The sequence below is a fragment of the Psittacula echo genome (assembly GCF_963264785.1).
Source record: "Psittacula echo genome assembly, chromosome: 23".
NCBI classification, from domain to species: Eukaryota; Metazoa; Chordata; class Aves; order Psittaciformes; family Psittacidae; genus Psittacula; species Psittacula echo.
In genome coordinates, this window is record NC_137748.1 from 1 (window position 1) to 236,076 (window position 236,076).

The window sequence follows — 236,076 nt, forward strand, 5'->3', positions numbered from 1 at the left end:
GTAGAGCAAGAACGGTTGGCCTCTGCTCCCACAGCCGAAGAGCCAGGGCAAAAAACTTGAGCTGTGCCTCTTCTGCAGAAAGTCAGCTTTGCAACGGTGCCATCCGCATTGCTGTCGCTCCTCCGTTTCCCAACACAATGTCCATTACAATGGAACTTCTTTGGCACCCGTGCTCGGCTGCCCAGCATCCCAGGGAGTAGAGCACAAATGGTTGGCCTCTGCTCCCACAGCCGAAGAGCCAGGGCAAAAAACGTGAGCTGTGCCTCTTCTGCAGAAAGTCAGCTTTGCAACGATGTCATCCACATTGCTGTCGCTCCTCCATTTCCCAACTCAAAGTCCATTACAATGGAACCTCTTTGGCACCCGTGCTCGGCTGACAAGCATCCCAGGGAGTAGAGCATGAACGGTTGGCCTCTGCTGACACAGCCAAAGAGCCGGGGGAAAAAACTTGAGCTGTGCCTCTTCTGCAGAAAGTCAGCTTTGCAACGGTGCCATCCGCATTGCTGTCGCTCCTCCATTTCCCAACTCCAAGTCCATTACAATGGAACCTCTTTGGCACAAGGGCTCGGCTGCCAAGCATCCCAGGGAGTAGAGCAAGAACGGTTGGCCTCTGCTCCCACAGCCGAAGAGCCAGGGCAAAAAACTTGAGCTGTGCCTCTTCTGCAGAAAGTGCACTTTGCAACGGTGCCATCCACATTGCTGTCGCTCCTCCATTTCCCATTTCAAAGTCCATTACAATGGAACCTCTTTGGCACCCGTGCTCGGCTGCCGAGCATCCCAGGGAGTAGAGCACGAATGGTTGGTCTCTGCTCCCACAGCCGAAGAGCCAGGGCAAAAAACTTGAGCTGTGCCTCTTCTGCAGAAAGTCAGCTTGGCAACGGTGCCATCCGCATTGCTGTCGCTCCTCCATTTCCCAACTCAAAGTCCATTACAATGGAACCTCTTTGGCACCCGTGCTCGGCTGCCGAGCATCCCAGGGAGTAGAGCACGAATGGTTGGCCTCTGCTCCCACAGCCGAAGAGCCAGGGCAAAAAACTTGAGCTGTGCCTCTTCTGCAGAAAGTCAGCTTGGCAACGGTGCCATCCGCATTGCTGTCGCTCCTCCATTTCCCAACTCAAAGTCCATTACAATGGAACCTCTTTGGCACCCGTGCTCGGCTGCCCAGCATCCCAGGGAGTAGAGCACGAATGGTTGGCCTCTGCTCCCACAGCTGAAGAGCCAGGACAAAAGACTTGAGCTGTGCCTCTTTTGCAGAAAGTCAGCTTTGCAACGCTGCCATCCGTTTTGCTGTCGCTCCTCCATTTCCCAACTCAAAGTCCATTACAATGGAACCTCTTTGACACCCATTCTTGGCTGCCCATCATCCCAGGGAGTAGAGCACGAATGGTTGGCCTCTGCTCCCACAGCCGAAGAGCCAGGGCAAAAAACTTGAGCTGTTCCTCTTCTGCAGAAAGTCAGCTTTGCAACGGTGCCATCCGCATTGCTGTCGCTCCTCCATTTCCCAACTCTAAGTCCATTACAATGGAACCTCTTTGGCACTCATGCTCGGATGCCCAGCATCCCAGGGAGTAGAATACGAACATTTGGCCTCTGTTCCCACAGCCGAAGAGCCAGGGCAAAAAACTTGAGCTGTGCCTCTTCTGCAGAAAGTCAGCTTGGCAACGGTGCCATCCGCATTGCTGTCATTCCTCCATTTCCCAACTCAAAGTCCATTACAATGGAACCTCTTTGGCACCCGTGCTCGGCTGCCCAGCATCCCAGGGAGTAGAGCACGAATGGCTGGCCTCTGCTGACACAGCCGAAGAGCCAGGGCAAAAGACTTGATCTGTACCTCTTCTGCAGAAAGTCAGCTTCGCAACGGTGCCATCCGCAATCCTGTCGCTCCTCCATTTCCCAACTCAAAGTCCATTACAATGGAACCTCTTTGGCACCCGTGCTCGGCTGCCCAGCATCCCAGGGAGTAGAGCACGAATGGTTGGCCTCTGCTCCCACAGCCGAAGAGCCAGGGCAAAAAACTTGAGCTGTGCCTCTTCTGCAGAAAGTCAGCTTTGCAACGATGCCATCCGTTTTGCTGTCGCTCCTCCATTTCCCAACTCAAAGTCCATTACAATGGAACCTCTTTGGCATCCGTGCTCGGCTGCCCAGCATCCCAGGGAGTAGAGCACGAATGGTTGCCCTCTGCTCCCACAGCCGAAGAGCCAGGGCAAAAAACTTGAGCTGTGCCTCTTCTGCAGAAAGTCAGCTTTGCAACGGTGCCATCCGCATTGCTGTCGCTCCTCCATTTCCCAACTCAAAGTCCATTACAATGGAACCTCTTTGGCACCTGGGCTCGGCTGCCCAGCATCCCAGGGAGTAGAGCACGAATGGTTGGCCTCTGTTCCCACAGCCGAAGAGCCAGGGCAAAAAACTTGAGCTGTGCCTCTTCTGCAGAAAGTCAGCTTTGGAACAATGCCATTTGCTTTGCTGTCGCTCCTGGATTTCCCATCTAAATGTCCTTTTGAATCCAAACATACGTGGCTCCTGCTCTCGGCTGTCCATCATCCAAGTGAGTAGAGCACAAATGTTTGGCCTCCTGGCACAAAACAATGGAACTTACAACATCTGAAGGAAGCATTTTTCCAATGAAGGCAGAATTTGTTATGGAAAAAGTGGTTTTTGTGGTGCAGGTGAAGAATGACCTCTCTAACCTCCTCAGTGCAAGCACATGGCCAGGGTCACCAAATCAAACCCGTATCAGCGACCTCTGTCCTCTTCTTTTGGTCTCACCAGTCTCTTCAGCTGTGTGTATATGGGGAGTGTACATCTAACAGGAGCTTTTCACTTCATTGCTTTCCATTAGTGAAAACCACACACACAGAGAATTGAAGTGCCTCTTCAATAGCAAACCCACTGAGGCAATCATGTCCTCCTAGGTGGAGGACATCACACTGATGCTATCATCATAAACCTCCCTCTAGATTTCACTGCTCCTGCAGCACCAGACAGCAGTTAGGATGAGTGGCTAAACAGCCACCTGTGCAAAAGGCACAAAGAATCACCCTTTGTGGCTTGATACTCTCAAGCATCCAACAGTAGCACTCAGCACTTGCAAAGCAGTGTGTGTTAGATGTGCTGCACCCCTCTGTGTGATGATGGTTTGTTGGCTGTCTGTGTCCTGCAGTCCTCTGTTTCTCTCCTTTGGTGTTTGTGGGTATGTATTTCTCTTACTGGTGGCTTGCTGAACCCTTTCTAGCTGCTGTGGAGCTGCTCTGAGCATGCAGCACCTGGTACACAGTGCAAACCCTGGTACCCCAGATAGTCCCTGCTGGCCATCACTCTGTGCTGTGCAAGGCTAAATGCTGCAGCGGCTCTTTGCATGCTGCCCAAGAGCTGATTTAAAAGGGGGCTGAGCTCCAACAAACCCATTTTGTGCAGGTTAGAAGGCATTTGCAGGTGGCAGTAACTTTCTGTCACTGTTGGTCCAGATGGGGTTGAACCTGGACACCATTCATCATAGAATAACAGAATCAACCAGGTTGGAAAAGACTTTTAAGCTCATCCAGTCCAACCATTCCCCAGCACTGCTAAGGCCACCACTAACCCATGGCATTGAGGACCTCATCTACACTTGCAGAGCAGCCTGTTCCATGCCACAGCTTGGACTTGACAGAAAATGCCGTCAATAAGAAGGTCAAAGACCCTATGTTCAAGGTGGCTCAGAGGCTTGCAATGAGCAGATGCTGGTCCCATCCATCCATCCTTGTAATTATCCTTGTCCTCATCTTTCACACACTTCCAAAAGAGACCTTAAGGCAGACCCTGCTCCCGTCATAAGGTTACAAAAGTGATGTTCTTGTGGGTTCAGTCCTTTATGCAACAGCAGAGTGTGAATGCACAAATGCACACCTTTCCTCCCCACCAACACTAACACCAGCCAGGGTGCAGGCAGGTTTGCTACAGTACAAGCAGGTTGCCTGAAGACAGCGTTTCCCTACCTCCTGAACTGAGAATGATTCAATTATTGACGGGAAGAGGTTACAGAAACAGACTAAAAATGACCTGAGATGAAACTTCAGCTCCAGGGAGGGCAGAGACATGAGCACAGCTTGGGAAGCAAAGGGGGCTGCTAGGTGTGAGCATGGCTCATGATCCCACACAGCAGCGATGCAGGAGGGTTTATACTGCCCGGGTGCCCTTAGCAAGCAACTACCACTTTGTTGGGCTAAACCAGGCTTGGAACAGCCCTTCTGGAGTGGGTGGTGTTGCGCTATAGCTCATCTCAGCAACAACAGACATAAGAAAGAGGATCTGAGAGGTTATTTTCCTCTACTGACTCCTGGCATTGGGGATGAGCTGGTACCAGACCTGGAGTCCTGCTGCTCCATCACCAGTACTTGCATGTATTGGGAATGTGTTTTCAGTGCAAACTTCCAGCTCAAGGTTACTGAAACTTTCCTTTTTCAGCAAAAAAGTCCTCCACGGAGGGGATCTTTTTGTTCTTTTCTGCCACTATTCTCCAGGGAGAAAATCTCCCTGCAGGAATTTGCCTTCCCATCCCACTGGGAGCTGGCTCAGCTGCCAGTTTTACCATCCCCTGGGTGCCTAGAAGCTATAAATACCCTGTGTACAACCAACCTGCCACCCACTAGCACTCAGCGATGGGCCTGACGATGCTCACGAGCTGCAGCAATCAAAATGAGAGCTCCACAAACAAAACTGAATGAGACTGGGGACGTCTCATTGCAGAACCCCTCCACAATGGGCAGGGAAGGGCTTTCAAAGCACATGGGGAGTTAATGCCAAGCGAGCAAATGTCACACATAGAGGGATGTGCTGGCAGACGGCTGGCGCTGGGCTCTTCTCCAGCACAGGACTTGGATTTATTTGTGCTGCTCGACCCTGAGGGCTGGCTCTGTTCTGTGCACAGAGATGATCATGGCAAGCACCGCTTTGGTATAGAGCACTTCTTGTAGCAAAATGAAGGTGATTCAAGGAGATACCATGTCCCTGGTCCTCAACGTTATCAGGGACAGCACATCCTGAGGATCACCTTACAACAGGTCCATAGCACTTCTGAGCTCTTTTAGGTGGTTATTGGGGTGGAGGGAATGACAGGGCTCCATTAACTGGATCTGCTCTGACAGCAGGGGGGTTTGGGGACACAAGGTTGTCTGTGGCTGCAGCATGGGTCAGATGAACCCCATCCTGTGCAGGCTACCAGCAATTTTTCCTTTTCCAGAGGCAAAAATGAGTCTTTTAAATCCATGCTGGCCTGGGCTGACAAACCTCCCCATGAGGAAGCAGACATGGAAGATCATCCAGCAGGGCTGTGGAATAAGCTACAGATGAGACCCAGCACACTGTGGATCTGTTGTCACTCAGCTGTCCCTGTGAGAGCTCGTCAGGTAACGGAGAGCAATTGGTCCATAAATGTTGTGAACAGAAGTGCTTTGATTCCAGGCATCGCGATTTAGTTGTCACAGAAGATAAAGAGATGACTTGCATCCACTGGATAAGCATCTTCGAAGCTGAAACTGCACTCATCCCCTTTTGCTGCGATCAGATGGAAGCCAGCAGTGGTCCTGGCAGTGATGGTTTCACCCAAACCATCACAGTCTTGTATTCAGAGGACAGGCTGACATTCCCTGCTCTGTGTTCATCACAAAGAGCCGATGCTCCCTTGTAAGGTGTAACATGTAGGAGTACCTCTGTGGGTTGAACAGCTTTGGAGCCGGTCATCTGAAAACTCTTGCCAAGAATTCTAAGGTGTTCTCTGCCAGAGAGAAGTCCCAGCAGAAGATCCATGCCTGGGATCTGGTTCCAAACATCACCATGGAAGAAAGGCTCCAAGGTCCAGGCTGCCACCATCATCTGCTTGTCCAGTTCTCAGCACACCCCTTGAGACAGACATCATGGACCTCTTCGGCCTAGAGAAGAGAGACCGAGAGGGGATCCCATCAATGCAGATCAGCAGCTCAAAGGAGGTACCAGGAGGATGGTGCCAGACTCTTCTCAGTGGTGCCCAGCAACAGGACAAGGAGCAGTGGCCATAAACTAAACCACATCAAGTTCCACCTCAACACGAGGAAGAGCTTCTTTCCATTGAGGGGGGCAGAGCCCTGGCACTGGCTGCCCAGGGGGGCTGTGGAGTCTCCCTCTCTGGAGACACTGAAACCCACCATGGACACGTTCCTGTGTGCCCTGCTCTGAGTGGCCCTGCCTTGGCAGGGGTTGGACTGGATGATCTCCAGAGGTCCCTTCAACTCTGATGGTTCTGTGATCATAGCCACTGAGTAGGGAGAGGCTGGAAACCAAACCATTCTGCACTGGGTATCTGGGCTTGGTTTTCTTTCCTACTTTGCTTTGACTCACTGAACAATTCCCCCTGGTTTTCCTGCACTTAATGCTTCCCTGAGCATCAGTAATAAGCATCCCTTCAGCTGATAATGAAATAGCAGGAAAAAGAGCAGCACTCCTGCTACAACCCCAGAGAAATGCCATGACACTCACATAGAGCTCAGATGCCTGCTGGGACTGATCCCCTCACGAATAGATCCATGTCTTTCCTGTACTGAGAACTCCAGAGCAGGACACAGGACTGCAGGCCGGAGTGATTCATCTCAATGGCTCCAGAGGAAACCTATTATTCCCTGCTCTTCCTGGGAGTGAGGTTTCTCCCACTAAATAGAAGCTTTTCACAGGAGCGTATGGCTCCTCCATGCATCTCCTACCTCAAGGATACATTTGGCAAAGGTTTAAAATCATTGAAGTATCGGTTTTCAGCTGCTTTGAGATGAAAAGGCAGTGCTCTGCTTCAAAAGCTGTTTGGGCACTAATGGCTGATGATGGTAAAATAAAATCAATATTTAGATGCAATTGGTCCAAGGCAAAAAGAGATGTCATGAATCACTGAACACTTTGGCCTGATTTCATTTGCTTTACTCTTTTCTTTCCCAATTTGAGCAAAGTTCTGCTTTTTCATCCTGATTTGGAGCATTAACCCACTTTGAACATCCAAACTAGTTGCCTGTTTTCCATCCAGCCTTGGAATAAGTCCATTGCTGCAATGTGCCATGGTTTCTACTATGGCTACAGTGTCTTATTCAACCCTTACACAGAGAAGGAATGAGTGTAAGGTGATTGAACTCCTTCTTCCTGGGGAACAAGGAATAGACACCAGCAACAGGACGACAAGAGTTTCAATCTCAGTTACTGACACAGTGGAGGGAGCTTAAGGCTTAACTTTGAGAGCAGAGAATGTCTCTAGGAGGGAGCCACGAGGCAGATCTGGCTGGCTTTGTGATGGCTCACCTGCTAATTGCGATCTCCAAACATCAAGGGATGTTGCTGGGAAGGAAATATTCATGGTGGAAGACAGCTCAAAGGCAGCATGGCTGAGCTGCTTGTGTGAAAACAGGGGTGGGCTGATGCAGGCTGAGCAGTGAGGAAACATATTTAGCCTGTGAAATTAACCTCCTGAATGCGGAAGAGTGAGAAACTCCATCATTTGGGATGCTACACCCAAGACCTGAGTGAGCTCTCTCCAGGGAGCAATCATGCACCAGCTCAGACAGATCTCTCCTGCCTCCACACCTCTGCATTCCACTATATTTCCCCATATAACTGCAAGTGTCAGTGACGAAATGATTAGATCCGTGGCCCCAGCGGTCCCATGATGCCTTCCATCAACCACAGCTACACGTTCCTGCACCAGCAGGCTATGGGATGGCCCTGCCAGGCAGCCAGGATTTGTTTCCCCAGGGATGTTTGACCCGTGAAAGAAGGGACATGGGATGCACAGCCTCTGCACGCAGGCGGCCCCATGTCATGTCCCTGGGGCAGAGTTATCACAACACTGCCACTGACTCCAGCCAGCTCCATCACCAAGTGCTTGAGGACAAGAGAAGCAGTTTGGCACCATGGGCCTCTGCACCATGTTATCAGGAGAATGGATGGAAAGAAGCAGGAAAGGAGAAGGAGAGGCAGCAGCTCCCAGGGGAGCTTGGCAAGATGCCTGTCAGGAGCCAGAATATGTATCTAAAGGCTTTCCCTGAACAGCTCAAGGATTGTAAGTGTCCTGGCGCAGGCAGCATGAATGCTGGCAAAGGCTGAGCATGGCCAGATGGGAAGAGATCTTTGTAGAGGAAAAGCTTCACCATCCAAAGGGAGGGAAACAGGAGCCTCAGCGCTTGACCGATGTGTCTGCAGCAGGCAGCAGAGGAGAAGGTGCCTTTGCTTTTGCTGCCAGCAACAGAAGGAAGGAAGCTTCACTGCAATGCTGCTGAGATGGGCAGAGGTCAGGCTGCTCCCAGACCTACCCCGCAGCTCTCTCCTAGGGAAAGCAGAGACTGCTCACCTCTGGGCTATGGAAGCCTGTGTGTGACCCCTGCCCACATCCAATTGGATGTCCTTGGGCTGCACCACAGTCCTTGCACCTTAAAGATGCTCTCCTGTGTCTCAATGCTGCATCAAATCCCTGATGGAGCTCATCTGAAGCGGAGCAGGGACAGAGCAAATAACCCAGTCCATGGATCCAGCAGCCCACCCTGTTTGCCAACCACTGCATTTCTGTTTGCTCTCACTTTCAGAGAGCTGCTAAATTACCCCTAATTACAACTCAAATTGAGGCACTATGACAGCCATCAGAACAGGGGAAAACAGCCAGAAAGGGGAAGGTGTTATCAGCTATGGCAGGGATTCAGAGCGATTCTTCTCCCAGTGTTCCAGGATATTTGGACATCAGAATGAGACTGAGTAAGGAGACATTTTCATCCCAGAAGAGCAATTGTTTGCTTTAAAAAGGTATAAAGCTGCTGGGAAAAAAAGACTTAAATTTGAAGTGACCATTTAGCCATAACTACAACTTTGCCAGCAATTTGCTATAATGGGGAATGACTCAGAACCACAAAACAAAGGGGAAAATCTCTTCCTTTGTTGAAGAGGAAAAAGAGATGCATCCTTCTTTAAAACAGAACTGAAAGCTCTGCCATGTGAGATTGAATTCAGAGCAAAAACTGCACAGGAAATACTCCAGAGTACCTGGTTCCAATCCTATCACTGCCGCACTGTTACTGTTAATACTTGGTCCTGTTGTTCACAACAGAGGGGTGTGAAAAGTGGTGTGTAAATCAGTAAAGAGACAGATAAATCAATTCTGCACGCTGTTCTTTTCCTGCATCAGGTGGTGTTTCAAGCTGCCTCTTTTCCAGTGGGGCAGAAAGCCCTTTTCCAGGGCACTTTTCCATGCGTTCCATGGCCGGAGGGGTGTGTGGCTTGTGCAAGGAGGGCAGGATGGGAAGAAATGAGTCCAAATAGACCCTATAAGCCCTAACATGTTCTCCAGTTTGTGACTTCTCTCCATGTGCCTGACACACCAAAACCTAAGCAGAGCCTTGTAGTCATGCAAGAAACATGCAAGAGTTATCCTCCTAAATGCTCCTCTACCATCTGTAACCCACCTGCTGTGTTAAAGACTCATCATGAAGATGAATGATCCTATTTAATGTGATGAGCCAGTAGCTGGGACCATCTCCCTGCCCCTTGAAGGGCAAAGCAAAGTGTTGAGTCTGACCTGGATCACCTGCATCCCCAGGGAAGGAGTGAGACCCATTGTCCAGTAATTACCCTGGGGTGCTAATGACACTCAGAGCATTTACAATCATCCCCCTGCAATAAATGGGAAAGCTGAAGCACACAAAGGGCAGCAGGAGACCTTGACATGCCAGAGGTGTCTGACTGGGATTAAAGCACAGAGGATGGCTTTATGGCCTCAACTACGAGTGCAAAGTACTGCTGCCCTTTAGAGTTCTACTTGGCTGGCTGTGTTTGCATCATAAAGGAAACCTGCTTCCCTTCTGAAGCACTGAGACCAGATGTGGCCTCTGGAGGATATCTAGGGAAGGGAACAGGGGATCTCCATGCTTGCAATCCACAGGCACAGTGCTACAGCAGAGCTTTAAAGTTAGGAAGTATCTGCTCAAACAGCAACCGAAATGCAATGCTGCCGTTCCTGGGAAATGAAATCCCTACAGAGAGAGGTTTCTTTTCAGTTGGTTAAAGCCTGCATTGATTCTAATCCAAGCATCGCGCTGCCTTCTCCCTGGCACTGAAGGGGTCACTGGGGATGTCTCAGCAAGAAGTTTCTAAAGGAAATGTATCTCAAGACAAGCCTTTGCGCTAAGAACATCTCCCTCTTATCAAAGCGCCTTGTTCCCGAGTTTATTTTTACACCAGATCTGCCCAGATGTGCGCTGTGGGGCTGTGCCAGGCTGCAGCATCCAGCCTGTGCCTCACACCAGCCCAGCAAGGCCAGGACAAGAACTCAGGCATTTGCTACCCTCTGCTGTCCTCCTCCTGCTATTTCACCTCCCTCTAGCAGAGGCCACCGCTGTTTCCCTCTCTCCTTTATGTCCCTATGTCACTTGCCATAGAGGCATCATCAGCCTTCACATTAGAAGACACTGAGCACTTACAGATGCCTTTAGGCTGAGCCAGCTGCCCCCCTCAACCCCTTGCTGCCCTAAACCCCTCAGACCCACTTCCCAGTGCTGCCCTCCTCCCTCCTGCCTGCTTTTACACACTGTCCCTTGTGCTTTCCATACAGTCCCCCTGCCCCTAATCCGATCCTTGTGCTGCTCCTCCCTTTGCATTGCCCACAGATACGAAACAGCTCATGAGAGAGCTGGATTCTGACTTTCTGCATCACCAGGCTTAATCCTGAGTGATTAAACCACTGCTATCAGTGCAGCTCCTGCCTTTATTAACAACCCTTGGCCCTTCAAAGAGGAAAACAAGCCAAGAGATAAATGCAGCCTTGTTGCTTTGGTGCCCACGTTGAATATTTATCACCACTACCGTATTTATCACAGGAAGAGAGATCAGGGAGTAATTCCTTCCTAATGAGTCAGGTTCAACTGGCTCCAGATAGGATCTGAAGGGTGGATTTCCCTTCTCTGCATTGGTTGAGTAGAGAGAGCTGTGCTGCTTTCCCTTGGGAAGCTGCATGTCACTGCCTGTCCTAAGGGCTGGGGTTTTCCCAGTGCTGCCAACGCAACTTGGTGATTGCCTACAATTGCTCCTAGAGCGGAATATTGACACCAAAGCATCAGTCCCTGTCTGAAATGAAGAGACCTAGCAGTGATGGTGACATTCCAGGCGGTGTTCATTGGTTCCAGCTCTAGAATCCGCTGCTCTGGGGCAGTGAAAGCCCGAAGGACCTCTGCAGGAGGCATCACGAGCTCAAGAGATGCAGCTCTGGCTCCCATGGGCCCTCAAGTGCTGCAGCAAGGGGCACATTCCCTTTATGCTAAGATTCTCAGGGCTAGGAGCCAGCCATGGTCATAAAGCACTTGATCTTCTTGTAGCAGTAGTTCCTTGGATACCCTTGGGGATACCCCAAGGAACCAGGACACCTTCTCATTCAGTGCTGAAGCTGGTGACTGTTCTGTTGGACAAGTTGAATCTCCATGAGGTCTGCCAGCAGGGAACAGGGAGGGACAGTGCCAGAGACAGAAAGCGGGTCTGTGTGTGTACAGCACAATAAGATGCTCCTGGTGCTCCTCCACCCCTGAGCATTCCTGCAGTTCATACAAGCCAAGGAAAACTTAAACCTCCTTGATGCAAAACACCCACAAATCCCATATCCCTCTTTTCCAGCCATGTAAGGATGCAGAAACTAGAGACACTCCTGTATCAATTCTTATCTATAAATGGAGTTTGCATGTGAGTGTAACTCACATCACTCTCTTGGAGGGAGAAAGGTTAATTCCTAGTCGGAACAACACAGGGAATGATCTTGCTATGTAGTTACTGATGCAGTGCCTGTGCTTTCTTCAACATAAGCAAATGAATAACAAGTGCTGTAAGACACTAAGGAAGTAAATTTGTATTCCTGGCACTTTACTATGGATAACCCAAGTTCAGCTTCATACGTGAGCCTGAATTCTGCCGTTCAAGCACAGATCCAAACTCTTTGCTATGTAAGATGGGTCTCCCTCCTCCCGCTGCTGCAGCACTTAGTCACTGCACCAGTTAGGAGGGAACACACAGCCCCACACCATAAATTGAAAGGAAACCTTCATTAATGAAGCCCAGAAACCCTGGGACAAGTGTCTCCTCGTCCTTCCTCATCATCTCTCTTGCCACATCTCTTCAATTAGGTTGTCCCCAACCGTATTTCCTCCAATGCATTGTGCCCAGACGGTACTCAGAAGAAGGACCATGTTTCCTCCACAGCCCAGAGCTGGTGAGCATGACCAAGGTGGGCAGGGTGTGCCTGTGCCCAGCCTCTGAGCCGTCACTAAGGGGACAGGGAGAAGCAGCAGATTCCTCATCGCCATGGTAACAAGACGTTCCACACTGCGCAGCTGGGCAGGATGCTCTGCGCTCCAGACCCTGGGGGACTCCAGGCCATGGTCATGGGGATCCTGACTTTGGTGCTTTGTAGCTGTTCAGGTAAAAGATCACTGTGGAGGTGGATGTGTTGTGCTCTGACTCCTTGGAGGGCTGACAAGAGCCTTGGAGAGGAGACCAGCATGAGGTGAGCACTGTCCAAGCTGAGCCTGAGAGCTGCCTCTCTGCTTTCCTCCTAGGACAGACAGTGTCCCTGCCTTGGGCCCTGCCACCCGCCTCCAGCTGGGAACACCAAGGGGGTGAGATCCACAAAGCTCTCCTGATCCATGCACTCCCCTTTCATGGGTGACGTAGTCTCCCCATCCAGCCTGGTTGACAGCAGGACCGTGTCCCCTCTGCCAACTCTGCCAATGACCTGAGCAGAGGATGTGGCTTTCCAGTCACAGCCAACACAGGAGATGCCCCAGTGTCCCTCAGTGGTCCCCACCAGCTCTGCTCACCACAGCTCCTGGCATGTTCTCTTCCCTAAGCACATAACCAACCTCATCCCTGTAGGATGGTCCCCAGTAGGGCTGAGTCCATCCACATGCTACACAGGTTCCCACCTTGTTCCAGTGGCTTCCCAACCCTCCTCCTTGCAATGCCCTGAGATTCCTCAGATGTGTCCCCAGCTTTTGTCTCCCTTCCTCTGGCCTAGGCTTTGTCTTCATCCACATGGAGAGCAGCCTGTACTCACTGCCCTGCAGCCCTATTGAAATGGAGGTGGCTGATCCCACCTATCACTGGGGGCAGGACCGGCCAGGTAAGGTCCTAAGTCAGGACCAAGCAGCAGTGATGGGCTCTGCTGCTGTGAGGCAAGAGAGGGGTAAGAGGGGAAACAGCCCCTCAAGGAAGGAGCATGTGAGGGGCACATGGAGACTGGGGTCTCATGGGATTGCACGTGCTGAACTACAGGAAGGACACAGGTTATGGGGTAATTCCATGCTTAATTTCTTCTTCCCTCTTCCTTGGTAATTTGTAACAACAAGAGGGAAATAATAATAACAGGAGGGGAATAGCAGCATTAGAGAGTCCTTGTAGAGTCTCAGTAGTGGTTTAAGGAGACCCAACCTGGGTTAGCCCAGGGGAGCATGACAGAGCCACCAGGAACTGAGCCAGCTCAGCACAGGACAGCCAACTGCTGGTGATTGCCATCAACCCCTCTGTCTCCTGCACTAGTCCCCAGGTTGCTCTCAGTCACCAAAGAGGGACATCTCCTCTTCCAACACTTCCAAGCAGCCGACAGTGGGAAGTACTCGTGCACCATCTCCTACACAAAGCGCAGGATCCCTGTGTCCCAAACATTCCACTACAGTATCCTTGGTGAGTCCTGCACCGTGCTAAGCATGGTGGGCATCCCAGCAAGGGCAGGAAGGGTGAATGAAGGGAGAGGTGGGACCATGCTCAGCTCTCTGGACAAGGATGCTCTCTGTTGGCAAGGGGGAAGAAACCAGTCAGGGCTTTCTCCCACAGGCTACCATGTGCCCGGAGGTCTGGACACTGTCCTGCTCTTCCACAGCAAGTTCTGTGAGGATGAGTGGACCAAAAGGTTCCTGCGTGATCTACAGGATAGGCTGAGGCAGCTGGAAATGGAGCAGCACTGCAAACTCCAGCTCAACGCCACTTTCTGCTTCCCCTCGCTCAACAGCCCTTCGGATGAATTTATTGTCCAAGTGCAGTTAGAAGGTAGACCCCCAGGCAGAAGCACCACAGCAGAGTCCCCAGGGGATAACAAAGGCAGTGGGATGGAGTGAGAGGAATTCAAGCATCTCAGTTTGTGCTTGGAGGGAAAAGAGGGAGGGAGCACAGGGCTATAAGGACATTAGGGGCTCTTGGAAGAGTTTAATGGCTTCCCCCATCTCCTGCTGGAGCTGGGCCTGCCTGAGCTGCACTGGTGTCTCTCCATGCTCTAGTGGCCCTCTTTGGACCCAATTGGGATGAACACTGCAACTCCCAGGACTTGGAGACGGTCACAGACTGCTACCGCAAAACAGTCCTGCACAACCTGGGGCAGGTACGGAGGGAAAGGAGAATGGCACAGGGGGGTGTGCAATGAGGACACTATCTCCAGACCCTGGAATGATGAGCAGCATCCCTGAGGGTTTGCTCAGTGTCCATGGGTTCCCACTCAGGCTGCAGTGCTGTGCCTGTCCCCCGTTGGCTCACATGACACAACTCTATGCACTGGGAGGTTTTTCCTGTGCTTCCCTCTTAGATCCCTACTGAGCTGCGCTTGCTCTGCCCTCCCCAGGTCCAGCTTGCCCTTACCAGGTTCTTCAAGGAGCACAAGTCCTTCCTCATCACTCGGCCTGGTATCCCCAGCATCAAGCTCACCAACGAGTTTGTCGGCTTCCTAAGGACCAAGCAGTGCAGCGCGGGCTATGGGCAGACCAAGCAGCTCCAAAGCTGTCTTGACTGTTGCAGTGAGCCAAGAGTCCACAGCCCTTTGATCCCCCCTTTTCTTTCTCCTGTTTGTCTCTTCCCCTCCTCAAGCACAGCTTGTTTCCAGGTCCTTGCTGCTCCCCCCATGCCCACCCAATCCAAGGAATGTGGTGGACCTCCTGTAATTCTGAGCCCTTAAGCATCAGGGCTCCCTTTCCCTAACTCTTCATTGAACACAGTGCTGTTGCTTAGAAAAGCCTTTCTACATGTCCTCTCCTCAGTTGTATGCCCACCAGGGATGTTCAGCCCTCCGAAGAGCAGCAAGTGCTCCCCATGCCCTGTTGGGACCTACAGCATGACCCACGGGATGGCATTCTGCACTCCCTGCAAGCATGGCATGACCACCAAAGCATCAGGTGCCAGCTCCACGAAGGACTGTGTCAAGGAGGGAAGGACCAAGCAGGGTACACAGATCGTCCATTACTGAAGCAGGGCATGGGGGGGACTGGGGGACTCTGAGTAGAGGGCAGGCAGCTCAGTGGGACCCCAGAGCAGCTGCCCTATGTTGGCTATGGCAACTTCTACAGCCCTTGGGGGTCCCTTTGGAGAGAAGTAGCTCTTGTTTCTTCCATCACCATCCCTGAAGAAATCACAGCTCCCTCAATGCCCCTTCCACCAGGCCAATGCTGAACACTGATTCCTTTCTTAGTGTCCCCAGCTTGCCTCTGAGAACCCCACTGCTAGGAGTAATGTAGGTCTCAACATCCCTGCTTCTCTCTGGGGCTGGGGACAATTAGCATTAGGATTATCTTCAGGCTCTTTAGCAGTGGGACTTCTCCGTGTGAGACAGTCATATCCATTTCTCTCCCCTCAGCTATCTCCATCGTGCACAAGATGCCAGCCCTGCTCCTTATTGTCTTGCCAGCATTACTAATCCTCAATGTTCTCTTCATCCTGTAAGTATGATCTGTTTCTCCCAGCGTGGGACATTTTGAGGGCTCTATATTCCTCCTTGGAACATGAGATGAAGGAAAACCTGAGGGTGTAGGACTTCAACAGCTGGGAGAATCATAGAGTCATAGAAAGGACTTTAAGATCATCCAGTTCCAACCCCCTGCCATGAGCAGGGAGACCTCACACTAGAGAGTCCCTCTCCAGCATCCTTGTAGGCCCCCTAAGTAGTAACGTTAGCAGTAGCTGACACAGCCATCTACTGAGTGGTTGGGTATGGCCCTGGGGAATCCTGGCCCTGAGGGCTGGTGCTGAGTGGCTGCAGGGCTCTGGTGCTGGTTCCTGCCATTCAGTTACTGGTTTTCACTATGGGCTTCTCTTCGTGTCTTTGTAGAAGCTCTTGTTACTGGTTCTATCGAGATTACTATTTGCAGTCTCCAAGAGCCTCCAAGATGAAAGGAAGCACCCTGAGGATGGAGAGGCTGAGCCGTTTCTTCAGGAGCCCCAAGCAGATTCTCCTTGATGCTAGTGACAGCAGGAGTGACAAGGAGCAGAGGGATGGAGCACCATCCCCTGCCATGACCCTGAACCAGGCTGTGGTGGCTGATGAGACCGCTCCTGTGCTGGCACCAGAGAAAAGAGTGAACGCTTCCTGAGATTCCCTGAGGAACAGCATCCCTCCAGCTACTGCTGCCCATTATTTCTGTGTCCCAAACCACCTCACACCGCCTGAAATCTCTAGCAATGGATAAGAGGGATACCCTTCTTCTCCTCTCTGTACTTCTCAAATAGATCTGACTACAACCACTCTTTTTGCTAATAAAGTTTCACTTCTAGTTGCACCTCTGCAACACTGGATGCTCCAGACACAAAGGGACTTGGGGATTACAAGGAGGGGACCTGTCATACAGGTATGGAAAGCATCATTCCCATTCAGCCTTGCACTAATGAATGACTCCAATACCTTATCCCACTTTGCATAAAGAAGCAGCTCCTAGGAAAAGCTGAAGCCAGAGCATTTGTTGGGATCAAGGCTATATAGGACAGGGTAGGAAAAAGCTCAGCCTCAAATCCCTTGGCTTTCAGAGCCATGGGAGGGACATAAGGCCGCGGGAAGGATTCCCACCTTCTCGGCCTCAAAGAAATGCATCAGCATTTATGGCTGTAACTGCGCTAAGTCCCGTCAGGAGAGGGCAGCAATGCAGTGCGGGAGGCACCGGTGAGTGATAGCAGAAACAGGTTCTGGGTCCGAAATGCGAGCAAAAGAAGGGGCTTGCTCTGCGTCTTGGTGTAGAAGAAGCAAGTTGAGAGCAGGGGCATTGGTCCAGCTCCAGGTCTCGGGTTCAGAATGGTACTTTCAAGGGTATTAAGCTTGTCCCATATAACTCAGCAGAAAGCGTGGGCTGGCAACTATCTGCTGAGGCCAAATGAGAGAAGAAAGGGTGGGATTCATCCATTTCATTGCCTGCAGACCAGTCAATCCAACATAGCCAGTCCCTGGGCAGGAATGTCTTGGAGAGGAGAGGAGGGAGACAAGGGAAGTGCAATAGAGGCAGAGTAGGGCCCAGGTGTGTGTGATGTCTGGGGGAAGGAGATAACAGGCGGTCAGGGAGGACCACTGGTTAGCTATAAAGCTCCCTGGTTCACCTGCTCCCCATAGCACTTCTCCAGCTCACAAGGCTCCTCTGTGGCATTGCAGGAGGTGATTAAAGACAGCTTTGGCATCAGCAAGATGAAGGTAGGGAAATGGGAGTGATGGCTTCTAGGATCTCTGAAGTGTGAGCTGGTGGGGAAGTGGCTGAGGTTCAATAGGGACTACTTTGTCCCTGCAGAGCTGGGGTGATAGCCTAGAGATAGGAGATGTCCAGTTGATGGCACAGCTGCGAACAAGCATGGGCCTAGTATCTCTGAATGTTCTGTCCTGGTGCTGGTTAAAAGCCTCTTTCAGTTCATCATGGATTATGGGTACCTGGTTCTTTCCAAGTTCGATACCCCCCAGCCTTTCTGGTGGAAAGCGGAGACATGGAGTAAAGCCAGAGGAGAAGAGATGGTGGAAGCAGGCAGTTCAGTTGTGGGTCCATCACCATAGCTCTGTTGGGCTGGAGATGAACATTGTTCATAGCATCCTGAGGCACAGAGACTGAGTGTGGGGACTGAGGAACACTAGGGCTTTCCCCCTTTGCTGTGGAGTCTGGATATGCTCAACCTCCTCAGTCACCCTCCCTTTTGCATCTCTCCTCTGCGGAATCCTAACAGGGGCTGCAAAACCCCTTCTGAATGAGGGGGTGCATGAAGCCCTGCATGCCAGGAGGGCTGCAGCTCAAACCACGTTAGCCATGCTAGAAATGCAAAGCTAATGCCCATCCACTGCCTTGAGGAGGTTGTGGATATGCCAGAGACCTAGCATAGCATAGTGAGACTGCTCACTTGGCATAGGCTGGGATGAGGAGGCAGCTCCAGAGCCCAGCTTGGAGGCAACAGATTCCTTCTGACTAATCTTGAGACAAGTGTAAGCAGCAGGTCTGTGGTGGGGGCTGTAGGTGGGAATCGTGGCTGTCCCCTGCCCCTGACTGCATGGGCTGCATGTGAGCTGATGGGGAAGGGGCTGAGCTTCAATAGGAGTGCTTTGTCCCTGCAGAGCTGGGCTGATAGCCTAGAGATAGGAGATGTCCAGTTGATGGCATGGCTGCAAACAAGCATGGATCTAGTGCAGGTCTCTCTGAATGTTCTGTCCTGGTGTTGGTTAAAAACCTATTTCAGTTCATTATGGATTATGGGTACCTGGTTCTTTCCAAGTTCGATACCCCACAGCCTTCCTAGTGCTGCTGTTCCACACGAACATGGGAAAAACATAAAGGCTGCTCCCATTCTGGGTTTAATTCAAAAGTCTGTTAAACACCCACATTATTTGCAGCATCTAGAGATGTTTGTGTCTGTATGTGTTTAGATGCTTCCCTGAACTGGGATCTATGAGAAAGGCTGAGGTCAATTGGATATTGGTATCCATGACAACCTCTCATTTCTACTTGCACACAGTAAGTGCTGAAACTCTTCTCCTGTACCCAAGCACCCCTCACTGGGACTGTACCCCCTTGCTGGAGGTCTGAAGGAGCCAAGGGACCCTGGAGTGTCTGTAGTGAATATACATGTGATGAGTTGGGGATGGCTCAGAGGTGTGATCCTCACAGGAACAAGAACCTTTCCATGTCTCGCTACAAGAGAGACATTGAGGTGCTGGAGTGGGGCCAGAGAAGGGAACGGAGCTGGTGCAGGGCCTGGAGCACAGTGTGATGGGGAAGGGCTGAGGGACCTGGGGGGTTCAGTCTGGAGAAGAGAAGGCTCAGGGGGGACCTGATCGCTCCCTACAACTGCCTGAGAGGAGGATGGAGCCAGGAGGGGCTGGGCTCTGCTCCCAAGGAACAAGGGATGGGACAAGAGGAACCGGCCTCAAGCTGCACCAGGGCAGGTTTAGATGGAGCTGAGGAACAATTCCTGCCCCAAAGGGTGCTCAGGCATTGGAACAGGCTGCCCAGGGCAGGGCTGCAGGCACCGTCCCTGCAAGTGTTCACACACCCTGTGGAAAAGTCCCATAGGCAGCATTTCCAGTAAGGACATGTGCTAGAAAAGCAGGATTTGGGATGCTCTAGAAGTGGCCAATAGGTCTGCAGTGAGAGATGGCTCCAGGATCTCAGAGGAGGACACAGATCTGCTGTGAGGGCTGGAGCAGCTCTGCTGTGGAGCCAGGCTGAGAGAGCTGGGCTGGGGCAGCCTGGAGAAGAGAAGGCTCCTGAAGGGGAGACCTGAGAGCAGCTCCAGTGCCTAAAGGGGCTGCAGGAAACCTGGAGAGGGGCTTGGGACAAGGGCCTGTAGGGACAGGCCAAGGGGAATGGCTTGAACCTGCCAGAGGGGAGACTGAGCTGAGCTCTTAGGCAGAAGCTCTTCCCTGTGAGGGTGCTGAGGCGCTGGCCCAGGGTGCCCAGAGAAGCTGTGGCTGCCCCATCCCTGGCAGTGTTCAAGTATGCAGCTTGGAGCAACCTGCTCTAGTGAAGGTTCACCTCTCAGTGGTAGCCTGCTCCTGCCCTCTCAGCCTTCTCTGACCTGAACTGGATACGCTTGACCTCTCAGTTCTATAAAGGGGGTGGTTCAAGCCTTCCAGCTGTCATCTGCACTCTCTCATTTGTCTTCTTTTAAGGCATGATGTTCCAAAGTGAACAATCTCCAGCCAAGAGCTCATTGGCAGTGAGCAAAGCACATTAATTATCTCCTGTGCCTTGCCTATGAGAGTAAGCGTGTATCTTTGGATGAGAGAGAGCAGACCAAGTAGATAGTGGTCTTTTTGGGCTTGAAAGAAAAGATATGCACTTACACAGGAACACTTCTAATTAACTGCTGCCTACTGGCAGCAGCTGGCAACAGAGCCATTGGCCCATCAGCATCCAGACAATTAGCTCTGTACTTCACCTGAGATGGTGGAGCAGCTCTGTATTTATTCATGTTTTGGCTAAGATCAAAGCGAATCACTTCCATGATCTATTGTCTGCAGAGAAAAATCTGTCCATCTCATTGCTTCAAAGCGTGAGGCTTCCAGCTTGGGGATCAAAGCACTGTCAGGGAGACACGTTCTGCTCAATAAGGGTTCACAACTGAGTTTCTCACATCCTCAGTACCCTTTGGCTGGGACAGGGAACCTGTTCTTTGCTTGTGCCACCAAGGACCTTCAGCCAGAAGCTGGCTTGCTCAGTGGCAGGTGTTACCATGACAGCTTATCCTTGGCATTGCCAACCAGGCAGCTTTTTTTCTTGGAAAGCACAACTGTTCTGTGGTCAGGCAGCTGGAATCTCAGCTGCAGCTGGTTGGGGACTCAAGGGAAACCAAGCCAGAAAGCATAGGCTGCCAGAGACAGGCCTGACAGCAGCATCCTGCTGCCAGCAGTGGTCCTGGAGCTTTTGCTGCCTGTGGAGTTCCAAGACAACAGCGTGAGCCCGTCCCCAGTGCAGATCCCCGCAGGCTCCCATGTTCTACCTCTGCACCTAAGCTAATCAGTCCCCATCACCCTGTAGGTACAGCAATCTGGGATGGCTGTGTTTTCATGGTTGGGGGTAGAACATGGGTGAGGCATAGAATAGTTAACATTAGAAGGGACCTTAACGATCATCTAGTTCCAACAAGGTGCTCTTTCCTAGGTCCTTATGATGAAGTCCATCTCGCATCACATCAGCAGCAGAAACAACTGGATTTTCCCACTAGCTCCCCATCTGTTTGCCATACAGGCAATGCCTCTCTTGTAGTGAGGGACCCAGAACTGAGCACAGGATTCAAGATGCAGCCTCACCAGTGCCCAGTGCAGGGGGACAATCCCTGCCCTGGTCCTGCTGCCAGACTGGTGCCGATACAATCACGTTCTGAGGCAGCTTTGCTGAGCACTGTCGTCATCCCGGGCAGGAAGATGCTTGGTTTCTTTGCATGGCTGCTTCAGGGCTGTAATTACTTTGGCAATGCGTGGTTTGTTTTGCATTGCACAGCGTTGCTTCGGGGAGGTCAGCCCGAAAGGGCTCTGGTAGAGTCTGTGAGCTGGCTGGAGGAAGGAAAGGACAAAGACATCAACAGCCTTCCCACTCTAATGTTCTTTTGTGATTCCTCCAGTTAATGCTGAGCAGCCTCTATTAAAATAATACTTATTCAAGATGAAATTATAATTACTGTGGGCTGTTTATGCAAATCTGGCAAAGCACATAGGAGCTGAACAGCCTCCCTGGATCTCCTGGTCTAAAGGCTGTTCTCAGCCAGAGTGATGGCTCAATACAATTTTCATCTTTCTTTTTGGTCTTCTTTGTCATTTGTTGCTGCTTTTATGCTTTTAGGAAGGGTCACATCCTGCTAAGCATGCTGTGAACTCTCTTATAGCAACTGTGCTGCGGGTGTCCACTTCCAACCAGTGGAGAGTGGTGGAGGGCACACAGCCAGACCTCCCTTGGCTTTAGCCCTGGGCAATGCAGCATGTGATGCTCAGCCAGCAGGACTGGAAGGTGATGCCAGCAGCAGGCACTTTCTGAAGCAGTCTTCAACCAGCTTTTGAGTCTTCTCTGGCACATTTGAGCCATTAGATCCAATTCTTCTGGGAACAAGTCCCTATAAGACAACATCTCCCTGAACACAGCTGAGGGAGATGGATGCTGTTGTGTCAGGAGCTGGCAGGTTAGGATCCTCAAGCCTTTCCCCACCCTATTGTCGACCCCAACCTTGTTTTTTCTCCATGCTCCTGCCCCCAGCAATAGGGGGTTTGATCACTGCATTTGTTTCTGCATTTGAAGCTGATGATTCTGTGGTCACACAAGACAAAGGGGCAGCCTGGCTGGAAGGTATAGCTAAAGCTGAAAGCTAGAAAGCATCAACATCACACCAGTTTCTTATTTGCTTATTCTCACTTGACCCGACCACTTGCTTAGCAACTGCTTAGCAACACCTTCCTCACTGAGAGGGGTGTGTGGGTCCCCCCGGCTTGGTGTTTGTTCATGGTTGTGTGACTGAGAGACTTGATTTGCTTCAGCCTGTGAGAAATGGGGATGTGAACTAAGTCATCCTGGCCTTGCTCTGTGGGTCGGGTGGAGAGGCTGTGGTGAGGGTCATTCTTTGCTTTGAACTGCGAGGCATTGCTAACTAGACAAGGCTGCATCCTCCCTGCCCCTTCCATCTGCACTGCGGGACACAGAGCTGATGGGGAGGCTGCTGTGGAGATGTTTACATTGAGAAGGCTCAATGTGACATGGAATCACAGCCTGCTTTGAGTTGGAAAGGACCTTAAGCTCATCCAGCTCCAACCCCCTGCCATGGACAGGGACACCTTCCACTAGACCATATTGCGAAAGGCTCTCTCCAACCTGGCCTTGAACACATCCCTTGTAAGAAAGCCGTGCTTCCCATGTGGAGAGCAGGAATGTTGTGTTCTAAGGGGTAAGGAAGCACACATATGGGTCTTACAGTAGAAGGTGCAATTCCAGTCTCCCTAGAGCAGCCAGGGCATTAAGGAATGTCTCACCCTGGCTTGATGGAGGCATCGGCTCAGTCCAACGTATTCAGTCGGGAGCCACTTTTAGTCTGTTGGTGTGGTTTGGCCCCCTGGGAAGCATCAAGTTGAAATGCAGTGCTATAATTACCAACTGACAGCTTAAATAATGCGAGGGAGCCGGGAGGCTGGAACACATCCTCTCTCCCAGCAGAGGCTGCGGGGGAGGGCAGGCAAGGCAAACACTGCCTGAAGGAATTAGTCCCGCAGAGGGGGGCATGTCAAATAGCTTTCAGCGCATTCCGACAGCTGTAAGGAGGAGCATGGTCAGTTTGGCACAGAGATCTCATTACGGGTGTTTTCCTCCTTGCATGGGATGAGATGATGCTTTCCTCCTTCTGTTTTGGGAAGGTAGAAAGGGCTCTGAATTGATAGAGCTGAGCTGTGATGAGTTTCCTGTTCACTGACCAGGGACAGAACATTCCACTCGACTTCCCTAGTGACCCTGTGGCAGGAAACCAACCTGCTGGGGTTGAGCTTGCAGTTCCACCACGAGCAAATGGGGTTTGTGTTGGCCGGAGTCCTCTTGAGCATCTCTTCCCCTTCACACAACTGGTGATGGGCATACCAGCTATTGCAGCCAGGGACTTGGACTGTGAGGAAGGACTGGTTTAACCCTGCAGGTGTCATCACTGCAGCTGACAGGGTTTTCCAAGTGTGTGAAGGTCAGGTTCATGTCCACAGCAATGTCTTTCATCTCTTCCTCCCCTTCACTTCTTCCATGACCACCAGCAGATGCATCTCTGTTTCCTTCAGCAAATCCCATGAGGAAGGAGACAAAGCTGTGACTGAGCCAAATGGTTATATTTCATTTGGAAATAAGCAGATGGAAGAGACAGATGGGAGAACAAAGCTATATATATATTTTTATTGCACAGATATCTAATAACCAATAAAATGGGTCTGGGACCACAGAAATCTCTGGCATGGTTGCCATGGCAATATGCACACAATTCCAGTGAGATGCAGGAATGAAATCTTTTGTGGTTTTTAGGGAGCTTTCGAAAAGAAGAAGAAATGAGATTTAAATGAGTGATTACGGCTGCCTCAAGGAGCACCTGCCAAAAGCTCTGAGCCAGACCATCTACCAAACCATGGTGTGGGTTGTGTGCAGAGATTGCGGCAGTGGCAGAGCATCCTTTGGAGCCAAAGCTATGGGGCAACAGGAGCACCTGCCTTTTGGGATGTTACACATGGTGGGAGTTGACCTGGAGTCTTTGTCTTGTGAGGGTGATGGAAGTTTATGTGTATTGAAAAAGAAACCAGATGAGTTCATGGAAGGAAAATCAACAGAGGATTACTCAGTGGAACCCCAGCCAGGTCTGGAAGTGTGAAAATGATTGGGAGAAGGAAAAAGGAACGAGTTGATCTTGGTTATGCAGGTACCTGCCTGGTACTGAAGGATGACTCAGGCCAGAGAGGGTTAAAGCTACAGGGAGTAAGTGACATAAAAACAACAGATTTATAGGGTTGCAGGCATTGTCTGCCCTGCCATCAATCTGACACAGAGCTGATGGCTACAAGTGGGTGAATTTAGTTCTTTTTAATCTTTCATAACCGAAGTCCTGGGAGGAGGCAGTGTTGGATTCCAGTTGTGAGGCTTGAACATGGGGCTTGTTGAAGTTTGGTGTATTGCCAGCTACGCCTGTGAGAGATTGGAACAGCACAGAAGTGTTTGCAATCTCACCACCTCAGTCTGTTCTAGTCATGATGATATCACTGTCTTCTTCTGCGTCTGGGCTTGCTGGGCTTCCTATGTGTGTGCATTCCCCAAGTGGGCCGTTCTCCCTTTGCTTCCCTCTGGATTCTCACATCGCATGTTATCTGTCCCCACAGAAGCAGCCCTTGATCTGTCTCTTGAAAAACTTGTGCATATTTCACAGTGAAAGCACTGTTACTACATCTTGGCTTAGAATCATGGAATGGTTTGGGTGGAAGGGACCTTAAAGCTCCTCCAGTTCCAACCCCTGCCATGGGCAGGGACCCCTTCCACTGGAGCAGCTTGCTCCAAGCCCCTGTGTCCAACCTGGCCTTGAACACTGCCAGGGATGGGGCAGCCACAGCTTCTCTGGGCACCCTGTGCCAGCACCTCGGCACCCTCACAGGGAAGAGCTTCTGCCTTATATCTAATGTTGAATGTGTCCTTTCAGAGTAGGGTGCTGTTCAGGATCAGCACACTGGCCTGAGGCCTGAAACCAGGGGATACTCTGAGCTTGCTCTTAGCTTATGCCTATGATTGCCCCAGGAAAGCAGTGCTTGGCACTGAGCACTGAACCTTTTGCCATTATCACCTGGAAGCATCTTCCTCTGCTTGCCCTGGCTGGAAACAGAGACCAAAGAATGAAGGCTCTGGTGTAGCTTTATCCCTACTGCTTCTTCCTGCCCTGGGTGGGAAGCAGGACACAGCACCATGGCATGAGTGATGCTGTCACATCCTCCCTTGGGTGCAGGGGGAGGGAGGTCCCCATCAGCAGTGCAGCCTGGCTTGGGGGGGGCAGGCAGGGAAGCAGTGCTTATTCAGAGTAAGGAATAGAGCTGCTGGCTGAGCTCTGCGTGGGAAGGGAGCTGTGAAGTGTGATGCTTGGGGTGCACGAATTCTGGGCAGGCTTTCCTAGAATAGACTGGGTGGAGGTGAAGGGGGAATGAAGGCCATTGAGATGCACTGGCCCTCCCCTTCAGGCCCAGCTGCCAGGGGCTGCAGAGTGTGTGATGCACTGGATCTGGTCCCTTCCAGTGAGTTTCTTCCTGCACCTCTCTGCCTCCCTGGTGCCCTCCCCATCACTCTCTCAGTTTGCAGACACTCGAATTCACACACAAAGCACTACCAGTGCTTCAGGGAGTGAAGGGTTTGCCTGAGCTGCATTGAACCTGCCTGCTGGGAGGTTTCCTGCTGATCCACTTCCATGAGGAAGAGGAGGGGAACTGTTTGCCTTTGGGAACGTGTGAGGGTGGTTGCTGGATGAGAGCCCACCCTCATTCTTCAGTGGAAGCCACCCATTGAGCCATTCCTTTCACTTGCCCCGAGCTGCAGAGCACCAGCAGCAGCAGAAGAAAGAGGTTTTATGTTGGTGCACCCAGGACTCCTGCAGATGTCCAGGAAAAGAGAGAAGTCTCTGCTAGATGAAAACACCAGTCCTTTCCTGCCTGGGCACTCTAATGGAAGTGCCAGGCATGGCTAGAGAAAACAAGCACCTTTTACCCTGGAAAGCAGGCTGGGAGCCTCCTACATTGGCCACAGATTTCCCAGTCTTTCACCAGGCTTCTTCCCTGCACATGGAAAGGCATCAACACACAGCCCTCCAGGACACCCCTGGCTCTGGGGGCTCCCATGCTTGCAGGTTATGGTGCTTTTCCCCAAAATCTCATGTTATCTATAGGAAACGTGCAAGAATTGTTCTGAGAAGAGCTGACATTCCCAAACACGTCTTGGCTAGCAACAGTTTGAATCGCAGGGTTCCTTCCTGCTCTTTGTTTCCCAGACCGCGTGGGCCAGTGTTTAATGCACAATCTGGATTGATCACTGGTTTCTCTTGATGCATGAAATATCCCAGACGATAAAATAAAAGGAGAAGGATGTGGGGTGAGGGGGAGGGCTCCTGCCTGTTGGCAGCAGGTTTTAATTTGGGTTTGGCAGATGAGGGGAGTTATTCATGGAAATCTCATCCCAAAATAACACTGAGCCTGCCCTGCGCCAGCCAAGAACTTCTCTCTTCTTCCCTGCCATGGGGCTGAGCAGCACGCAGGGGTGACAACGGGCACGCTGGGTCACACCAATGGGCACTTGCCACGGTGGCTGCCTTGCAGGCAGTGCTGGCTCTTGAGTGAGGTGAGTTCCAAGGCAGAGATACATGATCTGGCTCTGTGCAAGCTCCTTCACCAGGGGCAGGTCCTGCAGTGTGCAGAAGCACTGTTGTGTGTTCCTTTTGTGCCTGCTGATTTCTCATGTCCTTTGAATTCCACCTTTCTGGTCCCTGATGAGTGAAGAACGAGCGGTGTTTGCTTCCTGGTCACTGCCTGAAGATCTCACACACCTCAGCCTGGCACTGAACTCTCTTCCAGCTGAAGGTTTCTGCCTTAGTCCATCTCTGTTGAGGAGCTCTTCCACACTTCTGATCTTTGATTCCTTCTAATTGTGTTCAAAGCTGCAACACAGACACTGCATCGCTCCCACATCCCTCCTTGCTCTGCCATGGGAGAGAAGGGCTGGAACTACAACGTTCATCTGATAGCCAAGCCAGAGCATCTCCTATGGATCATGGGCCCAATCCGTACTACAGAAAGGATGATTCACACACAGGACAGTGGCTGCTTGTGCCCAACAAAACCTGTGACAGCCCAGAAGCATCAGATCATCACTATCCATCATATGCTCTTGGGAAGCCCCAATACATGGGGACCATCTTACACCCTTTCTGCCTGTCTCTGTTGCAAGGAGTCCTATGTTGATGGAGGACTCATTGATGCCATGGATGGAGCTCATTGATGGAGCTGCTGGCTCACAGTATCTTCATCCCAAACGCAGTTTGTCAGACCTCTGGTTCAAGTGTAACTTCTCTGGAGCCATTCACAGGGAAACAGGCATGGGAAGAGCGTAGCGTGTATTGCTGCCACCAAAGATCTTGGCTATTTGTTTCCTTGTAATGGTGCAAACAGGGAGAAAGTCTGATAAAGTCTGGAGACTGATGGGAATGGAGTAAACACGCAGGATCAGACCCAGGTCTGTAGCACAGTAAATGCTGTACTGCAGTACTTAGAATCATAGAATAGTTAGGGCTGGAAAGGACCATGAGATCATCAATACTTGTACAGAAGCTTGTAAAGAAGCTGAGCACCGCTGGTGTTATAGATGGGGAAACTAAAGGCACAGTGCCTGTGTGAAATCACTGTTATCATCAGCCCAGAGCCAGGTAGAAATGACCAGGCACAGCTTGGCCTCAGCCCTTGCTCGCTGACAGGAGGGACTGGCCTGGTGCCTGGCTCTTACAACATGTAGTAACCCCCCTGGGGCCAGGCGGGTGCATTAGACCAGTGAGCAGCATGGCCTCAAGGTTCTTTTCTGCTGCCAATGCTACTTCTATGGGGAATGAAGCCAGGTCGTGGGCTGGCATCGCTCTTATGCACACCAACACGTGCCTTCCTGCATAGCAGAATAATGGCCAGGGCCTTCCAGGGAGGTCTGTTCTGCCACTTGGCTCTGCCCAGCCCCTGTGTCTCCCACCTTGTCTTATTCCTAAGCCCTGGATGACCACGGAGTGGCACAGGGTGATGACAAGGGCAGGATGTGTTTGATCATGAGTGTGCTGCTCTTCAGCCTTACAGCATTCCTGTTCCCCACCACATTTCCATGTCTGTGGCACCGAGTGCCAGCGTCCACCAAGGAGGACAGGGAGGGCCCCATTCTGGCTCCATGCAGCAGCAGGAAGGATTCTAGCACTGTAAATAGCAATTCATTTTGGTTTCAGTGCTCCTGCTGCAGGGAAGGGCTGGGTCTGGGTGTGTGGTTGCAGACCAGCTCCTCTCTGCCTCTCCCTACCTTGTGCTTCTTTGCATGATGCTCCTGTCATCACTTGTAGTCTCCTGGTCCTCAGGGTGAAAGGGCTGGAAGTGCAGAGTCCCATAGGGCTCCAAGCTCACAGTGGAAATAAGTCTGGTTCATAACTCTGTCACTAAGTGTGGCACTGATTTCTCATCAGCCTCTTTGAATTCAGTTTCCCTGTCTTGGGAAGAGAGGCTCTGGCTGCCTTAAGCACCAGTGATCCCACTGCTCAGTGCCAGGTCCTTGAATTCAGGGACATTCTTCCTCCAGGGAGACAGGAGAACCATTGCTGAGCTGAGTCCCTGTGTCTGTCCACCTCTTCTTGTCTCTCTGTCTGCTGCCAAGGCAGAGGAGTGTGAGATCTCCTAGTGGAAAAACAGAGGGAGAAAAGGGATACTTGCCAAGTGAAACAAGGCAGGAGCAGGAGGCAGATAGATGCTGTGCCAAGCAGAGATGTCAGTCACTCCTTCCTCACCAGGCAGGCTGCGAAAGGAGATTGCCCAGGTTTCCCTGTGTGCAGCCAGCTCTGGGTCTTTAAGAAGAGATCCCTATTATTGATCCCAAGCTTTCCTGGCTCCTCAGGGCAGAAGAAAGCAGACTGGGCCAGCATTCACTGCAGGCAGGTTGTAAGGAGTGTTCAGCGGCTCTGCAAATCAAACACTTCATCTCAAGCACCGATCCACTTCCAATGCCATCACTGGGAGGAGAAAGGCTTGATATAGGTCACAAAACATGAGAGATGGAGGAGAAACATGCGTGAGGTGGCCAACACCTTGCTCCAAGCTCCTGCTGTCTGCTCAGCCCTGGTGCCAGCCGTGTGCTGGCAGCACACACCATCTCCACACACCGCCTCCAGCGCAGGAGACAGCAGAGGAGGAAACACGGAGGTGACATAAAAAACAGCACTTGCTTTCTTGGCCATCTGTCACCGCGTCGCAGTCGCCTTCCCAAACACATCCCAGCTCAGCGCTGGCTGGGAAAAACAGGGAGTTATTTTGGTTCATCAGCATCCAGCAGGAGCAGGACCGAAGATCCCACGTAGTGAAGCAGGCAGCATTGAGACCGCTGGGATAGGACACAGCACCCATGCACCCTGAGCCCCTAGTGGGGTTCAATCACTGCAGGAGTGTTCACCTGCACCTTTGCTGTTCCATGTAAAGTATCTCCAGGGCAGGGCTCTTCCTTCATGCGATCTTCATGATGGAGAGTAGCTTTGTCTGGATTCAGCTGCGATGCTGAGGCTGTGATCAGGGAGATGCAGGCCACTGCCAGATGGAGCTTCCCACGTTCCCACTTGTCTCCAGTACAATGGCACTGGCAGCAAACGGATCCACATTGTAAGGGCAGGGAGCTGAGGACAAAAATCCCTGATCTGCCTCACTGATGGGCACAGGATGGAAGGAGGGAGCCCCCTTCTCTGGTAGGCTGCAATTCAGGTGGTGTAAGCATGCAATCAGTGCAGGACCTGATTTAGCTAAGCAGGGCTTACTCCAAGCCTGTTCTCAGCAGGCAAAGCTGTGATGTGCTCGGGGCCTCTTCCAACCCCAGCCCAGCACAACTGGCTCCCTGTGTGCTTGACTATAGCAGCCGTGCCAGAGCTCTCTGGCCTGCAGGAGATGTTTTCCTCCAGCCCTGCTCTGTGCACACTTCCCCAACTGGCTTCTCACTGTCCAAAGGCAGGAGGCAGAGTCCCCAAAGCAGACACAGTGAAGGCTGGCAGAGATTTGACACATTTCATAAGGAGCATTAATAGCACAGAACTGGAGGCTGCTCTGTTGGAGTGCATTGGCTCCTTCCAAATTCTGTTCTCAGGCAATTTACTACCCAGCTGAAATCATTCCTTGGTCAAAAAGACAGGCAGCTCTTTCACACTGAGCTCGAGGCTTCAGGAGGCAATAACTTGCCAGAGCCCACACAGAGAAAACCATGACAAGAATGGCCCTAGGATATTTGGAAGTGGAAGCATTTACTTGGAGTAGTCTGGATTCACAGGGAGACCGCCCCAGCTGGGCAAAGGATGAAGGAATATGGGGTTGGACATGGGAGAGGGGTGAAAGAGGAGGTGAAGCATTTTGACATGGGCAAAGTGGCAAGGGCCAGTTCTAGTCCCATTGCACTAAATGGAGAGTAAAATAAGGGAGAAAAAGGCAGAGAAATAGAGCTGGCGTGTCGCAGCTGGACTAAGGCAAAGCGAGCCAGGGTTTATCACGAGATCCTCATGTTTTGTCTCTTTCTGTTTATTTCCCAAGCTCCAAAATTACCCCTCAGCAGGAAAGCAGTGCCACACACTCCCACCAGCTCTGCACTGTGATCCAGATTCAAAGCAGGAGTAAAAAATCCCAGCTCCACTGCAGTGATTTACACTGAAGACTTGATGCAGAGTAAGGGAGCAACAGGTCCCACATCAGGTGCTTTGGGCAAAGCGTTTCTTACTGTTGCAGGTAGCAGGGTCGGTGACATCCCACCTGTGCTTCCCAAAAGTGCCTCATCCCACCCTGAAAAGCAAGGGAGATGCTGCACAAGGTCTGTTTGGTAGCTTGGATGCGTAACACCTTTGCAGACAGCCCACACTGGGAGGAGAGGTGTGAGTAATGCAAGAAGAGAGCCCAGTAAAGCAGAGGAATGGTGCTGGAATGCGATGGGGTTCACTAGGAACCAGTGCAGAGGTTGCAAACCTGCATTGATCATCAGCACTGCGCGCTGTGGATGGGGGACAATGAGCTATCCAGGAAAGGTCCTGGAGCCTTAGTGGAGAAGGCTGAGAGAGTTCTGAAGTTGGGGTTTGGGGAGCTCACCTCTCACGATGTGCCAGCCTTGTAGCAGAACACGGTTCCTGTTGGTTGTGCCAGCAGTGCGGCCTGGGAACTGCATGGGGAACCAGAGAAGGAACTGAGCAATGTGGAAACCTAGGTTTAGTGTTAGTTTACTCTGTGTTTTATACAGGTTCTATGATCTGGTCCACAGCAGGACTCCCTTATGTGTGAGGTGGGGAGGCATGAAGAGACAGAAAGGATGCAAAGGGTGCTCTAAGTTGTAGCTGCCGCAAGTTTTAGCACAGGAAAGCACAGTCCTAAACGATCTCCTCCTCCAGAAATGGCTCTAACTGCAAGGCTCAGCTGGGCATTCCCACTATAACAAAGAGGGGAAGGCTGATGCTGAGCTTTGGCATGGCTGCTCTTCCATTTCTTCTTTGCACACACCCCTGCCCATGAGGAGGGAGCTCTAAAACAGGACTTTGGCCCCAGCACATCCAAATGGCCAGCTGTGTTCCTTTGTGCTCTGTTGCCAGATCTTGTTCCCTTCTGTCTGTTAAAGGGTAACCTGATGTATACCTTGCAGAGAATAACAGAGCTGTTAGTCATGCTGAAGCCCTGCAGGCTTCAGGCCAGAGCCATTTAAAGGAACTGTGACAAATTCCTAAGCAGCCGAGGTTCTTACTAACTTCTCTTTCCATTCAGCCTTCCCTGCTCTACCTAAAGCTAAAAAGAAGGAGCTGGGTTTGTTTTGGCCCATCTCTAGTGCAAAGTGCTTTGAAACCAGCACCTCAGACACAAGAGGATACAAGCGGGCAGAGCCATAGTTTGAACCTCAAAGCAAAAGAAATATCCCGAGAGATACAGCCCAGATGGGAAAAAGCCTCAGACTTCAGGAATGGTGTCAGCTCTCTGATTCCATGAATGTGGTTGGTACCTCCCTTCTGCAGCCCTTGCCCACCCCAGGGATTATTGCATTTGTGTCCAAGGAGATGATGAACAGTCAGCACTGAGGGAAATGTGTGTGTCATTTTTCATCCTCCCCATGACTTATTTCCCCAGGCACTTGATGAAGTTCATAATGAACTGCAGCCACCTGGCACGCAGCACGCTGCCGAGCAGCAACAAAGAAGAGAAGCTGGAGCCAAAGATGCACAGTAAGTCCAGTGTTTTTCTAGCCTTGGCCCTTCAAGTGCTGCAATGAAAAGAACATGTTTGTTTCTACCTGTGCTACCTCTCTGAACCAACCCCGGCCACTGGGAAACTGCCACCTGCACCAAGTGTCTGCTCCATGAAACAGGGATGTGGAGCACACAGCATCCTGTTTCCTGAAGGTCCTCAGCCAGAATGATTGCTTCACTTTGCCTTGTCACATTCATGGTGGAGACATTGAGTTGTGCTCAGGTAGAAGGGAGCTCCAGTACAGCCAGAGGCTACTGTATCTGCAGGAGGATGATCAGGGCACTGGAGCACCTCCCGTATGAAGACAGGCTGAGAACATTGGGGCTGTTCAGCCTGGAGAAGAGAAGCTGCGTGGAGACCTCAGAGCAGCTTCCAGTATCTGAAGGGGGGCTACAAGGATGCTGGGGAGGGACTCTTCATCAGGGACTGCAGTGATAGGACAAGGGGTGATGGGTTCAGACTGAAACAGGGGAAGTTTAGATTGGATATAAGGAAGAAATTCTTTACTGTGAGGGTGCTGAGGCACTGGAATGGGTTGCCCAGGGAGGTTGTGAATGCTCCATCCTTGGCAGTGTTCAAGGCCAGGTTGGACAGAGCCTTGGGTGCCATGGTTTAGTGTGAGGTGTCCCTGCCCATGGCAGGGGGGTTGGAACTGGATGATCTTAAGGTCCTTTCCAACCCAAACCATTCTATGACTCTATGATCTATGGTTTCCTACCAGAAAGCATTGCTAAGGCACATCTAGGAGTGTCACTGCCAAACCCAACTTGTACCCTAGATGTTTCTATCAGCCCAGGGCAGCCCTGATCATGAAACAGAGCTTCTGGAAACCCACCAGTATGAGCAGCAGAGACAGGAGTAGGGGCAACCAGCACCATTGATTCAGCACTGATCAAACACAGCCAGTCTTTGAGGCTAGCCAAATGCTCGCATGCTGTGATCATGATGGAGGCAAGTTGTCCTTTTGTTCTATTGTCCTTTCCAGCTCTGGCATGCTGCTAACGGTCCAGGGTAGGTCCTGTCACACCAGGATTGTGTGAAGTTTGGTGTCCCACTGCCTCCCTGCTTTGTGAAGTGTGGGATGAAGAACAAAAGAGCCTTGCTGTGTACATGGACCACTAAACCACCCTTATTGCAGCCAAGGGGGGCTTAGGCTTGTAAACATCTCTCTGGAGATGATGAACTGGGCCCTGTATAGTGTCACGGGCCAGTGGGTTGTAGTGTTCAGTCTGCAGGCTGGTCCTTGTGCAGTGCTGTAGCAGCTGGCACAGCACACATCACGCTGGATCCTGTCTGCACTGGGAATTCATTGCAACCAATTAGTCAGGTTTTCAATTATCTGCGAGAAGGAACTCAGCTAATTCCAGCCTAATTACATTTTCCCTGCTTTTTCAGCTGTCTCCTCCTATTAAACCTGCATTTTGGGACTCTGCGGCAAGAGGGGAGCACTCACAGCTGCACAGAAACCTGCAAGAGGTGGTCACTTGTGGGGCCTGCTAGAAAGGATGGCTCTGGATTTGACCTCACCTGCGTGAAAGCTTGAGCCATGCCAGGGCAGAGAGCCAGCACCCAGCACACGGAGAGGGAACAGTGCCCTGAGCTTGCTTTCGTGCACACCGTGTTTTTCTCTGCACAAGCATCCGTCCTCCCACCCGCACTTGTGTACCAGCCTCAACCAGTACCAACAGGCACACTAAGAGGACAAAACTGGCTCCTAAATGAGGAAAGCAGAGTTGTGCAGCTCTGCAGTTCCAGCCCATCCTCCAGTTTCTCCTGCTTTTTCTTGGTTATTAAGATCTCTGCTTCCACTGTCACATCCACACTTCAAATGTCTCATGTCCTCACAATATTGGACCCTTTAAGAACTGGAACATCATAGGATGGATGGACCTTGTATGCTTTTCTCCTAGACTCATGCACAGCAAACCCAGGCCTCCACTTTGAAGTCAGCGGTGACCTGCAGCAAACATTGGCACACAGAGCTGGCTCTCAGCTTCCCTCACTACCTTTGTAATTAAAAGGACGTTTTTGCTTTGTTGGCGATGACCTGCCTTAAATTAACGATGTGAAAATGTCATCCACGCTAATGAGCTGCTGGGAAGGATGAGAGAGCCAAAGAGGTGCAAAGGCAGCTCCGAAGCTGGACTCCTGTTACACAACCTGAAATACATGGAGGTGAGTAGTGTCTGTCAAATCAGAGACAGTCACTTTAGTTACATGCCTTTGAGCATTGCCAGTGCCCCCACCACTTTCCAGCACATTGACGGTGATACCATCACGGCTCTGCCAAACCCTCTTGGTTTGTTGGCAATGTTCTGATTTCCTCTTCACTGAATTTTCCATACCCATCTGCTAATGGAATAAACAAGACCAAGGAATTGCCTGTCTCTCAAATCAGAGGAGCTCAACCATGACCAACCTGCAGGCTTGGCTCAGTCATCTTAATGGAGGAACGTGAAGATGCATCCAACACCAAGGAACGGGCAGTTGTCAAGGCTGCTGAGGGTGTTTTGTGCTTCCCTGTGTTCCAAAGATGTATTTTCCAGGACTAAACCTGAGGGTTTCAAATCCCTCATTCATGTTTGAGAAAGCTGGATTCAGAAAGCCAAACAACTGCTCTGAGGACATCTACATTTGCATGTGAATCCATCAGATGTAATGAGATGCTCACCCTGCACAGCCAGCTCAGGCCAAAGAAGTGTCCTTGAATGCACTGTGATCTTTTCACTTGGCACTGTTGGGGTCAGGTTGCTGGCATGTGTCTGAACCATACCAAGAACCATTCTCACACGCCATCAGCCAAGTTCCAGTGCCCAGGAATATTCCTGGCCCTGATCATTTTCCGAGTACAGATGGAGCTGTAAGATCCATGGTTTACACGAACTGCTCACTCAATCCCATAACAGCTCTGATTTGGCAAGGAGCAAAAGGGACAATCTACATTTCTTTGGAAGGGAGGAGCTTTCTGTGCCCTGGGTTTTGCAGTGGGTGCCAAGTGCTCTGCACACCTCAGTAGGCAGCAAGTCCTGTGCCAGGCCAGCAGGTCCAGGCAGTCTTAAGCATGGAGCCAGGGCAGGATGGGAGAGCTGAGGAATTCCTGGCCAAAATGCCAGCAGCAGCTATGGCAGCAAAGCAGCTGGAAAGACACAGACACTGGGAAACATTCCCCTTTCAAACAGAGAAACTGGTAGGCAAAGCCTCCAAAGCTGTGAGGCAGTGCTGGCTCTTGAATTCTTGTCATCACTTGGTCTCAGCTCTCCCTTGAGTACCTGACTCCAATGGCATCAACTTGTCCCTCTGTGGCAGAGCTAATGGACTACAGAGGCTTTATCTAGAGGCTAATGGCTCTCACACAGCCAATACAACAGAACCACGCTGAGCAGCAGTGGGGATTTATCAAGTGATGTTCCTGAGTAATTGCACTGTGTATTTCAAGCTATCTCTCTGCTAAGTGAACCCTTTTGTGCACTGCCTCTGGTTCCTTAATAGAAGGTGGGCTCACAGGGCTGCTGCTTTAACCAGCACTGAATTAAAACTCAATATAAGGATCAGCTGGACAAACCTGACACATTTGCTGGAAGGGATGACTTGGAGGGGAGATGGAAGTGGCTTTGTGCCCACTGATGGGAGGGCAGGAGGGAGACACAGGAGATTTCCAGTCTTGCCTGATGGTGCCCTTTCAGTTCAGGGACACCTTGCCAGAGCTCCAGAATCTGTGCTTTCTTCTTAGGTCTGTCATGTGGCTTTAGGAAAAGTGGTCTGTTACTTCCTTTCCAGCCCTCAAAGTGCCTGCCTCATCTTGGAGACCAGCTTTGGGACCTGCATCACTTCGGACTCAGGTAACTGTAGGCAGGCTTCAAACTGGGATCACAGCATCCCTCTGCGGGCTCGGCTGGGATGAAGGCTTGTCCATGACTGCCCTCTTGTACGTACACACTTGGAGACATGGATGTGTCCTTCCCATTAGCCAGCTAACGGGAAGCTAATGGCACACCCCATGCCACAGGCAGTGCCAGAGCATCCCAGACCCACAATGAGGGGAGTCCAGCCCCTCACCCCCATCAGCACTCGGTGTTGGACCAGTGGAGATCCACTCCATCCATCCCCTGCGCTTTCCAGAGGAACATGGGTCTGGAACAACGTGGTTCCCTCCACCTACCAATTGAACAAGCCCAGAGCTGCCAGACAAGAGACAGGGAACTGCTACTTATCTGGTTTTGTTTTATTTCACTTCTTCTTGATTTTTTTGGGCTCTCAGAAGTGTGTTGAGGCTGGATTGAGGTTACAACCTGGGTAATGCCTCCCTGCCTAAAAAAAACAGGCTGTTGCCATGGCAACCTGACTCCGTGCTTCATTACCATGGCAATTCTCAGGAATTATTAAATACTCTGTGTGTTTGGTGCAGGTGCTCCGGTACATCTGGTGCCAGGCTCAGGTTGGGATCCTCGGTCTCCCCTAATCTGTCTGTCTGTCTGTCTTGGCTTGTTTAACTCTTTCATTGTCTGCCCTTAGGAATAAGAAATCCCAGATGGAACAAAATCACTGCAAGTGGGGACCAGCCCAGTGATTGGGAAGGTCCAGTGCTGGGTGCTCTTGGTTGGGGTCAAGAAGCAGTTCCCTGTTACTAGGATAACTTGACTGATCGCCCACTGCCTCAAATCATGATTGCTTCCAGAGGAGGGCTGCAGATTAGATGGACCAGTGTGGCATTCCCACAGGATTGCATTGGTGTCTGCTGTTCCACTGCTAGGTGATGAGTTTAAACGACACTCAATGCTGGTCCTCACTCTGCCATTGATGTGGTGATCCACCTAAGCTTATCCTTTCTTTCCCTGTCTCTCTGCTGTACTTTAGAGCCAGCAGTGTCTATAGGCAGAACCCATAGGCCTTTGACCTATAGACCTATAGGACCTATAGAGAACCTACAGACCTTTGAAGGTCCCTTCCAACCCAAACCATTCTAGGATTCAGTGTCTCTCAGTCATACGTGTGCAGCTCCTGGCACCCCAGTGACGTTCTGGAACTAAACCAGCTACAAGCAACAATTCAAAGAACCTGAATCAAAATAACATGAAACCAGTCTTGTCCAAAAAAAACCTGCTTAAATCTTCTTGGGAGCCAGAACCCACTTGGAGCTTCAGCTAAATGAGGAGGTGTGAGCTGAAAACACACAGCTATTTGTGGGGAAAGGCAGCAGAAAGAGCCATTATGGTCTGCTTCCCTTACACAAGCCCTAGAGGAACCACCTCATCCTCTGGGGCAGGGCAGCTGGGTTTGCAGGGTCTGAGATGCGGGCAGCATCGTGGTGCCCTCAGCACCTTCCATTAGGAGTGACCTGCACTGGTCATTGCTCTCAGTAGGGTAATTGGCCTTTTATTGGGAATCTGAGAGGATGAGGACTTGTGTGCAAGTGTCTTAAACCCACTGAGAGCAAGATAGAAGCCTGGTAACCCCATGGGGACACATAGCGTGTAGTAGGGTAGATATGGATGGTGCCCACCAACTGCTTCACTCTGCAGACCCTTCTCTGTTGGTCCACACAACCCAGTGATGTAGACATAGCCCTTACGACCATGGAAGAGACACAGCCTGAGCAGAGAATGAATAAGCCAATGTAAAGTGGGGCTTTTGCCCCAGGAGGCCATGGGGAAAGTCTTCCCTGTCCTAATTGACTCCTGAGCAAGCTCCATCCATCTCAGCAGGAGCTCAGGGCATTACATTGCTCCTCCACCTCGTGTCAAAGTGACCCTACCATGGATGACTTCCTCCCTTGCTCTGGAAGGCTCCACAGCACAAAAGGGACAAAGACCCCCACATCCCACTCCTGGATATGGTCTCTAAGGACACTTGATGTCTTGGTGGCTATGTGGGATTGCAAAGCCATGTTTCCCCATGGGGCAACCCCTGGCAAAGCAAAGGTAGTTGGAGACAGCTGGGATAATTCGACCTGCTTCTCCACTGCTGCAGGTCAGATTTAATGTGGTTTTGATACTTTCTTTGCATTAGCAATGTTTCCTGTGCCTAGCTTGTATTGCTGACACGGGAAGGTTTCTTCCATCATCTCTGAGTTCTCTCTTGTGCCGGGACCATGTCTGGTGGATGGACGGCAAGAGGGACCAAATGCTTAAAGCAGAAACTGGATGGGTACATCTGGGCTGTTCTCTGACAGCACAGCAACCTGAAGATGCAGTCACATCTACATTCAAATACACTCTGAAGTGTTTGCAGAGCTGGGTGGGCCATCGTATGCATTAAGATGCTCTGTATCTCACCCTGATGGTGTGACCAGGCTGTGCTCCCACAGTGTTTGTCCTCATATACAAAGAGATCAACGGTCATAACACCCCCTTGAGCAGCACGGACCAAAATCCCCTTCCATGCTGCTGTGTGAGCCGCTATTACATGTGTTGGTTGGGCAGCAAACCCTCCGTGCTGAGAAGGCTGCTCAGGTATGCAGACCTCATAGAAATCAGAGCCCTGCAGTTTCACTGGCACCAATGGGACATTTAAGAGCTTTGAATCCCAAATCCTGGTCCTGCTGCCACATTGTCCTTGTGCTTTCAAGGCGTTACAGACAACAGGTTAGTGGCAGCAACCAGTGGCAGCGCTGCACTAGTGCTGCTCTGCATCGGGTTACCAGCACCCTGTGGGAACCTTTGAGAAGGTGCTCAGCAAATATTGATCAATGACAAAGCATCCTTTAGTGTTGTTCATCCTGGGAAAGGAGAGAGCTGCTCTTTCCATCCCAAGAGATCAGCTCATCAGCTCCTCCAGCATCCAGGATTGCTTTCCCACTACAGAAGTGGACCCAGCAGGAATATTGTTGGTGCAACAAAACTCCAATGATTTCCATCTCACACCCACAGCCACAGCCGTAAATCCATCACGGAACAAAGGTCAGGAGTCCTCCTCCTCTCTCATCATTCAGTTTTGGCAGCTCATCAGGATCAGAAGAGCTGGAGGTTTGCACTTGGAGGCTGCAGTTTGCTTTGCAAGAGGTGCTCAATGCATCTTTATGAAGCTCTGCTTCAGTGCAGGGATTTAACACAAGCCTGAAACACCCAGTTCCTGACAAATTGATTTGCAAGTGGCAACTGATACTTGCCTGTGAGAAATGTGGTTTCTGCTTTAAAGGAATACCTCTGATTAGAGCTCTAGTGGAAGGTGAGGTGATGCTACCTGCAGCCAGGGGCAAAACACCTGAACCCTGCACACACACGAACCAAATGAAGACAACACAAAATTAATTTCAAACAGGTTCTTTTTGATTCCTGAATGTTCACCAGCTTCCAGAAAGACTACAAAAAACCTCAGGGACTGTAACAATAGAACACTTGAGAAAAGGCTGTTGCGTACAAAACCGAGCATGCTTTTGTTTGGGGGTTGGAGTGGGTTCTTTTCTTCCTCCGGCAGAGTGCAAAAGAAGAAAGGACCACTTCATTTAACAGGATAGCTCAGGAAAATAAGGACGAACATGCTTTCCCTACGACAAAACTCTACCAGAAGATGCATGCTTGAGGTCCCACATAGAAACAGACCGGCACATTTTGGAGCGTGCAGACTTTGTTGGCCAGCCCACACAGCACTTCCCTTCCCCTGCCCCATGGTCCAAGCCGCGGTCCATGCCATGCACGTTCCTTTCCCTTCACTTTGCTCTTTCGGGTTTCTTTTTGTAATAATTTCCCTTTTTTTTTTTTTTTTTTTTTGCCTTTTTTTTTTTTTTTTGTTGTTGTTCTTTTTTTCTTAGCCCTAAATCCCAGGTAGCAGTATCCAAGGTAACAGCAGAAAAGAGTCCAGATCTGCACGGTAGCACTGTTTCTGCAAGTTTCATGCAAAACTTAAGCCATTTCTGCATGCAACACAATGCTGCTCATTTATTGTGCTTCAGACAACTCTGGGGGGATTTCCCCAGTCACCAGGACAGTTTGTTGACTGGGAAGCACGGGTTGGCTTGCCCATCGACACAGACATATTAAAAGACCCCTGTCTCCCCCTTTTCCGCTCCCCCCAAACACATGGGAATGTGCATCTCGGCACCAGGTCCATAGAGTTCACTTGCCTACAAAAGCCCGGTGGCTTTAGTAAAGTCCCATGATTGCAGCTCCCACATCCTTGGAAGGTCTCCGGTCCTTCACCAGGAAGTTAATCATGCTCTCGGACTTGATGAGCAAGTTGCAGCCCAAAAAGAAGATGCCGAACATGACAGTCAAGGAGAGGACGCAGAGGACCGCGATCTGCACCACCCGCGTGATGTAAAGGCTCCTCTCATCAGGTGCCAGCACCGAAGAGCCGCCGCCGGTCGCCAGCACCGAGCTGGTCCCATTGCAGCAGGCCATGAGCATCCCCAAGCCCTGGGTCCTGTTGGGGTAAGCTCCCTGCTCTAGGAGAGTCTGGTTGAAAAAGGATCCATTCATGATCCCAAATCTCCAGGGAAGGCAAGAGGAGAAGCCTGCTGTCCCCCTGCCCGCCCTCACACGCCAGGGCTCCGAGCCACCTCCTGCCTTTCTCCTCACAACAGCCCGGATGGATGGGATGCTTCCTCGAGGCTGTGAGCAGGTGGGAAGCCAATTCCTGCAGGCGAGGGTCAGCTCACTCCCGGATCCCTCCTGGCACAGGCAGCGTTAGCACAAGCCCCCAGACAAGCAGAGAGATAGAGAGAGAAAAGGCAAAGGGGGCAGAGGGGAGAGGGATGCAGCCGAGGGTTGCTCCATGCCTCCTGCCCTCACGCTGCCCCCAAGCACAGGGCACCCCCTTTGCACCGGTTCCCCCCAAGAGGGAGAGCTGATTCCTGACGGCTGGAAGCTCCACAAATGCAAGTTCCAAGCTAAAGTCTTCCCCGTGTTCAAAGGGAAAACCAGCAACTCCACCCCCTTCCAGCCTCCCCCCAGGACCGCCTTCCTCCCCCTGCACGCTCACCCAGGCTGCCCACCCCTTCCCCACCCTGTGCACCCCCTCTCTGCCCTGCCCCGGGGGCCAGCACCCACCCCTTGTGCCACCCCAAGGTGGGGAATGACCCCTAAGGACCTGTGCAGCAGCACCCAACTCAGCGTCCTTCCCACCCCCCTGACCTGCTCCCGAGAGCATCCCACATGGTCGTGGTCCTCCTGGATGCTGGCAGGTCCCCTGTCCCCCTCTGTGAAGGCTCGCATGAGACTCAGGTCAGCGCTGCTCTCCCGATCCCTGCCTGCTGCTCTATGCCACCCACTCATGCTTAGAGCAGCGCTGGCCCAATCCAGCCACGTCCACCCCCAGCTCTGCTCGGTGATGCCTGTCCTGTGCCTCCAGATGAGGGCTGGATCCATCCCCCTCTCTGCATCTCTATCTTCCTCTGGCTGGGGGTTTCCTCCCCAAGCATCTTTGTCTCCTGCTTCCCCCTCTCCTGCTCCTTCAGCCTCGTCAAAGGGAGCACTGCAGTGCTGCACCCGGATCCCTGCACCCCATCCCTGCCTCGTCCCCAGCTCTGGGTCCCACAGCAGCACCACTGCTGCACTCAGGGCTAGAGCATCACAGACCCCCTCGCTCAGGCCCCTCAGCCCCACTGAAACAATGCCAGGGGAGGGTCAATCACTGCTCTGCTCTCTGTGTCTGCATAAGCTCCCCAAAGGGACACTCCGACTCGGGGTGTCCAACTGTGTCTGGCTCAGTCCTCACCCTGCCTGTCCCATGGCACTGCTGTGTCACCGCTTATAGGTGACACAATGGGCTTTGCCTATTGGTATCTGCCTGGAAAACGTGTCTGGATGGCACAGAAGAGCAGATCACCTCCGAGCCATGATGTGAGGACCTGATTTACCTCTGTACATCCTGGCTTTCTTGGCCCAGCCCTGGAGGGGATTTTAATGACCCTAAAATGAGGATTGATGAACTGCAGCAAAGGCAGGAGCATGAGGCTGGCTGAGGATGGAGGGGAGCATCGCAGAGAGAGTGTTGACTGATCTTCCTTTCAGCCAGCTTGGACCCGTGCCCTGTTGCGCTGCTGTGACTTTAGGGCCTCAAAACCTGTTTGGTTTGGGGTTTACTTGTTGCTTTCTTTGCACTTGGAGTCCCCTTCCCTGCAGGGCTGCCCGCTCTATGAGGGCAGTTTGCAGCAGAACTGCGTGCAGGAAGGAGGTGGAAAGCCCTGATGGAGCAAGAGCATCTGCTCGCGTTTGGCCTGAGGGCCAGGAAAAGTCCCAACGGGAAACCAGAGCATCCCTGGCCGGGTGGGAGCTCCTCTCCCGCTCGCTCGCAGACTGAAGGAGTTTCTGCTCCCTCTGGTGGCTCCAGCTCCAGCCTCTTCCCACTCTCCAGAGCATGGATCCGGCTGCTGCACTCATCCATCACTCCTGGGCCAGAGCATGCGGTGATGCTGTGTATGCCTTTGCAGCATTGCTGGTGTGGGCAAGCAGCTACAGGGCAGGATGGGCCCCTTAGTGAAGAGGACCAGCGAGATGGATGGCAGGGAGGACTCGTGGGGGGTGCTGAGCCAAGCAGGCAGGGCTCTCACGTTTCTCTCTAGAATCTTGACCAAATTCATCAACTCATCCCACGAAGCATAAGAAAAGCAGGAATTGGGATGCACTAAAAGTGGCCAATGGGATCTGCAGTGGGAGACGGCTCCGGGGTCTCAGAGGAGGCCACGGAGATGCTGCGAGGGCTGGAGAAGCTCTGCTCTGGAGCCAGGCCTCAGCCTGGAGAAGAGAAAGCTTCTTAAGGGGAGACCTTAGAGCAGCTCCAGTGCCTAAAGGGGCTGCAGGAAACCTGGAGAGGGGCTTGGGACAAGGGCCTGTAGGGACAGGCCAAGGGGAATGGCTTTAACCTGCCCGAGGGGAGACTGAGATGAGCTCTTAGGCAGAAGCTCTTCCCTGTGAGGGTGCTGAGGCGCTGGCACAGGGTGCCCAGAGAAGCTGTGGCTGCCCCATCCCTGGCAGTGTTCAAGGCCAGGTTGGACACAGGGGCTTGGAGCAAGCTGCTCCAGTGGAAGGTGTCCCTGCCCGTGGCAAGGGGTTGGAACTGGATGAGCTGTAAGGCCCTTCCCGACCCAAACCAGGCTGGGATTCTATGAGCAGGGCACGACCAAGAGCCCCTCAGAAAGGTCTGGGGTTTGTGTTGATGTCCCAGCCAAGGCGCGGCACTTTTGGACGCTGCAGGAGGGTCGATGGGCTTCTCCTTGTCCTCTTTACCAAATCCCCATCAACAAGCCTTTGGGATGCAGTTGGACCAGGTGGAAAACGATCCCCCGCAGCCGCGGGAGGGCAGCAGCTCCCGTCCGGACAATGGGAGTGAGTGGAGAAGGAAAGAGGCATCAAAACAACTTTTAAAGCCGAATCCCCAGCTCCTGAGGCTGAGTCCCCAGCTCTGTCTCACCCTCCCAGGCACCATCCCCTCTCGTAGGGGGGGGAATGTGGGGCTGTGGTTCTCATACAGCACCCTCACATCACGTCCAGCATCATCAGGCACACACACCAGCTCGGTTTCTGACGCCTGAGGCTCCTGTGTGTTGGATCATCTTGCCCCAGGGTTGGGTCATTACTGTCCCCAACCCAATGTATGGTGGGAGCATCCTTGGGCTCCAGAGAAACAGCCCTTCTCTCCTATTTGCATCCCAGCCCGTACCTCGAGTGCCTCAGTTTCTCCACCTCCGAGTTAAACAAGAGGTTTATCAAACCCCTCCAGGAGGCACCCACAAACAGCTCTGGTGTTTCAGGGGGCACAATTCCTCTCCTTGCTCAGTACAGGAGCAAGTTCTGAGGACACAGAGGGGGAAAACCAATACAAGCGAGAAGAAAATCAGGTCTAAACCATCGGACCCTAAGCTGAACTTCCCCCCCCCCCTTGGTGACGGCCAGGTTTACACCCAAACTGCGGCTTTCACCAGGTTCGGATCTCACTCAGCTCCCTGTCTGAGCAGAAACAGTCCCATTTGCACCACTCGGGAGCTGAGAACCCACACCTTCACCTCTCGTCCAACCCCGGGACTCAGCGGCTGCCTTTCCCGCAAGAGTTAACGAAGGGAAGGAGCGAGCAAGGTTTTGCAAGGAGTTAAACCCAGGCAAAAGAGCCTATGGGAAAGAGCCTGTTACCAGCCGTAGGGCTGGAGGTCACCGGCGCTGTGAGCGCTCGCTGCCAGCGTTTATTAAGTCCTTGACGGAGCAAAGCAAAGCGAAGCGAAGGCAAGCATGAGGAGGTGCCGGCAGCGCGGGCGGGGGCACAAACCGGCTCCCAAGTGAGTGACGAGCCAGCGCCGCTTCCTCCCCCCGGCCGGCCCCGCTCGCCGTGTGTCACACACCCAGACCCATGATTCATCTCCTGCGCTGCTCCAAGCCTCCCGAGCTGCTCCCCATCGCTCACGGTGGGGCCGGTCCAAGCAGCCCCCCGCGCTCGGGGCTTGGAGGACGGGATGGGAAAGCTCAGCGTGGCTCTCGGGATCATCGCGCTCTGCGCTGCCGGCGCCTGGGGTAGGTTTGGGAGCGCTGCCGCTCGCTTCGAGCCGGGTCAGTCAGGGGTTGTGCGGCCCAAATTCCCCCAAATCCCAGCACTTTCTCCTTGGGAAAGCGCCCCGAGGGGGGAGCGGGCAGCCTGAAGCTGCTCACACCGGTTGGGTCGTGGATGGGTCGGGGCCAGGCGGGTTTCCCAAAGGTGCTGTAGGATCAGGACGTGGTTTGGGAGTTATTTCCACGCTGGGTGCGGCAAGTTTCTGTTCTGTACCTCCGCTGTGTTTGGCTCCGGGTAAGGGTTTGTAATGGGAGGACCAGGGTGTGACCTGGGCTCCGTCCTTCCTAAATGCACAGAGTTTGCAGGGCAGGTTGGGCGCTGTGGCCGGGTTGGTTTAAAGGCACGGGGTGCGTTTATGTCTTGAGTTCTCTTTTCTCTAATCTGGTGCTTTTAAGAACTGGTTTTAGGATGAGGTGATTTCAGACAGAGGTAATTTGTAGTTTTAACATTTCCAGTGTCTGGAGCATGGAGAAGAGCCGAGAAAAGCGTTTTCTCTCCTCCCCAGATGTGTTCCCGGGGCTCAAAGTAAATCCTGCACCAGTAAAATGGTGTTTTCAGCTCCTGGTTTATAAATGGGTCCCATTGTTTTCGAGGCCAGGCTCTTTGGGCAACGTTGTTCTGTCTAAAGAATTCCAGACTTTGGTGAATTCCCAGGAACAGCCTGAGGCTCTGATCTACCTGATCCCTGCCATCAGCACAGGACATGGGATGACAACCCATTGAGACTATAGAGGTGCAGTTTGGTCCTGTGTATGGGTGCCTGTAAGAAGCTGAGCTCAGTTTGGGCTATTCCCTCCCTGGGATGATGCTTGCAGACAGGGAAAGGGTCAGAGAAAAGCCACAGCCCCAGGATGGCGTTGGCAGAGCAGCCACAAAGGCCTAAGCCTTTATCACTGCATCAAGCAGAAGGATGTCCGGGTGGGTTGTGTCCTTATCGAGTTCTCTAAAATATCATTATCAGGTTTTCTGTGGGCACTTTCTTGCTCCAGTTGGCAGAGGGAGGAAAAACAAAGCATGTGGCTGGCTCATGCGGTGCCTTGAGGTTACTTGGAGTGCAGCTTGGGGGCTGAGTAAGCTTCTCCAGCCGGGGAAGGGTGATGCTGAGCCACAGACGTCTGGGGTATTTCGAGTGCATCATTCCACATCGCTGCCCGGCAGTTCCCATGCTGTTCAGTTCATCTCCCATTTCCTTATGTTTTATGTGCTGGGTTTTCTTTCTGTTTTCAAAGTCCGAGTCTTCAGGATCAGATCATTGTGAGAGGCCAACTGCTTTCGTAGTACTTGGGGTTAGGAGTTTTTATGGCTGCAAAAACAAATCCCAAAGGTCTTGTATCCAGGCAGTGTCCTGAGCCTGGGAAGCGCTGCTTGGGAAGCTCTAGGACCAAACCTGGAGTGTGCTCAAGATCCTCCTCCTCTCTCCTTCGCCTGTGCTGTTGCTCCTACACCATCTCAGGTCTCCATTCCCCACTTCCCTCAAACAGGCAGAGCTGGAAAGGCCAAAGCAGAGATATTTCCACACAGTGAGAGGCTGAGGCTGCCTGCTCACAGCAGGAACAGCCACATCTGGATGGGGAGAACCATGCTAACACCACTGGCACTGGAGCTTTTCGGCCCCTTCCCAGAGGCCAGGTTCCCGGGTTGGGGAAGCATCCTCCATCCCTGGGCATGTGTCTCAGTCATGGGCAATGGAGACCATGGGGACCAGAGGGCTGCATGAGTCTGGGGGCAGGAAGTGACTTGCAGGGACCCCCTGGTCAAAGCCAGCACTGCAGCAATGACGTGGTGACACGATGTGGCTGCAGCCTCGGGCATGGCAGCATCCCTCCTGTAGGACTCTCTGTGATGCAGCCCCATCTAACCCCATGTGCAGCTCCCGTGGCACGGAAGGGGAGCACCAGATCAAGGACCCCTGTGCTGTGGGGTGGGAAGGAAACCACGGAGCCCAGAGGCTGCACACAGGCAGGAGGTAATGCATACCAAACGCTGGGGAGCAGAGGAGCTCTCCAGCCCGAAGGGACAGTCCTGGGGCTCATTATCCCCAGAGCTCAGGTTTCACAGCAGAAGTGGAGGCAGACCCAAGCTTGGAGATCCTCCACATCGTGTTTCAGTGCAGCCTGGGCTCACTGAGACCAGGGTTAACGCTGCACAGGGGAAACTGAGGCACTCGGTTCAAGTCATGGGGAAAGCTGCTCGAGATAGGACTTGGACCAGTGCATCCCATCCTAGGCCAAGCTCAAACCCACCCCTGAGGGAACAAACCCCACACTGGCATTAAGTAAGAGGAGGTCACTGGTGGTCATTAATCCTCTGAGCTTGTCCCTGAGGGCAATGCCAGGGCATAGCCCAAATCCAAGGCACATGGGCTTGGGCTGCAGCCACCAGTGCTTGGCAAGGCAGGAGGGATTCCACACGCAGCAGGAGCTGGCAATGCTGAGAGCCCTTTGCCTTCCCCATACCAAGCCCCAGGCTGACATCCTGTCTGCTCAAGGGTGTGATGCTGCTGCTGCATCCCTGCGTGTCCTTGGTGCACCAGAGATCAACATGTTGCTCCTTTAGGCAATGCTAAATGTGTAATCCTGCCCATCCTCACAGGCTGCAAAGTGTCCCTATGGATGCCACCCTGAAGCTGGTGCTGAGCAGTTGGGGTTTAGCCTTTAAGTCCAGTCACCCTGCATGGGACAAGCAGGGAGGTGGCACGGCCATGGGGCACATCCCCAAGCAGCCACAGCGTGTCCAGCTCAGCCTGTGACACCGCCTCATACGGATGCACACAAGTGTGACATGCGTGCACACACGATGAACACACACACACAGAGCCTAGGCTGCGTGCCGAGGGGCATGAACACACAATGCCGTCACCGTGGTTCTGCCAAGGACCTGACGACACCGTTTCACCATTTCCTCTCTGCTTTGTGTTGCATTTCCTGTGCTCAGAAACACTGGGAGAGCCCTGGGCAGGCACAGGAGGGCACGGGGCAAAGGGGAGACCCCAGCGCTCGCTGCTCCGTGCTTCTGGCTTCCCCAGGCTGCAGCATTCCCATAACCAAGCCCTAAGACGCTTGTGCCCCGGGAGGAACGGTGATGCCACCGCAGCCACATCAGCCATTGACAGCAGGAAACACAGAGCCCCATGGTCTCTGTCCTGACAGGCACTGGAGCTGCCCAGGGCTCCTGCTGGCATTTGAGGTCTCTTCAATCCCCCTCAGGCTTGCAGGACTGGTGCCAGCAGTGCCCAAAGTCCCCATTGCAGCTTCCACTGGCAGAGCCCAACCTTTGCCCAGGGCACCGGCACAACCACAACCGGTTACCAGCACATTCCTGGACTCCCGCCCTTTCCCTCCCCTCGTTTCCCTGTGTCTGAACCTGGGCCAAGAGCAGCTGCTGAGTTTAGTGTGTGCACAAGAAGGCACCGACCACACTGGGTCAGGGGCGATGGGAAGAGGCAGCAGCTCCCCAGCCACCGACAGGGATGCGGGTACCACATTGTGCCCTTGGGAATTCACCCCTGTATCCCAAAACATCAGCAGGGAGGCACAAGGGGACATGGCCTTCACTCCAACACGTGTGGCACTAAAAGGATGGATGCAGGGACCCTTTAAGGAGCTGGCAGGTGGGAAATGATGCTCAATCCCAGGCAGGATGAGACCCACCTGGTACCAAGGTTACAAAAGGAGCACGGAGGCAGCTCCTGGGGTTTGGGGCTGGGAAAGGGATTAGAGCAGAGCCTTGGCTGAGCACTGACACTTCAGCACCTGTGTGGGTGCAGGATGTAACCACGCTGTTTTCCTGTTTCAGGGGGTAACATCTGCACCACCCGAGGGGTGAACTCCTGCAAGCAGTGCCTGGCTGTGAGCCCCCTCTGTGCCTGGTGCTCTGCCGAGGTAAGGCAGGGAAGTGGAGGAGGGAATGAGCCTTTGGGATGGGTGCTGCTCCCTGCGTTACAGCCACAACCTCGATCTCCATCTGTTCCCACCGTGTCTAAACGTGTTTATTGGTGGCATCTGACTCAGACCACAGCTTGGGATGCCCGCTCCTGCCTTGCTCTGAAAACTTGCCCCTTATCTGAGTGCATTGGCAAGAGCTGGTTGGGAAATGCTGGTGCTCCCACTGGAAATTCACTTTGTTAGGAAAAGTACATTTCAAACTTGGTTTACTTTTGGTTTGCTTCTTGATAACCCCTTGTAAAGCACTAAGGCTGAAGCGCTTTACTAAGCACTTTACTAAGGCTAAAGGAGCTTAATTGCTGGAAGGGCTGGAAAAGGAAAAGAGCCTGGGGGGAAGAAGGGAAATCACTGACTAGAAGCTAGGATTTGGGTTTAAAAGCCTTTTGTTGTTGGAAAGAAGGGGAAAGGAAGACAGAGTGCCTGGGATTGGGCTAAAGAGGATGTGAGAGCTGAGTCGTGGCTCTAAAATCACCCTGTTTGGGTAGGTGAGAGCCCCGATGATTTGCCACGTTCCCCTCCAAAAATGCTGCCCTGGGGTTAGTCCATCGGAAGGTAATGGGAGGGAGTTTCCCAACTGGATGGAGCAGCAGCCCCGGGGCAGAGGAGAGGCTGGGACGGGGAGAGGTGATGAAACCTCCTCCTTTGGCAAAGCTTTTCTTCCTTTCTGCTTCTCTACCCGTGAAACCCCCTCTTTCCCCGGCTGAGATGGTGGCGTCGGGATCTGGGGCAAAGCAACCCAAGCTGGAAACCGCTGTTGGGTTGTGCCTGCATGGCCCGATGCTTTGGGCTCAGTGTGGAGGGGATGCCTCTGCTCGCTGTGCCCATCGGCTCCCGGTGTGAGTAAAGATGCTTGTGCCCATCTTGTCTCCGGCAAGCGGTGTGATAAGGAGCCTCGCTCCCCGCTCCGGAGCGGGAACGGGGTTGGGTTTGTTCCTGGGAGCGGTGATGCTCGGGGCTTGGTTTTTCCTCCACATCAGCAAAGGTTCCCAAAAAAGGAAATCTTTCCATGGCTGCTCATGGACGTGACAAGCAGGGAGGGAGCCGCCAGCAGCCGGCCCCCGGAGAGCCGGGCTCTGCCTCCAACATCTGGACCGCATTGGCTGAGCACAGCACATGAGGGCTCTCGGTGTGGGTTTGTTTAATTTCCCAGGGGTGGGGAGGTCTCCGATACTGTGCCCCCCCCCCCGTCCCTCCCTTAGTTTTTAAAGGGAAAGTGTCCTTATTTGTGCTCCTGCTGCTCCTTTCCCACCCACACAGCCTCCCCAAGCAGCCCTTATCTGCTGCTCCATCCTGCCTTTGGACAAGAGAAGGATTTCATTGTGGTTTCGTGAGGCTGATGCAGAGGGAATTGAGTTTTATTTAGTTTTCAGGAAGTTTGACTGCTTTTACCCCAATAGATGTGCCCATCTGCTTCCCTTTTCCATTGGGAAGTGCCAGCCAGCCTGTAACACTGAGATGTGGCTTTAAAATCATTTGGGAGGTTGTTGGGACACATCTTCCAGTGTCTCACCCTCTCTGGTTGCCTTGGAGGAAAGGGGGAGGCAAAGCTGAACCAGGGTTTTGTTCTAGAGAAGCTGCTGGAAGGTTTTAGCTTAATCTGCTGTGGCCTCTCTGCTTTGGGGCCTCTCCTGCATAGAGCTGATGCTCTATGTGGCTGCCTCGGACATGAAAATGGAGATGTCCTGGGGATGCAGGAATTCCCACAGCTGCCTGTGCTGGGAGCTTGGGAATGGAGCTGGCTCTGCCAGCACCCTGCCTGGTCCTGCCCTCACTCACAAGGGATGCAGGCAGCAATCCATATCATCAAGTGTTCCTTTAGTGCTACGGTGGCTTTTTCCTTTGCCTTTCGCAGAAGTTTTGTTGCTGGGGAAGTTCCTGTGAGTCCTGGGTCCCTCATAATACTTAGGGCTCCAGGGGAAGGGGTTAAATAGCATCTCCATGGGAATCTCGAAGCTGGAATGATGTTGTTAATCCCATAAGGTGCTGTGTGGCCTGGGAGTTTCCCAGCATCTCCAGGTATCACCCGAGAGCCCAGCCTGCCTTTACTCTCATGCTTTTCCAGTGATTTCTCCACCTGGGACAGGAATGTGAGTGATGATGGATAGGATGTGGCGTAAACCAGGCACCTCTTCCAGCAACAGGGAGCCCTGTGGGGTTAGGTGGGTTCAAGGCAGCTAAATGAGAGGGATGAGCTGTCCTCTTGGGCAGCAGTGTGCTGGCCAGGCAGTGAGGGTGGGAGCAGGAGGCTGCAGGAACAAGTCCGCTGATGCATTTGCTGATGTATTCTCTGGCTATCGCTTCACACTGTTTCCAGAGGGCTCTCAGCCAGCATAAAACACACACATTCATTCCAGGGGTCAGGCAGCCTCGGATGATGTCCTGCATGGCGAAACCGGCCAGCACGGGGAGGCTGCAGTTAGGATCCAGCTGAACCAGCCCCAGCAGGACTTGTTCTACCTCCCTTTACTACAAGCAAAGGCTGTGCTGGTCGTCTGCTGTAGACTTTGAATGTAGGAAGGCTTGGGCTGTGGGAGGGAGATGGAGAAACCCTTCGGAGGGGAGGGAGCCTCTTGGCAGTGTTGGGCTGGGAAACAAATTCCTCCCGTATCTGTCTCCATGAGAAGCCAAAGCGACCAGAGCCCTTCTGAATGTGCCGTGATAAGGGCAAGGAGCCAGGAGCTTTCTAGGAAAGAGGGACATGGCCAGACCCCATCGTGACTCCACACGTTGTGCTTCCGGCCCACGAAGGGCGCTTGATGGCTTCTCCCACAGCCCTTTTTGCTCCTTCACTCCTTTTTTGGTTCTCCTTTCTCCTGGCTGGCTCCATCCTGCAGGAAGCTGGAGAGCTCGAGATAAGCCTGAAGTGTTCTTGCACAGGAACCCAGCATCGCTCCATGCAATGGGCTCCCCAGAGCAGGGACCAGGGCTGAAACAGAGGGGTTTCTAAAGGCACGGTAAATGAAAGTGGGAAAAGGTGGCTCGTCTTTTGCCGTGGTTGAGGCAAGAAGTCCCAGCCTCTGTTCCTCATCTCCTGCCATGTTCTCATCCCTCTTCACCCTCTTCTGGCCATCCCACATAAAGGGGCTTTCCTTTTAGCTTGGCCAAAACCAAACCTGAGGCTCCAGCAGCTGGGAGTGGGTTTGGCAGGGGTCTGTTATCCCTCGCTCCTTGGCAGGGGTTGCTGAGCTCCACCAGAGCACAGCAGACCAAAACCTGCCCTGAACCCCAGCAGGACTTGTCCAACATCTCCCTTGAGCAGAGGCATCGTGCCCCAAAGCACCTCTTATCCTGGTCTCCTGCATTAGGTGTGCTAAAGGAGCTCTCCAGTGGAAAAGGAGGCCCTCCTTGTGCTGTAACCATGGGGGTTCCTGGGGGAGCCTGGCTCCTGACCGTGTGCCTTCCCTGCAGGTCTTGGCACAAGGGTCCCCTCGCTGTGACCTGCGCACCAACCTCCTGGAGAGCGGCTGCGGGCACGACTACATCGAGTTCCCCAGCAGCAGCGTGACCATCCTGGAGGCCAGGCCCCTCAGTGACAAGGGCTCAGGGAGCTCCATCACCACCCAGATGAGCCCCCAGAGAATACGGCTGAACCTGCGGCCAGGTACGAGCCTCCAACTGCCATGGGAAGGGGGGATGCAGGAGGAATAACTCAAAGGGCTCAAGTGATGAGTGAGCCATCACTGCCTCGCTAACTCTTGTGTCCACGGCAGGCAATGCCAAGCTGGGAGCTGCACCAAACCCTCCATGAGCATCCCTGCTGGGCAGGCAGGCTGTCTGCAAAGTGATCAGTCTCTTGGCTCAACCCTGCCTTATCCCCATGGGCAGGATGGGATACAGCAACTTCAACAACACATGGGCTTATTTTATCAAGCCATTTAGACCTTGGCCACAGCTGCTGTACTCTAAATGCTTTGGTGGAGGTCAGCTCATATCTAACAAGCTGTAGAGCAGCTGGAAGGGTTGGGCTGCCAACAGGTCCCTGTGATTCCTTAGGCTTGTTTCAGGCAAGCTGGAGACAATTAACTGTGATGGTCGTTTGCCAGCATGGAGGAGTTCCAAGTGATGCCAAGCAGGAGGCAGAACTAACAGGCATCACTCTCCCAAGGTCACAAAACCGGTTTGGGGATGTGGAGCAAGTGGTGCCGTCACTGTGCTCTGTCCCATGTGCAGCCCTTCCCCTGCCATCCATTCATGGATGACTCTTCCAGTCTCAGCAGGAACAATTTTGGCTCCTTGTGCTCATTAAAGCCCAGATATCGGTGGCTGATAGCACATTCTTGGGCCTTCCAGAGAGGAGTCCTCACCCTGTATGTCTGAAGTGTCCCCATGCGATGGGGACATGTAGCTGCTAAGTGGCCTTTGTAGATATTTGGCAGGGTAGTTGTCGTGCTCTAGGGAGGAACAGATACAGTGTGCAGTGTTGCAGTCCCTGTTTCTTGGAAGCAGAAGAAGAAAACCCCAGTTGATCTCTTCCCAGCCAAGGCTTGGCGTGAGTCATTGGCCTCGACTCATTAATCAAGACCAAATGTTGAAGGGGTTAAGTAGGACAGGTCACAGCCCATGGCCCACAAGCTCAGAGTCCTGGTTTTAGCTCTACAAGGAGAACAGATGCTCTCTGAGCACTAAGTTGAGCCCCCTGACTGGGTGGTGACTACATGGAGGAGTCAAGACGGAGGGAACAGGGATGGGGAAGGCCCCTGGAGATGCTCAGAGTTCTTGATTGCTCAGGGAAGTCCGAAGCAGCCCTGGTAATCCCTGTATCCACACGCTGGGTCTTCCACTCGCTCCATCCATTACGTGTTGGTCATGCTGTTCATGCAGCTTGTGGGGACCAGCTCTGGGCAGGAGGTTTGGAGAACAGGACCTATAAGCACCTTTGCATCTCCAAGGTGCAGCACCCTGCCCAAAGGGCTTTGCCCCTTTGTGTCTCCTCCCCCCAGAAGCTTTAAACCATCTCCTTGGGTTATTGCTGACCCCATAGGTTGATTTTTCTCCCTAGTCCTGCAGTGATCCCCCCCTGCTCCTCCTAGGAGAGGATCTCTCACTCCCTGTCACATTACAGATGATTCCCAAATCTTCCGTGTCCAAGTGCGTCAAGTGGAAGACTACCCCGTGGACATCTACTACCTGATGGACCTGTCCAACTCCATGAAGGACGATCTGAGGAACATCCAGAACCTGGGCACAAAGCTGGCCAGTGAGATGCGCAAGCTCACCAGCAACCTACGCATCGGCTTTGGAGCCTTTGTGGACAAGCCCATTTCCCCCTACATGTACATCTCCCCTCCAGAAGCCATCATCAACCCTTGCTATGAGTAAGAAAGTGACTTCTAAAACTCCCAGCAGGACAGAGCCCTTCTCTTAGGACATGTGGTTGATTCACCAGCCCCTGGCTGTGTCCTTGGGCTCTTGGGGTGGTTGAGTCCCTCCAAGCATCCTGGATGGGCCCATGGGAGGTGGGATCTGATCCTCATGCCCTGCCTGATGTCCTGCAGGATCGGGGAAACCTGCCTGCCCATGTTCGGGTACAAGCACGTCCTGTCGCTCACGGACGAGGTGACCCGCTTCAACGAGGAGGTGCGGAAGCAGAGCGTCTCAAGGAACCGCGACGCGCCCGAGGGTGGCTTCGATGCCATCATCCAGGCCACTGTGTGCGATGTAAGGGGCAAGAAGGCCTGGCTGGGGCTGGGAGATGGTCATTGGTTGGGCCTGGTGGGTTGGCAGTGGCCATCCAAGCCCACCGGGACAGGTGCATAAGCCCTGTGGAGCTGCTGCGTGGCTCAGATCTGCAGAGGATGAGCATTCAACCTGAATGTTTCTAGGCCACCAGCCAAGGCAAGGGAAGAGCAGGGCCCTTATATGGTTCTGGGAGGAAAGAGGAGCAGATCAGGTACCTGGGAACTCATGATTACAGAATCATGGAATGGTTTGGGCTAGGAGGAACCATAAAGCTCATCCAATTACAATCCCCTGCCACGTGCAAGGACACCTTCCACTAGGGCAGCTTGCTCCAAGCCCCATCCAACCTGGCCTTGAACACTGCCAGGGATAGGGCATAATGATCCCATGTCATCCCTGCAGTAACCAGCCCAAAAGAGGCATTATCTCCTGCGCCTGCACCTTGATTTTGCTGGGAATGGGAGGGATTGCAGCCCATATCCATGACCTGGGGCATGCAAAGGCAGTAGCAGGGTGATGGCACATAGGGCTGCTGCACAACTGGGAGCTGTCTTTCACTACAGGAGAAAATCGGCTGGAGGAATGATGCTTCCCACCTCCTCGTCTTCACCACGGATGCCAAGACCCACATCGCACTGGATGGCAGGCTGGCTGGCATTGTGCAGCCCAACGATGCCCAGTGCCACATTGACAAGGACAATTTCTACTCTGCCTCCACCACACTGGTAAATCCCAAGCTCCATGATGGGGTTGTTGAGACCCTTCTGTTGAGGACCCCCATGGGATGGGAGAGGTGATCTGGCCATGGCTGGAGAGCATGATGGGGACCCGGGTGGTTGGGGGTACATGTTCTTAGGGTACAGCCTCTCCTCCTCCCCAGGACTATCCCTCTCTGGGCCTGATGACTGAGAAGCTCTCCCAGAAGAACATCAACTTGATCTTTGCTGTGACAGATACAGTGGTTGGCCTCTACCAGGTAACAACCCCTGCGCAAAGCCACCTTCTTAGGGGACTGGTGGATCCCAAGGAGCACCCTTCGCAGCTGGCCATGGACGGCTCCATATAGCCTGGAGGTCTCCTGTCCTATCAAAGCTCATAGGGAAGCTCCCATGTGCCCAGACAGGGTTTGGCTAAGTCACAAGCGACCCATGCTTATGATATTCCTGCAGAACTACAGCGAGCTGATCCCAGGCACAACCGTGGGCACCTTGTCCAGAGACTCCAGCAACGTCCTACAGCTCATAGTGGACTCCTACGGGGTGAGTGTGCGACGTGATGGCCCCACACAGCTCTCTCCCTCCCAAAATAGCCACTGCTTCACACTGCAAACAGCCCACACAGAGCTGGCAGCTCCCCAGCCCCGAGCATCCTTCCTGGGCCAGCTGTGAGCATCTGCCTCCACCCATGCGTGCGGGAATGCTGGGGAAGGGAGGTCACTGTGGTCACTGCCTGCCCCTTCCCATCCTCGAAGGCATTTCCCAATGGGGAACGATGTAGCCAAGTCCTGAGAAAGACTCAAGGCTCTTGGCTGCTTTTCCGTGTGCGTGGGAGCATCGTGGTGGAGCAGGAGCCCCATCCCAGGGGCTGGTCCCTGCCCAGCCTCTGCTGTCACCTTCAACCCTCCTCTCTCCTCCCCTAGAAAATCCGCTCCAAGGTGGAACTGGAGGTGCGTGACCTCCCTGAAGAGCTGTCCCTGGCCTTCAATGCCACCTGCCTCAACGACGAGGTCATCCCTGGGCTCAAGTCTTGTGTGGGGCTCAAGATTGGGGACACGGTGAGGATCCTGTTCATGGACTTGGTTTTTCTCCCCCTCCATGTAGAGCCTGATGCTCTCCATCACCACCACCTCCTTGCACTACCTCCTCCCTGGTGACACGGGGATCTCTGCAGTGGAAAGAGGAGTCCAGCAAGGATGAAAATGCTTTTCTGAGTCTGCTGGATGCAAACTCTATGGTTCAATAGCTCAGGCTGGGCTGCTGGGTGCAGTGAATGGGATTCAGCCTGGTTACTGTGGCAGGCCCGAACTATGTCGGGACGGCTCTGAAAAGCCCAAAGCAATGTGATGGGTCCCATTTCTGGGCTCCCTGGGTACCACGATGTGGTGCTGATGGTACTGATGGCCGGATGCTCCCCCTTGCCCCCCAGGTGAGCTTCAGCATCGAGGCCAAGGTCCGGGGATGCCCGCGGGAGCGGGAGAAATCCTTCACCATCAAACCCGTGGGCTTCAAGGACAACCTGACCGTGGTGGTGAACTTCGACTGCGACTGCTCCTGCGAGAGCCAAGCAGAGGCCAACAGCTCGTCCTGCAGCGGAGGCAACGGCACCCTGGAGTGCGGTGTGTGCCGCTGCAACGCCGGGCGCCTGGGCTCGCACTGTGAGTGCTCAGAGGAGGAGTACAACCCCTCGCAGCAGGACAACTGCAGCCCGCGGGCAGGCCAGCCCCTCTGCAGCCAGCGCGGGGAGTGCATCTGCGGGCAGTGCGTGTGCCACAGCAGTGACTTCGGGAAGGTGACGGGCAAGTACTGCGAGTGCGACGACTTCTCCTGCGTGCGCTTCAAGGGGCAGATGTGCTCGGGTGAGTGGTGGGCATGGTGCGGATCAAGGTGCTCATGGCACTCAAGGTCATGGAGAAGGTGGCACCAGCTGTTTTGGGGGTTGTCCAAGGCGCTGTCCCTTGTTGCTCGGCAATGGCTCTCCCTGGACCACAACAGGAGAAGGGAATAGCGATAGGAAGAGGGGGTGATGAGTTCAAACTTTGAATCATAGAATAGTTAGGGTTGGAAAGGACACCAAGATCATCAAGTTTCAATCCCCCTGCCATGGGCAGGGACACCTCATACTAAACAGGGGAAGTTCAGGTTAGATGTAAGGAAGCTCTTCCCTGTGAGGGTGCTGAGGCGCTGGCCCAGGGTGCCCAGAGAAGCTGTGGCTGCCCCATCCCTGGCAGTGTTCAAGGCCAGGTTGGACACAGGGGCTTGGAGCAAGCTGCTCTAGTGGAAGGTGTCCCTGCCCGTGGCAGGGGTTGGAGCTGGAGGAGCTTTACACCCATTCTAACCCAAACCATTCTATGACCAGCCCTGGGTTTGAAGCGATGCCAGGGGAATTACTCCCTTTTTGGCAGCTGGTGTCACCTCCTGTGCCTGGGCTGCAGGGTTAAAATCAGACCTCGGTCCTTGCTTAGACTCAGAACTCCCATCAAGGGGGCTGGTGGGTACCCAGGGGTGAGCAGGGCAGGGACCCTGCTGGATTCACAGCACTCAACACATCAGAGGTATTGTTCTGCAGGAGGAAAGCCCAGGGTGTAGGGAGAGGCATGGGGAGAGGCAATTTTTATCCTCCACTCAGTTCTTGAGGACTCCCTGTTGGCAAAAGCATTGCGGAAGTGAATCCTCTCCCTCTCTGGCCTTGCAGCATCTCCTCTCCTGAACAATCATCTCTTCCATGTGCTACCAGACTGCCCTGCTCCAGCCCTGGCTGCTGCTTCTCTCCTCACTGGGGAGACAGAATCAGGTCCTTGGGTTCTCCACCCATGCCAGGCACTGGGGAAGGAGTCCCTCTCTGTAGGACACCCACCCCAGCAATGGTTTCACGTGTCCTGATGTGCCTCTTCCCCATAGAGGGTTTCCCCCATCCACTTCTCCAGTAAGCACTGGAGCTCTGAGTGAACCCCCAAGCTCTACCCCATCCTCTCAGTGGATGCAAGAGGGGTGGCAGTGCCCGAGACTGGGGCATGAAACTGTGGCACACCCCAGAAGAGATTAAAGGAGGGATGAGGAGAGGGGCAGCCACCCCTTTTCCTGTTCCCATCCTTCCCCTGTATGTCCCCAGATTGAGTTTTTGGGACCTCTCCTGCCCCTCAGCCCAGCATCAGCCTCTGTGCTGCTGGGATTGGTGCTTTACCTTATCAGCCTCCTGCTAACACAGCTGGAAATGTTGGGTTTTCCCTCACCCTGCACAGTCCGTGCCCCCGTGCTCCCGGGCGCCTGTTCCTGCCGTCTGTTTGCACAACCACTCACTGCCTGTTTGCACAAGGGCTGCTGATGCTCTGCCCCAGCCTGGCTGAGCTGCTCATTAACCTGCTCTGGCTGACCCTGCCGGCATCCATCCCACCCCACTGAGCCACTGGAGAAGAGAAGGCTGCATGGAGACCTCAGAGCAGTGTTCCAGTATCTGAAGGGGGCCTATAAGGATGCTGGAGAGGGATTCTTCATTAGGGACTGTAGTGATAGGACAAGGGGTGATGGGTTCAAACTTAAACAGAGGAAGTTTAGATTGGATATAAGGAAGAAATTCTTTACTGAGAGGGTGCTGAGGCACTGGAATGGGTTGCCCAGGGAGGCTGTGAATGCCCCATCCCTGGCAGTGTTCAAGGCCAGGTTGGACAGAGCCTTGGGTGCCATGGTTTAGTGGAAGGAGTCCCTGCCCATGGCAGGGGGGTTGGAACTGGATGATCTTAAGGTCCTTTCCAACCCTAACTATTCTATGATTCTGTGTTTCCATGTCCTGCCACCCGATGTGCCGCTGTTTTCCTGTGACTCAGCCTGAGGTCCTCATTCACGGGGTTACACGTTGATTTCTCATGCCGATGTCCCACAGGCAGTGGTGGGGATCATTCCTGGCCAATCTCCTGCTGGGAGCAGCATTCCTGACATGCCCCAGTGCACTCAGGGCTTGGGACAGGCCGGCGTGTGCCGGCTCCGTGGCATTCCCATCGCTTACTGTGTCTTTGAGCTGTAATCAAACCACAATGCAAATAGCTCCAGGCTTTGGCAGGGTTTGAGCATGTCTGTCTGATTAAGCCAGTCTGAGAGTGCAGAGCTTGTTGGGCCTTTCTCGGCAGTCAGCTTCTGCTGCCTGGTCCGGGACTGGGAATAAAGCGGGATTTGGGGGTTTAACCTGGCTCAATCTGAAATTGAAAGCCAAAGCCAAGCTTGACTAACTCAGAGCTGGATCTGATTGAGCATCTCCTGCTGCTGCTGCTGGCAACGTGGGTTGGTTGGGTAGAATAAGAGGAGCACTGGGGTTGCAGCAAAGGTTTAATGTGAGCTGCATCCCACCCCATGGACAGTAGAAAGGGGTTGTCCTGGGTCCTGCCATGCCACCAACCCCATCTGGGTGACTGCTATTGGGATCTACGGGGATGCTCAAGGGTCCTGATGGCCTCTGGCTTGTCCCCAGGCCACGGGCAGTGCAGCTGCGGGGACTGTCTGTGCGACCCGGACTGGACCGGCGACTACTGCAACTGCACCACGCGCACCGACACGTGCATGTCCAGCACCGGGCTGGTGTGCAGCGGCCACGGCTCCTGCGTCTGCGGCAAGTGCGACTGCACCCAGCCCGGCTCCTATGGGGACACCTGCGAGAAGTGCCCCACGTGCCCGGACGCCTGCACCATCAAAAAGTGAGCAAGGGCAGAGCTGGGCCCGGTCCTACCCCACTGAGGAGCTGGGGTGGGTCATGGAGATGCCACATAGCATGGATTGGGTTGGAAAGCACCTGAAAAGAGACCTTTCACTGGAGCAGCTTGCTCCAAGCCCCTGTGTCCAACCTGGCCTTGAGCACTGCCAGGGATGGGGCAGCCACAGCTTCTCTGGGCACCCTGGGCCAGTGCCTCAGCACCCTCACAGGGAAGAGCTTCTGCCTTATCTTCAACCTGAACTTCCCCTGTTTCAGTTTGAACCCATCACCCCTTGTCCTATCGCTCCTGTACCTGATGAAGGCCCCTCTCCGGCATCCTTGTAGTCTCCTTCAGACACTGGAAGCTGCTCTGAGGTCTTCACACAGCTTCTCCAGGCGGAACAGAACCCATCCCTGGCAGTGTTCAAGGCCAGATTGGACACAGGGGCTTGGAGTAAGCTGCTCTAGTGGAAGGTGTCCCTGTCCGTGCCATTGGAGTTGGAACTGGATGAGCTTTAAGGTCCCTTCCTACCCAAACCATCCATGGTATCCCATCAGTGAGTCGGCAGCAGGAGCTCTCACACCCTGCAGCCTGGCTGGGTTGGGACTGCAGTGACTTCTGCTGCCCGAGATGCAAGGTGTGAGCATGGGGGAGCTCACGGCACCTCTCTGCTCTCCTCTCCCCCAGGGAGTGCGTGGAGTGCAAAAAGTTTGAGCGGGGCACGCTGGTGGAGCAGCAGTCCTGCAGCCGCATGTGCCGCGATGAGATTGAGACCGTGCAGGAGCTCAGTAAGAGAGAGCCCCAATCCCGGCCCTGAAGAGTGGGAATGGGGGGGAAGATGCGTCCACCACCCCCTTTCCCTCCCCATGGGCACCCCCCTTACCCGGGGGGCCCTGAACCTCTTGCTCTGGCAGTTGACAGGGGCAAGGATGCTGTGAACTGCACCTACAAGGATGAGAACGACTGCGTGGTGCGGTTCCAGTACTATGAGGACTCCAGCGGCAAGTCCATCCTCTATGTTATTGAGGAGCCCGGTAAGAGCCAGCTGGGGGGATGCCGAGGGAGCTGTGCTGGGTTTCTGTGTTGAGTGGAGAGATTGGGCTTGATCCTAAAGCTCTTTTCCAACCTATGGAATCTATGCTTTTGAGTGCCTGTTGTACCTCCCCCCAGCCAGGTTCATGGGCACAGGGGCTCGTGAGGGAGGTTAAAGAGCTGCTTTGTTCCCTGCTCCATGCCACAGGGTGTGATTTCCTGCCTCTGTCTCATGTTTCTCCATCTCTTCTTGGCTATTTCACACCCTGCACTGAGGCCAAGGATGGGGGCTCAACCTTCCCACTGCCCTCATCCTGCTTCTGGCTCCAGGGGGTGATGCTACTTCAGAAGCAGATAGGAGCTGGCTCCCATTAGCCAGGGCTGGGATACAGCAGAGCATCCCTGGGGTCTCCAGAGACCTCAAGGTCTGAGCTGGAGGTTGCATATCCTTCCAAAGCAGGGCCATGGAAGCAGCCCCCAGCAGGGCTGCAGTCCACCCTACAGACAGGAGCTTCAGGATCTCAGCATGTGCACCCCGTGGATGGGATCCTCCTATATAGAACCTGCTGTGCTCAAGGAGGAAGGCTCCTGCTGTCTAATAGGGCAGGATGAAGCCCTCCTAAGTCCAGAGCACCTCCATGCACTTATGGCCAAGCAGCCCCAGAGCTGAGCCTCCCCAACCCTGCCCTTCTCCCTCCTCCAGACTGTCCGAAGGGGCCGGATGTCCTGGTGGTCCTGCTCTCCGTGATGGGTGCCATCCTGCTCATCGGCCTCGCTGCTCTGCTCATCTGGAAGCTCCTCATCACCATCCACGACCGCCGGGAGTTCGCCCGTTTCGAGGAGGAGAAGGCCAGGGCCAAGTGGGACACGGTGAGGACCGGTGGGTTGGGAGGCCCTGGATCTGAGTGGATCCAGATCCCAGTGCTCCCAGCATAAGAGCCCAGTTGCTGTCTGTGGTCCCTGGGCATGGTCCTTAGGGACCAGCTTGCTCCATCCCCCTATGAAGCGCGATGGACTCAGGGTGACACTGCCCAACCTGGACACCCCTTCCAGTGTGGTCCCACAGGATGTGTATGGGTGATAGCACATGTCCTACATGATTTTCCCACCTCTAGCTTATCCCAAGCATTGTCACCAGCGTGATCCTCTTACTCATTGCCCACACCAGTGCTTCCATCTTGTGAGCAAGGCAGAAAGTCCCTCCTGCCACGGGATACTGGAAGAGCTGAGGCACCCAGAGCACAAGGGCTGGGATAGCACCAGTGCCTGTCCCTCACTTCCTCCTCTCCCCAGAGGGAAGGGATGGAGAGGCGTGGGATGATTCTCTCAGGAGCTCTTGCTGCCTTTCTCCACCTCCACAGCAGCTTCTCCCTGCTTTCTCCCACGAAACTTATAGGCTGAAGCCTTGAATGGAGAAGATACGGATCAACCACTCAATGCTGAACTGGTGCCTCAGTTTCCCCAGCTGTAAAGTAGAACGAATGCTGATGCCAAGCACAAAATGATGATGCTCTTTTTACTCCTTCTCCTTCTTCCAGGGCCACAACCCTTTATATAAAGAGGCTACATCTACCTTCACCAACATCACGTACCGCGGGAACTGAGGATGCCGCATCCAGCACTGCCATGGGATCACCCTATGTGATCTGTTGGAGTCCAGTTTACAGAAGAGCTCGAGTGTGTTTCTGTGTGTGTGTGAATGTCTGCGTGTAATTTAACAACCCCTTGACTGCCTCCAGAGCCCTGTAACCGCAGGGATGTGCTTGCCATGGCAAACCTCTCGTTCTTACCTCGGTGGGTCGCCCCGCAGGAGCCGGCGGCCCCTCCATACACTGAACACGGAGAAACGGGACTTTTTCTGCCTGGCCAGTTTGTGAACCCTTTGGTGCTCATTGGGCCAAGTGGATTTCATGAGCAGATGCTCAAACCAGGTGCTGAGCTGTGATCTCCTCCTTGGCCTGTGCTGGTGAAGCTCTGCCTGTTCCAAGCATACCTTCATGCACTGGACAGATGTGGACCCCTTGGGTACAGGAGCCATCATTCAGCTTTGTGGGTTGAGGACACTGCTCAAGCAACCCATCAGCCCTGTGTTTCTGGCAATACTCTGGCCCAGGATGGTGTAAAGCAGTGCTCCGGCATCATGGTGCCCTTCATCTTCCACCATTGGCCAACTCTATGTAGCATCAGCTGTGCTGGTCCCAGCTGCAGCCCCTGGGCTGGTGCTGAGCTCCCTATGTCCCCCTCCACTGTCTCCATGCCACAAAGCACACAGATGCCCAGGCAGCAGCCTCAGGAATGCTGTGCTGCCCATTATCCCCTGAGCCTGGCCACCTTTCTTCCTTTGCAGTGCTGTTTGGGCTCTGTAACTGTACCAAGCTTGGTTTTCTGGTTCTAGAAGAGCAGGCACCATTCAGATTGTGTCCTGCTGCCGAAGCTCTGCGTCACCCATGGGTTGTCCTGTGGGGAAAAACAAAGCAATGTCCTGATAGCAGAGCTTGCTCTAACAGTGCTGCTGCCCTGCCCCAGGCAGAGCACGGTGGCTCTAAGGGGTAGCTTCGTCCCCCTTAATTGCACCAAAAAGCATCAGTGCCTGGTGTGGGGCTGGACCCGAGGGCTCCAGTTGGCTGAGTTGGTGGTGGCTGTGTCCCTGCTCCCTGGTTGTGGGGGAGCAGGGGCAGGGGTTGGATGGGCAGCACCAGAGCACCATGGAAATAACCATCGATACAATAAAAGATGTCAAACACAACAGGTTGAGGGTGAATTGTGGCTCCTGGGGAGAGCAAAGCCTCCTGTAAGGCTCCTCTTTGTTTCACTTGTTATGGGCTAAGTGAATCCAAGGATGCGCTAAGTGTTCCCAGCCAGGGTGTATGGTGGAGGAGGGCAGCATCACCACCTGCCTGCTGAGTGTATGAGAACTATCAGTGGCTTTTGGAAGAGGGAAATTCTGCTCTTAGTAATGCTTGAATGCTTAGTAATGCTTGACATGAGTTTATTCCTAGGGGTAATTCCAGCCCTTCAGAGAACACGTTCAGGTGATGGTCTACGTTTCCTTCCCATGGCTGTTTGGGGGGTTTTATTTTACTTTCTTTATTCCTTGCTATAATTTAACGGCTTTAACCTGCCAGAGGGGAGACTGAGCTGAGCTCTTAGGCAGAAGCTCTTCCCTGTGAGGGTGCTGAGGCGCTGGCACAGGGTGCCCAGAGAAGCTGTGGCTGCCCCATCCCTGGCAGTGTTCAAGGCCAGGTTGGACACAGGGGCTTGGAGCAACCTGCTCCAGTGGAAGGTGTCCCTGCCTGTGGCAGGGGTTGGAGCTGGACGAGCTTTAAGGTCCCTTTAACCCACACCAGGCTGTGATGCTATGGTGGCTCTATGCAAGCTGGGCAAGGGGCTGCGGGGACACCCAGCGGCCACTCTTCAAAGCAGCATTTTGCCTGGTTCTCTCTTCCCCCCTCAGCCCCGCACCCTGGACCAGAGTGTTCAGGGCAGCACCCGGTGCCCGCGGCTACACTGCGGGTTGAGGAGGGTGTCCCAGCACCCAAGTGAGCTCTGGGGTTGGACTGGGTTGGATCTGCCCCCAGGAGAAGCACTTCAATTGCAGGGTGGGCTGAGGGGAAGGCAAAGGGATGCTCAAGGCTACAACACGAAGGAGCAGGATGAGACCACCGAGCTGGCTGGCTGAGTGGAAGAGGGAGTTTGGGGTACAGGGCTTTCACTCGATCCCTCTGTGCTTGCCCTGAAGCAGCACTTGGTTTGGGTCCCCACTCCATGATGCTGCAGAGCTTGGAGGTCACCCCGCGGTGTAGGGCAGTCACCCACTCTGAGAACTGCACCCACTGAACCAGGTCCTTTCCATGGGGTGCATCCAGGCTGATCCTGCTCAGGGCTATGGGTAGGATGTTGTCCCCATCCCCGTGCCACCCTGTGCCCCAGATATCCCACTGTGCCCCATCACACCCTATCCCAGCTTGCTGGTGGTGCAGAGCTGAGCCTCGGAATGTTGTTGGTACTACCAGGTGCTCTGTGACATCAGGCAGAACGCAGGGTGCTGCGGGGAAACACAACAGGGTTGAAGTTCCTGTTACAACAGGGCTGGGTTGAGAAGGGGATGGATTCCAGCAAGCCACCAGATTCCCATGAGCCTGTAGCCACTGAGGCCCTGCCACAGCCATCACAAGATAGCTTAACAGAAATTCAGGATAGTCAGGATGAATCTGTGTGCTCAGAAGTCCTGTCAGGCCCCACGCCGGCTGATGTCCATAATCATGGGAAGATCTCCAGCGGGACTTCCAAATGCAGCAAGAATTCCTCACTGAGCAAGATATCCGTATCCAGCAGGACCTCCACATCCAGCAGGACCTCTACGTGAGTGAGCGGGTGCCTCCTTGGATGGAGGGAGCCCACATTTGCCTGTGTTTCAGTCTCCTTATGTTCCCTGCTTGTCCGAAAGGCAGAAAAGCTGCAGGGCTTAAGGGGAGGGTGATGGAAAATGTTGTCAATGTTGCAGAGACACTGGGCAATGGTGCTTGCTGTTGATGGCTGAGAGTTATCCACCTAGGCGGGTGACACACAGGAAGAATGTGCCAGAGGAACACAAGGCAACGCAGGTGAGGGTGGGCAGCACTGGGCCCCACACACATCCACATGAGCTCTTTTGGAAGCATGTCCACACCCCGAAACTATGTGCCCATCACTCACACACACAGCCCTCACCCCCAGGGATGCAGCTGGGTCATGCCAGGGGCTGTATGTCTGTATATTATCCCGGGAAGCACAGACAAGGATTTGGTCTAGAGACGGATCTGGCCGCTGCTCAGCATCCTGATGTGGCCCAGCTTGGGCTGGACTCCTGCACAGGAGCTGGGGACCCTCCAGAGGCCCCACAGATAGAGGCCTATGGGTCCTTCTCATCCCCCTCCCTTGGCTCAGCCTATGCTCAGGCAGTGTTTGATGGTACGGGTGTACCTGCCCCCAGACCCCCTCTTCCTTCAACCTGTTACCAACTGAATGGCCGCTATGGAACAAGAAGAACAAGAAGAAACAGAAGACACCGAGTGAAAGCCAGAACCAGCTGCAGCAGAAAGTCTCAGTGGTCAGCAATACCAAGGGGAGCATCTCCCATACATCACAGCCCAGAGCCCCCAGCATCCCTAGGACAGCTGTCACAACCCAGGACAGGTAACAAAGGGACCATCTTAGGTTGAACCAGTCCCACCCCTGAGGCTCTCTCAGGGTGAGCTGGGTCCCCAAGGCGGAGGGAGATCTCACACTTGCCTCTTGTCTGCTACCTTAGTAAGAAGAAAATGTCCAGTGTGAGCATGAGGCAGTACAGTGAGGTGGGAGGAAAGCAGGATGAGGCCGTGCTGGAGCCAGAAGGTAACTCTGCTCCTCCCCGTCCATTTCAACTGTGTTTGCTCCTCTGAAATCCTTTGTCCCAGCTCAATGGTGGTGGAGAAACCAGAGTGATGCCATGTGTGCAGTTCAGGCTGAAGAGCCCCATTTCCCATTGAGCTGTGGGATGAGGCAAGACCCCTGTTCAGCTCAAGTTCACTGCCCCTTGATGCCAGTGAGCAGGGCTGCTTGCAAGACCATGAAGACCAGCTCCTGGAGTGGCTTTATCCCAGAAAACCAGGGCTGTGTCACTGTTGGGCAGCATAAAGAAGTATGAGCAACCAGAGGTGCCTCCTGGGGTAGGTGGTGAAGGCAGTGCTTGCTCTCAGCTACATTTGCAAGCAGCAATAGCTCCAACCCTGCTGAACCTGCACATTTTGGGCCGCGTTGAGGCTGTTGGTGTTAGGGACCACTAGATGGTGATGTCTGCACGGGCTTGGGCACCCTTCTGTGCTGTTTTCTGATCATCTCTCACTGGGGATGGAGATCCCGAGGGGAAATTTCCCCCATGGAGGTTTCCAACTAGTGAGGACAGCCCTCAACCCACCCCACAGACACAGCTCTTGCAGCAGCACTTAGGGCCAGGGTTCCTTTTGATCCCACTTTTACTTTTGAAAGCACTGAGGTGCCTCCTCTTCTTGGAGCCCATTAACACATCAACTCCTCCTATAAAGTGATCTCTGGTAATAAATCCAGGAGCGAGCAAAGTGCTTCCTGCTGCAGCGAGGTGATTTAAGGTGTCTTCTATCCCCTTCACAAGCCAGAACTGTGTTTTCCAGGCCTCGAGGAAACTTTCTGAAATGAAACATATCTCCCCACTGGGTCTAGGGAAGTGGAACAGCGTTGGGGAGGTGAAGCCTCAGCTACTGCCAGAGGAAATCCATTCACCAGACCAGGATCAGCTACCCTCAAAGGAAACCCACTTACCAGGCCAGGATCAACAGGAGGCAGTGGAGGATGTGGCAGTGGATGGTGAGTGTATCGACACCTCGGGATTGTTCAGGATCTGGAGCATCTGCTGGGCACGAGGAGTAAGACTTGAGGACCAAGAAGAGAAAGAGCTGGAATTAAAAACCAAAAATGCTGACATTTCCCAGGACACAAAACCACAGGATAATTGAGGTTGGAAGGGACTTCAAGAGGTCTCAAGTCCAAAGCTGGGTCAGCTGTGAGATGAAACTGGGTTGCCCTGGGATTTATCCTTTATAGGACTTCCAGGGCTGTAAAGGAGTCAGGGTTAGCCTGGGATGACAGTGTCATGCTCTGGGGAAAGCCTGGCACTGAAAGACAAAAAGGCCCTGATTTGGGAAGCAGTTTTGGGGTGAGATTCTCTAAAATCACCAAATCCTGTGTGGATATGAGATGTCTCAGTCTTATAAACTGCCCTCTTGGTGAGACATTCAAAGCTGCAGCCCTGCAGACTCTTGTATTTTGGGCTCCCCTTCCTCAAACCCACTTTCTCCACTGACTAAGCCTCATCTTCCCAGATATCCCAGGGGACATAGCTGACATCCATGCTGCAGATTCCAAGGCAGGCATCACAGAGGTCCCCTCAGCCAGCGAGGAGCTGCTGGAAGTCCTAGAACACACCACAGCTGGGGATCACCATTTCCCTGCCTTGCTCCCTGCTCCTACGTGGTCCCTACAGCCAGCATTCCAGCACCAGGAGCACAGGAAGGCTGCTGGGGATGGGCTACACCATGCACTCAGAGCTTAAATCCTCTCCCTTTCTCCCCTCCCTGTAGTCTTGTGTTGAGTTTTGGCTTTGCTTTATTTGGCACATAGCAGGATTTGTGTCTTGGCAAGACAGAAATTCCACCCCTCAGCGTATCAAAGAAGGGGGCTGTGCTTAGAGCCTGCACATGTGGTGCAGCATGGAGGGAGGTGATGGGTGATGAATGGCCATGGAAAGGGAATTTAATCCTTCTTGGCCTCAGCATCCCACCCTGCCTGAGGGGAGGGAGTTTCACTGCATTATTGTGGCTACAGTCCTTTAGATCCTATGAGGGAAAGGGTAGGTGAAAGGCAAAGGAGCCTCTATAATTATTAATAACCATTTTTGCCAAGTGTCTCTGTGCCAGGATGCAGAGGAGCTTTCCAACCTTTTCTTGTTACAGAGGGGACGGACACTGAGGAGAATCTGAGCTCTGACCTGGCCACGGTGGTGAACTACTTCATCTCAGAGCCAGAGGACTTGCTGTGTCTTGCTGCTGTGGATGATGCCTCTCTGGCTGCCCTTTCACTGTCATTGTCAGAGCCTGACCTCTTCATGGAGAACCAGGCCTTGGTGCTGGCAAAATGCCCTACTCCACCCAAATATTCCCCAGACCCTACCTTAGAGTACACAGATGACAGCGAGGACATCGAGTCCATCCTGGAATCCATCCCCAGCAAGGTCCTGACCAGCACTGAGAAGCTAGAAAACTCAGGACACATGGGAGGTAAGGGCAGGTCTTTTTCCTTGGAAGAAACTTAGAAATCTCTGGAAGCAGATGAGCTAAAAGCCTTGTGCATGCCTGTACTGGTGCTTCTCAGATGACAAGGACATGATGTTAACACAGAAGCTACACAAGGCAACCGATTCCCTTAAAAGGAATCTTGAGTGCTGTTTTTCTTCCTTTCCTTAGAAGGAAAACAACACTCAGAGGGGCTTTTCTGTTTTCCTAGAGGACAAAGTTGCTGCCATCAGTGAGGGCTCCATCCTGTCCATCCCAGAGATCCATCCAGACCCAAAGGAGCTGAAAAAGGCAAAAGTGAATGGTGAGTACATCGTAAAAACACTGGTGGCAAGGAGCCCCTGGAGGCCTCCAAACCAGCCTTCCATGTGGAGCCAATTCTTGCTTCATGTCCACCAGCCAGAGCAGGTGCTGGATTAGAAGATGAAGAACAGTATCTGTAACAGAGAGCTTGGTGTGATGTTAATCCCCTCCTGTGACTAGTCAGCCTTTGGCTACCATGAGCAGAGGATAGGGAACGCTGGGAGGGCACATGATTTCCATTGCTGAACAGCCTGCTGCCCATGAACATGAAGAGACAGTGAGTTAATGCTGCAGTAGCACAAAACAGGGAGAGGTGTCATCACAGGGTCCTTCCAGCTCTCCTGGTGATAGCTACAGCTGAGAGTCCTGCCTGATAGGAAGCCTGTGAGACTCCCTTTATTTGCCTTTCCACATCCAGAAAGAGCTGCTTCTCTCATCTGGACTTCCAAAACCAGTGCCATGACAAAGCCTGTGCCAATGAAGAGTGTGGTAAAACCTCTCCCAGAGAAGCCAGTGTGGTGAGCATGAAGGGGGAAACTGGGTGTTTGGAAATGCTGCTGTCCCCTGTCTGTTCTGTGATCATGTGCAGGGGTCCTGCCTTCACCCACATCTCTACAGTGCTGTGGGTGTTGGCATTATCAGTCTAGAGAAGAAATGCGGAGGCATGGTGCTGGATTGGGCCAGGCTTCGGAGCACCAGCCCTAACAAGGGCTGTGGGTCACAAAGCTTGGCTCATCCACTGTTGCATTGTGGTCAAGGGAGATTTCCAGGGCCATTACCTCCTGGCTGAGGTTCCTGCTTCCCCACACACACCAGGGTGGCCACAGCTGCCCTCTGTCAAAGCTGGCCTGGACTGGGGAAGCCAGCAGAGATCCCGTTATCATTTCTGTGCAGCCTTGAGCTGCCACACAAGTGTTTCACTCTCATCACTGGGAGCATGGAGCTGGGTGGTGAGCTCTTCTCTGGCAGTGCTTCCAGCACTGTCTGGCCCTTTGGGCTGGGAGAAGGACTGGCACCTGCATTGCTTCCTCCAGCTCCATCAGCAGGACCTGTTGTCTCCCACATGTCTCTCAGTTATCAATCTGTCCACCTTTCTTTATGCCTCTGTGTGTGTGGCAGGGACCTCTCACGTACCCCTCAGCAGAGAACTGAGTGCAAAGCAGCAAAGAACATGACAAGGAAACAACAGAAAGGTAATGTCCCTTTGCTATAGACTTCCCCCCTGGAAGGCCTGTTGCCAACACGGCCAGGAGTGGTTTGACCTTCAGCTTGGCCCTGCAGCATTGCATGATCTTCCTGAGACAATAACCACAGTACAAAAAGGAAGGGACAATTCCCTGTGCTAAGGATTTGGGGTCCCAGTGACTGAAGGAACCATCAATACCTTTTTTGACAGAGCTAGAAAGAAACCAACCACCTCACCCAGTGCCTCAGGTTAAATACAGGCTCACCTTTCCCCTCCCCAAATTCCCCAATTCTCCCTCAGCAGCTGTTTAGAGGCTGATGCTTTGCCACTGGCCATAAGAAACAACCCGCCTCAATCCCAGTCCCAAATCGCCAGTGGTTATAGTTCATGGTTTCCAGACAAACACAGGCAGTGCCTCCCTCTGGCCCATTTAATCCACTGTCCTCTGTCCTCTCAGCATCCTCTGATGCTTTCAACTTATTCCCCACAGACTCAGGTGGCAATATTAAACCTCACAGTCTGGAGGTGACCACTAAGCAGCTGGGGATTAGCTTAGAATCATAGACTGGTTTGTGTTGGAAGGGATTTTAAAGCTCATCCAGTTCCAACCCCTGCCATGGGCAGGGACACCTTCCACTAGAGCAGCTTGCTCCAAGCCCCGTCCAACCTGGCCTTGATTTCCATAAAGACACAAACAAAACTCCCTTAAAAAAGCCCTTTAGCTTAACCAGTCAAGAGGTGTACAATGAACTGGTGTGTGCAGATGCTGAGGAGGCGTGCAGCAGGCCACACGTTACTCTTGTGGGTTGTTCCAAGTCGATTTCTGAGTATGCAAACTAATCCTCCTCCATGTGCCCTCCCATTGCGCAGGGCAATATTGTGCCCAGATGTTTGCTATACTTGGGCTGCTGCATTTTAGTATTTACCAGGGATTAGCTATCATGGCTACACGTTGCACTGTGGGACCTCTTTATGCATGCTGATGCAGAAGAATCCACAACCCAGCTACAAGTGGAAAGCTTGAACAGCTTTTTCCCTACTCTTAGATTCTAGTAGCAAATCTTTTTGTGGCACCAGCTCTGAGCTGCTCGCCCCAGCATTGCATTACAGCAAAACCCTGCCCTGCTAACAGATGCCACTTGCCTGCAGGAGACAGACCACTGGATTTCTCTGGCTCCCTGGACACTGCTACTGACAAGATGTGTTTCACCCAGACAGCACGTAAGAGACATCCTGCTCCACCAAAAGCCTCCTTTATTCAGAAATATCTGAATTTACCTGATTCTTAAGACAGTTGGCATTTACTGAGCAGCTGGGACCCAAAGAAACTAAGGGTGTTCTACTCAGGCAAGACAGCAATAGTTCAACGGGCCATGACAGGCCAGCTCAGGGTTAGCTCTGCCCCCATGGCTTGCAGCCTCAGGGACAGGGGCAGGAATCCAGCATTCAGTCCAGATGTTCCTGGCTGCAAGAGCAGAGGCCAAACTCTTCTCTCACAGGATGGGACACAGAAGGAGCAGACCTCACCTTCTTTAGCTAATCATAAGCTTGAGGGAATTGTCCTACCTGCTAGATACCTAACCAGTACTCAGCAGACAATGCAGATGGATCCCCATGGCATAACTTGTCCAGACTTCCCTGGGAGCTGCTGTGGTCTCGGCTCCTTTTGAGCTCTGTGAAGGTTAAGACAAGGCTCAGTCATGGTTCTGACCACTCTCTTCCTCTCCAGCATCTTGGAAAAATCACTCAAGCAGCTTCAGTTCTGCCAGTGACAGAGGAATGCTCTTCTTAGAAGTCTTCTTGAAGCTGGTGGAGTTGGCAGCTCTGCCCCAGAAAACTCTCTCTGACATTATCAGGTGAGCTCTCTTAGCTCTATGAGATAGATGAGGGAGATCCCCACTTTACTGAGAGATTTGTGCCTTATAAAACAAGAGAGAGACTGGATCTCCAGAAATGTTTTGTATCTACTTGGACATGCATAGCTCAGGCACCTGTTCTACAAAGACACTGTTGTAAATGCCACCATAAACTGTGTCTATCACACAGTTTAATATCCTTTGCAGTTTAAAATATCCTCACATGAACCTGGTCTTCCCAGATATGCAGGTGCACAGCAGCCAGTGCTGAGTGAGGCCTTGGGCTGTGTTTCATGGGACAACGACGCCCTCTTTTGTCTTCTAGTCACTACCAGCGGAAGCTTAGGGACCAGAAAAACTGGATGGGTGATGATGCCTTCAAATGTGACACGAAGAAGATTTGGAAAGAAGTGGTTTACCCTACTACATCTTCCTTTGCAAGCACTGCTCGTGACTCAGCAGGGAACAAAAAGAAGGCAGCAGCTCACACAAAGAGCCACAAAGGTATGGCTTGACACTATCACTCCCACTGTCCAAAAGGGAAGTCACTGGATCTATGAGGGTGACAACTCAAGTGAGGCATTTGCCACAGCTTCTCAGCTCCCTCCTGGCACGCGGCCTTCTCCCCAAGTGCTTCTGGTATTGGGTTCAGCCAAGCTCAGGGTCAGCCCTGCATTAGCAAACCTTTCCCAAGGTAATTTCAAAGAGGATCACGGAAAACGGAGCTGGAGCAAAGCTTGGGAGTTCATTCAGCTCAAAACCCTCCCAGGGCAAGAAGCCAACTCAAACAGTTGTAGTGGGTTCTGCCAGAGGCTCATCAGGGGGAAAGCGTCACCTTCTAGAGTGTCTGCAAACAGCCTATTACAAAGCGTGTAGCAGTGGGTGAGTTCTGGGTCACCCCAACATCTAGAGGCACCTCTGTGCCATGGATTGCTGCAGACTAAGCACTCAACACTGTAGCCAAGGGACTGGTGCCTGTGTGGATCCATGCCTGCTAGCGCTGGGCATGCTGATGGTAGCTGCTGTGACTTGTGGTTCAGAGGAGTGAGGAACTCAGGACTCACCGAGTCCTTCCCCAGTGAGAAGAGGAAACCAAGAGGCAGCCAGCTGTTGGCTGCACAGTCACTGACTGATTCCTATTTCCCTTTGTCCCCACTCAGGCAGCCCTTACGCTCAGGTCCCCATCATCCCACGTCTTAAACAAGATGCAGCAATACTGAGGAAGCCAAGAAAGAGCTTGCAGAAGGCAGCAAAGAAGAAAAACACACAATCCACATTGCTTGACACCCGCTGCTTCTGTGAGAGAAAACGGATGCAGAAGGTGAGAGACAAATGATGCTTTAGATGTGTTACAGCACAGCAGGAGGTGCAGGACAGGGCTGAAAAGCTTGCTTTCATTCAGGCAGCTGCTCTCAGGCCTTCTGCTCCCTGCAGGAAGTAGAGATGCTCCTTCAATGCCAGCACTGAGTGGCTAAATACATCACATTACCTGAGAGCAGATAGCCCAGCCAGGACATGCGTCCTGGTGTTGAACACTGAGGGCAGATGTTACACATTGTAGTATGGGGAGTGCAATTAGAGAAGAACTAAGAGTGACTGGTCACTCATGTAACCTATACATTAACTGGCTGGTGAATGCTTTAACTAGAAATGGGTATTATTGAGCAATTGTGCCCTAAGCGCAAAGAAAAATGAAACCAGAAACATAATAAAAGCTTACTTGTTTATTACTGTTAATAGTCAGCATGAATTGGTTATAAGCCAGCTTGTGCCCAGGCAGCCAAGAGGCCACCAGCATCCTGGCCTGTACCAGCACCAGTGTGGCAGCAGGGCCAGGGCAGGGATTGTGTCCCTGCGCTGGGCACTGGTGAGGCTGCACCTCAAATCCTGTGTTCAGCTCTGGGCCCCTCACTGCAAGAGAGACATTGAGGGGCTGGAGCAGGGCCAGAGAAGGGAACAGAGCTGGTGCAGGGCCTGGAGCACAGTGTGATGGGGAAGGGCTGAGGGACCTGGGGGGTTCAGTCTGGAGAAGAGAAGGCTCAGGGGGGACCTGATCGCTCCCTACAACTGCCTGAGAGGAGGATGGAGCCAGGAGGGGCTGGGCTCTGCTCCCAAGGAACAAGGGATGGGACAAGAGGAACCGGCCTCAAGCTGCACCAGGGCAGGTTTAGATGGAGCTGAGGAACAATTCCTGCCCCAGAGGGTGCTCAGGCATTGGAACAGGCTGCCCAGGGCAGGGCTGCAGGCACCGTCCCTGCAAGGGTTCACACCCTGTGGAGACGAGGCCTCAGTGCCATGGGTTAGGGGTGGCCTCGGCAGTGCTGAGGAATGGCTGGGCTGAATGAGCTTAAAAGGTGTTTTCCAACATGGTTGATTCCATGATTCTATTACTTGCCAGCACCACCTCACAACACATCACTGAGGTGCTCTTTCGCACATATACACGTGGTGCGTGTCCCCACATGGGCAGAGCTGTCTGATTTCCCCACCATGATCCTCTGCCTGATTCCCACTTCCCTCCCTCCCTCCCCTCAGAAGGCGCAGGCAGCCAGGCGGCCTCGGCAGAGCCCAGCCCTCTTCCAGCACAGCAGCCTGCTGAAGCTCTGGCACAACATCAGCGAGGACCACACCGACAGCCGGCTCTTCCACCACACCACATGCACCTGCTCGTCCCTGTGGAACGCCGGACACGACCCGGAGGCAGGCACTGACTTCTGTGGGTTCTGTTACCTCAGCGCCCGGCAGCGGCGGGCGAAGCAGCGAGCAGCCATTGAAGCCAAGCTACGATCGTGGCTGGATGACAGCACCAGAGGCCTGTGAATACCGGATAACAGCAGCTTGAGCCCCGGTGTGTGAAACGCGAAATAAAAGCAAGGAAAAACAGCTTTATCGCCTCTCCCCGCCCCACACAGCGGTGCCGCCATCGCTGAGGTACCGGCTTCCCCTTCCCGCCACCGCCCGCCCGCCCCAGTCCTCTCTCGGGTCGGCGCTTCCCGTTCCGGTGACGCTCGTCCCGTCATGGCGGCGCCCAGGGAGCGGCAGCGCTTCGGGAGGCGCTTCCTCACCGACCCCGCCCGCCTCTTCCAGCACAACGCCTGGTGAGGGCGGCCAACGCCTCGACCCGCTCCGGAGCCCCGGCCCCTGTGCGGGGAGACCCGGGGCGGTGCTGCTCGAGGCGGCGGGGGGGAGCGCGGTAGGCGGGGGAGGGCTCGTTCTCGCCTGTGGTCTGTGGTGAGGCGCCATGGAGCGGGGGTCTTGGCAGCCGCGGACACCGGAGCAAGCCCGGGGGGCTGTGGGTGCGGGCAGGCGGTGAGGGGAGGCAGGGCCGGGCGTTAGGTGCGGGAAGGCCCTGGTGCTCATTCTCGTGGGGTCCTGAGCCTTCCTCTGCCCCTTCCAAAGCAGTTGGGATGGTTCAGGCTGCCTTGAGGTTTCAGGAGAATGGGTTGGTTTGTAGCAATTGCTTCATTGCTATAGTTAATAAAGGTTAAACTGTCTGCTTTCAGAAATCTCTGAACCCTTCTCCATCTATTAGTGACTAAGGTATAAATTGTATAATGATCATGGCACCCATCTGCTTCTGGAACAGTGTGAGATCATGCTAAGTGTTAGCTTGGAATGGGAGGCTTCCTTTGGACAAAGCTGGTTTCAGATATGTTAAACACCCGAATTTCCTGGGAACTGCAGGTGTTTTGCATTTTGGACGGACATACCTCCACTTTTGGTCTCTGGCTGCCATTCCTTGTTAACAGTTGGGTATGTTTAATGTGTAATAAAGGGAGTATGTGCATGTATCAGCTTGTCATTCATTTTGGAACTCCATTCTACCAAAGATAGGTTGCAAAAGCATATCCTCCATGCTAACTTCCTGCAGAAACTCCTAGTAATCTAGTTTTTCCACACACTTGACACTTAAGTCTTAGTTTTATGAGTTAATATCAAAACACTAATTCCTCCTGAGGCCAGAATAGTGCTTCTTGGTCTTTGTGTTCTGCTTTTCATTCACTTGTTTTAATGAAGAAAGGTCAAGTGAATCACTTTAATGACTCCACAACTGTGCATGCACATTCAAGTTATTAATGCTTCTTAATGCTTTAAAGCTTCCTGCATATTTTTCTCATAATTGGATTTAAGAGAACACTTTGCCTTCCAAATAACCATGCTGCCTTTTTTGGTTTAATTTCAGAAAAGGTACTTTTCTAAGGCAGATGGTCTGATTTGGTGACCCACATGAGTGAAAACACACAAGCACCTGCCTGTCCATCACCTGCATAGGAACAAGTGCCTTTCACCCTGTGAGGATGGCAGTTCCTCTCTAAGGAGGCCTGTTTGTGCTGAGTGCCCTCCTGGGTTTACAGTAAGGGTTTATTTCCTCTCAACTTGGCGGAGCATCAAATAGGGAACAGGATTAGGGGACAGATTGGGTGTCTCTTGGGATCCCTCCCAGTTACATTGTTTGTAATGTTATGAGTGCAGTTCATTCAGAACTGTGCTGATGGCTGTCGTACTGCTGCTGAGCTGGAGTTAGAGACTGCGGAAGAGCTCTGAGCTGTTTGGAAGGTTGTCTGGACCTTTCTCTTTTCTCTCTGTCTTTGCCCTATGATTCTCAGCTGAGTAGTTCATCTTATTTTTCACAACAGGGATAATGTGGAATGGTCAGAAGAGCAGGAAGCGAGTGCCAGGAGTAAAGTTCAAGAGAACAGCTCACAGCTATTGCCACAAGATAAACAAGGTACTTTTGGGCAGCCTTCTAATGCTGAGTCTTAACTTGTGCATACAAGAGTGGAACTGTGGCCAGAGCTACATATGCATCATCATTTATTCCTCCCTTCCCCCCTCTCCCACATCATTCAAAATACATTACCTAGTTGTTGATAATGAAAAATGGAGGAGGAGAAATCTTTCTGTTCTTAATTTACCTCTCTGTGATTCCTCTGCCTTCTCCAGCAACTCATCCTACTGGAGCAGAAATGGTCTTAGTTTGGAGGAGTCATCTTGGATTGAGCTTCTTTGTTCATGCTGTGTATGTTTAAATACTTATTAGTGCTCCTTGTCAACAAGCTTCTTTTGCTGTAGTGCTGTTGCCTCTGCTTACTTTTGCTCTCTAAAGCTTAACTTCTAACAGTCTTCTGTTACTTGCATGCTGTGAAGCTATCTGATAAGAGCCCAGTTTTTCTCTTAAGAAGGTCTAATAAAATAGTGTCCATATCTCTACCAAGTGAGTAACAGCATGATAATGGTTAAATGAGAAGTGAAGAATAATTATTTTATCATGATGGAAGCGTTTATCATCAGAGAGGCAAAAGAAGAGATTGCAGAGGTTTAATTCCCTCAGCCTTGGCTTAAAGGGTATTTATATACCCAAAATGCAATGCTTACCTGAATCTGAGTTAAGCTAAAGGTGCACAGCTCTATAGTCAAGTAATACGGCTGAAGCTGTTCAATTAATATTGAAGCTGTTCTCGTTAATAATGCATCTTTCCTCCACACCTCTTAGATATCATCCAGTCCCTTAAATGAAGGTGAAATGGCTTCCTGTTCTTTGGTATGATAAGAGACTTGTTTGATGGTGATCATGTTACATCCTGCTGAGCTCTAGGATGGATCTGTTCCTTTTGTTCAAATTAAATGGAGTGTGTCATCTGTAAGGCGATGCTGAACACTACTGGAGCTATTGAGACACTTCCCATATAGTTTCCAGTTGTGTTCACAATAGCAAATTTAATTATACCAAAGAGCAACCCTTCTAATTTCTTGGATTCACAGAAGTATCCAGCAGTTTCTATTGTGATGCCCATTGTGTTGAGTTCATTTTAAAATCTGGTTAACATTAAAGGATGCTGTCTGTCATGCTTTGAGAACCTATATGCAGCTATGAAATTGTGGAGCAATTTGCTGTTAGAGCAGTTTGTCAGGTCTTCATGATGTATTTCCCAGACTGAACAATGGAGGCCAGTCAAATTTTGATGGTTGCTATTCAGTGGGAAGCGTGTGGAGACAATGGGATGGCTGAAACGTAGGGAAGCCAGCCCAGCCAACTGTGCCTGAAGGGTCTAGTACTTTGAGAATCACTAGTGTCCAAGCAGGAGAACAAAGGCAAGCTATTGGTCATTATGGCTGTATTATTCTGTGGACTTCTTGGGGCTGTCAGAATTTGTTCTGAAGAAGGAGAGAAGTTCTGTGGGGTATGTTGAAGATGTGTCTTCTGGCTGGGAACAAAGAAAGAAGTGGAAGAGTTTCTTGGTTTCCTTTTGAGGCTCCATAATTACCCCCCCATACAATTCAGGGGGTCTCTGGTTCTCTTCCTGTCTTTTGTGAACAGTTACTTTTGTTTGCCCTTCTTCTGCAATGTGAAAGGGTGAGTATGGGCTTGGCTTTGGGGGTGTCCTTACAAAGACGAGCAGCAAAGTCAGGAGTCCTTATCAGATAGGTCTCTGGAGGAATCTGGCTCGCACGCCGATATCCCCACAAGCTAATACCACAAAAAGGATTTTGAAGCAAGAATTCTGTGAACTTTTCTGGCATAAGTTGTACAGGAAAGTCAGTCTGAAAAATGAACGTGGTCATTTATTTTGCTTTAAATCTGTTTCTTGCATGATCTTGCATTCATATTGTTACCGATCCTTTATTCCAGTGCTTTGAAAACACTAGGCTATGAGGTAAAGGAGCTTTAAATAAAGCTTCCACACATGTGGGTTGCAGTATAACAGCTCTTCAATAGTATAACATCCACCAGAATTCCACAGTAATTTGACACAGGAAGAGCACAATGTCTTGTTCTGTGTTAGACTGTGGCGAAAATGTGGCTAATCCAAAATGGCTGGGCTGGAATTTTGTGCCAGCACCTCAGGTAAGCACCCCATTGCAGTCAGGCTGTCATGGGATTGTTGGGGACCAGCCTTGCATACCCCTCCTAGTACACGGAAGAAGTGACAGTTCAGGAAGGAGTGTGCCAGGGGATGAATCAGTAACTCTCCTTCCTCTGCCATTAGCAGTCACTGAATTCTCCTATGCAGATAGTAAACTGACTTGACCCTGCTTACTTGGAGCTATGGTGAGATCATAACACAAGCTTACTGCTGTAGTCCAGTATCAGACAGTCTTTCAGCTTGGGGTTTAAGGACAAGGCTTCTTAAAAGGAGAAAATTGTGGTAGTTGAGATAGAGATTGTTTTTATGTATAGCTCTTTGTGCTTCAGGGATAGATCCTACTAAAAATATACACATGACTGACTTCTGAGTTTTCGTAAAGCCATTTTTATCTGTATTTGGCTGAGGCTATGTATTTTTTCCAGGCATTCTTGGTTCATCTCAGTATCTCCTTTCATGTATCTTCTAAACACTTGTATGCTTTTCAGAAAGACAAAGAAAACTGCAGTTCAGATACTAGTGCTGCTTTTTCTCTTAACCCTACCCTTCATAGATGTTGGATCCATTCTCACGTACAGTTGTCATCTCTAATTGAGGGAGAACCATTTGTGTCCAGTAACGCACTTGTTGCTGTGCAAAGATGGCTGAGGAGTTGCATGCAATTGAAATGCACTTGGGATGTAAAGCACAGGATGCTGGAATTAGCTCTTCTGAGAGACAGATAACTCATCACATTGATGACAATTCAGGAAGCCAGTTGGATTTATAACTTCCCTTGGCAAATATAGTTCCCTAGAACTGTCCTTCATCTGAAATCTGTGAAGGTGTGTGGAAATAATTCACTGGATGACTTGAATTTCATTAGATCATGGCTTTGTAAGTGTTCTTCCAGCTTTCTGAAATACTCATCTTGCTCCAGGAGTGTGTCCACTTGCTGTGAAATGATAATGCTGGCTGCTAAAGTTAATTCTTACCATCTGCAGTCTGTCCTCCTTAGCTCTTCACTATTACTTTAATGGCAGTGGTCACTTTTGTTGATCCTCCTCTTTTGTTTTCTTTTCATAAGTGTGTGATGCTCTGACATGTACAGAACTATGGAAAGCAAAGTGCTGCAGGCTGGGCTCTAGCAGTATCCAAGTTAGTGTTAGAGATGGAAGTAAAACCTGGATTTCTTCATTCCAGTGTCCTTCAAAGAGGCCTTTTCTGTAGCTCCCTTTAAATCCTGCCAGAAGACAGACACTTTCCTCTTCTGCCTCTTTTCCGTATTTTAGTCCTAACAAAGTGACGGGGAGGATGCAGGCTGAGTGTTGATGTGAGCTGGCAGCATTTAAATAAAGGTGATTTTCAATCCGTGACCTTACCTATTAAAGCAGATTGCTGAATAGATGGCTGCAGTGATCATTCACTGTCTGAACTGATTAAACTCTGAGACCTTCTGATTTGACTGCTGGTGATGTTTTTGTTTGTGTTCACAGAGGAATATGAGGTGAATGCTAAGAGGTACTGGGATGACTTTTATAAAATCCATGAAAATGGCTTCTTCAAGGACAGGCACTGGCTCTTCACTGAATTCCCTGAGCTGGCACCTAACAGGAACCCATGTCAAAATGGGGATTCTCTGCATGAATTTAGTAACAAGGAAGAATGCAGCAGCAAAGAGCTGGGAAGCTGTGCAAATGGACATTGTTCCTTGGAAACCAGGGCAGAGAATGAGTTAAACCTGATAAAAAGCACACCTAAGATCTGCACAGAGGAGCTGGCTACGCAGAAGTATAGTGAGCTGAATGAAGGTGATGGGGATTACCCAGGATCATCTGCATCTTACCGTATATTAGAGGTAATAGCTGTAAAACAGAATATACATGGAATAGTCCCATGTGTCAGTGTGACAGGGACTGTCACATGTATCATTGGCAGACAGCAAGTGAATAGGATGATTGCCCTAAGTCAGTAAACTGCGGGAAATAGAAGGCAGCTTAGAACTGAATTAAACCATTAAATCTGTTGGGATTCTCTTGGTTCAGACTGTGAATTGGCAGAGCACAAGGGCCGTAAGAAGTTTGAGAGTTTAAAAGACAAACTGACTATCAGATGCTGAAACATGCATGTGAAAGTCACCTTTTGAAGAAGCTGATTCTTGTCTGTATAAAGCTTTTCCCTTGTCATTTATGTTTTACGTGTTTGCGCTGACTCTTGTCACACCTTGGGGGGTGTGAAACAAAACAATGAATCCAGGAATGTAAAGTTGCTGTTTGCTTTGCTCCTTATGGCCCTTGTAGTAATGGGGAATCTCACATACAGGCTTTGTCCCAGAAAAGTCTGTAGGACTTGTAATATTAGACTCCTGACAGCTACTGACAACCTTTTGCTCTGTCACCTCTAGTTTGTTCACTGGGGATACCACTGGTTTTGTCGAATGCTTCACCTTCTATATAAGTTACGCCCACCCAGGGAGAGTCAATATGAATTGTCCTTCAGGTTTATTTAATCTGTGGCTTTAAGACTCCCTCAGACTTTGATATGGTCATTGTGGCTTTCCTGTCTCATCTGAATACTTCAGTAACATTTGTCACTGCAAGCCATCCGTGGTGTTTTCAGCTCAGTCTATTTCCATTTTACTGATTCCTTAAACATACAGAGGCCAATTCCTCAAACCCTTCTCTTCAAATGGGAACAAGTAGAAGGAATAATAAGGCAGAATCAGTGTAGGCCTAGTCGGAACTTGAGGCAGAGCCATCTAGTGAAGGAAACTCTGAAACAGCAGGTTGTAATTGTAGGAAAGCAAAGTTCTCTCTGCATTGCTCTGATTTTCTATGGAAGTGAATGCAACTAATCCATGGCTTTTGCCAGTGCTTCAGTGACTCATACTGGCTGTGATGGCTGGGATTCCAGCAATAACAGTTTTCAAAGGAGTAACAATATATAGCTTGTTAGTGAGATCCATACGAGAACCGGCTTAGTGGTTTCCCACAAATGCTTATACATAAACCTGCTCCTCAGAGCTGAACATACTCAGATCTTGCAGGGAGATTTGCAAATGGTCACTGCTGTGCTCAGCTGTTACTCATGAGTTGCTCCTTGGTCCATGGCTGCAGGGGGATGATTTGGAAATAGCTGCATGGGAGATGCTGAAGAAGTGATTTTCACTCGGTGTACATCTGCTTTGTGCAGGTTGGCTGTGGGGCTGGAAACACAGTCTTCCCAATTCTACAAACCAACAAGTAAGTAGTTCTCAGTAGGTTTTTACCTGCATGATGCACCAGCCTCCTAAAAACAACCGGCAAAGTGCTGCATGTGTTCTTAGTTTAGACAGTCTCAAAAGCAAGTGGTACCTTTGCCATCTGCAACTTCAGATGACTTTGGTTTGACCTTGGAAATATTTGGTCTTAGCATGCAACCCACAAAACATAATGCAAGTTTATATGTCTCATTCTGAAAGCATTTTCACACAGGCTTTAGTGCCTGTTCTGGAAGGAAAAGTAAGCTGTGAGCTCCATATGAGAATAGCTGGGGCATAAAGGAGTGACTTGATCCACCAGATTTTGCACAAGACATTATTAACAGAGATAGACTAAAGCCCAGGATTTCTGGCTCCCAATTCTGTACTCTGTGTATTTGAGACATTTCTTAATCCCTGTGCAGCACCGTTATATAAATGATGATCATTTATTTTCTTTCTTTCAGTGATCCAGGCCTATTTGTGTATTGCTGTGATTTTTCTACTACAGCTGTGGATCTTGTCCAGGTAAAGTCAGTGGTGACTTAAGCAGGTAGGAGGTACATGGTGCCAATTGCACATGAACACAGATATATCACAGCTATGTAGCTGTGTTGGCAGCTTGGTTTTCTTTAGCTAGCCCTGATGCTGACCCTTGCTCTTGTAATAAGGCAGATGAGCCATCAAGGATTGCAGAAATGAGGGAAGTTGAAGCTCTCAGAATGTCACACTGGCAGCAGACAGCTCAGCCAGATTTTCTTTCCCCAGTGGTTGACAGCTTTTTTAGCTGAGTAACTGCTCAACCTTGAAAACAGTCAGGCTATTTTCTAACAGGAACTGAAGCTGGTTTTGGTTTGTGTGTGTGCTGCTGGCACTGCAGTCCTGGGAATGTGGTTTGGGTGCTTCTGCACAGACAGCTGCAGAGGGATACTGTTATCTGGGGAGCAGGAGGCTGGAATTTAGTCAAAGGACAAAGATTTCAGGTCAGAACAGAACTGAGAACATAGGAAGTATCAAGTGTAATCAGTCATTTTATGAGAGGAGATGAGATGAGATGGGAAGCACAGCAGCAGAGGCAGCGTGCCATTTCATCCTCTTAAGGTGACACAAGCACTGTTTATAGAAGCTACTGCAATCTGTAGCAGCAGCTTTAGAAAAATACACAACTTCAGGCAGCCAGGTTTGATTTTGGTGTATAGGGAGTAGCTTGCTTGTATTTGAAGTGAATATTGATTTCAGAGACACTCTTGCTTTTGTATAGGTGACTAGTTTAATAGTGTAAATCTCCCACTTTTTACCACTATTAATGGAAAATCTGACCTTATAATAATCCCTCAGTCCAGTACTGGGGTTTTGGCAGTGCTGATTGCCTGACTTGTTACAAGTCCAAAGCTCTTTGTAAATCTCCCGTGAATACTCCCACGTCCAGATAACACTGAGATCAAGGTCTGCTGCTAATGCTCTTATTTCTCTCTTCTTAAATACAGAACAATGCAGAATATGATTCTTCTCGCTGCTTTGCGTTCGTCCATGACCTGTGCAATGACCAAAGTCCTTTCCCAATGCCAGACAAGAGTCTTGACGTTGTTATTCTTATCTTTGTCCTCTCAGCGATTCTCCCAGAGAAGTAAGTTGGAATAATTCCTTCTGGCTGCAGAAGATAATGCATATAGAAGTTGAGCTGTTTAACAGTAGCTCCCCTCATAGCAAGGAAAAGTTCTGGTCCAGTTTTCCATTAAGCCTTTGAAAATGGCATTTGCAGGTGCTTTCAGTTGTAACAACTCTTGGTGCAGGATAGGTGTGATTTGAAAGTGGGAAATGGCTATAGTACACTTGCTCCCCACTTCTGAACCCCAGCCACACTGAGTACTCAGCACCCATTTGTGGAATATATGCTGCTACATTTTAAGGCTCAAAGGCTGCATTGATTTCTCAGATGGGAGGTGGTGAGAAGGGAGGGGACAGGTTCAGAAGTGCTGTGATTTTGGTGTGACTGTTACAACCTACTGCTTTTTGTTCCCTTTGATTTCATTTTGCAGCATTTTTCTTCGTGTTCACTCCTTGTTTTCCAGAAACCAGTGGAAATCCTTTTGTAATCAGTAAGAGAGAGCACTTAATCCTTGCTGTGGCAGGCTAAGTTATCATTGGAGAGAAAAACCAAGCAGAATCAGGGAGTGTCAGAAATAAGGCAGCCAAATAAAATCAACTCACCTAAGTCTGAGAGAGCTCAGAGCTGGCTTTTGGCTGCTCTTTGTATGAAGTTGAAGCACGTAGAACTTTATACTTGGTGGAAAGTACAAGCATCATTTTGCAGACTGTTGGCTACTTCTACTTTGTTCTTTCCTCAGGATGCAAGGCATTGTTAACAGACTGAGTTGCCTTCTGAAACCAGGAGGGATGATTTTGTTGCGAGATTATGGCCGTTACGACCTGGCCCAGCTTCGGTTTAAGAAAGGTATTTTCTTGTCCCCTGAGTAGTCTTGCCACATCACTACGAGATGCTGCTGCTCTGGAGTAGGGTCTACCCCGTGTAGAAGACACACAGTGTGTGCTGGGAAAAGTGCCTCTTGTTGAATGGCAGTTGTTGATATTTAAATGATAGCTGGTAACTGTTTAAATCCCTCTTCCCCTTAGGTCAGTGTCTGTCTGATAACTTCTATGTGAGAGGTGATGGCACCAGAGTCTACTTCTTCACACAAGGTAGGAGGCCATAAAACATCCCTCTGACTCTCCTCACCTCTTTCTGTCCCTGTGCCCTCAGGTTTTGCCACTAGCTCTTTACACCCTGTCTTTCTTGGAGCAGTGGGGAATGTTCAAGTGTCTCTCGATTGCACAGGGACCTGGGCTTGTCACTTGCTAATGTGAATATGATGTGGTGAATTCCATAGGGGAAAATCCTTCTAGAGAAAGACTAACGTGTTTGCTACACTGGGAGGGGTGGGATTGGAGGAGCTCTCCTTGAATCTTGTGAGATGGACATCACTTGGAGGCACTTCTCTTAGCTTCAGTATCCTCCTATGAGGAAATAAGTAGGACATAGTTGAGCACTGAGGCAGCCTCTCCAGTTCTGCTGCTTCTTGGTGTTCAGCAGGGTTGTGTTCTCCCTGCTTATCACCAGTAGTGCCTCCAGTCACTCTGCCCCTCTGCATGGTCATTTTTAGAACAGGGACACAACTGCAACAGACTCTTCCCTTCCCCAGTGCACAAGTCTGGTGTTTAATGCGTGTTTGGCAGACGCTTCACGATGGCAAGCATCTGATAAAAGAGCACAAGCTGGGACCTGCTACCCTTTTCTACAGAAACTCCATACAAATCACGTGCTCCCAGCCTGCAGTTGAACAAGCTCTCTGCTGCTCAGCAGGACTTGCTCTGGCTTTGCCCACAGCCAGGGTGCTGGGGCACCATGATCCTTATTTGCTTGGTCAGGAATACCTGCCAGTGTAAGTGCTGCCAGCCTCGAGGGCTCTTAGTGCTTTGATTGGGCCCCAGCAGGGTGTGGTTTCTGTAAGGATTTTATTCCTAAACTTAACCTTAATGAATCCCATTCCCCTCCAGCCTCTCCAGCACACATCTCATTGCCACCATTTAAAAGCGTAGGGCTGATCCCATTCTTTGCTCTTGCAGACTCTGAAATTCCCCTGGAGAGAGTGGGGAGGGGAGAAGGAATGGATCTGTCCCTAGTCGCCAGAAGATGCTCCCTTAATCAGTTACTAGAGGCAATACCCATGTCTGAAACTGCTGCTGTTTCTCTTTGTCAAGTCTGTGTGATACTAGTTGTCCTCCAAATACTTATTCCCTGCCTTGCTAGAAGGTAACTGAAAGGAAACTAGAGAAACTGTGATCTTAATCCCCCCATAGTAGATGAGTTAAATCCTGTGTGATCTTTACATTTCCCTGCCAGAGTGAGACAGTGAGTTTCCTCTGGTTCATCTTTCAACACAGTTTAGCCCTCACTATGAGCAGGCATTAGTTAGATGAAAGCTCAATGTCCTCCATCTCCTCTCTGCTTCCAGATGAATTGGATGAGCTCTTCACAAGAGCTGGGCTGGAGAAAATCCAGAACCTGGTTGACCGGCGGCTGCAAGTGAACCGAGGGAAACAGATGACCATGTATCGAGTATGGATCCAGTGCAAATACCTCAAGCCTGCTGCCCCTCAACCGTGAGGACACGTGGCATGCTGCTTAGGTTGGAGCCTCTTCATGGCCACGTGCAGGGTCTCCTCCTGGTGAGATGTGGTTTTATGGAGTTCAGCACACACAAGACCTCAGTGCCTTTTCCAGTGCCTAGCATCACTTCCAGGGAGTGGAAGGATGGATGCTTTAACAGGAGATCAAGCAGTGCCATAGATGTCTTGATGCTGGTCTGAGTTTTTAACTTCTTTATGGTTTTAACAACTTCAGGAATGGTTGTGCTGTCTTACAGCAGCTGAGCAAGTTGAGTAGTGAGTCACTCTTACTCTGGATTTCCACATGAAACAGAAGGAGAGCTTTGACCTTACCTCTGTGTTGTGTACTCTTGTCTTGGGAACAAAAACCATACAAATGGTAAATCTCCCTGCAACTGCTCATGAGGCCTAACAGGAATCCCTTACCCAGCTTATCTCATGCAGCTCTCTTCTGCTCATTCAGGTTTGTGCAAATCCACAAGTTAAAAATGCCTCGATTGAGGGCAGGAGCTGAGACCATGCTGGTTTCTCTGTGCCCTCCTCCTCCTGGATGCCTCATGGTGTGCACACAACCTGTGGAGAAAACAGATGATGCTGCCTTGCTGTCACTGCCCTCAAGGGTGTTCATATAGGGAGCTAGCACACTATAGCACGGGTGCCACAACCATATATAAGGCAGGGTCAGGTGTTTGAAGGGGGCTGATGCCAGTTTTGGGGCACCTCTGGAGTATCACAAGCAGCTCATGGGAGCAGGGTTTCCCTGGAATTCCCTGCTTTTTCTGCTTGAACAGTGAGAAACTGTTCTTGCTGGTTACAGCTCCAGATCACAAACTGCATTGCCCTATCGTGGTGGTGTGCTAAACCCAAGCAGACAGGACACCTATCTTGGATAAGAAGTCTGAAGTGTGTCTCCCACTCTTGATTCATTTCTTAGAGAAAGCCAACACTGTGGCTTTCTGAAGGTATTCCCCCGCCTTTGACAGCAAATATCTTTTATCACAGCTTGTTTTCTTTTGTTGTTTTTAGGGTGTGGTACAACAGGCATTAGAATAAAGTTTGTGGTAATGGTTTTCAGTGCTGGTTTGATTAATACAAATCAGGCTTCCCCAGAAACTCACATGCTTCTGCACGCCCGATCTGAAGGATTTGGGCCACCGTTAGGTAACTACAGTTTTGCTCTCTTGTGTTATTCTCATCTCCCAGGAAGGGAAAGCCTTGGCTGGTATCTGCTCCCTTCTTTTAGATAGTGAAGCACCAAAGTGTGTTGTTTGTGTGCCGCTGGCTGAAGAGCAGTTTGTGCTGTACAGAGTGTGTATGGTTTGTTAGCTAGACACTTGTATTTGTAGCTTACAGTTGCATAAGAATAACTGTCAACTCTAGAGACATAGGTTATGAAATAACTGCTGTCTTCAAACAGAGGAGAAAGGGTAAAAAGGTGAGGAAATGCCATTGCTATCTTCGGAGAGTCAGCAGGAGTCTGGAGAGTCAAAGCAGAAGCACCCTGATGTGTTAAAGGGGTTGTAGCAATACTCTCTGCTAGGCATGTGGCAGCATGAGAGGTTCACAACTTCCATGTTGATGGGTCACCCTGCACATGTTAGTGTGTGTGCTGCTTCTGGGTTTGGACACTTCAGCCCTCGCTGTGGAAAGGTGACCCAGCAAATCCATCCACACCACAGAGGCAGGCTGCAGAGCTGGGGTGGGAATAGAAATGCACCACTGCTCTTTTTAATATATCTAGCTCTTCAATAATGTTGGAAGAGAATCAACCAAATAACTGGGAAGAGCATTCCTGTTCAGCTTTTTCATTGTATTTTCTAAAGAGACTTTGCAGTGGCTGAAATGGAGATAAGGATTCTTTCTGTATAGGCACATTTGGTTTCTGCCAGGCACAAGCCTGACCCAACCCAGAAGCTGTGCAGTCGCTGCTGTGTTTTCATGCTAAACCTGCAAAGTCTGGTTCTTTGGCAAGGTTGGTACCTCAGGCAAGGTCTAGGCAAAACAGAGCTCAAGGCTTCTGTCTCTTGTCTCTTCATCTTATCCAGGCAAAGACTCAGGCGTAGCAAAAGGAGTCCTGTGAGTGTTTGGCGTGACGTGACTCATGTAACCAGCTCCGTTGCTTCCAGTGAGAGACCTCCCATGTGTTACTGGTGCCTTCTGCAGTTCCCTGGGGTCCTTTCCCTCTTGGTCCCTGGAGGGAGACCTCCTCCTGGGATAGCTTTATCTCCCTGGAAGGAAAATTATTGACTGGGGTAAGCAAGCAGCATAATTAGTGGGAATTAAAGTAATTTGAAAAATGCCTTATTAATCATCCAAAGGCTTGTAAGCAGCGCAGGAAAATATGTTCTTAATTATAAACATGATTTATTTGAAGTTGATGGACTCCCCTTTAAATTTCAACTCCCAAATGGGAGACAATGAAGGCTAGTAATTTATTTGTTTCTACTTTCAAGGCTCCATCCCATTTGCCTGCCTGGTTTTGACTTGGGCTTCATGCAAAAACTTGCAGCCCTGTGAGCCTGCAGCCATTGAAGTGGCTCTTTGCCTTTCTTAATGCTCTTCGTCCTGCTGGAGTATTTAAGCACTCACTTGACATGAACCATGCTGGGCAGACATGCTTTTGTTTCCAGTCCTGTTCATGGTGTTCAGAAAGCAATAAGTTAATGGCCTTGAATCGAGCCAGGCCTCCTACAGACAGGTACTGCCTTAGCTGCCTTCATTAATCTCCGCCAGCTCCTGTTCTCTCTGTAGCTGCTGCTCTCCTGCCACTCCAGCCTTGCCTCCCACACAGCTCTGCTCAGGTACCTTGGTCCTGACTTGCAGCAGCTTCTGCCATTCCCACCTTGGGCCTGCTGAGTAGGCTGGGTTGCGCAACAGCTTCCTAGCATGTTCAAAGGGAATCTCCAAATTGGCTTTTACCGTATTAAAAAGCCAGGTTAAGAGCCTTTTTTCTCTTCCTTTTTAGCAGTGTAACATTAGCTTTAATGCCATTCTGAACATATCTGCTCTGGTTTTGTTTCCAGCATTCCAGTCTTGTGGTCTGTGGCTTACAGGCAGTGCCAGTGTAGTTTGTTGAACCTCCCAAGCAGAAGAGATGATTTCATTGCTCTTCAGAGGCGCTGCCCCTCCGATTCTGGAGCCAGACATTGTTCCACTTGGGAAAGTCTGGTCCTGGCTCTTGCCAGAGGATGGTGGATTTCCTTGGAGGTTCGTAGATTGTTTTGGCTGGAAGGGAACTTTATCATCACCTATTCTGACCCTTTGCATAACCCTTTCATTTTTATGGCATTAAGCCTGTCCTTTGGAAAGGCTTTTCATTCCAGCCATGGTGCTGAGGGCTCCAAGGAATGGCAAAGAACCCTTTGTCATCGATCTCCTCACAGCATCCTGGTTGGAAACTGCGAGGCAGGAAGGGAACAAGGAAGGTAAAGAGGACAAGAGGCTGTGGAGTATTTCTGATACCATTACTTCAAACATAAAGAAATTGTAAATTCCACTGAAAATTGGAGCTTTCTCAGGATCTTCCCACAGAGAAGTGGGAAACAGCAGCAATTCTTAGTGATTTGTATTGTTACAACAGTACTCATCAAAATGCTTCTGACAGAAGTGAGACCAGACATGTGTCTTCTCTCTCAAATACTTCAGCTCCACCTTCTCAGGGTATGGCACCACCATTTCTAATTCTGGACTTAGTTGTAGAGCACCAGGATAAAGGAGACCTGGTTATTTTCAATAAAGACAGAACCTCCATGCATGCATGCCAGTGGCTTCTGGCATTGCATCCTAACTAAAGCCAAAAGAGCCTCCTTTTGTTGTTGGCATTGGGATGAGCCCTGACTGGTCCCCAGCTGGATTCCCTGCAGGAATCACAGACCCAAACTGAACATAACTTTGTCCTGAGCACAAATGAAAGATGCACAGGATCCAGTGCCTGGAAAAGAGGGCACGGATGGGGATGTGGCCATAGGGATTAAGTTATTAGGGGAGTTGTGGAACATCTTTCCATCCCTGTAAAGGCAGATGGAGGGAAACTGAGTCATGCAGTCTTTTTTGTCCTGATCTTTTTTGGCCTGATTTGTCAGTCCCAGCAGTGCCACCGCTTTTGGTTTGGTGCCATAATGGGGAAGATTAATCCAGAAGAGAAGGCACATGGTCAGGATCAGTTTTGCTATTGTAGCTATTCATCTACCCTGATGGGATGTGCTTGGCACACGTCTTTTGGTACCGTGTACATAGGATTCTGACTCCAACAGTGTTGTCATGTTGGTTTTCAGGGCAAGATGGAAATTACTACAAAAGCAAGGAGAAGGAAGGAATTTTTTTGAGGACTCTCCTGGGCTCTAGAGGCAGAGGAATTGTGAGCTCTGTGTTTCATCAGCAAAGCTCTGGAGTTCGTGCTTTGCTCTTGCTGAAGGCAGTAGGTTCCTGTGCTAAGTGCCTTGCTGAATGGGAACTTGTATTGCTGTGAAAGTGGGACACAGCACAGGAAATTACCTGTGTAGGCAACAGTGAGCGCTAATCTGAACTAAATAGGATAAGCCATCTTTGTTATGGAGAGCACAGGCCAGCCCTGGCAACTTGGCTGGAACACAGGCAGAGAGAAGGAAGGGAATCTTAGCCATGTGTGCCTCTGCTTTCACCTCGTGCCCAAAGGCTGTCTGCTATGGCAGGAGGTGTCATGCCAGTGAAAGCTTTTACTCTTGAAAACACAGTCTTTGATGCTCAGTTGGATGAGAGGGAACTGGCTGCGGTTGATGGCAACAATCACTGGCAAGTCTGACGTGTCAGCACCTGTCTGGAGCTCCCAGCCTCTTGGTCCATAGCTGTTTCCAGGAAGGAAGAACATCCTGGTGAGGTTGGACCCTGCTGCTCTAAACTGTGCTCCCTGCTATTGAATAACCCCAAGGAGTCTTCACTGCAAGCACCAACACAGCATGTGAACAGCAACTTGATTTTGGGGTGGGGTGTGAGCAGGACTGCCGTCTCCAGGTTGGTTTAAGGGTTTGTAGTCCAAAGGATCCTTGTAGCTCTTGCATCTTCATGTTGTTTTTCAGCTCATGTGGAGTGGAAAGTTGCTGTTTGCATCCAAGGCCCTCTGTAGAGGGGAACACTGGGTGATCTGCTCTTCAGCAGTGAGTGCAGAGGTTCCCTGCCACCCTTCTCCAAGGGCACTGCATGTGGCTCTCCTCATTTACGGAGGAAAACTGGTTGATCTTCCCTCAGACTACATCATCATCCATGGGACCAAGCACAAGGCATGATACCCAACCTGCAGTCCTTACACAGCCACGTGTTTCTTTCCACACTCAGTGCTAAGGGTGGATGTGAAGAGGTCGATGTTGATCGAGGTTGCATGGAAAACTAAACCTGGCTTTTCCTTAACTTCAAATGACTTCTTCCCCACTGAGACAGGCCTTATGAAGGTTGGGATGTATTTAACAGTCACACAGAGGCTGGATATACTTGCAGAAGAAATGTGCTTTACAACAGGATGTTGATCTAATTTGCTCTTACACAAATCCCAGAGCAGTTTGTTTAATTGAGCCTTTCGAAAGCCCTGTAAGGTAACGTGCTATTATGCTCATTTCAGGCAGGAGGAAGAGAAGCAGGGGGCAAATCCTGATGAGAATACCTTCTTGTATTCTAGGAAGCTGATAGTGAGGACAGGGAAAGACTTGCTGGCAAACAAAGGAGAATCACATCATTTCAGGTGCGTGCAGCCGAAAACCAGTGGCTTTTGCCAGTACCATGTGCTTTGGGGAAGGTGGACACAATCAGTGCTGTGAGTTTTGTTCCTCTCAGCCGGGCCATGGTGCTTGTGCAGATCCAGGTACCCCCTACACGAGGGCTGCCTCCTCCAGCAGGCAGGACATGTGCTCCCTTGGATCAGGGAACTGCTCTGAGGTTGCACTTGGCTCGCTGCATGTGTGGAGGTTGAGGGACCTGGATGCGTTCCTACTGGGTTTGGGTATCAAAGCCTCCCTAATGGGATACCTGAAGGTGTAGACAGAGGGAGGGGCAGGAACAACCTCCCAGATAAACTCCGTTGTGTGGGAGGGTGGAGGCTCTCCGAATGGCCTCAGGAAGGAGTCAGGTGATGGCATGTTATCTTTGAGTAGCTGAGATACCAACCTTCTCCGTGTCTAATGGAAATGAGGAAAAGACCCTTTTGATGCTTTCAGGACAGGGAAAGGCTGGGGTGGGAGCCCTACCCTTACTAGGCACTGAAGAATCCATACAAGGGTGAGCTGTTTTGAATGCCCCAAGTGTTGCCCACTTCGCTCAGAATCTGCTCTGCAGACAAGGGTTGGCATCTTCTGGCTGTGATGCTTAGAGGTGAGCTCACCCCGCAGTGCTAAAGACTTAAGAGGCATGTTAAGAGCTGAAATATCGTGGGCTTTATTCTCTTAATGGCTGTAAAATGTTTGGATTTGAGAGGACTGATGCCAGCTTTTATGTTTTAAAGGCCATTTGATGCTTTTCTCAAGTCCCCAGCTCCTGGTATCCTGCTATCACTGAGGAATCTCAGCTCTCTTTTTGTGTATGTGTTACATTAGGTCAGTACATTTCTAGACCTCATGGCAGCACAGAAATGCTGGGGAAACCTCAGGGTATTTCACAGCCTGGAAGGCAAATGCAGGTCACCAAAAACACATCAAAAAGAGCAGGAGCTTGGCTCCTGGTGTTTTATCTTCACAAAGTTCAAGATAGGGGGAGCTTGTTACATGTTGTGTTTAAAATATCTATCAAATCTTTCCAAGTTCTGGTCCAATCTGGCGTGGGTTAACAGTGGAGCTGGGGTGTGAAGGCAGGGGTTTGCCCTTCTGTTTCTAAGCTTGTGCTCAGTGGAGCTCAGTGACAAAGGGAATTGCTGTGGCAGCTGAGTAGTTCTTCAAGACATAGAATCACAGCCTGGTGTGGGTTAAAGGGACCTTAAAGCACATCCAGCTCCAACCCCTGCCATGGTCAGGGACACCTTCCACTAGAGCAGCTTGCTCCAAGCCCCTGTGTCCAACCTGGCCTTGAACACTGCCAGGGATGGGGCAGCCACAGCTTCTCTGGGCACCCTGTGCCAGCGCCTCAGCACCCTCACAGGGAAGAGCTTCTGCCTTAGATCTAACCTGAACTTCCCCTGTTTCAGTTTGAACCCATCACCCCTTGTCCTATCGCTCTAGTCCCTGATGAAGAGTCCCTCTCCAGCATCCCTGTAGCCCCCTTCAGGCACTGGAAGGCTGCTCTGAAGTCTCCACGCAGCTTCTCTTCTCCAGGCTGAACAGCCCCAACTTTCTCAGCCTGTCTCCATACAGGAGGTGCTCCAGTCCCCTGATCATCCTCGTGGCCTCCTCTGGACTTGCTCCAACAGCTGCACGTCCCTTATGTTGAGGACACCAGAAGTGCACACAGTGCTGCAAGCGGGGTCTCAGGAGAGCATGGTACAAATGCGATGTGCCAAGGATGTTGCTGACATCCAAGGTGAGAGCTGCCATGGGGGATGTAGTAGAAAGCATCAGCACCAGCTGATGGTGGGCCTGGAGAGCAGGAGGAATCTGGCAGAGGTGATGGTGGACGAGGGCTGGCTTGCCCCTGTGAATGAGGCACTGTTTGTTCAACCATTTATGGTCTGTGTTGTTCGTAACCATCCAGTTGCCAGCTCTCAAACCAGCTCCTCTAAGAAAGACCAGAGCTCAGGGGCTCTTACAAAGTGAATGCAAAAGGGAGAAAAACACGTTAGTTTTTGGGTGTCACTCAAGTATGGGCTGGAAGAAGGAGTTTTCCTGCATGAGAATTGTGGAGGTCCATATATTCTCTTCTCTTGCTGGGCCACAAATTCAAACGTACTGAAACTGTTCCCAAACTGAAATACTATGGGGAAAGCCAAGTTGAGATCAACACAATTTTGCTTTGCCAACCTTAATGGTTTTACTTTTGGTGCTTGATCAGCTTTTAGAAGTAACATCTTACAAGTTGACACTCGAATTTTTAATGGAAACTGAAGTTTTCTTATACAAAATGATTAAATCTTTACCTATTTCAACCACTTTGAATGAGAAAACCCTTCCCTGTAAAACCAAAAACTCACAAACTCCCTTGTTCTTGCCAGCACATTCCAGTAAGTTGGCTTTTCTTATTTAGAAAAGAAACTGGGGGATTAGCTCCTGCAGGAGATAATGCCATGAAAATAAAGATCCAAGCATGCCATGTTTTAACCACTGATAAATCTATTTTTACCTTGGAGACCATTGCTGTTCCAGGGAACCCAGTCCCCTGCTTTGGGTTGAAAGGGACCTTAAAGCTCATCCAGCTCCAACCCCTGCCACGGGCAGGGACACCTTCCACTGGAGCAGCTTGCTCCAAGCCCCTGTGTCCAACCTGGCCTTGAACACTGCCAGGGATGGGGCAGCCACAGCTTCTCTGGGCACCCTGGGCCAGCGCCTCAGCACCCTCACAGGGAAGAGCTTCTGCCTAAGAGCTCATCTCAGGCTCCCCTCTGGCAGGTTCAAGCCATTCCCCTTGTGCTGCCCCTATTAAAGCTGGAGGCTTTAGGAGCAGTGGAGCAGGGTCCAGGAGAGCTGAGAGGTTTGAGTTGCTGGTCTCTTTTACAGGTCCCACATCTCCTCCCTCCACCCAGCATTAAACAGAAAGGCACAAATGCACTTTCTACCTCCCTGAACAATGTTTAGTGGAAATGGTGCCAATCAGCACTCCCCCAAATGGCTGTGATGAGTTCAGCTGATAGAATATTGCTGTGAAAGACAAAATTCAGGAGTAACACCCCAAAAACACGGCACACATTAAAAAGACAGCTTAAAGCACAGCAAACCCAGCTTGCGAGAACAGGCAGGCACCTCCAAAGCCGTGTGTGATACCGACTTAACATCACCAGGCTGGGAGCACAGTGTTCAAATACAACTTCCTCCCTGTCGCCCTTGGAGAGCGGTGCTCCCGCGGTGCTCCACCAGCTTTCCCTCTCTCCTCTCCTTTCCAGCCCGCTCTTAGGTCGCTCCATGGCAGAGCGGAGGTGATGGAATGGACGGACATCCCTCGGCTGGATCCGCATCCATCGCTAATCCGCGCCTGCCTCCCCTTGGAGAGGCCTGGCCACTTCCTTTCCCAACAATCCTCGGGTTTATCCCCCTTCTCCCGGGTTTGTTTGCTTTCCATAAAGCTGATTCAGCCTTAGAGCCCAGCGGGTTGTCCCGCCCGGCGGCGGCGTTCCGCATCCTGCCCGCAGCGCTGGGGATGAGCCGGGATGGGAATGCTCCGGTGCGAGCCCCCATGTGTCACGTCTTAATCGGGGGGGGGGGGGGAAGAGGGCTTTTCCTATCGGTGCCCGGCCTTTGGAATGCGAGGGAGGGCAGACAACGGGAGCTGCTGGCACCGGGGCTGCGCTTCACAAGCGATACCCAAACACCATCAGCCCCATAGAGCGGGGCCGGGACCCTGGGGGGCTTTGTGGGGGTCCCCGAGGTGGGGGGGTGCTGGCTGCCCTTGCACCCTCCCCTGTGGCATGAAGGGGGGTTTGGGAGCGGGGTGGCTGTGGGAGATGGGGCAGGAGAGGGGGTGAAAAGCTGGGGGGGGGGGTACATGGTGCCCCCCCTCTATGGGAACACGGGGGGACGGGGGCAGATGAGCCGCTGACCTAATGGCACACCCTCTCTGCCCCCCTCCAGCCTCTATAACCCCTCCCAGGCTCTTTGCCCCCCCCAACCTGTCTGACCCCCCCCAACCTCCTTTCCCCCCAGGGCGTATGTGACTCCCCAGGCCTCCTACCCCCCCCCCCAGACCTGGCCTGACCCCCCCCAAACTCTTCTCCCCCCCCCAGTCCTATGTGACCCCCCCCTCCGGCATTTTACCCCCCCCCAAAGACCTGCCCTGACCCCCCCAGGCCTCCTGCCCCCCACCCCTCCGTGACACCCCCCCCCCAGCCCCGCCTTGCCCCCTCCCGTACCTGTCCCCCCCAGCCCCGCGCAGGCCCCGCCCCTCCTCAGGCCCCGCCCCCCTGACCTGCCCCCGCCCCCCTCCCCGCGCTGACCTGCCCTCCCCGCCCCTCCCCGCCGTGCAAATCTCGCGAGACGCCGCGCGCTTTCACCAGTGCGTGTGTGTGTGTGCCTGTGTATTCACCAATCGATCCGGGCCGGGCCCTCAGCGCCGCGGGGAGGGGGGGGGGGGGGAAGCACCGGCCTCGGCACCTGCCCGCAGCCCCCGCACACCGCCCCGCGCCCTCCCCACCTGACCCCGGCACCGCCGCCGCCCGCTGAGCCCTCCCCCCGGGCCTTTGTCCTGCCGCGAGGCCTCGCGGCTGCTGCCGGCCTACGCGCACGCCGGCCGGGCGAGGTTCCTTACGCGAGGCCGGGGATCCGCGGCCTATCCATCCCCTTCCCCCCCCACCCATCTCCATACCCGCCCCGTCTCCCTTCCCCGCCCCGGAGCCGGCGAGGGGCGAGCCCCCACCTTCCCCCCCTCCTGCTGCCGCAGCCCCCCCATCCCCTCCGCCCTTCTCCCCCGCGTGGAGCCCGGGTGCCCGCAGCGGCGGCGGCGTCTGGCTCACGAGAGGCCGCGGAGCCGCCCCTGGCCTCCCCCTCCCGCCCGTGCCGCCGCTGCTGCCGCCGCAGCAGGTTCCCTCCCTCCCTCCTCCTCCTCCTCCTCCTCCTGCTCCTGCCCCCGGCGGCGGCGGGATCCGAGCGGTGCCCGGGGAGCGCTCGGCCCGGGCAGGAGGGGAGAGGAGCAGCAGTAGAGGCGGCAGCGCCAGGTGAGACATTCCCGGGGCAGCGGGGGAAGCGCGGGGACCCCCTTCGCCTCCCGCCCCGGTGCCGGGCCCGAGGCCGCCCTGGGGGCGGCGGGGCCGGGGCGGTTGGGGGGTGGCGGTGGGTGGGTCGGGGGAAGCCGCGCAGCGACCCTGGGCCGCGGGGGGCGGAGGCTGAGGAACGCTCCCCGGCGGTGGCTGCGGCGGGGCCGGGCCGGGGTCACGGCGGAAGGGCCCGAGGCCTGTGCCCCGAGGCGGCGGGAGCGAGGCCTGGGCCGCGGGTGGCCGCCTCGCCGGGGCACGGCTGAGAGCAGGCCCCGAGGGCTCCAAGCGCGGCCCGGCCCGGCGGGCGGGGGGTAAGAGCGGGGTGGAGGCGATGGGGGGGCCCGGTCTGCGGGCCTTGGGGCGACGGGGGAGGTGAAGGGGCTGGGCACGGCCTGTGGATCCCCGGCCTGGGAGTTGAGGCGGTGCTGCCGGCGGTGCCGGGGAGGAGGAGGAGGAGGAGGAGGCAGGCCGAGGCGGTGCAGCAGCTGGCAGCGGGGCAAGGCTGCTCACTCACCGGCTGGTGTGCAAACGCCTGCCTCTTGTTCCCCGTAGTGGGGAAGGGAGCCTGGGACAGAGGAGCCGGGGAGGGCAAGGAGGGGGCTCGGGGCAGCCCCCCAACGGAAAGCTCGGCCCTTTGGAACTTGTGGCAGCCCCTTCCCCAGACCAGCATCGCAGCAATGGGATGTGGATCCCTCCTGGATGGTTGCCCTCTGTAATGGGGGAAAGACCTAGGAGGACTTTAACATCTTTGCGTTCATGGCTTGTCTGTCATTTTCCTCGGTGCACAGATTTCCTGTTTTGAAAACTAGGCTGCTGGCTTTGATGGGGTTTTTAAAGCCCAGAGTACAATTAGGTTTCTCTAATAACCACGTTTAGTATCCCATTAGTTTGAGAGGCTTGTTGGTGATTTGGGGGAGCAGTTGTAAATGCCCCCTGGGATGGATTCACTTTGCCCCCCTGGAACTTAGATCTGCAGGGTTTGGAGGAAACGGCAGGGACAAAATGGACAGTTAATAAAAGGAACAATTGTACACTGCCTATTCTAGAGGGCACTTGCTGCCCTTCAAGAACTTTCCTCATCGCCTCTGCTCTCCATGCAGAAAATCTTTATCTTCTCTTTCCTTTTTTCCTCCTTTTTTTTTTTTCCCTTTACCTTAGTCCAGAAAATGAAACTGGAACAGACATTTCTGGAAATGAACTTGATTGGTGCAGTTGGGAAGATGTGATTCACAGTTATAATGAACATTGAAATTTGGCCCATTTTTTGTATTTGCAGTTCAGGCTTGGAATTGTACATTTTCTCTTTTTTAACCTGTTTATACTGATTTGGGGTTTTTTTACAACCCTTCAAATAATGGCATTTCTTGTGTTGGATTGCCAAGAGGTACCCCAGGTACACGCAGTGTATAGAAGCAGCTGGTTCACTAAAGGTATCTGATGTTTTACTCTAAAAGCTTTAAACGAGCCTTGTTTTCTTCTAATCCCTTTCTGCGCTTGGAAGAACTGGAGCTGTTGGTGAAATCGGGAGTTCAGGAAGCGCTAGGATTTCCAGGACTGGCCAAAAATAAATGATGGGGTAAAGAGCGCTGCTTTATTTTTTGCCCTCCTCATCATGCAGCAGGGATGAAGAGCTCTGAAGGTTTTAGTCCTAAAACTCTGGTCCCATGTTTTCCTTTTAATAAAGCATCCAGTAGGAGAAATGCGACATAATTGGTTTCTTGGATGTAGAGATCTTGAAATGGCTGGTACAACAGATAGGAGAGGAGGCTCTCCAGCAGGGTTACGGTTTAAATACAGTAATATAGTGGCAAAGTCATGTTATTATTGCACAGTAACCTTGCTTTTCTCTGGCAAGAAAAATGCTTTCTACGTGGTTATGCTGCAGAACAGGCAGTCTTGAGTCTCCTCAGTGGCACAGAATATTAAATCTCTCTCCTTTCCTTGCATTGCATAATCTGAATGTTGTTCTCCCGTAGCAGCAGAAATGATGGAAGAATTGCATAGCCTGGACCCACGAAGGCAGGAACTACTGGAGGCCAGGTTCACTGGAGTCGGCGTTGCTAAGGTGAGTGTGAGTATCTCTGGTTACGGGCATGACTGCTTGTCCATCCTGTGCTGCACTGTGGTGCTTTAATCTACACTGATATTTTTGCTTTGCTAGCAGAGTGTTTTCTAGCAGTAGTTGTGTTTTGACCGCTAACTTGCTTGAAGTATGTTGAAGAGGAATGAAAATGGGATCTCTATGAGCAGATGTTTTACTATACGGAAGATTTTGGGTTCTAATTCAGTTCTTAGGAGTTGCTCCATCTTAAGACAGTGCGTACACCCACCCCAAAAACCCCTGTGACAACTTTGTCTGTGGAAGTGGGAATCTCACCTGTATCCTCCTTTCTCAAAGAAGGCACTCCAGAGCTGAATTTGGCCACTTGTTAGATACAGTTTCGAGTTTACTGTGTTGGATACACCATGTAACCAGACATAACATATCCCGGAATTTGTTCAGTTCTTTGTGGGTGCGGTGGGCTAAAGTTGCGTACTTGGTCGCATAGAACACACGCACAACAAAGGACTTGAAGGTGAGCTCTTCTTGTGTCTGTGACCCACAACCTGCTAGCAAAATCCCATCTTTGTCCTCACATACAACTTCCTAACTGTTCAGCAGCTGCCTTTCTTGGTGGAGGCACTTAACAACACAGTGTGGTTGCTTTGATATGTTAGCACTGAGCTGTTAGTTCTCCAGATGTTGTTGGTAGCATTAATTGATAGTCTCTGAGCAATGAAATGGTGGCAGAACTCAAACTAGGTCAGTGATAAGGAATTGACTTTTGAGGAAGATACTGAGTTTTGGGCAATATCAAGGCGGATGGTGAAACAATATACCCCTGAGAGATAATATTCAGAAACCTCTTAGAATTATTTGGAGAAGGAACTTTGTAGATGCAGAGCAAATCAGAACTTGAAAAAGGGTTTTGTTTGAGTTCATACTTCCCTTTCTGTGCTTCAGGCAGGACTCAAACAAGGTTAAGGCTTGGAGTGAAGTGTAAGTAAAATGCTCAGCTGTCCAAGGTAGTGTAGGAAGGAAGGTTAACACTACAAGTTGTTAAGAGGTAACAATTTCAGTTACTGAGGTAAGGGGGTGTCATCTTTTCCCCTACTCTTAAGCCTTTAAGCTTAAGGCTTTTACTAGCATAAAAGTTTATGGTACCTCATGTATTTATGATCTTGAAAGACATGTTTTACACAACATTACCACTTTTTATGTACTTTTTCATCAGTTTCTTGCCTCTTCCCCCCCATGTATGTCACTTTAACACCCATAGCTGTACCAGTATAGATAAAGCCAAGCAACTTTCTAGGTTAGTTAAGACTTAAGCATAGATGCTGTTGTTGCTTTAAAACAGTGCCAGCATACTCAGCGCTCACAAAGAATGTTAGCAACTATTCCTTTTAAAGGAATAACCTTTAAAAGATACAGGAAAGCAAATCTTAATTATGTTTTCAATATGGTTGGAGCAGAAAGTACATGCCCTTTCTCTGTATGGCTGAATATTAAAAACTCATTTTTGTTTCTAAGGCATAGCCAAGTAAAAAAGCCTCATTTCTTGGAGGCTTCACTTTGAGCAAAGCTGTTCTGTTACTGAGTTCTATTTTTACCTGTTGTTATGCAGTATAGTGTTTTACTTTGTACTAGTCAGTAAACTGTTAAAGTGCATTACACTTACTTCAGACAATTTCTATTTATTTACTTGCATACTTGGTAATTTGCAATAGATCAGCCAACCACTGATATGAATTAGCATGACTCTACTATGTTGCAGCAAATCTTGGTTGCAATATTAATCTCAGATACTACATTCCCTCCCAGGTTGGTGCTTCAAATTCCCTCCCTACCCCCCCAAGTCTCCGTCCGTCATGCTCCGCACTGGCATTGGTAGGTCATTGTCTTAAAGGGAATATATTGGGAAAGCTGTGATACAATTTGTGTGATTCAACTAAGATTTTTAGCTCTCTCCAATGAAATGTTTAAGGGAAAGCTACGTAGAGTAAGGCAGTGCCATCTAGTGGGACCGGGCCTGGCACATCCTCCTGGGATAGAAGGTATTCTGTTGCTGTTTATTGCATAAAAGGAAGAAATGTCATCTTAGATGCTCTCCTATTGGGTGAAGGCAGCAGGCAGTTGTAACTGAGCTTCCTGCCTTCCACTGACTGGGTGGATCAGTGTGTTTGGTTAGGTTTCTTTAATGCTTAAAAACACAGGCTGTATTTTGGACCTGCATAAAACTTAACGCGCTAGTTTACAATCGTAATACAACTGCAGCTTTAAAGCCCACTTTATAAACGTAATTACAGGTGTTTCTGAGAAATGAATGAGACTGAGCTCATCTAGAATAAATTTTTAGGTTGGAAACTATTAAAAAGCTGGAGAGTGATGGGATTCTGGAAGAGCTTTTCCAGTAACAGTAGTAGAGGACAGAAATCTAAACTACTTTAGAAACGGCTGGGCTGTGTCACCTCTTATGGTAGCTGAAGGCGCAACCCATAGACTGAGGTCATTTGCCATCCCCAGTGCCTCAAAATGCTGTTGCAATTCTGTGATGAATTATCTTGCTTAGGAGCTGGAAAAGATGTTTCTCTAGAAGCTTGGAGTTAATGCATGGAATCAAATTTATGAGCAAGGAATGTTTCTAGGCAACTGTTAGACTCATGTGGTTCATCCAGGTCACTAAATAGCTTCAAAAAGCCAGTGATGCTTTAGATGTCTATTCTTGCCATATGGTAAAGTGCCATTCTTCCTCAAATTTGCAAAGCAAGTCCTTGAATCGACATGTGACTCTCTGACACCTACCAGTATTTCTGCTTATTTAGCTCCTGTTTCTGTTTACTTACTTGGGGAAATCTAAGTGCATTCACTTGAGGTTATTCTGACTAGCCATCCCAGACATCTTCCTTGGGTCAGTAGGTACGGAACACAACACGTAGTTTGTTTCTCTAGATAACATTGTTTAATTTGGTCTGTTCTTATCTTCTGCCTCCCTTCCCCCTGTTTGGGTGCTGCCTTTAGGGTATCAGATGGGTTAACTCCAAAGGGGTTTTGTCATTTCCCCAAGCTTTTTTGTGGATAAGAATTGGAATAGGTTATTGTGATGGGTGACTCTGTGTTTGCACGTGGCTTGTCTCAGGCTTAACCAGGGTGGATCATCACAAAAGCACACCTACCTTTTACAAGTGTGGTCTGTAAAAGATCTCCAAATTAAGTTGTGTTATTATAGCTAAACTGAACAGGCTGAAGTATTTCTAGAGGGTAACCTTCTCTGTCATGCTGTAGGAACCATGTTCTCGATTCAAATGACTGTGCTAGAACTGAAGAAGTATTGGTCTCAGTGGTAGCTAATCCTCCCTTTCCTCCTTTGAGGTATTGTAAAGAGGGAAATGAAAATAACTTGGAGAGCGTCACTTATGTTGCAGAGCATCTGCCTCTAAAAAGAGAGTTGCTCATAAAAAAGAACTGCGTTTATCTGTATTATTTTGGGGTTTACCATTTCTCTCACTCTAGCAGCCTGGCTCAGCTCAGTAACTACCACTTGTGGGGTCTACTTAGCAACACTTTTAGCAGCAAATTTACCAAGTTGAGAAGTCATGTTTGAGAATCATCATGTCTTCTGCGGAGGAAAGTGGTGCTGCAATGGCCGTGGTCCTTAGTAGGTGTCACATGCCACCAGAGCTAGTTAGTAAGTGTTCTGAAACTTAGATTTGAATGTATCAGCTACCCCAGAATGTGCCTGGACTTTATGCCAGATACTTGAAAATTGCTTGGATGCTTCCATGTGCATTACTTATTTCAAATGTGCTGTCTGGCTGCTAGAGCCCAGACATAGTTGTCAGGTCTCTGCTCTATTTCTGCCCCTGAACTGAGGCTTGGGGTGAATTGTGTGACCATCCACTTCAGTTTGCCATCAATAAAGTAAAAATACTGGTTTTCAAGTTGAGAGAACTCTTGAGATGTGATGGAAGCCAAGTAAATCCTATTGCAAATCTGCTTACCCATCTGATACAGTGGAGGTTACCTGTGAACATCTGAGAGTAGATTAACTCCTTCTGGCAAAAAGCCCTGCGTGTCTTGGGGGGTTCATTATTGGCTATACCACTGAGCTTTTCTAAAAGCCCAGTTAAGCAGCAGGCTGTAATTCTCATACTTACATGATGCTCGAAATAAGAGTATGGCAATTAAACCTGTCTTACACAGTAGCACTGTACCAGAGTGACTGGAAAACCATTTCACTTTGGTGTAAGCCTGTGTGGAGTGAGCACTAACTTCTAGTGGAACTAAGGATTGCCTTTTCCCCTTTGAGATCTCTTGATTTGCTACAGACTTCAGAAGAACTCAGGTTACCTTGGCTTGAGGTAATGAAGCATGTCTCTGCCATTTAGTTAGCAAGAGGATTTTGCAATGCATGTTGCTGTAAGTCCATGTTGGAGGTTCTGGCTAGGCAGCTTGAATTCCTAGAGCTCCCTTTCAATCCAGGGAGTTGGAGAGCACAAAATGGAGACTGCCCAACAGAAGAGTTGCTGACAGGCCTGAAGGATCATTTTGGGAGCTTGGAGAGGCTGAGGGAATGCACAAGTCATGCAAGGCAGTAGATAGGCTTGAACGGGAGATGGGTAAGAGCAGGCTGAGTCAGGCTGGCTTTTCTATGGGAGATCCAATTTGAGCTATTATCAGGCTTGGTTGTTCCTATTGAGACTTCAGTCATTGTGCCTCATTTGTGGCCTTTCCAGGGCTCTTGCAAAGGGAGAAATGACTAACCAGCTCTTGTGAGTGGACAGATTTGAAATACTTGCCTTTGAGTAGGAGTCTTGAAAGCGCCTGCTGCTGCTACATCCACTTCTCGACATGGAGGGTTTGTTGTGCATAGGTAGGTCACGGACTTAGAAGCAGCAGTTGATAGGTGAATCACAAGGGAAAAGAACATGCCTGCTTATCTGGGAAAGAAATTCCTTGCGGAGGAGGAAGTGTGTGCTGTTCTTGTGCTTGTCATTTGGGTAAACACTATAGAAACTATTAGCTGCTTCCAGATGACCCACGTATTCTGCATTTTTGCTGAGCCCCATCACCGATTCTCTTGACAGGGTACAGTGGATGAGTGGGCTGGAAGTGATAGCAGAGAAGTGCAGTATTATCCCCAAGTAGACGGTGCTAGAAAAGCCAGATGCCGGTGCAGATGACTTCTTCTGGAAGAAAATTCATAAGCCCTTTCCTGTGTAAACTATTGCATGTTTATTATTCCCAACTGCTACCTCCCTGGCACTATTCTGATGGTGTTCTGTATTCTTTGCCATTGCTTCCTTATCATTTTTTTCCCCAAATTCAGGTTCATTGCTTTAATTCCTTTTGTGTCATGACCGCTTTAAATGGGATGCTAAATTAAGGCCTGCACATTTATCCAATGTCAGTTGCTGAGTTAAATATAAACAGTCAGGAATGATAAAACATCAATTTGAAGGGGTTTTTTTTATACACACGCTCACTGGCTGTTAGTTGAGGGGGAGATACTCAGATGGATGCTTTCTCATATCCATTGTCTAAACCTGTTGCTATAAGCAATTGATAACATGTGGGAAACTAGGAATCTAGCTGGCTGATCAGGAAAACTTGCCTTGCCTTTCCCTTGCATAACTGTATGGGAAAAGAGGTGCACCTGAGGTCTAGACCTGGCTCCTTAAAGATCCTGGGTATTGTATCTTTACTGCATGTTCTGCTGAACAGTTTGTGCTTCTGTAGCCAGATCACCTCAAAGCAAGACCTTTTTTTGCCAACTTTGACATGAACAAGATGCTTCAGCTCCTTGCGTGTAAGAGAGGTCTAATGCTGTGGGAGAAGCATCAGTGGAAGGCCCTCGAGAAGGTAATCGAGGGAAAGGAAAGCTCATACAGTGGAAATGAGTCAAAACATATCTACAAAGAATTAATTCTGCGTTTATGCACAATATCAATACACATGACTGTGACCTTGCTGGATGCTTGTAGACAAGTGAAAAGCTGTTCTTTCCTGGTTTTATAACAGAGCAGTTAGCTCCTTTTCACCCTTTGGACTACTGCATTGAGGTCGATTTTGTGATATTAGTGTCTAGAGGAAGTTTGAAGTAAAGGGAAAATAGGTTTCTTTGATCTTCCAGGATCTGTGATCAGAACTGAACTGCTCTTTTGTTGATGTGAAAAATGGGATTGATTCCAGCTGCTGGAGCTGGAGGTTTCCCACGCAGAATAGTCAGTACAGGTAGTTGTGGTACTGGAAGTAAGAAAACAGAGTGGATTTTGTATCGGGCATTTTTCCAGCTGCTTGCATTCCAGAACTTTACATTCAGATGCAAAATTAGTGGAATTTTTTGTACTAGAGAGGATAAACTCGGATTTCTAACTATAAACGGCCTCATCAGTTTATTTCTCCTGGTGACCCTAGAATACAGCTCCATTGCTGAGATACTGGCCCTTCGTAAGCCACTGATGCATCCTGCCAACCACAGTGTTCCTGAAAAGCTCCAATGTGGCATTTTGGGAGCAGCTGTTCCTGTCATTTGCTGTCCATGTGTAACATGGAGGCAGTTGGATTTAAGCAAATGTGGGAACAACTTTCACTTTAATCTTCATCATGTCAGAACTTCAGGCTGTCCATCTGAGACCAGCAAATGCTCCTGCACCTAATAAAGCTTTCACGCCTGCACAGAAGGTTGATGTCTTGGACATGCTGCTCAGGTCTGAGTTCATGGGAGGAGCTGAAGGAATTTAGAGGCCAGCATTTGTGCAGTTTATAAACCAGCTTTTTACATGGGTGAAAAGATTAACTTTCTGTTGCCATTTGCTATAAGATATTTGTTACTCTCTTTTTCTATCGATGAGGCCTTCACGTACTTGTAACTAAGCTTAGTGTTGGCACTGCTGTTGAGTCATGTTGGCCAAGGAATAAATCCCTGGAATAGCCCAGAGTTCATAGAATCCCAGACTGGTTTGTGTTGGAAGGGACCTTCAAGCTCATCCAGCTCCAACCCTGCCACGGGCAGGGACACCTTCCACTGGAGCAGCTTGCTCCAAGCCCCTGTGTCCAACCTGGCCTTGAACACTGCCAGGGATGGGGCAGCCACAGCTTCTCTGGGCACCCTGTGCCAGCGCCTCAGCACCCTCACAGGGAAGAGCTTCTGCCTAAGAGCTCATCTCAGGCTCCCCTCTGGCAGGTTCAAGCCATTCCCCTTGTGCTGCCCCTATTAAAGCTGGAGGCTTTGGGGGCAGTGGGGCAGGGTCCAGGGAGAGCTGAGGGCTTTGAGTTGCTGGTCCCTTTTACAGCTCCCACATCTCCCTCCAGCCAGCATCAAACAGGCTGATGTATCCTGTATCTTTAGGCACTGGAGCTGCCCTAAGGTCTCTTGGAGCCTTCTCTTCTCCAGTTGAACAAGCCTAGAGTTGTACCAGTCACATTGGGTAGTGGGGAGCTTGCTTCTTTGCTGAAGAGATGAGATAAAATATCTTTCTGGTCTTGAGCTCTTTGTGTGCTGAGTTGAAGAGGTAATGAGACACCTTAAAGAGTATAACTCTGCAGTGTTTCTGAGAGTTTGTTGCTTTTTAAATGGAGTCCTAAATGTGGAGCTTCTGGAGTTATTCAAGTGGTGTTTGTTGGCTTGTTTGGGTTTTGTTTGAGTTTGGTTTGGGGTTTTTTCTGTTGAAGCAGCTAAGCATGTCCTTCTAGGAGAAACAGATGTGGTAGTTAACGCTCACAGTGTCCTGCAGGAGGTAAACAGCACTGTTACTTCCTGTGGATGCCTGCTTGGAGATTTGGATTAGTAATAGCTTGTGTCACAAGTGTTAAGTTGGTGGTGGTGGTTGTGGGATTGAAGAACTGCTCCCCTCACAAGTAATCCCTGGGATTTCTCTGGGGTGTTAGGGCTTTTTTTTAAACTTTCTGTTTAAATATACGATGATAAAGTGGCTTTCCCTTCAGGAAAGGTCGACTGGTGGGAAGTGGTAACCACAAAAGTAAGAATGCAAAAAATAAGAGTGAGTTTTTGGGGAAAGATGCTCACAGGTCCTTAATGAAGAGGTAGCTGTATTGCGTCACTATTCCAGGAGTAATTATGTATCTTGTTTTTCTATCTTTGTCAAATTCATCTGGATTTTTTAAGTTAGATCTGTAGGAGGCCACTTTTGTGTCAGATCACTAGGCTAAGACACGGTGACTTTGCGTGATTCACTTTTCTTTCCTTTTAAGACCAGTTTTGATGCAGACCTTAAATAATCTTCAGACTGCTTGGATATGTAGAAATGCAGGTGTGTATCCAGTAGAGCCTGCGAAGATGCAGGCAGATGCTTGTAGGTACCTGGATACTACATTGGTAAACCTCCTCCAGCCTCTTGAATTTGCACTTTAGCCTCGTAGGAGCAACTGTGCTCTGTTGGCAGGTCAGCCACAGGTCCGTAACGTAGCCTAGTGGGAAGGATTGTCTATGGGTTCACTTGTTCACTTTCCTAGTGTTAAAGAAAGCATCAAAATTATGCATTGAAAGAAAAATCAGTGGCACTGCCAGCATCTGATAACAGTAATAGCTGCTTTGCCAGATGGAAGATGCCTCTGAATTCTTAGCCCAGGGTCAAGCAGATGCTTGCCTGAAGAGCTGAGCTTGGAACTACCACTCCTCAGCAGATCACAAGCCTTGTTTCTCTAACCAGTTGTCTTAGACTTCCATGAATACTGCCTTAGCTCTTTTGTGGATGTGGTTACATTGAGCAGTTGGGATAGAAATTGGTACAGAACCATCATTGCAAAGGCTGGATCAGTATACAGAGAAGTGTCTGTCCAACTGGCAATCCAACCTCTGTCTTGCTCCAAACAACTGCTGAAGCTTTTAGTGCCCCATCCTGTGTCTAGGTATTTACCAGTGTTACTGCTGTACCCATATGATGTAGAGCAGTGTAGTTAGCACAGAGATGCAGTGTTTGATAGGACATATCTGCCTTGCATGGAAGTTGTTTCTAACAGTCTTTGCTTGTTTTTCACTAGGGTCCATTAAATAGTGAATCTTCCAACCAGAGCTTGTGCAGCGTGGGTTCTCTGAGTGATAAAGAATTGGAGGTAAGCAGGCACAAATCCTCATGGTAATTGGGCTTAAGGTGGAGATGACTGAACTCAAAACCTAGAAGGAATTGTGTGATAGTGAGTGACAATATTCCTCCTTTGGGGTGTGGAAGGGACTTGTGGAAGTATTTAGTCTGGGTCTTACCCCTCCGGTCTTTGGGCCACGCTGTGAAGTGGTTCTGGAAGCTTACCACGGATTTTACCCCACCCCAAAAGCAAGGCATTTGTAAAGCTCAGCTTATGAAATTGCTTTCAGCTGTGTTGTGATTTGCTTGCTGGCTTTGGATGCGCTTTGGGCCAAATCAAAAGCCAGAGAGCATTAATGGAAAAGTTTGCCTTAGTTATCAAACACGTGAATTTGCAAAAGTCTGAACAAAGAGGAGAGCATTTTTATGAATCGCTCTCTGCGAGTGTGGGGAGGTGACAATTTATGCTTTGTCTGTGTTTAATCTCACTGCTTGAGGATTAACTGCTTTGAAATGCTTGCTAAAGCAGCAAACTCAATTGTAGAGTTACACTTTTACTTGGCAATTCCACATTAATAAAGCAAAATCTCAACTTCAAATGCATTTAAAGAACCTTCTGCATGGTTATCAGGTAAGTTTGGGATCATATTTCCCTCTATTACATGGCCGGACTGATAGGGGGTGTCTAGTGAAGCTAAGTCTTTAGAGAATGAAATATGTTAAACTCCTTGCAAGTAAGTATAGTTAATAGTGGAAAACTGAGTATTTGTTCTTCTTTTACTTGGGTTTTTTTATGCACGTCTGTGGAGTGATTTGAGCTGACCGAGCTGACATAATCAAATCTCCCATTCCTTGTTTTTTCAGGCTGTAACAGATAATTTTGTGTGTAATTTTTTTGTTATGTAAGTACTTGAATGGAAAACACAACTTAAAATGAATCTCATTAATATGCTCACAGCTCCATGGAGGCTGTAATGGAGCCTGTGGTGTTAAGAGTCACGCCAACGCTGTTCAGGAGTTGCTCTTCACTACGCAGTGAGGAGGCTATGTCACCTCCTTTTACACATACAGGAGCTGGTGCAGCAAGTCTGTAGATAGCTATGGAGTTTTTAGTCCCCTCATTCTTGCAGACATGATAGCCACCTTTGAACAGCCCCTTTATCCTCTTACCAAAGCAGTGACATGTCACTGACTGCCCAGCTGCTAACATGGAGCTGTAGATGTCCAGCAGCCAGGTTGAGATTCTGGCTGTGTCAGCTTTATCCTTTTTATCCTGCTAAAGGAGGTAGATTGATCTCTGTGCTTCCTGTGTGCAAGTCTTTGGCAGAGATCTTTACACAGGGTACTTTAGACTTTGGTTTCCAAAGAGCATGAAAGTTAGGTTTACCACAAACTTTCTGGCTATAGTTTTCCCTCCCCCAGAGCTGTGCTTTGCACATTGTGGTTTTCTTCCTGCCCCCAGGCTATAGTTTAGTGGTAGCTGCAGTGATTGTAAAGCATACAGCTCAGAAATGATTAGGGACCCTTTGGGATAAGAGATGTTTTTATAATGACGCTGGTGATGGAAATGACAAGATTATCTGTCTTTCCAAAAACCTCAGTAGGCTGCTTCTAGTGCAGTGCTTCATAATGGTTTCAGCAGGCTTGGCCACATAAGTGACCCTGGTGATGGGGAAAGCACCATGGCAGGGTCTTCTCCACTCTCACATGTGCTATATATTGTGCATAAATAAATCACTGTCCACTGACAAGCTGCTCCTTGGGTCTCTGGTTGCTCACTGAAATGGCAGATGCAGCTGACCCTTGACTTTAATGGGAGCAGATGAGGAATAAACCAAAGGCCAGGTGAATTGCAGCTTTCTCCTGTTTTGGGGAGATCTGCCTTGTTTTGTGCATGGTTGCTGTTGTGCACCAGTGACAGGATAGTTCTTGTAACCATCTTCAAAGGGCCTTGGGAAGAAGCATTGGCTGTAATGAATTGCACCAGTAGACTGCGAGTGGCCACTGGACTGCAAATTTGGATGTCTGTACTCAAACCTCCTTGTTGTACTCAAACTCCTCTTGTACCAGTACTGTGATCACTCTGAAATGGTTTACACAGGCTTTTTGTTAAGTGTTTGAACTTGTTCTGAAGTAACTGGGCAGTAGAGGCTGGTTTGCTGCAGCTGAAATAGAGAGAATCCTGATTAACCTCCCTGCTAACCATGTTCTCTCCCTTCTGCAGCACGTATATCAGAAGGTAGCAGCTATTTGAGAGTGGTTGTTTCTTTAAATACCAGCAGTAGAAATAAAGGCACCAGAGAAATGAAATGGCCACGGGGGAGATGGAGCGGATGATTGTGTTTTGGCTTTTTTTTTTTTTTTCTGTAAGTCTTGGAATAACTGCAGAAATGTTAATTTTGAAGTATTGTTTAACAGACTCCTGAGAAAAAACAGAATGACCAGCGGAATAGGAAAAGGAAAGCAGAAGCCTATGAGACCAGTCAAGGTAATTCACGCTCCTGACCCTGCCCTAGGAGTCCGCAATGGTTGGTAATTTGTGCACAGTCAGTGTCCAAGGAAACGAATGGCTCTTCTCAAGGGTGTGTCAGGCAGCTTGTTATAAACTACGCCATGATGGTGTAGTTTTCTTCTGGGAGCCTTGTTATCCTCATTGGCAGGAAGATACTCAGCTTATTTGCACAAACTCTTTCATTTTCATGGCACAGACTGCCCAAAGGCTTCACATGGCTTCTCTGAAGTGTTGGTTTGGTCCCACGTCACTGCATACACAACAGCCAGACTTAAATACAGGCGATACCCTCTTCGTTGCTTTCTGAGATGGATGCCTGCGTTGGTAGAGTAAATCCTCGCCACAACAAATAGAGAACAAACTGTGCTCTAGTATAAAGCAGGCAGTGCTGCCTCGGAGTACTAGGAAAAACCCAATGTGTCCAAGTTCAGGTTTTCTAGCAAATGGGAGGATTTCTATTTCTTTTACTCTTCAACAAGAAAGTAACAAGGATTGTGTTGACAAAATGCTTCGGTAATATTATAATAAGGGAAAAGAGCTAAGTTTTAATGAGCTGGTATTAAACCACTGCTAATGATCTCTCTAACTATAGGAATGCTTGTGAGAGATCTAATATGTGGTAATGTGCCTGATGGCAGAGAGGTAGAAGTGTCCTTTGCTCTGTCCTTATCTTGAAGGAAAGTTTGGAGAGCCTACACAACTTTCAATGCCCCTTTAGTGTTTCCTAAGTGCTTTAGCAAAGTGCAAATGCTGTTTGATTGGATTTGACATGGTTGGAATTGGGAGCTAATTGAATTGTCAGCTGTAGACCCTCCCAACAACAGCACAAGAGCAGAAGCTTTTGTTGTGGAAGGTGTTGCCCCTTTCTACAGGGAAAGGAGTGTCAGAACATAGGAGTAGTTTTAACATGGCATCATAACTTCTGTTCTTACTATTACAACTCTTATTTTCATCCCTTGTTTTTCTTTTTAGGAAAAGGCACCCCTAGGGGACATAAAATTAGTGATTATTTTGAGGTAAGCATCTTTTCATTGTCAGATGTCTGGTGACTTCTGTTACTGATCCATCATTGGAGTTATTGATTGATGGTGTTGACCTGATGTGCTCAAGTGTGATTAGATCAAGGACATGAGATTTCTGGCAGTTGATTTTTAAAACAGTTGATAAAGCAATTTTTTAACAGAGGAGCCACATATATACACGTTTGAGATTGATTTCCACTGGAAGCTGGATCTGGGATGAGGATATCTCTGAGTATCCAAACCTATTCTGATAAGTGTCCAGCGCTGCAAAAGAACCTGCCTGCAAAGTCCTGATTCAAGTAGGAAGTTGCTGACAGGGTTCCCTCTCCACAAAAGCTTGCCATGGGATGCTGGCACCACCTGGGAGATGGAGACCCTCCCAAACCCGTGATCCTGAAAATCACTGTTCTTTTCTGATTATGTAGTTTCTGAAGCTTTTCTAGGTCTGCACAACCCAAAGCTCTTAAGTTTGTTCTTTATTTTCCTGACTAATCAGAAATCAAGTTTTTATTGGTGTTTACTGCTTTCCTGGCTATAGTTTCTTGTAAGTTTGGTGCACAGTGTGGTGCAGGAACATAAGGATTTCTGTACTAACTAGACCAGCTGCCCACCTGCTTACTTATCCTGCCTTTAGTGGTGACTGGCACTGCTGCTTCAGTGGGGGTGTACAGTTCTTACCACTCCTGTGGTGCACAGTTAGAAACAGCGAATGGGCTTCATAATTCTATACAGTAAATAATAGATCTATAGGCAAGTGTGCAGGTTTATATCTTTTTGTGTTAAAAATGTACTCGCTGCAAATGTGAATGTTTGTCTGAAGCACTTTTGCTATTAGTTTTGAAAACAGTGCATGAAATGTGAAGGTTTTCCTCTTAGCTTCTATGCAGTTTGTTCTAATGAGTCCCTAGAGCCTGTAAGGCTTCATTTTTAAGAATGATGCATTTCTTCTGTCTCTGTTAAATTTGCTTCAGTATAGTATCTCTGTAATTACTGATGATCAAACCTGTTCCTTTGGCCAGTTTGCTGGGGGAAGTGGCCCTGGAACCAGCCCTGGTAGAAGCGTGCCTCCTGTCGCCAGGTCATCACCGCAGCATTCCTTATCCAACCCCTTGCCGGTAAGTGTCTCCCTGGGGCCTGAGCTGGTGCCATGGCACTGACTGGGTTGGTGGCTGTGCTTCAGACAGGTAATAAAGGTTCTGAATAGAAAAGAAGTGTCTCTGAAACTGGATTCTGGCAGCAAAGCCAGGTGTCAGAGATGCTGTAACAGTGGCTAGTCCAGTTGTAACTGATATGAATATCTGAGCGTAAAGCATCCAAGATGAATGTTTTTAGCATGCAGATAGATCAGTCATTACTAAACGGTGGAACACACATATTAGTTATCTTGTTTCCCATTGTGACTCATGAGTTTCTTCATAGAGTAGAGGATCTTGTGTGTTTGTATAGCACTAATACACCGATACTCTGATCTAGATTGGACCCTTTGGGTATACGGAAAACCGTGCCTACCATAATTATGTTGGGAAGGTCTTTTACTTCTCTTTATGTGCATGTGACTCGTAAGGAGCATTAGCAAAAGCTTGCAAGGAAGTGTGTGTACATGCACATCTGTTGCTATTTTTTGTTACGTAATTCCCTTTTGCTGTCACAGCATTTCTGCAAGGTCTGCATGTGAAGAAAGAACCAGGAGTTTTAAGGCGTTTTAGCACAGAGCAGCTAAAGACTTTGCTTTCAACTAGCAAAGCTTTAAGGGAGAGCTTCATGTATGCTTCTAGATACTTATTATGTGTTTAAAAAATTGAAATAGACCTCATTAATTGGATGGCCTTTCCTCCTATCTTGTATTAATTCACTAATACCTCTCTCTAAAGAGAAGTCAATGAAAGAAATACCATCTCTGGATGTTGCAGATGTGTGAGGCATTAGGGACAGTGCTTTATTTCGGCAGGTGAGATACTCTCAAGATGTTCATAATGGGACAGGTAGATTCTTCCTCTGGTGTCCTACACTGTGTGTGTATTGAGTATAAATAAATATAAATGAATATAAAATAATAAAATATAAATAATATATTAAATAAATTTATTAAATAAATTTATTAAATAAAAAATATAAAATAATAAAAAAATAAATGAATATAAATAAAAGGTTCAGCAGGGTATTTCTCATGTGGTGAATACTGATGTTGCAGTTAGTTTCAGCTAGGCCAGGTCATGTCTGTCCTTACACAGGTGCTCTTTGTTTTTCTTATCTTCTGTTCTTTACTCTTGCAGCCGACCCTGTAATATTTGCTTATTCATGAGGAACTATTATGTGTGTTTTCAAGATCCTCTTCTTACAAACTGAATAGAAATGGTTAAGCCCCCAAAAAGAGGGGAATGAGAGAAAGTTGGAGAAGATTCAGTATCTTACCCATTACAGGTGGCAGTACAGTTTAGGAAGAGAGCAGAGTGTTAAAATGCCTTTCACAGGGAGCCAAACCTCCTCCAAATGTGTGAGTTAACCTGTACAGGACTGGAAATTGTCCGCAATCAGAACTTGCAGAGGAATTGTAATGGCTTCAGGATGTTACTTCTTGTCTTCAAATCTCTTGACTGCTGTGAATTGCCTTGCTTCTCCTTTGATCAGAAGAACGATCTGCAGGTCTTCAGACTCTTGCAAGGTCGCTCTCCTATACAAACATTCTTTGGGGGCAGAAAGCACGCTCTTGACATTTGAAATGTTAGGCAGAAAATACGCTTCAGGTTACACTTTAGGTTGTTAAGGAAAAACTGAAGCCTGACCTGACTGTTTGCTTTCGATGTGGCATATGCCTGGCCCAGAGTTACAGCTTGGAAGGACTTTGATAGTTATTACCCAGTTTTAGCAGTGATGGGCAGGGTTTTGAAGCAAGGGCAATGAGGTCTGAGTGCTGTAATCAGTGTAGCTCAGATGATTCTTGTTCTTACTGAACCCGGTTCCTGTATCACAGTTGAAAAATGAGTCTGCTGCAGGAGAAAGGAGCTGGCCTTTCAGAGATATAATGCATCCTTAAAAGATTTTTAGTGCTTTGCTTATTTTATAGGAGATTGATCCCAGCTATAACGACAGAAATGAGCTTGCTGTGACGCCTGGGTTCTGAACATGGTTAGGTTGCTGACATTTAGCAGTTCTGACTCAGTTTACTTCACTGGAATGAACCTATGGTGTGACATTGGCTGCTCTAAAATGATCCTTAAAAAGCATCCTCTAGTATAATTTTGAATGCCTTGACCAAAATCCCAATGCACTGAGGTTGTTGGATCTACAACCTAGTTTGCTTCATTGGCTCTGAAACCCATGTATCTGCAAAGGAAGGAGGGGGTGTTAACTGACAAGGAATTCTGTCCTGTGTGTTTGTTTGTTCCTTTTGTTTTTTTCTTGTTATTCTTCATCATCTTTTTGATGTCTTCCATTGGAACAATCACTCCAAGGAGTCGTGTTTTGAGTTATCAGATCCTCACCACGCTGCCTGCCCCATTCCTGAGCTGCTGCTTCGCTGACAACAGTTTTGGCAGAGTCAGAGAATTGGTTTTGGTTTGTTTCTTTTTTAAAGAGGAAAGGGGGGCAAAAAAAGAGTTCATTGTATTTTTCTTGCCTGTGTTACAGCGGCGAGTGGAGCAGCCGCTCTATGGGGTAGACGGCAGCACAGCAAAGGAACCGCAGGAGGAACACTCTGCTCTGCCAACGCTGATGTCGGTGATGCTGGCGAAGCAGCGGCTAGAGAATGAGCAGCTGGCACAGAGGGGAGGTGGCCTCTGTTTTACTTTTGTCTCGGTGAGCAGCTCTGAAAAGATTGGAATCCTGAGGGATGTTTCTAGTTAAGGGATGGGGAGCTTGCAGCTTTTTCTGCTCAAAGGCAGTAGTTCAAGTGCAGCCTGGTATGTTGATGGCCATCATCATCTGGTAAGTTCATCTTTGAGAAGAGTTCTAGGTCCCAGGCTTTGCTTGGTTAATAAATGAGTTTTAACTTAACTCAAGCTCTTATGTAGATCAAAATAATAGCATCTGAGAGGCTAATCTGATAGATGCAACAAAGCGAAAGAATGAAGTATAGTCTTGCTGTGAGAAGTGTTTGTTTTGGCCTCGCTTAATCTCAGCTGACATGAATTACATTAGGCTTTTAAAAGCTTTGTCTTTTAGCAGGTTGGGCCAGGCTTCCTGAGAAACTGACTCTTGTTTTACTGAACTGAATCTCTTGAGCATTCTTAAATCTTAGCATGAAAGTATGGTACCCAGACTAGGCTGCACCTCCCATGTAAAGAGAAGTGTATCTGCATGGGCACTGGTGGTCATGCCGAGGAGCATATAACAATACGCTAACTTTCTTTTACAGGCCCAGCAAGGCAGCCCATCTTCTACCGGATCAGGGAACACTGAGCATTCCTGCACTTCCCAAAAACAGATTTCCATCCAGCACAAACAGTCACAGGTATAGCTCACTAGACGATACATCTCTTGGATATGAGATTGGAGCTTGATGCAGCTTGTATTCCATGCCAAAGGGTACTACTTGTAGTAAATGTAATGTTTCCAGTGAAAACAGTAGTCCCAACTGGGTCTGTAACTACTGATTGAAGTAAATCACTCTGAACTTTGTTCCTGATTCTGTAGAGGATGTTTTCAGTTGCTGCTACTGGAATTGGCCCAATCTGTTACTGAGGTTTTTCTGTGTAAATATGATGGGCAATTCTTCAGCCATGTGTGAATGTGCTCAGGAGAGGAACACCTTAGCCCTGGCTGTTTCAGTTCTGGTGTATCCTGAATGTTCTTCCTTTCTCTGCAAGTGAAGATGTAAAGGAAACCTGAATGACAGTTGTGAATGCTCCTGTTCAAGCACTGGGTGCATCCATGCTGCTTATAGTACAAAATCCACAGTCTAGCTGGAAGTTCTGTGACCTCTGCAAAGTACACCCATGGGATAGTTTGTCTTGTCAAGCTAGAGCGTGATGTGTTCCTGTCTGTGCTTCTCAGCAACTTAATTGACCTGGAGTCAAGATGAGCAGTAGCTCTTTTGACTGTACTGCTGTCTTTTTGGTGCCTTTTTGATTCTTCCTGTGACTTGATGTCAAGATTTGCTTTTAGCTGTGTCATCTTCTTTTGCTTGTAAGGATGTTCAGCTTTATCTGCAATGCACCTTGCTTATTTCTTCTCCAAGTCTGCTTTTAATCTTCTGTTGATTTTCATCTCTGATTTCTCTGTGGCTGACTCTTTCCTTGAGTGAGTTTAAACCATCAGTTCTGTGTCAGTCATTTGCTCACACCAGCCTGTGTCAGAGATGATTTTATTGCTGGGGGAAGTTCATTCTCCATTTCCCCAGCAGGTGGTACAAGCTCTTTGTGCATGAAGGACAGCAGTTCTGCTTCTGGGGATACGTCCTAGCTTAAGTCTCTGAGCTCTGCTGTGTCATCAGGGTCACATTTGTCGTCTATATTGTTGTCTGTGAAGATTGCTGTTTCTTGCTGCTTCATGGAGAATTCTTGTGTGAGAATGACACCATAACTCAAGAAACTGCCAAAGGTGCATTTCAGTCTTTGCTGTCCCCAGTACTCATGCTTAGAATAGTGGTCCCACCTGAAGTGAGCAAGATGTTTTTATTCTGTCGTGTGCTAAAGATGCTCACAAGGTCCATCTTCTTTGAAAAGGGTGAGGTATTATCTGAGCATGCTTTCTGCCAGTGCTCAGCTTCATCATATTCTCCAAAGGTTTAGATGTCGCATACATATAAGGCAAAGAATACAGGAAGATGCTTGGCTGCATGATGAGGACATGCATATATTGGTTTTCCTTTCCAAACCTGTTTGGAATTGATAGGGTTAAGAAAAGTAATCTTCAGTGATGCCCAGTTGGACTCGTTTCTGGCAATGAGAGGAACAAGTCAGCATGAGCATGGTTTCAGTCAGTACTGTGGCCCTCCAGCGCTGTGAGGCAAGGGGAGCTGTGATGAAGTCACGCCTTAGAGTGTACATCCTGAAACATGACTTCATCCGACACAGCACAGGCACATCTGGGCATTTGGCAAATGACAATAAATCACTAAAGAAACTCTCTGCTGCTTGGTTGAGGATGTGTAGAATGGGTTCTCAACAGCCAGCCTTCTCCTTGCCTTTTGTCCCACATGCTTTCTACAGGCTGTCAGGAAGGAAAAAACAAGTTAAAGCTCAAGTGAGGTTACATGTCCACGCCTTCTCTTTGTCTTTTGGGATTTAGGCTCACCTTGCTTGATGTGCAATGCTGGCAGGTTTTGCTCTTTCCCATACTGGGCATATGTAGAGAAGCAGTGGTCAGCCAAGTTTGTCTCTTTCTTCATGGGGTTAGCTTCCAGGCAAACCTAACATCTGGGGAACAGTTCCATAGCAGCTCCCTAGGTAAGCCTCTGCTGACCCTTGTCAGAACCAGGGTAGCTGCTTGCTAGTCATAAATGTGACATCTGTGCAGTCATGGAGAGATCTTATGTGTTGACTTGGCTGGTTTAGCTGCTGTGTTCATGTGCATGCTGACTTCTTACACTTTGCTTCCCCACCCATTAATGAGAGTGCTGAGTTTGAAATACTCTACCTGCTAGAGAATACAGTACATGTCTTTTGTCTTCTGTTCCTGGGTATAACTCTCACTTCATTGGGGAAGGTATTTGAGATGTGCTGCACCCCATAAAGCTTTCCAAATAGGTTTCACTCAAGAATTATGATGCTCCTGTCCCTTGTGGGCACTGATACATCAGTTTGTCAGAAACAAAGGCTTAATATTTCTGCTGTCAATCTGTTACAGTATTTCAATATGAAGACCTGTGTTTTATGTCAAGATCTCCTTAGAGCCCCCAGGTCTTGTCTTCTGTCTAGCAAGTGGTTGTCTGTGCCCCTGAAAGATCTCATATATTTAATATTCCAGCTGAGGGTTGGGATTTGGTGGTGGTTTGGGGTTTTTGAAGCCTTTTTCCTGTACAAGCACTGCAGGAAAGGACAGTGACTGTCAGAGACCACCAAGGAGTGGGCAGAACTCAATTATAAAGACAAAATTTGCAGGACATGGTGTATTGTGGCCCTTTACCTGTTACCAGTTTGTGTTCTGGTATTACCATGCAATAAAAAAACGAAGAATGGAGAAAGTTCCTCCCTGACAGGTAGGATGCAGGGGATCAGTTCCTTCTTCTTAGACCTAACTGTTCAGGTCAGGTGGGGTTACAATGCAACATTACATGCTGACTGTCTGATATACTTGTTTTCCTTAAATGTGGTCTCTGGTGATTTTTTTCCCTACAGTCTGACCTCACAATGGAAAAAATATCTGCACTAGAAAACAGTAAGAACTCTGACTTGGAGAAGAAGGAGGGGAGGATAGATGACTTATTAAGAGTAAGTATTTCAAGTGGGACAGCTCTTTGAAAAGCTGCTGTTTAAAGATACCTAGAATGCATGTGCCAGCTAGGCTGCAGAGCAGGACTTTGTATATGATTTGTAGAACCAGCTCTCACAAGGTAAAACAAATAGAATCAACTCCACGATCAGCAAGAGAATTGTGTGGCTTGTGGCCACTCTGGACCTGTTTGAATCCACAGGGACTGTGGCTGCGCAGTGAAGTTGTAGCTCAAGTGTTAATGCCTCAGCAGTGTTACACACTTGTGTTTCACAGACTAACCTAACATGTTTCTCTGCAGAATTATTCCGCTCTTCTAAGTACTTAGGAGCTGACTCTGCTTTTTGTTGAGCAGTGTGTTCAGTAGCCTCTCAATAGACTGAGAAGTTGTATTCTGAAATGCTCATTCACAGGAGTCAGTGACACGTATACAGATAAGGAGAACATCTTTTGGTCAAACAGAAAGAATAAAGCTCCTCTTAACCCATTAGTATTCTTCAATAAAAGATAAAAACCTTTAAATCAAGGATCTTGTCTTAATGGAGGAGCTCTAATTGATTTAGCTTTCATCAGCTGGAGAGGCATCTCTTGTGTAGTGTTGCAAAGCATTAGAAAACACATTAAAGAGAGAAGAGGGGGAAGGAAGGGGCTCTTGTGTTAGTGTGTATCTGGTCTCAGCACCTGAAAGAGCTGAGGCGCTTGTACAGGCACCCTTTGCTGTTTAATCAGCAACCAGATTGACTCTTGGTTGGAAGGGGGATGGTTAAATTTATCTTCTTAGTGAAAACAGTTGCACATAAAATCCTGCTGTACACTGTGGTGGTGTTAAAAACAGCAACTGTTGCTGGGAGCAATCTGTGTAGTGGGGTTGAGGGATAGTAACTCAAACATGAATTTAATTGAAAGTACAAAGGGAGTTACCCCATCCTTTTCCTCTGCCAGTATTGTGGCAAAAGAGCGAGGATAGATCAGGGGTGACTCAGCTGTTTTGAGACTTGGGAGCTGTGGCAAGGTCTTAAATGTTTAAAAGCCATAAAAATTAAACACCTTTTGCTTGTGTTTAATCTCTCTGTACTTTAGTTCCTTCTGTGTAAACCAGGATGATGGCACTTCCCTGTTCTAGAGGGCTCTTAAGATTTGGATGGGTTAAGGACTGAAGAGCTTGGCTTGGATGTTTTGCTAAGGAACCTAGTCGTTTTTTACCCTGCTGGTGTGCTTACTTTAATCCCTAGAGCTAACTGGAGAAACCTCTTCCTAAGCAATGCTTAGTTTGGCTCTTTGAATGGTTTAAAGTCGAAGGCTTTTCTTTCTTCTCTGTTCACTTTTAGGCCAACTGTGATTTGAGACGACAGATAGATGAACAGCAGAAGATGCTGGAAAAGTACAAGGAGCGGTTGAATAGATGTGTAACGATGAGCAAGAAGCTGCTTATAGAAAAGGTGAGCAGGGGACTTGCCACATCTCTGCAGTCACAGTTCACACCCTTGAAAACTTCTCTCTTCTTCTGAGCAGTGAAAACCTGCTCCTGTTGTTTTGGTGTCTTGAATTACTTCTTTGCAAATAGGGATGTTATTAAGACTGAAATGGTTCAGAATGCTTTGGTTTGGTTACTTTTCACAGTCTTGGGGAGCGATCTCTCTTGCTGAAGTGAAATAGTCTGAGCTGTCGATGCAGTAGCATTTCTTGATTTGGAAACTCATAGACCTGAAAAGCAACATTGTCCAGCTCTGGCAGTGCAAGAGCAGTATCCCATTGTGCAGTGAAATTGCCAGATGTGCTCTGTGACGTGGACAAGTGATTTAGACCTTTCCTTCTTCCAGACAGCAGAATTGGAGATCATTGCTTTGTGTAACACACAAAACAATACATTAAAGACACTGGGGAAAGTGCCAGGCTGCTCTTTACCAGTGTCCAGCCTGCTTTGGCGTTGAGAGATTTCCAGATTTCCTGATGGTTAAACAATGTGGGGTTTGATTGCTCCTTCACCTGCAGGCCGATTACATCTATTGTTTGTGGGCACTGGATGGGCAAAACTACCAGGGTGCTGGCCAGTACATACAGTCTGTTTGAGCTGATTTTGTCACAGAGCTGATTGTTCTTGGCTGACTCCCCTTTCTAGGAGGACTTGTAACTGTGGGCTAGGTGTTAGGTACATCTGGCTTTCACATAGGTGGTCTAGAGCTCCAGTGAGGAGCTTTGCTGCTTCATCTTTAATCCTGACTGAGTGAAACTTGGCTGCTCTCATCTAGGGCCATGGAAATTTCCTTTTACTTAACCAGAAACACTCTGAGACAGACACCATCACCAGTTTTGACGCATTGGTGACCTAACTGAGATGGTGTCACATTTGGGTGTGGTGCCAGTCTGGGACTGAGCTGGCTGATCACTGTATCTTCCTCTTAACAGTGATTGAAGGTGCATTTTTGTCCCCCATTTCCCATTTGAGCGATTAAGGGGCTGATCAGAACCACACATTGGCTAAACTACTGGTACAAAGGGATAGTTTTAATCCTCTTGCTAGACTGATTTCAAGTTATCATAGAGTGGGTGAGCTGCCCAAGCAGTTATGGGGAAATAAAAATGAGGCTGAAATTCAGAAAGGAGGCAAATAAATGCTTGTCAAACCAATGTGAAGCACGCAGTGATTTTCAGCTGGGTTGCAGGTAAGCAGTCCTGGAACAATAGAAAGCGGGAAGAATTGGCAGTGATTTAAAGCACAGCACAGCTCTTAGTTGCTGATTTATGGCTTCTGGTTTTACATGTGTTTCGTTCTATTTTCAGTCAAAACAGGAGAAGATGGCCTGCAGAGATAAGAGCATGCAGGATCGATTGAGGCTAGGTCACTTCACCACAGTGCGGCACGGGGCGTCTTTCACCGAGCAGTGGACAGATGGCTATGCCTTCCAGAACCTCATCAAGTGAGGACAGACAGACTTGTCTTTAACTTCAGAGGCATAGACAGAAAAGCTAAGCAGTTGTGTGTGATGTCTTGCATGTCAAAATGTGGGAATGGTGTGACTGATGCATGAAAGGATCAGATAGGAGCACAGCTACTGACAATGGGGAACGTTTTGGCATTGAAGTGAGAAATGTGTTTCCACTTAAAACTCCAGAGACTTGGCCTGGAATCAGATGGTTTGAGCTGGCCTTTGGGTTGGAAGGGAGTAGGCTGCCCCTTTGGGTATTCTCAGTGCACTTACCTGGCTGTGCAGTGCTTGGGGCACAGGAGTGGACTAAATACTCACATATATTGTGAATCAAACAATTTGATTTGCATACTTGCATATATTAGTCAATGAAGGCTAATTAGCTTTTCTGGTTTTTTAAGTAGAAAGTAGAGAAGCTTAAAAGAGAAAATCCATGCTACGAAACTTCTTTTGCCTCCTGGTAACAGTGATCAAAGGGGCTGCAGAAACCTGGAAATGAAGATCAGAGACCCTTTTATGCAGGATGTTAATGGAAATATCCACTCAATTCCCACCTGGCCTAGACCTTTAAGTAGGACTTGGCAAATTAATTGCATTAGAGAGAGCTATGTGTGATCCTTTAAAATCATATCACTTCTCCGTGGTCTGATACGGAGGTGGTGCAGCTCTTGTTAGGTGCAGATTAAGAACTTCATAATTCTTCCATAGTTTGTGTTGTAAGACATGGAAGAAATACTTCTGGCATATTTACCTGCAGTCTTAGACTCTTTAAAAAGTGAATTAAGTATGTAGCTGCTCAAGTCATTTAGACTTGAAATGTCAAGAGTGCTTTTATCCCTGTAAAATGTTTTAAGATAGTCCTTTTACCTTGGAGGAGAGGCTGTTTGCTCAGTGAAATTGGGAATGCTGTTTATGTTTTAGAGATCTAAGGGTAGTTTAAAAGCACCCCTGAAGCAGAAGGATCCTTTCTCAGACAGTGCCAGACTTCAGGAATACTCTAACAGGAAAGTCTGAGATTGAGAACAGAGCCTTCTAGGAAAAAGTGTGTGGAAAGTTAGTGGCCAACCATGGATCCCTGGCTTTTCCGTGAGGTTGGCAACTCTTGGGTTTGGGTATCCTCAGCATGAATAAAACCTTTCACTTACTGAAAGATTTCTGTGGGCCACAAAAAGAATCCCCTTTTATGTAAAAATACCTTTAAAAATATGAGTCATGATGCTTGGCACATCCCCCTTCCCAGTACAGAAATATTTTGTTACTAATCTTGCAAGTACAACTGATTGGAAAGTCATTGCTCCAATCTGTTCAGAACAGATGCTGAAGAACAACCAAGTACAGACCATTAGTTCTCTGCTTCATGGGTTTTTTCCTACTCTCTTCTTTCCAGACAACAGGAAAGGATAAATTCCCAGCGGGAAGAAATAGAAAGACAACGAAAAATGTTAGCAAAACGGAAGCCACCTGCAATGGGACAGACCCCTCCAGCCAGCAACGAGCAGAAGCAGCGCAAGAACAAGACCAATGGAGCAGAAAATGAAACGTAGGTTCCATTGCCTTCTCTGTGCCTTGCAGAGCTGCACGCTTTGAGCAGAGCACAAACTCTCTCCTGGGAAATGGAATCTTGCCCTTGCCCCTAGGCTTCACTCCATACACAAATGAATATTGTGGAATTAGCCTGGCATTCAGCAACATCTGGCTGCAGTTCTAAATAGTTTTCAGTGGAGTAAAACAAGGAGCATTGCTGAGGCCAGACTTTTGAATGCAGTGCTTTTTCAGTGTTCCTGTTGCATCAAGTTGGGAAAGTGTTGCAATTCCAGAATGGATTTCAGTGTCACTGTATGATATGTGGTGGTTTTTTGAGGACAAAAAATGAGGACCCATTTAGAAGCCTTTTTTTTTCTGTGTTGTTTCTGGGGAGTAATTTGGTATACTGAAGAAAATGATGCTCTCTCTAAAGACAACGTGTTAAGCATTGTCCTGTGTCTCCAAAGCTGTCCTTTCCATTTCCCTGACTCAGGTATCCGCAAACGTAATTGAAGTGCTACTTCTTACAGAAGATTTCTCCCCCCGTCACCTCTTTTGAAGTGACTGATGCTCCAAGAGTCACAATGTTCTTGTGAGACAAAGCTTTTCTTGCCAAGAAATTGATAACATTAGTTTTTGGAAGCTTTTTTGGGGTGGGAATCCATTGAATCAGAGATTTCCCACTACTTTCTACCTGTTTCCTTTGCAATCTTCATTTTATTGCTGTTGGCTGATACCATAACTCAGAGTGATACTTCTCTTGCACTATGACATCTCCTGGCCATGACTTGACCTCAGAGTTCCTGGACCCCTTTGAGTTCTTGGTCTTGGTTGAATCAAAAGGCTCTCACTGCCTCTTGCAGTCACAGCAGAGCTAATGCATGACTGGGTGAATCCTGATACTCAGGGTGCTCTCAGCCCCCAAATCAGGTGCTGGTTCCTGGAGATCAGATGTGTTGTACTGAAGGGCGCTGTGTGCTTTCTGCAAGTAAGTGGCTTGAATAGAGACACTGAACCCTCATTCTGGCCAAGAGAGCTTAAAAAGAACCTAAATCAAGCTCTAAAGCCATTCTTTTGCATTGCAGTTTGAGTTTGGAGAAGTAAATTGAATGTCAGTGCCTGGGTATTTTGAAGTGGTGCTGTTCTTTAGGGTAATCTTTCACTTATAAAGGGCAGGACGAGGCTTTCCCCATTTCGTTGAGACAGCTGTAGTGTGGCATATTCTGAAGACATGGCAGCACAGATCCTGATGTCTGGAAATCGTGACAGGATGATACTAAGTGAGCTTCTGCCTATGTTGTGAGCCTGCTTTGACATAATCTATCCTTACCTGGGTTTGATAGAAGCCTTTTTGTGCTCCCTTCACTGATTCAGGGTTTTATAATTGTGGTTTTGAAGAGCTTCTAGTCATGGTGTTGAGAAAAACTGCTTGCCAGCTATGCATATGGTTCATGAGGAGTGGTTTAGCTTATGGAAACATGGGGTTTGCCATTCAGCTGAAGCAACTGGACTGACTGACTACTTGCTTAAGCATAGTTAGTGTGGAAATGCATTTGTTGGACTGCTATGTATGTGTATCAGGTACAAAATGTTCTAGCTTTTGGAGGGAGTCTTTTAGGCAAGTTGTATCTAAGTGTTTCTGAAAGTTGAATGAGAAGCAGCCAGCCAAATTCCTTCCTCTGATTTTTGGTTCTTCTTTGCTTCATGGTTGTTGCTGTGGCTGAAAAAGGAGAGGAAGTTCCCATGATGCAAATTTAAACACATGCTCTCCTGAAGCTGGTTCCAAGCCTCTGAATGGGAAAAAGATTTGCATTCAGGAGCAATAATCTAGGGTTGGGGCTTTTTGAGGTCTGTTAGGGCAGGTTGGGCACCGTTCAAATCCTCAGCTGCACTAGAACTGGTGTGTTTGTCTTAGAGCCTCCTTGATTCTTGCAATGCTTGCTGCTAACAGGCAGCTATTTTGGGCTCTGGTGGTACTCATTACATCTCTTGCTCAACGAGTAGACTGTTGGTGTTCAGCCCTTTATTTTATTGTGCACAAGAATATGTGGGAAGCTTGTTGCTGATTGATTCAGCTGTCTTTTTATTCCTTCATACAGCAACACCAACCAAAGACCTTTTTGGGATGTATTTTTAGGTTAGCTGGAGCTGATTAAAAGTCCAGGCTGTCAGGGGTGGATGCGGAGAAGGGGGGGGGGGGTGTGTGAATTAGGATGCTTTCATATGAAGTGAGACAACATGTAAACATTTATGGTCCTGGCTGTCTTTTGTAGCTGTAATTTGTAATAAGCAGTTCCTTATGGTTGAGATTCTTTCAAAAGGAGCTTGGCTTGCGAGTTTGGGATGAAATGCATCAGTTAAGAACTGCTTAAGCACTTACTGCAAATCTGTGGACCCTTGGTGTTATCAACAGCAGAGAGAAGTTGGGGCATCTCAAGATGAGCATGTAGCTTAATGCTGCCTCCTCTTGATTCACTGCACGGTGAGCCAAGGTCCCACAGCCCCATACAGACCTAAGACTCAGCCCCCTCCTGAAACTAGCTGTGGTGTTGATGCTGTGGAGACCACATACACTAACCTTTGTACTATGCAGAGCATAACTATTGCAAGAGGAATCCTTCTGGGATAAGTTTTGACCTCAGTTTAGTTTCACAAAGAATAGTTGTATGCTGTCATGTGCATATTCTTGTTTACAAAAGAAACAGACACAGTTGATACGGGCTTCATAGCTTTATGGTCATGTGTGTGTTCTGCAGACTGTTCACTTTATCCCATGTGTTGAAACCTAATGCATTGGATCTCTTGTGCAGGTTAACATTAGCAGAATACCATGAACAGGAAGAGATCTTCAAACTCCGTCTAGGTCACCTTAAAAAGGTAAGAGCTATCTGCAGGAAAGGCTTTTAGGTGGGTTTTGATGCAGTGTTCTATGAACAATAGCATTTCTCTGATAACTGAGAGGGTTTTCTTGTTTGAAAGGGATGGCCATGGTTTTGTCATGATTTTTTTTCCCAAGGCAGTGGTATTCAGGAAGGCTGTTCTTTGCTTTAATAAATAGATTCCTGTGTTCTTACATACCATTTCATGCAAGGAGTTCCACTGTTTTGATGCATCTTATCATGTCACTGTGACCTGCCTCGTGCTGGGCTCTGTGTGTGTCTAATATGAGGGAATAGGAATGAATGGATCCAGGGAAGAAATTTATGAGAACACAACAAAAACTGCAACCATCACTGATTTTCCCATTTCTTTGCAATATCGGGTAGCCAGCTCATCAGTAACAGCCCAATAAAACCTCTTGGGCTCTGGGAAACTAGGACTGTTTAGGTGGTTGTAGTGCATGTTTGTTTTCAAATACATTGTCTTCAGTAGGAACTGTACCTGCAAGTGAGGTTCTCTTTAAGTAAGCTGTTGGTTACCTTGAAAGTGATTGCAATAGCCTATAAATAAGTTTTATGGGGCACTTCAACAGATGAGGTACTGAAACAGAATAGATGCCTTCTGTGATTCCCTGTTTAACCGTGATCTCCACTGAGGCCCTAGAGTTTTCTTTCCCATATGAAACAAAGAGGAAGGATGCAAACGCATTACTGGAGTCCCCTTTCTTTTCTCAGGTGGTGCCTGAGCTGTGCACTTAGCTTTTTCCTTTAACCTTGACGCTCAAGTTGCATACAAGGCCTCATAAATGCTGCTGTGCTCCTTGTTATTTTCAGTGGCAAGGGAAAGTTAATGCACCCGTGGAATCTGCTGGCACTCTGCCCATTGTGTTATACTGACCTGTGGACAAAGATAAGTGATATGAGCAGTAGCATGCTAAAGGCATGCTTGTTCTACAGCTTCCACATTGCTGGAGTGGATTAATTGCAGATCCATCTATGCTGGCGTGTCGTGTGCCACCCTGGAACAGAGGAATCCATTTGGAAATGGACCTTAATGGAAAATGAAGTAATGTTCTGGGATCGTGGCATTGTCTGAGGCTGTGCTTATCCTTGTCCACTTTTGGAAACTGGCTCATTCTTTATGCCTAAAAATAGATCAAGTTGAGAAGGGAAGGAACGGAGTCACAAGACAAATGGGTAACCGTGTCCCTTGAGGTATATATACCAAATAATACAGCTCAAGGCAAGTGTTTTAATTGAGGTTTGCACCCCTGTCCACAGTGATGTGAATTTTAGTGTCGTGTCTGAGGGCACTAGAACTTCCAGCTTTACAAACAGGGTACCAAAACCTCCACGTGGCACTAAGTTACACTCTGACCATCATTACCCATCACTGCTAATAGGACCTGATGTCCTTTCACATTCTCCATCCTCTCCAGATGCTGCCCCTTTCCCATGTGGCTTCATGACATCCTAGTTCCTTACTTCTGAGGGCCATCCTCTATCTCCAATAATTTCTTCCCAAGTGGAATTACATCTGTGTTTCCATAAATGAGGCGGAAATGTTAACTGCATTGTCTTACACAGCATTGTTTTCCTTTTGTTTTTCCTTGTGCAGGAAGAAGCAGAGATCCAGGCAGAGTTGGAACGGCTAGAGAGGGTTAGAAATCTACATATCAGGGAATTGAAAAGGATACATAATGAAGATAATTCACAGTAAGCACATGGGATCTGGGGACAAGAATGTAGAACAATTTCTGTCTTTGTCCCCTTCAAATGGGAAACAGTCTGCTTGAAATTGATGTTACAACTTAGTATGGCACTTGATTGGGGGTGGTATGGTGATGAACTTGGAGTTCATGTAAAACAAGGGCTTCCAAGTGCATCAAGGTACCATTACAAAGTTGTTCATTAGTAGAAAGCGATCACATCGGATCAGATCTGTCAGTTGTTAACACAGTTGTAATATTTCTCTGTCTTAATGTAAAAATGTTGTTTCTAAGCTGTGTAGTAGCTGTAACCTCTTGTGAGTAGATCCCATTAGTTGTCAGTGCTCTTAAACTGTGTCTTTCTCGCCAGATTTAAAGACCATCCAACGCTAAATGATAGATACTTGTTGCTACATCTTCTGGGTAGAGGCGGCTTCAGTGAAGTATATAAGGTAAATGTGAAGTGGCAATGTGTGCTGTAATCTGAATCTGCAGGGAAACAGTGCAGTAAGCAGTATTTTATGCCTGTTTTCTCAGTGGTGTATGTAGTTGTAGAGGGAAGAAAGGAGGATGAAGCACATGTTGCATCTGGCTTGCATTGGGCAGCAGGCTTGAGATTTTTAGGTTCTGCCCTTGTCCTCAGAGGTCAGATTGCAGGCTTCAAGAAAACACTGCACCAAGTGTGCAAGTTTTGCCAGGTCAGAGCAGCAAACACTTGAAGAGACAAGCGCTACACACAATATACCCAAAGTGGCCATGTTCTGTTGAGTATGGCATAGCAAGCCCAAACCTCCCTGTAAATGAGAGAAAATAGCTCCAGTAATAAGAGCAAAGGCTGCATTTCCTGGGGGTAGAAGCCTTGCTTTCCTTGTGTCTTCATTTGCACTCTGAAGTAGCAGACTGGGGAGGTGTGTTTAGTCTTGGGACTTCCTTGGACGTGTGTCAGCACTCTTGCATGGCCAAGACCTCTGGTGCTTTGGTGCATGCTATTTGACTGTTAATGCTTAGAGCCTTTCCAGTTCAGAATATTCACTGAATCTGTCCTCAGTAGTTTTTAATCCATGTGGAACTGGCTAGAATGAAAAGAATTATGCCAATGCAAAGATTGGAAACTTGAGGGTGATTTATTATCTTGATGCAGTACAACAACAGGTCTCTAAACTAGGGAGGGTGGGACTACTTAGGTAGTGAAAAAGAGAGTGTGAGATGTGCTCTGAATTGCTGCCTTTGCTGACTAAACAGAAAGCCTTGGCTCCACAGCTGAAAGCAAGAGGGTATGAATGCTTCAAAACTGACTGTGCTCTAGAGTTGTAACTATGGTATTGAAACAAAGGGATGCTTAGCCCTTCTTCTCCAGGGTCTTGGCCAATCTATTAAGCGTAAAGAATTAAGTATACAACGTCTGAGATGGACACAGATCATCCTTGTCTGCTTACAGCAGGATTTTGCCCCATGCTATAATTACTAGCTGTTGCTGCTCTCAGACAAGGTAAAAGCTTCCTGCATTTCTCCAGGAGCACAAATCCAGAGATCCATTCTTTAAAGACTGTTTAAATAGCAAGAAACTGGAGGGGAAAATAACAGCACAAGATTTATGCAGTGAGGCCACTGAATTCTCCACCTTCTAATTAAGATGAAACATGCTGCAAGATGGAGAGCTGAGCTACCAATGTGAAACAAAGTAGTGGTTTGGGGTTGTTTTAACTGGGAGTAGAAAATGAGTTAGGGGAAATAATGGCAGAGCCTTTTCCTGTGTGATGAACTGTCTATATTTTGGTAATTTGGCTTTTCTGATCCCATTGTAGCTCTGGTGGTAAAATGTCAGTATAAATGCAGCATTAATTCAATCCCATGGGGAAGGTCAGATCAAAGCAAGGCATATTCAATTGTTTTCAGAGTTGCTTGGTTTCATTAGTGAAACTAATTACATCAAAATGTGGGTTTGCTCCTCACTTGGTATGTCGTAATGCTGATTTCCTGGGTGGGGATATTGGTTTGTTAGAGCTTGTCTGCTTTTGCAGTATTAACTTGAAGTTGTGATTCCTACTGATTTGCAGCTCTTCTCTCTGCAGGCATTTGATTTAACAGAACAGAGATACGTAGCTGTGAAAATACACCAGTTAAATAAAAACTGGAGAGATGAGAAGAAAGAAAATTATCACAAGTAAGTAAGGCTGTAAAGTGTTTCCAAGCTCCTCCTGCATTGGGTTACCCAGGGTCTAGTAACAGGCTGCCATTTTTTAACTGTGTTCTGCCACACTTCAAAAGCCACTCTCTGCCTCAGTAGCTACTTGGAAAAGTTACTGTCAGATTAGGAATCATGGAATGGTTTGAGTTGGAAAGGGCCTTAAAGCTCACCCATTTCCAACCCCTGCCACGGGCAGGGACACCTCCCACTAGAGCAGGTTGCTCCAAGCCCCTGTGTCCAACCTGGCCTTGAACGCTGCCAGGGATGGGGCAGCCACAGCTTCTCTGGGCACCCTGTGCCAGCGCCTCAGCACCCTCACAGGAAAGAGCTTCTGCCTAATACCTAATCTAATGTTTTAAGTGTGCACACACAGAGACAGTGTTCTATAAACACCAGGTTTCAAAGCACCAGTAGTGCTCTATGAAGAAAGCGTTAAAGTGGCTTCTCCTCTTTGAAATGTCTAACCTCTGCTCTTATGGGAAGCAGTTGTTCATGCCCATCTTCCAGGTACACACCTGCAGTTGTGCTCCCCAAAAGCCTTCCCTTTCCCTAGAATACTCAACTTTTCCTAGGTGCTTAGGACTACACATACATCGTGGCCTAGAAGGGAAGTACAGGAAGGATTTTGGTGTTGGTTACACTTGCTCCCTAAGGCCATGGGTTTGCTAAGCTCTGCAGACTGGCAGCCAAGCCTTCTCGACAGAGCTTCAAACATAAAGCTGTGATCTTAATTCCCCAACAAGTCACTGGGAGAAACTTAAGCTGAATAATACAAAGCCTGGAAGTTGGGCAGTTGAGCATCATGGAATTCTTCTAGAACTTGCTGAGTTTTGTGTTCTATCTTGGATCCCTTCATGATTAATTATGAGGTTATTCTATTTTGGCAAGCAGTACCATTAATCAAGATTAGTTCTTTTGTAGCATGGCCAGCATTTGAGACGCACTCTGATTCTGTGGTTCTTAACAGTTCCTTGTTTGCTGTCTGATTAATAGGCATGGGTTGGACTGAAGTTGGACTGCTGTGTGGTATGTCTGGGTTCACTATCTGCAGAACTGAGAATTAAGTCACTTGTATGACTAATGCTCAGACTTTCCTTTTCTCAGACATGCGTGTAGAGAGTACAGAATTCACAAAGAACTGGATCACCCTCGAATAGTTAAGCTATATGACTACTTTTCGCTGGATACTGACTCGTAAGTTATGTTGCTGTGTCCTTTGTCTTGGTTTGATGCATTCACTGCCAAGTATTTGGTCTCTTAAAACTTCCAAGGAGAGTCCAGAAAATGTCCATGCCAATGTACTGCAGATATCTGAGGCAGTTTGAACACATGTGGGTTTTCTAGTACTGCGTTATGTCAGATATGGTGCTTTACTAGTAGATCCTGCTTTTGGTTGGCTTGGGCAAATGCCGCAGCTTCTGGATCTAGCACTTAGTGGGGGATCTCTGACCTCTGTAGTGTTGAACTTTGAGGGCTGTGCCCCTGGTAGCTGACGTTTAGAAAGGGATTAATAGACTGAAGGACTCTTAATTTAATATATGACTAAGTAAATGCATCTGGTTTCTCTTGGGTGCCGGAATTACAACTCCTGTTTTGCCTTCAGGTTTTGTACGGTGTTAGAATACTGTGAGGGGAATGATTTGGACTTCTACCTGAAACAGCACAAGTTAATGTCGGAGAAAGAGGCACGATCTATTATCATGCAGATTGTGAATGCTTTAAAATACTTAAATGAAATCAAACCTCCCATCATACACTATGACCTTAAACCAGGTATGTTGTGCTGCTGGCTGACGTGTTTATGGACGTAACTAAAGGTAACGGGTTGTAAGTAACGTGGGGAAGTTTACTTTGGTCGGATGGCAGAAAGGAGACAGGGCTATGTGGGAAAACTAACTTGAAACCAGAGAAAAACCCTAAAATGCATAGAACATGCTGTGAAAAGGGTATTGTCTCCCAGAATTGCAACATAGAACAGGGAAGTAACATTCCAGGAAAAGTAGCCTCCTCGCTCAGAATGAGCCCTTGAAACCACCAAGTGTCTGTGTTTGGTCTCTTAATGTCCCGCCTGTATTCTGCTGTTGAGAGCTTCTGTTATTGCTCCATAAAGGTTCCCATAATTACTACTGTGTTTCATGCTCCCCTTCTTCTGGCTTATTCTTTCTGTAATCATCTGCCTGAAAACTCAGTGGCAGAAGCTAACTTGGAAGTGTTCATTTTTGCAACGTGTGGCAGCTCACAAAGCTCAGGTCTGCCTTTGCGTTCAGTAACATCTGCCGTGTAGAAGGTCCTCTCCAAATTGCAGATTTCCCTTCACCATTGGGCAAAATGAGGAGGGGAAAAATGGAAGTGTGCCCTTGTAGGGTGATGGGTATTGCCTACATAGCATTTTCTCCTAGTCCAGTAAAATTCAGCCATCTCTTTGGACAGTTATCCCTGGCTCGTCTCCCTGTGCTGGTGGCACTTCATCAGCATTGTGTAACTGGTGTCTGATGTGGTTTATTGCATCAGCATGAGGAATCTGTACGGGAGGTGGTGCTGTTGCACTGGTTCTAGTGACCCTGTTACTTCCCCCCTCTCCCCAGATGCCTGTTCTCCTGTTGTCTGAGCATGCTACAGAGCTCTGCCTACAGTTTGTCTAAAGCTCTGATTCATCCACTGCCATCACGCACAATTCTGCTGCTTTATTGTAGGCTTTGAGAGAAACAGTGATGATCGGACTTCTTGATCCTTGATGGATTTGTGAAAGACTCTTGCCTAAGCAGTAATTGTCCTTTTTGAGCTTAGAAAACCATTGGGGAATGCTGCCAGGAAGGAGAGAGTTTCTGGCTTGCCAAGAGACCAGGGCAAGTCAGGACTCCTGGGCAGAATGAGTCATTACTGTGTATGTGTACTTCTCTCCTTAATCCTCCTTTTTGACCTGCCCTTCCAAGGGGACCTTTGGGAGGGGTCAAAAGAGACATGAAGCTCATTTGGCTAATAGGGCTCAGAATCTGCAGGCTCCAAGTAATGTCAGGCCACAGGGTGGTTCAGGGATGGGCAGATCAGTTCCAGCACTTGGTGGGAGCTGAGTTGTATGTAGAGCTCAGGGTACTGGGTGCTAAAACATCTTGTGCAGAGTGCCAGAGTTCAGTGCAATTTTCTTCCTGCTTTATTTTCCTGCTAAACTTGTATCCTAAAGGGTTCTTTCTTCCCTGTTTAGGTAACATTCTTCTAGTCAATGGTACCGCATGTGGAGAGATAAAAATCACAGATTTTGGACTTTCCAAAATCATGGATGATGACAGCTACAACTCTGTTGATGGTATGGAACTGACATCGCAGGGGGCTGGTACTTACTGGTAAGCATTGCCTGGGGCACTTGCAAGTTACAGATCAAGAACAGTTTATAAACAGCTTTGGATTTATGTCAGCTCTCTGTGTGCTGCTGTTGTCTGTGACAGATTGAGACACTGGAGGTTTGAGACCCTGGAAACTGCTCTTGTTGTCACACAGCTCCTTTTGGGGCTAGCAGCTTTTTACGTTACAGTGGGTTAGTGTTTATACATTTGAACACCATTTCTTATCCAAAGGGCCTGGTGAAATACTGCATATGCTGCCGAGATAGCAGCCAAGCTCCACTCTAGAGCTTGCTATTTCACAGTCCATAGTGGCACTGTCTAACAGCAAGGAGGAGGAGAATACCATGCCTATTGGAAATATAGGTACATCAGGAGATGGAAGGAGTATTCCACTGCAGTGAGGCGGTGAAAATCCATAGTTAGCTCTTACAAAAGATGTAAAAATCTCCCAGTGCTGTCTATAGCCAGAGCTTCCCTTTCAAGTGTCACATAAAAGATGTCTTCAGCAGTACTTTATCAGTACAAGTTTTGTCACTGCACTGAGAGCAAGAATTCCAGTAAGTGCCACTGAGTCTGATTCTTAGCTGTTACCCAAGCTGCAGACTGTCCCTATGGGCAACAGTTGTACAGTAACATTAGTTAAGGTATTCTGTATCATACAGCTTTGTTCTGTTCCTGAAGATGGAGCTAACTAGTGAGCAAGGCTGAGTATCTCTTAAGTCGTATGTGATGTCTGGGGTTGTATTTCTAGAAAGATGTATTTTGGCTGGAATTGCTGACTAAGTCCTTTTAACAACAAATACCAGTTCTGAAGGTAAAAGGAAATGGGGCTATTTCATTTGCTGACTAGCTCAGGCCACAAGTGTCCAAAGAGTCCTTGGGAATCACTGTTCCCAGAAGGGATATGCCCTGGTGATATTGGCCCAGAGGTACACAGGAATGAAACTGAGTCCCTCAAGTCCTGATCTCAGAAGCTTGTTCCTTCCTTTCTAAAGAAATTGATTGAAGGTGTTTGGAGATGCTGCTTACAACCTGTTGTCCTTTCCTTCTAATCAGGTATTTGCCACCAGAATGTTTTGTGGTTGGGAAAGAACCTCCAAAGATTTCAAATAAAGTTGATGTCTGGTCAGTGGGAGTAATCTTCTATCAGTGTCTTTATGGCAGAAAGGTAAGAAAGCATTTAACTCTCCTCTTATTGGTAATTCCCAAACCTTTTGGGAGGCAGCCCTGGTTTCTGCTTCCTTCTCCTCCTCAGACTTAGCAGGTGCTTTTGTCTTGTCTCCTTCCAAGGTAATAAAGGGGAGAGAATTTACTAGGTTGTGTTTTGCTCTACATAGCACTTCCTTCAGAAGCACTGTTCTGCAGAACATCTCTTTCCACTGGGCATGTTCGCACAGAGGCCATTATGGGCAGGACAAGTGTATCATTCAGGGCCAGACAACACCTGAAGTTCTTTGTCTGGCATTAATTTGTGATGTTTTCAGTGCAGTAAGTCTTTGTGGAGCCTGATACTGCTTGATGGCTTCAAGTGTTATAGGAAAAAGAGAACAGTAGGTAGAAAGACCCACTCTACAAGATCTTTAGGATGGCTTTTGGAAGGGAAGAGTGTGGATCAGGTCCTGAGAAAAGGTAATTTGGTTTATGGCAACAAAAGAAATAGGTTGGAGAAGGATTCCATTAACCCTTGTTTTCACAAGTCCTTGGTAACCAAGGGTCGTGAAAGCCTGGCCCTCAAATGTGCTATGCTGCTTCATGTTGTCAGTCACACAAATGGTGGAACCAGCCCAGCAAAGACTGAAGTGTGTGAACCTCCTGTCAGCTTAGATAGATGAAGGTCCTCTTGCATGTGGGAAGGAAGCTGACCTGTGAGGTCTGGAAGCAGGTGGAGATCTGTCTGAGCTAGAGATACCTCAGATGTGTTCCAGCTTGTCCCTGTTGTTCAGTTGAAGCAGAGGAGTAATGTGTCCTGCTCGCCTGGGTGGAGTCTGCAGCACCTTCACAGCATTCATGGGCTTCTTGCTCAGGAAAGTGCTGATGTCAAGCTGATGAGCAGTAATGTCAGGGGGTTTTAAGGCCTGTCACCAACCTTTTAACAACCGTCTTCCGTGTTTTCTTGGTAGCCCTTTGGTCACAACCAGTCACAACAAGACATTCTGCAGGAGAACACAATTCTGAAAGCTACCGAGGTGCAGTTCCCTCCAAAGCCAGTAGTCACACCAGAAGCAAAGGTAAAGCTGTGTATGTCAGTGAGCAGCACTGGCAGCTCCATCCTCTTGGTCTCCCTAAACCGGCAGGAGCTCTGTGTTTAATGCTTGCCTTGAGTAGCATGGTCAGTGGCTTTGCATTGTTGTAGATGTCAAGCTGGGGATCATAGAATCATAGAACAGTTTGGGTTGGAAAGGACCTCAAGATCATCCCGTTCCAGTCCCCTGCCACAAGCAGGGATGCCTCACACAAGACCAGGTTGCCCCAGGCCCCTGCATCCAACCTGGCCTTGAACACTGCCAGGGATGGGGCAGCCACAGCTTCTCTGGGCACCCTGTGCCAGCGCCTCAGCACCCTCACAGGGAAGAACTTCTGCCTTAGATTTAACCTGAACTTCCCCTGTTTCAGTTTGAACCCATCACCCCTTGTCCTGTCGCTACAGTCCCTGATGAAGAGCCCTTCTCCAGCGTCCTTGTAGCCCCCTTCAGAACAGCAAGGCTGCTCTGAGGTCCCCACACAGCTTCTCTTCACAGCCCCAGTTTTCACAGCCTGTCTTTGTATGGGAAGTGCTCCAAGCCCCCTTGTCATCCTCATGGCCTCCTCTGGACTTGCTCTAACACCTCCATGTCCTCTTTATATTGGAGACACCAGAACTGTACACAGTTCTGAACAGTTGAACAGTACAGTCTGTGCCTCTGCCCATGCTTCCTGGTAAAAGATGAGCTTCTGGTGCAGGAGGCAGGCTGGCTGTGTGGTCACTGGCGAAGGGATTTCAGGGTGCTGGCATTATCAGATTGGCCCTGCTCCCAAAAGTGTGACCTGACAGAGAAAGCTTCCTGTTTGTGTGTCCCATCTACTAATCCTTGCTTTGCCTTTGGGGTGTCTGCAGGCATTTATCAGACGCTGTTTGGCCTACCGAAAGGAGGACCGGATAGATGTCCAGCAGCTGGCCTGTGACCCGTACTTGCTGCCTCACATCCGCAAATCTGTATCCACAAGCAGCCCAGCTGGAGCTGCAATTGCATCAACCTCTGGATCATCCAATAACAGCTCTTCAAACTGAGACAGAGGAATAGGCCAAAAACAAACTGCTTGAGAAACGGGCAAAAAAGACTTTGAGAAACAGCTTTGGAATAGAGGAATCTGCAAGGGTCTCAAGATACCTGTACCAGGTGCTTTTTTTCTCTTGCTTTTTTCCATCCATAGAGCATGACAACATCAACTCTCATCAAGAAAACCTTCGGCATCTAGGCCAAGCCATGTGGATAGGAGATGGCTTGAGGTTTATCCAGTAAATGACCACAAAAGGGTGGCTGCTCTGAGCAAGGAGGGGAAACTCAAGAACATACAAACGAAAAAGACATGGTTCCATGTACTGTGAACTTCTGAACATGCAGCCTTGGGGAATCCAGGACGCCGTGTGTGCTTCATATGAAGAATGTGGACTTTGGAAAAAGACTGGGCTAGTCCAGTGTTGATATTTAAACATTGTTCTTTTTCTTTTAATAAAGTTTAGGTAACATCTCCTGAAAAGCTCGAAGCACCAAGGTTCAGCTGGGGATGGTATATGACTCTTTGCCCTTTGGAGGGGAAAAAAGTTGATCCTGCCTGTTCATGGCACTAGAGTTAGTGTTTTACCCCTAATTAATTTCAATTTCTAAAAAAAACCCGAAAAAAATAACAATTTTTTTGGAAGAAAACAGTTTTCTGGTCTCAAAGTGAAACCCGTATTAGCAGGCTCATGGCAGTGCCCGTGCTGCAGATGGTGCAGCTTTCTGCTCCCTTGGGATGAGGGCAGCGAAGCCCCCCACAGGAGACGAGGCCCTGTGTTGCTCTCCTGGGATCAGAGTGGATCATGGCTCATCTGCCACAAGGTTTTCAGCTGCTGCTTCACAGCTCTCACAACGATTGCTCCTTCTTAACTTACTCAAGTGCTGTTCTTTTTGCAAACACCCCTGACATGCCCAGGACTTGCTCCCTGCTCTCATGAGCATGAGCCTTGTTGACTGGTGAAAAGGCAGGCAGTGGACAGGAAGGAATGGGAGCACAGCTCAGTGGTCACAGGTATGATCTGTGCTCACACAGTACTGTACATAATCTTGTTCATGTTACACAAATCCCAAGCTGAAGCTTTATCTCAGCTCAGTGAGGTGACTTGGCAGCAACGCTTCCTCTCTTCCTTAACACTTCCCTTTTAAAACTTGCTGACTTTCCTAACTCGGTGCCCATTTCAAATGAAGAGGGAATGAGAGAAAGCTCTTGAAGGGAGCAAACACCCTAAGTATTGCTCTTGTCTCCCTTCTGTAACCTGCCTAGAGGGGTCTTACCCCTTCAGCTGGAGCCTGCCTCCTGTGAACACAAGCCTCTTGTCCCCACTGTGCCCCTTTCACCACCCCCATCGAAGGAAGACTGAACACACACACAAAAAGCACAGCACTTGAACATGTGGCAGCCAGGTTGGAGCGCTCTGAACATGTGGCAGGAGCTCAGAGCCAGAACCATTTAAAGATGCAGTGTTGGAGAGCGGGGTTTGTGGTGGAGGGAGCGGAGCAGTGCACTACTGCAGTTCAGGGGGGTGGTTAAAAACCAAATCACCCTGTGCACGTTTAACCCAATACCCGGACCACCGTGGGGTGGACTGTGCTCTACAGCCCCTCCAGGGTTGTCCCCACAGCTCCAGCAACACGAGAGCTGTTTGGGACACTTGGTGTTCAAGTGGTGTTATTGTGGCAAGCGATGTTCTCCATCATGCCCTTTCAGAGAGCTGCTGCTTGCCTGCCTTATTGTAAGCCATCGTCTGCAAATATTATGCTTAAACCTTGATCAGGAACTTTTAGTTAACTGAAAAGCAGAGGAGTCTGTTGGAATTAAGCAATGGACCTGGGAAGTGGAGAGAACTCTACTGCTTTGAGTTTTGTTACTCTTTTTTTGTAGTGACTTTCAACTGGATGTTCTTCACTTGCAGCTGCATTAAGGTGGTCTCTAAGCTGTCGTGTTTTCAGCAAAGAAATACTGCATCTTTAAATCCTCAGCTGTAATTTCTTAGCCCTTTCCATCCCTGCTGCTCTGTTGCACAAGTTAACTGTTTAGCAAGCAGCACTTTGACATGTCTGTGGCAGGCAAAATCAGGGTTGATGCTTCACCCCATTTGCTGGAACTGAGGATTTGGTGTCTGTCCACATCAGGGAAGATTCTACAAGGGTTTTCCTGTGCCAGCCCTGTTGTTTCTGGGACATGCAGTGTGTGCTGTCCCCGTGGGCATGAGGAGTTTTGTGTCAGAAGCGTTTCTCCCTGCTGCACAACACCCATCCATCGGCCTGGGGACAGCGTTGGCCTCTCCTGGGGCCGGCAGTGGTGAAGAACCCTGGTAGAATTGTGCCTGTGACACCTTCCTTGTTAATATGGGTTTCACTTCCAGTAACAGACCCCATTGCCACACTGTTCATTTACTTCAAGGAAAGTGTATGAAGAATTTGTAACTTAAACCAGGCCAGACTGTTTTGGCTCTACCCAACAGATGAGACATGGATATTAAAATAAGTTTTAAGAAACACATTTGCTTGGCTCTTACTCTTTTGCTCTTCATAGCGTTGGCAGGAGCTCTCTTGCAGTGGCTGCGTGGAGGTGACATGGGGCAGGATGAGAAAGGCTGCATATACAGCTCGGAGCAGTGAGAGCTCTGCAGTGGAGCGGGGAATCACGGAATCACTGGTGTCGATCTTGGTCTGGAACATGGAGACAGATGTCAGAGGTGGGTTTGTCCTTCATTTCCCATAGAGTAATAGCTGCCCTTAGAAGCTATGGATGTTCAGGACACAAAACCAGCCTGTGGGGCAGCCACAGCTTCTCTGGGCACCCTGTGCCAGCGCCTCAGCACCCTCACAGGGAAGAGCTTCTGCCTAAGAGCTCATCTCAGTCTCCCCTCTGGCAGGTTCAAGCCATTCCCCTTGGCCTGTCCCTACAGGCCCTTGTCCCAAGCCCCTCTCCAGGTTTCCTGCAGCCCCTTTAGGCACTGGAGCTGCTCTCAGGTCTCCCCTTCAGGAGCCTTCTCTTGTCCAGGCTGCCCCAGCCCAGCTCTCTCAGCCTGGCTCCAGAGCAGAGCTGCTCCAGCCCTCGCAGCAGCTCCATGGCCTCGCTCCAGCAGCTCCACGTCCCTCTTGTGCTGCTGCCCCAGAGCTGGATCAGGACTGCAGGGGGGGTGTCCCCAGAGCACAGCAGAGGGGCAGGATCCCCTCCCTGAGCTGCTGCTCACGCTCTGGGGGTGCAGCCCAGCACATGGGGGGATTCTGGTCTCAAGCACACACTGAAGCTGGGTCATGGGGAGATTCTTGTTACCCAACGCCCCCAAGCCCTTCTCAGGCTGCTCCATCCAGTCTCCCGCAGCCTGTGTTTGTGCCTGGGATTGCCCCCAGCCAGGTTTAGGTCCTTGCACTTGGCCTCGTTGAACTTGATGGAGTTCTGAGCGCACGTCTCCAGCCTGTTTTATACAAATACACAAGAGGAAATGCAAAAGGACCTTGGCAGATGTGGAGTCTGCTCATCTCTGGGCTAATAACTGAGAGCACCAGTCCTCCACAGGCACATCACACCCTCTGTGCTGGGCATCCCAATGTGAAGCACGGTGATCCCTGCCTCTGGAGCCTCGCTCCTCCAGAGACGGATCAGGGATCAGCAACCCTGATGTCAGCCTCCCTGCACTTCAAGTCAGCCTTGGGCGAGTGAAACCAAACACTGAGAGCAGCTCAGCTCCCTCCCTGCTCCTGCAAGTGATTATCTTACATCCTCCTGTGCCAGCGCTGATGATGGGACACAGATTGGAGCCGGAAGAGACGGCGGCAGCGGGTGCACAGGGATCCTGCGGTGATGGCCAGGCTTTGGGACCAGGTTCCACATTTGAGGCATGCCCGGGAGCCGGGATGCGTGCGGGACCACACACTCAGCTTGACGCCAGCGGGAGGGAGACCGGCTGAGGGGCTGCCTGGAGGGATGCTTCACCTACTGCGTTAGCGGTTGGGAGTCACGCTGTGAAATGAGCTTCCTGCTGCCAAATGGGGCAGTCCCAATTTGCTTTGTGACCTGGCAAACCCCCCCCCCCCATGAGGTTTCGGTGCTGCTGCCAGCATCTCCCTGGGGTGTGCTGCTGGAGGATGCTATTTTCTGGGCGCTACACAAGCAAGCCTGGACTTAAACCCTCCAGTGCTGAGAGGAAGAGGAGACTCGCAGCCTGTGGAAGTGAGACCCAGCACAGCCTTGACTCCATCCATCCCGGAGATGCCTTTTCCTGCTAAATGCTGATGACTCCATGCGCCAGGACCCTGAATTCCCACCACCTCACGTGGCTGTGCCTATGGGCTCTGCTTCACCCTGGCCTCAGCAGTGCCCTTGGGGGCAAGCGGGTGCCATCACCCTGGGAGGGGGTGAGAGGCCAAGCAAACACAGCTTCCCCTCGCCACGTTCGCACCCAGGAACTGGTGTCTTGGCCACAAGGATCCCATTGTCTGTGCCGGGTGGGGAAGCAGGAGGCAGGATGGGAGCTGAGGCACTCGTTTCATGCATTGGCTGTGTGAGGGCTCAAAGGATGGGAAAAGCCACTGGGACGTGCTGTTGGTGAGGAGCTGCACGCTCCTCATGCTCCTCTTCACTCCCAGCCCTGGCAGGGCTTACTGCAGCCCTTCTTCCTACACCCTTCAGCTGCGGCTCAGTGTTTCCACTGCTCTGTGGCTCCTCATTTCCACATGCTGTTGGCTGCTGGGGCACTGCTTCCAGCTGCTCCCGTATAGCCTGAACGCAGGTAAACCACCAGTGCTGGATGAGCCTCGCCAGGCAGCCCTGGCCCTGCTCTGCCATCTCCTGCAGGAATGGGGCAGAGTGGTGCAATGGTCCAGCTGCAGCTCCAAAGGCGTGGGATGGAGCTAAGAATGCAGGGATGCTGTAAGGAGCAGCAGGGTGGGGATGGGGAGACCAGAGGCCGGATCTCCCATCCCCACTCGAGCAGCTACAGGGAACGCAGGCAGCAGGGTGAGGAAGGGCTTGGCTCTGGTTTGCATTCATGGGGAGAAGAAACCCAGAGCTCTGCTCAGCCCTGTCCTCTCTTGACCGAAGCCGCTGCTGTGCGGGAGCCACGAGCTGCCGTGTCGGCAGCATCCTCCTCGCTCTTGGCCTGGCTCAGCTCTGCAGCGAGATGAGGGCTCAGAACCTGCTTTGTTCAGCACTGGCTCATCCCGGCTCCGGCTAATCCTGAAAATCCACCCGCTCACACCCAACCCCAGGAGAGCGGCTGGGATCGGTGCCACAACCCCTCCACACTGAACGGAATGGCAGGGATGGAGGTGGAAGGGGATGCGCCTGTGGCTGTGAGGTGAGGCAGCAGCAGAGGTGGAAGCGATGAAGCTGGGACCCACTGAGTGGCCATTGGCTCACGCTGCTCCTGTAGGACAGGGTGGGATCTCCACTTCCCAGTCCCATCCCCAGTTCCGGAATGAGGAAGATGCCATTCGGAATGTGCTGTCCTCTCGCTGCTCTCCAGCTGCTTTCATTGAGTCAGGAGGAGAAAGTGTTGTCCTCCAAGGCAGCTTCCTTGCGAAGGGCTGGAATTCCTTTGCCCAGGAGCAATGGGGAGGAAGCAGAGGCAGCGGCTGGGCTCGGGGGGCAGCTGCTCCTTGGGCAGCCCCCGGCAGCGGAAGGGCAGGATCTGAGCCCTCAGATTCCTCGTGGCAGCTCTGAGCGAGCACATCTGGTTTCAATAGCTGAGCCGCGGCTTGAACTCGCCCGACTCTTGAAGGGCTGCGAGAAGAGAGCAGCCAAAGAGCTCCAAAAGCTGCAGCGTGGGGCGCCCACAAAGGAACCCCCTTTGCCGTGTGGGGAGACAGCAGAGTTGAGGAGGGTCTGGGGCTGACCCAAGGTTCCAGCAGCTGGCAAAGCCCCGTCTGCTCCTTGCAAGGGCCGAGGGGATGGCTTGGAAGAGCAGGGAAACGGCCCTTCTTTATGGCCAGGATGATTCTATCCACAGCTGGGTGTCAGCGAAGCTGGGGCTGATCTTAAACACTGTGCTTCGGGGAGGAGCACGGGGAGCAAACTGCATTACAGGCCCCTCCAATGCCGCCAGCAGCGAGACCCCTCTCCCAGCACCAAACCCATTGGTGCTGCGAAAACCAAACCCTTGGGAGCATCAGCATCCTCCAGCCAGGACCGTGGAGGAGCTGAGCCCCCACTCAGCATCCCCGGGCTTGTCCCTTGGGAGGAAAGGCTGCAAAAGCAAACGGAGGTGAATCCCTGCCATGCTGGGGATGCCTCAAGCCCCGCATCCCAGCGAGGAGGGTGATGCTCAGCGGGGGGAAGCTGTGTCCTGGCTGCCCCCCGCCTGCCTCTGATGAGGGGAGAGCGACGTGGCCTTCGCCTGCTGCCGGCGCGGGGGCGAGGAGCCAGCAGACGCCAGGACGGCCTCTTCCCTGAGCAGTGACCTCAGCGCCGCGCCTGCCAAGGGGGTGTTGATCTTGGCCCGGACGGTCCCGTGCGGGGGCCAGGATGAGGCCGGGGCGGTGCGGATGGAGGGATGAGCTCGCAGCGGGGCCTGGCAGGTGCTGCTGGTCCCCAGAGCCCAGGGCCCTGCTGCGCTCCCGGGGCCTGTGGAGAGCAAAGGATGGGGGGGACATGCATGGAAGAGCACGATCGAGCAGGACATGCAGCATCCCTGGTCATATAATGCACCCCCACGTCCTCCCCGGGCTCTGAAGCTGGGCATCAGAGGTTGCTGATGGGTTGGTGCAGATTCTTCCTTCAAAGCATTGAGTCTGGGGGTATGGACACCGCTCTTGTGCCCCATAGGTCCCAGATCCTGTCCTCTAACGCCTCTGGCACAAGCTCCGTACCAGCCCCAACCTTGGTAACACACAGGGTGCCATAGACCCATAGATTGGTTTGGGTTGGAAAGGACCTTAAAATCATCTAGTTCCAATGCCCCGCCATTGGCAGGACACCCATGGAGCACCTCAGGGTTTCCTTTCCCATCCCGCTCATTAATGGCACTGATTTTCCAGCCTGTGGGAAGCTGAGCATCCTGACTGCCAGTGCTCCTGACCGGGGCAAACCTGCAGCCGAAGGTGGGTGAATGGCACGGATCCATCCCTGGGAATGTTTTCCAAGCCCAGAAACATTTATTTTCCCAGCTAAGGGGATGGACACGGATCCTGCTCTGGCTGCAGGAACCGGGCACAGATGCTGCATGTCCCAAGTGCTGGATAACCCCGGGATGAGCTCGTAGCTCCCATCCATTGTCCTGGACAAGGAGCAATCCTGGTGCCGCTGGCGCCTGTCCCCTGCACACGGCCACATCCCCTCAATCTGGCAGCAATTCCTTAGTGCCAGAGAGGTCAGACAGCTTGGAATGGTCCCAAGGGAAGGGAAAAATGCATTTCCTCCCGATCCACTCCAGCGAGTAACAACTCAACTGGTACTAAACTGGATTAGAGGTGAGGAGCTGTTGGCCCGTGTTGGAGGAATTAATGATTAGGGAGTGCTAATTAGCTTCTAATCACACCCAAGACATGGGATGGACCAGGCCAGGAGGCAGCGATGCTCTGAGGGATCTGAAGCCTTTCAGCTCTGCCCTGTCCCCTTCTTTGGATGGGATTCAGCTCCTGGGAAAGGGAGGGATGAAGGGTCCCACTCATGGGATTTGACGGCTCCATCACATCCAGCTGCTGGAGCCTCGGTGGGTGGCATCCCCCAGGAGCAGGCTCCAAGGTTTAGGGATGGGACTGAAGATCCGGACGATTCCCTGCCCTCCTCCAGGTTCATTCCCAGCAGGCAGCCCCTGGTGTGTGTCCGGCCATGGAGGGCGACTGCGGCTGTTCCCAAGCACTGCCTCAATTAAAAGTAATCCCTGCCTTGAAGGACCCAACAGCCCAGATGCTGATGTGCTTAATTGGGCCCTCCCAGAGGGTTCGTATCCCTAAAGCCCATCCTGGCACCGCTCTCTAGGCCCTTCCTGCCTTGCTTCATTTAGTTCTGCAGGAACAGCCAAACAACACGGGGTTGGCTCAGCGTGGCTGGGGACAGATCCTGCTCCCCGCTCCAGGGAGCGCTGCCATCCCTTTGGCCTCGTCGGATCACGGCATTGTACATATGTACTGAGGGCTGCTCAAATCCCTGAAAGCTTGAGGAGGAAGTGAGGGTCCTGCCTGCATCCTCAGGGATGCTCCTGTGGGAGGGGCACCATGAGCATCACCCTTGTGGATGCAACCGAATCTTTGCACTGTAACATGAATGTTTCCCCCACCCCTTCCAAGCTTTCTTCATAGAATCCCAGCCTGGTTTGGCTTGGAAGGGACCTTAAAGCTCCTCCAGCGCATCATTCATGCTCTGTGACGCTGTGACTCCTGTGCTCCTCACTGGAGTACTGAGAAGCTGGAGCCCTCCATGGCTGGAGGGATGGGGTTACTCTTGGGGTAGGGAAGGTGCAATGAGCTGTGTCCGACCTCAGCATTCACTATCCACAGGCAAGACAGGAGCAGCCCGGCTCTGTGCTGCAGGATGGATGGAGCAGGATTCAGCTGGGCTGGCTCAGCAGTACAGTGCTTGGGATGAAAGAACCCTGGACTCAGCCAGGTTGGAAAAGCCCTTTAATAACATCAAATCCATCCTTACCCCAGCACTGCCGAGGCCACCCCTAACCCATGGCACTGAGGCCTCATCTCCACAGGGTGTGAACACTCACAGGGACGGTGCCTGCAGCCCTGCCCTGGGCAGCCTGTTCCAATGCCTGAGCACCCTCTGGGGCAGGAATTGTTCCTCAGCTCCATCTAAACCTGCCCTGGTGCAGCTTGAGGCCGGTTCCTCTTGTCCCATCCCTTGTTCCTCGGGAGCAGAGCCCGATCCCGTCCTCTTCCATCCTCCCTTCAGGCAGAGCGCGAACACCCAGAGCTGCGCCCGACAACGCCGGCAGGAGCCGGGGGCCGGGCAGGGGAAGGCGGGACCCGACGTGGGGCTGGGGATGCGGGGACCCATGGCCATGGGGTGCGGGTCCCGCTGACGCAGCGTCTGGCGCCGGCGCGCGCGCGAGCTCCGCGTTTGCTTCCTTCTTTTTTCCCCGCTTTTTTCGCCCAATTTTACTTTTTCTAAAACTTTTTTCCCCTCCCTCTTGGCGCTGTCCCTCCCCCTCCCCCTCCCCCCCTCCTCCTCCTCCCCCTCCTCCTCCTCCTCCTCCTCCTCCCCCTCCCCGCCCGCCCCCCGGCCCGGACGGCGCGGCCCGGCGCGGAGCGGCGCGGAGCGGAGCGCGGTGCGGCCGGGGATGGGGCGCGGCTCCGCGGGACCGCGGCCCCTCCGCGCCCCCCTCTGCTGCCTCCTCGGCCTCCAGCTGGTGCTCGGCGCTGCGCACCCAGGTAGGACCGCGACCCCCTCCCTTATCCCTTATTATTGGGGTACCCCCCAAACCGCCCGTTTGGGGGGGGGGGGGGGTTGTGCGCGCCAATGCAGTTCCCGTTGCTGCGGTTTTGTTTCCTCCCGGGATGCTCCGTTGCCGTTTATCGCCGTTTGTTTTACTCCATCCTCGCTCGGTCGCCGTTCCTGCCGACGCGTTTTGTTTTCTCCAGTTTCGCCGCGTCGCGTCCCCCCCCCCCCCCCCCCGCCCCGTCCGCTCGCTTTGATGAACTCTCCCGTTTGACTCCCGCGCCGCGTCTGGCCAAAACGGCGGAAACGCTTCCGCGGGGATGGGAGCCGCCGGCCCGCAGCGCCCCGCAGCCCCGCTCCTTTTGTCTCCCCGGGCAGCGCCGTTCGCGGAGCGGGAGGTCGGGAAGGGGCCGAAGGGTTTTGTTGGAGGCTTCCTCCATCTCCCATCCTGCTCCCCCTTTCCATTCCCATCAGAGGGAGCGCGATCGGGCTGTTCGCAGCCTCTTCTTTATTTTCTACCTTAGTTTCTCGCAATCAATTGGCCGTATTCTGGTTTAAAACCTTCTGGAAACACCATGCGCCAAACGCTTGAGGCTCCTCAGCCCTGGACTTGCCGTTTAAGACAGTTTTTACCCCGGGATAGTTTGTCCCAGCAGTGAGGAGCTGCTCCTGTTGCTGCCTTGGATTCATTTGGCCTGGTGGAGAAACTTTACTTATTAAAAGAAGAGCACAATTGGCTGCTTTTGCCTGAAAATAACCCCTCGGCCTGTTTTGTTCAAGTATGTTTAGCAAATCCAAAGCGGATTTGGGATGGGAGGGCACTGCCCTGCTCCCTGCCTTGCCCCTGTTTATCCATCTCTTCCCAGCCCAGCAGCTCGCTGGGGCTGAGCATAGCCAGGGCAGGACCTGATGTTGCTGGTGTGATCCCGATGGCATCAAGCCCATGCCGGACGAGGGATCTGTGAGCTTTGGGGGCTCACGGCTTGGAGAAGCTGGAGGTGGAGAAAGGAGGAGGTGATGGGGAAGGAGTCCCCTGTACCCCAGAGCGTTCAGAAGAGCGGTTGCCAGGGTTTGGAGACAGCCGAACCCCCAGCATCCTGCAGCTGAATTCCCGTTAAACCTCCCCATAATTTACTTGAGGGCCATGAATTCCTCCTCCTTTTGTGGTTTTCAAGGGGATTGCTTGATTCCAGCAGGGCTCAGCTACCTGTAAGGACCCATTCTGGCTGCTTAACCCTGAGAAATGCCGGTGGGATCCAGGTCTGGCGAGCACCAGGACAGAGGCAGCTCTGTCCCTGCACTGGGGCAGGGCGAGGAACAAGGCAGCTTTCAGCTGGCTCCAGCTCTCGGTGCTGAGCTGCTCACACCGAGCACCGTGTTGGCACCCTCAATGCACCCACGTCTCCACTGCTTTCCCCATCATCATCCTCGCTTGGACCCAGGGGATGAAGGGGATGGTGCCGATGGAGGTGCCACATCCGAGGTCCCCCAGCACCAGGCTGGGTTTGCAGCTCAAAAAGGATCCTTGCTGGGATGGGTCAGTTCCAAGAATCCCTGTTGTTTGCAAGGATGCTTCTGGGGCGGGCTGGCCCAGCAGACAGCATTGCTTTCCCTGCAGAGCTGCCGCTTCGTGAGGGGTTCCTGCCAAATCCTTGCCTCCGGGACAACCAGGAAACTGGAGCAGGAGGTTTGTGGCTCCTCGTTGGAATGTCACCACCGGCTGCCCATCTCTGCAGCATCACTTGGGTACCTTGGGGAAACTGAGGCTGCAGCGCCTGTCCTGCTGTGGCTGCAGGCAGGATGAGGTCCTGCTGTTGATGTGGGACCCCGTGGTGTTTTGGTGCTTTGAGTCAGCTTCATGTGTCCAACGTGGATCCGGTTCATCTATGCCTATGGGACTATGGGTGGGAGCTGCCGTGTCAGCTTTGCAGCGAGGGGAGGGAGCAGAAGTGACCCCAAGGAGAATTTACAGCCTATAAACCAAACAGAGCAGCTTCTGCGTGAACCTCCCCCCTGTTTTGCTGTTGCCCAGCAAATGCAGCTCCAAGAAGTGATAACTCGATCTTCTTTGGATTATTTAGGAGGGAAGGGGGATGCGATGTTGGTTTTGGTGCTGGGAGTGCAGGGACCGAGTGCCCGGCAATGGGACCTCGCTGCCTCAGCAGGATGAGACTGAGGTTGCGCAAGTCACAGCAATGAGAAGCAAAGACATTGACCCTTCAGTGCAAACCTTCCCCCAAAGCCACTGGATGAGGTTTCCCACCCCGAGGCAGCACCTTGCACATGGGAACGCGTTTTGAGGCCTGAGGTCCTGGTGATGGTTAAAGCCACGTTGCAGGTTTCTCTCTTTGCCTTTATTTCTGGCCGGGTTTTGCACCTTTCCCCAGGGCAGAGGCGCGCTCCTGCCTTCTGCATCCTTAAGTGTTTTCCAGGGAAGCTTTGTGCGCCCAAATCAAAGCAAAAGGCGGCTGAGGGGCTGTGATTGCTGTCTGCTAAATCCAATGGGTAGACCCAGAGCAGGAGGAGGGCAGCAAAAGGCTTTTGCCCACATTAGCAGCTCTGGTGCATCATGAGTGCATCGTGCCCTGCTCCGGTGCACCCAGTTCTCAGGTGGGAGCAGGAGCAGCCCCTGGAGCCCATCCTGTTGTTTCCTCTATGGGTGTTTTAAGCCGGTTGGGAGATGTCCTTCACGTGCAGGCGAGGAGCCGGGGTTTGGTTGCTGTGAACTGTGCCGAGCCCGCAGAGCATCAACATTTTTCTCATTCTTCAGATTGCTCTGAGCCCAAACGGGACCCACACAGATGCGCTTTTCCTTAAAGGATCCATCTTTAATGAATTAAGGATTACAAAATGATGAGGGGATTGACTTGTGAATTCCTAAGGGTACTCTATAGCCCAGGAGCAAAGGTTTGGCTGTTTGCAAGGGGCACGGGGTATTTTCCAAGCTGGGAGCTCAATCCTTTGCTGCACCTCGTGCTGTCGCAGCAGGGATGTAAATGGGGTTTTCCATGTAAAGCAGTAGGTTTGCAGGATGATGCTGGAGCTGGGAGTGGGGAGATGAAGCCCTTTAGATGAGACATTAGGAAGAAGCTCTTCCCTGTGAGGGTGCTGAGGCGCTGGCCCAGGGTGCCCAGAGAAGCTGTGGCTGCCCCATCCCTGGCAGTGCTCAAGGCCAGGTTGGACACAGGGGCTTGGAGCAAGCTGCTCCAGTGGAAGGGGTCCCTGCCAGTGCCATTGGAGTTGGAAATGGATGATCTTAAGCTCCCTTCAACCCAAACCGTTCCATGATAATGCTATGAAAATGTCTGATTTAGAGCATGATTGCTGGGGAGGGGGAAGTTTCAATAGTATTGAGAAGAATGGTAGTTTTCAGCCATCTGTGCTGGAGCCACATCCATGCAGACATGTGTCCCACATATCCCATCACATCCCTGGATGTGACCATGGATTTGCTGCCTGGGGGCCTGTGGTGCTGGTGGGGTGCACAGGTCAGGGTGGTCAGATGAGCCAGAGCCATCCCCAGGACAAGGCTGAGGATGCCAGGCTGGAAGAGAACATGTATATGGGACAGGATATTCCTGCTGATCCTAGCCATTGTGTCCTGTAGCCTGTTACATGGATGGCGCTGCCTTCCTCCCCCTGCATTCCCAGGCAGTCAGCAAACCTGGGATTTCTCCCTCTGGATGTGAGCCCGGGGCCTGAAGTGGCTCTGGGTACCAGAGGGTGGATGCTGGGGTCCTTGTCCCCTGCGGTGGCTGCGTCACTTGACTTGCCCATAGGCCAGCGTTCCCTGTGGAATGTGTTTGTTTGCATCCCAGGCCGGGTGCAGGAGAATGGGCTTTTGAATGCCTGCAGAGAGGCTGCAGTGCAGAATGTGGGACCCCATCCAAAGCCTTTCCGAGCAGCAGGGTGAGCAGGGTGCTAGGTAGCCTGCTCGGTTGCAGCCAAGTAAGGAGCTTGTCTCATGCAGCTCCCACCGTATAAACAGCAGCTTCTTGGCGAGCCAAGAGGAGCTGCTCAGCTCCAAGCGCAGGTCCTGCGGCTTCATGCCCTGAGCCAGGCCATCAGGAGCCTCGCTTTCTTCCCTGGGAAGAAAGGAGGGATCTGCTCCTGCTCCCTGAGGTTGCTTAAAAGCAAATCCAGGCAGCGACCCCTTTTATGGACAGGCTGAGAACACTGGGGCTGTGCAGAGAAACTGCTCGGAGACCTCAGAGCAGCTTCCAGTGTCTGAAGGGGGCTGCAAGGATGCTGAAGAGGGGCTCTGCAGCAGGGACAGGAGCGATAGGACAAGGGGTGATGGGTTCACACTGAAACAGAAGAGATTTAGGTTGGAGATAAAGAAGTTCTTTACTGGGAGGGTGCTGAGGCGCTGGCACAGGGTGCCCAGAGAAGCTTAAGATCCAGAAGCATCTTAAGGCCCTTTCCAACCCAGACCAGTCTGGGATTCTGATTCTGGAGCTGGGCTTGGAGCACCCAGAGCTGCTTCTGGCCCCAGCTGAGCCCTGGGGATGTGCTGGGCTGCGGGGAGTCTGCAGGACATTGGGCAGCATCACTGTTTGGATGCAGACCTGTAATTGAGGAGCATCAGGGGTGAGGAGGTTGGTGTTTGCCATCAGCTCTTGAGCAGACAGGAGCAGTGCCTGTGCCCCCTCTTGAGCCAGGCGCTCATGGTGTGCCCTGGGGCCGCTGGTATCTGCATCTCCTTCCCTTTTAGATTTGCCTTTTAAATCTGAGGTTCCTCTTTAAGCCAGTAAGAGTCTATTGATGCCCCAAGGCAGCTGTCGAGGGAGGCAGAGCAGTGATGCCTTCCCCATGGGCTGGAGCTGCTCTCATACCCCGTGGTCCATGGCAGCAGGGATGCTCAACTCTGCTGTCGGGAGCTCTCACTGGAGCATCTTAGCACCACTTCCCCTTCCCAGCCCTTGGAGCAGTGCACAGGCTCCTTCCTGGGTCTCTCCCTGTCCCAACACTTCCCTCTCCTCCTGCAGGGCTGTGTATTCCATGAGCAGCGCCTTGTTCTTCTTCTTCTGTTGTATTCTTTTATTCCAGGGGGGTTTGCTCCTGATCTGCTGTTTGATGCTGCTTGGTGCGTTCCCACTTTGTGAATGAGCTGCCAGTTCCCACAGCTTTCCTTCCATCACCGCAGGGTGGATTTTGGAGCCTCTGCTCACCCATAGCATAACAGGCTGGAAAGCTGCTGGTTTGGAGCAGGGAGCTCCTGTGCCCTGTTTTCTAATGGGTGGGAGCATGTGAAAGCCGGAGGTTCAGGCTCAAAGGTTTCTTTATGCACCATGTGAGTGAAGGGTGGGTTTCTTGCTGCAGGATGTGGCGGGTAAAGCTTTTCCATAGGCTCCCAAATCCAAAGGAAGGGGTTTCTCAGCAGGTTGGCTTTCCTCACGTGGGGGTCTGGGTCTTGGAGCCCTCATGGCTTCCCTTTCCATCCCTGCGAGTGTTCACACATCGTGTGGACGAGGCCCTCAGTGCCATGGGTTCGTGGTGGCCTTGGCAGTGGGGAGGAACGGCTGGAATTCCAACCTGGTTGATTCTAGGAGCCCCATTTGCTGCTGTGCCTGGAGCACCATGCTGGGTTTTGAGGATCTGCAGCCTTTGCCAGGTGATTGGGAGCAAACCACAGCCATGGCCGTGTCTGCAGCACGGAGAGCATCATCCGCGTTGCTCTGTGTGCCACTCCTTATGGCAGTGGCCGTGCTTTTGCTCTTATCCACGCCAGGATCTTGGGGATGGCATCAACTTCTCCTGGAGTGGCTGCTCAGCCTCCTGCCCAAAGCAGAATTGGGGCTGGGTGTTTCGAGCAACCAATGGAGCTGGATGGGGTTCTGCCATCAAATGGGTGCCACGATGATCCTCCAGAGGGCCAAAGGGATGGCAGGGACGCGGGCACAGACCCGGGTGGCACTGCCATGCTGGGACCAGTGTGACTGTATCCATCCGGGATAACCAGGACTGGGCTCCAGCAGTAGCTTCAGTTCCCTCTTGGAATTTACTCCCTGCATTTGCAGCTGGTGATGGGAGGGTGACAAATGCAGCAGAGCAGGGATGCTCTGGGTGTCCTGGTGTGGATGGCCAGGCTGGGATGCACTTGGGGCAGGGACACCCGTGCTGCAGTGCTTTCCATGTCTGCCACCACTGATGGTCACCTCTGTCCCCTGGAGCTTCCCCATCCCCATTGCCTGTCTCATTGGTGCTGCCCACACTCCCCCCAGTCGCAGGTTGCAAAGCTTTCCTTGCTTGCTGTGGGGTGGGAAAGGTTTGAGCTCAGTTCCTTCAGTTCTGACTTCCTGCTGCCTAAAAACCTGCTTTTTTTGATGGAAAAAGGATGTGGAGGCAGGCACAGGGGGTAAAAACTCCCTCGAGGCTGCCCCAGAGAACAGCTTCTCCATCGCTGCAGAGCTCAGCCACTGGCTCCAAGGCTGCTTTCTCCCACTGTGCTGGAGCATGAGCATCTCGGTATTTCCCATGAGGAAGAGGAAAGCATCAGTCCCAGCTCCCCGCTGTCCCCACCATGCCGCTGCCTCAGCACCAGCTGGTTTCCATGCTCATCCCAGTAAGCCAGAGGCAGCATCCTGGTGTCTGTGTGACAGCATCCTTGCTGAAAGCTTTGCTTTCAGTTCCTCTGCACAGGAGGAGGAGCAGGAGGAGGAGCAGGACACGATGGAGCAGAGCTGCTCGGAGAAGACTCTGCTCCAAAGATGTAGGATGCAGGAGGGAGAGGCATGGAGTGTGTGAGGGCTGCGTTTGCTCTGCAGGATACCAGGCTGGGAGAAGGGATTCATCCATACAAACTTGTCCCATCCCAGCCAACTCTGCATCCATCCTGATCATCAGCAGCTGGGTGGGAGAAGGAAGAGCTCGCTTGGGTGCTGGGTTTCGGTGCTGAGGTTGGTGGTGGTGCTGGAGCTCTGTGACCCGGTGTCCATGGCTGCATCTTGGAGTGGCTGGGAGATGGTTGGGACCATGCAGAAAACACTGGAAGCCGTTTGCTCCATAAGCATTGAAGCCTATCAGGGGTCAGGGAGGCTGGAAGCTCCTTTTGGTGCATCAGGGGCCTGTCCAATGTCATGGACACCAGCAGGGCTCGAATCATCCCCGAATTCCCTATAAATAAGTGTTGGACATGCTCTAGTGCGAGGTGCCCCTGCCCATGGCAGGGGTTGGAACTGGCTGATCTTCAGGTCCTTTCCAACCCAAACCATTCTATGGTTCTAGGAAAGAAAAGCGTTTTTGGGGTGAAGCACAGCACGGGCCTTTGCTGATGTGTGTTGAGCTGGTGCTGGTGGTCCCCATGCTCCAGCCTCGCTGACGTCAGCGCACGGCACATTTGCAATGGGAGAAGATGGGGGCACAGGGAGGGGTGAAGGCTGAGCTGGTGCTGAAGCTTTCCCGTTCCTCCTGGCTCAGCAGGGATGGAGCAGGGGACACGTTGGGTGGCATCTCCCTGCTTGGAGCTCAGGGCCCATGGCTGAGCTGCCCGCAGCGTGCGGAGGCAGCCCCAGACCCTCAGCCTGTAATTTCCTCCCTCCAGCTCTTCTCTTTTTAGAGTTAAATGATACCTTGTGCTTTTCCAGCCCTGGGGCTGCCCCTCCGGTCTGGACGGCTTCCTCTGAGCCCCATGCTTCGTCCTTGCAACAGTGCCACGCAGCCCCAGTGCGGTGCTGAGCACCCTGAGGCCAGCTCCTGGGGTGGCTCCAGGGCTTCCCAATGTGCTGCTCGTGTTTTCCCTCAAATCCAGGTGAGCAGATAAATGGAGAAGGGTGTCCCATTGCTGAACCCTAATTGCTAACTGATGCTCGTGGTGGAGCAGCCTTTCCTATTCCCAGGACCAGTGGGCTGGTGTTTGGCTCCTTCCAGAGCACTGTGGCCCAGGGAGGCCTCATCCTGACCGAGTGCTGATACTTGGGTCCATCGGGATGCAGCACTGATGCAGAAGTGCTTAAAGTGTCCCCCATGTCCCTGGTGATGGGTTGCGGTGATGGGGATGGGGATGCCATGGGAGATGCTGGCACGGTGAGATGGGTGTTTTGGGGAGGATGATGATGCCTCCTGATGTCCAGGTTGGGATCAAGCTGGCCCCGGTTTAAGGGACCAGCCTGAAGGCAGCCAAAATGGGCCCCGCTGCAGTTTTTGCTTCTTTTGCCATGATTTGAAGGATGTGTTCCGAGAAATGGAGCGTTTCTTCTCGCAGACCGTGCCTTTTCCTGCTGCACGTGCACAGCCTCTGCTCCCTGGGGACCACCGCGCGAGCAGGCTTCGCTTCTCTTTATTCGAGGTCATCACTGATGTCACCTCGGCTGGGGAATGGGCATTTTACATCACTGCTTTCCTGGAGCTCTGGAATGAAGGGGGGGTGTCTTGGGGGTGTCTTTCTTCCTCCGTTTCTTATTCCCCCGCAGAGACAGCGCAGGGAAGTTTGCTGAGCAGGGGTGTTTGTTGCTCGAATGCAGCAGAGCCGCCTGCAATAACATAGCTGGGGCAGGGTGAGGGTGGGGGGGAATAGGAAATGAAAACCTTTTCAGCCCAAAAAACATTCATACAATGGCAAGAACCCAAAGCAAACCCAAGCTAAATATAGCAGGGCCTGAGAGCTCGCCTTGACTTCTGGTGAGTGCTTGTGCTGGAGCAACAAATGGGCTGCTTTTGAAGCAGAGAATACCCCACAGGAGTTGTCTTGTGGATGTGCTGCTTTGTGCTGGGCTGGCGAGGCAAGAAGTGGCTGTTCGGGGTCCCCACGGGTGACTTTTCAGCTTAGAAATACGAGTTTGGAAGAATAAATGATGTTTGAACAGTGACACGTCAGCTGGGGCCGTGTGTCCCGGTGTAACGTGCCGGGGGTACTGGTTCATCCAGGCTTTGGGATGGATTGACGCGCTGGGGCGATGCTGGGGCTCAGATTGCCGTGGGGATGCAGGGCTGGAGCGTGGGGCGTGCGTGGAGCCGGGGTTGGGATCGGGCTCTCTCCCCTCCGCAGCTGCACGAGTGCTGTATCTGCTGGCAGCGATTCCCTCGCTCTGCTCCCGCCTCCCAGCGCCTGGGCCGGGGTTTCGGAGGGTCCCGACGCGGCGTTCCGCGTTTGCTGGGGCTGTGCCCACGGGAGCTGTGGCTGCGTGCAGGCGGTTTCCATCGCGCCCTGTTCACGCGATGGCAGATTCACCCCGGAGTTCTTTCTGCTGCACCAGGTCCCCAGATACACATAAAAATGAGGGATGCGCTCGCTGTTCCCTGCTCTTTTCCTCCATCCAGAGCAGATGGCCGGTGCCGAAGCCATTGGCGTGGGCTCCTGCAGCCGGGTGCTGCTGCTGCTGGGAACTGAACTCGGGTTTGAACAGCTCTGATGATGCTGTTGGCTCCGATGCCCAAACGCTGGTGCTTTGTGGGGATGCCACACTTGCTGCAAACACCCATCCTTGGGGCCCATCACCCTGAGGACAGCCACTGGGGCAAACTGCCCATGGCAGGGTGATGGAACTGGATGAGCTTCAAGGTCCCTTCCAACCCAAACCATTCCATGGTTCGATGAATCCCTGGGGTTATTTTTCCAGGGAAGTGGTGGTCCCCAGCATGCTGGGTGCTGTACCCAGGGGTGCGCCCTGAAACTTGCTGTGTGTGGAATGGGAGCCAGGATGCTCCAAGCCCCTGTGTCCAACCTGGCCTTGAACACTGCCAGGGATGGGGCAGCCACAGCTTCTCTGGGCACCAGCACCTCAGCACCCTCACAGGGAAGAGCTTCTGCCTTATCTCCAACCTGAACCTCCCCTGTTTCAGTTTGAACCCATCACCCCTTGTCCTGTCACTCCAGTCCCTGATGAAGAGTCCATCCCCAGCATCCTTGTAGCCCCCTTCAGACACTGGAAGCTGCTCTGAGGCCTCCACGCAGCTTCTCTTCTCCAGGCTGAACAGCCCCAATGTTCTCAATTTTTACTCATTGCTTTAACCCTTTTCACCTCTTTTTCCCCCCCTCCCCAGACTCCAAAGTCTTCCTCATCTACAACACGGGTGCTCAGGGCTGCCTGGAGACCAAGGACTCGCTGGTGCGACTCTCCAAGGGCTGCAACACCAGCGCCCCGGCCCAGCAGTGGAAATGGGTGTCCCGAAATCGCCTCTTCAACGTGGGGGCCATGCAGTGCCTGGGGGTGTCGTGGCACGGGGCCAATGCCACGGTGGGGCTGCACCCCTTGGCCACCTACGAGTGCGACCGGGAGTCGGTGAACATGCGCTGGAGCTGCCGCGGCCTCGGGGAGCAGCTCTCGCAGCATCTCAGTGCCCGCCCGGGCAATTCCTCCCTGGATAGAGGGGACCAGGCACGTGGCTCGCAGTGGAGGACGTATGGCACCGAGGAGGACCTGTGCTCCGTGCCCTACTCTGGTAATGCCTCGTTGGGCATTAATGGTATCCCATAACCCAAACAGGGTGCCCAGAGAAGCTGGGGCTGCCCCATCCCTGTTAAAGAGTGTGGTTGGGGGGGGATTGGAGCAACCTGGTCTAGTGTGAGGCGTCCCTGCCTATGGCAGGGGGTTGGAACTGGGTGATCTTAAGGTCATTTCCAAGCCAAACCGTTCTGTGATTCTGTGAACCAAAACCAACCCTGAAATGTGAGCAGTTGAGTCCTGCCCGGGGAGCTTGGTCCCAGTTAGTTGGATTGGGGTGATGGGAGGTGGGCACCTCACTACCCCCCACACCAGCACCCCTCATCCCAGAGTCCCTCCAGTCTCCCATAGACACAGCCTCAAGCAGGGGCTCCTCTTTTCCACCAGAGATTTACACCATCCAGGGCAACTCGCACGGGAAGCCCTGCACCATCCCCTTCAAGTACGACAACCAATGGTTTCACGAGTGCACCAGCACGGGGCGAGAAGATGGGCATCTCTGGTGTGCCACCACCCAGGACTACGGCAAGGACGAGCGATGGGGCTTCTGCCCCATAAAGAGTAAGTGCTGGGGATGCATCCCATGGGGAAAAGCAGAAACCCGGTGCTCATCCCTCCTGGGAGCTTTCCTGCCTCTCCCTTTGCCTCCTGCCTCATCCCTCCTCCTGCCAGCAGCCTGCAGTGCTGGAGCAGCCTGGGTGTTGGGGTTTATCAGTGGGCTAATGGGGGGTTTTGGAGCCGTGGATGGGACTCTGATGGGTGCTCACCCTCCTTGGCCCCACAGGCAACGACTGTGAGACCTTTTGGGACAAGGACCACCTCACCAACAGCTGCTACCAGTTCAACTTTCAGTCCACGCTGTCCTGGAGGGAGGCCTGGAATAGCTGCGAGCAGCAAGGGGCCAACCTGCTGAGCATCACCGAGATCCACGAGCAGACCTACATCAATGGTGAGGCAATGGCAGCCTGGGCACGCACTCATCCTCACCTGGGTGCCAGGTTGCTCTGCCTGCCCCGGGGGTTGGCATGGGGATGGTGACAGGTTGAGCTGGGGACACTGATCCTGCCCTTTCTGGCTGTGTTGGCCCCAGGGCTGCTGACTGGGTACAGCTCCACGCTCTGGATTGGACTCAATGACCTGGACATCAATGGAGGCTGGCAATGGTCGGACAACTCGCCCCTCAAGTACCTCAACTGGGAGAGTGGTGAGATAAAGGGGTTATGGTGGTAATGGGGGTGCTGGGAACAGCCTTGTGAGCACTGGAGATGGGCCCATGGAACAGAGAGCGCCATGGGGCTGTGGAGCAGCCTGGGACATCCATGGACCTATGGGGGGACACAAGGAGCCCGAGTGGGAATTGTTCCTCTGCAAGTGCCTGGTGGCCTTATGGATAACCTGGGCTGAGCTTCCTTGTTTGGGGGGTCATCGAATCATGGTTTGGGATAGGAGGGAGCTTAAAGCTCATCCAGTTCCAGCTCTGGGCACCCTGTGCCAGTGCCCACCACCCCTAAAGCTCTCCTCTGTGAGGTTGAAGCCGTTCCCCCTTGTCCTGTCACTACATGTCCTTGTCAGAAGTCCCTCTCCAGCTTTCCTGTAAGCCCCTGGAGAAGAGAAGACTCCAGAGACCTCACTGCAGCCTTTCAATACCTTAAGGGGTCCTACAGGAAAGCAGGAAAGGGTCATTGCACCCAAGCTTAGTACTGGCGTGTGGCTGAGGAGTGGTCCCAAACCGCAGGCGCCCATCTCTAACCCTGGGGTGCTTGTGGGGCAGAAGGACCCCCTTTGTTCGTGCTCTGCCCCAGCTCCTCAGCACCGTGTCCCCCCTTATCCCCCACCCCAGACCAGCCCGACAACCCCAGTGAGGAGAACTGCGGCGTGATCCGCACCGAGTCCTCCGGGGGGTGGCAGAACCGCGACTGCGGCATCGCTCTCCCCTATGTCTGCAAGAAGAAGCCCAACGCCACCGTGGACCCGTTCCTGACGGGTGAGCAGCACCAGGAGTGATGGGAACGGGTGGTCCCGTGTTCCAGCTGGATGTGCTCCCATCCCGGCACAGTCAGGGGGTGCTTCCCATGGAGATGGCCGTTGGTGTCCCCAGTTCGCTGGTACCCTGGATGTGTGGAGCAGTGATTGAGCTCCCGTGGGATGTCTAGATGAGTAGTGCTTGGTAGGGGAATGGAGAGCAGTGGGAGGTCCCCCATGGTCCCCATGGGGTGGGTTGCTCTGCTCCTCTGCAAACAAAAGGGACTTTCTTTGTCCCCAGAGCTCTAAAGCCACCATTGCCTGCACCTTGCCAGCGTGCGTCACGTTTTAGCTGTAGCTTTCCCACTGTTGCTTTGCCTTGGTCGTCCTGAGCACCCCAAGGGACTCCCTCCCCATGATCCCCTCCCTGCCAAGGCTGGAGAGCAGGACAGGAGCCCTCAAGCTGCCCTGTGTCGTGCCAGACTCGTGGTCGGAGGTGAAGGTGGACTGTGAGCCCAGCTGGCAGCCCTTCCAGTCCAACTGCTACCGTCTGGTGGGAGAGAAGAAGAGCTGGCAGGAGGCGAAGAAGACCTGCCTGCGGAGCGGGGGGGACCTGGTCAGCATCCACACCCTCTCCGAGCTGGAGTTCGTCACCAAGCAGGTCAAGCAAGGTAAGGGGGAGCTGCTGTGTCAGCAGCATCCCTGCTGATGGGGTCCATGGGAAGATCACTTCTGTGTGATGCTGTGAAGCTGAATTAGGCAGGGGCTGTGAAGGGAGTGGAAAGCCCAGGCTGGGAGTGATGTGTTCCTTGGATCCTCCATCCAGCAAATGGAAAAGCTGTTCCCGGGAGCCTGCAGAGCTTAGGAGGAAAGCACACAGCTGCAGCTGGGAATGGCACCAGGCCCAGCTGGTTGAATGTAGAAAAAGATGGGAAAAACTTGCTTGTGCCACCCCTCATTAGGGTCACCCCAGGCTGGGTTTTGTTGCTCCCGTACAAGTGCAGCCCATCCAGCGAGCCTGCATCCCAACCCTTATCCAAAGGGAAATGCCTGGTAGCCAAACCTGCCATGGGGACATCAGGGGACCCAGACTCCAGTGGGCACTGGGGAGGGGCTGAGGAATGAATGGAGTTAGTGCTGGGGGAGGCAGGAGCCATAGGAGGGTGCATGAAGGAGGGGGACATCCCAGGCTAGGAGCAGACTGGGATGAGAGGGAATGGTTGAAAACCATTGGACCTGAGCCTGTGGGTCCAGACTTTGACCGTTCTGCACTGAAACTGCTGGCAAACGTCCCTGTTTGCCCACTCCTTGCAGGCAGGAGCTGCCTTCCCTTGTCCTGCTGGCACCACTGGGCTGAGAGGCTGAGCCCTGCCGTGGGGTTTGGTGCTTTGCAGAGACCCGGTCCCATCATTGGGGCTCGTGTGCTGGGGGGGGGCTCTGCGAGGTTTCAGCCAAGCGGAGGGAATTCCAGCCCCAAACCCTCCTGTCTCGGCAGATGTGGAGGAGCTCTGGATTGGCCTGAATGACCTCAAGCTGCAGATGAACTTCGAGTGGTCGGATGGGACCCCCGTGCGGTTCACGTACTGGCACCCCTTCGAGCCCAACAACTTCCGTGACAGCCTGGAGGACTGTGTGACCATCTGGGGACCGGTGAGAGCCTGCGCAGGGGTTTATCCGGCAGCATCCCCATGGCCATGGAGGGATACCTTGGGGAGCATCTCCAGAGGGGGTTGGACCTGGCTGGGATGGGAGGGATCCAGCACAGCATCCTTGGGGATTTGGTGCAGGGGAGCAAAGTCTGTGGAACCAAGGGGGGGGTGGATGGTCTGGGAAATACCCCGGATGAGCTCACTCCTGCTTCTCTCCATGCTGTGCAGGAGGGGAGGTGGAATGACAGTCCCTGCAACCAGACCCTGCCATCCATCTGCAAAAAGCCCGGGAGGGTGAGCCAGGAGAAGGAGGAGGATGACCACGGGTGCCGGAAGGTGAGGGGGACCCGGGGCAGGATGCGGCTCTGACTGATGCTCAGGGATACGGGGGGCCTCTCCCCAAACCCATTTCAGGCAGCCCTGATGAGCAGCGCCGGGAGCTGCTGCTGTGCTTGGGGGCTCAGCCCCTCGCTTCCAAGGTTGCGTGAGGCCGCAGGAGGAAACTGGGACAAAACTCCCGTCTCCATCATCCAAGATCCTCCCTCTGGGGCTGGCCTGGTTGCCAGCAGGGATGTTAATGTATTCCTTTCTCCTTTTGCCTCTCTCCATGCCAAAACCCGTGGGACGGAGGCAGCTGCCGGCCCCGTGCTCGGCGCGATGGCAGGCTGCCTTTTCCAGGCGGGATACGGGCATTGCAGGGATGCTGCCACCGAAGTGGTGGGTTCTCACCCGACCGTGCTCTGCCTCAGTTTCCCCAGCCATTGAGCTGAGGCCACCCCATTCCCACGCTCGCTGGGAAGTCGCTTTTGTGCCTGTCCCAGGGCTCCGAGCAGCCAGGCTGGCACCGCCAGCGCTTGAACGGCTCCCAGCATCTCCGAGCAAGCCAGCGTGCACTGGCATCCACACCAGTGACAGCCCCAATGGGTTCCTTCCCCCTGGCCCAGCAGAGGCAAACCTTGGCTCTATGGGAGCTGCCAGCCAGAGCCAGAGGAATCCCAGTGCTGGGGACAAGGTGCTTGGTGGCAATGTGCTGCCATCACCCATCCGCTTGTCCTGAGGGCTAATAGCGTGTCCCCATGCAGATATAACACTCCCGCCTTGCTAGCCACAGCGGTACCCTGGGTGCCCAACAGAGATGCGCCCAGTGGGGAACAAGCTGGCTGTGATACATGAACCAAGGAGAGGCATTTCCCATCCTTCTCATCCTCACATTTGCACCCAGACGCAGATGCAGAGGGAGACGAGGCAGCATCTTGCTTGGATGATCAGCCCCGGTCCTCTCCACCCCATGCTGGGTTTTCTTGGTGGCTTTGCTGCTTTTCTCCCCCTTTTCAAGCGCTCTTTACTTTTGCAAGAGCCTTAAAGGAAGCTGGCGGGGATGGAGGTTTGGGCAGTGGGAAAGCAGAGGCAGAGAGGGATGCAGGGGCATGCCAGGAGCGGGGGGCAGCAGTTGGGGTTGATGGTCCTGGCCCCTTTTCCTTAACTTTGGGGAGAGGCTGCAGGAGCAGGAATTTGGGAGCTAAAAAAGTGGGATTTGGGGTAATTTCCCTCTTGGTCTCCCAAAGGTGCTTTCCTCCCCACCACGCTGCTGCTACTGCAGATGGCACGAGCCTTGGGATAAAGCCCTGGTGATGGTTCCTCCTGTGCCTGGAGGCTCCCTGAGCGCCCCCCTTAAGCCCCTTCACCCTTGCTCTTCCTCTCACGGGTGATCCCTTACATCCCTCCCCACGGCTGCTGCCAGCCCCAGGGCCGCCCCGCTCCCTGCTCTGGCAGAAGACAGGAGCTATTGTGTCTGCAGCCCCGGAGAGGCTCCAACATCAACAAGGCGGGGGATTAAAGCAGGCTGCGGTGGGACTTGCTCTGGATTCAGCCCCATGGCGTATAGAGGAGGATTGTGCTCCCTTCCCTGCACCCCAGCCGGGCTGGACATCGGCAGGGACAGACATTCCCTGGCTTTGAAGCTGCCTGGGTGTTTGTTTCCCTTGCAGCCACGTCCTTCGGGAGCAGGGGTTTGTTAGAGCTCAGAGCTGAGTGGGGTCAAGCTGGGGTGGCCGAGGGCAAGAGACCGCCCAGGAGAAGGCAGCAGTGGTGCCAGGGGGATGGGGAAACTTTGCTCTCAATGCTTGGGTTTGCTCCCATCCTTCTGGGATGGGCTGGGGTGAGCAGTGGTGGATGCTCCCTGTCACCCATCCCCAGGGCTGGAAGTGGCACAGCCCCTCCTGCTTCTGGCTGGGTGAGGACCGTGTCCCCTACAGCGATGCCCGCAGGACGTGCTCTGACTACGGCTCCACACTGGTCACCATCACCAACAGGTCGGTGCCGCACCAGTGGTGGTGGGTTTGCCCCCATGGCAGGGTATGACCCCAGGACTTGGGCTTTGCATGCTGGGCTGCTCAGCACCTCCGCTCACAGCATCACCCGTCCCTGCTGCCTCTCCAGGTTCGAGCAGGCGTATGTCAGCAGCCTCATCTATGGCTGGGATGGGGAGTACTTCTGGACAGCGCTGCAGGACATCAACGAGACGGGCGCTTTCCGCTGGCTGAGCGGCGACGAGGTCATGTACACCCACTGGAACCGCGACCAGCCCGGTAAGGAGGTGGCCATGGGTGGGATGGGGACATCCCCTCCATGCAGGGTGGGTGCTGGCTGTGCCGCTTGGCACGGTCCGACCCTAAGGCAGGCATCCCCCCGCTCCCGCGAGCGCTCCAGGTTACAACAAGGGTGGCTGCGTGGCCCTGGCCACCGGCAGCTCCATGGGGCTGTGGGAGGTGAAGAACTGCAGCACCTTCAAGGCCAAGTACATCTGCCGGCAGAACCTGGGCACCCCGGTGAACCCTGAGCTGCCCGGGCCATACCCCACACCCAGCCTCACCGCTGCCTGTCCTTCGGGATGGAGCTCCAACTCCAAGCTCCGGCACTGCTACAAGGTGAGTCAGGGTTGGATATAAGGAAGAAGTTCCTTACAGTGAGGCGCTGGCACAGGGTGCCCAGAGAAGTGGTAAATGCCCCATCCCTGTCAGTGTTCAAAGCCAGGTTGGAGCCTTGGCCAACGTGGTCTAGCATGAGGCATCCCTGCCCACGGCAGGGGTTGGAGCTGGTTGATCTTAGGGTCCTTTCCGTAGGTGTTCAACTATGAGAAGCTGCAAGAGAAGAAGACGTGGATCGCAGCACAGGAGTTCTGCCGGGAGCTGGGGGCCCAGCTGCTCAGCCTGGGCAGCTACGAGGAGGAGCACTTCGTCGCCAACACCCTCAACAAGATCTTTGGGTGAGGTTTTGGCCCATGTCCTGCTGCCCAAGTGCGCTTGGTACGAGCCCACACCCCCGTGGATGGAGCATGGATGTGGCTGGCTGAGCATGAGCTTGAAGGTGCCTCAGTTTGGCTGCACCAAAAGGAGAAGTGCAGGAAATCTGGTGTAATTTGGGGATGGAGCTTGGGTTTGACACTCCATCAGCCCTGAGCTGCTGTGCCCAAGGTACTGCCTTTGGGTGTTGCGGGGACAGCGGGCTTTGAAAGCAAGCAAAAAGGCCAGGTTATAAATGGATATCTGTATATAAATGTACATGTATTCATATACATATATACATATATATATCATTATATTATATAATATATAATATATTATATATATTATATTTTATATATACATATATATCATTATATTATATTATATATTATATATTATATATTATATATTATATTATATTATATTATATTATATTATATTATATTATATTATATATATACATATATATATCATTATATTCGATATAAAACCCTCCTGTTTGAGGGGGTTCGTCCTCATCCTTCCCCCTGGCTCCCTGCAGGGAGTCAGAGCCGGAGCTCCACGAGCAGCACTGGTTCTGGATTGGCCTGAACCGGCGGGACCCGGCGGGGGACAGGAGCTGGCGGTGGAGCGATGGCCTGGGGGTGAGTCTATGGGGGGCCATCAGGATGGTTGGCAATTGGGGTGCAGCGGGGGGCAAATGGGGCCCTGGTGGAAATGCCCAACCCCACCCGTCTCTCTCGACCCCCAGTTTTTCTACCACAACTTTGACCGCAGTAACTACGATGACGATGACATCCGGGGCTGCGCGGTGCTGGACCTGGCCTCCCTGCAGTGGATGCCGATGCAGTGCGAAGCTCAGCTGGACTGGATCTGCAAACTGCCCAAAGGTACCGACCGGGAGGCCCCCAGACCCTTCAGCTCTGGGTAACCTGGTGGAGGGTGGGATGCAGGGTCGTGCAGAGGGTGTGAGGGGACCCTCTGTTATGGGAGAAGAGAAGGCTCTGTAAAGGGAGTCCTTAGAGCAGCTCCAGTGCCTAAAGGGGCTGCAGGAAACCTGGAGAGGGGCTTGGGACAAGGGCCTGTAGGGACAGGACAAGGGGAATGGCTTGAACCTGCCAGAGGGGAGACTGAGCTGAGCTCTTAGGCAGAAGCTCTTCCCTGTGAGGGTGCTGAGGCACTGGCCCAGGGTGCCCAGAGAAGCTGTGGCTGCCCCATCCCTGGCAGTGTTCAAGGCCAGGTTGGACACAGGGGCTTGGAGCAAGCTGCTCCAGTGGAAGGTGTCCCTGCCTGTGGCAGGGGTTGGAGCTGGATGACCTTAAGGTTTCTTCCCTCCCAAACCATTCTAGGATTCTGTTGTATGTGATGAGTCCTAATGCAGAGGCTGGGAGAGGCACTCTCCATCCCAGGGGGATTCAGGAGGCCATCCCACGCTTGGAGCCTGCGGGTGGTCTGCACCCCGGCCCCCACCCCCTGACAAGCCTCCCCTTGCCCTTTCACCAGGTGTCGATGTGAAGGAGCCAGAGATCACAACCCAAGGTGCGTTGGTCACAGGCTTGTGTCCATCCAGCATGGACCATCCTCCCTGGGCATCTGCCACCCACCACATGGTCCTTGTGGGACATCCCTGCCCTGTGTCCCCAGACGGATGGATCCTGTCCAGGGTCATAGGAGGGAGGAGAGCCCCAGCATCCTGCTGCTGCCCCTTGCTGCACAACCAGGCAGGATCAGGCTCCTCAGCTGCAGCAGCAGGGCAAAAACAAAGCAGGGGACTGAGGGACAGGGCGGTGGGTGCTGGTGGCTGTGGCAGGGGTGACACGGCCGTGGCATGACACTGGTCCCTGCCTGCAGGCAGCAAAGAGTGGGTGAAGTACCAGGAGGCTGAGTACAAGTTCTTTGAGCATCACTCGACGTGGGTGCAGGCGCAGCGCATCTGCAGCTGGTTCCAGGCAGAGCTGGCATCAGTGCACAGCGAGGCTGAGCTGCGCTTCCTGGGCCAGAACCTCAAGAAGGTACCAGGGGATGGGGATGTCACTGTTGGGCTCCACTCCCTCCCCTGCTTATTTCACCCTTTGCTGGAGGGACCTGGGGGCAGCCGGACTCTGTTGGGGTCACGATGATGCTCGTGAAGTGGCTGCAATTGTCCCCAAGGACTCCGCCGTCCCTGCAAGGCACTGATGTGTCCTCTCCGGGTGCAGTTCTCCAGGGGCCAGGAGCAGCACTGGTGGATCGGGCTGCACACCTATGAGAGCGATGGGAGGTTCAAGTAAGTCAGAGATAGAGGCGCTGCATCCCTGCACGTCCCCATCCCGCTGTCCCCAGCTCTTAGAGCCTTTGGCTCAGTGCCTGCATCCAAGGGGTCTCATCCTGGAGGTTCCTCCCTCGTTAGAGGGCAGTGGTGTGGTGAGGGTGTGCAGCTGGTCCCATTCACCAAGTCACTGCTTGGCTTTGTGCTGCCACTGGTGCCTTCCCCAGGTGGTCCGATGGGTCCCTGCTCAACTTTGTCTCCTGGGCACCGGGCAAGCCCCGGCCCATCAACAAGGACAAGAAGTGCGTGTACATGACAGCGAGCAGAGGTGAGGGGCAGGATCCAGCTCCGGAGGGACTGGGGCTGAGCAGAGATACCCCGACCCCAGTGCAATGGGGGGGGGGTCATGCCTGGCTTGTCCCTCCCCACAGAGGACTGGGGGGACCAGAAGTGCATGACAGCGCTGCCCTATATCTGCAAGCGGAGCAATGGGACGATGGCAAAGCCTTCCATCCCACCACCGCCTGCTCCTTCAAGTGGGGGCTGTCCCCGTGGCTGGCTTCCCTTCCTCAGCAAGGTAGGGCAGGACGGAGAGGGGACGGCCACTCTGAGGTGGAGATGGGGTGGCTGAGATGGTGGCTGGGGATGATGCTGGGGGATGTGCAGGGATGCAGGGAGGGGATGGGGTGGGTGTACATGGATGCTGGGAGAGGTGTGGGATTGCAGGAGGGGTTGGGAGGCTGGCAAGTTGGGTGCAAAGGGGAGAAGGACTTGGGGCAGAGCAGGGGTGGTGGTTGAGTGGGGAGGGTACAGGGCTGGCTGCACCCCCCGAACCATCCCATGCCCCCACCCGTGCAGTGTTTCAGCTTCAATGGCCATGACAAAGCTGAGATAGTGAAGTGGCCAGAGGCGAAGCAGGCGTGCGAGAGCCAGGGTGCTGTCCTGGCCACCATTGCCAGCCCCTTGGAGCAGGGTAGGTCCCCCCCTCTGCCTCCCCCTGGCACCGCTGGCTGGGGACCTGCTGGGGGTGGTCCTCAGTGTCTCACCAGTTGCTTGCAGCTTTCATCACATCCATGCTGCCCAACGTCTCCTTCGACCTCTGGATCGGCCTCCACGACGCCCAGAGGGAGTTCCAGTGGGTGGTGGGGGAGCCGCTGCAGCACGTGAGCTGGGCACCCGGAGAGCCCTCGGGATGCAGCGCCTCCAGCCCCCGTGACAAGCCAGTGAGTGACCCCCCCCCAGAGCATCCCTGTGTCCCACCATGAGGATCACAGGTTTGGGTTGGAAGGGACCTCAAAGCTCCTCCAGCTCCAACCCCTGCCACGGGCAGGGACCCCTTCCACTGGAGCAGCTTGCTCCAAGCCCCTGTGTCCAACCTGGCCTTGAACACTGCCAGGGATGGGGCAGCCACAGCTTCTCTGGGCACCTGTATTAGGAGGGAAGGTTTTAGGGTGCTGGGGTGGCTTTCCTGCAGGGTAGGGGTATCCATGGGGTGGGAGGGCCATGCTAAGGGCAGTGCTGACCTCATGGCTTGTCCGTGCAGACTAACTGTGTGGTGGTGTGGCACGGCTCTCCCCCGCACTTCACGGGACGCTGGGATGACCGGAGCTGCACGGAGGAGAAGCACGGCTACATCTGCCAGCAGAGCATAGGTACGAGGGGGACAGCCCCAGCTACTGCTCGCTGGGGACCTGCCACCACCACCCTGGTGCCCCATCCTGCGGTGAGGCACTGGGTTCAGCATGAAGTTGCTCCCCCCCCAAAGCTCAGTGTGGGATGTCCCTGGTCCTAGGTGTTTGTGGGGTAACCCCAGACCTGTGCACCCCAGCCTGGCTTGGTGTGTCCGTAGGGATGATGGATGGTTCCAAGGTGGGGATGGCATTGGGGTATCACCGCTCATTGCCCATGGGGATGTGGCCTCTTTGCTCTCCCCGGTTACACTGGGACGTCCCTTGGTCCCATGCCCTGTGCACAGAGCTGCCACGGTCACTCTGGGGGATGCCTGGGGTGGGGATGAGGAGCTGAGTGTCCTCCATGCCCTCTGACCATGTCTCTTTGCTCCCCTAGACCCGTCCCTGAGCCCCGCGCGGACGCCGTACCCCCCCTCGCCCACCGGCACCCTCTTTTACCACAACAGCACCTACCGCGTCCTGCAGAAGCCCCTCAGGTGGCACGAGGCACTGCTGCTCTGCGAGACCCTCAACGCCACCCTGGCCACCATCCCCGACCCCTACAGCCAGGCGTTCCTCACCCAGGCCGTCAGCAGCCTGCGTGCTCCGCTCTGGATCGGGTTGGCCAACAATGAGGTGAGGGAAGGGGGCAAATACATGGAAAGGGGGTCCCCAGCCCAGGTCACAGCAGCCCCCAAAGCTTCTCCTCCCCTTGGTTCTGCAGGGAGGCCGGAGCTACTCTTGGCTGACGGAGGAGAACCTCTTCTATGCCAACTGGCAGGATGGGGAGCCCAAGCAGGTCTCCGGCTGCTCCTACATGGATGTGGATGGGACCTGGCGCACGGCCGGCTGCGACACCAAGCTCCAGGGGGGCATCTGCCAACTCCAAGCAGGTGCTGGTTGTGGGGGGCCTGGTGTGGGGCAGACCGGGTGGGATGCAGGGTTGGAGATGGCATCCCACCAGGGACCTTCTGCACTCTGTGTGTGTGTGTCCTTGTGGGGCTTGTGCTATCCCCAGCGTGCTGTAGGATGCTGTCACCATCCCTGGCAGCGTTCAAGGCCAGGTTGGAGCAAGCTGCTCTAGTGGAAGGTGTCACTGCGCATGGCACGGGCTTGGAACTGGATGAGCTTTAAGGTCCCTTCCAACCCAAACCATTCTGTGATACCCTGCACCCTTCTGCTGCCCCCAATGCACTGTGTGCCCCCCAGGTGTCCCCCGCACACACAAGTGGAGCTACAGTGGCAGCTGTCCCAAATCACTGGAGGACTCATCCTGGATCCCCTTCCGGGACCACTGCTACACCTTCCACATGGAGATCACTCTGGGGCAGAAGGACGCCATGAAGAGGTGCCAGAAAGGTATGAGAGGGGGCTGTGGGGGTGGAGGGGGTGATGCATCCTTTCCATTCCCAAGTTCCATCCTCAGGTCTGGGTGCTTCCCTGACCCTCTTTCCCCTGCAGTTGGCGGCACAGTGTTGTCCATCCAGGATGAGATGGAGAACGTCTTCGTGTGGGAGCATCTCCAGGCGTATGAGGGTCCATCCAAGGGTGCCTGGCTGGGCATGACTTTCAACCCCAAAGGTACAAAGGAAGAAGTCAGGTTTTATATATTCCAGACACCACCGTGAATTCCCAGCAGGTCTTCAGTGAGCAGATGTCTTTGGTGGTGGCACCAGTGGCACATGTGCCATGTGTGTCCACCTCTGGCTTGGTGGGATGGCAGTGGTGCCTTTAAAGGCCAGAGCCTCCTCAAGGCACTTGGAGCCTGCACTTTCAGGAAGATGCCCTGGTCTTCTCCATTGCCCTATCATTCCATCAGCCCTCCCCATCACACCTTTCCACTGCCCTATCGCACCTCCCCATCACTCCATCACTCCTAAACTTCCCCTGTTTCAGTATGAACCCATCACCCCTTGTCCTATCGCTCCAGTCCCTGATGAAGAGTCCCTCTGCAGCATCCTTGTAGCCCCCTTCACGCACTGGAAGCTGCTCTGAGGTCTCCACGCAGTTTCTCTTCTCCAGTCTCACCTCCCCATCACTCCATCACACCTTCCCAGTGCTTTCTGAACCAGGCCACAGATGGGGCGTCCCCTTCAGCTGTAATTCTCCTGTTTCCCAGGTGGCACCTTGGTCTGGCACGACAACACCGCCGTCAACTACTCCAACTGGGGCCAGCACGACACGGGGCCCAGCATGCTCAGCCAGAACAGTTGCTACTGGATCCAGAGCAGCAACGGCGTGTGGCGCCTGGGCTCCTGCACCAACGTCACCATGGGGGTCATCTGCAAGATCCCCAGAGGTAGGGACCCCCACTGCTGTGCCAAGGATGATGTGGGGTGAGCTGGGGGTCGGGGCAGGATGCTGCAAGGCAGAGCTCTGCTTTGGCCAGTTCCAGGATAGCGGGTTGTAGGGGTAGGGGCTGGGGTCTGCAGGTCCCCACTGGGCTCAGTGGTGGGCTCTGCTTGTCTGAGTGGCTGGGGCAGGATGAATGCAGTGGTGGAGCAGCACCAGAGGATGCGGGTGCATCACTTTGTGTCCATCTAGTGCAGCACTGAGAGCAGTGGGGCTGGTGGGGCTGGCACTGGGAAGAGGGGAGGGTGCCATGGCCGTGCACTCATCTCTCTGTGTTGCTGTTGCAGTGGAGGAGAGCAGCTTTTCCAGGGCAGGTGAGTGTCACCTTTAGCCTGGGTACAGGAACAGGACCTGGTGCCTGCCTTGTATCAGTAACCAAACAAATGATGTTTGCGGGTGGGAAATGCCATTTCCAGGTGGTTTTGGCCCTCAGTCAGGGCTCTCCAGCAGCAGGAACCATCCCTCCATGGAGGAGTGTGTCCAGCCAGTCCCTTGCCAGGCTCCCCTGTCCCTGCCCACAGTGCCAGGCCAGGCTGAGGGATGTGGCCGCCCCATCCCTGGCAGTGTTCAAGGCCAGGTTGGACACAGGAGCTTGGAGCAAGCTGCTCCAGTGGAAGGTGTCCCTGCCTGTGGCAGGGGTTGGAGCTGGATGAGCTTTCAGGTCCCTTCCAACCCAAACCAGTCTGGGATTCTATAACATCTTCAACTAGACCAGGTTCCCCAGAACCACATCCAGCCTGGCCTTGAATGTCTCCAGGGCTGGGGCACCTGCCATGTCTCTGGACAACCTGTGCCAGTGTTTTACCACCCTCATTTTAAAGATCTTCCTCACATCCAGCCTGAATCTCCCTCTTTCAGGTTTTAAACCTGAAGGGTTAAAAAACCTTTATGTTTTTTCCCCTGTTCCAGTTTGAACCCATCACCCCTTGTCCTATCACTGCAGTCCCTGATGAAGAGTTCATCTCCAGCATCCTTGTAGCCCCCTTCAGACACTGGAAGCTGCTCTGAGATCTCCATGCTTCTCTCCTCCAGTCTCACCTCCCCATCACCCCAAAATACCTTTAGGTTTTTTAGGGTTAAAACCATCACTCCTTGTCCCATTGCAACAAGCCCTAGTCTCTCCCCATCTTTCTTATGAGTCCCTTTCAAGAACTGAAAGGCTGCAACAAGGTCTCCCCAGGCTGAACAACCCCAACTCTCTCAATAGAGCATTTCCTCACAGGGAGGAGTGCTCCATCCCTCTGATCACTTGCGTGTCCCCTCCTCTGGACCACGAGGTCCGTGTCTTTCCTGCACTGAGGGCTCCAGACTGCGGGGGGGGGGGGGGGTCACCATAGCAGAGGGGCAGAACCGCTGTGGGACAGCAGGAGGGGTCCGGCTCCTTCAGCAGCCTCTTCTCGCCCCGCAGCGCTGCCGGAGAACACAGCGGCCGTGGCGGTGGTGGTGCTGTCGGCGCTGGCGCTGGGCGCCGTGCTGGGGGTCGCTGTGTATCTCTACAAGCGGCGGCGGAGCGCGGAGCGCGGCGCCTTCGAGAGCGCCCGTTACAGCCGCACCACGTCCAACCCCAGCGAGGCGGCCGAGAAGAACATCCTGGTGTCCGACATGGAGATGAACGAGCAGCAGGACTAACGGGCACGCTGGGGACGGGGACCTGGGGAGGGGGGGGGACACAGAGCATCAAACGCTATCCCCACGGCACGGGTTGGGGTTGGGGTCCGGCCTGGAGCTGGGGTCCCTCCTGCCCCGCGGGTCGCTGCTGCCATCTCCAGGCTGGTCCCCAGCTGCCTGCAGGAGGCAGTTTCAGGGCTAAAAGGCTTTCCGATGGCATGGACAGGCTCCGAGGTGCCTTCCCCTCGGGAGAAGGCAAGTGTGGGTGTTCAGGGCCTTGCGGTGGGCTTGTTCCGCCCGGAGCTGGTGTCCGAGAAGGCATCCTCCTGGGCAGGAGGTCCCTAAAGCCGATCTACCTCCCCTCTGCATACAGCGTGAGGGCCCTGCCAGCCCCTGTCCCTGCCACCCTGCTGCTCCTCTCCCCCTGCTCAGCCTCGTCCCCCACCTCCAGCAGAAAGCAGAGACACGGAGATGCCGATTCGAGCGTGGACCCTGCCAGCATCACTGATGGGATCCTCTCTCTTCCCTGGCGCATGCTGTGGGCTGCAGCCAGAGCCTGCCCTCCTTTCTGTTTCCTTTGGTGGGGGGAAAGGGGGGTGTCCCAAATAACTGCACGGGAGCAAACTGCTGGCCAGGCTTCTCTCCATTGGGAGCATCCCAGGCTCCGCGGGAGGAGCTGGGTGCTGCGGCAGGACCCCCCTCTGTCCCTTGCCAGGCAGGGATGCGCGGTGCTGGGGTCACTGGTTGCCTTGTTCGGGGCGGAAGGATGAGTATCAGGGCTGTAGGGTGGGGAGAGGTTTGGAAGCTTTGGTGATTGTTTTGGAAGTTGGGTGTTCCTCTGTTTTTTAAGGAAACGACAGCTTTTGTTGCTATGCTGTATTGAGTGCGTGCTGAATATATACGTTTTTTCACACAGCTGGCTGGGGTGTTTGTGGCTGCCTGTTTTACGTGTAGGATGTAGAGGAGGAGGAAGGTGGTGCAGGGCTTTGAGCTGTGCAGGCAGGAGCAGGTACCCCGGGGCTGAGCCATCCTCCATCAGCTGCCTGCAGTAGCAGCAGCATCCCTGGTGCTAGGGTCGGACAGAGGATGTGGACAGTGAGAGACGTTTGGTTCCCTGCTGGGAATGGGACCCAAGGAGCCCCTTCAAGCTCCGAAGTGGGGTGGCACAGCCCTTAAAGAGACGTTGCATTTAGCCCTCTGCCTCCGAGGCTCGAGTTGGGGTTTTTGTTGTGAGGACAACAGGAACTGCCTCGTTGTTGTTGCTCTCCTTTTTGCCATCTGTGTGGGTTTTCAAACCTGTTGATTTCACTTAAGCTGGACATTAAGTGTTTAACTGTTGGGGGGGTGGGATGGGGGGAACAAGGGATCATTGGGGTTTTGTTTACTTTCTGGCAATGTCTAAAAGCAGCCACGATGTTTCAGGGCGAGCAGGAATCTGGAGCTACCCCAGCTCCATTTCTCTGTCTTGGCTTTCTCTGCATTTATTTCCTGAGGTCCTCTCTGGTTTGGAGCTGTTGGTTTTGTCCACGGGCCCATGGCTTCCTGATGTGGGTGCCAGATCCTGAGCAGCCAAGTGTGAATCCCTCCTCATCCCCAGCGGGTGTGGATGTACCCAGCAGCCAGTCCCTGCAGGAGGGATGCCAAGGCGGAAGCAGTGCTGCTGGTGGGGATGGAGAGCCGGGATGAACTCCTGGATGAGCAGAGCTGTTGGGAAGTCCTGCAGAATAAAGGTTGAGGATTGGATTGGTGGGAAGGAGAGGGCAAGGAGTGGGGCTGAGCTTGAGGAGTGCAGCTGAGGAGCACTGGGGACTCGTTTGGAGAAGGACGTGAGACCTTGGGAAGGTGGCAATGGCTGGGATGGGATGAGTTACTGAGAGGTGTGGAGTGCTGGGGTTAGGCACAAGATCCCATAGAGGCATCGCACCCGGCTCTCACACAGCCCTGCTTGAGAACACCTTGTTCAAGAGAATGGCTTTTTTTCCTCCTTGATGAGTTTGTTCTCTTTCCTCCTTCTTCTTTGCTTCCAAGAGAAGGAATCCGTACGGTCCAGGGGAGATGCTGTATGGGAAGAGGTTCTTCAGCTGTCGGCAGTGATCAGGATTCCGGGAAAAACACATACATGGTCAAGTGGTATTTCCTATCACCATTAGAATAATGTGAAGAATTGCTTAAAAGGACCCTGTCAATTATATATATATATAATATATATATATAGTTTTGCATTTTTTTTAACTCTCTGTGGTTTGTAAGATCCTTTTAGAAGCTTGGAAATAAAATTTCCTTCCCCACCTGTTTCCCTCCTTTTTTTCTTTCCCATTTTCACTTGGGAAAACCAAAACTTGGCTTTCCCTGTGTCCCTCACAAGGAACAAATACAAAGCTGGAATTCCACCTACCTGTCTCTAGCACAGGAGGCTCAAAGGCTGCCCAGGTGAGGGGGCTGTTGTGTTGATCTCTGACAAGGGCTTGTAGGGACAGTCAGTAGGGGATGGTTGTAACTGGATGAGCTTTCAGGTCCCTTCCACTCCAAACCAGTCTATGATCCCATAGCTTGTATGAGAGCGGTGAACAGGCACATCCACCATAGCACCAGCATTCCAGGCACTGCAGGGCTGCGCTGCACCACAGCCATGGCACAAGAGCTCTTCTGAGGCAGCGAGTTGACAGCGTCAACCAAGAGGTGAGAGGAGCTCATGGGGGCAGCCAGGGCTGCTCCATTGAACTGCAAAGAGGAGTGGAAACGATGCTGAGTGACTCCACACTGAAACAGGGGAAGGGATGCTCCAGGCATCCTCTGTCAAGAGCTGAAACGCTCTTGGGATCAGCTCTCAACTGACCTGGCTTCAGGAATGGGGTTTCTCTTTAAAAGAAGCCTGGTAAAACTTGATGATTTTAAATGGGGAAGCACAGAATATGTTGTGTATATATATATTTAACCTACAAGAAATGCAGCCTTTGGAGAAAATAGTAGCTTATAGTAACCAAAGGCCCTTTCTCGCTGAGATGAAGTCTCCACCTTTCATCTGCTTTTCTAAACTTGAATGGAGCACAACCCCTTTTAAGGGAGTCATTAGAAGGGTCCATGAGGTCTGGTCCAGGTTGAGTTCATCTGGAGAAGGATGTGAAATAACCTTGTTATTTTAATCCCCTTTAATTTCCCTACTGACTATTTAGGGATCAGACAGGGAAGGCCGCACCTTGGAGGACACTCAAGTCACTGTCAGGGATGCTCCTTGCCAGTCCCTGGACTAGTGGTGAGGGTTCCAAAGAGGAATGCTGGGTTTATTTCCAGAGCACTTTATAGCATGTCTAAGACGTGCAGCACAATGCACCTCAACTCCAGGGTGGGCTTCATCTCATAAACCTGAGTCAATCTGGGGTGCTGGCACAACCTGAGGCCCCCATTGCTGGCAGCTCCAACACACTCCTTGGGCACTAATAGGTCTAAACTGGGTGAGATAACAGTGACCCAAAGGGCCCTTTTCAGAATAGAACAAGAACCCTGTGGCAGATGATGAGTTGCAGCACTTACATTGTAGCCAACGCTGGTGAGCAGAATCCTGCCCTAAGAGGTTAATTCTCTCGATTTTCCCTGCACTGATAGGTGAGAGCAGACCTCAGGTGCTTAGGACTTGCTCATCATCTACACTGAGTAGTTTTACCCTTGCACTGAGATGGTCCCAGGATCCACAGTGCATGGGAAGTGCTCAAATACATTTGGGAGCCCTACGGCAGCACAGAAGCCGCTGTGCCATGCTCAGCCCTGCTGAAGGCACACTGGTGGTGTTGTCTACAAGCAGTAGTAAGCAGTGTGCAGGGAAAGGGCGAGAAGCCTGCCCTTTCCCATTCAGCTCTGACCGTGTCAAGCGGTCAGGACAAAGAATAGACTCGGTGGCTGTGGTGTATCCATGGCCAGGGCTCCTCGAGCCGCAGCCACGCATGGATGTGAGCAGTGGACGCTGCCCTTTAGAAGCAAATTGCAGTTGGCAGCTGCTTTCATTCCACCCCATGCTAAAAACCGCTGCTCTGACAAGAACCAGTTTGTGCACAACGAGCAACCACAAGATCTTTGTTTCCTCATTCCCAGAATCCAGGCGTAAGCCTGACTCAGAAGTTATTCATCTTTGCTGGATGAAAAGGAGGAATGCGCCGTTCTCTGGATGCAGTCTGCTTAGTAAGTAGCTTTGTTCAGGAATAATCACAAATGTGCTAGGTGCTCTTCCCTTGGGAGGTTATTGGTCATATTAGCATGTGTAGGTCATGGGTACCTGCTAATCCAGTTAGCAGATAGTTTGTAAGAACCAACTTGGAGCCCACTGAGCACAGCCATCCTTCTAGATCAGCTGGACAATAACCAGCACAGTGTTAGCACGCAGCATAGGGGATATTAAGTGCCTTAAGACCTGCAAGATGACACCCTCTCATCACACACAGTAAAAAGAATTGTAATTTATTAAGTCATAGGTTTCAAAGTTATGTGAAATTGAGGAGTTAGGAAGTGTGGTCATCAGACAAGAATTCAGAGGGCTCATGTACAAATCTGAGCGTAGCTTGAAAGAATTCATACAGCAAATTTGTACCAATAAATCCAATTTTTTGCTGTTATACAAATCCTCCAAGCTTCTTGCCGTACAGTACAGTGAAGCCTTCAGGCTGCTTCCTGTCTTCACTTCCAAAGAACAGCAGTATTTTCTAGCTGCTTTGCTCTGCTTTGCTCCACTCAGTGTCTTTGTCAGCACTGAAGATCTGAGTAACTGGGTTCTTCTGCCTTCATTCTTCCCTCTCCCACAAAGGAAGACTTCTCTTTGTTGAGGCCACTCTGGTTGTTGCAGAACCAGAGCATGAAACACAAGAACTTAATCGAAAGCTCATCCCACTCAAGCTGAAAGCAAGGCCCTCAATGGTTTGGTGTCATGTGCGTTCCATCAGAAGTGTGCTCTGGACCTCCTGGCTGTAAAGGGTGCAGGATCGAACCACGTTGTAAGCTCAAGCTCTAATCAGCAGAAACCTCAGAAGCAAAGAATGTCCCTGTTGTCTGTGCCTCCAAGAACACAGGAAAGGAACCACAGGCATCTCCATAGCTTGGGATTTGAAAGGTTAAAGGAGGGCACTTAAAACCCCAACTGGTTCCAAGTAGGGGAGGCAGTTCCAGGACATCATCAATAGAAATGCCACGTGGACTTCACTACTTCTTACCTTGAGCTACCGTCTTCTATGGGAATCAGCAGTCAGTGTCTGGACTTGTAAAGACATCAATAGGAGCACAAAAAGGGCTGTGTGTTCCTAAAATGAGAAGTTTGTAATTGTCACTGTACTGTTGTGAAGATTTAACATGTGCAAAACCTTTGCAAGTCACTGGGTGTGAATCATGCAAAACTGCCACGTCCTGCTTATAAATACTGATTTATTATGATATTTATTTGATGGGCTTGTCCCATCTATGGCATTTGAATTGTTCTTTAACCCTTACATATTACCTAAGGAGTAAATTTAATCTGCTCACTAAGATAACTAGCAGAGGTGTTTCTGCTGGGGCAGGAGCTGCTGGCACAGTGGCCATAGGGGGTATGTAAATTCTAAACAGGTCTCTTTAGAAGTGACACTATCACTAATTAATTAAAATGAAGGAGAATGGTTTGGGGCTGTTGGTCAATGAGAAGCATCCCATGGGCCAGCTTCAGTGTGCGCTTGAGCCCAGAACCCACCATGCTGTGCTGGGCTGCAGCTCCAGGTCATGGAGGGGATTCTCCCTGTGTCCAGCTCTGGGGCAGCAGCACAAGAGGGACGTGGAGCTGCTGGAGCGAGGCCAGAGGAGGCCATGGAGATGCTGTGAGGGCTGGAGCAGCTCTGCTCTGGAGCCAGGCTGGGAGAGCTGGGCTGGGGCAGCCTGGACAAGAGAAGGCTCCTGAAGGGGAGACCTGAGAGCAGCTCCAGTGCCTAAAGGGGCTGCAGGAAACCTGGAGAGGGGCTTGGGACAAGGGCCTGTAGGGCCAGGCCAAGGGGAATGGCTTGAACCTGCCAGAGGGGAGACTGAGATGAGCTCTTAGGCAGAAGCTCTGCCCTGTGAGGGTGCTGAGGCGCTGGCACAGGGTGCCCAGAGAAGCTGTGGCTGCCCCATCCCTGGCAGTGTTCAAGGCCATGTTGGACACAGGGGCTTGGAGCAAGCTGCTCCAGTGGAAGGGGTCCCTGCCCGTGGCAGGGGTTGGAACTGGATGGGCTTTAAGGTCCCTTCAACACAAACCATCCTATGGTAATCAAGTGCTCTGCCCCTGTCCATCAGTTCCGCAGCCCCATCAAAAAAGGCCACCAGATTGGTCAGGCAGGATTTCCCCTTAGTGAAGCCATGCTGGCTGTCACCAAGCACCTTGTTGTTTTCCATGTGCTTTAGCATGCCTTCCAGGAGAATCTGCTCCAGGATTTCACCAGGCACGGAGGTGAGACTGACTGGTCTGTAATTCCCTGGGGGATCCATTTTCCCCTGCTTCAACATGGGGGTTATATTTCCCTTTTTCCAGTCGTCGGGAACTTCACCTGCCTGCCAGGATCTTTCAAATAGGATGGGCAGTGGCTCTGCAGCTTCATTCGCCAGCTCCTTCAGGCCCCGCGGATGGATTTCATCAGGTCCCATGGACTTGTGCACGTTCAGGTTCTTAAGATGCTCTCGAACCAGATCCTCTCCTCCAGTGGGCCTGGGGTCTTCATTCTCGCTGTCCCTGCGGCTGCCTTCCAAGACCAAATTAACCGGGAGGCTCATTAGTGCCAGGGCTGTCAGCTGAGGAGGGCCCATTAAGGCCTGGGGTGGCTGCAGCCACCGCACCAGCCGGCACTGGGGGCAGACCCCAGGCCCCTCAGCCCCCCGCGGGCCCTCCTCTGCTCTCTGTCCGCTTGCACGGCCGGCTCTGCCGCCTCAGGGCCCGCCCCGGCACGGCGGCCACGGCAGGGATGGGCATTGAGCACAGGGGGGCAAGATGGCGGCCGGCCAGGGCACGGCGGGACTACAACTCCCATGGGGCACCTGGGGCGGCGCGTGGCGCTGGGAGCCAATGGGCAGGGGAGGCGTGGCAAGGCTACCAATCAGGAGAGAGGGCCGGTCCGGAGCAGCCGTTTGAATACGGAGCGGCGGCCGGTGGGGAGAGTGGAGGTGGGTGCTGTGGCGGGGCTCTGAGGGAGGGGAAAGGAGCCTGAGGGGAGCGAGTGGGGCTGAGGGGGCGATGTGGGGCGTCTGTAGGGGTTGTGGGGTGATGTGGTTCTCGAGGGGAGGCGGGGTGAGGGGTCCGAGGCGTTAGGAAGGGCTGTGGGACAGGGGCCTGGCGGGGATGAGTGCCTGGGGGGGCCCGGAGGGGGTAATGGCTGTGGGGGCCTGGAAGGGAGGGGATCGATGCTGGGGTGGAGGGGATGTGGGGCCGTTGGGGAGGCAGTTGGGGGTTATGCCGGTGGCTCTGGGGTTAGGGCAGGGGTGGGTGTGCAAGGCCCTGCCCAGCTTCAAGACCCCCCCGTCCCCTTCAACCGCTTCACCCGCGCTGAGCCGTTGCCCTCCCCCAGAGTGTGCGAGGTCCGTTGTGCAGACGTTGGAGCTCAGAGCTGAGGCGTCCCAGCAGCCTGTGCCTGTCCCTGCTGCCACCATGGTGCCGTGCCCCCCGCCCGAGGAGGGCACCGTGGCTGTCGTGGTGCGTGTGCGGCCCCTGGCCCGCAGTGAGCGGGCCCTGCCCCCGGTCGTGCACGTCGTTAACCAGCACGTCATGGTCCTCAACCCCGCGGAGCCCGGTGCTGCCGCCGGCAGCGCGCTGCTGCCCGCGCGTGGGCCCAAGGGCAAGGGCCTGGAGTTTGTCTTTGACCGGGTCTTTGGGGAAGAGGCCACGCAGGAGGAGGTGTTCCAGCACACCACCTCCGAGCTGCTGGACAGCGTCCTCGATGGCTACAACTGCTCTGGTAAGACCTGGTGAATGTCTTTGATCCTTTGGGAGCTCCTGCCCCATCTGCTTGGTGGAGCTGTGGGTTTATTTTGGAAGCCCCCAGGCAGTTGGGAGTGGGGAGGGGGGGAGGCACAACAGCAGTGCATAACCTGCAGCCTTAAACTTGTTGGTGGCATCCCTTAGTGATGGCAAGTGTGATCAGGATGGGATGTGGTTTGTGGGAGAGACCTGGCTGGGTGGGAGAGGTGAACAAGAACGATGTGTAGTTTAACACAGATGAGTAGAAAGCTTTGCGCTTGTGCTGGGATGATCCAGGAGCTGGGTACAGGCTGGGATCTGTGTGACTGGGAGGGACTTGTGGGTTCTGGTGGGCACTGACCTGAACGGGAGTCAGCAGAGCACTGTGTCAGAAGTGAAGGGAGGTTGGATCTAGGGCTGCATCCACAGGGGATGCTGAATTTTGGAGTGGGATCTGGGGTGAAGCAGCCACATCTTAGGGTGCTTTGGGGGTTGCTGTGCCCCTCCTGAGCATCTCCCAGGCTGGCAGCTCCATGAAGCTGGGCCTGAAAGCTCCTCTGGTGGTGCTGCAGCCCCTGTGCCGTTTGCAGGCTGGCAGCAGACGGTGCCTTAATGAACACATCACTTGTGCGAGGCAGGCACCGAGCGGGAGACACTGTGCTCCTGCTTCATCGTGTGCGGGGCCAGGCACTGGCATTGCAGGATGCTATTCCTGGCCGCCCATGTGCTGTGCGAGGCGCTGAAGGCTGCCTCTGTCACCGTGCCCACCTGGCAGGCACGTCTGGTGTCTTTATCTGCATAAAAGAAGTCCAGGATTCTCAAATGAGAGAGTCGCGAGGCCCGAGTGCTGCTAACAGGGAGAAGGGCTGAGGCTCTCTAGATTAGTGTGTCCTGGTCTGATGGTGATGATTTAAAGAGGGTGTTGAAAGACTGGGGTGGAAAAATGAGATGAATTACGAGGGCTGGATGAAGAAACGCATTCTGGTGAGAGATGGGGGAATGGGGCTGCTTGGTTTATTAAAGGGAAGAGTTTGGAGGTGACTCAAGCACCCACGCGGTGATGGTTTGGGGACTCACTCTGCTTCTGCTAAATTGGAGAGGCTGCAATGAGGAAATACCCTGCACTGAAGGCTATTGCAGGTCATGCAGATGGTAATGAGCTTTGCCTCCTCTCTGGGAGCCTGTGAGTGAGCCCTGCTGCAGGGGTTGCTGCAGGAAGATCTCCACGTCTCCTCTCTAGCAAGAAGACGTTCTGCTGCTCCCATTCCTTCTTTCAACCATCCACCCTTTCTCCTCTCAGTGTTTGCCTATGGCGCGACCGGAGCAGGGAAAACCCACACCATGCTGGGCTCGGAGCACAGCCCTGGCATCATGTACTTCGCTATGGTGGAGCTGTACAAGAGGATGGAGGCCAGAAAGCAGGAGAAGAGCTGTGAGGTCCTAGTCTCCTACCAGGAGGTGCATTGCAGCTGCCGCAACTGGGTCACTGTCCCTAAGATTTGGGTTTGATGCAGACCCTGTAGGGCCATTTTCAGGGTGTTCAGGGTGCCCAGTGTTCCCAGGGCAGCCCTAGAGCCCAACCGGAAGCAAGCTCACCCTCCCAGTCCAATGAACTGGTGTTACTGGTTTCTCCTGTCTGGAGTCGTGGCATTTTCTCTTCCTTGCCATGGTGCATGTAGCAATGAGGGGTTCCTGGCTGGAAAGGCTTTAGAGGAGCTGTGGCAAAGTGAGTTGCTTTGAAAGCCCTCCTGAGCTGTCCCCTAGAGCACCATCAGCTGCTCTCGGGGTAGTGACGTCCTGGAGGTGGTGTTGGGAGTGGGCCACAAGGTCATGTGTGACCCTGGGGTACAAAGCTCCTCTCCCTGCTCACCAGTGGGGAACCAAAGCTCAGCCTTACACTGAGTTCCCTCCTTCAGGTGTACAACGAACAGATATATGACCTGCTGGAGCCCAAGGGACCTCTAGCTATCCGGGAGGATCCTGAGCGAGGAGCTGTGGTTCAGGGCCTCTCCTTCCACCAAGTAGGTATTAAAATGGGCACAACAGGTATAAAAGTGGGCAGTGCTGCACCTCCACCAGTTCTGAAAGCAGATGTGTCCTGGAGATAGGGGGCGTATGGAGATAGGGGGGTGCCGTCTGCACAGCTCCTGGCTGGCAGCAATCATGACCCTGACCTGAAACGCAGCCCCCAGTGCTGCAGGATGCCAGAGTTGTGGGTGCTCCGTGTCGGGTTGTGTCTGTGCTTGCAGATGGGGCACGCTTGTGTCATCCCTCTCCCTGTTCTCTCCCAGCCTGCATCAGCAGAGCAGCTCCTGGAGATGTTGGCCAATGGCAACAAAAATCGGACGCAGCATCCCACTGATGCCAACGCTGTCTCCTCCCGCTCGCATGCCATCTTCCAGGTGAGGGCTGGTGGATGCAGTGCCACTGGGGGTTTGTGCTTAAAAAGAGATGAGGAAGCAAGCCCATGCCAGGACTGGGGTTCCTGCCACTGCTCCTCATGTGCCATGGGGTAAAGCAGAGTGGTTGTAGCCCTGAAAAGAGAGGTATGGGGCTGAACAGGGCACTGGCCACGCTGCCACAGGACAGAGCGTACTGGTCATGCTGGTGGCCACACCTCCCAGCCAGCTCCATGCTCTCAGCTTGGTGTTCTGTCTGTTGGGGCTGAAACTTCACTGTATGCTTTTGACTCTTGTTGACTCAACATGTGGGAGCTGTACCTAAAACGTGACCCAGAGCAGAGGGGCTGGTTCGCGCTCGTGCCTTGAGCAGGCTGTCTCCTCCATCGTGTCTTCCTTGGCTCTGAGCTGGGAATTACACTCCGCCAGGGGCTCTGTAAATAGGCTCCTCAGTTTCTTGGTGCTCTCCTGTGCAAACCTGCCAGTTGATTTCAATTCCAGCCAGGCCCTCTCCTGAATGAGCAGGGCAGTCACGGCTGCGTGGGGAGCCGGGGGGCTCTGACTGCAATTTCAGTCTGAACCTGGTGTCTCAGCCGTGGCTGCTTGCAGGGGAAAGTCCAGGTGTCTGGATGCTTTTGCAGCCAGCATCCCAGCTGGTTTGTTGGTGGGTGCTGGATTCCTGCCTGCTGTGAATCCATTCGCTGTGCTGGATCTGCCCTTCCCGCTGCCAGCTTTGCCTCCTGGCAGGCACACAACAGTCTGGTGAGGATGCAGGACCTGTTCCTGGGCTCCAGCACTTCCGTGGCACCTCCAGTCCACGCAGGCGTTGTTCCTTGGGGGCTGAGTGTGTTTTAAGGCTGTGGGGAAAGCATTTGCATTCTCCAGGGAGACCTTTAGGGATGCAGAAGGGGAAGTTAAGGAGCGATGGTGCCAGATGAGTCTTGGTGGCTGTGTCCCTCCTTGCCCAGACCAGGTGGGATCTGGGCTCAGCACTGAAAGCCCTGGCTGATGCCTGCAAGGGGGCACAGAGAGCCACTGTCTTTTGGGGGCTTGTAGCCCCCCATTGGTGTATTGAGTTTGACAAAAGCCACTGGGGCTGGAGCTCTGGGTGGTGTTTTGCCCTTTGGGGACCCAACACCAAAGGTTTTGCTCTTTGTGCCATCACTGAATTTTCGGCTTGTCTTCTTGGTGTGCCAGGCTCCTCTCTGCCTCACAGCCCACATGATCCATCCTGTTCTAAACATCAACCTCTTGCCCTGCTCTTGAGCTGCCTCCAGCCAGCGGCCCCATGTGCCTTGTGGAGCTGCAGCCTCACCCGTCTCTGTCCTCTCAGATCCATGTGAAGCAGCAGGACTGCACTGGCAGCCTCCCTCGGGGTCTGAAGGTGGCCAAGATGAGCCTGATCGACCTGGCAGGCTCAGAGCGAGCGTCGGTCGCCAACACCAGGGGAGAGCGGCTCCGGGAGGGTGCCAACATCAACCGCTCGCTGCTGGCCCTCATCAACGTCATCAATGCCTTGGCCGATGCAAAGGTAACGCTGTTCCCCACATGGCCCTGCTGGGCTCTGGCTCCCTGGGCTGGCTGAATGTGAGGGATGTCCTCCAGTTTCAGTGCTGCTGGTGCTGTGGGGTGAGCGCAGCCATCCCCTTGTGACTCAGGGTTAGGAGCTGAGTGCCCAAGGGCCAAAAGCTGAGCAGATCCTTGATCTCTTGCTCCAGAGCAAGAAAAGCCACATCCCGTACCGGGACAGCAAGCTGACGCGCCTGCTGAAGGACTCCCTGGGTGGCAACTGCCGCACCGTCATGGTGGCGGCGGTGAGCCCCTCTGCGCTGGCCTATGAGGACACCTACAACACGCTCAAGTATGCCAGCAGGGCCAAGGAGATCAGGCTGTCGGTGAGGAGCTCCTGTTGTGGTGATGCGTTGTGTGTTTGGGAGCTGCTGATGGCTGGGAGGGAGTCTGCTGCATGCTGGGGTAGATTAGTGGGAGCCTCCCTTATGCAGCGTGAGTTTTCCAGCCCTGGGGGTGCTGCTCTGGGCAGAAAGCAGCTGATGGAGCTGCAGACAGTATGTGCCCAGGCTTCTGCTAAAGCTCCTCAGCCCAGAGCCTGAAAAGGCTTGTGGCTGTGGCAGTAGGTCCCTGAGTGTGGATTGTGGCTGCTGCAGCCACCCTGGGGACTGTGGATCCTGGAGGAGGCTGAGGAGCTGCCCTACTCCGGTGTCAGGAGAGGGTATGTGCTGCCCCAGTGCTTCTTTAACCTTTGTCTCATCCCTTTCTCTGCAGCTGAAGAGCAACACGTGCAGCTCTGACTACCACATGTGTGAATATGTCGAGATCTGTGAGCAGCTGAAAGGGGAGGTGAGATGCTGGTGGGGAGGGCAGGGCTCTGTCTTTAGCTATGATCTGTTTGGGATGCAAACCTCTGAGTTCCAGGGGTCATAAAACCATCTGAGCAAACAGAAGATCCGTCCTTGCAGGTGGCAGAGCTGCAGGCAAAGCTGTGTGCTTATGAGGGTGCTACCGGAGAGGCAGAGACCCAGGCACCAGTGCCACAGGCTCCCTCCAGAGTGAGCCCAGTGGAGCTGCCCAGGTGAGGATGAGGGGAAAAGAAGCAACAGAGCTTTTGTGTGTGAGCTCCTGGTGTCCCCTGCGTCAAGGAGCCTGCAGGGTTTTGGTGCTGGTAAGAGCCTAGGTGCCTGTCAGAAAGCAGATGAGCTGCTGGTGTGCAGCATCATCTCGACTGTGGCTGGGTTTGGTTCTGAGGCTGCTGGAGCAGAGCACACAAGCACCAAGGGAAGCTTCGTTGGAAAGGCCCAATCTTCTGTTTGATCCATCCCAAAACTTCTCCTGCAAAATGGTGCTTCAGCAGAGGATCTTCTCTGGCTCAGTGCCTGCTTCTCTGTCTTCTGTAGGTTGGAGGTGCCAGAGACATGCTTGGCCCTTGATGATCAGGGGGAGAATGATGGAGAGCAGCAGGAGCTGCAAGCTGGTCTGCCTGTTGAGGTGCAGCTCGAACTGGAGGATGAGGTGAGAGGAGGGATGGGCAGCACAGGAGGGCTTGGCATGATGAGCAGGGCCCAGAAGAAGCTGGGGCTCTCACGGGATACACTGGGCCTGCTGGGAGATGGCAGGAGCTCAGCGGGTCCGTGTGTCCTGGCTCAGCACGTGCTGGGCTGTGGTTTGCTAGCAAAACCCCTTAACTTCCCAGGTAACAAGCATTTTGGGGACCAAACTCAGCTGAAATGTGGGCTAACCCTGGGCTAGATGGGTAAGGAATTTTGGGTGATTGCTCCAGGCTCCAGAGGAAATGCTTACCAGCAGCCCTAGAGCATACCATCGGGCAGATCTGCGGCTGGAACTGAAGCAGCTGGGGCTTGGAAGAAACAGCCCTCTGCAGGGGCCGTCCGGCCACCGCACAGAGAAGTGAGTGTCCTCCTGCCCTGCCTATGTCCTCTTGGTTGCCTGTGGAAGGTGGGTTGTCCACCCTGCTGTTGCATGTAGCCGTCCTGGGGATGGTTTAGATGAACACGGGCCCACATCTTTGCTTTCAGATGATTGCTTGCCCTGTACAACAAGGGATTTGGCTCCTGGGATCTAATCCCATGGAATAATCTCTCCTGGAAATGCCAGCTGTGAAGGTTTCCAGGCACAGCAACTGTTTGAGCCTTAAGTGGGTGGTGTTAGTTCTGAAACTACCTCTGAAGTCTTTCCTCCTGCCTTGGCTGCCCCACGTCCTGCCCTGGCAGGGCTCCCACAGCACCTGTGTCTGCCCCAAGCATCTTGGCAGAATGAACCTCTTTAGAAAGGCCTCCTGGGGGAAGCTGGCCTTGACGTGGGCCTGGATCTGTCTCTAGCCAAGCTAACGAGTGTCTGAAGGCCAGCAAACAGTCTGTAGGTGCTGGTTGGTCCCTTGTACCCAGCAGGTGAACACACAACTCGGTATTCTCTAGGGAGAGATTTACATTTGGGCACCTCACAGCTTCAAATTTGCTTCTCTTCCCCCAAAACTCTGCTATTGGGCTCTGCCCCACCTGAGGTGGTGTCTCAGAGATGATGCTGGTGGTGCTGAGCCTGTGTTTCTGGTGACACTGGCTCAAGGTCACCTGCTAACTGGTTCATGTCTCTGTCCCCAGGCCTGTGGCCTCTGGCCTGAGTGGCATCTGGAAGCTATATTCCGTCCTGAAGGCTGCCAACCTGCTCACCCCTGAGTTGGTGTCTGTGCTTGAGGAACTGGCCCAGCTGGTCCCTCAGGCCACTGGTGGAAGCCCTGAGCAAGCTGTGCCTCTGAGCAGACCTGCAGAGCTCAGTGAGGCCACCCCAGCTAAGAGGATGAAGTGGAGCTGTGATGGTGAGGATTTGGGTCTGGAACAGTTGGTGCTGGCCCCTCTCCTTTGTCTCCATGGTTTGTTTGCCCAAGTCACCCTGGCTGTGTTCTCGGCCTATGTGTGACCAGGGCTGAGCTCTTCCTCCTCATCCTCATTGCTAACACGTGAACCCAGCAGCAAGGCTGTGGGCTCTGCAGACCCCATTTTTCTGGGAGAGCTCAGGCATTGCCACAGGCAGTTGCTCTGGGACCAGCCTGGTGCCTTTAGGCAGCCAGGGGCAGGATTCCTTGTGCTCGCCCTTTTCCTCTGGGTTTAATGTGGTTTGGTGGAAACAGCCGCTGGGAAATGCCTGCCATGGGACTGGTTGGGCAGATGTGCACTGAGCTGTGATGGAGGAGAGGGGAATGCCCGGAGGTCTGGGGATTCCTGGGAGCTGCAGGCAGAGAGGTGACTGCTGCTTTCCTGCTCCTTTAGATGAGGCATCTGTCACCGTGTGCGGTGCCCTTGTGATGAGTGCCACCCCACAGTGCCTGCAGCAGCCTGCTCCATTCTCCAGCCGTGTGCCCATGACTTGGAGCCCAATTGAGAGGAGGAAGTCTGGGCTGGGCAGTGCTTCCCCATCAGGACCTCGCTGCAGCGTCAAGAGGCAGATGAAACACCAGGAGAGATGTGGGAAGGCAGCGGAGATTCCCAGGGCACAGAGCCCAGGCACCCCCTGGCTCGAGCCTGCAGCTGAAGCATCCCCTGTCTCCCCGGTGTCACTGGGTTACAGCCCCAAATCCTGCCCAGCACCAGGCACCAGAAGCCGTGTGCCCCTGGCAGTGTCAGCTGCCCAGAACCAGTGCTCCCCGCCTGCTCACAAGCTCAATGTGACCTTTGAGGTCTTCCCGGACAGCAGATCCCCCCGCGCCATCATGCCCATTCCCGACAGCCTGTACAAATACTCGGACTGGGAGAACAGGCAGTGCCAGCAAAGGAAGCAGGACGGCCCCTTCATGCCTAAGTAAGTGCTGCCCTGCACGGGCTGAGTGTGTCTGGGGAATCTCCCCTCTGCGGCCCTGCTCTCCGGGGGAATCCTTTGTGGATCACTGCAGCTCTGCTTAGAGGGGAGACTTCTGTTCCCTGCAGGGGGATGGCGCTGCCTGGTTGCCTCTCAGCCTTCTAAGAGCAGGTGGTCAGGATCCATCCCCTGACACTGACCCTCTTTTCCTTGGCTACAGAGCCCCTGTGCCAGCGGTGGCCATGAAGAGCTCCTCCATCCCCAAAGCACCTGCACTGAAGCGGAGGCGAGTGGAGAGGTGAGACAGCCACCAGCACCCTGTGCCCCTCAGTGCTCTGTGCAGGCAGCTCCTGCCTCTGCTTCCCCCTGGGGCTGGAGCCCCCATCCTCTCCTGTATCTGTGCCACCTCACCTCTGACAGCAAGGGATGATGGGGGCCTCTGCCCTGAGCTCTGGGGTTTGAAATGGTCCCTTTCTCTTTCACAGTATCGCCTTCCCTTGCCTGGGTGGGCTCCAGAGCTGCACTGCCCAATGTGAGAGCAGCAGCAAGAGCTTTGTGCAGCCCTCCCGCATCCCAGGTGAGTCCTGTGCTCCTCCGCACCCAGCCAGGCATGCAGGGAACCCCTTTCCCTGCAGCGTGATGGGCTATGGGAGTGCTCCCTGCCTCTGCAAGCTGCTGCTGTGCCAGCCCCATTCTAGTCTGGGGGGCAAACACCTGGGGATGGGATGTTTGGTGCTGCTGGAAGATGCCGTTTGGGGTTTGCTGTTCCTGGCTGCAGCCACAGCCTTGGGAAGGGCGCTGGGTCCTTGGAGAGGGGTGGGAAGGAGGAGGCTTGGATCCTCCTCAGGAGGGGCTCTGGGTTTGCTGCTGTTGCCCAGGAGCTGTTTCATCTGTTTCTCTCCTCTTGTCTTCCTCAGAGCCTCGTTGGGGGAGCAGCACCCGGCAGGGCAGCAAGAGGACCCCCAAAGAACTCACCCCTATCCCCCCTGCCCTCGCCCCACAGCCAATGAAGCTCTTACGCTGATGGCTCCTGGATCCCTCCCAATGTCCCTACCCCAGTTACCAGATTTCTGCCTTCCTCTACGTCCTTTTGCAGCCCCACCACGATCCCCTGAAGTGTTTCTTCTGCTCATAGTGACCCCCAAGTCCCTGCTCTGTCCCCCATCCCGTGTCCCCCATCCAGTGTCTCCTTTGCCTTCTCCCAGCCTGGAATCTTGTAATTAAAACTTCCCGCCTGCTCCTGGTTCCTTTGCCTCATTCAGAGGGGGCTGTGGAGGAGGAGGAGGAGGAGGAGGGAGGAGCTCAGCGCTGCCTCCCACAGCCGCCGGCAGTGACCGTTTTCCATGCTCTGATCCCGGCTGCGGAGGAGCTGGGAGAAAATCAATGTCCAGGGAGCAGTGTGGAGGCTCGTGCAGGGCCCTGGAGCCCCTGTGCTGTGTCCCCTGCCTCATATGGGCTCTGCACCCCAGGGGAATGCTGGCCCCATGGGCTGTCCCACAGCGTGGGGCCACAGGGGGGTCACTGCTCCAGCAGGCTGGGGATGCCAAGCATCACCTATGGTGCAGGTCAGTGTCCCAGCCGAGGTGGTTCTGTGGGTGAAACTCCTGCCTTTTGCTGGTGGCACTGGCCCAGGACAGCTTGTGGGGACACAGGGCTGGATGGGGACAAGCAACTTCTTGGGTTAAATGGGGATGTGGCAGCAAGAGGTTGGCCTTCAGTGCTGCCCCAGTCCCACCACTATGCCCCAAGGAACCAGTGGCTCTGGGTGCCCACAGGTTGAACCCATGACTGTTGCTACAACAAATTTGTACCAATAAATCCATTTTTTTGCTGTTATACAAATCCTCCAAGCTTCTTGCCGTACAGTACAGTGAAGCCTTCAGGCTGCTTCCTGTCTTCACTTCCAAAGAACAGCAGTATTTTCTAGCTGCTTTGCTTTGCTCCACTCAGTGTCTTTGTCAGCACTGAAGATCTGAGTAACTGGGTTCTTCTGCCTTCATTCTTCCCTCTCCCACAAAGGAAGACTTCTCTTTGTTGAGGCCACGCTGGTTGTTGCAGAACCAGAACATGAAACACAAGAACTTAATCGAAAGCTCATCCCACTCAAGCTGAAAGTAAGGCCCTCAATGGTTTGGTGTCATGTGCGTTCCATCAGAAGTGTGCTCTGGACCTCCTGGCTGTAAAGGGTGCAGGATCGAACCACGTTGTAAGCTCAAGCTCTAATCAGCAGAAACCTCAGAAGCAAAGAATGTCCCTGTTGTCTGTGCCTCCAAGCACACAGGAAAGGAACCACAGGCATCTCCATAGCTTGGGATTTGAAAGGTTAAAGGAGGGCACTTAAAACCCCAACTGGTTCCAAGTAGGGGAGGCAGTTCCAGGACATCATCAATAGAAATGCCATATGGACTTCACTACTTCTTACCTTGAGCTACCGTCTTCTATGGGAATCAGCAGTCAGTGTCTGGACTTGTAAAGACATCAATAGGAGCACAAAAAGGGCTGTGTGACCTGAGCACACTTGTTTTGGCTTTAATGAAAGGATGCGTATCAAAAACAATGAAAAGGGTACTTGCTATAAAGGCTTCCTGGTGCAATTCAGGTGCCAGGAGAGTTGTGTCTGGCTTTCTCAGTCGGGATCTGTAAATGGAGGAAGAAGGGTGCTTTAGAACACCTCCATTGACACGAAAAGCACTGCCTGAACAAGATGAAATGCCATGCCTCTCTCTGAAGCTTGCAAGTAGAGAACAATCACTGAGTAATTATTTTGATTGCCAATTCTCTGTGCTATTATCCTGCTGTTCTGTTCTCTGTCCCTTCTGAACTCACTTTTGCTGCCGAGTGGAGGATACAACAGCTTCCCCAGTATCCAAAAGAGGGAGCCTTCAAATTTATGCAGTTTGAATTGCAGTATGTTAAGGGGGAAAGTCTGGTCGCCTCATTGCACATAAACATCTCCTGAACAGTGTGGAAATCAGTGAAGTGCCCATCTTTGTTCCTAAAATGAGAAGTTTGTAATTGTCACTGTACTGTTGTGAAGATTTAACATGTGCAAAACCTTTGCGAGTCACTGGGTGTGAATCATGCAAAACTGCCACGTCCTGCTTATAAATACTGATTTATTATGATATTTATTTGATGGGCTTGTCCCATCTATGGCATTTGAATTGTTCTTTAACCCTTACATATTACCTAAGGAGTAAATTTAATCTGCTCACTAAGATAACTAGCAGAGGTGTTTCTGCTGGGGCAGGAGCTGCTGGCACAGTGGCCATAGGGGGTATGTAAATTCTAAACAGGTCTCTTTAGAAGTGACACTATCACTAATTAATTAAAATGAAGGAGAATGGTTTGGGGCTGTTGGTCAATGAGAAGCATCCCATGGGCCAGCTTCAGTGTGCGCTTGAGCCCAGAACCCACCATGCTGTGCTGGGCTGCAGCTCCAGGTCATGGAGGGGATTCTCCCTGTGTCCAGCTCTGGGGCAGCAGCACAAGAGGGACGTGGAGCTGATGGAGCGAGGCCAGAGGAGGCCATGGAGATGCTGTGAGGGCTGGAGCAGCTCTGCTCTGGAGCCAGGCTGGGAGAGCTGGGCTGGGTCAGCCTGGAGAAGAGAAGGCTCCTGAAGGGGAGACCTGAGAGCAGCTCCAGTGCCTAAAGGGGCTGCAGGAAACCTGGAGAGGGGCTTGGGACAAGGGCCTGTAGGGACAGGACAAGGGCAATGGCTTGAACCTGCCAGAGGGGAGACTGAGCTGAGCTCTTAGGCAGAAGCTCTTCCCTGTGAGGGTGCTGAGGCGCTTGCCCAGGGTGCCCAGAGAAGCTGTGGCTGCCCCATCCCTGGCAGTGCTCAAGGCCAGGTTGGACACAGGGGCTTGGAGCAAGCTGCTCCAGTGGAAGGTGTCCCTGCCCGTGGCAGGGGTTGGAGCTGGATGGGCTTTAAGGTCCCTTCAACCCAAACCATCCTATGGTAATTCTATGATAATGTCTGATCTAAAGCATGATTTTACATCCCAAGGTGGTGTCGGTGTCAGCAGGGCAATTGCTATTTCTCAGTGCTATTCGGCTCACTGAGGGGGAGCACTGACTCTCATGGCAATCCATGAGATGCGCAGAAGGCCTATCCTGCTGGAGTGCAAGAATTCCTCCCGGCTGGAAGCAACAGGCGGGGTAGAGCCTGGGAAGACCTCGGCTGCAATGAGCTGAGCAGTTGCTGGGTGTCACTGCAGGCCTGCTTGACGGAAGGGGAGCATCCGTCCTTTGGCGAACACCCCTGCGAGAGAAAGTGGCACAAAGGAACGGGTCCCGCTCCAACCGGAGGTTTGCTCTGAGTTCTTCGCTCTGTTATAAACATAAGCTCTACAATGAAATAACTCGTTTGGCATTTAGCATTGTTCCCAGCCAGGACGAGCCTTAATTCCTGTTTATACGTGCTCTTTTTCCTGTCACTGGTGTGTGCTGGAATTCAGAGACACCTTTAGCGGCAGCGTCACGATTTCAGACCTCATCATCAGCTCCTCGGTAAAGGGATCTGCAAAGGCAGCAAGCGCCTGTCGTTCACGGGTAAAATGTCTATTTAAAACGTGCATTCTCATTTTGCTCTTCACTAATCCTGGACAATGAATTGTAATAGGACCCAGAAGGTGAAAGGGAACCGGCTGGCTCCGCCAGTGAAGGCAATTTCACATCTTTGGAGACTATTAACATGCTAACTTTAATAATGATTTACCAAAGAAAATTTCCTTCCCCTTTTATTTCCATTTTATTTTGAGGGAAAAGGAAGTCCTTGCTCCTGGCTGAGGAACAGAGTCCCTGTTTAGCAATGCAATTCAGCATTTACATCAGAAATGGGAGTTAATCTCTTCCGAGCCGATAATCATTGTCTACACAACTTATCTATAGATGAAGTTTACTTGGTTTAAATGCCTATCACAAAACCAGAGTTGAGACAAAGAAAAATGTCTTAGTAATGGAAAATGGATCAAATATCTCTGCAATGGGTCATTTAATGTCGAGGTCAAAGTCAAGGTTGGGGCTAGAAGCTTTGCAGGCAGGAGTTTTACAAGGGCAAAAGCCAAATGCAAACGTGTTACTCTCAGATATGGGATTTGAATGATCCCAACCTTACCAGGTAAGTAGCAATGAGCAAATAAGTTAAACAACTGTCTTAGCTGCCTTTCAAAATCATTCCTTTCTTCTCATTAGTTCATTTTAAACCCCCGTTGCTCACAGAAGATACTCCAGGGTGGATATTGCTATGAACTTAGGAGTACTAAGCAGGATCACAGATATCAGGACCAGAGGTCATGGTTAGGAACAAGCTGCAAAGAGATGGAGAGTTGGAAGGGGTGAGGAAGGGGACCCTGAGCTCAGCAGGGGCGGCCACCTAAAAACCCAATGGCTTCATACGGTGCTAGGTCTTGACCCCTGCAAGAGCAGAATGAGTCAGGAAGCTCTCTCAGAGGATCAGGCCCCACTTGCTGGTTGTTCAGACACTGAGCCTGGTGTGGAGAACAGCTCCGGGCTCCTCCTCCTCGGTGTTTGCTATAGACATGCTCCTGGACATCGTAGGGACGAGCTGCGTGAGTAAGCACTCCGTGCTCTACCCCACAGAACCCACGCTTGGTTTGCAAGCAAAAGCAAAGCGTTTTCGTACAGTTTGTGATGACATCTGAGCCCAGCGTCGGGCTCATCGCCCTGTTCTGGGTGTGCTGATGTCTCGCTGTTAGCGTTTCCCTTTCAGGGCTGGGTGTGGAGAACTTCTGAGCAGCTCGAAGGCAAGAAAACTCAGGGGCTTTGCCGGGACAGAATTAGATGGACACAAAAGCCCTATGGGATGAATAGCCTTTAACAAGATAGAATCATAGAATCATAGAATCATAGAATAGCTCGGGTTGGAAAGGACCTTAAGATCATCCAGTTCCAACCCCCTGCCATGGGCAGGGACACCCCACACTAAACCATGGCACCCAAGGCTCTGTCCAACCTGGCCTTGAACACCGCCAGGGATGGAGCATTCACAGCCTCCCTGGGCAACCCATTCCAGTGCCTCACCACCCTCACAGTAAAGAATTTCTTCCTTAGATCCAATCTAAACTTCCCCTGTTTCAGTTTGAACCCATCACCCCTTGTCCTGTCACTGCAGTCCCTGATGAAGAGTCCATCCCCAGCATCCTTGTAGCCCCCTTCAGACACTGGGAGCTGCTCTGAGGTCTCCACGCAGCCTTCTCTTCTCCAGGCTGAGCAGCCCCAACTTTCTCAGCCTGTCTCCATACGGGAGCTGCTCCAGCCCCTGATCATCCTCGTGGCCTCCTCTGGACTTGTTCCAACAGTTCCATGTCCTTTTTATGTTGAGGACACCAGAACTGCACACAATGCTCCAAGTGAGGTCTCCCGAGAGCAGAGTAGAGGGGCAGGATCACCTCCTTCGACCTGCTGGTCACGCTCCTCTTGATGCAGCCCAGGATACGGTTGGCTTCTTTTCAGATGCTCCAGCAAAAGCTCATAAACGCTGCTAAAGGCGTTTTAGTATCAAATTGAATGGAACAGGGGGAATGTGAGCATACCCAGTGTGTAACACATCGAGTTCTACTGCAACAGACTGCTGAAGAATTAAAGGACTAAAGCCCAACAGCCACAGCCTGTGCACGGTGGGGTTTGTCTTTTTCTCTTCTCACTGCTCTCTGTTTTCATGGGCAGCTTCAATTCAACACCTTTCCTGTACATTTGATATCACGTAAATTCTCCTAATTTCTGAAACTTGCATTTCCTGGCTTGTTTCCTCCCCCTTTTTGATGTTTATTGTGTCTCTTTCATAGCTTTTGCCAACTCATGAGCTCCTACATCTTTAATGAGAACAATTAAACACGACTGCTGTAACAGTGAGGTTTAAGCTCCAAAGCTTGCTTTCATTTTCCTCTGCTTTAGGCTTTTTGGAGTGCTAGGAGAAAGGCAACCAGAACTCATAAAGCTTCCCCATTTTAACCCTGATTAGAGATACAGTTTAATATAGGTAGAAAAAGCAAAGAGAATGCTTTTGAAGAAAATCAAAGCAGGAAAATGCTTAACAACAGGGCAGGGGAGGAAATTACTGTTCATACTTAAGATACAGTTGAGCTTTGGATTACTCTCATATCCAAATGACTTGTAAACAGACTGCTTTGCCATTGTGTTTCACTCACCTACATCTTACTTTACCTTTAAAAGACCTGTTTCGTGGAAGCAGCTGGTCCTAACACAAGAAAATCTCTGGTTGTGGCTTTCTTTTTATGATTTCTGGTCTTTTTTTAAGTTGTTTTATAGAATAAGATCTATACATGGGGAAGAACTGCCTCAAAGATGTGCATGGATTTAATCATGATTTTGTGCTAATAACACTCAAATCTTCAGAAGGACAATTGAAATCAAGCCTAGGAGTCATGCATTCTTCTGAGATCCATGTGGGAGAGACTTTGGCCTCTGCACTTGGTATTCGTCATTTCCAAGTCCAATAGGAGCTGAGGCTTTGAAGGAGGAGGGATGCAGGAACATGGCATCTTGCTGATGCAACCTGTGGTCGTTTCACACAATCCCAGCCTGGTTTGGGTTAAAGGGACCTCAAAGCTCCTCCAGCTCCAACCCCTGCCACGGGCAGGGACCCCTTCCACTGGAGCAGCTTGCTCCAAGCCCCTGTGTCCAACCTGGCCTTGAACACTGCCAGGGATGGGGCAGCCACAGCTTCTCTGGGCACCCTGTGCCAGCGCCTCAGCACCCTCACAGGGAAGAGCTTCTGCCTAAGAGCTCAGCTCAGTCTCCCCTCGGGCAGGTTCAAGCCATTCCTCTTGGCCTGTCCCTGCTGGCCCAAAGCCCCTCTCCATTTCAGCTAAAGGTCTTTCACCTCTTCCTCACTGGATGGCACCTGGAGCATGGGAAAGCCTCTGCCATCCCTGTGAACCCAGAGTGACACTGGGGGATGGAGAGGATCGTTTTCACAGTCGAAAGCTCTCATACAGCCGGAGGCTCGTGTGCTGCTCCTCATCCAAACTGTATTAACACAGAGCTGCGGGCGGGCGAGGAAGGTTACGCAGTGCAGCAGCCCGACAGCAGCAGAGCACTGAGGGTGAATGTCTGCAGAAATAGGATCAAGCACTCGAAATAGCATCAGGCACTCATTCATTGTCCATCGGTGATGCAGCAACATCTGCCCCTGTGCCACCTCTGGGGCCTGCTCCGTTTTCTCCCTGCTCTGATGGATGCACATCAAGCGGACGGACTCAGCTGCCCATTCAGAATGGAGTGTGCGTGATTCTCTATCCAACTGTTTGAAGGAGTAACTCATGAATGGCTGTGAAAAGCTTCCCTGCGCTGCTCCCGGGGCTCTCTGCTTTAATTCAGGATCCCCTCTGCAGTGTTTGTCTGAAAGCGCGTTCTCTCTCCTGTTTGCCTGTTGCCCATAGACTTTGGGGGGGTTTCCACCAAGGCCATCTGTAACGTCTGGCTGCTGCAGCAGCGGATTGCTTGGCACTAAAGCTGTCACTTGGAGCCCTGGAAGTTCTAGGAAAATGGTGGCAAATAAAAGCTTTCAGCATTCTCAACTACTTATCCTGCCCGCAGGAAATGTCCCTTTCAGATGAGCTTGGCTGATATTACAGGAGAGGGACTTGGACTAATTTAGAGCACATTTGCCCATGTAATGCTGGGCCATTAACAGATAATTGAGGTTGCTCAGAAACCAGACTCATCCTGGCTCTCACTCCTGCTCCCTCACCATGCCAGGGACTTACCCACCAGAGCAGATTCCAGACCCAATTCTCTCCTCTGTTCCAGGATTGGGCGTCTCTCACCTGAACCCAAACTTTCAGAAGTTGAGATTTAGGGACAGGCTTTGATTCCCCTTTTCCAGTCATCAGCGTGAACCACTTGAGGTGTGATCTGTGCTCGGCTTCATGTCTGCAACGTAGGTATTTCTATGACCAGTCTAAATCGCCCTTCACAGGGCAGGATGAACCATATCTAGAACAAAAGAGAGTATTTCTGTATCTCCGACTTGCCTTTTTCTCCAGGACAAATCCGTGACCGGTGGATGCTGACTTTATATGGGGGGGGGGGGGAGCTAAAATAAGCCTGATTTTTGGAAGTGTCGCATTCTGAATGGCAAATGGAAAGGGCTTTAAATCATTTCTTCTAATAGGTGGTGAAAAGGAGAGGGAGGTGGTGGAAATGCAGGTCCTGATGCCCCGCATACAGGTGGTTGATGTGCGACACCTGGAAGTATTCTCTTCCTTTTTGCCTTCTCATCTGGACTCATGGGTTGCCGGGAGAAAACCATGAGGTTGCTCAGTTCTTTGGGGGGCTTTGAGTCCTTTTGTCTTCCTTTTATCGACGTTCAGCTGTGACTAATCCAGAAATACTCGCTCATTGTAAGGGCAAACGTAGCATAAGGACAACAATGAAAGCATTATTCTTATCACTATGGCAGTGTTATTTTAGAGTGGCCATTTCAGAATGGCAGCACTAGAAAGGAGTCACAAGAATCCACCATCTCATGGCCTGGCTGCTAATTAAAGCTCTTCCCAGCCTCCAGACAGGCCCAAACATCCCTACTCCTGCAGTTTCGAGATGACTGATGACAGACTCAAGACAAACCACAAGCAGCCACTGGGTCAGTTCTTTTGACCTTTGTTTAGATGAGCTCAACTACAGCCCAGTGCAAAGATGTTCTTTGACTTTAAAAGCCCCCAGGTCTCGTTCCAGAGAGCTTTGCAAGGTACAGCCCCAGCTTCATGCTGGGATTTTCCTCTCAGTGAACTGGGGGTTACATCTGCAGCTTTGCAATTCATAACAAGCTGAAACAGGGGAAATACGCTTTAATTTGACATGTCCATAGTGCTGCCCCACTGACTTGGTCACAAATGACAGCACCACAAATGTATTGGAACTCTTCCTGTCCCCATGCCTGAAAGGAGTGGAATAATGAAGGAGCTCTCAGGATGATGGAAATAGGATTTACCCATAGCTAAGAAAAGCTTTCACATGGGTTGAGATGCTCCTAAGGAGGAGTGAGGCAAAAAAGGCCTCATCAAAACCCTCACTTTCACGCTGAGTTTAACTAAGATTCCCTAATGCATTGCTGCCCACACTATTGAAAGGAGTTGGTGGCTCTTTAGCATCAACCAGAGAAGCTGGTAGGGATATATCTGTGCTCATTTAAATTAGCACTGGTGAAAAAGTCATTCTCATTCCTCACTCACTCCGGGTGCATTTTCCAAGCATATAGTCCTTTGGGATTGTTTAGAACTACACACCTGGATACTTGACTGATGAGCAGGGTGAGCACAGGCAACTCTGTTCAGGCTGCCCAAAGCCCTGTGAAGGTCGTTTAAGTAACTGGAAGACAACAAGGGAATGAATTGCCTTGCATGAGGACATTAGGAAAGATGAAGCTCAACCTGTGAGGAAGCTGCACAACAAGTTGAAGAAGAAGGTCTGTTTGGAACTGCTTTGCTGGTTCTACATGGATTGAAGAGCTTGGCAAGAGAAGGGGAATGTTAAAGTGCTGCAGCTCTCAGAAGAAAGCCGTGAGGATGGGATATAACCACAAGGCACCTGGAAGCACTGTTGGTTTTGGTACTTTTCTTGCCCTTTTTCTGCTCGCCAGGACGTACAGTTCAGTCTCAGGAGTTCTGCACATCTCTCTTTGTAAAGGTGATGCAGTCCAGGACTTGAATCTGTCTGTGCCGAGCCTGCACGTGAACAGCAAATCTGTACTTTGCCTCTGGGTGACTACGTTGTGCTGAACTCCACAAAGATGCCAGAACTGACTGGAGCGAGCCTTTAGCTGTGCTGGAGTAGTGATAACGTGTCTAGTGGCTGGGGCATCCTGGATAGCAGCTTATCCCTGTGTTTAATTGGCCTCTCTTATGTTACATGGCTAAAAAGCAGGTTCTTTTTAGGTTAAATGCTAAGCATGTATGTGACAGGAGTGCAGTGCAGCCTTGAGTGATGGAAAGGCATGACCAAAGGCACCACAGCTGTGCGGCAGATGAGTGACACTTAGTTAGGGATGCATATGTATGTAGCTGTCATAGCTCAGCATGCAGGATGCGATTTTGCATTCTACATCTAGTACTGTAATGGGATTGGAACCTCAAGGAGGCTAGGATGGAGAGGGTGACCAGAATAACCTAACAGGTCAGTGTTCTTGCCTTCATCCAAGAGGCCTTCAGAAAGAAGGAAGCTGCATATGAGACATATTCAGGCAAAAAGGCTGTGGGTTGAGTATCTGAATGCAATTCACTTACTAACTCTGCTTATTTTCCTAGTTAATGTTGTGTGTGATGATAATCCTTGTAAGAACGAGCAACACTCCCAGCTATTGGCTATTGTGGGGCTTCGGCATCCTCAGAAGGGAGGGAAGATGCTGAGGGAGTCCTCTTGGATTTGGAGTCCTGGCCTGCAAAAATGCAGTGTTGCTGCTTTCACTGGGATAATACCCTGTTAAAAAGGAAAGAATGAAGGTCTTGAACCCAGGTAACTGAAAGGTGAACGTTTAGTCTAGCCTCAGGTATAAAACAGAACACGGGATATAACACTGTATGAGTACAATACCCATTTGGAATGGAACTTGGCAAGTCCCAGCAGAGAAATGGGCGCAATTACAACTACAGATGTGCTACCCGGCACTGTGTGTGGGGTTTGGGAGGAGGAGTCTGCTCTCTTTTCCAATCTAGATCAACTACAATGTAGATAATCATCAGTAACGTGAGCAACAAGCAGTGAATTCTCTGCATTCCTAGATGGAAGGTCTCGAAGGAAAACCCTGGCACGGTGGGGAGCCAGGTGCAGAATGAGATGGGGCGAAGCTTTCCTAAACCAGATCATGAAACAGGGGTGGACTGCCCCTAACAGCGTCCGTCATCAGTGAGAACCTGCAGGAGATCTTGACCACCTGTAGGTACTGCAGATCTCATGGCTCTTGGGACTGCCATCAAGCAAAGCGCAGCATCCTGGCTGTGTTCCACTGGGGGTAATTGATTTTGCCTCCCCGAATCTCCACTCGATGGGTCTAATTGAATGGTGTTTTTAAAACAGTGAATCTAATCAACCCTGGGACAAAGCACTTCTTCTTGTCTCCCTCTTCACAAACAAGTGTTTTGTTTGCATTTTGCCTCCGTAATTAAAGTGCCAGCTGCCAATAGGGAAGCAAACTATAGACATTAATAATCATTTCCCCTGTAAATACACTGTACAGTATTGCTGGCGTGGAAGTGCAGCCCTCATTCCAAGTGGGAGATGGCTGTGTTCCTCTCATTAGAGACACAAAACGATGTGTATACAGAAGTGCATTTGTGTGGGGGAAAAGGGAGAATGGCAAAGGGAGGGAGTTTTGTATGTGTGCACTTAGAGGATGCCCACGCTGGATGTAAATCCAGGCTTGATAAGGGCTGCTCTAGGCTGCTAATAGTGTTCTGAGAAGTACGGTCCTCTTCTGGGAAGAGGCAGGAACAGCCAGCCTATGAAGCAGCATCCCTTAACCCTGAATTCATCCTAGTCCACAGAGCTTTGATCAAAGCACCTTTTTGTTGTAGTTTAGGTGGTTTGGGGGGGTCCTGTATATCTCTCATGGCATAGGTACTCCCATACACCCGGGAAAGGCTGTAACTGGGTTGGTGTGGTCTTTGTGTTATAGTACTCTGTGCCCTCGCGTGTTTGTGTTAGACAGAGGCTGAGAACACTGGGGCTGTTCAGCCTGGAGAAGAGAAGCTGTGTGGAGACCTCAGAGCAGCTTCCAGTGTCTGAAGGGGGCTCCAAGGATGCTGGAGAGGGACTCTTCATAAGGGACTAGAGCGATAGGACAAGGGGTGATGGGTTCAAACTGAAACACTATTTTCCCCCTAAATTCCTGTACTGCTTTTGGACATCTCAAGCCGTGATGCTCTTCCCCTTTAGGCTTTCAATGGGCGCATGCCGGTCTCAGCCTTAGTAAAAGGCTTTCTGTTCAGATGGTTGTTACAGCAGAGCGGCGAATCCATCACCTAGAAAATAGTTTGCTGGTGAACACTTCTAAGCATTCTGGGAAGTCATTTGCCTTTTCTTTATGAGGAAGGAAAGCCTGAAGGCATGCAGATGGGGAAATATACACTGTTTACTGCAAATAACTTGAGAAAGGCGCTTCTACCAGATTGTGTATCTTCTCCTGGTTGATAGGAAAGCTCCAGCACATTGAATTATTGATTTAGATGAGAAGAAATACTGAAAAGGGCACCTAAGCATATGTTCTGGAAGCTTCTGGCATCACCGGGAATGCATCACAAACAATACCCTTAAAAGTATAGCAGTATAATATATCAAACAGCTCCAGAAAGAAACGCAACCTATAATCTTAATTATTCTGAATACATATGCCCTTGCAATTCATCCTGGTTTTAAAGTGCCCGAGGGGGGAAATGAGCCTGGCAGCTCCTCCTTGTGTGGAATGTCGAAGCATAATGCATTGGATTATCCAATCAGCAAGATGCAGGCATCCCTTGTAATTCTGTGCTCTGAAAGCTTCAAACCTGAACTGTGTGCGCATGGGTCGCATGCAAGCCTTGTTCCTTGACTTGCTAGTACTAGAAAGGCTGGGTAGAGGTGGGGACTGAAACTCCTACCAGGTACTCTGAGGAAAGCCAAGACTTCTGGAGAAGACAACTTCTATTGCCATTTGCTAAAAGGCCTTGTGATACCTTATTTATTGCCAGCTTAAGAGTGGGGTCCCATCCATCACTTGAACTCCTGAAGGTCATGGAAATGTGTCAGTAACAATGAAGGAATAGAATTTGTGCATTACATTTCAAGAACACTGTTGAAATGTTACCAAGGAGTTTTTCCTTGGTTGCTGAGCACGTTGATCTCTTCCCTCAGTCCTAACATCACCGTGTAACGAAACCAGTGCATCTGGTCAGATTCATTCCTCAGAAGCGAGGATATTCATGGCTGTCATAAAGAAGGAGGCTCTTGGTTTCAATATCTTGGTCACTTGTTCTTGTCTTTCTTCCTTTAAAATTCCATGTTCATTGGAAGATGTTTGATTCTTCTGTGGCTTCATCGGCTACACTCCTCATCCCACATAATGTTGTGAAGGACAACGAAACCCTTGGCTGCTCTCCCTTGCCCTGCTTCTCTCTGCAATGTTGTATCTATATAACAAATAAGATTTGTTTCCCATTGCCACACTTAATTACAGGTTTTCTTCATGTAAAGCCTCCAGATATTGGGCAGTTCCGAGAAATCCTGTGGGATTATACAGGATTAATAAAGTCTCTTTACATCCCGTGGAAGCTGCATTAGTAACCATCTCTTTCTCACAGTTTCGCAGGTTACAGTTGGGGTGGACGCTTCACACCAAACTAGTGGCAAGGCAGCAATATTGAACTAGGGTTATGGATTCTTACCTGGGGAGAAGCAGTTTCCTCACAACTGCTGGTGATTTCTGTAATGTGCCTTCACCTTCAAACTGTCCACACCAGTGATCAGGTTCTGCTCTCAAATCACAGGTCTTCAGAGCCTCCTACAAGGTCAGCCCCTGCAATAAGGCGAACAGTGAGGTCTTCAACCTCAACCTACATCATTCCTGTCATAAAATTGGAATGGGGAAGTGGTTTATTTTAAAGCCATCTTCTACAGATTGTCTTCTTTTTATTGGAATTCTCTTGAATCTTGAAGCCACTGCGTTCTTGTACTAAACATGTGTAAAAATAGGGGTAACTGGAACAATCTTCTCTTGAATTCCGAGTGGTGTATGGCTGCACTCGATCTCTTGTTTGCTTTTGAAATGACCAAATCTGTAGCTTTTATGGAATAAAAATGCAGGGATCATGAGCCATGCTGATGTAAAATGCAGTAATGGACTCCATACATAAACCACTATCTAAGGCCTTGTCAGCACCTAGAAAGCCTGGAGTCATTTACTTGCATCTTCCCCTTGTTATTTTTAAGACCACAGTGAATTTCATTTGACTGCCATAAAACAAATGGATGCACCCCATCCCTAACAACTGTTTCTCTCTTCCCTTTTTCTTTTAAAGGAAGATGTGGAACAGCAACTTCCAAAGAGGAATAGCTTTCCATGTGCGCCCAAACCAAAACCCCATCACAAACCAAGACGCCCTCCCTACACCTTCACAAACCAGGAGCAAAAGTTCTGTGGGTTAAGATTGATGTCCCAAGAAGCACCTTTGATGAGATAAGGTTCCCCTTGGTTCTTTCATTGCTTAACACACCTCTTTTCTTGTGCTGTTTCCTGCTCTCAGGAACTCCCTCTAAATGGGATCATGTCCCCCTATGCTGTCAACTAGCTCCGAGGACAGGATTTGGGGAAGGTTTGGGAAATGTGAATCACTTCCCTAAGCTAGGGGCAAGCCAGGAATTTAAATGAACAAGGCCTGGCAGGGACCCAAGGGTTTCACCGGTACGTCATCTGCCTTTTAGACTGAAGAAACAAAGCTGGCATGAGCTATTATCTCCCCACGTACAGGACTGGCACTTTACCCAATCCACGTGAGGTTAAGGTATTTGTCTGTATCCTACACCTACTTGTATCCTTTCTGGAGGTTAATTCTCTGGTTATTATCTGATGGTGGGGGGTTTAATTGGTATTTTTAGGTGCTGGCTTACAAGGAGTAAGCTGAAAATGATACAGCTCCCTTGGGAGCTTCAACAGCCATGGTCTACCCAAGTGGTCTACAAGCACTGTAGAATGCAGCTTTAAAACACCCCAAACCAGCCTGTGCTGTGATTACCTTGGTTGGACTTGGTGATCCTAAAGGTCTTTTCCACCCTAACTGATTCTATGATTCTGCCTTTAATACCTTGATAAAGATAGGGTCCATATTGTACAAATGCTCCTATAATCTGAACTGACAGTGGTGTATCATCACTGGTAATCTTCGTTCAGCATGGAACTAGAAATGGCACCGCAGGAGTAGTGCTTCGAGAAAAAAGAAACCCATGGTGACATAAGTGAGGGTGAAATCAAGGGATGATCCATCTGACACTTCTCTAGCTGGGAGTTGCCTTCCTGAATGCTGGAATTTGACCTGCTCATACTCCTTCTGCACTCCCTATCTGAATTCTTCCAATACTTCCATTTAATGTTGTTGGGGGTTTTCTTTGGCGTTCAAGCATTTCTCTATGATCCCCGCAAAATCTGATGTTTGCCTGATACTCCCAATTGCTGTACATGGGCTCGTTAAATCTTTCAGCACTTAATAGCAAAGATCTTGTTTTAATCTCAACCAAGCACCAGAAAATGATGGGTTTGGTTTCGATAATCTGCTCATCACGTACCAGTACTGTGGTGAGCACGCTAATGAGGAAATCTGTAGACTTCATCTTGTTCAACCCCACTAGGACACGGGAAGCAGTTGAGAGGTGAATGTGGCAGAAGCATCTCTCCAGTGTTTGATATCTCATGGGTCTCTGGCACCCGGTTTTCTTTTAGCTTTGACCCATTTTTTAGGCGTTCTTGATGAGCAAACTTGAGGCTTCCCACACAGCCACATGGCTCTAGCAGTGCACTTGTGGGAGCACCTCCAGCAATCTGACAGATATGACACTGATCTCTTCCTCTTCTGAGTCTTCTGCCAGGAGACTACGAAGACAACAGAAGAAATCAAACAGTGCTCTTGGCAAAGGCTGCGGTTGAGTAATGGACGGTGTCTTAGCATTGATGTTCTAGGATTTGGAGAGCCTTTTATTAAGGCTCTTTATCACATGATGGTGAGCTGAAAGAATAATATCCAACAGTTCAGAGTTAATATGTACCTTAAAGCTGATAAATGTTCATAGGAAAAGCCTTATAGTCTCTAAATCCCTTTTATGTGTTTGTGTAACCCAATGATGAATTACACAGCTACTTCTCTTCTTGGAGAAGAATGAATGTTTGAATACTGCCTACCAAAGATGAGAGAAGGGATCTGCTAAATACCCTCCCCTCTGTGCAGTGCTGGCGTTGCCTGAGTTTGGAATCTTCTTCCAGAGTGGCTTTCCTTCTAGAAACCTCTCTAGATCTGCGGTGACACAGGGAGAGGCCATTTCTTGGTGAAGAGTGATTATTTCACTGAACAGGAAACAAAGGAAGTGCTGCAGAACATTTTAATGGCTTTATATTTATGACTGATGGATGAAAACGTGCAAAGAGTATTTACTGCTTGTGAGCTAGTGCTTATTGCATGGAATCTGATGAGCAGATCGGGTTCCTACTTAATAAATAGAATACTAACCGTCAAAAGCATTGGACTTTGGATCAGGCTCTAGGTTAACTCATACTGTAGAGGTATGAAAATGAAAAAGCAGTTTGTGACTTCATCATTTCACACATCGAAAGCTTAACCACACAGAGTTACATCTCCCTCCTTAACTTTGCCTACTAATCCCCGTGGGTGCTGCATATATAACACCTCAGAAAACCAGACTCTTCTAGTTAACATGACCAGCAGGATGTTGTTTCAGGTTTATTTTGTTGGGCTGTTCCTCTCCCTTTTTCCATCCCCTTCTAGCCATGGTTTGGTTTGCCTACGTGTTTTGTGTTGAGAAAGAAGGAAAAGGCTTTTGTCTGAAAGCTGGAATAATAGGGGAGCTCTTTACCTGTCGAGCTCTCAGTTTCTTCCTAGGCTGCCCTTTGGTTATCCTTCTTCTCCCACGTTCTGCCATGTGTGCCCCTAAATTTCTTGGGCAGAACAGGCACCATTCCTAACTCCAATGACTGCCATCAGGAGACTGAAGGAACTCAAGAGAAGAGAGGCTTCATGCTGGCGTAGCAGGAAAGATGTACACTTCCAACCTTTCTGTGCAAAATAGGAGAACCCTCTAGATGTTCCTTCCATCTCAATTGCTACCTCCACACACTGTGGCGCCCCTAGTTCTGAATTTCCTTACCTTTGGAAGAGGAAAGGTTCATTCCGAGACTTGTACCTCGCTGCCCGCCGTGTCCCCTGGGAGAGCTGACAAACTCGGGAATACAGACAGTTGGTTTATTTGCAATGAAGCTGGGAACAGAAATGTTTTTCCTGCTACAATCTCTGAATCTGATTGCTTAAGCAGTTTGCTGAAACAGAGCAAGCAGCTTGGTGATTACAATGAGCAGCAGGGAAACCTATTGCTTCCTCGTTCTGCCTTATTTGAAAGAGTCTGCAGTCAAAGAAATTACTGTATTTAGACCACAGACAGAAAATAGGACAAGAAACCCATTAAAAATAACTTTGATGAACAAAGCTGTGTCTCTTAACTTCTGATTGCAGCTGGAATACATGAAGATGCTGGTTAAATCGGATCTATCCCAAAGGGAAGCCTTATAAGGTGATGAAAGGGCAAGTTGTATGACTATGCTATTAGCCATGTGTACCAGTACCCAAAGAGCACACTTGTGGCTTGTGGTGGACTCTGTCACATTGTGGGATCTGTATTTTGCTTCCAAATCCATAGCAATAAACCCCACAAGTGTCCCTCGTGTCTGCCCCACAGTGCTTGGTTAAAGGTTTGGTGGGTTTATTCATGTCCAGGAATAAAGCAACTGAGTGTGTGACTTGTAGAAGAAGCATCAAGATGCAAACACCATCTCCTTTTCGAGTGGTTTTTGGTGTCTCTAGCAGAACCAGCTGAACGTCACATGAATGATAAAGGATGGAGATAGAGATGGAATGGTACGTTCCCAGCTGTACAGAGAACTTGAAAGAGGATCAGTGGAGCCCTTTCTTCATAAAACAGGTCAAATATCAAACCTACCCATGGTAAAAGTAGAACTTTGAGATCTACACGGTTTGCCACCGAGCTGTAGTGTGGTTCCTTGCAGTTAATGATGTAGCTCCCATGCGTGTATGGGTATTTGTAGAGTTTGCACATATATTGAATATGCGCCATAAGCTGTCCCTGATGTAGGCCAGGTTGGACAGGGCCTAAGGTAACATGGTCTGAAGTGAGGTGTCCCTGCCAATGGCAGTGGGGTTGGAACTGGATGATCCTAAAGTCCTTTCCAACCCAAACCATTCTATGAGGTAACACTGGGAGACGAGGCATTCCAGCTGGCATTGATGTCATTGGCACATGCTGTCTTTACATGTATTGTGAGCAGGCATGGAGAATCAAAGCTTTCTGAAGCAGAAGAGTCCCTGTAACATAGAAAGGGTCTATGCATGCTGAGTGTTGAAATACCATCCAAGTACCAGTTTTTGCTGAGCTCTGGTTTACTGAGGAATGCCATTCTCTGCAGTAAGTGTGGGCTCTGGTCCTACCTCTGTAATCACCATTATTACGCATCTTTTGAATAGATGGATTAGTCATCCCAGCTTTCAGTTCGGAATGATCTGCATCTTCTAGACAATTCCCATCTGGAGGGTATAATTTGTCACTGTCTTTAGAGTCTCTCTGCTGTAGTTTTACAGTGATGACCATCATTCTGTGCTCTTAAATAACAGTGAAAAGATTTACTCCCTTTTAATGATGTATCTTCATCATTTCCGCATTCTTCCAAACTATGTCACTCCCCTTGTACTTAATAGATTTCACTACATTTATTCCTTTGTCACAACGTCCTGGGAAACGTGCTAATGCCCAGGGAAAGACTTTCTTTAACTGATTGGTGTCTTCAGTTTCTTCCATTTCTTTAGAAGACTCTTCCATGGTTATATACTGAATAGAGCAAAAGCTTTTCCCTCTGGACCTAAAAGGGCTTTTCTGTGGTGCAGAAGGGATGAGCCACTCAAGTTGCTTGCTATGGAGGCACCAATATTTCCCTGGGAAATATTATCCAGGTCTCGATGTAAGAGCAATTGGTTATTGGCAATTCCAATTCTAGTCCATTTCCTGTTAACAATGTGAATTCATTTAGCAGCATCTCTAGAACAGAGACAGAAATCAGTACTGCTGCTCTGGTCAGATCATGTAGGAACATGTGAAGAACATTAATAGATACTACTGAATGATGCATTGGCACCTCCTTCCTGGGATGCCTTCTGACCCTCCTTGCTTGGTTCAATGGAGTTGCAGAGGAAACCACCTCTATGGAAGCACCAGGAATTGCATTGCCAACTTGTCTGAGGGGGGGTTTATTGTGTAATGTGAGAGATGGGATTTTCAGGTTGAAGAGTTTGGTCTCACTTATTACATGGCAATGTAATCACAGAATCATAGAATAGTTAGGGTTGGAAAGGACCTTAAGATCAACCAGTTCCAACCCCCCTGCCATGGGCAGGGACACCCCACACTAAACCATGGCACCCAAGGCCTCATCCAACCTGGCCTTGAACACTGCCAAGGATGGAGCATTCACAACCTCCCTGGGCAACCCATTCCAGTGCCTCACCACCCTCACAGTAAAGAATTTCTTCCTTAGATCCAATCTAAACTTCCCCTGTTTCAGTTTGAACCCGTTACCCCTTGTCCTGTCACTGCAGTCCCTGATGAAGAGTCCCTCCCCAGCATCCTTGTAATCTTTGAGCGAGCACTTTGATCTGCCCCAGTTTGAATGCGAAGCTGGTTTGTTTTAATATGTAGCCTGGGGGAGGTCTGCTGCCTTCTAATCCTCAAGGGCGCCCTGCAATAGAGCTCTCTGTATGTTAATGTTTATACACAGCCCCCTATGTTATGGTAACACCAGGAAAAAAAGTCTGAAAGCTTCTAATTATTACGTATAAAAGGTCACAGCAAACAGCAGGAAATGTGCTGAAGCTCACGAGGTGGCTGCAGGTCCTGGCTTCTTGAGTGCAAAGTGCAAGTTGGCTGGGTAAAACCAGTCTGCTCTCATGGTAGATCACTGATCTAACACACATCCTCTGTGTCTTCTTGGGGAATTGCCCCGTGCAGTGCAATCTCTAAACCATAGGAAAGAACATAACTTACAGGTAGAGAAACCCCTCTCTCTGACTGGTTTAGTTGTGGGTTGGATCACTTGGCTCAAACCCACGCTACTGCTCTGGTACATGACCCTTCTGTACTTGCTCGTGTGGAATTACAGCCTACGGGATTCTCCCAGCTCGGTGCTTTGTCCCTTGGCTGTTAAGTGTGTGCTTGCCTTTTATCCCAAGGAGATATTTGGACTACTGTTTTGCTTGGGCTGCCTGCTCATGCACACAGCATAGCTTTAAATTGCTTGGGGCTGCTTTATCATGTTTCTTCTTGCTACATGAGTGCGCTTGAATGTATTTCTTTCTCATTTCCAAGTGTAATGCAGTTTTAAAACCACGTGTGCTCTATCCACGATTGCTCTCCCATGTTTTACTGCGGCCATGTCCTACTCTTCTCTGCCAAGTAAACTGCTTTTGCTGTGAGAAATGATGCAGAAACTCAGCAGGAACTGAAGAATTCACTAAGACGTGGTGCAGAAGGCAGCGTTTCCTGTTACATTTAGTTTTTCTTGCACTTCTTTTGGTCCATTATATACTAACATGGGGTCTGGATGATAAATATTTCACTTCTAACTCTAAGGCATCGTAAAAACCCCCTAATGTAAGAGTCAGCTGGAGCCATAACGATGTCATTGGTCTTGAGAAGTGTGGGTATTTCTTCCTCTTCTCCGAAACAAGAGGTTTGCTCTCTAGATGGCAATTGGAGAGCTCCTGAAGCGGTAATTCCAAGGTGGTGACATCAAAGACAGACAAATGGCTGTGTTATTTCTCACAGTTGCCCGTGGCCCCAGCAGCAGAGCTCTCCTGGCTTCAAACAAGTTTAGAATGGAAAATACAACCGGTCCTCGGGACCCTCATGTGCCAGATAAGGCGGCCGGATTCAGTTTTGTGCTCTGCTATAATTTACCCTGTCTAAACTACTTGCTATGCCTTAGCTTCTCACTCCAATGTAAATAAACAAGCCCATGGGTGCTGTGAAGATAAAGCCATTGAAATGGTAGAGGAGAGTCAGAAACAAATTGTGAGGGGCAGATAAGTATGTAAAATAATGAGGCCAGCACGCCTGCACGCCTGTTAAGGGCGATGGAGAGAAATAAAAGATGAGGATAATATGTATTGGGAATGGGATGAGCAAGTAAGAGAATATTCCTCAGTCTAATGCAGTATGAAAAGAACAGACAGGAAGGCCACAGGGATAGGCCTTTAAGATAAACTTCCCTTTGAACTGCACGCTGCTGGTAAATGAAAGGGAAGTGTGAGGTTTGTTCCCTGCAGACAAACAGCAAGTCACATGCAGGAGAATATGAGTCCATAGGAATATTGAATTTTGCTGTATTTCTATGCTGCTCTCTGTTAATCTAGCTTCCTTTTAGCCTGGCTGGAAGGACAGGGAAAGGCAACTGGTCCTGCTCTGCAAAGGGCTGTCTGACTAAGTAAAGGCAGCCCTTTACCCGAGAGACTCCGTGGTGATGTCAGGGAAGCTTTGAATGGCATCAGATTTTGTCCTTACCCGGTTACAGGACCAGGGCGCTGGTTAATTTTGACTCTACTTTTTCCCCAAATACCTGAGGCCTATTTTCTGTTCTAAATTAAGTCAAAGACATGAAATAACGCTGATGTCAGTGGGATTACCTCAGACCTACATTAATGCACACTTAAATGGGTTTAACCTTAATTGAAAACGCCTTCTTTCTGCTGAATGGTGTTGGGTTTGCATCAGTGGAATGCAGGAAATCAGAATTAGGAAAGGACCTATTCCATTTCCTCTCTAAACCTTACCAAAACCAACACCAGAGTCATGAATATTCAATGGCATTCCAGATGGGATGGAGAGCCCCAGTTTAGTCCTGCATTTCAAGAACAACATCAAAATAGGGCTGTGTTTGTGCAAGCTATCCCTCCAGTGATAGAAACCTGCGAAGATGGTCATTCCTGCAAAACCCCGTCTGCATGTGCCTGGTTTTTGTCTCCAGAGATGTAGCTGTGTTCCCACAGCCCCCTTCAAGCAGGCAGAAAGCATCCATCTGCTCCGATATTGAGCGAAGAATCTTTGTTCTATAAATATTGGAAGCTTTGTGCTTAAAAATGGAATAGCACTTGAAAAAGCAGCTTGCTGGCAGAGATGCAGCCTGACTTCACCGAAACAATAAACTGATTAGCTAATCCTGGCAAACTTCACTTTGTTTTCTGAACTCACGCACATGGCTGGGTTGGGACTTGTTGAACGGCTGCTATGGAAATGATGGAGGATTTCTCTGTTGCTTTGATAAACTGAACTCTGATAAGTGACTGTTTTTTGGAAACACTAATAATTGGTTTTAAATTCCCCTCCTTATCTCAACCCACTGGAAAGCTGCGTGAAATACGGACTTGATCCTGTTCTCATTGAAAGCCTGGTGAACAGGACTGCAAAGCTTTGCTTGCGCCCTGCAGGAGCAGGGTGATTGGAAGATGTGTTTTATCTCTGCCCTTTGATCCCATGCTTCACAGTGAACTGGAGGCCATGGCTGGGATTCCTTATTCCTGAACTCATTTCACTTAATGCACTAAGGCAAAGTTTACAGTTCAAGTGTAATTCTCATTTAAATTTCTCACTTTGTGGCAGTTCAAAAACTACCCAGAAATGGGCTCCATCTTGAAACTCTTTTGTTGTTAAACTGATTGGATTGTATGAAGAAAATAAAGCAAAGTAATATGAGGCTGATTAAATTGCAAAGCATCCATCCAAGCTTGCTATTTCTAACAGTGGGACAAACGCTCAGGTTCATGTACCCATGAGGTGACTTTATTCGGGTCAAGTGCACTTTTTGGCTTTTTGTGTTAAGGTTATGTTGTGTGGCAACTTCTGCTTGACTGGTCTGTTGTCTATGATAGGAATTTAAGGCCTGGTCTGTTCCCAGAAGATCTGATGACAGATCCATGTTCACTCTTATTTGTGAAGGTCTAGAGAAGACAAAAGCGGTGAGTGAACATCCCCAAAACTGCAATACAAATAAAGGGGTATAAGAACAAATCTTCCCAATAGGAGGAAGAAAACACATGCCCCATCTGTGAATAGAAAACCTCTTTCTCCTCCTTTTCTCTCAGCTCTTCCCCAACGTGTTTAACATGGACTAAAATCAGATTGTTCCACATAACAAACCGTGTTGTTCAAGTCTTCTGCTTGCATTTTATTTGGGTTCTGTGTTTTGAGTATGGGAGTCTTCACTGTACAAATCAAGGCCTCCTCTTTAAAGTCTTTCCTCTGTTTTGCAGATGACTTGCCAGAGTGATATCACTGGTACAAGAATAAAACTGAAAGCTGTGATTCTGTCATGTAAAAAAGCCCCAGCATGACACAACCAGATATACAAGTGCACGTTCCCAGTTAAGTTTATTAGATCTCTTAGCTTGCAAGTCTAAATTGGACTTGTGACCTTTTGCATGTTCATATCACCAGGGGAACTACAATGTGAGCCATTCAAACCATGGTGGTTCAATTATGAAACACTTCATATGTTCCTGTTCCACAAAACAATCCTGCCTTCTGTATTCGAGGACTGGCGTGACCTTTGTCATTATGATGTTGGCATTTTTCATTCAGATGGATCATTTGTCAATAACTAAATTAATCCCGGTCTTTAAAACTTCTTTGGAAAGAGATAAAACCATAATAACTTCTTCTGTTACTGGATGCTCAAATACAAATATTGAGTGCTGAAGACTGCAAATAATTGTCAAATTAACACATCTGGACAATGCTTACACAGTTTAGGGTAAGAATATAACAAGTTCTTGGAGAGAATACAGCTTCATTCTTGGAGCAGCTCTACTTGAAGCACTAAATCTAGAGTAAAGTGCGAAGTGGAATAGCTAATGCACCAGTCTTTCAACTTCTGATCTTAAAAGCTGGTTAATTCAAAGGGAAAAAGCAAATAATCTAACAAACTTTCATGTGCACCCAGCCTTTCACACCAGTCACATACCCTTTTACATCATCTGGCTTAAAACCTTTGGATCCATAGAAAAAGCTGAGAGAGGCGAAGTGCCGCATGTTGAGACAAGGGCCTATTGGTGAAGTCGGGTAAATACTGATCAGATTATGTCTGATTACATTTACCAGTTCATGAGCATGGCACTTGTTTGGGGTGTTCTAAAAAGCAGTCACTGAAAGGAAAACCCTTTCTTCAGAAGCTTGTGTAAGGGCAGGAACCCAGCGTTCTCCAATGTCAGCATATTAATCTCACTTGCAGTAATTAAATGCTCCATGGAGTTCCTAAAGCCCTTTTTCCCTTGCAGATTCAGAAGGTTCATATACGGCACTGGTGAAAGGTTTGATCCCCATTCATTCCCTGAATGACTGGGAGTTTAAAACAAATTTCCCACTGCATCTATGTGTGTAGGGGGAGAGGAATGTGAAAATGACTGAAACACAGAGACTGTGTTGATAGGCTTAATTTTAATGGCAGTAAAGGGTTCCTTTTCCATCTTCTTTCCGAGCTCTTCAGCACAGAGAATTGGAATAGAATGTGCAAGAGGAGGATTCGGGTTTTGTTTATATGTACATAAAAAGATCGAGCCAAAGAGCCGCAGCGTGTACTAACATATCCATTACTCACAATCTGGCGATTCTGCACGGATGTAATCTTCCTTTTACATGCTCTGCAGAAAAGGTTGCTGGTGCCTTCTTTGGGAAGAAAGAAGGAAAACTTCTGTGGAAGAAGATAAATGACCTCGCTGCAAGGCTGGTGTATGAGCTGAGATTAGCAACCAGTGAGAAACCTCTTCCCGCTGGGCCACTGTCAACAGGGTGATGGGTATAAACCATCACAGCCTGATAGTAAATACTATTAATTCTTCCTGAAGTATTTTCTCTTACGATCTCTCTGATGTGATTCTGCCAAGAACTTTCCTGCTGATAATGCTTTTCTGTAGGAACTTGCATATCTGAATGAAGGTTCTGTAAGAGCATTGCACATCGAACGTGTTGTGAGCGGCGCAGCAGCATCGCAATCACGAGCAGAAAATACTTGGTCATCCAGATTAGTGAACTGTTCCTGGTGTGTTGGTTTGATAAAAGTTGCTATGACACATCTTGCAAACCTCATAGTAGAAATTTAAAGTCAAAAATACTGCAGTGACAAGGGTTAGAACGCTTTAGTCTCACAGCAGTTCCATCTTTATCAGTGATAGCAGATAAAGCCAGTTTTAATATTTGGATACCTTTCTCTTTTGTCACTTCTGTCTTGGAATATGATTTCACTTCTTAAAGGAGGCTGTAATTTAATTTACCAGTCACTATTTGCAGCAGTGGAGGAGACAACCATCAGAGCTCAGAGTGCTAAGGCAGAAGGTAGAAGGGGCTTGTTGAATGATAACCCTCTGTAACAGTGGTAGAACCTAAATACAAAAGAACCTTTCTGAAGTAAATGGTATCGCAGCCATTGAGCTCACAAAGTCATTGCTTTCTCCCTTTGGGTTTTCCGTATTTGTGCTGCGTGGTGGTGGCTTGGTTGGAGAGCATTTTGTTTGGTTTGAAGTGCAGTTTTCGTGGTCTAAATCTATCGTTTAGAAAGACAGTCATACCCGATTTAAATATTCCGAAGGATGGAGTGTTTACCACAATGTTAACAACTTGTTCAATGATTAACTGCCTATCAGAAAATCTTTGCACATTTGCTTCACATTTTATTTTGGTAACTTAAGCTTTCAACCACAGACCTTGCTCTCTGACAAACAAAATAGCTGACAACAGATAGCTTGGCTTTACGTAGGTTCTCCCCAAACTGGAGTGCTAACTAAAGGATTATAAAGGTTTTAAAAGGGTTGGTACCAAAGCAGGGCTCTAGCATACCCTGCCATAGCTTCCCTCTTCCATATGAAGACAGGCTGAGAGCATTGGGGCTGGAGAAGAAAAGGCTCCTGGGAGGCCTTAGAGCAGATTCCAGTGTCTGAAGGGGGCTACAAGGATGCTGGAGATGAACTCTTCATGAGGGACTGCAGTGATAGGACAAGGGGTGATGGGTTCAAACTGAAACAGGGGAGGTTCAGGTTGGAGATAAGGCAGAAGCTCTTCCCTGTGAGGGTGCTGAGGCGCTGGCACAGGGTGCCCAGAGAAGCTGTGGCTGCCCCATCCCTGGCAGTGTTCAAGGCCAGGTTGGACACAGGGGCTTGGAGCAAGCTGCTCCAGTGGAAGGGGTCCCTGCCTGTGGCAGGGGTTGAACTGAATGAGCTTTAATCATAGAATCATAGAATAGTTCGGGTTGGAAAGGACCTTAAGATCATCCAGTTCCAACCCCCCTGCCATGGGCAGGGACACCCCACACTAAACCACGGCACCCAAGGCCTCATCCAACCTGGCCTTGAACACCACCAAGGATGGAGCATTCACAACCTCCCTGGGCAACCCATTCCAGTGCCTCAGCACCCTCTCAGTAAAGAATTTCTTCCTTAGATCCAATCTGAACTTCCCCTGTTTCAGTTTGAACCTGTTACCCCTTGTCCTGTCACTACAGTCCCTGATGAAGAGTCCCTCCCCAGCATCCTTGTAGCCCCCTTCAGATACTGGAAGCTGCTCTGAGGTCTCCACGCAGCTTCTCTTCTCCAGGCTGAACAGCCCCAACTTTCTCAGCCTGTCTCCATACAGGAGGTGCTCCAGTCCCCTGATCATCCTCATGGCCCTCCTCTGGACATGTTCCAACAGTTCCATGTCCTTTTAAGGTCCCTTCCAACCCAAACCAGGCTGGGATTCTGTGATTCAACATCTCAGCTTGGATGTTTGCTGTTTCTTGCTGCTGAGGGGCTGAAGGTCTCCTTCAGAGTGATTGATGCTACATCCAAGCTCTGGATAGCACAGCTCTGAGTTGGAATGGTCGGTGAAGCGCAGTGTCATTGATTGTAGTGCATGGTACAAACGAGGAACAGAGTAGGGATGAAACATTCCCAAAAGCTCCATGGGCTCAGTTGCTTCCTTGGGGCATCAGCTTTAGCCAATAAAGACAAATAATTGTGTTCTGTACCTCCAGACTGAAAAATAAGACCCACATTATTCAGCATTAAAATCACTTGGATTCTTTGGGGCATTGTCATTTCCTTTCTTTTTACCCAGATATGTTTTAATGTTTGTTTAAGTGTGTGTAATCTTCTAATCTCATAGTCCTTTTTAACGTGCTTAGTTCCACTGTTTTAATGGCATTTGGCTTTCCATGTGGGATCAAAGTGATAAACGCTGTACTTCAGGCTGCAGGAGTGAGGCACCAAGATGGATCTTTGTGTTAGCGGGAAGGCTTCTTTTAGTTTCCGTTCGCTGTTGGCAAGGAACAGAGCAGAACAAGAACTAGAGGGAGCTGTTGTTCACGAATAACTGCCATTATCATCTGTTCCATTCGAAGCCGCTCGCTTCTCGGGGGGAAAGACCCCAAACCAACAACAACTGTCCCAAATAGGCAGCAATAGCATGGGAGGGAGGGTAGATAATAAAGGCAGAACTATGGGCTACCTGGTCTAATGGAAGCTCCTATATCCCCTGTAGCAGGAAGCAAAAGAGGGAAGAAAACCTGAGGACAATTGAAAGGCTAAGTTAATCTCTCCTGTGGTTTAAAGGTATAAATGGGTACCTTGTCACCCAACTGCAATGCATGGAACACTCTCGTTTTGCTTTTAGAACAGCGGAACGAATGCCTCGTGAAATGCTATACGTTGGAAATCCTGAAGCTTTGTTTGAGGAAGGAAGGATTAAACACCCCAACCTGAATCCTCACCCAACAGTTTCCAAGTCAGATAAACAGAACTATTGGAGGGTAAGCTTCATTTCGTAAAGAGCTGCATGATGTAAAGGAGTTATCAGGTAGCCTAACGCATGAAATATCCACCAGCCAAATATATTTGTTGGCACAGAAGCCCTCTGGCACATCGAAGTTAAACATCCACATAGTTTAGGAGTTCTCTGGTAAGCCTCTTGTGCAACTCAGCAGCCACCAGCTCATTCTGGACCACTGTCTCGCTGTTTTAACCATAAACCAACTGTGAATCTGCTCAGTTCACCCCCCTTTTCCTGTGAAATGCTGAGCAAACATCATGTGGGATGTTGATACAGTCTCTTTGGGGGGGATCCTCACCCAAGGGGAGGTTGCATGCTTGTTTCTCTAGACTCAGGTTGACTTGTATGAGCACACCACCTCGGAGATCTTATCCCATGTAACTCCACCGAAAATAGCATATGCAAGCATATCTTTACTCCCATCTGAGAATCTATCTTAATGACTGCGGAACAGGCTTTATAGAGATTAGTGATCTCATTATGGACTTCATTATAACGGAGAAAATTGTAATCTTTGAATATTCATGCATTATAAATCAATGTATTACTGGGTTTCACTATGGACACACTACAAAATTGCTGGGTATCCCTTTCTTCTCTGCAACGTGCATAGGACTAACCAACGTTTCCAGCCAAGGTATTTGAATGGATGATTGGTATTTAGCAATGAATTTGCATTGTGAATGAAGTTCTCCTCAATGTGCTCTTCAGTGCTACACAGATGGCCTTAGTCTGTCCTGCACCGGACTGAATACCAGCAATACCTCTTCACGTGGGAAACACCCAGTTGCCTTATCAAGTGCAACTTAGAGGAGCCATTCAGAGGCTGGGGCAGCCTGGAGAAGAGAAGGCTCCTGAAGGGGAGACCTGAGAGCAGCTCCAGTGCCTAAAGGGGCTGCAGGAAACCTGGAGAGGGGCTTGGGACAAGGGCCTGTAGGGACAGGACAAGGGGAATGGCTTTAACCTGCCCGAGGGGAAACTGAGATGAGCTCTTAGGCAGAAGCTCTTGCCTGTGAGGGTGCTGAGGTGCTGGCACAGGGTGCCCAGAGAGGCTGTGGCTGCCCCATCCCTGGCAGTGTTCAAGGCCAGGTTGGACACAGGGGCTTGGAGCAAGCTGCTCCAGTGGAAGGGGTCCCTGCCTGTGGCAGGGGTTGGAGCTGGAGGAGCTTTAAGGTCCCTTCCAACACAAACCAGGCTGGGATTCTATGATTCCATGACAGAGGGGGCATTTTGCGGTAGCATTTTGTTCTGATTTGGGCCTTTTGAAAATAACTTTTGAAACAACTCTATAGTTCCACTGTGGAGCAGTCTGGGAGAGCACATAGCGATTCCTTTCAGATGAACTGGAAGACAGGCTCCAGCTGGTCATTAGCATTCATTCACACCATCAGCTGGGCAATAGGCAGAAGAAAAACCTCTTAAAATGCATATAATTGTGGATGTCATGTCCTTAACCCCAAGTCTTACTCTGTAGCTCTATGTCTATACCACCTGATGAAGATGCAATCCAGAGTTACCCAGACACCAGTCCAAGATGGTACAATGAGCCTCCAGGAAGGCAGGGACAGTCCCAGACCCTTTTCTGACCTCTTTACCAACTCTTGGATGGTCGCTTTTGACCTGTTCTCCTCTACTATGAATCTGTATCACAATAGGTTTAGGGATCACAATCTGTATCACAATAGGGAAGAAGAGGGAGCGGTGGTGGATCAAACTACTGTGGTATGTAATTCTGACACAGGAAACAAGATAGAAACCCCCCATGAGTCAGAAATCAGAATTGTGTGTTATTTTGTTCACCTAACACACTGATGATGGCAGTATAACAACCAAAATAGGAGTGAGGTTGGTAATTGAGCAGTGTGCTCAAATTACTATCAGAAATACGCATCAAAAGCCCAGTACAACGACGTCAAAAGCAATCACTGAAGAGAGGAAGTGTATGGGAGAGGCACACACACCCAGCCGAAACACTCACCCGTTGCACGTTGTAGTTGTTGGCCAAGTTCAAGCAAGATTGCTTTGCTTCATAGAATAGGAAAGCTTGACTCCAGCCAAGTCAAAGTAAGATCATCTGTGTTTGCCTATAGTATTGCACGCTAGGGAATGACTCTGACCTAAATGGAATGACCTGGTTTGAGAACAGACTCAACCACATCAGACAGTGTCTACTCTATAGACTTAATATTGCATTGTAGAAGACATGGGTTTTCCACATCTGAAACACAGCGACTCACACCCTTCAGCCCTCTCTGGGAACTATGTCCAGGCTCTGTCCCATAACACAGGAAAGCCTGGAGGCAGCATCCTTTTAAGGATTAAGGAGGAAGTCAATCCAGTTGTAATGTGGCTGCTGGAGAAGTAGATCTAAGCTGCAGCAGACTGATGTTTCCTCCTTCCTCCCTGAAACTCCATCACCCAGATGTGCAGGCTGGAGGAGTAGGTCATCTTTGTGGCTCTCGAGGGATTTAGCCCTTCTTGGCTTTTATTCCCTGGTAAATCAATAAATAAACCAGTGATTTCCCAAAGGACTCCGTGTGTTAAATACATTTTGACCACTTTTCTAACAGCTAAAGTCTATGACCAAACTTTCGAGGGTATTTTGGATGAAGAGGAGTTCAGTGAAACTACCAAAGAATGTTTTGGAAAACAGATTAACCTTTGCCATGAGCCATGTCTGTTTTGAGAAATATCATACTCCGATGAGAGAAGCAGCACTAGGTTTGCATGTTTAATGCATTTTAACTCTGAGAATCTCCTTATGGCGATGACAGCGAACGGAAAGCAGGCTCTGAACAGCAATAAGCACAGCTAGTCTGATCTCGGCAGATTAAAGGGTATTTGGGAAGTAGCACGATGATTACAGCAGCAGACTCACAGTGTTCTTAGGGAAGTGGGTACCCAGTGTTCCAGCACTGATTGAAGGTTTCCCTAGATGCTTCTATAAGAGAGGAGCAGAGGATTCCCCTGATTGATTCTGAACCTCTACATCGCTTTTGTCTGTAATTTCTACCCTGTGAAACACAGGGAACTGGTGGCTGAGAAGGAACCTATAGCAAGGAAAACCATGAGTTGTGGTAGCTCCCTCCATCCTGACTTGTTTTCAGTTAAACTCAAAGCCTGCTCTTCCCTCAAAGACAGGCAAGTACGAACACAGCTCAATCTGCTGCCATCACTTGGTTTTGCCACCTGTAAAACTCAAGCAAAGTTTCTGGTGTGCACTATTCTGTGGAAAACCTTTGGGAATTGTTTTAACCTGTAAAGGAACCAATCCTTACGTGGTTATAGTGGGTTTGGTTTTAATGCCACTGAAATGCCCCAGTTTGTGTATTATGGATGAACAATTGCATAGGGTAGAACACTCAAAATAATGAAGTTTCTGGTACTGTTGTGACTGTGGGTGGCTGAAACTCTATTAATACCTCATCAACAGTAACTATTTGAGTTCTCAGCGCTTATACCAGGAGCTGGTGATCAGCGAGACCTCATCCCATCATGCAGATGTTACAGACTGCAGTTCTGGTCCACAAGAGGAACAGACGCTGAGCGGACAACAGAAAGATAACACAGGGAGCTCTGCATCACCACCTGCATTGTTGTGATCCCTTGGGCTGACTGATGCTAATCCAGCCATTACACGAGTCCTTTCCTAACATGTAGCACATAACAACTTGTTCAGTAATATGGGGTTTATGTGGGCTTTATATTTTTCCCAGAGCTTTGGGGCTCCCCACTTTGATTTTCCCTTGTGTGGTGCCTTTGTCTCTCTTTAGCACATTCTCTGGTTGTGTCGGATGTGCCTAAGAGAAGTTTTGTGTGTTGTGCACCTGGGTCATGCGATCTCATGTCTGAGTGTTCATAATCCATGCTCTTGATGAGGTGCATCATGTCATAAAGCAGTTAATGCACTGAATGAACTAAACTCACCGCTGATGAGAATAACTCTCTGACCCGGTAATGCAAGAATCGTGGTCAATAGAAATAACAAGCACTGCAATGGTTTGTTGGAGCTTTGTATTGTATTTAAAGATGCCCACTGCTAAAGCCTGTAAGTGAGGGAGCTAATGCTTTCCATGGAGTTCTTTGCTCTCCTTGCCTTACTTGTGAGGAAAACTTATCCTGGATGATATTTGCATTTGCTTTCTGCTTTGTAATTGTTTTCTGGTTGTTCTCAAGCTAAAACACTGCAGAAATGCTGCCATCAATGCAAGTGGTCTTGCTGTGCGATTGCACTGTGGTCTATAGGATCAGTCTGACTGCACAGCTGGTTGGTGTTTGATTTGGTTTTCCTGTTTTAATGCTGTCATTGCTAGTTTGACCAAGTAGATTATTCACAGCTACTGCATTCACCTGCTTCAGGAATCTTTGGTTATCATGAACATCACATAGCAGCCTCTCTCCTCTACAAGTACTTGGCAGAGTAAAGGGGGAAAGGGAAGCAGCGGCAGAGTGTGTTCCAGCAAAGCTTGCTGTCAGCACAGCCTATGAAGCTGAACTGTAATATGCCAGAACCTGAAGCACTGTCCCTCCACCTGTAACATGTGTAAGGCACCTTCTGCTTCTGGCCTGTTAAACTTCACTCAAGGGCTATTTGGCCAGCCCAGACAACACGTGACCAGCCAAAACCACTGTTTGACACCGAGAATCTGCACTGTGTTACAAACATCTCCTTGCTTTGTTACTGTGGCTTGAAACCAGAGTTCAGCTTTAGCGTGCAATTACTAGAAGAACTATAGTAGACGCTAAACCCCACTGTTTGCACTGAAAATCAGGAAGCTAAAATACTGCTCGGTTTAGAAAGTAAGCCAATTCTTGCAGTTTGGGTCTTATGGACATCTATTGGTATGATGGATAGTTTTTCTTTTGGGCCTTGGCTGGAACTCATGGTGCTACCCCCAAAAGAAGTGCATAAAAGAAACTTTAAGTTTCTCTCACTGGATCTTTATTTGAATGTATGCTATGAAGGTTGCCCTTGGAGCGTTTAGTTAGGAGCCTAGCTTGGTCAGAACCAAGTTTGTCCTGAAGTTAACGGGAATGCTTAAATTTGAACCAAAGCCTTCAGAAAATGCTAATTCCTGCAACCTTGCGTTACTTGCCACAAATGGAGCTGTCAGACCCAGCTTGCAGGTCCCTTCTATCAGCAGGTAGCAGAGAGGGAACAACTACCATGAAATCACTGGTAACAGTTCTATTTACCTCCTCACAAATATAAGCAATAGGCACATAGTCCTGCCCATCAATATTACAGTTTGCACCTGCTTGAGTGAGTGGATTTGCCTGCCAAAGAAGCGATCTTAATTTACGTCCTGGAGATGCTCTGCAGCGTGCTGCTGCTAACAAAAGCCTCTGCGCTGCTCAGCTTTCCCTCCTCCCCTTTAGGCTTTTAAATTATTGACAATCAGATAGCAGCTGCAAACAGACACACTTCTTCCAGTACAGCAATATTCCACCCTAGCAGTCTGCTGGCTGTTTCTTCCACTGCTTTAGCCTGCCCAGTTTAGTTAAAGACCTATTCACACGGCACAAGTCAAGGGGCAGCGTAAGCGGCTCTGATTTCAGCGACTCCGTCTCAAACTGGCCCAATCTGCAGATCAACAGATGACTTAACTGCCATCGTCACCCATTTCCTCTTGGCTCTGAAATTCATCCTGGGATCTCGCTGCCTCTTCCATAATTACCTGGAATAAAGAGGAGCATTCAGGACTGCGCTGAGAATTATTTCGATGATGCACGAAGCAGAAGAGGCTCCAGATGCTGTCATGAATAGCTATCGCCGCTTAGCAAGCAATTAGGGGTAGTCACAGCCTTTTACTGGATTTAAACAGCAAGTGGGCTACTGGGGCCTAATCCTTGCAAAGGCTTGAGAGTGTTACTGCAGTGGAAATAATATGACTAGGAGCAGGAGTTCCACTTGTGGTAGTGCAGCGTGTAGATATGACTTTAAGGAGCCGTTTGAAATGCATGTGTTGAAGTATGATTAAGCCCTGTATAACATAAATGCAGCTTTGTACAGAACAAAGCTGCTGATGGGAAGGTTGCTGCTTGCCTCTTGCTTTCCACAAATGCTACGATACAGGATAATGAAATAAAAGTGATGCAATTTAGAAATAACCGTCCTAAAAGACTCTCAGACTTAATATAACCAAGTGGAAATAACTTTCAACAAGTTCTGTCGTGGTTTTTTCTATTGCTTTCTGGCCTGCCTGAGGCTCTGAATCCATCTTGTATGGCATCTCCTGCACCTACTGAGCACTGCTGCCAAGCTTGTGTCTTTCCCGTGCTTCACATCTCACCCCAGTTGATGGAAGCCTGTGCACAAAGGAAGTGTCTTTGTTTTCCTTGAATTGATTCCAGTCAAAGGGAAGGAATTTGCCATTGGTGGCAAATTAAAGCTTTGTCTTAGTAATTCTAAACCTTGTAGTTGCAAAATTGCCCGTTTCCTTAAATAAGCTTGGTCTGTTCACTAGCAAGAAATTAGTAGCATCAAGGTCTAACAAAAGTCTTAGTTTCATAGGCAGGAAACAAGGAGTCTGATCACTGGAAACTTCAGCAATGTAAGATATTGTCAGAACCCAAAATATCCTGTGGACAGAATGAGTGTTCTTTTCTGAGCAATCTCTGGACCCTGATGATTCATCAAGTCTTTACTGAAATACTAAATTGAAACATTCCAGGATTGGTGCGCTAGCAGATGTCTTCAGCCTCATCACAACAACGCGGGGAGCAAGCCAGAAGTACACAGCCATAAAGACCACTTAGAATCATTGAATCGTCGAATCGACTGGGTTGGAAAAGACCTTTAAGCTCTTCCAGTCCAACCATTTCCAAGGCCACCCCTAACCCATGGCACTGAGGCCTCGTCTCCACGGGGTGTGAACCCTTGCAGGGACGGTGCCTGCAGCCCTGCCCTGGGCAGCCTGTTCCAATGCCTGAGCACCCTTTGGGGCAGGAATTGTTCCTCAGCTCCATCTAAACCTGCCCTGGTGCAGCTTGAGGCCGGTTCCTCTTGTCCCATCCCTTGTTCCTTGGGAGCAGAGCCCAGCCCCTCCTGGCTCCATCCTCCTCTCAGGCACTTGTAGGGAGCGATCAGGTCCCCCTGAGCCTTCTCCAGACTGAACCCCCCAGGTCCCTCAGCCCTTCCCCATCACAGTGTTACAGCTTCATAGGATAACCCTCTTTTTGTCTTTATTCATTTTCACTCTGTTTCTCCTTATGATGATAAACACGTCCTGGTATTTGTCATTCCAGGCTGCATATAAAGACTGTTTTAACAAAATGCATTGTTATACCAACACAACGATTTCGTGGTTTGGTTTAATTCAAATCATAAAAGGAGGATGTGTTCCGTGCCAACTGTTACTGAAGGCTAAATCTTGTCTTAACATGTCTGGGAATGACATTACAAGGTAAGTACAAAAACTGGATGGCTCAATACATGCCGAACAAAACCATGTTCCTGCCCATAGGGAAGGACATGGAAGAGGAGAGGGCACGTACCAGATGTTTTCCCTATGGTTGGTTGAGCCATACAGCAGTAGTTTGGCAGCTTTGTGGTTTCCTATCATGATTTCTTGTGTACAAATCACAGGACTGGTTAACATGCCCCTTTTACTTTGGTGATTTTAAAGGCGCTAACACCAAAGCACTATCGTTGTAATTGAAAAGTCTGGTCAAGGTAGAGTTGCATGTTAAAGGCAGAATCCAGCTCTGTGTTCTCAGAAGCTCTCCACACACCTGCAAATTGATTTGCTGCCCACTACAGCATCTTACCTGCTGCACGTATCCAGGTGCCTAAGCCCTTGGGTTCGGCTAAATTGGAATCAAAGGAGTATGCAAATTTCTGGAGAGAATATTCCAAGTGGCCTGTAAAAATAGATGTGTTCCACGCACCAGAGGAGATGATGCGAGCTGTATTCACAGCGAAACTAGGGAGATAAATCAGAAGTGCTAATAGCAAAGCTCACAGACTATAGAGCACAATGCAGTCTGTAGGAAACTACCATGACAACATTTGCCTGAAGGAATCGAAGATATGTAAGGAAATGTCAAAATCCGAGTTTCTTAGATACAAAAAAATGCATTCTGAGCATGTATTTCAGGAATTGATATCACAGATGATCAAAGGAATCACGCAAGTTGTTAGTGAGCAACCATCTTGAACTGCTTCCCTTGCTGCCTAAGCTAGTTAGCATCTGGGAATGAAGAGGTGAAAACAAAAGGGATGAAGTCAGCTTGGCCATTCTGAGATCCGCAAACCTATAGACTCACTAATAACTCAAAAGAGTCTTTGTTAGAGAAAATAAATAGTCAGATATATAAAAAATGGATAGTTTGCTAGAGAAAATAAAGCGATTTCTTTCCAGAGGGCAAAATCTCATCAACAAAAAGAAGTTGACACCAGATCATCAATTGCACACCTGCAACTCCTGCTCTGTGAAAGATGTGTTCCTGCTAACACTGTCTCCTTCTCTGAACACCATGATACATCCTGATCGCATGCAATCTCCAAAAGTACCTCAAGCACCACAACCTATGCACATTCTGCACTCAGAACTTGTCTTTAAACCCCTCATAGCCTGTATTTGTACTTTTGCTGTTCTCGAGTAATCAACTGCAACGTCACCCATGGAAAAGGCTAATGTAACATTGAAAATACATCAGCTAAGCAGCAGCAGACAAGCAAAATACCTCCTTCTCTCTGGCATAAAGTGATTGCTTGTTGGCAGTCTCAGGAAATGAAAACAAGGGTGGAGAGAGATGTAGAGAAAGAGCTTGTGCTTTAGTTTTTATACCACACTGCGAAGAGAGCACGGACAGGATGCCGCTGATTCTGATCACATCCTACATCCTTCATAACAGGAGAAAGATCTGGGGACTTCTGCAGGATTCATATTTACAGCCACAACTTTGCAATGACTTTTTAGGACTAGGAAAGGCAGGGCTTATTTCCATAAAGTGAAAATCACGCAGGTAGACATACGACATTTAGTAGGTGTCCAATGGTATTACCCTTGTAAAACAGGTTCTCTGATGAAGGTAGGCCTCCTTATCACAAGGGAAGAGGTGAAGAAGGAAAGGGAAGAGGAAAACATGCAGTTGGAGGCTGAAGAAGCAAAAGGAAGAGACGCTGGAGCCAGAAGCTCTGATTCCCTCCTTCAGACACTGTTTACGTAGGCATTTTCAGTGACTTAATATTTTAGGAACTGTGACACGCCAACGCTCGAGAATCCTTCCCCTATCAGATGGCCTAAGTCAACCTGCTAAAGTTATTCCCTAAGGGCTAAAATCAGCCTCGTTGCATCACTGAGTCTGCTGAAGCCAGTCTGGGTGCTGGTTTGAAGGGCAACACAGCCTGGGAAAGAGAAAGCTGATGCTGAGGATTACCTGGAGTCCAAGAGCTGTCCGTGTTTAGGTCACCTCCTGCAGCACACCGTAAAGCATAACTTGGTTCTAGTCTTGTTCACGACTGAAACTCAAGTGTTTTAGAGGATTAAGGGCTGGATTTAGGATTTAATAAGCTACCATCATAAAACTATAGACAAATCTCTTTAATATCTTAATTATAGAGACAATACTGGGCTCATAGTACTGTGTGTGAATGTATTTCCATCAGGAAGACAGGAACGAGAGCTAGATCTGTCAGTTGCCTAGGGACTTAAATAACACTTTGTCTCCGTATCTTTCCTCATTTATTGACTGTATTCTCTCCTGCAAGGGCAAAGCCTGCAATCCTATATACGTATCAGTGATGCACATACTAGGATCAACAAAACCACTCCTAGAACACCAGACAAGGAACACAGACTATATGGGTCATTTTCTCTCCCTCAAATGACTATGAACTACTAAAGAGTTTCTACCATACCTTCTGCACATCAAACCGAATGAAAATGCTCTGAAAGGAATTAAGCTAAGTTTCCCTTTCTGCAATGAATTGATGAGATGAGCAAGAGGAAACCGTATCTGGTTTTCATCCCTCTTCTTAAAGACAGAGAGTTCAAAGAAGGGCCACAAAAATGATCCAGGTCCTGGAAAACAAGCATTAATGATGTAAGGTTTAAGGAGCTTAACTTACTCGGCTTAATTGAAAAGAAGGTTAAGAGGTGACTTGATCACTGTGTGTATCTACACACACCTTTAAGGAGCACCAGACAGCGAATGGCTTTGCAGCAATACAAAAGCAGAACCAGATTTACAGCCTGCAAAGTTGGCAGGCAAGTTGGAAATGGAGCACACACAATTACCTGGTGATGAGGATAATAGAGCAGTGGAAGAGCTTACCAAGTGATGAACTCACCATCACCTCAGGTATTCACAGCTAGTTACATACTTAGAAGACACTATTTCACCCAGCTTCTGGGATAAAGCGTGTGCTCTGTGAATGCAAGGAGATTGAGCTGGCTGGTTTTCATTGTCCTTTCTAATCTTGGATCATGGGAATCTACAAGCTTTCCTGTTCATCCCTTTAATTCGTGGATGTCATAGGGACAACCAAATTGCCACCAGCTGCAATCTGTTGGCGAGTAATGCTTGCAGCTTTGTATCAGCACAACTCGTATTAAAGGTTAAAGCCATTCCCCCTTGTTCTATCACTGATCTTCCCACTTCATACGATTAGGATCAAGCTGATGACCCAATTGTGCTTCTTCAGGCTGATTACTGTAGGGAAGTAGGGCTGTGAGTAGCAAACTAAGAGCATCAGGGTGTTCCGGCTGATGGATATTGCCTGTGATGCTGGACCTCTTGTCCTATCCCTTGCTCCTTGGGAGCAGAAACCAGCCGCCTTCTGGCTCCATCCTATTTTCAGGTACTTGTAGAGAGAATCCTTTCACTTCGCTCTGTAGAATGGAGTTTCTGTATTGTTTTGATATAGTCAAATTCCAGTGACCCGGCAGCATCAGTTCTCCAATCTGCTCTGACAACGTAACCTAAGTAAGAGGTGTAACCTCCTTCGTCACTCCTGCTAGTCCTATGTAACATGTAATAATGTGCTTAAATCCCCAACTGCTGGTGTAAATCTGGCCCATAATCGACAGTGCATGAACAGCAGAGATCTGGGAGCAGCATCTGCTCAGCACGTGCACAACAACGACCTCTAAATACATTGTGGTGCCCAATAGGGACCCCACTTCTCGTTTTCCACTGAAATCAAGCTGGTTTTAGTAATAATTCAGGTGATCGCAGGCTCAGTTCCATCGTGCATATAGAATTGACTAGAAACTATTGACTATTTGACTATCTGTTTGGCCTTCTTTTTAATGGAATCTTTAGATGCTTTGTTTTTGCTTTCCTTTTCTGACCTTGCCTTCCCCTCTCTGCCTGTAGTATCTCAGGAGTAGTTTTCATTGCTGACTAGCCTGCTAATGTAGTGGTTGTGCTGGGCAAATGACAAAGGCCAAGAGCTAACGGATGAAAGCCAACTGGTGTTATCCATATGATTTAAAGCTGCTTTTTCTTTATATAAGCAACATGACTGGGGTTGCTGTTTCAGCTTGCTTTATCCCACCCATGAATCTCTGGATTTGCATGTCAGTCTGTGTTCTGCATTATATCTTTTTCCTTTTTGCCTCTGTGATTCATTTATAGTTTAGCATCATAAAGATAATCTCTAATGTACAACACACACAAGTCAGAGATACCATTATAAAATTGCTGTCCTGCAGTGCACATAATCAGGAATATGCCCTGAGGGGAAGCTTGGGCTTCCCTAAGATGCTTTTAGAGTTCTTGTGTGGCAAAATATCTCCAGCGTGCCCCTGTGTGAGCCGTATCAAATGGTTTTCAAAGCCTGGGGTTCGCTTTTGTGTAGTTTTATTTTAGGAATAAACACTGCAAGATCCAGCTCAGGGCTATGAGAATGGGAACGTCTCAGCCTTATTGGTCCCTTTGGAATGATGTGTGTTTAAGAAGTCACATCAGGACAATGGTGAGGGGGTTCAGAGCCTTGTTTGCCAGGGTGTCCTAAACGAACAGCCGCAAACTGGGATGGTAAAGCATGATCAAGCGGTACCAAACCTTCCACAAGAGCCCCAAACCTCACCGGACTCACTGGAGAGTCACGTTTGAATAAGTTAAGTGAATGGGCTGTGATTTTGTTCCCAATGACAGCGTGGCCACGGCAGGAACTTGCATGAAGGCAGGAACAGCGCTGTTTGGGAAAACAGAATATTTATGCTCATGCTCTTTGCAGGCCTACACGCTCTTTAAGGGGGAATCTTTGAAGAGCTGGATCGTCACATGAAGTTCTGGTTTCAGTTTTGGTTCCCCACCATCTGGGAATTGATACATTCTTAGAGGATCACAACTTGTTTATCGTGTTCTAAAGCAGGATCCTCTAGCGTGGAAATCTGAAGTACAAGTATAAATGAGAGCAGATGTTGTTCAGAAACACTGGAGATGGATACAGAATGGAACAGCAGCAACTTCATCTTAGGACACTGAAATCAGCTCCTACTGGCCAGAACAAAACTGCGCCTTCGTATTTCAGTCATCCTAAGCTTAAACAGAGAAAAGGAGGTGGCAAAGGAGCAAAAGTGAGCTGCTTTTACAACAGAATCCATTATGATACAAGGCATGGTGTTTAGAATTAGAAGGAATAGGTTTATTTCAAGCATATCTCAAGGTAATTAAAATGAATCAGTTTGAGTCACTAAATTTTATCCACAGAGTCTGTGTTCATTTGGATGAATAAACTAAGGAAATGTCATGTAATTAAGATATGGAAGGAGTTCCATAGAGGAAAAATACTATGAATAGGTTGAAGGAGGGATTCTACACATGAATTGAGGGCAGGCCCATCGGTTACTACTGAATAATACAATGGTCCTAATGCAATGTGCAGCTCAGGAAGCCTGTTAGCTGGTTGCTGCCAGATGCAGGGATGGGAGATGAGAGAGAATCTCTTCATATGCTGCAGGGCCTCTGCTTTCTGTAACTGTCAGTAGCTTTTGCTACTGGACGTAAACAGCGCAGTGGGCTTGGTGTAAGTGCAAGGCACACCACGAAACCTAAACAGCCTTGGTCAGTTGTGCCCCTCAACACGCTAAAGGTCCTTTGGCCACGTTTGAGAGCAACTCCATTACTGCAGGGTTGAAGCAATGAAGGTTTGGGGCTTTGCTACTTAAAGCCAAACAACTTCTATGCTTCAATCTGAGTGACACTTGGCAAGTCCGAATTGGGCGGCTGTTGGGCTCCCAGATACGGGCTAGTAATTGCCTCCGCTCTGCAACTGGTTTTTACCAGGGCAAACACATCATTTGGTGCTGTTTGCTATAAGCTATATTTTGCTTTGAAACCCACAACAATCCTCTGTCCTCTGAGGAATGTGGAGTTGCATTTGCGCCCTTTTGATGGGGTTTTCTGGTTTAGCCTTTGCCCTTGGCTTTGCTGTGCAGGTTAACGTCTGCTTTGCAAGGATGGGTGCATTGTGGGCTGGTCCCAAACACCAGACAGTCCATGTTTGTGGAAGCCCTGCAGCAGATGAGGAATCCAGCTCAGCCCTTCAGTCTGTCCTCTGGTTAAAGCAAAAATAGCCATGGTCAGTCCTCTGTAAGTAGCTATTACGAGTGGGACACTGAAATGCAGAACCATGTCTACTTCTTGCACCCTTGTTTGCCCTTGGAGGGGTCAGATGTGAGGAAGAACTTCTCCAAAGGCTGTTTTCATCTCTGCACCATTGCCTGTGGTGAGGGTCATCAACGCAAAGAGATGCTGCTGCTAAGTCAGGACTTCAGTGCCTGGTGGCTACAACGAGCCCGTTTCATCAGTGCGATGGTGTAAGCCCAAAGTGAACTTTTTCATCCCTTCCCCAAGTCCTCACGTCACAAATTCCATGCTCACAATGTCTATTGGAGTGGCCTGGTTTACCCTGCTCTGATTGCTGGCAGATGCTAATGGTGTCACTTCGGCTACTACAGCAGTTGTTAAGTGGGCCAGAAAACAGCCTTTAAGATTAAAGTTTAATCAGTCCAAGTATTTTGAGAGCAAGTGGAGCCTTTCCTCTTCTTGAGAACTGAAGCTACTTCTTGAAATCCCTGGCAGAGATAGAGCCTTGTGTCAGGAAATGGCTCCAGTGAGAAACAGCAAAGGAGATTTTCTGTGGGATGGCACAAGCAGCCCTGTACTTTAAAGCTTGCCCATTAATTGCTTGGTAATGGGCAGCTTTTGGCAGCGATTCTTTATGATATGGCCTCAAGAATTTCAATAGAGTGCCAGTGAGCAGAGAAAATACACTGTAAACACAATAAAGAGGATGATCAGGGGTTGTGTCCCTTGGTGACACTGCTGAATCAGTCACGGTCTGCTTGGGGTTAATGATAAGCTCCGCATTTAACTTCATGAAGAACAGAAAGACGTGTAAGATGCATCCGAGGCCAATGCGAGGTGGTTCTATGGCTCTGGTTTTTCTTGCCTGAAATGAGTGTTTTCAGGAGCTGTGAGGAGAAGCAAGCAGAAATGTTGACCCCTGTGGACATTAAGGAGTTTGTTTTCAGTTTGTGCTCACAGCCCTCTGACAGTGATTCCCAAAGTGTTTGCAAGCTCAATGAACCTCTTGTACGCAACGTTTTCATAGGGAGAGGCGATCGCAAGCTTGAGCCTTGTCGGGGCACTCCTGCGTATATGTACATGTGCAAAACTATCCTTTTCTTTGGGGAAACAACCCATCAGTCTGCTTGTATTGCACTCGTGACAGAAATGGTGCTGCTGAGGTGATGCAGCCTCTTGGGTTTCATTCACAGACTCATGGAGTGGTTTGGGTTGAAGGGAGCTCATCCAGTTCCAACCCCTGCCATGGGCAGGACCACCTTCCGCTAGAGCAGATTGCTCCCTATTGCTGGCATTTTGCTTTTCCCTTTGTTCCATGCCTCTCCATGTGCTTGGAATAGCTGTCCAAGCAGAGTTCACACAGAGACAAGACTGATCCTATTCCTAGCCGCTTTCCAAGCCCGAATGCTGTACATCATCCTCTGTGTGTGCTTTGTATTGGCTTGTGCTCTCCGCTGCCATTAGACTGTATGTTTTTGGAGCTGCCTCTTCTTTGCACAGAGCACTGTACCTAGCACAGTGCTCCGCTCATCTAAAGCTCTCTATAAATACGGAAAGCATCCAGGGCTTGCTGGCACAAGTCAGCAGAGAGCTGCGTTTCCTGAGGCTCTGCTTCAGAGCTCTGCTTTGGTTCGCCTCTGTCGTGCAAGTATTTTACATAGAGCTTCATGGGAGCTTTAGTTCTGAGGCTCGTCTCTCTGGCACACTTGGGTGAAGCACACACGGGTCTGGGCTGCACCAGAGTGTGCAGAATGCACAAGAGGCTCAGCCAGCTTCCTTTCCACTCCCATTGCTTCCTCGGTGCGGGAATAAAGGGGCTGAGAACCCTGCCTGGAGCATGGGGTGAATATTGCTGTCCTAAAAGCATGAGGAGTGGGGTGATGATGCTGTGTCCCCAACCCGCTGGCGTTGGCCATAGACAAAGTGCTGTGAATGAGCTCGCAGCAGCCACCAGCTCGGAGCCAGCGGAGCTGGGAATTGAAGATAGAAAGCAAATTTGGGTCGAAAAAGGGTGTAGTGCTGAAGGAACCTGTTTGCCATACAAATGGTGTCTGAAGGCACGGTCAGCAGCAGCAACCCTCCTGGGAGTTTGCCAAGTGGAGTTATTTTTGCATTGTAAAGTGCCTTCAGATAATTCTTCTGAAGGGTGCTATATAAATACAGCAACTGAAGCCTGATGGATTTAAAGCGAATCTCTTGAATTTTGGCTCCCACTTCTACAAATTGCATGTGTCTAAATTTCCCTGCTTCAGAAATTAAAGCAGTTGTATCACGGGTGGAAATGAGATTAATTTCATTACACACAATAGTTCATTAGTGAAGTAGGAGCAATTTCATGTATTTATGCAAAGCCTGCCCAGGGTTTTTTTTACTGCAGCTCTTTCAGATGTAAATAAACATATAATGCTCATTGAATTGCTTCGTAGGCAGCTCGGTGATGGAGCGGGTGTAGTATTGTGCTGTAGGTTACATTCAGAGCTCCTAGGGACCATCAGGCTGAGCTGGGCACTGGGGACTGAACCCGTGGCTGAGGGTTGGTTTCTTGGCCAGCAGCATGGGCTGACCACAGTAACTATGGAGGGAGAAGGCTGAACCCTTGCTCCAGGCCCTGTCGATGTGCGGAGGTCTGGGTTTGTCGAGTAGGTACCACGTGTGAAGAAGCTTTTCTGTTCTGATGCCACAAGCCTCTTTGTGGCCTCGTTTGTTCCTCCGTGCACCGGAGGTGAGCAGAGCCGGTGGTGTCAGCCCTGAGGCAGGCAGCAGGATGCGTGTTTGGAGGCAGCTCTGTCTCTCTGGTCACAGGAGCTGCACAGAGACCTCTGCTCCCAGCACCCAATTCCTTTCCATGATGCAGTGACACCATGTTGGAACACAATGAGAGGAGCTATTCCTAACCCTGCTTTGCTCTTCTTTTCAGACCTCTCTTTACTTGGTAATAAATGACATGTACTCTCGAAAGACATGCAAATGGTGATGATGAAATGACACGTTTTCAGCTGATTCCAGCATAAACCTGTGCAGCTTTCCCTGCTCGAGTGCAGCTCAGAACTGTCAAGGCTGTGTGCAAGGTGACCTGACATCAAGTGCTGGGCCCAGGCCATTGAACTCCCCTCTTGTTGGGCCACAGAAGAAATGAATCTGTACGTGCAGGTGTCACCTCTGGTCCTGCTAAGCCCTTTGGAGCACTTTTATAGAGCCTTTATAAATGTCATTATTTCCCTTCAAAGAGATTTGTGTGTTTTTCCTTAAGGGATAAAGTGGACATTATCTTCCTAAAAGGTACAGTTAGGGAATGGTTCAGTCTTTTCATAACCTTAGGTGGGAATTATGGAACAAGAATGGATGCTTTGTAAGGAATTACTGGTTATTATTACAGGCTTGGGAAAAGCAGAAGTGAAATTAACAGTTGGGTGGCATTTCATTGCTGCTTTGGCAGTCTGCTTCCTTGTTCTTTAAGGGTAAGATGGTTGCTGGGGCTTTGTGGTGAGCAACCTCTTTGTGTTCAGCTCAAGGCAGGCTACAATTATTTCATAATTTTGCCTTTTTAGACATTTTCAGGAAAAACAAGCCCCAAAGACCTCAGTTCTGTTTAACTCCCTTGTGCTCAGTTGCCAGCCATTGGCACGGCACGGCAGCAGGAAGAGCAGCTCTGCATTGCTCCTCACCATTTGCACTTGGTGTTTGCCTGAGGATCTGGCGCCACCGGTGAGATGAATGCGGACCTCGCACTGGCTGATGCTGGAAAGGGAATTCCCTGTCAAGGCCTGTGCCTGGTTTAGTGTCACTGTGCAGGGGTGATGGGGTGGATGGTAGATGCTGAAATGAAGGAACTGCACATTGGGTTGAAGCTGGTGTCTGCAAACCCACCCAGCTCCTTGGCTTCAAGGGGAAAACTTACTTCTAGGAGTCAGCAAACTTACTCTTCCACGTGGTCATAGTAAACTCCCCATCGGACTGTTTAGGACACAACAGGTTTGTAGCTAGGTACGGCTGTGGGGCAGTGAGATGGCATAAGGGTGCGATCCACCACATCAGAAGTGGGTGTCTTGAACATGGCTGTCTCCATCCGAGCTGCTTATCCAGGGTCATCCAAGTCCTGGAGAGCAAGTTCACTCGAAGGTGTGATTTGTCGCACTGGACTGCAAGTCATAGGATCAGCCACAGAACCATGGAATGGTTTGGGTTGGAAGGGACCTTACAGCTCCCCCAGTTCCAACCCCCTCACCGTAGCTCACCACAACCAGGTACAGACCCTCCTCTTGCTGGTCTTTATGTCCTGTGAGAACGCAGTTGCACGTCTGCTCTGCATTGTACCTCACTGCTTGATGAGCTCCTTGCAACCCAGCCCTGCAGACATCAGCTTTTATAGCTTTTCCTTGCAAATTGCTTTCTGACGTGCACAGGCTCAGCTGACGTGGGTGCAGATAAAGAACCCCATAAGTCAGCCTTGCTGGGAGCTCTTTAGAACGGCAGGCTCAGTGTATTTATGGGCTGGAAAGGGTCTGAAATGAGAGGAAGCATATTCCTGCTGAAGGTGTGTCTCCAACTTGGGATCCATCACTTGTGGGGGTTGCTGTGGCAACGCTGCAGTGGCATGGGAGCGCCTTTGATGGCTGCTTTCCGAGCGGAGCGTGGCTGGAGCTGTTACCAAGCAACTCGTCCTGTGCTCCCGTAACTAGGAAATGCAGCCGGTGCCTTCTAATATTGCCCAGGGTTTGGATCGTACGTTCCTTCTGTCAACTTTGGTCCTTCTGCTGCGAAATGATTCCTGTGGAGCGCTACAGCCCAAGCCCTGTGTTATGGGGATGTTTCCCCCCTCTCTGCTTCCCCTCACTTGATGTTCAATGTGGGAACAACAGCTCATTTCTATATAAAACATCAATATCCCTGTATGTCCCATTCAACACATGATGCTGAGGAGTGATAAAGTGATGCAGAGCATCCTGTGCTTCCCAGGTTTGCAGCTGATCCGATGCAGTGCTGCAGGAAAAGCCTCCCGAAACACAGGCGTTTATTCTAGTTCCTGCTCTGACACTGGTTCCTTTGGTGGTTTTCTCTTCCCTGTTCTTTTGAATACAACCTGCGTCATAGAGGAGAACGTGAATTAGTAAAGCTTAGGACATGGGCAGGAAGATGGATGATGAGATTGAAAAGTGAAGTTGTATTGGGGGGATGTCCTACCTGAGGTTCCCACTGACAGACAAAGGGATGCAACGGCGTAGTCCACATTGCCAAGAGCTTTCAGTCACCTTGATTTGAACAAGAGGAAATGGTTTATGCAGGGGCATCCTGGCCTGTACCAGCACCAGTGCGGCAGCAGGACCAGGGCAGGGATTGTGCCCCTGCACCGGGCACTGGTGAGGCTGCACCTCAAATCCTGTGTTCAGCTCTGGGCCCCTCACTGCAAGAGAGACATTGAGGGGCTGGAGCAGGGCCAGAGAAGGGAACAGAGCTGGTGCAGGGCCTGGAGCACAGTGTGATGGGGAAGGGCTGAGGGACCTGGGGGGTTCAGTGTGGAGAAGAGAAGGCTCAGGGGGGACCTGATCGCTCCCTACAACTGCCTGAGAGGAGGATGGAGCCAGGAGGGGCTGGGCTCTGCTCCCAAGGAACAAGGGATGGGACAAGAGGAACCGGCCTCAAGCTGCACCAGGGCAGGTTTAGATGGAGCTGAGGAACAATTCCTGCCCCAGAGGGTGCTCAGGCATTGGAACAGGCTGCCCAGGGCAGGGCTGCAGGCACCGTCCCTGCAAGGGTTCACACCCCGTGGAGATGAGGCCTCAGTGCCATGGGTTAGGGGTGGCCTCGGCAGTGCTGGGGTAAGGATGGATTTGATGTTATTAAAGGGCTTTTCCAACTGGGTTGATTCGATGATTCTACAATCCCCTTCCAGGACACAAACCCTCTATTTAAGCCAGTAGAACTGTGCACATGTTTAAGGCGAACATGAATGACTTTGTCGAGTGAACCCTGCCGAGGATGGGAGATGCCACGGTGCTGGGTTTGAACTGTATTGTGGGTTTCCTTGTGTTTGTCTGGTGGGGTCTGTTCACAGCATGTAAGAACTGGGCTGGATACAGCAAGACAGGTTCCTGGGTGATTTAGTGTGGCATCACTCTGCTCTCCGGAAAGGGGCAGTACTAACTCGTTACACCAACCGTGGATGTGGCCCTTTGTTCCTCGTATCAATTATCTTCTAAATAACACTCACACCTGCCCACAGTGATATTTAATATTACTCAAGCCTTGTGAAAATGTCAACATCAACACTCAACTGGCTGGGATTAGTCACATACGGCAGCACTAACAAACGGTGACTCTCCCAAATGCCCCGTGTGCCTTCGGTTCCAGTTTCCTGTGTGTTGTGCATTTGCTGTTCCCTCAGGAATGCTCATTGTCAGGGCAGTGATTTCACAGCCCACCTATTTAGCAAATGGATTGTGCAAGTTGATCTCTTTTTGGAGGAAACAGATTTCTGTTACCTTCATGCTAACTGCCCATCCTGATTTCAATCAGGTGCCTGGGACTCAGCCTTCACTGGAGCAGACCAGGTTCTAAATCTTCCTGCTTTGTACAATTCCAACCCAGTCTGTGGTCAGCTGGAACTGGTTCTTTCACTCTTCTATAGGAAATGTCAGGTGAGGAACTGCCATCCTGAAGGCAGTAATTTCCCATTTATCCAGTGTGTGTAATCCAGGAGTGGGTCCTTACTCCCTGTGAATGCACCACTGCTGTCAATCCAGCTTAAAATTGGTTCTTTTCCTTACTTCTGGAGGGATTCTGCCTCTATAATTTATCTCTAGATTATAGAGCAGTTCTGAGTGAAAGCCTACATTCAATTTATTAGTTTCATGTTAAACATTTGAGGCTAAGGATTCAATAGCAACGTGATAAGGTACGAATATGCATTACAAATGACTGTAGTATTTGAAATGGA

At 50.5% G+C, this 236,076-nt stretch overlaps 6 protein-coding genes across 10 annotated transcripts; 5 read left to right on the forward strand and 1 right to left on the reverse strand.

Moving 5' to 3' along the window:
• Positions 1-39,628: 39,628 nt before the first annotated feature.
• Positions 39,629-40,650, reverse strand: LOC308229501 (reprimo-like protein; the record flags this gene model as incomplete). Its single annotated transcript, XM_080633554.1, has 1 exon — positions 39,629-40,650. One exon carries the CDS (start codon positions 40,648-40,650, stop codon positions 40,315-40,317), a length of 336 nt encoding a protein of 111 aa, XP_080489680.1. The 3' UTR covers positions 39,629-40,314.
• A 3,859-nt stretch (positions 40,651-44,509) lies between these two features.
• Positions 44,510-63,489, forward strand: ITGB3 (integrin subunit beta 3). 2 transcript variants are annotated; one of them, XM_080633278.1, is made up of 15 exons: positions 44,510-44,673; positions 48,506-48,591; positions 52,063-52,255; positions 53,717-53,969; positions 54,150-54,312; positions 54,897-55,058; positions 55,214-55,309; positions 55,503-55,592; positions 55,973-56,107; positions 56,479-56,908; positions 59,512-59,734; positions 60,419-60,519; positions 60,646-60,765; positions 61,467-61,633; positions 62,302-63,489. In XM_080633278.1, exons 1-15 carry the CDS (start codon positions 44,616-44,618, stop codon positions 62,365-62,367), a joined length of 2,343 nt encoding a protein of 780 aa, XP_080489404.1. In that variant the 5' UTR covers positions 44,510-44,615; the 3' UTR covers positions 62,368-63,489. The 2 variants fall into 2 exon arrangements, 1 of the variants encoding a protein (XP_080489404.1); XR_013958377.1 differs by lacking the exons at positions 61,467-61,633; positions 62,302-63,489 and adding an exon at positions 60,076-60,250.
• An 11,481-nt stretch (positions 63,490-74,970) lies between these two features.
• On the forward strand, positions 74,971-86,200 carry METTL2A (methyltransferase 2A, tRNA N3-cytidine; the record flags this gene model as incomplete). The annotated part of the gene is made up of 9 exons (XM_080633337.1): positions 74,971-75,050; positions 76,590-76,681; positions 80,294-80,655; positions 81,990-82,039; positions 82,503-82,563; positions 83,523-83,662; positions 84,384-84,490; positions 84,670-84,735; positions 86,049-86,200. 9 exons carry the CDS (start codon positions 74,971-74,973, stop codon positions 86,198-86,200), a joined length of 1,110 nt encoding a protein of 369 aa, XP_080489463.1.
• A 10,122-nt stretch (positions 86,201-96,322) lies between these two features.
• Positions 96,323-139,271, forward strand: TLK2 (tousled like kinase 2). 4 transcript variants are annotated; one of them, XM_080633315.1, is made up of 23 exons: positions 96,323-96,952; positions 98,968-99,056; positions 100,857-100,922; positions 108,036-108,107; positions 110,495-110,564; positions 111,561-111,604; positions 112,630-112,725; positions 115,238-115,405; positions 115,965-116,060; positions 118,888-118,980; positions 120,310-120,420; positions 121,763-121,899; positions 123,296-123,448; positions 126,243-126,309; positions 127,930-128,027; positions 128,391-128,472; positions 130,093-130,184; positions 131,313-131,402; positions 131,812-131,981; positions 133,411-133,549; positions 134,606-134,717; positions 135,670-135,777; positions 136,644-139,271. In XM_080633315.1, the coding sequence occupies exons 2-23, from the start codon at positions 98,976-98,978 to the stop codon at positions 136,815-136,817; spliced, it is 2,319 nt and encodes a 772-aa protein (XP_080489441.1). In that variant the 5' UTR covers positions 96,323-96,952; positions 98,968-98,975; the 3' UTR covers positions 136,818-139,271. The 4 variants fall into 4 exon arrangements, with proteins under 4 accessions (XP_080489441.1, XP_080489442.1, XP_080489444.1 ...); XM_080633316.1 differs by having other exon boundaries at positions 98,971-99,056; XM_080633318.1 differs by lacking the exon at positions 115,238-115,405.
• A 6,771-nt stretch (positions 139,272-146,042) lies between these two features.
• On the forward strand, positions 146,043-171,316 carry MRC2 (mannose receptor C-type 2; the record flags this gene model as incomplete). The annotated part of the gene is made up of 30 exons (XM_080633630.1): positions 146,043-146,133; positions 156,122-156,520; positions 156,910-157,083; positions 157,307-157,471; positions 157,613-157,726; positions 158,363-158,506; positions 158,967-159,155; positions 159,980-160,134; positions 160,362-160,469; positions 162,330-162,445; positions 162,573-162,721; positions 162,843-163,060; positions 163,256-163,398; positions 163,959-164,061; positions 164,169-164,307; positions 164,921-164,956; positions 165,269-165,429; positions 165,616-165,683; positions 165,893-165,993; positions 166,097-166,242; positions 166,524-166,638; positions 166,725-166,888; positions 167,209-167,317; positions 167,733-167,971; positions 168,060-168,228; positions 168,545-168,694; positions 168,797-168,916; positions 169,455-169,634; positions 169,975-170,001; positions 171,096-171,316. The coding sequence occupies 30 exons, from the start codon at positions 146,043-146,045 to the stop codon at positions 171,314-171,316; spliced, it is 4,413 nt and encodes a 1,470-aa protein (XP_080489756.1).
• A 7,600-nt stretch (positions 171,317-178,916) lies between these two features.
• On the forward strand, positions 178,917-192,707 carry LOC308229296 (kinesin-like protein KIF18B; the record flags this gene model as incomplete). Its single annotated transcript, XM_080633251.1, has 17 exons — positions 178,917-179,223; positions 180,526-180,683; positions 181,142-181,246; positions 181,517-181,627; positions 182,958-183,155; positions 183,343-183,519; positions 183,908-183,982; positions 184,102-184,214; positions 184,537-184,651; positions 184,920-185,047; positions 185,758-185,972; positions 186,424-186,952; positions 187,170-187,247; positions 187,435-187,526; positions 188,969-189,063; positions 192,434-192,527; positions 192,685-192,707. 17 exons carry the CDS (start codon positions 178,917-178,919, stop codon positions 192,705-192,707), a joined length of 2,613 nt encoding a protein of 870 aa, XP_080489377.1.
• Positions 192,708-236,076: the final 43,369 nt, after the last annotated feature.

Coding starts and splice junctions, on each gene's coding strand:
- ITGB3 (XM_080633278.1), top strand. CDS start 44,616: ATGGGAAAGCTCAGCGTGGCTCTCGGGATCATCGCGCTCTGCGCTGCC. Junction 44,674..48,505: donor CTGCGCTGCCGGCGCCTGGG/GTAGGTTTGGGA, acceptor TTCCTGTTTCAG/GGGGTAACATCTGCACCACC. Junction 53,970..54,149: donor ATCATCAACCCTTGCTATGA/GTAAGAAAGTGA, acceptor GATGTCCTGCAG/GATCGGGGAAACCTGCCTGC.
- TLK2 (XM_080633315.1), top strand. CDS start 98,976: ATGATGGAAGAATTGCATAGCCTGGACCCACGAAGGCAGGAACTACTG. Junction 108,108..110,494: donor TGAGTGATAAAGAATTGGAG/GTAAGCAGGCAC, acceptor ATTGTTTAACAG/ACTCCTGAGAAAAAACAGAA. Junction 131,982..133,410: donor ACACTATGACCTTAAACCAG/GTATGTTGTGCT, acceptor TTCCCTGTTTAG/GTAACATTCTTCTAGTCAAT.